The sequence below is a fragment of the Poromitra crassiceps genome, assembly GCF_964638095.1.
Source record: "Poromitra crassiceps genome assembly, chromosome: 2".
Classification (NCBI taxonomy): Eukaryota; Metazoa; Chordata; class Actinopteri; order Beryciformes; family Melamphaidae; genus Poromitra; species Poromitra crassiceps.
The window spans coordinates 47931160-48216673 of record NC_139624.1 but is presented as its reverse complement, the minus strand read 5'-3'; the positions used below and the strand labels follow the sequence as shown (position 1 = coordinate 48216673).

General features: G+C 44.3%; 5 protein-coding genes and 1 pseudogene across 6 annotated transcripts in view; 4 read left to right on the top strand and 2 right to left on the bottom strand.

Moving 5' to 3' along the window:
* Positions 1–2141: 2141 nt before the first annotated feature.
* Positions 2142–39272, top strand: samm50l (sorting and assembly machinery component 50 homolog, like). Its single transcript, XM_083651294.1, has 15 exons — positions 2142–2169; positions 2832–2945; positions 3408–3509; positions 5448–5535; positions 8422–8528; positions 9226–9356; positions 14047–14134; positions 14389–14517; positions 14599–14670; positions 16837–16923; positions 22336–22406; positions 22712–22779; positions 22989–23135; positions 30386–30527; positions 38331–39272. Exons 1-15 carry the CDS (start codon positions 2149–2151, stop codon positions 38374–38376), a joined length of 1413 nt encoding a protein of 470 aa, XP_083507420.1. The 5' UTR covers positions 2142–2148; the 3' UTR covers positions 38377–39272.
* Positions 39273–42430: 3158 nt separating this feature from the next.
* On the top strand, positions 42431–97834 carry aldh1l2 (aldehyde dehydrogenase 1 family, member L2). Its single transcript, XM_083632155.1, has 23 exons — positions 42431–42557; positions 43700–43844; positions 48139–48373; positions 54244–54409; positions 55169–55270; positions 58010–58099; positions 58744–58875; positions 59080–59205; positions 59462–59553; positions 60289–60436; positions 61396–61515; positions 62846–62973; positions 63674–63824; positions 64979–65049; positions 69601–69706; positions 71698–71785; positions 71873–71966; positions 74259–74358; positions 75997–76095; positions 80188–80353; positions 80917–81022; positions 81127–81326; positions 95677–97834. Exons 1-23 carry the CDS (start codon positions 42510–42512, stop codon positions 95730–95732), a joined length of 2769 nt encoding a protein of 922 aa, XP_083488281.1. The 5' UTR covers positions 42431–42509; the 3' UTR covers positions 95733–97834.
* Positions 97835–99039: 1205 nt separating this feature from the next.
* On the bottom strand, positions 99040–106983 carry nopchap1 (NOP protein chaperone 1). Its single transcript, XM_083656269.1, has 4 exons — positions 106854–106983; positions 106637–106711; positions 105795–105928; positions 99040–100277 (listed from the first exon to the last, which is right to left on the bottom strand). Exons 1-4 carry the CDS (start codon positions 106918–106920, stop codon positions 100092–100094), a joined length of 462 nt encoding a protein of 153 aa, XP_083512395.1. The 5' UTR covers positions 106921–106983; the 3' UTR covers positions 99040–100091.
* A 3947-nt stretch (positions 106984–110930) lies between these two features.
* Positions 110931–210438, top strand: slc41a2b (solute carrier family 41 member 2b). The gene is made up of 11 exons (XM_083632311.1): positions 110931–110999; positions 117169–117851; positions 120766–120873; positions 124864–124935; positions 129462–129606; positions 130190–130336; positions 155749–155896; positions 157088–157167; positions 169610–169741; positions 170018–170166; positions 210006–210438. Exons 2-11 carry the CDS (start codon positions 117312–117314, stop codon positions 210189–210191), a joined length of 1707 nt encoding a protein of 568 aa, XP_083488437.1. The 5' UTR covers positions 110931–110999; positions 117169–117311; the 3' UTR covers positions 210192–210438.
* Positions 210439–242811: 32373 nt separating this feature from the next.
* LOC310799755 (zinc-binding protein A33-like) lies at positions 242812–244070 on the top strand (annotated as a pseudogene). Its single transcript has one exon. The product of its transcript is annotated as a zinc-binding protein A33-like (transcript).
* Positions 244071–264859: 20789 nt separating this feature from the next.
* chst11 (carbohydrate (chondroitin 4) sulfotransferase 11) overlaps positions 264860–285514 on the bottom strand; it is a gene marked incomplete at its 3' end in the record, with an annotated part of 161968 nt that continues 141313 nt past the window's right edge. The window contains exons 3-5 of the mRNA XM_083660393.1: positions 269649–269878; positions 265521–265764; positions 264860–265240 (exon numbers count right to left, since the gene is read on the bottom strand). Of these exons, the coding sequence (XP_083516519.1) occupies positions 264860–265240; positions 265521–265764; positions 269649–269878 (855 nt within the window). The remainder of the gene's footprint in view (positions 265241–265520; positions 265765–269648; positions 269879–285514) is intronic.

Below are 285514 nucleotides of genomic sequence, written 5' to 3'. Positions count from 1 at the left end.
AGAGAGAGAGAGAGAGAGAGACATTGTACATTATACATCTTCGACTGTACATTCATTTATTATTATAATTTCCTTATTGTTGTACTGTTAATATGTGTATTTGCTTTGGCAATATAAGCACTGTCTTTTCATGCCAATAAAGCTATTTGAAATTGAAATTGAGAGAGAGAGAGAGAGAGAGAGAGAGAGAGAGAGAGAGAGGGGGGGGGGGGGGGGGTGTCTCAATGCTCCAAATCAGTGTCCCCAAACCTTTTTTTTTTTTTTTTCAAATAACCCCCCAAATAGACCAGAGTAGGTAGCTACATCATTTTATAGGCTATAGAATGATATAGGCTAGAGCTGTCTTTATTTGGGAGATTGTTGCAAACCATGATCAAAACACTCATCCTCATACATTATCTGAGACTGTTAGCAAACTTCTAGGCTACCAAATCAAGTTCCTCATTTTGGCCGGACCATGGACCCCTGGAGGTCCGCGAACCACAGCTTGGGAACCGCTGCTGCTCAATGAATAAAGTACATTAGATCCATACACAGCGTTACCTCTCTCAAGATAGACGTAGAGACGGAGTTCGAGTTAAAAGGACGTCGCCAAACGCATCGCTCCTGGCACCGCACTCGTGTTCTTCCTGTAGGGTCGACTTAATAAGGCCGTGTGTTGTGTATAAGGCTATGTGTGTTGTGTAGTTTATTGATAGCGTTTTTAATAACTTTTATAGGCAACAGCAATCAAACATAAACTTACCGGCAGGCGCAAAGTTGGCCGGGAAGCCATGGCTCGGTCGCAATATTTATGAGCTCTCTCTTCCAGAAGGAGTTTGGTTCAATCGAATGTGGATTGAATGAAATTGTCGATTTGAGGTGAAATTGGCGAAAAGAACACGAATACTGCCATCTGCTGGAAGAAGTACAGCAACGTGGTTACATCAGGGGAGACTTTGGCCACGCCCACTTTATTGACACTTGCTCCTCTCTGGCCATTCCCAGAATGAAGGCAAGATGAAGGTAGGATGCTGCCTTTATCCCCAGTTAAAAATATCGTAAAGAGGAGAGACAAACTCAAATACGACAAAGTAGGACCCGGGAAAATCGGGATTTTCCAAATGTGACATCCGAATGGCCGATATGTGACGTTTAATAGACCAAATCAGCGGGATGTTTACATTTACTTCCGGGTACCCCTGAGGTCCACACATTATAATGGCGGTGGACGGCACAAACTGACATGTTGAAGACAAAAACAGACAAAGAAGACAAAAATGGTTCGTCCGTGTTGTGTTGTTGTTTAATATCATTCATAACAACACTTTCACTAACGTTAGTGGAGACCAGACTAGCTAATTTACCTGTTGGACCAGACTAGAGTAGACTTGAAGCTAAATTAAATTGACCTGGCGTCAGTAGCTCTGTCTGTACCAGGCTCTTTCTCGCCGAGAAGAGCCTGGTGACGCGAGGTTACTCTGTCTGTAACGTAAAAAAACAGCGAGTTTGACAGACAAACAAACTTTATTAGCTAGCTAACACTACATAAAACAAACACAGAAGAAAGGCTAGATACGTCGGACAAGCATGTTTACCAACCGTTTAACCATTTAAATTGAAAGTAGTCGGCCGAAAACAACGAGAGGGTTTGACAGCATTTATATGACAACACGCACATTTAAACCTGCCGCCTTTCCCAAGTGGTACCCGGAAGTAAATTTGTTTACATGGTGACGTCACGGTGATTTGGTCTATAGACAACGAGCCAAAAACTTTCAACAACTGGTGGTAAAAGGCATGTATTTAGGGCATTTTGTGTAAATAATTGTTGTTTTGTTTTGATTTTTAATTTTGATTACGTTTTAGTTGTCATGCAATCAAATACACAATTAATATAGAAGATTTATTTTTTTAACTAATAAATGAATTAAATAAATAACTTTCTTACAATGCAAATGTTGTTCAACCCCGTGCGAAACAAGGTACTGAAGAAGTCGGGGTTTAGGAGAAACACTTGAACGCAGCACGAGTCCTCTCCAACTGTCATGGCGTCTCCCTTGAAGGGGGATTGGTCCTGCAGAAGCTAGTCGTTGTCATTTATCAATTTCTGCGTTGTATAGAGCGGTTAAAAGGCATTCATTAGGTTTCTAAGACCGAGGCGTCATCATGGGCACCGTCCATGCCAAGGTAAACCACGCTTCTTCCTGATAAACGGGCTTGTCGGTGGAAATGTAGCTTGACCCTGTCGGGTCTGTATAACGTGAGGCTATTGTGTGACTGCAGTAGCGTTGTTGGTACTCGATGTACTGTCAGACACACCTCAGACAGACTGCAACAAGAGACAAGCAGGAAAGGAAAAATTAGTAGTGGGGGGAAAGTAGTGCATGTCAAAACTGTGCGATTTGGATTCTAATTTGTTAGTGCAGTTATTTGGTAATACATAGGGCTTTTATTTTGTTACTTCATCACTTAGTTATCATTTGGCTTGCTTTAGCTGGACTGTCCGAGCCAACAGATCTCCTGATGTGTGGCAGACTTCTCTGGTCACTGGACCTTCCTGTGTCCTCAGTCCAAGCCCCGCCCACTCTGCCATGACAGCTGCACCTTTTAACATGTCAGGATGAAGCCGTGTGATAGACCCATCTCACAGGGGCCATTTTGTGTCGAAAAGGCAGGGTAAACACAGGTGCAAGCAAAACACTAATGAGGGTTTCAAACTTCCACGAGTGGAATTTGGAAACCCTCATTAGTGTTTTGCATGCACCTGTGTTTATTCTGCCTTTTTGACACAAAATGCCCCCGTGAAAAGGGTCTATTGTGTTGACGTTGTGCCATGTGTGTGTGTGTAGAGTCTGGATCCTCTCCCAATGCATGGCCGCGACTTAGGGGTCAACCCCGACGACATGATTGAGATTCCAGAGCCGGAGCAGGAGACCAAGCAGGAGATCCTCGAAAACAAAGATGTGAGTCAATTCTCGAGTGGAGCACAGTTCATTTATGCCCCTTATCACACAAGCTCAAAGGGCTTTACATAGCATCCTCACAGTATACTGCATCATATATCTACACACAACATAGCTTACATACATCATATACATACTACACATTTTACTAGATTATATACATTATGATACTACACAAACAGCATATCTTTAGACTGTGGGAGGAAACTACAACACCAACGGGGAGAACATGCAAACTCCACAGAGAAAGGACCTGGGTAGAGATTCAAACCCTAACCTTCTTGCTATGAGGCGACAGTGCTGAGCCACCAAACTGCAGGACACCCTCTTGTTCCAGCAACACCACACGAACGGGGTCATCCAAAGCCCAGAAAGCCATGTGAAGATATACAGACATTTGTGCCACTAACTTAGTGGCGTGAACTTTGAGCAGTGTCTCAAGGTTTTTGTTTTTGTTTACAGGTTGTAGTCCAACACGTCAACATCCAGGGTCTGGGACGAACTAAGGAGGATCTGCTCGGCTATGAGATCTCTGAAGTTTTCCATGCCAAAAACCTCATTGATGCAAGTATTGTAAACCACAGGGTGCCTGTGTAGGTCAGGAAAGTCTGGAAGTGTACAGAAAAGTGATCTGATCATTTACAGGCTGTGAAAAGTGTTGGAATTGTTAGTTAGGAAAAGTATGGCATCTAAATATTACTCTAATGCACATGGGACTAACACTTGTACACACTGAGATTGCAGACCCTGGGATTTCATGTTCTGCGATATTTGTGAATTGTGAAGATTAATATTCAGCCTTGTGGACAGTTATATTAACCAGAAGTATAAATAACACTGAATGAACAAATCCAGTTTAGAGCTGTCACCTTTTCCAAAAATAAAGTTCGAACAAACTTTAATTGACCCGCAACTTGTTCGATTATATCCAAAGTTAATTGGTTAATTTCCCCCTCCCTCTGATGAGTCGCGTTGAGGCTAGTGTTGTGATTGTCCACTCCTGGCTTTGTTGTTGTCTGCATCGGCTGTATCTTCCTCCGCCTCCATTTTGTCTTGTGTCTCTCATCAAACAACAACTTGTGTCAAGACATGTGGTGGTCAGGATAGGTCAAGCTGTTAGAGTGGAGTGCCCTCTGCTGGATCATCAAGATCCCCCCCTCCCCCACATTCGAAGTTACATTCGAATTTCGATTAAAAAGTGACAGCTCTAATCCAGTTAAGAAATCAAGGTCTGTGCCAATTCATGAATGAACTCATCAGTTACATTTCAACTGAGAAATTTGAATTTAATAAATGGGAGAAGAAGAAAAAAATCAGGAAACAAAATCGGAATTTAATGAAGTTAGAATTAAATTTGTTGAAATTCTGTGAAATTCCATATTTTTACCACATATCTGAGATTACACATAGCGTTAGCATAACATGTTAAAGGAGCCTTTTAGCTACTATTTGATGCAGAACATGTAATCATAATCCAGACATGATTTAACAATAGAGGGTATGCACACCCACTGGAACACGCCCCCTCAATCGGGAACGAGTGTCAAATTGAGTGTCAAGTTCCTCCCTGAGCAGCAGGTGTCAGTTATCTAGGCTGATTACTGCATTCAAGCTCAGTCTTGCTGTGACTCAGTGGGCGTGACCCCACAGTGACTTCTGCCTCTGTGACATCACATGCATACCCTCTATAGACTACTTGCACAACTTCACTACTTCCTGAAATGAGTAGGGCAGTTTGGTTTCCTGTCCTACACTATTGGATGAACTGATTAATGTCAAGTGTGCCTGACTGCTGCAGTCACACCAACAGTGATCAGGCACACCTGACATTAATCAGTTCATCCAATTGTGTAGGACAGGAAACCAAACTGCCCTACTCATTTCAGGAAGTAGTGGAGTTGTGCAAGTAGTCTATTTGATTTGTTGAACTGTCTTTTATTTTATTCATAATGTTTTGATCTATTGTTTAGTGAGTCAAGACAAACTCTCCTGTGTTTTTTTGCATCAAAATGACCGTTTAGACGCTTCCCCCCTCTTTTTTTTAAGCACCGATAAACAGCGTGTGGTAAACACCATTGGCACTTTCTAAAAAATACCGTTTCCAGCTGGTGTGCTATTTTTCTTCCGCGCCGTTCACAGCTCATCTGATAAATAGCCGTGTCGTTTGGAGGTTCGTCTTATCGGCTGTCACTAGCGGCTTTGTAACTTTTAGACTGAAGAAAAAAGATGGTAGTTTGTGGATATTACTGGACCAATCTAAAAAGGGGGCTTTAGAAGTGGAATTTCATGGAATTTCATTCCGTTTCCAGTCATTCCAATTCAATTTACATTCTGTTTCTTTACAGCCAGGAGGCTTTCCCACTCACACTCTAGGAACTGAATTGGAGTTTACCATGCACTCTCGGTCTCATTCATGAATTGCTCTGACCGTGGTAGGAGCCCAGTCTGCCTGGTGGCTGTGAGGTGGATTACCAACTAAAGAGCTCTATTTCTTGGCTTCAGGTCATGAAGAGATCTCACATTGCCAGACAGAGGCTGCTCCGCCTGGGAATCTTCAAAGAGGTGGAGGTGCTCATCGACACATCTGACGGTAAAGGATTCATAACCTGACGCTGCCAGATGGTTTGTTTTCACATAGCCATCTGGGAACGAGTCACTCTGGAAACCATTAAAAGGCAGGCACTTTTGAAAAATACCTGGGAAGGTGATTGGATGAACCATCTGTCTATCACGGGCTCGCTCTTGCTGGCGTCACACCAAAGTCCGCCCGTAACTGCCTCACAGCATGCTGATTGGTGTGACTACTGTCAGTTCAGATTCAAACCAATAGATTGGAGCGTGGAAAGATGGATTTGTTGTGTGATGGTGATCTCATGATCTTGCACAAATCCAGCTGCCTCGCAAGGTTACATGATGTGTACTCTGTCCAAAACACTCACCAACACACAGGTCCTGATGTAACTATTCCCTTACAGTGTTTGGCAAGTTACTTTCAAAATGTAATATACTACATTTTACTAGTTACTTTCACTTGAACGTAATAAGTTACTTTACAATATTACTGTCTGTGTAGAGTAACTCATTACTTATTATACTACTTTTGCATTACTTTCACCAAAATAACTTGCTCTATTGGTGCGCGGGTGTGTGTGTGTGTGTATTGCACTTTTTTTTATTTTTTTTATTGCCCTTAAAGGAGAATTTTGTTTTTTTTCAACCTGGACCCTATTTTCCACACTGTATGTGTCTAATAAACTCATCGTGACATATTTTTTTCAAATTAGTCGAGTATTCACCGATAGCCTTGTTTACAGCTGGAGCAATGTGCTCAAAAACTGCACAGTGTACTACACAGGGCAAGCTGCCCCTGTCTGTTCCTCTCTTTCTCCTCGCCTGCTCGTACGCCCCGGAGAATAATATTCATGTAGGAGTCGTCTCTATGCGAGCAGGCGAGGAGAAAGAAAGGAGGCGGCAGGGGTGCCCCGTCTATGTGCCGACAGCCCGCAATGCCGATAGCCCACAAGCAGAACCAGCTGAGCGAGGCGGCATGCAGCGTTGGTGCAACCAGCAAAAAGACAGCGAAGCTCGCGCTGTGTCACCACGGAGGATTTCCCCCCTCTCTTCAACAGTGCTGTGCTGGAGAAGTTGCCAAAAACAGAGGGACTGAATGGGAAACTATCCATTAATCGGCTAAATATATATAGTCATTTCCATGTTGCCAGACACTATTGACAGTTTGAGCCTCCCAGCCGGCAAAACAAGCAGTTTTATTTTGTGTATTGACGTGTATTGACGATGCGGTGCGAGCTTGCCCTGTACAGTACACTGTGTAGCTGTTTGAGCACATTGCTCCAGCTGTAAACAAGGCTATCTCGGTGAGTACTTGACCAATTTGAAAAAATATGTCACGATATGAGTTTATACAGTGTGGAAAATAGGGTCCAGTTTGAAAAAAAAACACGAAATTATCCTTAGAGTTTACATGCGCGCGGGTGTTTGTGTGTGTGTGTGTGCCCCTTAAGTTTACATCAGTGCCTATGAATTTGCTCTTATGACATCACTGATGACATCATCAGTCTTATGACATCACTGATGACATCATCAGTGATGTCACAATGCCTATGACATCATCAGTGGGACAAAAATTTAAACAGAACAGACAGAGAACAAACATTGCCCACTTGCTCCCTTTTATATAGATATATTCACCTTATGTTCAGACCTTACAGTGGGCCAAATTCTTCCGGGTCCTATTAACACTTCCGGCGGTCACGGCGCCAAATATGAAAGAACGTCATGAAGAAGAGAGTCGTTTTTGTAGTGGACAGCGCAGGGTGTAAAACAAAGAACGTAGCCTACTACTTTGAGCTCGGTACACAGCAAGCAAGCGGAGTATCCACTGTTAGCCAGGTCAGATAACGTTATCGTCGACAATGACGAGCACTTTCTTGTAAAACATACCTGGACTCCAACAAAGAAAGCTTCAGAAGGTTTTCTGTCCTCCGAGCGCAGCTCGAGCCACTTACGTCTATAAGACCCGCAGACGTTAACGTAATTCCCTGGAATGCGAGACTTAACGAGCCAGTTACATGGCATTGCATTCTTAGACATTGCCGTTTGCTTTTATTTGGTATGTTACACACAATTGGCTAAATTATTAGTTAATTCAGAGTTAGATTATATTGGAGCAGCCAGCCATTTTTATTTTTTATTTTTTTTGCCGGAAGTCGTCGAACGACCACACAACCAGGTCAAATGGGCGTGGCTACATAAGGTGAATAGATTTTAAAAAATGACAGTCAATTTGTAACTTGTGTTACTTGACAGAGTAACTGTTATAATATTACTGAAATCATATTGGTAATAAGTTATATTACTCAGTTACTGCTAAAAGTAATATAGTACATGTAATATGTTACTTTTGTAATGAGTTACCCATCAATTGTAAAAAGGGAGACCCGCACACCGTCCAAACTTGCAAATAAGGATTTATTCTGTGACGTTTCGTTCACCGACCTTTTTCAAACAAAATTGAAAAAGGTCGGTGAACGAAACGTCACAGAATAAATTCTTATTTGCAAGTTTGGACGGTGTGCGGGACTCCCTTTTTACAATTGATGGACAATTCTGTTCTTGTCCGACGCACCTGCCCGAAAAAGAGATGTGCGGAGCTCTCCTTGTAATGAGTTACCCCCAACACTGTTCTCTTGTGCAGCTTTGGATGAGCACCAGTGTAGATGAAATGGAATCGGCTGTAAAGAAAGTTTTAATAAGGCACTCAAAAAACATTTTTAATTTCACATTATACAACTGGTTGGCTGTGCTGCTTTTTGATATGTTAATGTATTGTGGATGAATAGCTTTTCTCTCAGCATCAGCATCAGCTCTGATCCAAATAAACAAAAAATAAATAAATAAATAAAAATACATAAAAAACTAAAATACAAGCCTTGCCTGATGTGCTCCTTCTCCTCAGGTTCAGACGCTTTGCCCAATGGTCTGGATGTCACTTTCGAGGTGACGGAGATTAAGAGGCTGACAGGAAGCTACAACACTATGGTTGGCAACAACGAAGGCAGCATGGTGAGAGAATTAACATGAAATAAATAAATTGAAATGCACACCTTTCCTTTTCCTCTTTATTAGGTGCTCAGGACAGAGTGCCTCTCAGATATTGTCAGATCATCTTCCCTGACTGATTGAGACATAAATATCAGCTATTATTTCAGTCTATAAGAGGGCGGTTTTGTTTGAGAGCAGTGTTGCCAACTTGGCGACTTAGTTGCTATATTTAGCTATTTTTCAGATTCCCTGACAACTTTATTTCTCAAAAGCAACTAGCGACAAATCTGCCGACGTTTTCTGACCATGAGAAGCAACGTTAATGTGTTGAATCCAGTGCATTTGGCAATAAATTGGTGCGGCTGCTGCCAGGTTTTCTCTCTCTCTCCCTGTCAGTGCTTCACACAGATATACACACAGCGCAGGTGGGTTTGCTTGTCATTTATAACGGCGTATCCTGAATTTGGCCCGGGCGGGCGGAGTCAGCACTTAATATCTCACAACTGCATGCATCATTTGATATGCAAATTAGCGTGTGACATCTAGTGACTTTCTGAGCAGCCAGCTACTTTCCTTGGAAAAGAGTTGGCAACACTGTTTCAGACAGATTAGACCGGTCATATAGGCTGACAGGCAGGTGTATTGTGTGTGTATGTGTGTGTGTGTGGTGTGTGCGCGTGTGCATGTGTGCGTCTCTCTGCGACCCTCTGTCTGCCAGGTGCTGGGTGTGAAACTGCCCAACATGTTTGGTCGTGCTGAGAAGCTCACCTTCCAGTTCTCCTACGGGACCAAGGAGACTTCGTACGGCCTGTCCTTCTTCAAGCCGCAGCCCGGACACTTTGAACGCAAGTACGGACAGAAACCCTGCATATCAGTAAGGGTGTTTTCACACTGGCCCAGGTACCGTTCCCGAGCACACTTGTCCCCAAATTGACCCCAGTTTCGGAACATTTGATAAACGTTGCGTTCCATTCCGTTCCGCGCCCGGGCGCGCAACAGGGAACCATCACAGGATCCACTTGAAAAGGTGGTCTGGGGAGTGCTTTGGCGTGCCCGGGCACGGGACACTTGCGAGTGTGAAAGACAACCGTTCCGAATCACATAGACAGGAAACATAGTTGATGACGCTGTTTCGTTTCCGAGCGCAGAAGAAATGTTGTAATGTGAAAGCTGACCAGCGGGGGAGAGGAGAGGTGGGCAATCGTTCCCGGTTGTGAACCTGTGACCCTCGGGTTAGTAAGCAGGGAATCTACCGCTGCACTACCCGGATGCCTGACATTAATTTTGACCGATTAGTTAATCAGTTAAAAAAGTTACCCCCCCGCCCCCCCAGTAATTAAACAAGGTTTGTTGCATGGTAAAAGAAAAACAAGCTATACATTCTATTTCTTAAATACAACTCATGGACGTGCTGGGTAATTGTGTGTCTTCACCTTTAATGTTCTTGACGTTTGAAAAGTATCAAGTTACTCTACCATTACAACACATGCCAGTGTGGATAAATTGTGGAATTTTATATTTTTTACAGATGGGAGACAGACTGTCTGTCAGGGTGACACAGCTACTGCATCGCCAAATGACAGACATGATATGCGCTCATTAGACGTCTTACAGAGCGATTTAGATCCATTTGTATGCATTGATTAACTGCTTATATTGTGCCGTGTGGTTATTGCCGTGTGGCCCCTCAATGTATTGGAATCAATAGCATCAATCTACTGTTTATTTCAGAGTAAGGTTGTTTCAGACGAGGGGCGACATCTCGCCTGTGGCCTGGTTCATGGTTACTCTAGTGAGCCGGGCGTGAGGCAAACATGACATCATCGGGGGCGAGGCCTCCGCAACCGCTTGCGCGTACCTGAAGATTTTTATCAGAATCAGAATCAGAATCACTTTTATTGCCACAGTATGCAAGTTACATACGAGGAATTTGTCTTAGTGTCTATGCAGCGTAGCGGTTACATCAATATACAGGGATAAGAAGTAGGAAGATAACTGACGGCAATCGCAAGGTTGCAAGTGCAGTCAAATCGAGTCAATATATACAATATGTACATGAGTGGTGAAGTGTTCTGTGGATGATAAATATGAATTTACGTTGGATTTACATGAGATTTACAGACTGAGTTAAATATACTTTAAATAGGCAGTGGATTTACATGAATTTACAGTCAGTTAGATAAGAGTTTACATTGAATGTACATGAAATTTACAGGCTAAGTTAAATAGGCATTAATGTGCAGGGAATTTACATCAATTTACCAGTCCCAGTTAGACAGGCATTAAATTAGATACAGTATGAGTTCCAGTTTTATGGGGGGGAGTTCAGTTGAGTTTAGGAGGAGGTAGTGAGTTTGTGTGTGTGTGTGTGTGTGTGTGTGTGTGGGTTGTTGGTGAGGCCCTTGGCGGAAGGGGTTTCCGGGCCTTGTTGGTGAGGCTGATGGCGGTTGGGAAGAAGCTGGTCTTGTGGCGGGTGGTTCTGGTCTTGGCAGACCTCAGTCTCTTGCTGTGGGGGAGTGTCTTAAAGAGTTTGTGGCCAGGGTGGGAGAGGTCAGCCATGATCTTGCGAGACCGCTTCAGTGTCCTGGCTGCATGCAGGTCCTGGAGGGATGGCAGGTTGCATCCGATTATCCTCTCAGCGTAGCGGATGATGCGCTGAAGTCTGTTGATGTCTTTTTGAGTGGCAGCAGCATACCAGACGGTGATGGAGGAGGTGAGGATGGACTCAACGATGGAGGTGCACTTTGAATTTCTTCAGCTGCCGCACAAAGTACATCCTCTGCTGTGCCTTCTTGGTGAGAGCTCTGATGTTCAGCTCCCATTTTAGGTCCTGGCTGATGATGGTCCCCAGGAAGCGGAAGGACTCCACAGTGTTGACTGGGGAGTCACCCAGGGTGATGGGGGAAGGTGGGGCTTTTGTTTTGACTGCACCAATCAGCACGCGCTCCCGGGGCGCACTGCGCTTTGCAAGAGAGACAGGGAGAGAAATGAAATCCACTGAGCCATGTTTTGACCAGATTTCTTGACCCAAGTAGTAAAACTAACTGTTTTTAGTCATTTCAAGTAAATGTGCTGGTTGAGAGAGGTAAAGCAGCACAGGGCTGAGAACTGAAACGCCTATTTACATTCAGTAAAAACAAGTTTGGTGATTCTCTTCTTGTGATGATACGGTTGTTTCAGAGTGTACACTACAATGTTCACTTGCCTGCTAGTTAGCTGCAGCTCTGACCATAAATACCTCGGTGCCTCCGCAGAGCTCACGCGCCATCTGCGGAGGTCTGTCTCGCGGTTCCTTGCTCGCCTATATCTCCTATACCTATATCTACCCTATAGCACCTATATCTCGCCCTTAACGTGGTCAGTGCGCCTGCAGGCTGGTGAAAGACAGTCAATACATCCGCTGAAACACAAGCTCTGCACCGCACAGGGAAACTTGAAATGGTGTGGCACCAATGCATTCGGGCGGTACATTTTAATTTTGTCGGTTAATGGTTAATTATCGGTTAACGACTGTCGGTTGTAGGTCGGGGGGGGGGATGATCATTTTCGCCATCCCTAGTGTGTGCGGCGTTATAGTTGTCATATTCACCTTATTCACCACGCCCACTTTTTCTCTCTTCCGCGTTCGACGCAAATGTATTTGTTCTTCCGGTTCAGCGCTAGTTGGCGGTCATTTTTACTGTATTTCATGCGGTGCGAGCCCTTTAAGACCAGTGCATCTATGGGTAAAGCTTGTGTGAGATCTCCATGGTAGGCTATCAGTGGATATCTGCTGTGATTGAGTCCTCACCGTCCTCATCGTCGTAAAGTCGCCTTCGAAGCATGATGTTCGATTATAACAAACTAGTTGTGTGGCTTAGCCTTCCCAAATGTTGAGGGTCGTTTTTTAGAATTTAATACATAGAATTGGGAACGTTACATTCAATTTCATTCAGACTGCCTGCACTAATCGCCGCCATTTTCCCCTGGAGCTTCCACAGGAGGAGGGGGGTGGGAGGAGCGAGCTGCGCACTGAGTATGTTCTGTTTTGGCCCGCGCAGAGTGCACGCGCCCTCCTCGGAGCCCCACCTCCAGCACGTGCGCGAAGAGTATGCCAGAAGCTTAATGCCTACTTGTAACTAAAACGGAAATAAATACTATTACGAAATGACGTAATGCGGAAGCGTCCATGTGTGGGCAAAGAATAAGGTGAATAGAGCTGTTGTGTGGTGGGCAGCGCAGACAACAAATGTAAAAAATCGCCAGTTAGTTTTTTTGTGCTCCTGAGGAAAACAAGGAAGCCATTGAGAATTGGCGAGAAGAAAAAAGTGGATGTTGCTGTCAATTAAGTAAGTTGGAGTGTTCATCTTCCGTATATACAATCTTTTTGTACAACACCCGACCATGCACTCGACATGGATTGGACGGGAGTTTGTGTTTTCCCCCGATTTGTGCATGGTTTCTGAATGATGACGCGCTCTGCAGTGTCTCTATAGTCACCAAAACAGGATGTGAAGAATGAAGATGTTGTTTGAACCACCATAAAATGCTCGTTCCCATTACGCACAGCGCAGCTGGCTACAGGAGCTGGTTTCATCCAAAAATGGACAATGCTTCCTCCTGCAGTTGGGTCGGGTCGAGGTCAGATCACGCTCTCACCACAAACTAACGATACAGAGTTCATTTGGGTCGGATCGAGGTCGGATCACGTACAAACGAACCGTACAGAGTTCGTTTGAGGCCGCACCGAGACCACAACTCCAAGGACGGAGGAGGTCTCGGTCCACTTTTGGTGCGCACCCGAGTTCAATTGGCATATTCACACCTGCCAAAACGAACCGCACCAAGGGGGAAAACTTTTTTTTTTTATCCCATTTTTATCCCTCATTAGTGCTAATTTTAATTTATTTATCCTGGTTGCTGCTCCACCCTCTGCCGATCTGGGGAGAGCCGGAACTGGCTCCACGCTTCCTCCGAGACATGGGCAGTAGCCAGCCGCTTCTTTTCACCTGACCAGGGAAGCTTCACCGGTAGGACATAGAACGTGGGAGGATCACGCTATTCCAATGAGTTCCCCTCCCTCCGAACAGGCGCCCCGAACGACCAGAGGAGGCACCACTTCAGCGACCAGGATATTGCATGTTTTTGCTGAGGGGTTCCTATATGAAGGAAACCCCCAGGGGGCATGGGGAGAACATGCAAACTCCAAACAGAAAGGCCCTTTTGATGACCCCACCCGGGCGGTGGGCACTCGAGGACATGCGGACGGGCACGCACTCCTTCAGCGCTCACAGCGTCCCAGGTTGGAATCTAACCCAGGACCTTCTAGCTGTGAGGTGACAGTGCTACCACTGCACCACCGTGCCCACCGTGGAGGGCAGCCTGATCCACAGAACCTCTGTATCCCCTCACCTGTTTGAAAAGAGAATAATGAGGTTGTCCTCTTCCCAGTGTCCCGGTTCTATAGAAGTTCACCTGACCTCATTGTAGAGGAAAGCACGTCACTTTGTGGCTTATTTTAATGGTCTTAGTGAACGGTGGTTTCTTTCCTCTGTTTCAGCCTCAACCTCAACATGTACAAAGTCACTGGCCAGTTCCCATGGAGCTCCTTGAAAGAGACGGACAAAGGAGTGTCAGCAGAGCTAAACGTAAGAGGCGCTGTGGGGGTGTGCGTGTATGCTCTGAATTTGTTTTGCTTTTTGGATGGGATGTACCCATGTTGAACTAAAAATCACGGTCAGAATCGCTTGATTTCGCAGCAGGTGCATAAGAAATCTGAGCTGGTTAATTGCTGTTGAGAAACTATAACTTGATAAACGTCCAGGTGTATTCTAACAGGAAAATTCATACTTTTTTGTGTTTTTTTTTCAACTAAAACGGTCACCTTCCTCTGCACCTGCAGTTCCCCCTGGGGAAGACCAACCACACGCTGAAGTGGGAAGGTGTGTGGAGGGAGCTGGGCTGCTTGGCGCGCAGTGCCTCCTTCGCGGTGCGAGAAGAGAGCGGACACTCTCTGAAATCTGCCCTCTCGGTACAGTCTCAGTCCTCTTCTGTAGGTACTCCTGTCTCTTCTGCTCCAGTCCAATGGTTCTGACGTTGATTTTGTTTCCAGCATACCATGTCCATTGATTCGAGGAATTCTGCCATCTTCCCTAGCAGAGGTGCCTTACTGAGGATCAACCAGGTTAGTGTTGTGTGCCTGTATGTGTGCTAGGGATGTTCATCAATTATCGAAAATCGATAATTGATCGTTAAGGATTGGAATCGATCCTGTGGCATTTGGATCGATTTTTTAATTATTATTATTATTATTATTATTATTATTATTATTATTATTATTATTATTATTATTATTATTATTATTATTATTATTATTATTAATTTTTTTTTTGGACTAGGTTTGGGTGGAATTCGTTCCTCCTCGCCCCACTCCATTGCACAGCCGACTAATGTGAGGTGGAGCTTCATATAGTCTCTAGTTTTCTGGCTGGGCACGGCACCTTTGTGCCAACAAAACTGTTTTAAACATGGGAAATTCACACCGGCATGCGCCGGGGACAGCAGTGTTGGAGAGGAGACACATTGAAATAAAGAGTTCATTGAGGAGAACACGTTGTCTCTCGTATTTTCTGTCATAGGCATTCATTTTGTAAAAAAAAAAAAATTGATTGTTAATTTTCACCGATTATCGATTTTAGAAAATTTTCAAAATTAACATCCCTAATGTGTGCACACTGGTGGCTTTGCCCAGCGTCCCACAAGAAAAACTAAACGGTCACTGTATCGCCGAGATCTAGGCTCAGAAACCTTCGTAGTGGCTGCCCGCAATCTTTGGAACAGTTTACCTGTTCCTCTAAGAACTGTGCAGACCCCTGACATTTTTAAGTCGCTGCTGAAGACTCATCTCTTCTCGATAGCGTTCAATTGTGCCCCTCTTCTTTTATTCACAGCGAATGCTTAAATGGTCCTCCCGGCCACCCCGTTTCACCTATACACTTGGTATATACAGTAGCTGTCATTTGGGATGCTGAACAAATTTGCAATTGGGACCCATGAGGTCCGTCTAGGTAGATTGGCCGCAATCTTTGAAAATTTGAAAAAACTTTGGAAATCTTCTCCTCCTCAACCGTAAGTCCAAATGACACCAAATCTGGCATGCATGGTCGGTGGACATGTCCGAACAAAGTCATCATTTGGTTTAAGGATCCGATGAAAAATGGCAGTTATTAGCCAATATGTTTTTGACAGAATTCAATCTATCAGATTAAGCCTACTTCAAAGTGGCCTACGGCCTTGAAACTCCGTGGGCACATCAGTGCTAACATCCTTAGGGATTTGGTGTTGATAGCCCAATGCACACCCATGCAGTAAATGGTAAGAAATTGTAAATGGCCTGCATTTATATAGCGCTTTTATCCAAAGCGCTTTACAATCAGTAGATACATTCACCCATTCATACAACGATGGCGGCAGGCTACCACGCAGTGTGCTGGCACACCTTCGGGAGCAATTTGGGGTTCAGTATCTTGCCCAAGGACACTTTGACATGCAGACTGGAGGAGGCGGGAATCGAACCACCGACCTCTTATCCAAAACGATTAATGGATGACCCGCTCTACCTCCTGAGCTACAGCCGCAGTATCTATTTCAATTTGTGCTAAGCTAACCGCTAACACCCCAAATCACACATTAACGGCCTCTACCCATAACCAGTGACTCATATTGACTCCCGATTGCTTGTTGACGCCTCTCGCACCGTTCCTGAGTGATTTTCTGGGGCGGTCGCTGTACTAGGGGGTCGCTGTACTGTGAATACCTGTCGAGGCTGCTTGCAGCTTTAATTATGTTTATTGTTCTCTACTTCTCTGTAGCATTTGTTACCAACTTTGATGTCTGTCCATTTTGATATCTGTAACCTGTTCAGCACTTTGGTCAAAGGTGGTTGTGGAAATTGCTGTATAAATAAACATTGACTTGACTTGAACTTGAGTAACAATGTACCTGTCCTGAACTTGAAAAAATCTTGGAAGAAAGAACAATTTCAGCTACTAGGGGGGGATGTCCAAAACAATGTATTTATTTGTATTGGGAAAAACCATGTGTTTTGGCAGAAAGCCTTCATCTGGGTCACATGACAGAGAAATGATCCTAAGAGACGATGATCTGCTGTATCACTTTGATGAAGACCTCTGCTGAAACACTGCTTTCTCTATCAATGAAGGCATTTTTTTTAATTAGACAAAATTTAGACCGTCAGTCTCAATTTGTTCTTCCTAGCTCAGCCCAATCTTACAGTGTTATAATAGAAAACTATTTTCCATGACCACTGATGTGTGTGTTTGCACTGTAGGAGCTGGCTGGATACACAGGAGGAGACGCCAGCTTCTTGAAAGAGGATTTTGAGCTGCAGCTCAACAGACGGCTCTTCTGGGACTCGGTGAGACAGAACTTACTGTATTGTTCCTGTGCAGGCTGTCTATAAAGTACTGCAGGAATGAGTCTGGAAACCATGGACACTTGCGCTTCCTGCTCGTACGTGTCATATCCTTATTATATACTGACATGAATGTGAGCTGCTGTATTTACCTCTGCCAGCTATCAATTTCTCTGTTTTCCATCCGGGGACTGACATCCGGGTACTCGGAGCTCAGACTCAGTTGAGATCTCAGAGCAGTGGATCAAGCCGCCATTACAGTACATGGCAGGCTAAACACACATACGCATGGCTGAATATTTATCTGATTCGGAAAATATAGACAATCCATTTGAATTTGATGGCCACCCATATTTATTTGAGCCGGACTAACGTCATTAGGATTACATCTAAGGAACAGGAGCTTCTATCTCTACCAATGTGACAGACAGCAAACAGAGACACGGTGAACACGCTGCACCAAGGTAAATACAGTGTTCATTTTCTCATTGTCTCTATGATGTAATAAGGATATGAGCCGCTGCTTGTCATAAAATAAGCTATTTACAGGATGTAAATATACACATTACACATGCCCCATATTCCTCGCTTCCAGGCCACTGCTCGGTGCAAAATAATGATGTCTATATAAAATAAAATAAATCCGGGTCAGATAAAAAAATCATGATTAACACATTCACTGCCAACAGTTTTTCCAATACAGTAGGTAGCTTCTGCCAAGGTTTTTTTTGAGGATTCTGGCTCATCTTTCAAGAGCCGAGGATTATTTTCTGCTAGGACTTTGTGAACACAAAATATCTCAAAAGAACTAATAGAATATGTGCTTTCTCTGTCTAAAAGAGTTAGTTTTTTATCATGTTCTGTTATGTAGGCATTAGCAGTTGAATACAGCATGGTTTCAGCGTCTGAGAAGGAAAGCTGAGAAAAATGCATTTTTGTGAAATTCGATAGAACAGACAGAACAGTCACTTTAACCATTTATTTTTGGCATCAGTGAGACATCAGACATCTAAACAATAGTTCTGAACAGTAATTTCCTCCATAACAGCACCCCCACCCCCCTCTCCTTCAAACTCCTCCCTCCATGGGTGTGTCTCTGGTGGCTCTGCAGCGTGTGTCACAAGCGAGTCTCTGCTGCCTGTCTGTGCTGCCTGGCTGCTGGCGGCCGCTCGTCGGGCGAGTCTGGATCGGGCTTGTTCGTTTCTGGGATTTCGGTTGTGAGCTGGGATGAAGCTGCGTGCGATTCTGGGCTTTCTGCTTCGTGTTTCAAAGTGTGTTGCACCCAGATTCTATTTTTGGAATCCCCCACCGTTGTGCGCCAGCTCCCAGCGCGAAAGCGTTTTCGCCATGAGAATGGTTTCCTCACGCTTTTTCCTGCTGTTTTTGCTCGGCTTTCTCTAGTCTAGAGAGCACTGTCGCCACTTAGTGGGTCGGTAAAATAGGTTATACACATTCAATAGCTCCCATATTTTTATAGGAGATGTAAAAGGGTTTGATCCACGTCCCACCGTCAAAATTTTTTTTTTTTTTTTACGAGTTAACTCGTCGACGGCAGTCAACCGTTGTTGTTTTTTTGACGAGTTAACTCGTCGAAGGCAGTGAACGTGTTAAAGCCCCATGAACCAAAGGTGCAAGGACTTCTGGGTAAGCCTACAAAAATAAGTCATCCCTGCAGAACTCTATAGAGGCTTTGACTTCTGGGTAAGCCTACAAAAATAAGTCATCCCTGACATATGTCACCACCTGGAGGGCGTTAAATTAACTTTTTTGACCACCTGCCAATATGGCTGCTAGATTTTAAAGTTACCAGCGAATTAGAATTTCCACACTGTTGAACAGTAATTTCTTACATTACATTTAGCCTGATTTCATCAAGATGATTGAAAATATTCCAGAATCCAGACTGAAATGTTACAACAGAAGTTGGCTATTAGAATGACTTGAACATGAACAATTGGACACTTACTCAGTGTTAAACAGTAATTTATACACATGAGATTACTTTTAGCCAGATCTTACATGTTGCGTTCAGGTACACTGTAAAAAAAAATTGCAATTCCAGCGCGGGTCACACAGCTCACGGGCCGCTATTTGGGGAACCCTGCTATAGACCAATTTCAAGTGGTCGTCACGGGGTTATGTCAGTGATTGCAAAAAACTTACATTGATAAGAACAGAAGTTAATAGGTTGTTCCATTGCAACATCGGCGCACAGCAAATCCGCCATTTTGGCCTGAAAGAGACACCTCTGATTGGCTGTCATGGTTCTATGCTGTTGTCCCGTTGGCCATTGAGGCTTTTTTCAAGCCAAAATGGTGGCAGCGCTGTTGTCAAACACATATCAACTATTGCCTTCAATACTCTCTGCAAGTAGGAAACAAGCTGTAGAGATTCCCGGAATAAGGGGAAAAAAATCTTGTGCGCGGGTCCGCCGTATAGACACTGAGCTTTCCCACTGGGTATATGACGATGTCCGGCACTGCCTCTTTGGCCATTTATTTGGGTCCTAGATAGGGGTGTCACGATACACTCAGTTCACGATACGATATGTATCACGATACTGGGTTCACGATAACGATACGATACGATACGATTTTAACAATATTTTTTTAAACTTGAATAATGACAATATATGACTGGAAAAGTAGTATTTTATTTGAAATGCACAAATACAAAACATGCTGTTGTGGGAAATTGTTATTACAATAACAACTAGAAAAAACATGAGATTGGAGATAAGGCTTATCTTGAAATAGAATGAGTTACACCGTCACTTAGATTTACTTTGAACTAAAAGGTTTCTCAGCAGTATAAATTCTCATTATGCATCTTCAGTTTTTCTTCAAACTCAAACAACAAGACTTTTCTTAGTCTATTTTTTATGCATCTTCAGTTTTTCCTGTCAAGTAAACAGTTTTGCCAGAAACTCAATTGAATGGTTTCTCTCCTGTATAACTTCTCATGTGTCTCTTCAGAGACTTGTTCAACTGAACTACTTTCCACACATTGAACTTCAACAAACAAAGACATTTCTTAGTCTATTTTTGAAAAAAATTATAAAAAAAAAATTATAAAAAAAAAAAAAATTCGCGATATGAGATTTCATCTCAACGATACATATCGTGACGTTTTACTATCGCGAAATTTCGTGGGACGATATATTGTGACACCCCTAGTCCTAGACCATCCCCACAGTGAGTACGGTTCAGTTTCTGCAACCAGTTTGGCTCCGCCCACGAAAATACGTAATCGTTGTTTGCAAACAAAAGAAAGGGTCTATAGAGGCTTTGACTTCTGCGTAAGCCTACAAAAATAAGTAATTCCTGCAGTACTCTATAGAGCACACATGGACAAAATGCGGCCCCAGTGCCGGCCCCGGCCCCTGGACCATGTTAATCCGGCCCCCAACGTCCTCAGGAAAACAAAACAACCGCCAAAAAGTCAATAAAAGACAGCATTATATTAATAAATCTCATCCGCTACAGCCATTTGATTTGTATCCCTATATCGGTTACTATGTAAGTCAGTATGGCCCTCTGGAAATGGTAAATGGTAAATGGCCTGCATTTATATAGTGCTTTTATCCAAAGCGCTTTACAGTCAGTAGGTACATTCACCCATTCACACACCGATGGCGGCAGGTTACCACGCAGGGTGCTGGCACACCAACGGGAGCAATTTGGGGTTCAGTGTCTTGCCCAAGGACACTACGACATGCAGACTGGAGGAGCCGGGAATCGAACCACCGACCTCTTTTATCCAAAGCGATTAGTGGACGACCCGCTCTACCTCCTGAGCTACAGCTGCCCCAAATAATTGTTGCCCACCCCTGCTATAGAGGCTTTGTAGAGGTTCATTCGTCATGTTATGGCCCATTTCCACCGCTGGTATCAGCGCGGCCCCGCCAACTCGTCTCGCTTTTTTGTCTCATTCCACCGATCAAAAACGTGGACAGCCCGGGTTGAGTCGGGGTTGAGTCATGCTAGTTTTGGTCCCTGCTTTGTTGAGGTTCCAGCGCTGTGGACCCGGTACCATACAGTGACGTGAAAACACTGCAGACGACTGATTGGTCAGGCAGAATCGTGTTTACTGTATCTACTGTCAATGCTGGATACCAGTTTAGTGGGGCTTACCTTCTCTTCTGTTATTTCCATCAGTCTTTTGTGCTGCTGCCTTCGGCTCTGGTGAAATAAAATCGATCTCCTTGCTAGGGATGCACCGATCCACTTTCTTCACTTCCAATCCGATTCCGATACCTGAATTTGGATATCTGCCGATACCGATATTATGCCGATACCAATATTTTTCTTGAATATACAGTATAGGCAAAGATTTGGCCAATTAAAGATTTCTTTTTTTTAAATATACCTTGCAAAAAGCAGACAAAATTAAGAAAATATACAAGGCAAAGAAGGATACTATTATACATGTGCAAATTACGGCCCGCGCTGGAATTGCAAAAATTTAATTCCGATCCGATCCGTGAATTAGTGCCAAATCGGCACCCAATACCGATATTGGATCGGATCGGCCCTATCCCTACTCCTTGCTCAGCTTTAACATGACGGTGGTTTTCAATTGTTTTGAGAGAGAAAAAGTCAGCTCCTCGGGAAGCCCTTTGTAGTTGTGTGCTACGTCGGCTCCGCTAGGCCGGAGGCGGGGGTTTAGCGTGGGCTGGCTTCCCTTCTCCCCGTAGCGTACTCCCGTCCCCCGCGCAGCGCATCCATGTGAGTTTGAGTAACAACAAAGTGATATCCATTCTCCTAGCCGATTGTCACATTTGCCCATGTACACTGTAGGCCATTTAGAGGCACCAGTATTTCATAACCAGTTTAAAAGTTCCGTGTATGGATTTAATTTTAACGTTATATGTTATAGGCTACTTCGGCAATGGGCGGAGGACAGATATGCGGTCGCTATGACGACCAGGTGTGGGCGGAGGCGAGTAAACTTGCTATGGAAACAGAGTCTATATCAAGTAGAGACGAGTAAGACCAGGTTGAGTAGAGCTGTACTGTGCTGTTATATGTGGTGGAAATTAGCCATAACCACAGGGGTGCGACAAACCACAGCTGAATTGTCCATGTGTTTCAGTTCAGTTTGTAGGGAGAGAATGACACTGGTGTTGCAGTGTGCCTATTCACCTTATGTAGAAGAGACAGTCTAGCTTGAGAGACTAACAGGTAGTGTAAACACAATCAGATTCGGAACCGATTGTCTTTACACTTCCTGTGGCAGAGCTTATCCCCGCAGCCTGCCTCCAGTGAGTCCCACTAGCTTGGACCAGAGACGATCTCTGGTTTGACCAGGTAAAACAGTCAGTGTTTTGAACAGGAAGTCATAACACAAAAGGGTCAAGTGGGCGGGGCTACATAAGGTGAATAAGAGGAATTTGTTTGTGTTTGGTGCTCTCAGGTCTTGTCGGCCTCTCTGTGGGGCGGCATGCTGTATCCCACCGGTGGACAGCCCTCCTGCATCGCAGACAGGTCCGTCTGAATTATACTTTAAGTTCATCATTAAAATAGTTCTAAATTAGTCTGTAAAGGTGTTATAATTTGCCAACCAAGGACCTAAGTTACTGTGTGTGTGTGTGTGTGTGTGTGTGTGTGTGTGTGTGTGTGTGTGTTTTGTACAATTATTAGCTTGATTTTTTTGCTATCAGTCAATTTGTAGGCTTCACTTTTTCAAACGGTTATATTTAATCTGAATGTTCCCTCCAAAATCTAGGACAGCTTGTTATTGTACTCATGGTGGACTGAAATGATTGTAAAATGTGTATGTTTTTGTCCAGATTCTACCTTGGAGGTCCCACTAGTGTGCGAGGATTTGGGATGTACAGCATCGGGCCCCAGAGTGAAGGTGAGGGGTAACGGGGGGAAAGAAATGCTTAGAAAATGTTGTGGTAATAAATGCAAGAACATGTAGAATCATATATTGTGACTTCAGTTTCCACCGTTTTTGCAGGATATTTGAATGACGGGGGGAGGGGGGGATTTAATTTAGAATATTAGCTGTTAACATAATTCGTGACTCTTGTTCCTGGTGTGATGCCCTGCGGTGTGTTTCAGGTGACTATCTGGGTGGAGAGGCGTACTGGGCGGGGGGGCTCCACCTCTACACCCCTCTGCCCTTCCGACCAGGGAAGGGCGGCTTCGGAGATCTTTTCCGAACGCACTTTTTCCTCAACGCCGGCAACCTCTGCAACCTCAACTACGGTGGGTGGTGGACTGAACATAGAGTAGATTTCAGACATCAGTTTAGTTTTAGTTTTTACTTATACATGTATAGTGCTAAAACACAGATGTGAAATGATTAAAAAGAAAGATAAAATCCATTGATCAAAAAACAGAGAAAAGACAAACCAATTACTAATTTGTGCAGATATCTCACATCAAAACTCTCTTCACTTAACTCAAACTGTGTATATTTCATCCCATTTTCCCCACGGGTTTCATTTAAAGGGGGACTAACCCCCCAGATATGTATCAGAACAGTGATTTGAAAATACCTATGGAAAAAACCAAGAAATGACATATACTCTTGTCTATACTAGACTCTTTGGCTGTGTTGAAGTCAGGATTTTTTTTCGGAAATCGACGCCATTACAGTTTGCCTACCGCCTCGAAAATAATTTATTTGAGAGGGGCAATATCTTTATAAATATCAACAACTAGCCAATGCTGGTGGTCTGTATGGAAACAGCGTTGCTTAAAATGGTTGAAAGTTATATAAATTTGGTAATTCAGTGGCGAACTAGAAATTTAATTATTTTTGTCCATGTGTGTGTGTGTGGCGTCTGTACCTATCGATAAGAGCAAAGTGACGTGGGCTCGTTACCGCAGTACACCGCACAATAGGACAAACCCCCCGCTCTGGGGTAACACAATGCGAGATTTCTCCACGTCATTCCCTCGTCCAACTTGCCATGAAGTCCCTTTTTCATTTTAGTTTATGGGCTTTTCGTGATTCTTGTTAAAAGTTACTGCAGCGCAGGGCAGTGTCAGACCTCCATGTGAAGAGCTTCGCCCGCGCGTCCCCGCTGCCTGGAGCACAGCAGCTCGTGCTCGCGCTCTAAAAGGCAGGGTGCCTACGAGCTGCTGCCTGGCCGGCAGAAAGTGCTCCAGACTCGGTGTGATAATCCTGTAACAGCATTTGAGCTTATTCAGGTAAGATATTAATAATGTAATTAGGGCTGGGTTCAAAAAATCGATTCTCCGATTTTTAATCGATTTTCATTTTAATCCTCGATTATCGATTCATATGTCCAGAGATCGATTTTTTTTTTTAATTAAAAAAAAAAAAAAAAAAAAAATTTTTTTTTTTTTTTTTTTACTAAACAGGCTAAAATATTGTGCTGTGTGTGGTAGTTGAAACATAGTTTCAAGTTGACGTTTAATTATGTTTGTAGTTGAAACAAAAACATAAATACTGTAGGCTACATGAATGGAAATGTTTGATCATTATTAATATCTACTTTTAGAAATTATTTAGGCTGAAATCAAATCACTGCATAATTGTGAAAGTGTCTTTATTGACAGATGAAAAGGCTGTTATTTACCCTTTGTCACCACGTGGTGAGTAAATATATGTGTAACTAAAACCATTAAAATTGACAACAGGTCTGCAACTTTTTTTCCCCATGTATCTACTTGGCTGGTTGGAAACCCTTGTGTTACATAACTGGACAGTCATGTAATTCAGGGTACAGTTCAAAAAGCACGTTTTGGTATCACTAACCAAATCAATATTGAAAATTGATCGAATCGGAATCGAATCGAATCGAATCGAAATTAATCGATTCGCAACCTTGTGAATCGGAATCGAATCGATTCTTGAAATTTGAACCAATACCCAGCTCTAAATGTAATGACACATTCAGCGATAAACTGTCTACAATGAAGACATATGTCAAATATGACAACGTGGTGTTCAGTATTTTAAGAGCACAGGAGCTACTTGCCCGATCAAACCCATTCCGCGCAGCAAAACACACACACAGCGAGTCAACGTGGAGGAGGAGCACACACACACAGACAGAGAGAGTGTGTGTGTCCCCAGTCGCCAGTCGCTCTGCTCTGCTGACTTCATTTCCTGAAAAGTTGGCGTTGCTTGTACACAGTGATGATATTATAGTAGCCGATTTGTTTAGAGCAGCTTTGTCACGTTGTCACGTCGTAGTATAGCGTTATATTTTACATGTGCGCTAAACTGCGATGAGATTTGTTTGCGGAAATGTCAGACTGTGCTCTCTCTGCTCTGAGCACAGAGAGCAAGCAGGCAGAGGGGGAGAGAGAGAGAGAGAGAGAGAGAGAGAGATCGGCTCCCTACAAGCAGCAGAGTGAGTGAGAGAGAGAGAGAGAGGGATCTGCATGGGGAAAGTGGGAGAGAGATATTATGCTGCTGCTAAGTGCACTGGCTGCACTATAGGCTACACTCTCCATTCACAAACTGCACTGGTGTCTGTGACCGCGATGGCACTCCAACGATTAAATTATTATTACTCTCTTGCCTTTCATGACACAACTTTAAAACGTAGATAGATAGTAAAAAACACATATTTAGGAAAAGTCATGGACAGGCAGGGTCATATCTTTTATTATGCCTCCGCCGGCGAAGCCAGGCCGAAGGCATTATGGATCCGGGTTGTCCGTCCGTACGTACGTACGTACGGCCGTCCGTACGGATGTCCGTCCGTACGGATGTTTGTTAACGCCATATCTGAGGAACGCCTTGACGGAATTTCTTCAGATTCGCCTTAAACATTCACTTAGGCTCAAGGATGATCTGATTAGATTTTGGTGGTCAAAGGTCAAAGGTCAAGGTCACTGTGACCTCTCGAACGCCATTTTCAAGCTTGTTAACGCGATATCTGAGGAACGCCTGGACGGAATTTCATCAGATTCGCCTTAAACATTCACTTAGGCTCAAGGATGATCTGATTAGATTTTGGTGGTCAAAGGTCAAAGGTCAAGGTCACTGTGACCTCTCGAACGCCATTTTCAAGCTTGTTAACGCGATATCTGAGGAACGCCTGGACGGAATTTCATCAGATTCGCCTTAAACATTCACTTAGGCTCAAGGATGATCTGATTAGATTTTGGTGGTCAAAGGTCAAAGGTCAAGGTCACTGTGACCTCTCGAACGCCATTTTCAAGCTTGTTAACGCGATATCTGAGGAACGCCTGGACGGAATTTCATCAGATTCGCCTTAAACATTCACTTAGGCTCAAGGATGATCTGATTAGATTTTGGTGGTCAAAGGTCAAGGTCACTGTGACCTCTCGAACGCCATTTTCAAGCTTGTTAACGCGATATCTGAGGAACGCCTGGACGGAATTTCATCAGATTCGCCTTAAACATTCACTAAGGCTCAAGGATGATCTGATTAGATTTTGGTGATCAAAGGTCAAAGGTCAAGGTCACTGTGACCTCTCGAACGCCATTTTCAAGCTTGTTAACGCGATATCTGAGGAACGCCTGAACGGACTTTCATCAGATTCGCCTTAAACATTCACTTAGGCTCAAGGATGATCTGATTAGATTTTGGTGGTCAAAGGTCAAAGGTCAAGGTCACTGTGACCTCTCGAACGCCATTTTCAAGCTTGTTAACGCGATATCTGAGGAACGCCTGGACGGAATTTCATCAGATTCGCCTTAAACATTCACTTAGGCTCAAGGATGAACTGATTCCATTTTGGTTATCAAAGGTCAAAGGTCAAGGTCACAGTGACCTAACAAATGCCATTTTCTAGCTCGGTAACGCCATATCTCACTAACACATTGACTAAATTTCTTCACATTTGGCTCAAATATCCAATTCTGCACAGAAACGCCTTGATGCAATTTCTTCCAATTTGGCTCCAACATCCACTTGGACTCAAGAATGAACTAATGGCGGAGGCATAAGTCCGCGTTGCGGTCGTTCTAGTTGAAATAGAGTTACATGCATTGAAAATATCAAAACGGTCCCACTGACCACAGTGGCGGTTCTAGTGTTAACAGGTCAAGTGACACAAACGTCCAATGAGCTGTGTGTATTGTAGCTACTAGCACCATATTTGTAGGAAAATGCTTGTGACATCATGGGAATAGGCTTGGAGTTGTGAGGAGCCGAAAGGGTACAGGGGGAGTAGTGAAGTAACTATCTTGAAATCCCATAGTCTTTGGGGACAAACTGACGTCAGTTTGTACCAAATCTCCCATTCATTTGCGGGCAAAAAAAAAGCAGTGTTCCACCCTTAGAGGGCGCTTATGCCAGTTATGCTGCTGAAAAATGATACAAATGGCAGAATGCCAACAGTTTGGTCACAAATGTGGAAATTTTGACCAGCATTCTTCACACATCACCCCCAAAGTCATATATATTGGTTAAAAGCTGAAAAAAAGTGTTTTGGGGGTTAGTTACACTTTAAAGGAATGTTTTGCCAATTGTCAACCCGCACTTTGTATCATTATAGTCTCACTAATATAACGCAGATGGAGAGTGTTTACCTTCTCTATATGTTTTCTGCACCGAGAAATCCCTGTTTGTCTGCTTGCAGAAACTCCGCCCCGCCAGCTGGTATGGGTCATTAACGCTCGTTAACTCATTCACCGCCAGTTTAGGACTGCCAATATTTAGCACAGGCCAAAGATTTTCATAATTGTTGGTCATCTTTCAAGACCCACAGTAAATTATCTATTAGCACCAGAGTGATTTGCAATACCTCAAAATTAAGATGTACGTCTCTGGGTTCACCAGGAAAAAAAAAGTGAGCTTTTAGCATGTTCTGTACTCTACTTATAGCCATTTATATACACCCTGTTTTCAGCCAAAAAGTCTCTGTGAGAAAAGAAATTGCAGAAAATGGCATTTATGTACACAGCACACAATATCAGGCAGAACTCGCTCTCAATTCTTTTATTTTGAACTGTATTGACATCAGACATGTAAATATTATTCATTATGACACAAATGACAAAAAAAAATATATATATATATATATATATATATATATATATATATATATATATATATATATATATATATATATGAAGTGCTTTTTTTACATTCAACAATACAGTTTGCTCAGTGTGAGTGAGTGTACAGACAGACACACAGACAGACAGACAGACAGACAGACAGACAGACAGACAGACAGACACACCGACAGACAGACAGACAGACAGACAGACAGACAGACACACACACACACACACACACACACACACACACACACACACACACACACACACACACGATCCCCCTTTTAGATTTCTAACCCCACTTAGGATAAGCAATAACCACGCCCTGTGGCGCTGGGATTGGCCAGGAGCAACACTGGAGGGCACGCAGCCCTCTGTGTGAAAGCCATTTATGTGGCGAGGCTGTGTGGAGGAGGAGAACAGCTTCTCCTCCTCCAGGCTGTGTGGAGGAGGAGAACAGCTTCTCCTCCTCCACACAGTTGTGACTCCGTCTCGTCTCTTTCGGGCTGGCACATAGGAACGGGGTCCAGGGACCAGGATCGATCATGTTGGTCACGGGTTTGACTACTGCGGTTTCGATGTCCGCTGCTGTGCAGCAAGTCGATCAGCTCTGCAGCGCGGCGAGGGGGCATTTCAATGGCGTTTCTCCTCTGCAACAAGGAAGCGCGTTTCCTTTCCACCTTCTTCCTAATTTCAAACAACAGCTGCGGTATGTGTTTGATAACGTGCTGTCGGCTTGAGTTTGAGGTTAGGGACCCGAAACTATGTCACAGGCTGGGTAAGTGTTTCAACTATGCGCTGCACTCATAAAAACAAAAACACGTCAAACACGTCATTGGCGGGGAGGGCTATTTCTGATAACACGTCAAAGACGTCATTGGCGGTGAATGAGTTAAGGCTCTTGATGTGATTCTCTGTGGATGTGTGCATACAGAAAAAATAAACAATCTGTAGTTGGAACAGCTGCCGTCAAGCAGAACATCTGTTCACTTCAGTCTAAGAATGATGCGTTTTGCGTCATTCTGAGACAGAAGTGCCTGGAATAAATTGCAGAGCTCTCTGTGCAGGAAAACATGAAGACAAGGAAAAGGCTGCCCATCTCCATATGTTACCAACATTGTAATGATACAAAGTGGGTTGAAAAGCGGCAAAGCCTTCCTTTAAGTTTCATCCAATCAAACATCAGGCTTCACACTGATAATTGAATTTCTACAATATCATGGAAAGTCAGGGAATTTGATCAAATCTTTCGGAAATTTGTCAGTTCATAAAATATCAGGGCATCTTACCAGGGTCACTTAACTCATTGAGTGCCAGCCACTTTTGGAGAACGGACGCTCCCAGTGCCAGAGTTTTCAGAGCGTTTTCAGTGATTTCTCGAGGCCCACAGAATATTGTGTGATATTACTATGTAAACACCGAACACGCAAAAAGAACAAGGAGACTCTATTGTATCATCAGCAAAAAAAAGTTTATTGATACCATTTTCCGTTCTTTAGTTATGAGCCGGAGAAGATAGGTTGTTTTCAGCGTTTTCAGGCATTTCAAATTATAAGCTGAGATATTCAGCCTTTTGTGAAATGCAGCATTTCAAGCACATTCACTGACTCTAGATACGGTAATATTTTCTGATGTAGTGATGTGGTGTAGTTGTGTCCTGCCCTGCGTGCCCCACCCCCCCTCCCCCCCCTCAGCTGAAAACTCCTCCCCACACTAGTAACACACAGCCTCTCACCAAGCGTCTCTAGGAAGCCTGGGAAGCGCCGCCTCCCAGGCAGCGCAACATGGAGAAGCCACACGCGGACTGCAGTGAAAGGTTTGGCTTTTCAGTGTCGCGCTGCTGCTTTTCTAGCGGATAATCATGTGGAGAAACTATGCTGACAGACAGACAGAGGCAGAAGGACTCAGTTGTGTGCGCGGATTGACTGTGTTCGCACGCACCGTCAGTTGCAGCCAGAACAATCTACATGGCTCTGGATTGCAGCATGAGGGTTCTCTTTCATCAAGGCTAATTCAGGCTGTGTATTCCTGACATTTCTGTAATCTGGAGAGCACTGTCGCCACCTAAGGGTTCTGTAAAATAGGTTATATACCTCCAATAGCTACTATAGTTGTACAGGAGCTGCGGAAGGCTTTGATCGACGTCCCACCGTCAAAAAACGCATTGGACGTCGAAGGACGTCCGTGGCACTCTACGTCACTATTTAATTGGACGTCGAAGGACGTCCATGGCATTCAATGAGTTAACAGGAATATACCAGAATGTATTTTACAATTGATTTTCAGTTGTTTTTCTCCACAGCAAGCTCAACTGTAATGGAAACCATACTGTATACCACTTTACAACATTAACAAACCAGGAAGAAATGCAGTTGTAGGTCATGGAAGTTCTCCAAACTAAGTTCACAGTGGGAACCCCGGCCTGTATAGAGTTTTCTTCTTCTCCTCAGTTTTTTGGCTGTCCCAAGTGGTGTGACGTGTGTGAGTCTTGTTTGTCCAGGTGAGGGTCCCAAGGCGCACCTTCAGAAGCTGGCAGAGTGTATCCGCTGGTCGTACGGCGCAGGCATCGTGCTGCGTCTCGGAAACATCGCCAGACTGGAGCTCAACTACTGCGTACCCATGGGAGTTCAGAGTGGAGACAGGTGGGAACACACACACGCATCTGAACAGGAAGACTACTGGCCAACATTGATATAACCTGTTTAACATTTTAGGCGTGACAGAGCAACGTACAACTGGTGCAACATTGTAATAAGCTTCAGTTCCTAGCACCATTACAAGTGACCAATAGCAAGGAGTTAGGAACAGAGCCACAGCAGTATTCCTGTTACCAGGGGTTTCAAAGTTTGAGACTGTGGGCCTCCCCTGGAGAGCTGCAAGCCCGAGGGTACCCTCGCGGCCCTGACCAATACGGGCTGGGGCCGGGCTCTTTTTTTAAATGAATAGCTCCAAGCCGCCGGAGCCAGGCCGGGTTTGGGCCCGTTTCAAAAATAAAATAAAGTTGTATTACTCGCTTAATTTTACACAGTAGAGCGAGACCAACACACACACACACACACTGTCGCCACACACACCCTTACTGTGACGTTTTAGTCTGCCACTCCAGTCCACAATCCACGACGTCATAACATGTTTCAGTCAGCGTGCAGCTGTCAGCGTAAAAAACAACAACAAAACGAAGCCACGTGTGTCCGTGTCATGAGAGAGAAACAAGATTGATGGACATATAAACAAAGTTTGCGAGGAGAGAGTCCCCACTGCAGTAGGGAAAGCTCCATACTGGAAACATTTCAACCTGTTGAAAACGAACCCATCTAGCATACATTGTGAGGACACTAATGTGACGTTATTCAATGCAGCTATAAGCGGTAAGTCTGCTGTTTTAATTTCGATATGCTTGAGTGACATAATGTTTCAGTTTGTGGGCATTGTTGTTGTTGGCAATTAAACGATCTAAGGTTCTCTTTCTCGAGACATGTCTGGATTTTGATAGGCTACGGTGTGTGAGAGGGTGTGAGAGGGGGAGAGAGACAGAGAAGAGAGCTGCAGTGGTTGTCTTTAGAGTTTAGGCAACACAGTATCACTGACAATTGTAAAATAGCAACGTTTTGGACCAACGAGTTTAGAGCCCCTCCGCAGTGCGGCAGCATGCTGCATGCACAGAGAGGGAGAGAGAGAGATGTGTCGTCATATCGTGATATTGACAGCGGGCCTCGCGGCGGGCTGGGGCCGATTAATTTCATAACTCCTCGGGGCCGGGCATGGGGACGGGCCTGAATGTCACGGGCCGGGCCGGGCTGGGCCCGCACAGCTCTCTAGCCTCCCCTCACTCAGACAAAGCTTGAACACCCCCCCATCACTGTTATGTTATTTGATCCCATTACCACTCTGATATTGCTGTTGACATGCTTCAGGCTACACCAAATACATATATTTTCTTCCTCAAAACTCTGAACTATCTCTTTAACCAAATCACATGCTATTCTATGTCATCTCCTTTTGATAGCTAATGCAGTAACTAATGTAATATTTTTCACTTTCATTCACTGAGCCTCTCCTGTAACTGTTTGGAGCCCCCCTGGGGAGACCCGCCTCCCACTTTGAAAACCCCTGCCATAGAGCATGAAAGAGAGCAGTGGAAAAAATAAATAAATAAATAAGCTAGAATGTGCAACATGTAGCATTTTAAAGGAATCGTTCACCCCAATTTGTATGCCTCCACCGGCAATAGCCAGGCCGGAGGCATTTGACGGAATTTCACCAAATTTGCCTCAAACGTCAATTTGGCCGTCAAAAGGGCCTTTCTGTGTGGAGGTTGCATGTTCACCCCGTGCCCCCTGGGGGTTTCCTTCATATAGGAACCCCTCACCAAAAACATGCAATATCCTGGTCGCTGAAATGGTGCCTCCTCTGGTCGTTGGGGGGCGCCTGTTCAGAGGGAGGGGAACTCATTGGAATAGCATGATCCTCCCACGTGCTAACCTAAGAAGGGTGAGGCGCGTGACCCAGCACGTAACAGGATGTGAGCTGCCAGAACTGCAAGATCTGTACAACCAGCGGTGCCTCAGGAGGTCCCTGAAGATCATCAAAGACACAAACCACCCCCACAACAGTCTGTTCTCCCTGCTACCCTCAGGGAGGAGATACAGGGTCCAAAGAACACGCACAAATCGCTTGAGGGACAGTTTCTTCTCGCAGGCCACGAGACTCCTTAACATATACAAATAGTGTAGTAGCTGTACTGTACCGCACTGCAGCTGCTACCATCATGTATGACTAATGTTCAACAGTATGTTTAATTAGGTATATGCTACTTGCACCTAACAGAATGTTATTATGTTTAATTATGTTTAAAGTATGTTCATGCCATTTGCACATATGTGCAGTGAATACGCCACTGTCTGTGGCGGGTCTACTGCTTTATTGCTTGTTGCCTCTTGTTTCTATTTATTTATTTTTATTTTTTGCACTATGTTGTAACGGAGTCTACAGCACAAGAATTTCACACGTGATACTTGTACTACGGAGTGACAATAAAAATCTTGAATCTTGAATCTTGAATGTCCTACCGGTGAAGCTTCCCCTGTCAGGTGAAAAGAAGCGGTTGGCTACTGCCCATGTCTCGGAGAAATCATGGAGCCAGTTTCGGCTCTCCCCAGATCGGCAAAGGGTGGAGCAGCAACCAGGATGAATAAATTAAAGTTAGCACTAATGGGGGATAAAAATGTGATAAAAAAAAAAGTCGATTTGGACTCAAGGATGAACGGATTAGATTTTGGTGGTCAAAGCTCAAGGTCAATGTGACCTCACGAACGCCCTTCCCAAGTTCGTTAACGCGGTATCTCAGGAACGCCTTGACGAAATGTCTTCCAATTTGCCACAAACGTCGACTTGCATGCAAGGATGAACTGATTAGATTTTGGTGATCAAAGGTCAAGGTCCCTGTGACCTCTCGAACGCCATTTTCAAGATTGTTAATGCGATATCTCAGGAACGCCTAGATGGAATTTCTTCGCATTTGCCTCAAACGTCCACTTGGACTCAAGGATCACCTGATTACATCTTGGTGGTCAAAGGTCAAGGTCACTGTGACCTCACGACCGCTTGTTTTATGCTTGTTAACGCGATATCTCAGGAACGCCTTGACGGAATTTCATCAAATTGGCCTCAAACCTCCACTTGGACTCAAGGATGAAGTGATTAGATTTTGGTGGTTAAAGGTCAAAGTTCAAGGTCACTGTGACCTCATGAACCCCATTTCCAAGCTCTTTAATGCGATATCTCAGGAACGCCTTGACGGAATTTCTTCCAGTTTGGCTCAAACGTCAACTTGGACTCACGAATGAACTAATTAGATTTTGGTGGACAAAGGTTAAGGTCACTGTGACCTCACGAATACTATTTTCAAGCTTGTTAACGCGATATCTCAAGAACGCCTTGACAGAATTTCTTCAAATTTGCCTCCAACATCTACTTGGACTCAAGGATGAACTGATTAGATTTTGTTTGTCAAAGTTCAAGGTGGGACATCACGACCACTCGTTTCTTGCTCGTTAACGTGATATCTCAGGAACGCCTTGACGGAATTTCATCTAATTTGCCTCAAAAGTCCACTTGGACTCGAGGATGAACTGATTACATTTTGGTGGTCAAAGGTCAAGGTCACTGTGACCTCACAAACGCCATTTTCAAGCTCGGTAACGCCATATCTCAGTAACACCTTGACAGATTTTCTTCACATTTGGCTCAAATGTCAAAGTCTGGACAGACATGGATTTCGACTATTCACTTTTTGGCGGAGGCATATATCCACGGTGCGGTCGTTCTATTTTTTATTCTGTAATTATCTACTCACCTCATGCCAATTGAAACACAGGTGATGTTTCTCCAATGAAGTCAATGGGACCGGTTCTTTAGAGTTACAGTATATCCAAAAGTTACATAATCCAACTCTTCTCAAGCCAAATGATGGCACAGTGAGTGCAAAAGATATTTACACGAATATGAACATTGGGAACAACAAACGGGCTTCCTTACCCTTGTAGTTTGATGTAATCAGCACATAAACAGCGACGCGACCCGACACGAAAAGTCTAGCATGTCCGAATTGTTTTGTATTTTCCTGCCTAGTTTGACAACTCCTACGATGTTTTGACTTCATCTTGGAATGAGATTTGTTTCCAGGGGGCGGGGCATAACCACAGTAACTCCCTGCCTGCCTGCCAGAGGAGAGGAGAGGGAGAGACGACGTACTGCTGTGAAGAGCCGCTGACTGACATTATGCATGGCAATAAATTACATAATAAATTTGTTTATATTTCTTGCCTTCCCCCTGTCTGTTGCTGCACAGTGTGCCGCTCTTTTTTTCAATCACCCCTATTTATATCGCCAAATAACTAATTAAAAACAAACTGTCATCAGAAAAATGAGCACTTGAACCTACTAGAGGTCTTCTGATATGTCCAGACCCCCGGATACCCGGCCGGGTCTCGGGTCCATTCAAAAGAAGTGACTTCAGGTTTGGGCTGGGTCCGGGTCCAACATTTATCGGGTCTGTCCGGGTCTCAGCTTTCTAATAATAGAAGGGTCTATTCGGGTCCGGGTCTCAGCTTTCTAATAATAGACTGGTCTATTCGGGTGCGGGCACAAATTTCCCGGTCCATTCAGGTCCGGGTCCGTCATTTTGGACCCGTGAAGACCTCTAAAATAGCGTGATCCTCCCACGTGTTACGTCCTGCTGGTGAAGCTCCCCACTCTCAGGTGAAAAGAAGCGGCTAGCAACTGCGCATGTGTCGGAGCATTGGTTCCCAAACTGTAGTCCGCGGTCCGCGGGGCTCCGCCTGGTGGTCCACCAGAGAATTGCAAAAAAATTTTTTTTTTCAGACAACAGTTTTTACATACACATTCCGGATTGGGATTCCGATTTTCGGAAATATCGCGATATTTACTTTCAGAGGCTGCAGCAGGCTCAGTTTTAAAGCCAGAGTGAAGTTTCTGGTATCATAACTAGACTTAAGTAATCGTTTTGTACCAACCATTTCATGCTAGCTTGTCAGGAAGGTAGCTAAATAACACTCCAAAGTTAGACTAAGGCCATGTCCACACGGAGACAAGTTTAGGTGTATCCGCTAAAGTTTTTTGTCGTATAGACGTTACGTCCAGATGGAACCAGCGTTCTGGGAGTATACGTTCTGGGAGTATATGCTAATTTTTGAAACCGGGTCCCAGAGTGAATAAATCTGAAGACGCCACCCTTGCATTTCCGTGTTTACAACCCATACGCATCTTTCCTGAACCGATGACGCCATAGCCCCACCTCTCTCCGCCAGCAACAATTTAGGCTTACAGTGCACTAGCGTTCGTGCTACAGCAGCTACTGAGCCTGTTACGGCTCTTGCAGCAAAATATAATGCTCCTCTATTACCACCGTCTGCAACAAGTGGACAGGAGAACAGCGTGTACAACATCCTCAGGGCTCCACACATCCACCCCTCCCCTCCTTTCATCGGATATTTCCCAGAAGGCTTAGCGGCTATAAGCGGATAGAAATAATATTTACTTTTAATACAACATGCAATTCTGGAATATTTTAATATTGGACAAAATGAAATGAAATGAAATGTAAACCCTGAGTGTAACGGACATACTCGGGCTGCTCTATATATATCCCTCGCAAATACAACGTGAATAGGGAAGTGAGAGGTTTGACAACCACACGTTGCACTGTGATGTGGCAGCATTACAGCGCCACTTACCTAGCCTGGGTAAACCCAGCCCCCAGTGACCTGCTCTCAGGCTCACCCTGCTTACAGTCACAAGTAGTGACTAGTCACCTAGCTAGTCACCTAGCTAGTGACTGGGAACTGAGAGAGCAGGTCACGTGGGGGCTGGGTTTACCTAGGCTACCACTTACCGGCCTGGCATATACTGTATACTACAGCGGTTTCAGTGGCTTCATGTGGATACACACATTTCTTGAAACAATTCCGTGTTTATGGAAAACTTTTCTTAAACGGAAAAAAAAATCGCTTCCGTCTCCGTGTGGATATGGCCTAAATTTTGGCGAGGAAAAAAAACTTTTTCAAAGGGGTCTTCTTTTTCACAGCCTAATGTTGGCAGGTTTGTGTGTGAGTGTCCGTATGTGTCCATTTTGAACCAGCTAGTAGCCTTATAGTTATTTAGCCTTTCTGCTGCGATTGCATGGTTAAATCAGCAAATTGTATTTTATGGGGGAAATAGAGAGGCAAAGTGGAACGTCACTTCCTGCTTCAGCACTGTACCAGAGATTTTCATCCGCCATTTATTTTCCCATAGACATTTCGTAAAATGCTTATAAAATAGTTTTACTTCGTCGAACCAAATGGTTCAGCTAACACTATAATCGGGAGAGACCATAGAACATTTCACTCGGACCAAAACTAAAAAAAAACATTGGAAAAATATTTTCTTTAAACCCCAATTTTTTTTACGTTCTGGTCCCAGTGAAATGTTATGCGATCTCTCCTGTATGGGAAAATAAATGGCTAGGGGTGTCACAATATATCGTCCCACGAAATTTTGCGATAGTAAAACGTCACGATATGTATCGTTGAGATGAAATCTCATATCGTGATTTTTTTTTTTTTTTTTTTTTTTTTTTTTCAAAAGTAGACAAAGAAACGTCTTTGTTTGTTGAAGTTCAATGTGTGGAAAGTAGTTCAGTTGAACAAGTCTCTGAAGAGACACATGAGAAGTTATACAGGAGAGAAACCATTCAATTGAGTTTCTGGCAAAACTGTTTACTTGACAGGAAAAACTGAAGATGCATAAAAAATAGACTAAGAAAAGTCTTGTTGTTTGAGTTTGAAGAAAAACTGAAGATGCATAATGAGAATTTATACTGCTGAGAAACCTTTTAGTTCAAAGTAAATCTAAGTGACGGTGTAACTCATTCTATTTCAAGATAAGCCTTATCTCCAATCTCATGTTTTTTCTAGTTGTTATTGTAATAACAATTTCCCACAACAGCATGTTTTGTATTTGTGCATTTCAAATAAAATACTACTTTTCCAGTCAGATATTGTCATTATTCAAGTTTAAAAAAATATTGTTAAAATCGTATCGTATCGTATCGTTATCGTGAACCCAGTATCGTGATACGTATCGTATCGTGAACTGAGTGTATCGTGACACCCCTATAAATGGCGGATGAAAATATTTGGTACAGTGCTGAAGTAGGCGGTCACTTTGCCTCTCTTTGGTTTGGTACGTAGTGGTACTTGGTCGGAAAAGTTTGGGAACCCCTGTGTCAGAGGAAGCATGGTGCTAGTCTATGGCTCTCCCCAGATCTGCACCGGGACAGCAAGGGGGAAATTGGCCAAGTACAATTGGGGAGAAAATGGGGGGGAGGATGTTTTTTAGATTTGACCCCTGCAATGTTCTCAGTTAGGAATTTGTTTTTCACTGCATGAGAAAATGGACTTGTAGCAAGGCATTTCATACCCAAAGGCAATTCAAAGTGCTTGACATAAAATGGATCAAAAGAAAAGCATAGAGTGTTACAAGGTAAAATATAAGATCCAAAATGTCAGGGCAAAATTATTAGCATATTTGTTTTGACTTTTTTTTGTGAGTGGATTCATATGCCTACTTAGATCCTAAATTATGCGTGTCGTTTCCGGCGTTCTGCATGAGAGATGCCAGCCCTGGTCAGGGTTATACTTGTAGCGTTGCCAGTCTCCTGGCCAAGACATGGCAATGTCAGTATGATTGCCTAATCTGAAATGGTGACCACGTGAAAGACAAAAATATCATGTAGTCTGACCCCGACATTACCACAACACCAGGGAGGCGGAGGAAGGACGAGGAGTGACAGGAGAAACTGTCCTCACCTACACCTTCCTCATCTATTCTCATGTATTTTTCCCATCCTCCTCTTCCTTCCCTCTTCTTCTCTGCTCACACAGAATATGCGACGGCGTCCAGTTTGGAGCGGGAATTCGCTTCCTGTGACGTCATCACTCCGCTGCCCTCGTTCCTCCAGCAGAGGGCCCCCCGACATGAAAAAAAGGGAGAGAGTATTGTCATTTGTCACCTGTAACATGTTTGTAGAGTGTAAACACTAGGCATGGGTCCTACCAGAATGCATTGTCCTGGGGAAACAAACCCACCCAACCCCACCCCCTGTCCCTCCCTCCTTTGATATGTACCAGTGATCTCATCCACTTTGTGCCCGTGGCAACACAAAGTAATTTTTTGTTTTTCTGGAATATGAAAGATTTGGGCATTTTGCCTTCCAGGACTGCTTCTAGGAGCATGACTTGTTCATCAGTGATGATGTCATGAGTGATGTCATAGAGCAGGCTTCCAGACTGCTTCTAGGAGCATGACTTTTTTTTTTTTTTTTTTTTTTTTTAAAAGTTACACCACCATGCACTCTTCTGACCCATTGAATTTCACGATATGTAACGGAAGGAATGCAACAGTGAGGAAGGAACGAAACCGTGAGAAACCAGCACTTTTGAAACCGATGCAACGGGACGGGATGGAGGTGTGTTTGCGTACGAAGGGAATCGACCCTCATGCCAAAGCGCTTGGCTCCTTCAGATGTTTGACGTGACGAACGATGGGAGGGTGGATGGATGTTGTGTCATGTCGCGGCCCCCGAGCAGCAGCCACCACCAGTGCTCTTACTGTTGTTAGTCCTCTTTTTGATGTCCTTTTAGCTGTTCTTTTCTGCACACAAATAAATCCCAGCTGTTCCCCTGTTTTGCCTTTTTTTGTTGGATCCTTTCTCAAATGTACATTATACAGTGTATTCAACAGGAAAGATGTGTTCCCAAATCCAGACGTCAATTCCCTTGGTGCTTTGGTGTATTTGTCGGGGTGTGTTAGCTAATTACAACACATTTGTTGTTACTGCATTAAAACTCTTGAACTGCAGCAATTTCTAAGCTGATTTAATCTACAACATATTTTGGTACGGTATGAAATCAAGACGGAGGCGTGTCATATGCTGCCTCAACCACTACAATAAACATAAATGTCGTATAGCAGTATTCTTATTTTATTTTTGTGAAGCCTATGTCGTTCTCTTCATGAAGGCTGCATGACCCTGGCCTGTACCAACGTACATCTGTGTATGAACTTGAAACACAGTTGTTCCTTGGTTATGACTGATTTTTATAGGTAATATTTAGGTAAATAAATTATGAACCACGACAAGATACTTGCAGCAGGCCGAATCATTAGGAAAGTGGCAAAGTGATTCTGATTCTGATTTTATAAGAAAAAATTTGCAAGAGACATCCGTGGGTCAAATGACTGCAATAATGTCAACAAGGAACTACAGGGTCAATCCAACCCCAACCTACCTGTCGTCATAAGGACAGTTGCGGCTGTGGCTCAGGAGGTAGAGCGGGTCGTCCACTAATCAGAAGGTCGGTGGTTCGATCCCCGGCTCTTCCAGTCTGCATGTCGAAGTGTCCTTGGGCAAGACACAACCCCGAATTGCTCCCGATGGCTGTGCCAGCACCCTGTGTGGCAGCTGACTGCCTTCGGTGTGTGAATGGGTTGAATGTAGGCACATTGTAAAGCGCTTTGGATAAAAGCGCTATATAAATGCAGTCAATTTACCATTTACCATAAGGAATCAAGTGCTTCCCAGATGACCTGAATGATTGTGTGTGTGTGTGTGTGTGTGTCTGTGACTGCCTGCCTGGACCTTTGCTCCATAGGAACCTGTTGAGTGTGGATGGAGCCAGACGTCTGTTTGATCAGGACTTGTCCTGTTGGGAGGCAGAGCAGGTGGAGACTGAGGGCACTTTGATATGCAGACAAAAGTCTTCTTGCTACTGAGGCTGAAAGATATTGACAAAAGGAAATCAAATTGCAATTATTTGACAGAATATTGCAAGTGGATTTACTGAGTTTGAGTATGATGAAAGCTTTTCACCATAGGTTCTTGATTCATAGACCAACGATTACTAGCTCTGAAATACAATACAATAAATCATTAAAATACAATAGGCTAGAAGTAGAAATCTATTTTAGACCGCCTCTCTGTTAAGCAATTAATTACAGCCTCTTGCAATTTTGAAATTGCATATTTCATATTGTGATTTTGATTATGTATTTTTTTTTATTGGTTAATTATTCAGCTCTACTTGCTACAGAATTAGACTATCTTAAAAATAATTTGGGGCTGTCATTGTTCTTGATATGAAATGTCAACCTAAGTCATAAACTTTAATCTTTAATGACTTTATGATCAGTATATGGGGGAATGGTTAATTTGACTCTTGGTTAACTTGATTGACTTTACCCATAACCCATCATGAAGGATACTGCCTTACCATCAGGCTGAACTTTGCTTCCTGGCAGTGGCCTCTGCCCAAACAGCCAAAGATAGACTGCAGGTCAACTCCACACCATTTGTTGGGCTACTGACTATTTGTTGGGCTTTAAAAAACTACAGAAAAAGCGTTTCCCTCTGTCTTCTACAGTGTGCAGGTCCAGTGCCAGGCCAAATTACTTCCAAATTCAGATTCCTGGGCCCTAGATTTGAAGGCAGCATTTACAACCAAAGCCAGATATAAAAAGCTCTGCCCCCCCCCCCCCCCCCCCCCCCCAGTTCAACACAGGACACCTATGTTTGAACACTGGCACTATTAAGATTGCAAATACCTTAAATCCTCTCAGGCAGCCGTTAGTGGAAGTTACTTTTTTCGATGACGTGTGTGTGTGTGTGTGTGTGTGGGGGGGGGGGGGGGGCGTGCGTGCGTGCGTGCGAGAGAGAAGGGGAGGGACGGTGAGAGTGAAGCTTCTGGCATACTCTTCGCGCCCAGCCAAGCGCATAGGGCGCACGGCGATTATGACGACATCGCACGGGGCGTGTCGGGGGGCGAGGCCTGAGCGCAGCGCGGCGCATCCATGGAGATTTTTCTATCAGCGCGTCGGTTTTGCTGCCTGTGCCTGAGATCTCCGTGGTAGGCTATCAGCGGATATCTGCTGTGATTGAGTCCTCACCGTCGTAAAGTCGCCTTCAAAGCATGCTGTTCGATTATAACGAACTAGTTGTGTGGCTTAGCCTTCCCAAATGTGGAGGGGTCGTTTTTTATAATTTAATACATAGAATTGGGAACGTTACATTCAATTTCATTCAGACTGCCTGGAGCCTGGAGCTGCGCACTGAGTATGTTCTGTTTTGGCCCGCGCAGAGTGCGCGCGCCCTCCTCTGAGCCCCGCCTCCAGCGCGTGCGCGAAGAGTATGCCAGAAGCTTCAGTCGGTGGAAGGCCAGATGAATGATAACTCGCTCATCGTGTGAAGAAGTACTGTCTGTATGCAGTTGGATACATTTTTTTTATTATATAAAATGAAACCAATGATCGTCACTGATTTCCATCACCTCCCCACACACACACACATGCACACGATGCCAAAATGTTTTTTGTTTTTTTGTAACTTAAAAGTATGAGATCAAATGATCAAAAAAAGTTTAAAAGTGTGCAAAAGGACGTTGTTTTAATCTCCCTTATTCCGATTGGCTGCAACAACAGTGATCTCGATTTAAAAGTTAATTTACAAATTAAATAACAGTCACATATACCAGCTAATTTATGAATATAACAGCTACATTTATTATAGGCTAACAGATCATTGAAAAGGAGGGGGTCGATTTCGCAACCTCCAGAGGGAGAGACCACGCCCCTAAGTTGTAAAATTCTCCTCTGTTGCTTGTGTGTGTGTGTGTGTGTGTGTGTGTGTGTGTGTGTGTGTGTGTGTGTGCGTGTGCGTGTGTGCGTGCGTGCGTGCGTGTGTGTGTGTGCGCGCGTGCGTGTGGTTTATTCATCCCCAATGATCCCCACGCGTGACCGGCCGAGGTAGTGACCGTGAACGCGCACGTACAGTAGCCTACCAGCAGCACGTAGTCTAGCTCTGTCGAGTATAAGCTGGCTGTGGCAAGCCCTAACCACGGCCACTACACAGACAAGACACACACACACACACACACACACACACACACACACACACACATAAACACAGAGGCAGGTGTGTGTCGCAGCCAGGAGGTGCACAGCGCGCGGCTCGGACAAATTCTGTAGTGTTTGGACTTATTTTCTGTTAGCAAAACAGCGGTGCCATCATGCTGTGGACGGCCAACCAACTCATAAGAAGATTCTCCACCTCTTCCGTGAGTAACGTTGCTTTTTAGCTGCTGCACCGACATAAACAGCGCTTTGTTGGTAACAATTTGCCTATTTATTCGCACGTCCTGAACGTGCGCCAGGTTGCGGTGACATTAGAAGTGAGACAGCCTTGTCTTTGACCACAGCTCAGCGAGTCACATACAGCTGATGTCGAGGTCTTCTCCCAAGTCTTGACTGTATGTTCAGCAGCTTTGCCACGTTACTGTTGCCTTTACTGTACAAGACGTGGATGGGTTGCATCAGCATGTGTGAGCTGCACGGACTGACAGCGGCTTAGGACGCTGCAGCCTGCAAGGCGAACACACGGGCGATCTACTCATTTCTCATTCTAAGCTAATTCTGTCTCCAGCTAATATTCCTCCTGGTTATAGTGCGCGTTTTGCTGCCCGGCACCGCTACAACTGGCCTTGCTGGGTGCCATAGGCTAGCGTTACAACATTCTCAACGCTTTCAGAGACCAGTCCATATTGGAGCCACATAGACCCCCATTTGATGAGATGTTGAGCCTTGGAATTAAGAATATTTGTATCGTCAGATATTGTCCGGGATTCCATGACTGGCCGCATTGTAGGTAGAGAGATAACAGTGAAACTATGTTCAAAGCAGTCGTCCTACATTCTCTAATTACGTTAAAAGTGAAATAATGGCAATTTATGCATTTGCTGGGGACCCCCTGGAACCCATTCAAGGACCCCTGGTGCTCCCCGGACAGCACGTTGAGAACCACTGCCCATACAGCAGCCAGCTAATGTTGCTTTTATGCTTGCAAGATGAACACGTTGCCCTTAAAATCCTCTTTTGTGGCCATGTAAAACAGGGCAGAAGGTGCCTCGTGCACTTGGCAGGGCCATTCATCAGCATGGGAAACTTGAAACCTGCTTCCCTGACACATGTGGCATGCTTGTGCTCTTGGACATGAACTTGGACATGGGAGGGCTGTGCTTCTCTGCAGCCAATAGGTTCCCAGATCCAGCCCTTACCAGATCCAGCACTTACCAGATCCAGCCCTTACCAGATCCAGCACTTACCAAAGAGATTCTACAACACTATTGCACTTTGAGCATTACCCAGTATTTCTGCTGGTTTTCCATTATAATAACTTCATCTGTTGTTTGCTCTGTTACAGCATTATTACCAGAATAAGCTGAAACTAGCTCTAATTGGCCAGAGCCTGTTTGGCCAGGAGGTGTACACCAACCTGAGGAAGCAGGGTCACAAGGTGGTGGGCGTGTTCACCGTCCCGGACAAGGATGGCAAGGCAGACCCCCTGGGTGAGTTGACTCCCTGTCTGGTTCTCTCTCTAGAATCCCTCAGTCTAACTATCAAGGTCAGAGGTTCCCAATCCTTTTCATATCAAATACACCACGGATCCCTATATGATAAAGGTTTTGTCCCAGGATTCCCCATGTAAAGAAGATTTGTATTGTTTGTCTGTACTGTCTATAGGAGTAAGCAGAATGAAACCTCTGGTCAGAATAGTTATGCCATATATTCTGATGATTGAAATAACAGTGACATTAAACAAACTATTCTTCATTTTGTTGGGGACCACTGGAACCCCCTTTAAGGCCCCCTGGTGTACCCAAAACGGGGGGGGGGGGGGGGGGGGGGGGGTTGTGTGCCTCATCAGCTAAAGCTAAAGACTTAAATCCTTCGGTACCACTGTATTTACGATTTACGGGCGTGTTCACACCAGGCATGTTTGGGGCGGTTTATTTGAACTCTGGATTGTTTACTCCTTTAGTTCTGTTTGTTGGGTTGAGTGGCACCAAGTAACGGCACAGAGACACCTGCAAATGCAGGTCTCAGATTCAGACCGGCAGACAATGCTGTCCGTTAGGAGTGGGAATTAGACCCACAAGAGGAAATGACCTATTGAGCTATTTCTTCATGTGTTCAAGGCCATCATGCTTAGCTGAAGGTATACGTTCATATTGAGCTATTTCTTCATGTGTTCAAGGCCATCATGCTTAGCTGAAGGTATATGTTCATATTGAGCTATTTCTTCATGTGTTCAAGGCCATCATGCTTAGCTAAACCTAAATGTGTATGTTCTGGAATCTGATTTGTTTTCATCCCCACACTGCCAAAATCTTTAACCTGGCAGGATGACAGGTCAGCAAAACTCTGTCCAATAAATGAGCTACTTGTGAGTCCACGTGACTTTTGTTTACAAGCCCTGGTTCAGTTGTGATTTGACGATGTGAACCTAAACCGACCACATACAAAAATGCAACAAAGCGAACTCTTCCTCTGTGGTTGGGACCAAAGGGAAACAAGTTGTAGGTGGGGTCCCTGCTGGCTGGCCTGGGCCCTGCTGTATCTCTCTGTCTGCGGGTGAGGTACAGTAGATGGGGTCCCTGCTGCCTGGCCTGGGCCCTGCTATCTCCCTATATCTGTGGGTGAGCCTGAGGTAGATGCGTGTTGACTCTACAGTGCTCCTGCACAAAGACAGGCCTTTACCCTGCGTCAGCCGCGGGATACTGCCTCCATTGTCTGTCCGGGGAGAGGCCCTGTGTGGCCGGGGAGACCAAGCACTGAGGTGAAAAGTCTACAGTCGACCCGGGGTCTTTGGTATGATGTAATCTACCCAGGATGCATCATCATCATCATCATCATTAGCTGGGTGTGCGAAGCCTCTAGCCACCCGAGCCTTTGCCTTGTAATTGCTTTGACTGTCAAATAAATAAAAATTCAAATCAAAGAACCAGAGAACTTTCATTGATAAGAACAACTAGGTTGTTCCATTGCAACTAGAGCTGGGTATTGGTTAAAATTTCAAGAATCGATTCGATTCCGATTCACAAGGTTGCGAGTCGATTAATTTCGATTCGATTCGATTCGATTCCGATTCGATCGATTTCAATATGTTTCAAAATGTTTTTTGATCTGTACCCTGAATTACATGTCCAGTTATGTAACACAGGGGTTCCCAACCAGCCAAGTAGATACACGGGGAAAAAAGTTGCAGACCTGTTGTCAATTTTAATGGTTTTAGTTACACATATATTTACTCACCAGGTGGTGACAAAGGGTAAATAACAGCCTTTTCATCTGTCAATAAAGACACTTTCACAATTATGCACAGTGATTTGATTTCAGCCTATATAATTTCTAAAAGTAGATATTAATGATCAAACATTTCCATTCATGTAGCCTACAGTATTTATGTTTTTGTTTCAACTACAAACATAAATAAACGTCAACTTGAAACTGTTTCAACTACCACACACAGCATAATATTTTAGCCTGTTTATTAAAAAAAAATAATAATAATAATAATAAAAAAAATTGATCTCTGGACATATGAATCGATAATCGAGGATTAAAAGAAAAATCGATTAAAAATCGGAGAATCGATTTTTTTTTAACCCAGCCCTAATTGCAACATCAGCGTACAGCAAAGCCGCCATTTTGGAGAGACTAGGCTACTTCGGATTGGCTGATGAACGTTCCGTTGTTGTCCCATCGCCGCAAGGAGGCATTTCTCAGGCCAAAATCTGCTCTTCTGTGCCTGATCATGCAGTTGAATCTTGACGTTTAACATTTCCATCCTTCAACAACATGCTTGTTCCAACTGTGAGACAAACAGCAAAGGCCCAGTACTATTCTGTAGGACTGCATGGTTATTCTGCTGTCTATGAAGCTAGTTAGGCCAACATCTCTCTCCTCTGTCTCTCTCACACTGAGACTTGACCCTTTACAGTCTTGCACGCAGCCTATCAGAGTGTGGGTACAGTTGCATGTGCGTAGCAGGTGGCCCCAGTAAGGTTGTGTAACAAGACTGAACTTGGGAAAACTGGAAAACCCATATCACTGACGCCCAGCGAGTACATACACTGTACTGGTGTATTGCAGTACTATTTGCTACAGTACAGCTAGGTAGGTCTAGGTTTGGCCAGAGTAAAAACTCTTCTAATGGTGAAGTAATGAAGACTCACATGTGACACTCCTCATCTGAGGTTCCACCAGAACCTTCTCTCCTTGTGTTCCCCCTATTCTGTCCCTCATCTTAAGTTGGTGTTAAATGCAGACAAATCTAAAGTCATGCTCTTCTCTAATGGCAAAGAGCTCCCATCTAATCTGCCAAATATCTCAAGGGGTTGAAATTGAATTGGTCACAACATATAAATACTTAGGTATTATTGTTGATCAAAACATGTCTTTTAAGTGCACATTGAAAAACTTGTTTCCAAGTTGAAGCTTAAATTAGGTTTATTTTTTAGAAATAAAGCCTGTTTCTCACTCCAGGCAAGGAAGCACTTGATTTCAGTGACTTTTTTTTTTACCCTTATTGGACTATGGTGATCTCCTTTTTATGAATGCATCTGACCAGTACCTGAATAAGTTGGATACTGTATATCATTGTGCTTTACATTTTATTACTGGCTGTGGCAATCTTGTGCACCACTGTACTCTGTACACTACTGCTCAGTGTCCTTCTCTGTATGCCTGCAGACTTTCGCATTGGTTGGCTTTTTATATACAAATCTCTCCTTAGGCTGGTTCCTCCCTATCTGTGTATATAGATGTGTAAAAAACAAAATCAATATGGCCTACGTTCTCACAATACTCTTCAGATGTTAGTCCCCAGTAGGGATGTTCATCAATTATCGAAAATCGATAATTGATCGTTAAGGATTGGAATCGATCCTGTGGCATTTGGATCGATTTTTTAATATTTTTTAATATTTTTTTTGACTAGGTTTGGGTGGAATTCGTTCCTCCTCGCCCCACTCCATTGCACAGCCGACTAACGTGAGGTGGAGCTTCATATAGTCTCTAGTTTTCTGGCTGGGCACGGGCCTTTGTGCCAACAAAACTGTTTTAAACATGGGAAATTCACACCGGCATGCGCCGGGGACAGCAGTGTTGGAGAGGAGACACATTGAAATAAAGAGTTCATTGAGGAGAACACGTTGTCTTTCGTATTTTCTGCCATAGGCATTCATTTTGTAAAAAAAAAAAAAAAAAAAAAAAAAATCTAAGTATTAATATGATCGAGAATCGATAATTGATCGTTAATTTTCACCAATTATCGATTTTGGAAAATTTTCAAAATGAACATCCCTAGTCCCCAGAGCTAGAACTGAATTAGGCAAAAAGGCCTTTAAATATGCTGGCCCTTCCTCCTGGAACAATGTACAGAAGCTGAGCTGATTGATGATTACTTTGGGGGAATTTAAGTCAGTTTTAAAGGATTGAGAAATGAGTACTCTCAATCAATGTAACTGCCTAAATTCTTAGTGGAATTGTTGTAGTATATTGTACCTATATGCATCATAACTGTATTTACACAATTACATTTAATTTATTAAAGCTTTTTGTCTCTTGGACCCAAATCTGAGAATATTTGTTGTTGTTGTTAGATGGTTTTGTCCAGAATTCCATGACTATCCGTATTGTAGATAGAGATAACACAGTGGAACTATGATCAAAATAGTAATTCTTCCACACTTCTTCATCACTAAGTGTGTTAACTTTGTTTGTAAATGAAATAATGGTAAAATGTAACAATACATCATTCTGCTGGACACACACACACACATTTCCCCTCTCTATCAGCGATGGCAGCGGAGAAGGATGGGACGCCGGTGTTCAAGTTCCCCCGGTGGCGCGTCAAGGGCAAGCCGATCCCGGAGGTGGTGGACGCCTACAAGGCGGTGGGCGCCGAGCTCAACGTCATGCCCTTTTGCTCCCAGTTCATCCCCATGAACGTGATCGACCACCCCAAACACGGCTCCATCATCTACCACCCCTCCATCCTGCCCCGGCACAGGGGAGCCTCGGCCATCAACTGGTGAGCGGGGGTCAGGGGCGGGGCTTAGACAAACGCGGAGCTCAGGGGCGGGGCATAGACAGAGGCGCTTACAAACAAGCCAGAGGTTTGGTTGTTGGTGTGCAAATGTTTCTGCCATGTCTGCTGGCCTGGAGAAATGAGTTGACATCCTCACTGCTACAATTGTTTCTTTTGGCTCATTGCCAACATTGGATTACATTTGTTAAAAAGTTGCAATAGTGACTATGTTTACATGAACTGCGCTAATCTGACTGTTGAGCTTATTCTAAATAAGACTATTTTGATTAAGGTGGTGTTTACATTAGTTGCTTATGGAATATTCCATTCATATATTCCCGTTTACCCCAGATGACTCTGTTAAGGGACAAAATGTTGTGACTTTGTTTTTTTCTTCTATAAACAAGTTGCACAACATTCACTGGAAGCTAGAGCATGCATCGTCTGCTGTATGTGTCACAAAATGCCGTGAAAACTCCGATACGACGTAATAGTGTGACTAAGGTGTATACATGTCTACAATGCAATTCAATTAAGATGATCGGAATACTCCAGGTCTTGATTTGACTATTGCTTACTCTGACTATAACCTTATTCGGGTTAAGGTCATTAGAACATGCTGTTTACATGGCTAGTGTCTTAATCAGAGTATTGTCTTAATCGGGTTAATATCGGAATATTGCAGCCCATGTAAACGTAGTCAGTAAGATTCACATCACAACATAAACAGCTTGTAGAGACGCACTGTTTGCAAAGAATCTTAACAATCAATTGTAAAACTGGAAGCAGGATATGTTAAACATTACTTCTTCATTTGAGATTGTTGCCTTGTTTTTGCAATTTCAGTCACCAGGAATGAATAACAGTATTTTGCTGAACATACGGTAGTTCGTGTAGGACTTAGAAATATCCACAAAGCAGTGTTTGATTTGATAGGTCAATAATGTCTTCTTCCGTTCTGATGCCTCTCAACTGAGATCCTGGTTATTAGTAGTGAGAAAGACAGCAGTCACTTTCTGCTGAGAGCCAGCAGATGTTGGCAGCCAGCCAAATGTAAAACAGCCAGAGATTTTATTATGCTTTAACACCTGCAGAGGGCAGTCTAGCATGTAGTGTTGGAGTCGAGATCACCTAACCAGAGACCAAGACCGAGGGGAGGCGAGACCGAGACAAGACCAAGACCGAGGGTGGGCGAGACCAAGACCAAGACCAAGACCAGACAAATGCGAGACCATTTTTAAGACCATTTACCATTTAACCTTTACACCATTGCTCTGCTAACAACGAAATAATTAATTATTTAGGAATTACAGTAAAATATAAATGGCTGTAGAGTATACTCAGTGACTGAATGCAATCCTTTAATCTGAAACACTTTAATTCCATATCACTGACCATCAGAAAGGCTCAACACAGTGAACAGAATGAAGCATAAAAACACCTTACTGCTGCTAAATTATGATGGACGACATCTCTCGAGCCACCTTGTTGACCCGTGTTGTCTTCCTTTGTGCATGAATGTGAGGGGAGTGGCTACAGCATTGGAAGCTTTCAACCTGCAAGGTTATTGGTTGCAATTGAAGGGGGGATTTTTACACCCAATCACAGTAAAAAAATATACCCAGGAAAGTAATGATGTCACTGCAGTTGTGGTCTCAGCTGGCCTTGAAATAAAATCCCGAGTCCGGCTTGCCCGAGACCGAGACAAGACCGAGACCGATGGAGGGCGAGTCCGAGACGAGACCGAGACCATCAAAATGTGGTCTCGAGACCAAGACCGGTCTCAAGTACTCCAACACTACTAGCATGTGGCTGTATTTGAGACTTGAAACTGAAGGAGCAAAGCAGGGAAATGTGTGGCATGTGCGAATTGTGATTCATGAATAGAATGACTTGCTACCAGTGAGTGTTGCATATGGACATGTAATCTTTAGGACCTGGCCCCGGGCGGAGGAGGGTCTGGTGCTATCTGGTCAGGCTGGAGGTTTCAACCAGTTCTGTTTGACCTGGACTTCCAGGCCAGCCGGCTTCCTTATCTCTCTCTCTCTCTCTCTCTGTCTGCTATCTGTCCAGCCCATGCTATCACTCTGCCCCGGCTATCAGCGCACGTAAATTAATAGGTTCTGTTTCTTGTAAACCGTTAAAGCACAACTTTAAAAAAAATCAGCAATTTATGTTGTATTCATATTTTTTAAATGGCCTCCACAGGCGGTGATCTTTAGATTTGCACCCCTGCTGCTGTTTTTCAAATGATGTTGCTGTTCAATTGGATGAGTCAGGGTGAGTCCTGTAGTCGGGACGAGTCAGGGTTCAGGGCAGGGGACAGTCCTGTAGTCGGGACGAGTCAGGGTTCAGGCCAGGGGCAGGGGACAGTCCTGTAGTCGGGACGAGTCAGGGTTCAGGCCAGAGGCAGGGGACAGTCCTGTAGTTGGGACCGGTCAGGGTTCAGGCCAGGGGCACGGGACAGTCCTGTAGTGCACTTTGCTATTACAGTACAATACATGCAGGTCAATGACCTGTGGAATAAGCCAAACCCCACCTGTTTGGAGTGGCGACATCAATATCACCTCCTAAATGGCAATATTTGAATAGAGCAAATACAAAAACAAAACAAAAAACTTTCATGCACTTTCAGAACAAAATCATTCAGTTCGCCTCTCAGGAATGCCACAGGAAGGACCTGTACATGTTTCTGTTTGAGTGTTTTTTTAAGATCCCGTGCAATGATTTAAACTTGGTCAGGAAAAGGTTGAAGTTGATTTCTAACCAAATTGAGCATCTTTTTTTGTCAATTTTTGGTTAGATGGTTGCATGCCAGTTATCTTTTTTTTAACATCCAGGCACTGGCAAGTATTGTCTGCCTCTGACAGACAACTCGGCACCTGATGAACTATGGATACTTGTCGACCAATAATTCATGACATAATTTACACCAGGAAGTAGATTGGAATTCAAAATCTGGTTGATTGAGTTTTTCAAAAGGCTTCCCATTTCCACATTGGTGACAGTTTAAGAGTTTTTCATAATTTGGATAAATTAACATGAACAGCTCCTATGATGAAGTATACCATGACGTTGATCAATGTACTTCTCATTCCACTGGACCTTCACTGCCTGATGGGGAGCCAGACAGCTTGTTTATTCCACACTTACTTATTAACTTCATATTAACGTATTAATTAATACCGTAAATTCCGGACTATAAGGCGCACCGGTATATAAGCCGCAGCAGCAAAATTGACTGTTTTTTACATATATAAGCCGCACCGGACTATAAGCCGTGGGTGTTTTGATGTTTAATTACCATATGTAAGGGTTCGTGCACAGAGAGGAATGTCGGGAAAGAGATGGCTGTTTGGGGAAGCTCCCATTTATTAACATTTCAACAAAACAAGCATTACGGTAGGCTATAAGAAGCTCCCATTTATTAACATTTCAACAAAATAAATATAAAAAATAAAACAATAATAATAATAATAAAACAATCCTCAAAAGGATAATGTGCTGTAAACAATAAAACAATCCTCAAAAGGATAATGTGCTGTAAACAATAAAACAATTCTCAAAAGGTTAAGGTAAGGTGCAGTAAACAAATTAACTGGAAAACAATAATATAACAATCCTCAAAAGGATAAGGTGCTGTCAACAATGAAACCAGGTACCGTAATCCTTGTCTTCATCTTTTAGGTGAAGGTGCAGCAAACGGCTGTAAACAGAGTCAAAGTCAAGTCACTAATCCTCGTCTTCATCTTCTTCCTCCGTACTGAAACCAGCAAAGTCCTCAACTTCAGTGTCGGAAACGAACAGGTTCAGGGTGGCTTCGTCAACCACTCTCCTCTCTCCTTCGTTGTCACTCTCAAAACCAAGGAACTCCTCTTCGTCACTGTCGGTGTCGGAATCGAACAGCCTCTGAAGGCCCTCAGCTGTGCCGGCGTCATCATCACGCAGCAGTCCAGCCTTTCGGAACCCGTTGGTGATCGTGGATGTTTTCACACTCCTCCACGCTGTCAGGATCCACTGGCAAACTTGAGCGAAAGTTGCTTTTCGCATGCGACCAGTTTTGGTGAATGATTTATCGCCGCTCGTCATCCACGCCTCCCACTCAACGCGTAGTGCCACTTTGAACGCACGATTGACACTGATGTCAAGTGGCTGCAGATGCTTCGTTGTGCCCCCAGGAATCACAGCTGGAATGGAGTTTGTGGTCTTGATGGCTGCTTTCACGGAATCTGTTATATGAGCCCTCATGCTGTCGAGAACGAGCAGAGCTTTTTTTTGCCGAAAGAATCCTCCAGGGCGCTTGACGTAGCACTCAGCCAGCCACTCCTTCATGACACTTTCCATCATCCACCCTTTCTTGTTGACTCTGAGGCATATCCCACTGGGAATTTTCTCTTTCGGCATCGTAATCCGCTTAAAAATCACCATTGGCGGCAGCTTTACTCCAGATGCTGTGCAGCCGAGAACACAAGTGAAATTCGTTCTCTCGTGCCCAGTGGTTCTCAATGTGATCGACGATTCACCTTTCTTGTTAACAGTCCGAGTGAGTGGCAGGTCGAACGTCAAAGGCACTTCATCCATATTTATGATCTGCTCCGGTTCGATGGAATATTCCTTGATCTTCCTTTGTGTGAATTCGCCGAAGTTTGTGATTTTCTCCTGGTAGTCGGGAGGGAGTTGCTGGCACACAGTCGTCCTCGCCCTGACGGACAGTCCCTTTCGTCTCATGAATCGGAAGCACCAAGATGGCCCACCTCTGAAATGTTCAATTTTCATTTCGGTGGCGACTGTTTTGGCCTTCAGTCGGATCTGCACCGTGGAAACGCCTCGGCCGTCTGCTCTCTGGGTCAACACCCAGTCTTCAAGGGAATCTTCAAGTTCGGGCCATCTGCTTTTATGACCTCTGAAGGACTTTTTGGTCTTCTTGCACTGAGACAGTTCCTCCTGCTGCGCCTTCCAACGCCTCACCATTGACTCATTGATGCTCAGGGTACGCGCTGCTGCTCTGTTTCCCTCTTTTAATGCGAGATTGACTGCTTTCAACTTGAAAGCTGCGTCGTGTGAATTTCTGCGTACCTTCCCCATGGTAAGTGAGAGACTGCTCGTCTTGTTGTGATTCCGGCTGCTGATGAACTTTGAACCGGTAGGAGTAACCGGTTGATTTCCGCCAATGATGTCAAGTCTTTCATACACAAAGGCAATTCAAGGTGCTTTACAAAAAAATAATCGAAAAAACAAGCAGCAAAGCAATGCACATAAAATGTGCTGATGAAGCTGTGTAACCTGTAAAATCCATCGATTTTGGAGGTCACCGAGTGGCCGTTTGCTTACCGTAATTACCATATGTAAGGGTTCACGCACAGAGGGGATTGTTGGCTGTTTGAGGAAGCTCCCATTTACCGTATTACCGTAACATTTCAACAAAACAACATAACACAACACCACCTTTGTTTATTTTTACAGTGCACACAGTGTCCGCGGTGTGGTGAAAAGAGGGCAAGAGAGGAAATTAAAACAGAAGTGTATTTATAGTTAGAAAGAGTGCTAAAAAAGAGAGATTTTATTTGTATTATTTTTTTTTTTTTCTGAAAAAATCCATAGATAAGCCGCACCGTTATATAAGCCGCAGGGCCAAAAAACGGGGAAAAAGCCGCGGCTTATAGTCCGGAATTTACGGTACTTATCAACAGTTGGCCACAGTGTTATTTTTCCAGGTACAATCACCTTTTATCATCTCCATATCTGACTCTGCTCTGCTTGGTCTTGGACCTGCTCTGTACTTGAGTGTGTTATGGCACAGTTCCATGTGTTTAAGACTGTGTGTCTGACGTGTGTGTGTCTGTGTCTGTGTGTGTTTGTGCGTGCGTCATCAGGACCCTGATCGATGGAGACAAGAAAGCGGGCTTCTCAGTGTTCTGGGCTGATGACGGTCTGGACACCGGGCCCGTCTTGCTGCAGAGGGTCTGTGACGTTGAGCCCAACGACACGGTTGACACACTCTACAACCGCTTCCTGTTCCCAGAGGGCATCAAGGCCATGGTAACCACCTGCGTCTCCTCCGTGATGTGCCACTTACGCTTAGAGAGAGAGATGGACAGATGGACTGCTTCTGCCTCATTTACTAAGTTTCTTTCCTTCTTAGGCCCCTAAGAGAAATTGGGCTGTCATCAGCAGTGTATTAGCAGCCTAAGGTTGATTTATGATTTATGACACTTTGATAAGTCTCGCACAACAGGAAATAAAGACGACATTTGTAATTTATGCTTGGGTGAAAGGTTATAGCCTCCTGTAACATCTGACCAATAAAGATAGCAAGGATAGTAAACGTAGCCTACCTGTCCTGTAGATTTTTCCACCTACATTTGCAGTCCAACATGCCGATGTTCAGGGTATCAGCAATCTCTTTCCATGACATTAATGCAGTCTACACATCCTTGTAGTCTTTCATTGAAGAATCCTACAGGTGGCACTGGCAATACTGCAAGTGTTTCATTTATACCCCTCCATATTTGCTACGAGCTAAGCTAAAATAATGAGACTAATTCAACAAGGACAAAAACAGTTACAGACCAATATAATAATAATAATAAGGACGTTCAGTTCAGAGAAAACTACAATCTCCATAGTGATGTAGGTGTGATGCAATGTGACTACCCAATCACATTGTGTGACAAAATATGACTTGACTGTGTGTCCATGACATAACAAAATTCTCCAGGTGTGCGACATGAAAGGAAAGTGTTGAGAGAGACTTTCTTGCTCACACTGACCTGGGATGGGTGTGTCCCGTGTGGCCAGGTGGAGTCGGTACAGCTCATAGCTGATGGAAAAGCCCCTCGTATTCCCCAGTCAGAGGAAGGAGCGACCTACGAAGGCATTCAGAAGAAATCCAACTCCAAGGTGAGATTTCTGTATTCTTACACACACACACACACACACACACACACACACACACACACACGCACAAACAAACAAACAAACAAACAAACAAACAAACAATACAGACAGTCTAGAGCAGTGGTTCTCAACTGGTCTAACCTCATGCCCCACATTTTTCTTTAGTCATTACGTTGTGATCCAAATTTCGTATTTTTTTTAGGCCTATATGCTTTTTAAACTGGTGATGCTCGCAGCTAGCATGACATGTTTGGTACCAATGCCTTAGGCCTTCTAGTTTCAGAGGGCCATGGATGCCAGCATCCTCAAGGAATAGACAAAAAAAAATCATGCACACATCCGCGACCCACTCAAAACTGTCCCGTGACCCACTTTTGGGTCCCGACCCACCAGTTGAGAACCACTGGTCTAGAGCGAGATATGATGTATATAACGACTGAAGAAAAAATAAGAAAAATATTTAGAAGGTTGTTGTGGTGCGAACGTACACTCAATAATGTTTAAGTAAAATTGAAAAGTCTGATAGGGTAGATTTGTTTCCAAATTTCAGTGACTGGGACACAATAAACTGTCATGCCCCTTTGGTCCTATTCTCTGTCCCAATTAACTGAAAGTTGTAGCTTCAAAGTGTCAGCTCAGTGAACATAAACATTTGTGTTTTTGGCTCCCCAACTAGGCAGCAGTCTAATTTAGCAAAGCAACGGATGTTAATGTTAACATGAGACGATTAGGCACTACTAACACTGTTAGCTAGTGTGCTAATCAGGTGTGTCAATTCAAACACAGGATTAGCTAACCAGATACACAAATGAACCATGTCTATTCTGTACTATTTCTAAACATTGTCAATGTTTTGTCCAAGAGCTGAAAACTGAAGACCTCAAATATGGCCGCCAGAGGGTGTGTTAGATTACCTGAAAGCCCTCAGTCTGAAACAACTTATTTTTCAGTCACCTACATTCAAACGAGGTACCTAATTAAGCAGGTACCTACTTAGGTAGGTACAGTAGGTGATGGACAGCTTCCTTGCATTACAGTCCCCGTTTTTGGTGACCTGTTTTTGATACCAAATCACAGCATGATTTTTTCTAATGGTGTTCCTCAAGGTCTTGGTGTCTTAATGTGGTATTTTGGAGGGATATTGGTCGACCTGCACCATAGTTTATTACAGTCGTTACAACCGTTACCATGGTCAAAATACATGAAACCGGAATTATCCCCCTTTTTTATTTCATAGACAATAAATGGATTTTTTTTTTTTTTTATACTTTATTTTTGTACGTTTTCATGAAACAAAGCACAAGTAGAACATACTGGAAAACAAAACAAAAACAAAACAAAACAGACAGTTGGTCACCTTTACATACATCGACTTACTAGTGGGGGATTCAACTCAGTTCGTACATGTAAACACAATCCATTTCTCCCAGTACTTGGAATACTTGTCAAGCTGTAAGTTCAAAGAAAAGGTAATTCTCTCCATGCTCTGTATGTTGGTCACTATTTCTGTCCAGTCAGTCTTTGTTGGAGGATCGGACTGCAGCCACTTTCTTGTTAAAGCTTTTTTGCTGGCTGCCAGCAGTATTTTTAGGAGATATCTGTCCTGTGATATCAAATCGGTTGCAATGTTACCAAAGTAGATTGTAGGGAAAGAGCAATCAGTTTCTTTACCAAATATATCCTTTATTGCTTGTGATACCTCCTGCCAGTATGTCTGGATGGAAGGGCAACTCCAGAATATATGGAAGTGGTCTGCCAGTTGTTCTCCGCACTTCCTCCAACATAGACTCCTTCCCAATTCACCCATCTGTAAACCTTTTAACTTAGGAGTTATAAAATACCTCATCAAATTCCGCCAACAAAATCCTCTCCAAAAATCCGAGCTGGTGGAGGTAGATTGTACGTTGCACATATTCATCCAGTCCTCCTCTGAGATTACAATTCCAGCCTCTTTTTCCCATTTTAGTCTAACCTTATTTGTTGTGTGTTTCTTCATGGATTGAATACTTGAGTGCAGTATTGAGACAAGTTTCCTGTTACTCTTAACTGTATACATGTTGGTAAAGACAATAAATGGATATTAATGATATATTGACTGCCGAACTGGAAATGTCCCCGATTTTCATTTCAGAAATCTGGTCACCTTAGCCCAGGACCCACATCTACCAAAAAAAAAAAAAAAAAACACAGGACAGGCTTATATGGATCATAATTTACATACATCAACATATCAGCAGTCATTCCTATTATTTATAGATTTATTTATATATATGTGGGAAAATACATTTACTACCACCATTCTGCTGCAGTAAGCAAGCAGTTGGGTAGAACTTCACATGGGGCCGTTTAGTGCAACAACACTTGCTTTCATTTAACAGCATGGAAAATTCCTGTTTACCGAACATGTAGCTCAGGGCCAAAAATATGATGAGGGAGTGAATGGGTGGGTACGGGGTGTGTTTATGTTAGGGGGGTGGGGCTGATCGTAGCCGGCTGCTGCTTTGTGATTTGTCGCTTGAAGCCACGCTGCTGGCAACATTTCAAAATGTGCTATTCTTAGTCCAGAGGGTTATTTTCCTGCACCACTCATCCCCGTGTTGCACAACTACAGGCAGCCAGCTGTTGGGTTTCCCTCTCATTCTTGGAAACTTGGAATGGCCCCTGTGAAAAGAAAGATGAATTTGACTGGTCAGCGTTTTGTGTGCGTGTGGTGTGTGTGTGCGTGGTCTCTCTGTCGCTCAGGTGGACCTGGCCCAACCAGCCGAAGCTATCCACAACTGGATCCGTGGCCATGACAAAGTCCCCGGTGCCTGGACTGTCATTGATGGCCAGGTACATCTCCTGGAACACACAAGCAAATAACACGTAGACGTAGTCTACTCCAGGGTTAGACTGATTATGGGGTTTTGAAGGATGATACAATACTGATATTTTTGTGCTGGAGCTGCTGATAGCACATATTTTGTGCTGATATTTAGTATCTTTTAATTTTACCTTTTTAATGCCCAGCAAAATTTGAAGTATTCAGTGTTTTTCCCATTATTGTATTCTTGTCAAGGTGGAAAAGCCTCAACGTGGGACCCAAAAACTCTCCATTGAAATGCAGACTAGTTAATTAATTAAAAAATAATTAAATTATTGAAAAACTCTCCATTGAAATGCAGACTAATTAATTAATTAATTAATTAAAAATACTTAAATTATTGAACGATTAAATAATAAAAATGTGTGAAGAAAAGAAATTTCATTGCACATTTTAATGACTGTAGTTGTGGTCAAGAAGGATCATATCAAAAGTGAATGACACAGACTGGTCGATTTCTGATATTTAATAAAAGGCCAAAACCACATTATCAGCAAACTGATACAGTATAACAGTATAACCCTAGTCCACACACTCTCACACATACAGTACATCTACACACACACACACATGTGCACACACACCCCTGTCCTAACTTTTCCTCTGCCGGCAGACAGTGACCCTGTACGGCTCATCCATGTTGGGGCAGGTGCCAGCCGGTCAGCCCCTGGACATCGAGGGGGCATCCCAACCCGGCCTGGTCACCAAGAACGGACTGGTCCTGTATGGATCTGACGGAAACGCCGTGAGTGCTCCAGTTTGCTCTACTACAAAGCAAACAGTCAAAACAAACAAAAGTAGAGCAGGTGGAATGTGGCAATGCTTTGGCCTAACTGCCCTCCAGGAAGGTTTAATGGCCACTCGCTCATTCAAACTCAGTCGGAACCTAATTCAAATAATCTGCTGCCCCCTCTCCCTCCTCTCCTTCCATCCCGTCTTCCCTCCACAGCTGCTGGTGAAGAACCTGCAGTTTGAAGATGGGAAGATGATCCCTGCCTCCAAGTACTTTTCCTCAGGAGAAAGCTCCAGTGTGGAGCTGACTGACGATGAGAAGAAGATGGCAGAGGAGATCAAGGCAAGTGACGGATGTGATACTGTATATCACTACTGTTCTGCCCTTAAAATGCATGTTCAGCACCGGATTCACACTCTTTTCTGGCTAAATTGGTGTTCAACTCTTCATGAACCCACATGGGCATAGGAGAGGCCAAGACTATACATGTTATATATATAAAAAATAATAATCTAAAATTCACTTTTCACGTCACAATTCATCTCATTATATAGTTGTTGAATATCGTTGCTCATTGTGAATGTTGTCTTGCCTACAGATGATCTGGAAGGGGATCCTTAGCAACGTTCCGGTGATTGAAGACACCACAGACTTCTTCAAGTCCGGAGCAGCCTCCATGGATGTGGTCAGGTGAGGGAGGAGGCCAGCGCAGCAACCGGCTTCAACCGAACCGCTCCCACTACGGACCCGCGTGCCCTACCTCGGTCCCTGCTGTGCTTCATTAGTCTCACATAGCCAGAACATTCTCTACACGTCATTTTGGCTGTACCAGTGCAGAAGAATGGTCTGGCAGAACCCAGTCATTATTGTAATTGTCACACAGGGGCAGGGGGTGTGCAGGGGGACTGTTTGGAACTAGCATTTGTGCCTGAGAAGAGCCGTGTCCCGTATTGATGTTAGTGTGCAGAGAAATCGGCAACTAAGGAATTAGAAGTTTGTCTCCACTGACGGTTTTACAGACAAAATAATTAAAAACAACTAATTTCCCTGGAAAACTTGCTAGTGTTCTGCGGCTAGCGAGAGGGATAGCTTTGTTGTTGGTGTTGGAAATTCTAGGGGGATTTTACAAGAGGGAACACAGCGCAGAGTGGAAGGTGAAGGGGTGGACCAAAACTTGCCGGACCCAATTGGAGATTATCCAAGTGGTCAAAATCCGTTTGATTGACCCTCGGGTGTTCAAATCTCAAATTTAATTTGTTTCATGATTCCTTATTAAGAGTTTGATAATTGCTGAGTGGATTACAAATGACCCTGCATTACTGTGATGTGCCAGTAGGGACGACAGTAGCCCAAAGGTACAAAAGTAGCTTGTGAATGGTACTCTAACAGTTGGTGACATGCGTGCATGCGTGTGCATGTCCCCAGGCTGGTGGAGGAGGTGAAGCAGAAGTGTGGCGGTGTTCAGCTCCAGACTGAGGATGTCTACATGGCCACCACCTTCCAGGACTTCATCCAGATGTTCGTCCGCAGGCTGAGGGGAGAAGACCAAGAGGAGGAGCTGGTCATAGACTACGTGAGTATGAGCAGGAACTTCTGCCATCTCAGTACACTGCTGATGTTTCTTCAAACAAGTGAAAAGGTCTGCCACTGGGGTGAGATGTACCATAAATTCCGGACTATAAGCCGCACCGGTGTATAAGCCGCACCTGCAAAGTTGACTATTTTTTTCTTATATAAGCCGCACCGGACTATAAGCCGCGGGTGTTTTAATGGTATTTTTTTTTTTTTTTTTTTTTTTATTGTGTTTTAATGTTTAATTACCATATGTAAGGGTTCATGCACAGAGGGGATTGTCGGGAAAGAGATGGCTGTTTGAGGAAGCTCCCATTTATTAACATTTCAACAAAACAACATAACACAACACCACCTGTGTTGTTTTTTACAGTGCACACAGTGTCATACAGTGTGGTGAAAAGAGGGCAAGAGAGGAAATTAAAACAGAAGTGGATTTATAGTTAGAAAGAGTGCTAAAAAAGAGAGATTTTTTTTTTTTTTTTTGGAAAAAATCCATAGATAAGCCGCACCGTTATATAAGCCGCAGGGGCCAAAAAAGGCCAAAAAACGGGAAAAAAGGTGCGGCTTATAGTCCGGAATTTACGGTAGTTCCACCTCCCTCCAATGCAAATGAAGGTGCTTCAAGAATTTTCATGGATGAAGCGTCATTTCCTTGACACTAGTGGAGTGAGCTGCCTTGTTTCAAGATATTGACATCGGAACATGATTGTTTCTGGAACATTCCTGAATCAACTACAGTAATTGGAAATCAGTGGTATTATCTCATCCAATTGACATTTTGTGTTTTGTGTTTCTTTTATCACCTATAAATCAATTTACATGCTGTAGGAATTATCTACGGATCTTCCAGATCTGAGATTGTTGAGGTCACTGATACATGTCATATACTGTAGCTATGTTGTAGCTCTTTGTGCTTGATGTGTGATTGCTGTGTGGTGAATATGGTTTTGCTCACAGGCGACCAAAGAAGTGAACAACATGACTGTGAAAATGCCATACCAGTGTTTTATTGACGGCAAGTTTGAGGATGCGGAAAATGGCAAGGCCGCCGATACCATCAACCCTGCTGACGGATCGGTGAGCTCACAGACACACACACAGACATGCACACACACACACACACACACACACATGCAAATACCCCTCGATAGACATAAACACACATGAATGACTTGGAGAACACACTAGCAGTGGCACATTGCATAGTTTGTTATAAAATGGATTGTCTGGCACATAATATTACATTAGCCGTGTTCGGAATGGTTCACTCATTCACTCACTCATAATTCTCCATGTAGTGTTTATAGCAGGGGTGGGCAACTATTTTTCATGGGGGGCCACATGAGAAACCCAGATTGTTGCCGGGGGCCGAACAAATATTGTCATGCCGTAACCCATGGATGGGCAACTTTGATGATAGAGAGGGCCACAAAAAAATTTCCTCGCTACCAGATTTTGCTGAGGGCTGAATGGCGCCAACGCGAAAAACTTGGGGCATTTGAAGCCAGTTTTAGAGGAATAACTCATTTTAAATTAACAATTGTGATGTCATTATTCAGTCTTAACCACCAATATTTGATCCTTTTCCTCACTCACTCCTATGTCACCACCTGCTCTCCCTGCAGGGCTTGAAATTAACTTTTTTCACCACCTGCCGATATGGCTGCTAGATTTTAAAGTTACCAGCCAATTAGAATTTCCACTAGCCGAAATGTTTTTCTTGAAATAAACCAGAATATGAGTGGGTTAATTTAAGCATAAGTATCAGTAAGTGGCCCGGGATTCTCAAAGCCTGTGTTGAGGGTCACACAAGAACAAAAAGGCACTCTTGAAGCTAAATAAATCCAAAACCAACAAGTTAATTATTTAAATTTCTACTTCAATGGAGAACAGTCATTTCTTACACATGAGATTACTTTTAGCCTTTTAGTCATAAATATTATTGAAAGATATTTCATATTCCAGACTGAAATGCTATAACAGAAGAGTATTGCCCAGAATGACATGAACATTTGGACACTTATTCAGCGGGTATATTGCATGTTGCGTTCAAGTGCACAATTTTTTTTTTTTTTTTTGCAATTCCATCGCGGGCCACACAGGGAACGCCCGCGGGCCGCATACGGCCCGCGGGCCGTATGTTGCCCATGTATGGTTTATAGTGAACTATATGGGGAACGATCAAACCAGTTTCAGACACTAGAATTTGCAGTGCATTGTGGGTATTCTATAGTGGACTATATAGTGAATCAAAGTAACAATTGAGAATTCGGACACTAGTACAAAATGGTCAACACACTATATAGTCCACTATTTCTGTAATAGGGCCCGGTTCTGAACAGGGCTGTTGTTTTCCATCAAACAGTGGAGTCTAGACAAGCTGCTAACTGTCACTTCCTTCCCCCAGGTGATCTGTAAGGTGGCCTATTCCTCAGTGGGTGATGTGGACCGGGCAGTGGCAGCTGCCAAAGAAGCTTTTGATAACGGCCCCTGGGGCAAGATGAACCCCAGAGACAGAGGAAGTCTGCTTTACAAGTGAGCACTGTGCCTGTAGCACCACCTAGAGGTCTGCAGTCGGCTTTAGTTACATACTCAGGGAAAACATTGAGGTTCAAATTCACTAAGATTGCTTAGTGTGGGTAATCTGTTTCGTTCTTGCACCTCATTTGCTTTTCAGCAAGTTATTGCAATATTTATGCAAAACAAGCTGTCGAAAAGGGAACTGCACAAGCAAATATTCTCCTTCATCACCAGTTACAAGCACAAATGATGTGCTTCAGCTGTCAGGCGAATCCACCGAGGCTGCACCCTTCACCTTAAAGCCTGTGTTGAATGACAGTGTTCTCTGGTCTGATTCAAGGAGGAAACACTTCTCCTTTGCATCCTGACTCACTGATGCCAAAGCTAGTATCTTGCAGCAATAATAACAGTAATTCTGAATAAACAAACTGTGTAAAGTTTTTTTATTCCATATTGATGTTGAGAAGTGTTAGTGAATCGGGTGCGATTTGCGAAATAATGAGATTTACATATAATTTACATATACATGATGGGTACAAAGAGACTTTCTTGTTTGTCCAGCGCAATAGGAATGCTTTCCACTCACTTAGCACAGTTAGTGAATTGCGTGATATTCTTTAGTGAATCTGGGCTGAAGTTTTGTCCTCCGCATAATAATGATGCTAATATTTTTTGAAAGAAGACTTCTTGTTGAGCTCTGCTCTCCATCCTGCAGGCTTGCAGACCTGATGGAGGAGCACCAGGAGGAGTTGGCCACCATTGAGTCCATCGACTCGGGAGCCGTGTACACGCTGGCCCTCAAGACCCACGTAGGCATGTCTATCCAGACTTTCCGCTACTTCGCCGGCTGGTGCGACAAGATCCAGGTAGATTCCCCCTAACCTACTTTGTCGGCTGGTGCGACAAGATCCAGGTAGATTCCCCCTAACCCTAACCATAACCCTAACCTACTTCGCTGGCTGGTGCGACAAGATCCAAGTAGATTCCCCCTAACCTTAACCATAACCCTAACCTACTTCGCTGGCTGGTGCGACAAGATCCAAGTAGATTCCCCCTAACCTTAACCATAACCCTAACCTACTTCGCCAGCTGGTGCGACAAGATCCAAGTAGATTCCCCCTAACCATAACCATAACCCTAACCTACTTCGCCAGCTGGTGCGACAAGATCTAGGTAGATTCCCCCTAACCATAACCATAACCCTAACCTACTTCGCTGGCTGGTGCGACAAGATCCAAGTAGATTCTCCCTAACCATAACCATAACCCTAACCTACTTCACCAGCTGGTGCGACAAGATCCAAGTAGATTCCCCCTAACCATAACCATAACCCTAACCTACTTCACCAGCTGGTGCGACAAGATCTAGGTAGATTCCCCCTAACCATAACCCTAACCTACTTTGCCAGCTGGTGCGACAAGATCTAGGTAGATTCCCCCTAACCCTAACCTACTTCGCCAGTTGGTGCGACAAGATCCAGGTAGATTCCCCCTAACCATAACCCTAACCTAACCTACTTCGCTGGCTGGTGCGACAAGATCCAGGTAGATTCCCCCTAACCATAACCATAACCCTAACCTACTTCGCTGGCTGGTGCGACAAGATCTAGGTAGATTCCCCCTAACCCTAACCCTAACCTACTTCGTCGGCTGGTGCGACAAGATCCAGGTAGATTCCCCCTAACCTTAACCATAACCCTAACCTACTTCGCTGGCTGGTGTGACAAGATCCAGGTAGATTCCCCCTAACCTTAACCATAACCCTAACCTACTTCGCCGGCTGGTGCGACAAGATCCAGGTAGATTCCCCCTAACCACAACCATAACCCTAACCTACTTTGCCGGCTGGTGCGACAAGATCCAGGTAGATTCCCCCTAACCATAACCATAAACCTAACCTACTTCGCTGGCTGGTGCGACAAGATCCAGGTAGATTCCTGTACACCATGTCCACTTTGCAGAATGTGTCACTGATGATAGTGCTAGAGGCACATTCTCACTTCACATCCTGTTTCCTGCAGGGCAAGACGATACCCATCAACCAAGCCAGACCCAACCGCAATCTGACCTTCACTAAGAAAGAACCTCTCGGGTAAGACCCTCTAGATAAAATAGCTGTCGTGTCTGTGATGAGCCTTGTACTGTATTTGCACTGGTGAATAACATTATTCAATGATATTGAGCTATTGACCTTCTCTCTCTTCCTGTCAAATGTTAAGATTTTCTATGTGCATTGATTTTGTTTTGTTATGTTGCTATTGCGTGTTTAGTACCTGTTTTGACTTCTATCTGCTAAACCCTGTATGTTTTGACTTCTATCTGCTAAACCCTGTATGTTTTTACTTCTATCTGCTAAACCCTGTATGTTTTTACTTCCATCTGCTAAACCCTGTATGTTTGTACTTCTATCTGCTAAACCTTGTATGTTTTGACTTCTATCTGCTAAACCTTGTATGTTTTGACTTCTATCTGCTAAACCTTGTATGTTTTTACTTCTATCTGCTAAACCTTGTATGTTTTGACTTCTATATGGTAAACCCTGTATGCAAACTAGGTTTTTACTTATATCTGCTAAACCCTGTATGCAAACTAGGTTTTGACTTCTATCTACTAAACCCTGTATGTTTTTACTTCTATCTGCTAAACCTTGTATGTTTTGACTTCTATCTGCTAAACCCTGTATGTTTTGACTTCTATATGGTAAACCCTGTATGCAAACTAGGTTTTTACTTATATCTGGTAAACCCTGTATGCAAACTAGGTTTTGACTTCTATCTGCTAAACCCTGTATGCAAACTAGGTTTTGACTTCTATCTGCTAAACCCTGTATGCAAACTAGGTTTTGACTTCTATCTGCTTAGTCTCGGCTCCCAGACGTTTGGTGAGCTGCGCCACCAAACGTCTGGGAATTTCACTGTCAGAAACTGTCTCTTCGAGCCCGGCGAGAACCGCCGGCAGCAGACACGCCTACATTTATTATTAGAATTTTATTTGGTAGCGGCAATGGCATTTATCATAGTCCTAACACAGAGCATGAAGCTGATATGCTCCAAACAAAATTTATAGCTGTGGTTTATTTTACAATCATTTTTCCTACCCGGAAGTGGTCCGCTTGATACTGTGAGTCATCAGCAGGCTCTGTAACGTTAGCCTCGGGACTCGGGTTTATCGCTGGGGGAAAGACCTCTAGCCGCCGGGGCCGGATGAAACACGTCCTATTAACAGGTTATGTTTGTTTCTGAGTGATTAATATGTTTATCCGCAAATGCGACGATGTTTTGCGAGACACCGGTTCTGCATGAGAACTGCCCCCAGAAAGCAGCAACACTCATGATTGGTTTTCCGATGCAAGGCTTCCAACAGCGCCACCTAACGTTATGCAAAGATTTAAATAGTAATATTCTCAGTCTTACAGGAGTGAAACGGATTAAGACTGAGGGCTGAGTCTACTATCTGCTAAACCCTGTATGCAAACTAGGTTTTGACTTCTATCTGCTAAACCCTGTATGCAAACTAGGTTTTGACTTCTATCTGCTAAACCCTGTATGCAAACTAGGTTTTTACTTCTATCTGCTAAACCAGTAGCCTGTACTACGAAGCTAGTTTAATGCCTTATCCGAGTAAGTTTGAGTTTAAACCTGGTTTAGCCGTACTACAAAGCAAGTTAACTTTCAATCACCATGGCAACTGACGCTGCAAAGCTAACCTGGTCGCGACCAGGTTAGCTTCAGAGGATAAGATCAAAATCCATGACAGACCCATATAATCGGCTCTCTGGAGTCACTCACCGTTCATATAAGATCGCCATATGAAAAATAGATTGCAGTCAACTGAGAATATAACAAGAAAAACATTTGTGGCTCTGTAGGCTACATAATTAAATTAAGCCTACTTACCACTTTATGTCTTAACAGCTCAACTATGCGTGGAGAAATATGATCACTATTAATCACCGCAGCGCATATCATAGGCTAAACGGAGCCTCAAATGGAGTGAGGGTGATATTCTCCTACATGCCAGAAAAGCCTATACATATAATATAGATGGGATAAATATGGGATAGCCCCAATACTAAATATGCAGGCTTCTTGCATGTTTCAGCTGGAACTGTGTCCTGTAGGCTGTATGCCAATATATGAGCAAAAATAGGCTAGTTTTTATCAATGAAAAGTATGCCCGCATCGTCTCAATTCAGTCCAGCAGTTTTCTCTTTTATATTAGGATATCATTATTATAGCCTATATATGAATTATTCGATCAGTGCAACCACACACACATAATGAGTGATAGAGATCATTATTCATTGAGCATGCTTTCTAAATCTATGGTCTAAATAGGCTTACAGATTGTGGAAATTTATAGACTGAGATTACACATTTAATGTACATTTACACTCGCACAAAGCTGTAGGAGACAGAAATCGCTGATCAAAGTAAATCAAATGACTGATGTGAATACAAGCTGCTGCTTTAGACAGCCCTTCAGCAGACTATCCAACGCGGATTTTCATTCTGACATTAAATCGCGGATACATTAAATATCCGCTAAAACTCTGATCATGCACTGCGCTTCATTGAACGAGGAAATGGGTGTGGAAATGGGTGTGGGCGTGGATAAACTCAGCTGTTCATAATGTGATTGGCTAGTGCACCTCTTTCGCGTGGACGCGCGCCTGTGCACGAGCGAAAAACGTGCGCGTGCACAGGCAGATCCCAGGTCCACTTACCTAGTAAAAAACCAGCGTCGTAGTATCAGTTAACTAGATAGCTTTGATCCTGTTCAGTCAAACCAGATCAAAGGGACTTATCGCAGATCTGTTAAACTAGTTTCGTAGTACAGGGCTCAGGGGCACTCAATTAAAATTCAAAGAGGTCCAGATAGAGAAAATTTCCTCAAGCGAAGGTCCGGAACATTGAGCTTGCGTTATGATTCAGTGCCATTGAACTTAGGCTACTTCAATGATTGCAGTAGCCTAATGGTACAATGTCTGTATGTAGTCAATGACTGACTGTTGAATCAAAATAAACATCAACAATGTTTATTTACAGTTTTCAGATTTAACTGGATTAATTATAAATAACTAGCCTACACTAATAATACATACATGTTCTTTTCTCATTTCAAGTAAAATAATGGCTGCATTTAGAAATAACACAACAGAGTGCTTTGGAAAAATGTGTATCTTAAAATAAAGTGCTTTAATTTTAGAAAAATAAGCTCCCCCTTCTCTTCCTTTTCTTAACTCTTCACATTTTATCAGTCAGGCTCTCAGCCAACAAACCTCCTTTTCTCTTGATAGAAGTGAGCTCCCACTCTGTCTGTCTGTCTGTTTGTCTGTCTGTCTTTCTATCTATCTATTGGTCGCTCGCAATGCAAACTTCGCATGCCGTTGGGCAGTGAATGTGTTTGTGCCCTCAGTCTGGATTTGAGTGTGTGTGTGTTTGCTCATGTGGCGCTTCCATAGACAGCTGGTCAGGATCGCATCACACTTCACGAGACATACTGGTTTTGAACTGCTCATGAGACCAATGAATGAACATGAGTCTGCCTGCTCTCAGTGCTCTGGATTAAAACTTAAGCTTTGTTTTCGCGGTCTACTCGTTTCTTTTGAGCACGCGATGTGAAATTACTTCTATCTCTCGCATTTCTCCGAGTCTCGCCTCTCCTCCGTCCGTCCGTGTGTCAACTCTCCCGCAGCAGCAGCAGGCAGAATCGATTCGCTTGTTGATTGGCTGAGTAGCATCACGTGTGATGATTTACAGCTCATGCATTGGTCTGTGAGCTTCCTGACAGATAAACCAGTACCGTAAAGGCTAGAAAAGCATGTGCCGGTTAAAATAGAAATTCTCCGTGAAAATGTAACTATTCAATGATTTGTAGGTTATAGGGCTCGGTCCGGATAGGACGGCGTCTGGGTCCGGATGCGGACCGGAGTCCGGACTTTGAGGATCGCTGTGCTAAACCCTGTATGCAAACTAGGTTTTGACTTTTATCTGGTAAACTCTGTATGCAAACTAGGTTTTGACTACTATCTGCTAAACCCTGTATGCAAACTAGGTTTTGACTTCTATCTGCTAAACCCTGTATGCAAACTAGGTTTTGACGTCTATCTGCTAAACCCTGTATGCAAACTAGGTTTTGACTTCTATCTGCTAAACCCTGTATGCAAACTAGGTTTTGACTTCTATCTGCTAAACCCTGTATGCAAACTAGGTTTTGACTTATATCTGCTAAACCCTGTATGCAAACTAGGGCTGCACCATTATGGTCAAAATGATCGATTATTTTGATCAGTATTGAGATCACGATTGTGATTGAGAACGGAATGTGACACCATTTATCTAAATTTTCTTGTTTTCATGATTGTGGGAAGCCAAAATCTTGATCATGATTAATATTCGATTAATTGCACAGCCCTAATGCAAACCAAACTGTTCTTATAGGACAGTAGAGATTCAACTGAAGTGAATGGATGGTGGTCTGTTTCCCTGAGTGGAGTGAAGTGATGTGTGTGTGTGTGTGTGTGTGTGTGTGTGTGTGTGTGTGTGTGTGTGTGTGTTTCCCTGGCAGTGTGTGTTTCTATAATGTGTTTCACTGAATGAAGTGGTGTGTGTGTGTGTGTGTGTGTGTGTTTCCCTGGCAGTGTGTGTGCCATAATCATCCCATGGAACTACCCTCTCATGATGCTGGCCTGGAAGAGCGCCGCCTGCCTTGCAGCTGGAAACACACTCGTCCTCAAACCTGCACAAGTGAGTGCAACACACACACACACACACACACACACACACACACACAGCTGGGAACACACTTGTCCTCAAACCTAGTGCAACACACACACACACACACACACACACACACACACAGCTGGGAACACACTTGTCCTCAAACCTGCACAAGTGAGTGCAACACACACACACACACACACAAAGCTGGGAACACACTCGTCCTCAAACCTGCACAAGTGAGTGCAACACACACACACACACACACACACACACACAGCTGGGAACACACTCGTCCTTAAACCTGCACAAGTGAGTGCAACACACACACACACACACACACACACAGCTGGGAACACACTCGTCCTCAAACCTGCACAAGTGAGTGCAACACACACACACAGCTGGGAACACACTCGTCCTCAAACCTGCACAAGTGAGTGCAACACACACACACACACACACACACACAGCTGGGAACACACTCGTCCTCAAACCTGCACAAGTGAGTGCAACACACGCACACACACACAGCTGGGAACACACTCCTCCTTAAACCTGCACAAGTGAGTGCAACACACGCACACACACACAGCTGGGAACACACTCGTCCTTAAACCTGCACAAGTGAGTGCAACACACACACACACAGCTGGGAACACACTCGTCCTCAAACCTGCACAAGTGAGTGCAACACACACACACACACACACACACACAGCTGGGAACACACTCGTCCTTAAACCTGCACAAGTGAGTGCAACACACACACACACACACAGCTGGGAACACACTCGTCCTTAAACCTGCATAAATGAGTGCAACACACACACACAGCTGGGAACACACTCGTCCTCAAATTCGTAAAATGCTTATAAAAATAGTTTTACTCTGCCAAACCAAACGGTTCAGCTATATTTAGAATTGGGAGAGACCATAGAACATTTCACTCGGACCAAAATCTAAAAAAAACTACATTAAAAAATATTTTCTTTAAATCCGTAATTGTTTTACGTTTTGGTCAGAGTAAAATGTTATGTGGTCTCCTGTTTCTAAATCTATCTGAACCGTTTGGTTTGAACAAGTAAAACTATTTTTATAAGCATTTTACAAAATTTCTATGGGAAAATAAATGGCGGATGAAAATCTGTGGTACAGAACTGAAGCAGGAAGTAGGTGGTCACTTTGCCTCTCTATTGACATATACACATCAAATACTTCATAAATAAGACCAAATAAATGCATTTAGGCGTAGTTAACAGGCTGTCTCATTGTTTTTATTTCCTCTCAGTAAAACAATATGCAAAATTTAAATAAAAGACTGTGGAAGAAATTGTGCAAATTTATTTGGTGACCCAAATACAATCTCCTGCGACCCACCTGTGGGAAACACTGATAGCTGGTGCTTACATGGTGCGTTGCTCGATCAAATATCAGATCATTAGATGTCATCCAGGAAGTAAGACAGAAGAAGCTAATTTTTAAATGTGCCAATACAGTGGTACTAAGTGTCAACACCTTTGAACTTAGTTTGATTTCAGAGCATTAATGGAGGACCAAAATGTCTGTTTTCTCATGCCTCAGTGGTCATTCACATATTTTGAGATTTAAAAACAACAACTTAGAAAGGTAATGCAGCGACTCAAACTAAGCAGGTAATTTAGCATACATACTGTATGTAGAACATGCCATGGAGCATCTTTGATGTCACCCTAAAGAAAATATATGAATATATAATAGCAGTCATTGCTGCTGATTCTTGAAATCATCTGCCTGCAGTATTGCCATCAAATGACACATCAGTTATCACATCTTGTGCATTTTATTTTTTTGTGTCACATACAACCTGCTACATCCCATGTCTGTAGACGTTTGGGAGAACAAATATTAGGTTTCATCTACTATACATCAAAACTTAGTTTCTGCCAGAGAATGATCAACTGCCTGCTCTACCTGAATGAATAGAACTAGTTTCATCCCTGTTTCTGTCTTTCATATGTTATTTGATATATTAACAGGTCACTCCATTGACGGCGCTGAAGTTTGCTGAGCTGACGGTGAGAGCTGGCATTCCTAAAGGAGTCATCAACATCGTGCCAGGCTCAGGTAACAAACACAAAGATCCAGAAGGGAATACAGTGAATCAGTTCTTCTCCATCCCTTCTTTTCTGAGTCCTCTCCTCTCTCCTGCAGGTGGTCTGGTGGGGCAGCGCATGTCCGATCACCCAGACATCCGCAAGCTGGGCTTCACCGGCTCTACGCCTATTGGCAAACAGATCATGAAGAGGTACACTGCCACATAATAAACTCTAACCCAAACAGATCATGAAGAGGTACACTGCCACATAATAAACTCTAACCCAAACAGATCATGAAGAGGTACACTGCCACATAATAAACTCTAACCCAAACAGATCATGAAGAGGTACACTGCCACATGAGAAACTCTAACCCAAACAGATCATGAAGATGTACACTGCCACATGAGAAACTCTAACCCTAACAGATCATGAAGAGGTACACTGCCACATAATAAACTCTAACCCAAACAGATCATGAAGAGGTACACTGCCACATGAGAAACTCTAACCCTAACAGATCATGAAGAGGTACACTGCCAGATGAGAAACTCTAACCCAAACAGATCGTGAAGAGGTACACTGCCACATGAGAAACTCTAACCCTAACAGATCATGAAGAGGTACACTGCCACATAATAAACTCTAACCCTAACAGATCATGAAGAGGTACACTGCCACATGAGAAACTCTAACAGATCATGAAGAGGTACACTGCCACATAATAAACCCTAACAGATCATGAAGAGGTATACTGCCACATGAGAAACTCTAACCCTAACAGATCATGAAGAGGTACACTGCCACATGAGAAACTCTAACCCTAACAGATCATGAAGAGGTATACTGCCACATGAGAAACTCTAACCCTAACAGATCATGAAGAGGTACACTGCCACATGAGAAACTCTAACCCAAACAGATCATGAAGAGGTACACTGCCACATGAGAAACTCTAACCCTAACAGATCATGAAGAGGTACACTGCCACATGAGAAACTCTAACCCTAACAGATCATGAAGAGGTACACTGCCACATGAGAAACCCTAACCCTAACAGATCATGAAGAGGTACACTGCCACATGAGAAACTCTAACCCTAACAGATCATGAAGAGGTACACTGCCACATGAGAAACTCTAACCCAAACAGATCATGAAGAGGTACACTGCCACATGAGAAACTCTAACCCAAACAGATCATGAAGATGTACACTGCCACATGAGAAACTCTAACCCTAACAGATCATGAAGAGGTACACTGCCACATGAGAAACTCTAACCCAAACAGATCATGAAGAGGTACACTGCCACATGAGAAACTCTAACCCAAACAGATCATGAAGAGGTACACTGCCACATGAGAAACTCTAACCCAAACAGATCATGAAGAGGTACACTGCCACATAATAAACCCTAACAGATCATGAAGAGGTACACTGCCACATGAGAAACTCTAACCCAAACAGATCGTGAAGAGGTACACTGCCACATAATAAACTCTAACCCAAACAGATCATGAAGAGGTACACTGCCACATAATAAACCCTAACAGATCATGAAGAGGTACACTGCCACATGAGAAACTCTAACCCAAACAGATCATGAAGATGTACACTGCCACATGAGAAACTCTAACCCTAACCCAAACAGATCATGAAGAGGTACACTGCCACATGAGAAACTCTAACCCAAACAGATCATGAAGAGGTACACTGCCACATGAGAAGCTCTAACCCAAACAGATCATGAAGAGGTACACTGCCACATGAGAAACTCTAACCCAAACAGATCATGAAGAGGTATACTGCCACATGAGAAACTCTAACCCAAACAGATCATGAAGAGGTATACTGCCACATGAGAAACTCTAACCCAAACAGATCATGAAGAGGTACACTGCCAGATGAGAAACTCTAACCCAAACAGATCATGAAGAGGTACACTGCCACATGAGAAACTCTAACCCTAACAGATCATGAAAAGGTACACTGCCACATGAGAAACCCTAACCCAAACAGATCATGAAGAGGTACACTGTCATAGGGGTGTCAAAAATAATTGATTATAAGATGCATCGCGATGCATCGATTCACAAATTTCAAAAATCGATTATTAATTTTTTTTTTTTTTAATAATTAAATAAAATATAATGGAAGTACATGCAGTTGTTTATTTTAATTATGGATCACAATACAATGCAATTCCAAATGCACTTTTATTTTAAAAGTAGCCACACAGTGAGAAAAAAGAAAGTGAGAAAAAATAAATCATGTATTGCGGAAAAAAGTGATGCATCGATTTAAGATGCATCGCGATGCATCGAGATGCATCGATAATCGTACTCGAATCGAATCGTAGCCCTCTGAATCGTAATTGAATCGTGAGGCCAGTGAAGATTCACAGCCCTACACTGCCACATGAGAAACTCATTGCTGATTGGTTGACGTAGCTGTTGGGGTAAACGTCAGGCCCTTGCCCTGTGTTGTGCTCCTGTTGCAGCTGTGCGCTCAGCAACCTGAAAAAGGTTTCTCTGGAGCTGGGAGGGAAGTCACCGCTCATCATCTTCAGCGACTGTGACATGGACAAGGCTGTTCGCATGGTGAGGCTGAGAGAGAGAGCAAGACTCTGAGAGAGAGAGATTATCATTTGTCTCAAACTGGGGACACACTAGGATTATCAGACTCACCTTACACCAGATTTTCAAATCCCGACAATTGGAGGGGAAATCCTGCTTGCTTGGAGACAATGGTTGGCTAATGGTATCTTAGTGTGAGGGGTTTACAGATTCAGTCTTAACTAAGGCTGGGTTAAAAACATATATGAATCGATATTCATCTGAAGAAACTGATATCATCTCATAAATCCCAATATCGATCTTTTATTATAACGCCCTTTCCCGTGAATGCTTGAAGCTTTAACCCTGTTAAGGTCCTTACACATCGGGAGCGTTATTTTCGTGCGATTAATTCGCATGTCATTAATATTTCTAGAACCTATATCAGTCAATGCAACGGTGCATACCAACAGCGAAGCTTTTCTGAGTGTTCTTGCGGTGTTTATTTTTTCGGACCACGGTAAATTTTTCTGAGATTCGCGTCCGACGTGTACACATCTGTTGCTGTCATTGACAGGTGGGTCAAAATTCTCATCGCAATTTCGTGCTGTATATTCGCATCGCTCTTGGTTTGTAACAGCCTTTAGACTTGCGTGGTTTGGTTCTTAGTGCAACAAGATCTCATAAACATCTGTAAAAATAGTTTTTTAATAATGCCCCAGGTTGGAGGGTTCCTTGTACAATTTACAGCATTACTTCTTTGAGAATCTCTTTCATATCCAAGCAAAATTGGTATTGTAACTGAAATATCGATATTGAATCCTATCGTATCGAATCGGAAATCAAATAGAATCGGGACCTTGTGTATCGGAATCATATCAAATCTGAAAATCACTGGCGATACCCAGCCCCACCCCGATCATATCAATCATGATATTTACGACCCAACATCATTAAGTTATCTCAGGTATATCGATATCCCATACATGCCTGATCATGTAGTTTTGGCATATTTACATCAGGGAGACAAAAAAAATCTAAATACGTTGTGTGATGCACTGCGTTTTTCAAAAGGATTTAGGATTTTAAGCCTTCTAATGTGTCTCCAGCCTTAGTGTTTTTGTTATGCTCTTTACGATCTCTCCCCCTTTTTATTTCATGGTCCTGTATAGCTCTGTGGGTTTTAAACATTTTATTTATTGACACACAGTTAATAATAGTAATGCTAAAAACAGTATTTAGACAGTTGTTTACATGCTGTTAAGCCTACAAATAAAGCACGCAGAGACTGATGTAAAAGTACCATGATTAAATAAAACGGGGTTGGATTAAAAGGTGTGTGTGGGGGTGGGGGGGGTAAAAGATTTTGACACAAATATTGACACATGCTACTGCAGCAAACTTTGGATGAAAACACCCATCGGTCAGATATCTATTGTTCTGTTATTAACCCAATGTGTGTTCGTATCTGTATCTATTGTTCTGTTATTAACCCAATGTGTGTTTGTATCTGTATCTATTGTTCTGTTATTAACTTAAAATGTGTTTGTATCTCTATCTATTGTTGTTATTAACCCAATGTGTTTATATCTGTATCTATTGTTCTGTTATTAACCCAATGTGTTTATATCTGTATCTATTGTTCTGTTATTAACCCAATGTGTTTGTATATTTATTCCACAGGGCATGAGCTCTGTTTACTTCAACAAAGGCGAGAACTGCATCGCCGCTGGACGTCTGTTTGTGGAGGAGTCCATTCACGACGAGTACATCAGCCGAGTGGTGAGTGAGCTCAAAATTCTCTTGTCTTGTCCATTTTTATTTTCTACATCCTTATCCCCATTTGTACTTCCTGTTGGCCCAATCTGCCAAACTTTGTGTTGCAAAGCACCCAGGATGATGTAGCGCTGCTGGCACCCTGTGAGCACCCTGCTGCCCACAGTAGATTGCATCCAGCGCGCTTCCAGTTAGGAGCACCAAACAGCGAAACAGAGCTCTCTGCTTCTGTGACGGAGTCACGAGCAAACACTAAGCCGACTAGCCACCTAAAAGAAGGCTCACCTAAACAAATCAATGTCGGTGTACATGTGCGCTATATTTTTACAATTTTCAGCGCTTTACTTTGCCGTCAAACAGCTCTTTCATTTGGTGATTATGATAGCGACACCGTGGAGACAAGAGTAGCCTATTATGCGGTAAATGCATTCCCTGTAAGTGTGCTGTCAATTTCCCATTTACTCTCACACTGCAGCCTATGCAATAGATGTAGCCTACAGCAGTGGTTCTCAAATGGGGGTCCGCGGACCCCCAGGGGTCCGTGGCACTTTGCCAGGGGGTCCGCGAAAAGTTTTCAAGTTAACACGTTGAGTGCCAAGGACGAGATATCTCGTCTTACATAATCCAACCGTTGAGTGCCAAAGACGAGATATCTCGTCTTACATAAACATTTTTTTTTTTTGACGGTGGGACATCAATCAACCCCTTTTACGTCTTCTATACCACTATTGGAGGAAGAGAATGTGTATAATCTATTTTACCGACCACTAAGTGGCGACAGTTCTCTCCAGACAGAGAGAAAGCCGAGCAAAAAACAGCCACGGGTCCGCTGGAGAAAGCCATTCTAATTTTCAAGGAAATAGCTGGGCGAAAACTCTTTCGATTTCACACACACACACACACACACACACACACACACACACACACACACACACACACACACACGCGCGCGCACACACACACACTCGAGTACCTTTGCGCATAAATAAGACCAGAATCGCAAAAGCTTCTTCAAAGCTCTCAGCCGACACCTCAAGAAACGAACGAGCCGGTTTTACAGTAAGCCAGACTGCCCGAGAGCCGCCAGCAGCAGCAGCCCAGAGGAGCAGCAGCAGCAGCAGCAGAGCGGAGTAGGCTGCCTCAAGATTGGAAGAAGGGGATCGCGAAGGAATTTCTCTCCCGTGTCTAACCCCCCCCCCCCCTCGCCTCTCCTCTCCTCTTCCCCGCTCCTGCGATTCCGTTCTCTTTTTTTGGGATCTGTGAGGCAACAGAAACTCGCCTGTGACAAAACACTGCAAAGCCACACCTACGGAGGGAGGAGTTTGGAGACACACACACACACACACACACACACACACACACACACACACGCAAAACAGTATACAGACTTGCCCAAGGGCACCCATAATCACAGGCACGTGAGGTGGTTCTAAAAATCCATTTATCTCAAAACTCTCTGAAAATCTCTGAAACCATGCTGTACTCAACGGCTAATATCTACATAACTACTAACTCTACAAACGAACTCTTTTAGACAGAGAAAGCACACATTCTATTACCGTAAATTCCGGACTATAAGCCGCACCGGTGTATAAGCCGCACCTGCAAAGTTGACTATTTTTTTCTTATATAAGCCGCACCGGACTATAAGCCGCGGGTGTTTTAATGGTATTTTTTTTTTTTTTTTTTTTGTGTTTTAATGTTTAATTACCATATGTAAGGGTTCATGCACAGAGGGGATTGTCGGGAAAGAGATGGCTGTTTGAGGAAGCTCCCATTTATTAACATTTCAACAAAACAACATAACACAACACCACCTGTGTTGTTTTTTACAGTGCACACAGTGTCATACAGTGTCATACAGTGTGGTGAAAAGAGGGCAAGAGAGGAAATTAAAACAGAAGTGGATTTATAGTTAGAAAGAGTGCTAAAAAAGAGAGATTTTTTTTTTTGAAAAAATCCATAGATAAGCCGCACCGTTATATAAGCCGCAGGGGCCAAAAAAGGCCAAAAAACGGGAAAAAAGGTGCGGCTTATAGTCCGGAATTTACGGTAGTTCTTTTTAGATGATTGGTGTTCACGAAGTCTTAACAGAAAAGAATCCTCGGCTCTTGTAAAATTAGCCAGAATCCTCAAAAAAAAAAACTGGCACAACTTACCTACAGCATTGAAAAAACGGCTGGCACTCAATGTGTTAAAAAAAAAAAAAAAAATTTTTTTTTTTTTTAATTAAAAAGAAAATGCTACATGTTACTTATTCCTTCTCAAACTACTTCCTACATGGTGCTAGTCTATCAAAATATCTTGGCTGTCATTGATTGTGTTGCATAGTGGTTTTCTGGACTGTTGACAAATTGTGATATTGTAAGTCGCTTTGGACAAAACAAAAGCGTCTGCTAAATGACGTAATGTAAATGTAATGTAATAAAAAAAGATTTTTTTTTTTTTTTTGCAAAATCTTCATAGTTCAACGAAAATAGTTTATGCTTTAAATCTAAAATGGTTCATGGATTACATTCTAATAACAAACCTATCAAATTAAAAGTCAAGCACGTTACCGTGGAAACAATTAAGCTTAGCCCACAATCACAAATCAGAATGAGGGGGTCCCCGGTATATTTTCTATCTTGTAAGGGGTCCTTGGCTGAAAAACATTTGAGAACCTCTGGCCTACAGTACAGTATGTGTTAGAATGGTACAGTACAGTATGTGTTAGAATGGTACAGTACAGTATGTGTTAGAATGGTACAGTACAGTATGTGTTAGAATGGTACAGTACAGTATGTGGGTATGTGTTAGAATGGTACAGTACAGTATGTGGTATGTGTTCGAATGATACAGTACAGTATGTGGTATGTGTTATAAATGTTGACTGTAGCGTTATTCTAAATGAAACCGAAAAAAGGCATTTCTTTACTGGTTATATAGTAACTAATTTCATCTTACCTGAAGGTTGGGTATGGCAGTGCTCTTCAGCAGGTTTTTCTTCTTATTTGGCGTGGGTTTAGATCATCCTCTTCAGCCTCAAAGTGTTTCTCCTTATTTGGCGGTGGTTTTAGATCATCTTCTTCAGCATAGCTGTGTAACACCAATATCTTTCAAAGGAAGACGGTGGAATCTATATGATGACCAGGACACTTGCGTGTTTGAACAGGCCGGAAAAACACACATACCATTCTAACACATACCCACATACTGTACTGTACCATTCTAACACATACTGTACTGTACCATTCTAACACATACTGTACTGTACCATTCTAACACATACTGTACTGTACCATTCTAACACATACTGTACTGTACCATTCTAACACATACCCACATACTGTACTGTACCATTCTAACACATACCCACATACTGTACTGTACCATTCTAACACATAGTGTACTGTACTGTACCATTCTAACACATACCCACATACTGTACTGTACCATTCTAACACATAGTGTACTGTACCATTCTAACACATAGTGTACTGTACCATTCTAACACATACTGTACTGTACCATTCTAACACATACTGTACTGTACCATTCTAACACATACTGTACTGTACCATTCTAACACATACTGTACTGTACCATTCTAACACATACTGTACTGTAGGCTACATCTATTGCATAGGCTGCAGTGTGAGAGTAAATGGGAAATTGACAGCACACTTACAGGGAATGCATTTACTGCATAATAGGCTACTCTTGTCTCCACGGTGTCGCTATCATAATCACCAAATGAAAGAGCTGTTTGACGGCAAAGTAAAGTGCTAAAAATGGTCAAAATATAGCGCACATGTACACCGACATTGATTTGTTTAGGCGAGCCTTCTTTTAGATGGCTAAATAACAGTTTTGCTCGTGACCCCCAGTCACAGAAGCAGAGAGCTCTGTTCCCCTGTCCGCTGCTCCTAACTGGAAGCGTGCTGGATGCAATCTACTGTGGGCAGGCCACTAACTATCGAGAAGTATCTCATACAACCCCACATCAAAAAATCCAAACTATCTCTTTAATAGCGACACTCACAGCTGCACTTTGCATGTGAGCAGGAGGTTGGAAAGCTTCCGGTCCCAGCCTGATGCAGCTTGTTTCTCTTGAAGGTGGAGGAGATTAAGAAGATGAAGATCGGAGACCCTCTGGATCGCTCCACAGACCACGGCCCACAGAACCACAAGGCCCACCTGGACAAGCTGGTGGAGTACTGTGACATCGGAGTGAAGGAAGGAGCCACGCTGGTGTACGGGGGCAAACAGGTGGACCGACCAGGTAGCCTAGTAGTCCAAACGCTGGGCCTCTGTAGCCAACCGGCTGCTGCACCTGCTGACTCCAACTGACACCACATATATATACGTAGCCAATATGACTCATTTTTACAATAAAGTCAGGTCAGATTGACTGTTGACACAGGTTTGTCACCAAGTTTTACTGCAAACACAGATAACAATGGGAGCTGAAAAAACAACACACACAAAAAAAGATCTAACAAGTACTTCAAGAAATTTTGCAGGCCAGCATTCTGTGATCTGAGTGAGCGATTTGGAACATACTCCGACAGGCAGTCTGAAAGACATGAAGGTGCTAAACCATTTAAGGTCTTAAAAACAAATAAAATAATTTTAAAATCTATCCTCAACATTACATGTAGCCAGTACATGGATGCTAATACTGGTGGTGTTATATGATCACTTTTCCTGGTTTTGGTTAAAATTCTTGCTGTTTTGGACAAACTGCAACCGATCAATGGAGTAGCATTATAAGCAATAGAGTTATTATTAGCATTGTTAGTATCAGCATACTCAGTCATTATCATGACCATTGTCTCTCTGTAGGTTTCTTTATGGAGCCCACAGTATTCACTGATGTGGAGGACCACATGTTCATCGCCAAAGAGGAGTCCTTCGGCCCCGTCATGGTGGTGTCCAAGTTCAAAGACGGGTAGGTGGAGCATGTTTTTCCTGGTACAAAAACGAGCAATACTGTCATGTGATGGAGTTCCTGACCAGTATCCCACCTACCTGTCTTCCTCCTCCACACTGCAGCGATGTGGATGGCGTGCTGCAGAGGGCCAACGACACAGAGTTCGGCCTGGCCTCGGGCGTGTTCACCCGCGACATCAACAAGGCCATGTACGTGAGCGAGAAGCTGGAGGCCGGCACTGTGTTCGTCAACACCTACAACAAGACTGACGTGGCCTCGCCCTTCGGCGGCTTCAAGCAGTCCGGCTTCGGCAAAGACCTCGGTAAGCAACGGGGGTGGAGATGGGAGGGGCTTCTGAGCAGAAGATAAGTCAAGGAATGTATCGCTGCTTTCATGGGAAACAAACTAGTGTATTTTTTCCCTTCTTCTTCTTACTGAATTGAAAGTTTACATAGTCGTTTTAAAAGTAATTTCCGGACTAGTCTGACTCAACGGAAGTATAAGCTCTGCCATTGGTGCCGTCCATTTTAGTCGGAATTCTCCTACCCTTCCGTTTACGCTATCTGCGTGTTTTCAAGATTCAAGATCATTTTAATAGCCATAGTGAGTAAACATATTTTGTTTTATTCCCCCCCCTCCCCCAAAAAATCCCAACTTTTTTGAATAATACACAAACAAGACAAACAGGCTCAGACACAGGGGGGGGGGGACAAAAAACATACATATATATCATCAACATTCAGTATTACGTCATGCTACCTGTCACATAAGGTTCCCATATGCCTGTAAGAGATACTGTGCCTGGGATCCCACGCAAGGGGTCCATGAGAAACCAGATAGCACTCTTATTTTTTTTATTTTCTTTTACATACACACGCACATACACTTACAACACTTAACTCATTGGCTGCCAGCCACTTCTGGAAAACGGATGCTCCCAGTGCCAGCCCTTTCAGAGCGTTTTCAGTGATTTCTCAAGACCCACAGAATATTGTGTGATATTACTATGTAAACACCGAACACGCCCAAAGAACGATGAGACTCTCTTGTATCATCAGCAAAAAAAAGTTTATTGATATCATTTTCCGTTCTTTAGTTATCAGCAGTAGAATATCTTTCTATATATATATTTATATATTTATATTTCACCAAAAACAGACGTTTCAAACTAGAAGCTGAGATAATGAGCCTTTTGTGAAATGAAGCATTTCAAGCACATCACTGACTCTGAAGCTAATATTTTCTGATGTAGTGACACCTCAAAAATAATTTCCTTCAATAAAACAGCGAAAACAAAGGAATTTTGATGGCAAAATAATATTTTTTAGCTGCAACCAGCAGCGCTGGCCCCTGCGTGCGCAGACCCTACACCTTCTTGCTGGTCTTGATTTACTGCTGGTGGGCATCAGGTATTCCAGCTTGTGTTTGCCAATCTGTCCATCGAGCCTGCTGTCTGGGTCGGTGTTGTATGGTGCCCTGCGTGCCCCACCCCCCTCCTCCTCCGTGGGAGTGTCTCTGGTGGCTCTCTGCTGCTCTGAACTTTCTGCTGCACGTTTCAAAGTCCGCTGCACCCAGCGTATATTTTCACAGCGCTCCGCCGTTTTTGTGTGCTGGCTCCCAGCGCTTCCAGCTGAGAATAATTTATCTTTTCAGAAAGACGCTGGTGTCAGGTGCTCCTTTTCTGGCAACTAATCATATGGAGAAACTATCGCAACAGACAGAAAGGCTCAATTGTGGGAGCAGGTTGGCTGCTGTTCACAGGCACAGCTAACGTTACAGCATGCATCGGTTTCCGTTTCCCCACGGCTTCTTCTCTGTTTTTTTCTCGCCTTTCTCTAATCTGGAGAGCACTGTCGCCACCTAATGGGTCCGTAAAATAGCTTATACACCTTCAACATCCCCCATATTTTTACAGGAGATGCATCAGGCTTTGATCCACGTTCCACCGTCAAAAAACGCAATTGACGTCTTTAGACGTCATTGGCACTCTACGTTACTATTTGAATTGACGTCTTTAGACGTCATTGGCACTCAATGAGTTAAGAACAAGGGGTACTCTATGAGCAGGTTGAAATCATGTGTTGTATGGCATCTAACAACCATTTAACATTTAATGGAGCACTTTATAATCCCCCTGCCCAGCCACCCCACACACAGACTTAACAGGTAACCCCCTACCCCTCCCACGCATACACACACACATACACATACATACAGGAATTAAATGGGGGGGGGGATAAGGAAAGGGAAAAGAAACAAAAGAAACCATAACCAAAAAACAAAACAAAAAGGGAAGGCGAGTTACACCTGCTGCTCGGCTGGAAGCCTCTGAAGGCTATTTACATATGAAAGAAAGGGTTCCCATCTATCAGTAAATTTTCCAACAGACTTTTTATGCCGCCACCGGCGATAGCCAGGCCGGAGGCATTATGGATCCGGGTTGTACGTTTGTACGTATGTACGTACGTACGTATGTCCGTACGTCCGTACGATGTTTGTTAACGCGATATCTGAGGAACGCCTTGACGGAATTTCATCAAATTTGCCTCAAACATCGACTTAGACTCAAGGATGATCTGATTAGATTTTGGTGGCCAAAGGTCAAGGTCACTGTGACCTCTCGAACGCCATTTTCAAGCTTGTTAACGCGATATCTCAGGAATGCCTCGACGGAATTTAATCAAACTTGTCTCAAACATCGACTTGGACTCAAGGATGAACTGATTAGATTTTGGTGGTCAAAGGCCAAGGTCACTGTGACCTCTCGAACGCCATTTTCAAGCTTGCTAGCGCAACATCTCAGAAATGCCTTGACGGAGTTTCAGCAAATTTGCCTCAAACATCGACTTGGACTCAAGGATGAACTGATTAGATTTTCCTGGTCAAAGGTCAAGGTCACTGTGACCTCACGAATGCCATTCCCAAGTTCGTTAAAGCGATATCTCAAGAACTGCTTGATGGAATTTCTGCCAATTTGGCTCAAACATCGACTTGGGCGCAAGGATGAAAGGATTACATTTTGGTGATCAAAGGTCAAGGTCACTGTGACCTCTCCAACACCATTTTCAAGCTTGTTAACGCCATATCTCAGGAATGCCTTGATGGAATTTCATCAAATTTGCCTCAAACATTAACTTGGCCTAAAGGATGAACTGATTACATTTTGGTGCTCAAACTTCAAGGTCACTGTGACCTCAAACACCCAATTTCCAAGCTCTGTAACGCAATATCACAGGAGCGCCTTGACGGAATTTCTTCCAATTTGCCTCAAATGGCGATTTGGACTCAAGAATGAACTAATGGCAGAGGCATAAGTCCGCGGTCGTTGCGGTCGTTCTAGTTTTTTTAATTAACATTTTTATTTTGAATAAAAAGGATACAAGACACAACAACCACATAAAACAAGCGACAACAACAACGAAAGGGAAGCGAACTGACAGAAACCAAGGTATATATATTAGACATGACTGGGGCACGTGACTGCCTTTAACAGTCAACCCGGCTCCACTATAATAAACAAGAACAAACAGGAGAAAGAAAAAACTCTCTTTCTCTCTCACACACACACACACACACACACACACACACACACACACACACGCACACAAACAATAAAACAGAGTAAGTGAACAGAGTATACAGGGTCAAGGTTTATCAGTCAGAGTCTCTCTAGATATGAACACAGGGGTGACCATATTCTCTGAAAAGTGTCAGATTTCTGATGTATGTCATAAGTCAGTTTTTCTAGAGGTAAGAATGTTGAGGCCTGTGACAGCCACATGTTTACAGAGGGTACTTGAGGACAGACCAACAGACCTTTTAATGAGAACTTAGTGAAACTCATCATGTCCTCTGCTGCTGATGGGGGACCAGTGTCCTCTGCTGCTGATGGGGGACCAGGTGATTTCCAAGATAGTAAGATTCTCCTTCGTGTGAGGAGGGAGCAAAAAGCGATTATAGGTGTTTGGTGCGCAAATTTAAAATAATACCAGGAACGCCAAAAATAGCAATCAGGGGATACGGCTGCAGCTCGACTCCTAAAGATATCGGATAGGGTTTTCAAAAATATGTCCCAAAATGAACATAAATTGGGACAGACATAGAACTGTTACGGACTAGCAGTCTAGGGGACAAGAGGTGTTTGTAGCCTTTAGCTATCGAAGCTAGTCCTAACCTGGAGTATGTGAAAGAGCAGAAAAGAGGGGATAGAAATGGACAAAACAAAGGACTGGTTTCCAAACGAGAAATAATGACTAGAGGTGGGTCAGCTTACCGTAGTAGTAGATTGATGTCATGTAGTAGCTGACTACGTTAGCGGACCTCTGACAAGGCCTCGCCAGCACCGTCTTGGCTCTCCAGAGCGGCGAGCTCCGTCTTTGTCATTTCAGTTCAGTTTAAGTTGTTTTAGGAAGGATCCTCAATGTAAAGCAAAAAGCTGGTTCTCAATAAATAAGTGTGTGAGTGTGTCGGTCCTCTGGCGTGGTGTCGCGTCTCGAGCATTCATTCAAATCTGCCGCGCGCACACACCTGGGCAGTGTTCATTCATAAATCTGCTCCAGTGGCTGCGTGCGCACCTCAATGACATCACCTGGACACACAGCTTAACCACACCTCATTTCTCAATGAAAACCAGTCAACAGTGTTTAGGAAAGGAAACAAGGAAGAAAGGAGAAGAGGGACAATAACCCTCCCTATCATTCCTAACATTCCTCCCTCCCTACAACAAAAAAAAACATTGGGTTCCAACCTGTGTTTTTGTATGTTTTTTTTTTCATCATGTTTCTCTTAACATTTTCACATTTTCTTTTTGTTTACATACAAAATTTACAAAAATATAAATGGTATAATAGTAGAAAACTTTAAAATTCACATGTAACCGTCACCACAAAATCTAGAATAGAAAACTTCAAAATTACTGTATGAGGAATCACCTAGGTTTAATAACCCACAAATCCTCCTTTTGCAGTGAGAATCATTTAATTTAATTAGAACTTCCATTGTCGTTTAGACAAGTTCCACTCTTATTTCCATCATAAATATTTTGACTTTTTTTTCCTTCCTCATCCTGCGGACCAACAGTCGGCAATGATTGCATTTTTGCATACATTAGGCTTGGCCTTATTTGATAACGGGCGCTTATCTGCATTCATTTCTTCCAAGACATTTCTGCCCATCACTGGATCAGGATCGATGACATGAACCCCTTCCTGTGCCACTGTCAAATAACCTGGGTACTCAGCAAACTCAGTGTCTGTGATTTCAAGCAGTTTAGCATCACGCCTGACATCCTTCACGTCAGACTTTCCATCAGGAGATTTTAAAGAGTAGTCCAGTCTCACTTCGACGGAACTTGGACATCCTGGACCAAAAACATATGAGGCGCTAACCTCTGTTCTGCAGTCTTCCACCACATCCAGATTTAACTCTGCGTGGGCCGTGTAGTTGTCATGAGACCCCTCAACTGACACCAATGTCTCCTCGCTCATGAAGCAACTATCGGTTTTCTCCTTGTAGGTCTCATTCTCAGCCCTATCTTCACCCTTAGGTTCAGAAAAGTGTGGAATCTGGCAGAGGGACAGATTTTCCTCACCAGTTGGCGGTGACTGCCCAACTGAATCCACATTCGTAGCTAGCTCTAACACTCCACCGTGCTCTTTATTAGCTTCCACCTGTGTCATCTCAACTACGCTGCCAGCTAGAGACTTTGCCTCCCTGTTGTTATCAGCTGTTGATTCTGACTCTTTACCGGCTTCTCCAGCCTCTACCTCCTCAATGAGCACTTCTCTAGTTTGCTCTAGTGTGGCCATCTCAGTTAGCATCACAGCCTCATCTTGGAGCTGCTCCAACCACTGTGTTCCACTCACAACGGGCGTCACGCAAACTTTAGTACCAGCCAAATCATTACCCAACACAAGAGCAAACCCTTCCGTTGGCAAAGAAGGAATAATGGCTACCACTACTGGTCCATTTACAACATTAGACTCAAGATAAATCTTGTGCAGAGGAGCCCTAATGAAACCACCTCCCACGCCCTGCAACAGGGTAGAAGCCTGTAAATAGGTGTCCGGAGGTAGGTCTATGACACCCTGGAGCAGTAAGGACTGTGTGGCACCTGTGTCCCTCAAGATGGAGATCGGGACCATCTTACCACCAGGCGCACCAGAAACTCCCCCTTTTGACACAAAACCCTCAAACTCTCTATCTATTGGGCAGGACGACAGGTTCCACCCATCCGCCTCACAGGGACCAATCTGAGCGTAGGTGCGGACCAATCCTACTGCTTTCCCCTCTCCGTCTCTCCTCTTGAGACTGAGACAACTGGACTTCATATGGCCGGGCTTTTTACAGTAATTACAAATTACATCGTTTCTGGGAAAATATGACCTCTCATGTGACTTCTCATATGGCTTCTCAAATCGTTTCCCTGATCCTTGAGACTGAACAAAGGTGGGACTAAACTCTTCGGGGGCCGCCTCCGCAGGCCGGGCAGTTGTTACAGTCTGCCTCCCATCTGGTCTACCACCAAACCTACCTCTCCCAGGCACTTCTCTATGAGTTAACTCATACGAATCAGCTGCCATGGCGGCTTTCTTCAAGTTATTAACGGCTGTCTCATTTAGATGTATTTCAATATGCCGGGGTAAGCTAGTTTTAAATTGCTCCACCAGCATAAGCTGCCGCAGGTCTTGAAAGGTGTAGGTGTCCATGCCTGCTAACCACCTGTCAAACACAGCCTCCTGTTGCCTAGCGAGATCTAAAAAGGTATCACCTGGTTTACGCTGCAAGGACCTAAACTTCTGCCGGTAGGCTTCTGGCACCACCTCATATGCTGCCAAAACCACCTTTCTTACGGCATCATACTCCCTGCTTTCATTTGTGTCGAGTGCAGCGTAAGCTTCCTGGGCTTTACCCTCAAGTACGGTCTGAATGAGCAGAGCCCACTTGTCTTCAGGCCATTCTAGCTCCCTGGCAATTTTCTCAAATGCATCAAAGAAAGATCCCACATCGTCACGATTAAACTTTGGCATGAGTCTCAAACAACTGGATACATTAAAGCGCACTTCATGTTTGCGTTGCAAGGCATTGTTGTTCACTTTAAGCTTTTCTTGCTCAAATGCTAATTTTGCAAGCTCAATTTTTCGCTCTTGTTCTCTTGCTGCCACTTGTGCTAACTAGGGCTGGGTCGGTTTGAAAATTTTAAAACCGGTTCGATATTGCTGTCTAAACCGGATCGAACCGGTATACCGATTTTTTTTTTAATTAAAAAAAAAAAAAAAAAAATTAATTAATTTTTTTTTTTTTTTTTTTTTTTTTTTCCAAGCAGGGCTCCCGAGTGTGGCCCATAACTGTCTGTAGTGCAACTTCAGTCCACCTGATAGCGATAATACACCTCTAAGCTGGTATTGTCAACCAGCAATGATACTGAATAAAAAGAAGCAGGACACCTGTGTAACAAACACACCCTGTATTTATTTCTCATAACTATTCAGCTCAACTTTTCTTCTAAACATCAAAATAATAAATGAAATAAGACTTCTGCCTATAGTGCAACTTGAGAAAAAGGCTAATAAAAACACAAGCAGTGCAATAAGAATGGATTGGCTTACAGCTGAGCTGCCTTATAAACTTCAAAACTCACAAATTCACACAATATAGGGCCTAGGCATGGGTCGGTTTGAACATTTTGAAACCGGTTCGATATTCCCCAAAAAAACGTATCAAAGCGGCTGCAGTTGGTGGCGATAATGCACCTCTAAGCTGGTATGCTGCCAACCAGCACGAACACTGAATACAAATAAGCAGAACCTTTTAACTGTAACAACACACTGTTTTTATTTCTCATAACTATTCAGCTTAACTTTTCTTCAAACATCAACATAATAAACAAAATAAGACTTTTGCCTACTAGTGCAACTTGAGAAGAGGCTAATACGAACAATAGTGCAATCAGAATGGACTGGCAAAAAAAAAAAAACTTAAAAAAAAAAAAAAAAAAAAAATTTTTTTTTTTTTTTTAGGTTTTTTCGGTTTGCACGTGATCAAACCGGTTTGGGCTCGTATACCGAACCGAACCGGTAAAACCGGAAATCGACCCATGCCTAGTGCTAACTCGAGCTGAAACAGACGATCCTCTTTCTCCGCTCTCTTTCTCTCTTCTTCTCTCTCCTTCTCCTTCTGTACAGGATCCTGCACCTGCAGCTCTAACATGAGAGTCTCCACAATCTGTAGCTTTTTCATTTCTGGAGGAATCTCCAATTCACAAAAAGCAGCCACAGCAAGCAACTCTTCCTTTTTAAGCTTGCGCAAATCATTGCGCCCAAAATCACCGCCACAAAAATCCTCGACATTGAAATCTGCCATGGTTACAGATATTACAGTTAATTATCGCCACCGCTCACTAGAGTGGGTCAATACAAAAGGGAGAATACTGACAAAATCACCTTAAACGGGATTACAAAAACCTACACTCACAAAACGTTACGTTAGAGCCACTGCTCACAAAAGTAGGTCCTCACAAAATCACCTTACAGGTAATTACCAAATGGCCTTTCACCTTCAAAGGAATTACAAACAGCCATACTTACAAAACACAACGTTATCAGCTGCACAAAAGTAGACTGACGAAGGGTGAGACACCCATACAAAATCACCTTCAAAAAGTAATTGCCAAACAGCCATACTTACAAAACGTAACCATTAGACCACTCAAACAAGACAAGCGGTAGCTTGCAACAAGTCACTATTCCTACAAATCATTACATGTCATTATTACACACCAAGCCATACTAGAGCGCTTAATAACAATGCTACTTACCAGACGGACCACTGCCAGCAACGTTAAGTTTATTTACCTTGCCGCACACACTCACAAAACCGACAAGCAACCAACGCTAACAAAATTTAGCCAAATAGCTAGCAGCTAACCAGCCAAACTAGACTTACCAGGGACCCATTAACCAACGCTATATCCCCGTTTTTAACCCCAACACACACAGTAATTATTTTAACGTTATATTATTGTACTCACCTAATTTCTAAAGCTAACCAGTTTCACATACATACGCAAACGTCTGTTTGTGGGAAAAATGGTTTGCACCGAACAGCTAACGTCTGCTCGTAGCCCGTATGCCAGACCTAACGCTAAACCTAGACACATACGGCTTTTAACGAGCTGAATCCAACTCACTGTGCTTTTTCCACAAAAACAGAATGTTTGGATGTACTGACTAAACTAACGCTAACTCTAAACAATCGGATTTATTCCGGACGGGCCTCCCAATTTATGTTACGGACTAGCAGTCTAGGGGACAAGAGGTGTTTGTAGCCTTTAGCTATCGAAGCTAGTCCTAACCTGGAGTATGTGAAAGAGCAGAAAAGAGGGGATAGAAATGGACAAAACAAAGGACTGGTTTCCAAACGAGAAATAATGACTAGAGGTGGGTCAGCTTACCGTAGTAGTAGATTGATGTCATGTAGTAGCTGACTACGTTAGCGGACCTCTGACAAGGCCTCGCCAGCACCGTCTTGGCTCTCCAGAGCGGCGAGCTCCGTCTTTGTCATTTCAGTTCAGTTTAAGTTGTTTTAGGAAGGATCCTCAATGTAAAGCAAAAAGCTGGTTCTCAATAAATAAGTGTGTGAGTGTGTCGGTCCTCTGGCGTGGTGTCGCGTCTCGAGCATTCATTCAAATCTGCCGCGCGCACACACCTGGGCAGTGTTCATTCATAAATCTGCTCCAGTGGCTGCGTGCGCACCTCAATGACATCACCTGGACACACAGCTTAACCACACCTCATTTCTCAATGAAAACCAGTCAACAGTGTTTAGGAAAGGAAACAAGGAAGAAAGGAGAAGAGGGACAATAACCCTCCCTATCATTCCTAACAGAACATATGACTACGGTTGGCATGATTTGGCCTCAATTGAGCACCAGGGTGTGTTAGCTGAATGGAACCAAAATAATAACTTATGAGAATTAGCTGCCCAATAGTAGTATAAGAAGTTTGGAAGCGCAAGGCCACCAGCCAATTTGCATTCCTGTACAAGAGAACTACTACGGTAATTATCGGATGTTTACCAGACCAGATAAAAGTAGAAATCAATTTATTTAAAGACTGAAAAAATGACTTTGGTAGAAACAATGGAATTGATTGGAATAGGTACATAAACTTTGGTAAAATGGTCATTTTGATAGTGTTTATTCTGCCGGTTAAAGTCGGAGGCAAACTGTTCCATCTCTGAAAGTCAGATTTGGTTTGAGACATTAGGGGGTGAAATTAGCAGATAGAAGCACAGAAAAAGGCTGAGTGATGTTTACCCAAAGATATTTGAAACTTGATTGAGAAAGGTGAAAAGGCGTGTCCGACTGCTGCAGTTGTAGAGCTGATGAGTTAATTGGAAAGCACTCAGTTTTCTGAATATTTATTTTATATCCAGAGAAAGAACTGAATTAATTTAAAACTGTTATAGTTGGAATAGAAATTACAGGGTTTGAAACGTAAAGTAAAAGGTAATCTGCATACAAAGATATACGATGTTCTATGCCCTCACGGTAGGGTTGCCAACCGTCCCGTAAAATACGGAATCCTCCCATATTTGTAAACAAAAAGACGTGTTCCGTAATGAACTGATACAGGACGTGCTTTGTCCCGTATTCGAGAGACACTGCAGTACAAAGCTATTTGTATGAGCGAGTAAACTCTCCGAGTGCGTGAGTCTCCACTCAGTCTGCTGATACCGCTGCCCTTCCCCTGGCCTATGTAGGCGGTGTCATGTTAAAGCAGCCTGAGCGAGAGTCTGTGGACAGTGCACAGGACACAGGGAGCACTCAAAGTTCCTCACTCACCAGGCATCACAAAGCCATTTGTTTTTTCACATTTTCAATATATTTAGATGTGATAATAAAGGCTTCGAGAGCCTGGTTTAGGTACCTTGAAAGTGCTTGAATTTTACTCTTAAAAGCTGTACAAACCCTGCTTACAATAGTAGGCTATTGTTGCAGTTGTAAGACGTGTTATAGGCTACAGTAATCAGAGATATCCTCAGTCTAAATCCATATTTTCAATAGGCTAATTGTCCTTTTATTCAGAAGATTTAATCTGAAATGTAAAATGTTTTTGCACTAATGATGTAAACTCTTGCAGGTCTGTTCTATTCAAAATAATAGCTGTGTAAAATTGCTGTTTGCACTATTGAAAGAAATGTATTTAATGAGTAGGCTACATGCCAATGTGAAGATGTGAAGAAGAGAATTATAGCAAAATGTCATTTGCACTACTGTTTATTGTTTTTCCTAAAATGTTTAACTTTATCCATAGTGCAAAAAAAGGCTCAAAGGGCACCCTTGATGGGTCCCACGTGAGAGACCGAAGTAGTGAGACCGTGAGTTGTTTGTACGGACACAGGCCTGAGGATTCGAATATACAGTAGGCTAAGAGACGGATCCATGAAGAAAAGCGGTCACCAAAGCCAAATTGTTTGAGTGTAGCAAAGAGGTAGTCCCACTCTATTATATCAAACTCTTTTAGTTTTTCTGCGTCTAATGATATGACAACTTCAGGGGATTTAGATGTTTGAACTGAGTACGGTAAATAATATTCATAAGAGTACATAAATTAAAAAAAGAATGACAACCCTTAATAAAACCTGTTTGTTCTTCAGAGATTATGTCTGGAAGAATTACTTCTAGACTGCTTGCCAACACCTTCGCTAGAACTTTGACATCTACATCAAGTAGAGACAAAGGTCTGTAAGACGCACAGGAAGTCGGATCTTTGTCCTTTTTAAGTAACAGAGAAATCGAGACTTGGTTAAGAGTGGGTGGTAGCGAACCATGTCGTAGGGATTCATTATATACATCTAAGAGAAGTGGAGCTTATTTGTCATAAAACAAAAAACAAAACAAAAATAAACTCGGTCCAGAAGCCGTCCAGACCAGGGGCCTTATTACTTTGCATAGCTTTAATTGCTCTAATTATTTCTTCTACAATTAATGGGGAGTCCAGATCATTCGCAATAGTGGAATCAACCGTGGGTGTTACTAAGTTATGAAGGAAACGAGACATGGTAGTGGTATCTGCAGGAAATTCAGATTTATATAAAGTGGAGTAAAAAGTAGAAAAAGTAGCATTAATGCCCACAGGGTCAGACAATAAGTTATCAAAATGGTCTTTAATCTGAGAGATCAATCGAGAGGCGGCTTGCCACTTCAATTGATGTGCAAGCAGGTGGCCGGCCTTTTCACCATACTCATAGTAATTACCACGCGATTGTAGAAGCAGGCATTCTGCCTGTCTGGTTGGAAGAAGAGCTAATTCAGCCTGCAAACTCATGAGCTCTTTGTATAGTTCGGGGGTGGGATTAATAGAATACTGGTGGTCTAAATTAAGAATGGGATCCGTAAGCCTACCTTTTTTGGCTTTATGTATTTTGGTTAAGTTAGCAGAGTATGAAATAATTTGACCTCTGAGATAGGCTTTTAAAGACTCCCAAATTAGAGAGTGTGTGTGTGTATCAATAGAGGAAGAGAGAAAGTCACAGAAAGTTTTATCAGAAAGAAGGAGAGAGTCAAACTTCCAGGGAGGACAAGTTTTCAGTGAGAGGGCCAAAATATGTCAAGCGCGAGGGGGCATGGTCGCTTATAACTATTGCTAAATATTCAGTAGACGACACATGTGGAAGAAGTTTTGCGTCAACAAAAAAGTAGTCTATACGCAAGTAGGAACGGTGCACATGAGAGAAGAAAGAAAACTCTCACATGGGGATTCCGGAATCTCCATGGGTCAGCACAGCCGTTTTGTAACCTAACATCCAAAAAAAGACTTCGACATTGCTGAGGGAGATGTTGTCTTAAGGTTAGAACGATCTAGGACTGGGTCTATCACACAATTAAGGTCGCCACCAAAGATCAGGAGATGTGTGTTCAGGTTTGGAAGGCTACTCAGTAATCTATTTGCAAATCCTGGATCATTCAAATTAGGTGCATAGACGTTGACTAATAGAACTGGTCTTTGAAAAAGCAAACCTGTAACAATCAAAAATCTACCATTAGTGTCAGAGATAGTATTCATGGAATAAATTGAATCTTTTTATGAATTAGTATAGCCACGCCCCTGGACTTAGAATTGAAGGTGGAATGGAAAACTTGGTTAACCCATGATTGGCGCAACCTAGGATGATCTTTGACCCGCATGTGAGTTTCCTGGAGGAAGGCGATGTCCGTTTTAAGATGCGACAATAGCTTAGATCTTTTCACCTGGTGTCCCATTCCTTTCACGTTCCAAGACAGAAATCTAATAGGGGGTCTAGCACTAGGAGTATCAGAGCCAATATTTTTGTGGGCCATCTAGATGTAGAAAGAACATAGGAATGAGATATGAGGAGAAATAAGAACAGCAAGCATTGAGCAGGTCCCAGAGAAGAAAAAATAAATAAGAAAAGAGAAAAAAAAACATAAGAAAAATGGGGGGGCCACACACACACACACACACATCCCTGTTGATAGCTCCATCCCCAAATGATGGAGATCCAATACTTCCTAGCAGTGAGCAATCCACTTATCCCACAGAGAGGCTCCCGCATAATAATATTCTTATCACCATTACAGTACAGTATAGAAGGCTAAAGGAAGGGCATTAAATATAAAGTGAAACAATTAGCAATAATGCATGTGGACATTTTAAACCACATCATTCTTGGTTCCAACACCAGAACAGTGCTGCCTATGGACTCACTGAACTATATGTGCAGCTCATGGTGCAGCTGTATCTGCGACTACATTGCCCACCAGTGGCACTGACTGTCAGCACAAGTTTTAAGGGTAAAAAGAAAAGAAAAGAAAAAAACAACCATGTCACTTTAACAATGAGGTACGAAACCTATGCATGTATTGTAGATGGTGAGCATTAAATCTAAGAGTAAACAATAAACAAAATACAGTATTAGTATTAGCTGTGAGTTCAACAAAATATATGACAAAGGTCTTCACTATAAAAAACAAAAAACAAACCCCGTCTGTATAAAACAAACAAATGTATACATCTTGTGCTGTATACAGTAGGTCCTAAGTGGAGCAGCAAACCTAGCTTCAATTTACAGCATTATTTTACAGGGCGTCCAAGGTGAAGAGTAAGAAGATGTGTTTTGGTGTAGGAGTCGCCTGTGGACAGGTGTTGAAAATTTGCGTTCCGCTATAAACACTTAACGCTGTGTATCTGGTTGTTGTGCATACATGTATGTTACATATCCAATGCTCTGTGATGTCCATATCAAATAAATTTAATCTGTCTTACCCCAAAAAGATTTTTTTTTTTCCCAAGTCCCATCGCTACAGTATGTGTAAAACAACAACCACCACCTCTAAGCTAGCAACCTACATGCTGAAAATGGCAAGTTTTACATACTGTACTAGACACAAGTCTTTTACCGTTTTGTGTGGCGTTTTCTTTTGCGGGGATTTAGCAAGACGATTATGATTGGTTTAAAGAAATGCAAACAAGGCAGTGTTTTTTCCCCCTCTATACCAGAATGAGAGTGCATGAGGCAGATCTTTCTCCAGCGTTAATGTGGAGATAGGTCTGTCTAAGCGAGACAAGGGTCACTGAAAATCACCTGTGAAGCATTGGCGGTTTTGCTTCTTTTGATGGACCTGCTTTCGTCCTCTGTCTCATCCACAGGTGAGGACGCCCTGCTGGAATACCTCAGGACCAAATCAGTGACTGTGGAGTACTGAGGCACAGAGCCCTCATCACGAACTCTGACTGACCCCCCCATTGAATTGGAAGGGACTCGTCTGCCTTGCTCGGGGCCAGTGTGTGTGCGTGTGTGTGTGTGAGCAATGAGAGGAGAGCGTTGTGGTTCATCTCGGCCGCAGCCTGGACAACGTGCCTACTACCATTTCTTAGCGGAAACTTGCATCACAGACACAGAACACATGCGCTTTCCCCAGCAACAAACCGGAAACCGCCGGGGGACGCCGCTGTCCCTATCGGGGGCCAAGCCGGTTCTGACCGGTTTACACACAGTATTTTAAAGGTTTCAGTTCTTCCATATTCAGTACCATGATGAGTTTTACTTTAAAGCATAGCTCCAGCCATTTTCAGCATGGATCCTGTTTTCCCATCTTTTTTTCCGACTGATTCTGACCAAAATCTCATCAATTGCTTCACTATAGACTATAGAGCTCCTCTCCTTCCCTTATTAGACACTCCAAAAATCGACCCCACATTGATCCCTCGCTCTGTAATGAAACGTGGGTATAAAAGATGTAAATGAAAACTATCTTTCTCACAGTTTCGATGCTACCATGGCCATTCCTTCAGCATTTTACTCTTCACTGGTCAGCTGTAGCTGCTTGGAGAATCTACATCCAAATTGTGTAAAGTAGTGCAAAATAAATAGTCCAAGTGGTCAGGTCATTGATAAACTGAAGTTAACTTTACGTCTCTGTATAGACTGAGCGTCAAAATGTTGAAAAAGACTTCGGGTGTGTCCTTTGGCTTAATAGGACTGGATCAGAGAACCGCGGATCCAGCAAAACAAGACTTAAATAGATCAATAGTGAAGCAGTTGAGAGAATTTTTATCAGAACTGATCAGTATCATGGCAAATGATGGGAAAATAGGGTCCATGTTGAGTTCTGCTTTAAATCCCCAATCCAAATGAAAACTAAATAGTAGCTAGAGAAAGTAAAACAAAAAGGGATTATTTAATTTAATTGATTCATACATACGTCTTAATACGAGGAGTGACTTCATGACAGCCAAATGTGAGGTGTTAGAAGTATTTTAAAGCTGTAAATGGGTTCTTTTTTCTCTGTGAACATTGGAGTAGTATTTTGAGTTTTGTGGGTCTACAAGATGAAGTCTTGTTTTTATTTTTTATCTGCTTGCCATGCCATATCCTCCAAGAAGATGCCTGAACACACAACTGAGATACTAAAAACAACTCTGTGATGTGGTTAAACACAACCTCAGTCTGTAACTCGGCTATTTTATTTATGACAAAACTACTTTTCCTTTTGGCTTCATCAATGTTGTATCGCATCGCTTCTTTGCAGCTTTCGGGTCCCACAACTTATCTTTAGACATTCACAACTCCCTTTGTCAAATTTTAGTTTATTTGTAAATATTTTTTACCAAAATAAGGGAAAGAAAATAACTATTTTTCAACATTGTATACGTCAGATGAACACTATGTTATAACACTATTTGTTAAAGACACACCAGCCTGACTAGATGTGTTTACATTTAGATCATTAGAAAATTGAAGAAAAAATATTAATATAAATCGCTTAAGTGAAGAACTTATGAAATTGTTTTCTATTTGTGCCACACACACTCAACAAGGGCAGCAAAGGGCTACAAAACTATTTTCATGTCAGAACAAAAAGGGAAGGAAGAGTTTTATTTCTCACTCTGTGCACAAAGTGAGAGTCATCCCATCAAGACTGTCTGTCTTCAGTCTTAAATGTCATACATACAGTGAATAAACTTTGACATGAGTTTGAGTGTTGTTGCTGCTTAATGTTGCCGTTTTAATATTTATTTAGAGTACACCGACAGAAACCGTGCAGCGGTATGGGATCATACCAGAATTATTTAGTAGAAGAAATATGTTGTAAAAAATCAATCATGTAGTGTTTCATATCTAATTTCATCAGCTTGGATAAAACTCACACAAACACGAATCCTTGTCAAATAAATGTTTACACTTTGCACACTGATGGTTTGGATTGCATTTTACAGGGATGCAAACTAATGGATGGATAGTGAAAAAGGTGACAGATACCAGGGCAGACACAAAACCAGTCAGAAAGCCTTTGTTTAAATGTGACCAGTTGGTTTGCAACCCTGATTTCACCAGAAATGCTCCAGGCGATTTTAGAATGATCATGTTCTTTGTCCATCAGACTGAGCTGACTTTGCTTTGAGGGTTGTTTTTAGACCAGTCATGGTCCCAGCTCTATAAGTCACTCGGTTGGTTGGTCAGTCGGTCAACTAAAGAATGTCAATTGAGTGGATGACGTCACACTGACATTGCATATCTGGTCGCAGCTATTGTGAATTAATGCTTGTTTTGTTTGTTCATGATGTGATCTTAGAACAAAAACTGTGTAACCTGGTATCGGTAACAAAGTCAAAATATTGGTATAACGCTATTACTGCATGTTCTAATCTGTCCTTATCTTTTACAAAATGAGGCCCTCCGATCTGTGTGCAGCAGAGGAAATGACCCCAAGTATTTTTCAAGTCAACCACACTTTTCAAAATGGATAAAGTTAGTTAGTTAGTTATCCTTTATTTATCCCCTTGGGGAAATTCATCCTCTGCATTTGACCCATCCTCTACTAGGAACCTTCCTAGAACTAGGAGCAGTGGGCAGCCACTGTGCAGCGCCCGGGGACCAACTCCAGTTCTTTTTGCCAGTACCTTGGTCAGGGGCACTGACAGGAGTATTAACCCTAACATACATGTCTTGATGGTGGGAGGAAACCGGAGCACCCGGAGAAAACCCACACGGACACAGGGAGAACATGCAAACTCCACACAGAAAGGACCTGGGACGGACCGGGGTTCGAACCCGGGACCTTCTTGCTGTGAGGCAACAGTGTTAACCACTGAGAAATATTTACCAGCTTTTGGCTGGTGTTAATTTCCCACACTTTCTGCAAGTGACCCAACGTCAGTACCGTTTCTTCAGTGAATATTACAGCTACTAAACCTGAGCCAATAAAGTCAACTGTCTTCACACAAATACGCCAACAGAACGTGTCGGCTGTGCATTGTTTTGGACATTAATATCAAGCGTATGATGAGAAACTGATGCTGTGGAACTGGCTAGATCATCTGTTCTGCAAAAACAGCTGTCGAGTATTTCTTGTGAATCAATCGTCAGTCTATCGCTGTCCTGTTACATAAGACACAGACTAATATCTGCCCCTGCTGTATGGGGAAACATAATTTTGTCATCCAGTGGAATCATTTAGTGATCATGTTCGGATAGCGCGAGACCATTCTGCTATAAAACTGATGATAGCAAGCACATTTTATTGCAAAACTGTCAAAATATGACACGGTAGGAAAATCACGTGAAATTTCTGTTTTGTTTGACATCACACCTAACATTACCATTCGGCTCAATGGGATTAACATTAATTTGATTATATTTAACATGTGCTTTTGCCTATGTGAGCCATATTGTTATACATCGATAAGAAAAAATCCTTATGATTATCATGGCATTGATTTCAACCATACTCAGTGAACAAGCTGACCAAAACAACCTTCCAGCCATATTCTTTCAACATAAAACTGGGGCATGGAATTTATGGCTTAACACTGCTGTATACAAATAAAGAAAACTAATGACAGCACAGAGAAACAGGAGCGACTATCCCTACGAACGTGGCCTGCAGTGCAGACCAGAATGCCTTGCAGTCCAAGCCAAGGTTAGGCAAGTAAAACAACTTGGTTAAGGTAAGGCAAGTAAAAACAACTCAAGGTTAGGCGAGTAAAACAACTTAAGGTTAGGCGTTGGTTAAAGTTTAGGCAAGTAAAACAACTTGGTTAAGGTTAGGCAAGTAAAAGAACTTGATTAAGGTTAGGCAAGTAAAACAACTTTGTTAGGTTTTGTCAAAACCATGTTCCCCCGTCATCCTGACAGGTGCCCGGCCTTCTTTGGGCCGCAAGGCATTCTGGGTATGCAGGCCATGTTCGTAGGGATAGTCGCACCCACACTGAAACACACCTTACAGGCTGATGAGGCATTCACTGTACCCCTTAAGGCTCAGAAAGAAACAGAGGCACTTCTGCCGCCGTGACCTCAGCAAGTACAAAATAGATGTTCCCATAGGGGTTAGGAAAGGCTGCGTCTCTCCATTCACTGCTTAGCTTGGTGTCTGTAGCACATGGCAGGTTTCAGTCTATAATGACGGTGTATAACCCCTTCACCGCTGATGGGGCAGAGGCAGTTTGACCTCCTATAAGAAAGCAAGTTTGTCAGTGGTGAGTGTTTTACCCGCATCACTTAGCAGGGCGCAGAAGTCCAACACACGTCCATCGAAAAAAAAATTACCCAAAATGTCTGAATCTTAATCCCCCTGCTGGTCCAGGACCTGTATGTCGGCTTTCTTCTGCTTCTGGTCTTTTTCTCCAGGCAGTTTGAGGTTCTCCTCAGTGACTTCGCTCTCCTCCTCAGAGTCTGAATCCGAGTCGGAGTCCGACGTCCAGTCTTCCAAGTCGCTGTCTGACCCGCTGAGCTCCACCAGGGCCACATCCTGGAGACATATTAATCATTAATTGACCCATGGAGTGGATACTTATAGTGTTGGATATCAAGTTATGTTCAGTGCATTTTATTCATGTATTGTGTAAAGTGTTGTAAATTACTTGTTACTTGCTTTATCTACTAAGTGAGTAGTAGTAGTAGTAGTAGTAGTAGTGAGTAGTCCTACATTTCCCTGAATTAATTTCTATAACCCCAGAGAATGGGCCTGAACCTGAACCGGACTAGCGCTATAACTGAAACTTGGGGTGCTGTGAAAACACATTGCTCCTTATTTCCTGATTTTTTTATCCCCCATTAGTGCTAATTTTAATTTATTTATCCTGGTTGCTGCTCCACCCTCTGCCGATCTGGGGAGAGCCGAAAACTGGCTCCATGCTTCCTCTGGGCAGTTAGCCAGTCGCTTCTTTTCACCTGACAGGGGAAGCTTCACTGGTAGGACATAGCACGTGGGAGGATCACGTTATTCCAACGAGTTCCCCTCCCTCCGAACAGGCACCCCTAACGACCAGAGGAGGCACCACATCAGCAACCAGGATATTGCATGTTTAGGTGTGGGGTTCCTATATGAAGGAAACCCCCAGGGGGCACGGAGAGGAACATGCAAACTCCACACAGAAAGGCCCTTTTGACGACCCTACCTGGGCGGTGGGCACTCGAGGACATGCGGACGGGCACGCACTCCTTCAGCGCTCACAGCGTCCCAGGTGGGAATCGAACCCAGGACCTTCTAGCTGTGAGGCGACAGCGCTTACCACTGCGCCACCATGCCCCCAAAACACATTGCTCCTAACGTACATTAGCCTAGTTGTCGACTGTAAACAGGGAAATGTGCCCTTTTCACACCAGCCATTTTGGGGTCTCAAAGCAGGGCAAACAGGTGTAACCAATTAACATGAATGATAGTTCCACCCTATTTAGGTTTTCCAGTGCCAGGGCCCTCATTAATGTTGTTACACTGCTTTGACACTCAAAATGGATGCTGTGAAAAGGGCCTAATCCCGAGTTCCCAGTGCAAATGGACCACGGAATTATCAGGCATCTTCGAAGCAAAACACCTGCTGTTGTATCAAACTCTTTGTTTCATCGCCGAGAACGTTAGCCAAGCTAAACGTTAATGTAGCGGCCGCAATTTTTCATTAGCCTTCCTTTATTGGTAACCATTAGCCATTAATTGATGCTTACCGCATCATCAACTAATGAAAGGTATGTTTGATGAACAGACAGATGAACAGAGTCATATATGAATTACTATTAATTAAGTAGGCTATGCCTATGTCATCATGGATTAATTCCGCATCAGCACCTAGCATTAATTAATACCATAATTCATGTGTTAATTACCACTATTGACATCCAGCTGCCTGCAACCGGGATGCCACTTTAGCGTTACCAGCCGCATCTGCTTATAGCCGCCATTACCTCATTCATCATGGACACTCCTCGAGGCTTGGTGCAGTGCAGGGACACAGAACATGTGGCCGGTGTTGTGTGCTTATCTTACCGGGTGTCTTAGCCGGGTACGGCTATTTCAGCAGCTGTAGCTATCATTCAGATGTTGCTGCTCTGATATAGGCTATGCGTGTAGCCGACCTTGGTAGCTCCTACTAGCCCTGAACCAGACCAGCTCAAACCCATTCTCTGACATTGTATTCACTGTGCATCTCTCCCACAGACCTCAAACACTGGATGTATGGCTTGTAGGCTCTACTGTATATGCCAAGAACCACATATGTATGAGTTAATAGTGTTGTGCCTCACAAAGTAAAGTGACTATATCATTATGTATGTAGTTATAATTAATTAATAGTTATGTGCCTCAAGAAGTAAAGTGACGACATACTTATGTACCGGTATGTACTATAGGCTACTATGGGATTAATTAATAGTTATGTGTGCCTCAGAAAGTAAAGTCACGACATAATGATATCTTCACAAATCATTAGCTAATGCAGATGCTGATCATGAATTCACTTTTAGACAGTATAGCAACAAAGATGCATGCATGCATTCCAGTCATGACTTGAGAACCAATTCAAAATATATATTCATCAGTGAAGACCATCATTGGAGTTATAAAAGCACATTTATTTATCAAGTTTGTGAACATGCCCCCAAACTCTCCCCTGTTCCAAAAACACCGCTATGTGCATTTTGGATTGATATTTCACAGTGTGGTGAGCCCCCGAAGCACAACATGTAATTCAGCGCTGTGAGATGTGTGTTTTAGTGGATTTTTAACAGCGGTACCATTGGCCTCCATTCTATGGCGATAATTACTAACTTCACGACTGTAGCTCACGGTCAGCTCATTGTCAGAAGACAAGTGGGATCGTTGGGACTGGTGCTGGGGGAAGCATACGAGCAATAACCACTAAGTTGGTGAGTGTGTTTGCTACACGATTCTCGTCTGACTTGGAGCCGGATACATTGGCTAGTTATTTGAAAGATAAACTTGGCCGTGATGTCACATGTGAGAAAATAGACAGTGTCCAACCCCGATTCAGCTCGTTCAAAATATCCGCCGTGTGTAAAGAGGTGGGTGAAATGTACGAGCCGCAGCTGCAGCCAGAAGGGACCTTTGTGAGGCGCTTCTTCGAGGTACGCAAACCCCGGGCTGCTGGGGGTGTAACAAGGAGTGCGCCTATGCCTGAGAATGGGAACGCATTGTAGGCTCAACCTTGGTCTCATATGGCTGGTATTAGAGTTGTGTCATATAACTCTCGTGGCTTGCGCCTCGGACATGGTGCAGGGGACAAAGCGCAGCGTATTGTTATTGACCAGCTCTTGGAGAACACGGATATTCTGTGCGTACAAGAGACGTTCTTAGCAAAACAAGATCTTGATAAATTGAACACTGTCAATGAGAACTTCCATGGTGCTGGGGAGTCTACTACAGACTTAAGCATCGGTTTATTGCGGGGCAGAATTCCTGGGGGAGTGGCCATATTTTGGCACAAGAAATATGATCCTATGGTCAGTGTGATCAGGCTTGAAGTTGACTGGGGCATTGCCATTAAAGTTGTGTATAATGATAAAGCTTTCTTAATTTTAAATGTATATACCCCGTATGAATGTTATAACAATGAAGATGACTATATCAACAGGCTTGCTTTTATAATCTTGTTTATTAAGGAAATTGCATATACATGTACGGTATATTTATTGTGGGGGACATGAACGCTGACATTTCCGATGAGAAATCTCTGTTTGGACAACACCTAGAGCAGTTTTGTCAGGATAGCAAACTGGTTCTCTCCAGCAAAGTGCTGTTGCCTGCAGACAGCTATACATACATAAGTGAAGCATGGCACACAACATCTTGGCTGGATCACTGTGTATGTACAGCTGATGCCCACGATTGTCTAGAGAAAATTGAGATCATGTATGAGATGGCTACAACAGATCACATACCTGTCTCATTGATCTTAAATATTGAAAGACTGCCTGAGATGACCAGCTGTGATAACCAAGCAATGAGTGGGAAACTAGACTGGTCCAGGATGACTGAAAAGGACCTCTGGCATTTCAAGTCACTGACGGACAAGGGTCTTAGTAATATTGATTTACCTACTGAAGCTATACTGTGTGATGACATTAACTGTAAAAAAGAAAATCATGCTAATGGATTGGGTACTATGTATGAAAAGATTGTGGACTGTTTAAACAATAGTGGAAAATCTCTCTGCAATAAACCAAATAAAAGGCATAGTATCAGACCAGGATGGAATGATTATGTCTCTGAGCCCCATGCAGAGGCCAAAGAAGCTTTTAAAGCCTGTGTGATGGCAGGGAGGCCTAGGCAGGGGCCTGAGTGTGAGCACAAGAAACACACTAAATTTAAATATGCAGTGCGCTTTATTAAAAGAAATGAGCAGGCTATGAGGGCTAATTCCATGGCTAAGAAGCTTCAGCATAACAATGTCAACGAATTCTGGAAAGAGGTTAAAATTATCAATAACAGTAAGGTGCCCTTGCAATCGAGTATTGATGGAATCACTGGGCCTGAAAATATTGTGGAGCGCTGGAGAAAACATTACAGTGACATTTTTAATTGTGTCAAGAGCGACGATTTTAATGTTGAGCAACCCGGAAGTAGTTGTTCCGGGTTGCTTCAGATCAGAGAAGAAGAAGAAGCGGTGCTCCAGATAAATGCTTTTCGGTTTTTGAGAGACAGAAAAGTGGATTTTATGCAACAATTTGGATGCAACAACTAGGTGTCATTAAAAGAAGAGAATGTTTTGCATCGGATAGCGTCTTCACTTCACGTGAAGACTCAGGTAGGAGCCGGCTTTTAGACCTAGACGTGAAAATGGCACAGTGTAAAATGGGAGATGCGTGACGTTCGCCGGGCGCTAATGTGCTCAGTATGAGCGAGAAGCGCCCGGCTAGCGGGGTAAGGGCGGTGTGTGCTGGTGGCTGCCATGTTGGCTAATGACGTCCTGTCCTGAACACTCGTTGTTTTGTTGCTGCTTCGCGCGATATTTTTGTTTGTGTGCCCCCTGGCGTTTCGGAGCGAGCGGCGCTCTGACCATGAAAGCCGTCTGTGGTCCTGTGGGCGTCAGCGTATTGTGGAGTCCTTTATGTGGGAGCCTTGAGAATGGTGTGATGGTCACCAGGCAAACGCGCTACTTTATCAATTGTCTTCTTCTTTTAAGTTTTATGGCAGATGGATTATAGTGTTTATACATTTTATGAGCAACAGCGGTCAAAATCAAAGTTGAGCAATGATAGAAGGTTGGTGTCTTTGTCGCATGTCCATCGGGGGGGGTCATAAATCGTAGCCTACTATAAACTGCTCTTAAAAACAACATCAAAATCATGTACGTAGTGTGCTGTGGGAATTGCAGGGTTTATGGGAGACAGACTTTTAATTAAATTTTTCAATGTAGACTACATCACAGATACATTTCATAAAGCAATTCTCCCCTGCATGAAAAAACCTTCAACGCATTATTCTGGTGATAGGGTTAGAAAACATGGGCTTGCGATCTGCCAAAAGATTTGCTGTTTGCTATGTACCAAAAAGTCGGACGCCAAATAGCGGAAAAGGCGATTTTACAAGTGCCATTCAAGTCATATCTGACCTGTTTGCAATTTATTTCTCCCCACAAAAGTTGTCTCTCGAATATAGCCTAGGCAACAATATCATCTTCTTTTTGCATTTTCACAAAAATAAACCATTCAACATTTACTTGTTTACTCAGCAATTTGACGTTTTCTCTTCCAAATAAGCCAGCCACCTAACACGATCCATTCATGAAATTAAATCACACTGGGAAATGAATGGTTTGACCACAGCAGGATAAATACTGCATTCATGACAACTCGGACCGCTGGAAGTTTCAACTCTGAACCTCCGCCCCAGGCATATTTGCGTTCACGCTACACTTCCCGGTCGGAGGGAAAACACAGGGAAAAACCAAGGAGGGTTCAATTCACTTTTTACAGGTCGGAACCCATTTTTTTCCGGTGGTCCGAGTTGTCTTGAACGGGGTAAAACACTCACCATCTCTATGACCCTCTCTGCCTCCTCCACACTCTCGATGTCAAAGTGTCTGGCGGGCGATTGGTCCATCTGCCTCTTCAGCTTGTCATTGGCCTCGGCCATCTGGGGCAGGAAGCTCTGCAGCCGCTCCAGCACTGCGGAGGGCACACAAGGCAGATGTGCTGTAAAGACGCGGCTTACAACAGAAGAGAAAATAACTAAAAGCGTAATATTTTGTTGCTAGTCTCACAATAAGTATTTTACAGCAGCCTAAGAGTGCCTTCACACACACACACACACACACACACACACACACACACACACACACACACACACACACACACACACACACACACACACACACACACACACGTGACATTAGTAGGCCTATAGTAAGCTATCCCTCTCTGAAATGAATAATATAAGCCCTTTATTTATAACACCTTTCAAAACGAAGTTACAAAGATGCACATTAACATAGAGTAAAAGTAAAAGAAGAGGACACTGTTCTACAGTTCAGGTAAGAACAATCCTAAAAAAGTGTGCTTTTAAAAACGAGGAAGGCACCTAGGCTATATAGAAGTAACTGTATTACAATTAGCCTACTGTAGTGTACTGTAAATAACTGAACGGACACCAAACAGACGGGGTAAAACAAACTGTGGTGGGATTGCATCACCTGATAATGATTGATAAATACATAAATAAATAAATAAATAAATAAATAAATAAATACATAAATAAATAAATAAATAAATAAATAAATAAATAAATAAATACAGACATACATTGGACAGAAGAAACAACTTAACAGAAAACATGGGGTAACGTTACAGTGTCATTCAATAATAATTCGGTCTCACCGCTGCTTCTCGGGACTCTCTCCGTCTGTAACGTGGAAGACCTCTTCGGCTTGAGGAGAAGCTTATCGTGGAGACCTGACATCAAAACAACATAAGCCTCGGTACACTCATGGAAATTCTCTCTCTACCAACTACGTTACTACGTGACTCACCTCCCTAAATGACACAGTATGTTTAATCTACATTCAACGTTAACGACAAAGAAAAATATCCAAACCTCCTCCGCTGCCACATGACAGCAGGTCCTGTGAGCTCATCTTCTTGCCGTTTAACGTTAGATCCATTTCTGGGGTGATATGATCATAGATTATTAGTTTTGAATCGAGTGTGGAGCTGCCATGGGGGAGCTGCTTGGATGGAGAGCAAATTGAGCAACCTCCGGGTGGAAGGTAATAAAATAGAAATTCCAACGAAATTCTTTTACAGCGCCCTCTGCTGTTGTGGAGTAGCTCTCCAGGTGAGCTTGGATGTTGGTTGATGGTTAGTTACCATGGGTTCGAGTTATGGTGGGGCTTGTGGAGGTGGCCCCGTTTGGCCCCCATAGAGAGGGTCTGGACACCCATGGACAAGAACACCTGTGCTGGTCTGGAAAGGTAGAATTGACTGGAGCACACGAAAACCAACCGTTTTGACTCTGAAGAAGACGCTGCTCGCATCGAAACGTTAGTTTTTGGACCTTATTAAATTTGTTTGCCAGTGATTTTGTGTGCTCCAGTCAATTATTCTGTCCTCGTCTGAGAGCACCGACCTCCCCTTGTGGAGGGGCTGTAGCGCAAGAGATTCCTTCTACCATGGGGGTAGAAGGAGTAGTATTTATATTAATTGTCAAAGCTGTTAATAATGAATCATAAACCCTGTGGGGTCATTTAATGTTGTGCTTTTGTGAGTTGTTCCTGTGCTGTAGTAGCAGTCATACATAGCAAGGCTGACCAGCACCTTAAGTATTCTCTATGTAAACTGCCTCACACACACAATTTGCAATATGTTTTCTGTGAAATAACTGCACACCCCACACACACACACACACACACACACACACACACACACACACACACACAAACACACACACACGATTTGAAATATGTTTTCTGTGAAATAACTGCAATATCCGACTCAGTCTTCTTGTCTTGCCTCTGAACCTGGGCGGTCGCAAATCCTCCCCTCTCCTGCTCCTGCACCTTTTCCCTCTGCCTGCAACACCACGCTAGCCGGAGCAAACTTGCATTTGTCTATTCGAAATGACAAACATGGATTTATTGGATTTATTAAGCTGGTCTCTCAACGCAAATCAACTAAACTTTGAGGAATGCGAGGTCCGGGGAACCCCCACCCTCTGCCCAGACGGACCTTTCTCCGCGGGGTACGGGAAGACAGCAGCGATTGACCCAAGGCTGTGACGTCATGAAAATTGAGATGGGCGGTCAGTGAATTTGAACTGTGAAAAATGGATTATACCTGGATTATAGCACGGAAATTTCCACTGATCTGCATAAGGAATGAACTAATGTTGGGATCCAGAGACTTGAGACCTGTTCTGTTTGGTCTGTGTGACCTGATAGGAATTCAGGCAACCAAAACATTTTCATCCTAATCTGGACTCGGAGCTGCCAAGGACGCAGCAGAAATTCCTCCCCTGATATTTTCGAATGCAACTGCGCTCATCCACCCTCCACCCTCCCCCCGACACCTGGTGGACTAAGACTCTGGAGGCCGTCACCATAGATCAGGCTACACCTCTATCAGACTACAGCACACACTCAAGGACAATTCTGGACATTCCGACCACACATCTACACACTCTCAAACACACACGCACACACCCACACACCCCTATCCTCCCCTCCCCATGCCGTCCAGTCCTGCCTATCAGCCCTTGCAAATTCTCCCTAGACGCTCACCCCCCCCCCCCCCCTCCCTTCTCTCGACCACAGCGTATTGGAGCCATGCCACATGGATGCTGCTGTGAGCTGATAACATAGCCTCCAGTCCAATGAGGACGAGCTTCCCCCCCCCTCCCCACTGCAAACCCCTTCCCAGCAAACCCACTCCCTCCCCATCCTAAATTTTCTTGTATTACGTATGTTAATTCCTTACATGTAACAACAAATGTTTATGTATTGTATAATATTCAAGCGTGCCATTATTCCTATTCAATCTAGTAATAATGTATTAGTATAGAAGGTGATTCTTAATTTGAGTATAGAAGGTGATTCCCAATCGTGTGTATTTTTGTCTCTCTGTTGTTTGTTGAGGACCGCAATGGAAACAAGCCAGTGCTTTTTATAGTCAGGCTTTATTGTGTTTTTATCCTCGGTGATTGTCTGTCCCCTGTATCTTTGTTGACATGTCACCAAAATAAATCAATCAATCAATCAATACATTGAATGACTGCAATATCTGATAATAAATCTGTATGATTATTTGTTTACAATCCGCCTATTTATACATATATACAGCACATACATTTCTTTCATATATACCGGTACATATTTAAAATGTGTTTTTTCCACACTTATTGTAATGTAAATGTTTAAATACATCCCTGTCCTTTGTTTTAGCCTGTAAATATTTGTGTGTGCGAGTACATTGAGAGCAAGGCAAACCAGAGTCAAATTCCTTGTACCTACATACTTGGCCAATAAGCTGATTCTGATTAGTCAGTTTGTTATTGTGTATGTGGGCCTAGACTGTGTTCTGATGTAAACTATACAAGTAATAAGGTGACTGTGAACTATAATGACCTAGTGCTTTAATTGTTCTGTCTCTATTCACTAAAACTCTCTTCCCTTATACTTGCCAAAGCTATGTAGAAAGAGAAACACAATTAAGATATCCAGCTGAAGAACTAATATGACATGGTTTCCTGTAGTAGTGAGGTGGGATTGCATAGGATATAATAAAGGTGACGTACAGATGCACTGACTTGATCTTTTCTTAACTGGAGTTTAGGGAACAGAAAAATCTTGGTTATTTTATTAATACATTGATTTAATTAATGAATACAATAAGCAACCATACAGGTACGTGGCTTCATAACAATAATAGGTCAAATGAAAGTTCATGTGCCACATATTTCATCATACAAGCATAATGTGCAGTGAAATGTTATTGCTGGCTCCTAAATGTGCTTGATAAGTAGAATAAAGTACAAAATAGGATGGATGAGCTGTCAAATATGCAGATATACACAGATCAATTATACTTGGAGAAAATAGAAAGTAAATCTGATCTAAAGTAGTAAAATAGGCTATATTCCTATATACCTATAGAAATGTATATGGATATTCACATGTATTCAGAGAATCTGGATGGATGATGTATATTGACTGTATACAGTAGTAGGCTATTCATGAGTAATAATGAATAGGCTATAAAGTGCTAAAGGATTCCTTATAGCACTTTATAGCCTTTTTATTGGGAGTGTAATTGGCAAAGAGCTCATGCGATCCGCCTCCAGTAACTGAATGATTCTAATAACCAGTATGTCTCACATTTAAAAACCTAAACAACGACACAGCGGACACGCAAAACAACGCTTTCACTTGCGTTTATTTGAAACACTTCTATTGGCATTTTATTTTGAAGGTAGACACATTCTACCGGGAGTGAGTTTCCTCATTGCAGCATTGCAGCTGGCTTCCCCAGCTCCTCCTTTCTAGAGCTAAAACTCCAGGGAGGGAGGAGCCCGTACTGCAGCGAGCGCCACTTCAATTTTGGGGCGGTACCCCAATGAGTGCGAGTCATCATAGGCTACCAATTGATTATAAAGTCAGTGTGGGATAATATCCAATATCTATGGAGATAAATATCAAGGAACAACAATGCTTTACAACTCTGCTAATGTAAATGGAATGCGACTGGACTTTATGATGCTTCAAAGAACATTTGTGGAACAGAACTGCCAAAGTGGACATGGTGTACTTTGCGCCTGCGCACTACAATCAAATAGTGAAGCGAGAGGATTCACTCCTGCTCACGTTTGTCTTTTTTCTTTCTTTCTTTTTTAATTGTTGGAGCCGTTTGAGGTCTTATTAAGCTATTGATAGCATTCTCAAGAGTCTTTGGTGTTAATAGAAAAGTTGTGATATCTTGCCGGCATCTTTACTATATATATATATATATATATATATATATATATATATATATATATATATATATATATATCAACTGCACCCAAGGAAGCTTCCTTGTTTGCAGCCCGGAAGATTAGCCATTTTTACAACTACTGGGTTATCCATCTTTTAGAAAATATACAATCTTTGGTGGCACCTTCGCTGTGGTCAGTGGCTGTGACGCGGACGAGCTGCTGTGCCAGGGAAGCTCCGCATCCTGATCCTGGATAGATTCTCAGTTAGGACCAAAGGTAAGGAAAAGGAAAAACGTCTAAAAGTCACGAATAGATGGAGTCATTTGAATTTAGACACTCACGTTAGCCAAACAGTTTCTTCTCACACGCACAAACCATTGCAGAAATTAGACCACTGTTTTGATTTCCACGCAGCTAACGTTAAAAGCTAGCATTGTACCCGGTTACCGTTAGCGCTAACGTAGAGTTGGGAAAATATTTGTTAGCTAGTATCAGCAAACGCGTTCTGTCGTCTAGTGTTAATTGCGTTTAACGAATAACGTGTTAATCACTACGTTCCAGAAATGCTATAAACATGCATTCATACACATAATTTAAAGGCCTAAACAGTGATTTAGTGCTGCCAAATACAATTTTGGGTAAACTGATTTCCAGACTGTTATCAACATTTTCTGTTTTCCCTTAATCAAATGCTTGATTTCTGATACATTTCGGTAGTGTGTAAACTATAGGCCTACTCGCTTCTGCAAATAAAACAGGGGAAATAAAGTTGAGGCTAGCCTCCACAATATCTCTAAATTGTATTCAGTCACTAACATGAGCTGTCCTGCTTTGGTATGGTAGTCTGCATCTTCCTAATGGCCTTTGGTCCATGGTGTGTTATGGGCCGTGGCATTCTCAGAAAGGGGGGAAACCACCCATTATGTATGTTTTTATTGTCCAGGGTTTAATTGTGAGCACAAATAAGTATTTCCCAGAGAAAACCAACAACTTTCTCAATGCTTTAAAGATCAAGAGCAAGCTCGGATCTAGGACATAGGACATAGATAGCAGTCGGTCAGGGTGTGTTAAATGTTTTGAATCTGGGCTAGATGGGCTGTTGTGTCAGGCTTTTTGTGACTGAGCACTTCCTGGTTTCACTTTCTGAGTTTCTCTCTGATGTGGGTCAGCTGACTCAGGTCAGCTCCTCTGTTGCTTGTGGAAATCTGAAAGGGGCGGGATTTTCACTAAACTCTTAAAAAGAGAGCAGTTCAATCTCTTGTCAAGTCTGACACTGATTAGAGCAGTGGTTCTCAAATGGGGGTCCGGGGACCCCCAGGGGTCCGTGGCACTTTGCAAGGGGGTCCGCGAAAAGTTTTCAGGAAAATAAAAATACAAACTTTTTTGTGTGCAAAAGCTTCATAGTTCAACGAGAATGTTTTATGCTTTAAATATAAAATGGTTCATGGATTACATTATCTAACAAACCTATACATTTAAAAGTCAAGCACATTACCGTGGAAACAATTAAGCTTAGCCCAAAATCACAAATCAGAATGAGAGGGTCCCCGGTATATTTTCTATCTTGTAAGGGGTCCTTGGCTGAAAAACATTTGAGAACCTCTGGATTAGAGTGTTTGGAGCCTCCAAAGCGGACCTTTATGCTTTATTAAATTAGCATGTCTACATCACTGGAAAAAATAGTCTGCCAAATGGGAAATTGTAAGATCCTGTAGCTGTTACAATGTCAGCGAATGGGAGATGATCAACTTTAAAGGTCCCAATTCGTGCAGCTGTAACCTCTTAAAAACGTGTGTCTCTGGTCCATAAAACATGATTCTGGATTAATTTGTCGAAAATATAGCAACCCCGTTTGTTGTGACGGAGTTCTCACTTCCTCATCTCGTTGCTTCCCAAGAATGCTCTGTTTCTATAATATATTCAGAACTAACAGTTCCCATTGGCCGCTGAGGGAGAGCCCGCCCCAGGCTCCCAGTGGCCAATCAGATTAGTGTCTGTGGACCAGCACGCTAGGTTGCGAGTTATCGTTAACTTAACGGTTACTACGCTAAAGAGGACATCTCAAAATGCCTAGACTTACCGAATGCACCTCTGTAGTTGCTGGATCACGTACAGTTGGCGTCGCTCCAGCTAGAAGTGTTAATTTTGTGGCTATAGACAAAATGGTGCAGGTAGCTTGTGTGAGAGAGACCCGCGCAGTATGCGCGAGGAAGCTTGTGACGTCCCGATCCCCCGTCTGGGCAAACGAAGCGTTTGGGGGTGTGGCTTGGAGGAGACTGCTTGAGAGAGCTGTATAGGGACAAATCCAACTGTGGCAGTTCTGAGCTTGTGACCACTCATTACAGGGAGGGCTGACAGCAGTATATATGCATTTACAAGTAAAAACAGCTTTTGCACGGAATGGGACCTTTAAGGATGCAGCGACCGTTTTGGGGATTATTTTTCTTTTAATAGCTTTAAACAGTGTTATAAACATTGTATGACATTGGATGTTGATGATTATTGCCATTGGTTCTCTGGTTCCTGTTCAGCTGTCTAACCCAATTAGATTATGGTAAGGAAAGGTTTGGCGTCTTTGAGAAAAGGAAGAAACTAGAGGGTGAGGTAGTTAAATCTAGGCGCCAACAAGAGATAGATAGACTTATCCAGGAGAGAAGACAGCTTAAGAGGCAGTGGAGGAAAGCTACAGAGGTTGAGAAGGAAGGCATTGATTGCTTGCAGTCAGATGTGAGGGATCGGTTGGCAGTTTTAAGAAGAGCAGAGAGCATTAGGAAAAATAGGAAAAAGAAAGAGCGAGCTAGAATAGCATTCTATAAGGATCCATTTAGATTTGTGAAGTCATTGTTTAGTAAGGAAAAGAATGGTAGCCTTATGGTACCTAAGCAGAAGCTTGAGGAATATTTGGAGGAGGTTCACAAAGATAGGGAAAGGTTTAGAGAGATGACAGTCCCAGCTGATATTCCACCTATTGGTGAAATAGAGAGCCAGTGTGATGATAGCCCACCAAGGTGGAAAGAAGTTCAAGAAGTAGTGAGACGTGCAAGGGCCTCTTCAGCCCCGGGTCCTAATGGAGTCCCCTACCGGCTGTATAAGAGTGCTCCAGATGTGTTGCAGTTTCTATGGAAGCTGATGAAGGTAGTCTGGAAGAAGCAGGTTATTCCTAAGGCATGGCGTAGAGCAGGGGGAATCTTCATTCCTAAAGAAAGGGACTCGTTAGAGATAAGTCAGTTTAGACCTATCAGTCTACTTAATGTTGAAGGGAAGGTTTTCTTTAGTGTTGTGGCACAGAGGCTGTCTAGTTATCTAGAAAAGAATAGGCTAATAGATACTTCGGTGCAAAAGGCTGGAATTCCCGGCTTCTCCGGGTGCTTAGAGCACACCAGCATGATCTGGCACCAAATCCAGTCAGCTAGGCGTGAGAAGAGAGACCTGCATGTAGTATTCTTGGACCTGGCTAATGCTTTCGGGTCAGTGCCGCATAGTCTGTTATGGGAGGCCTTTGATTTCTTTAGAGTGCCAGGTAGTATAAAGAGCTTAGTTAAAGCCTACTTCTTAGATATTCAACTCTGCTTTACCACAGCAGAGTACACTACAGCTTGGCAGCAGCTGGAGATAGGCATTATGGCAGGGTGTACAATTTCCCCATTAGCTTTTACCATGGCAATGGAGATCATTATTAGGGCTTCAAAATGGGTAGTGGGTGGAGAAAGGCTGCAGGGAGGGCTGCGGCTCCCTCCAATTAGGGCATACATGGATGACATGACGACTATGACGTCAACCGCTCCATGTACTAGCAGATTGTTGGATAAGTTAAATAGTAATCTGCAGTGGGCTAGAATGAAAGTGAAGCCAAGTAAGTCCAGGAGTATTTCAATCATTAAAGGGAGGGTAGTAGGTAAGAAGTTTGTTATAAATGATGAGGTGGTGCCTACAGTTTTAGAGAAACCAGTCAAGAGTTTGGGAAGATGGTATGATGCAAGTCTCAGTGATAAGGGACAGTTTGAGGAGGTGAGGCAGGAAATGATTCAAGGTATTTCAAGTATAGACAAGTCAGGGCTCCCAGGAAAGTTAAAGTTGTGGTGTTTGCAGTTTGGATTGTTGCCTCGGTTGATGTGGCCACTGACAGTGTATGAGGTTCCCCTTTCAAAGGTAGAAAAGCTAGAAAGGATGATTAACTCATTCATTAGAAAATGGCTCGGAGTCCCACGCTGCCTAAGCAGTGTAGCCTTATATGGGAAAGGCATATTGGAATTGCCATTATCTAGCCTGACAGAGGAGTTCAAGTGTGCTAAGGTTAGACTGGAAATGACTCTGACTCAGTCAAAGGATCCAGTGGTTAGGAGTGTAGCGCCCACAGTTAAAACAGGGAGGAAGTGGAACCCAAAGGAGGCAGTACAGCAAGCACAGTCAGCTCTTAGACACAGGGATATCATAGGTCAGGTGCAGCATGGGCGTGGAGGCTTAGGGTTGTGCATAGGGAAACCTGTGTGGAACAAGGCATCAGTAATAGAAAAGAGGAAGATGGTAGTTGAAGAAGTACATAGGCAAGAGGAGGCAGTAAGATGTACTAAGGCAGTGTCGCAGGCAAAGCAAGGACAGTGGGTGAACTGGGAGAGTGTAGAGAAGAGAAAGTTGAAGTGGAGAGAGTTGTGGAGCATGGAGGCCAGCAGAATTAGATTTATTCTAGGGGCTACTTATGATGTGCTGCCATCTCCCCAGAACTTAAATCAGTGGTTGGGCGAGGATGGTGCCTGCCCGTTGTGTTCTAGTGTATGTACATTGAGGCATATACTGTCAGGGTGTAAGGTCAGTCTCTCCCAGGGGCGATACACCTGGCGTCACAACCAGGTGTTGAAATGTTTGGCAGCTGCAGTTGAGGAAAAGCGGCTAGAAGTAAATTCTCTAGTTGCTAGCAAAGAGAATAGACAGATCAAATTTGTACGTGAGGGAGAAAAGATTAGACCAATTAAGGTCAGGCACAAGTTAGGGCAGCTAAGTGTAGGTGGAGCCTGGGAAATGAGGGTTGACTTGAATGAACAGCTAGTCATCCCAGCATATATAGTTAGCACCCGGCTACGTCCGGACTTGTTACTGTGGTCTGAGGTAGAGAAGAGAGTTTATTTTATCGAACTCACAGTCCCGTGGGAAGATCGAGTTGAGGAGGCTTATGAGCGCAAGAAAGCTAGGTATGCTGAAATGGCAGCAGAGGCAGAGCAGCGAGGTTGGAGGGCTCGAGTGCGGCCTGTAGAGGTGGGCTGCCGTGGTTTTGTGGCAAAGTCCGTTATTGCCTTACTAACTGAGTTGGGCATTCGGGGACGGAGCCTGAAACTTGCGGTTAGCAACATGTCTCAGGCAGCAGAACGAGCAAGTGAATGGCTGTGGATAAGGAGGAAACATGCTAGCTGGGGAGCTCGCTAAGGTCAGATTGATTGTTTGTTGTTGGTCATGATTAACGGTCCGCATCAACAGGGCTGAATCATTGACAGTGGTGGTGTAGTTAGGGATTGTTTGTTGTTGGTCATGATTAACGGTCCGCATCAACAGGGCTGAATCATTGACGGTGGTGGTGTAGTTAGGGATTGTTTGTTGGTCATGATTAACGGTCCGCATCAACAGGGCTGAATCATTGACAGTGGTGGTGTAGTTAGGGATTGTTTGTTGGTGGTCATGATTAACGGTCCGCATCAACAGGGCTGAATCATTGACAGTGGTGGTGTAGTCAGGAATGTCATACCGAATTGACCTGGATAGCTAGGCTTAGATAGTGAGGTAATATGCAGTTGTGCGGTGGTAGCATGGAGGGGGGTGTTTCCAGGACGCTGGATTACACCGTTAAGCCTTCTTGAGGTGTCGTGGGCCTAACTTAACGAAACGTCGGTGAAGGAAGGTGCCCACTTGAAAACCCCAATGACATGCTTCATACTGCTGTTGGCTAGGGTAGGTAACTGGTGATTTGTGTCTTGTTTATTAGTTTGTTAGCCTGTTAGCTTGTTTTATTCTGGATTGGGCTTCTAAATGTGTTTTTCCTCGGATTTTGGCACAAGGGATAGTAACATCTTGTCCTGTGTATTAATTAATAATAGCTGTCTAACCCAAGCCAAACAGAATTATTTCTTTCTTTCTTTCTTTCTTTCTTTCTTTCTTTCTTTCTTTCTTTCTTTCTTTCTTTCTTTCTTTCTTTCTTTATGTGCAGCACATATTTAAAAACAAATAAATACAGTAACAAATAAAGGAAAACAAACAACAACAAAAAACATGTGCCGGTAGAGACAGGAAACCCTAAGTGGGCTTATTCGGGGTCTCTCCCTCAGAAATGAGAACCAACAAGAGAAAAGAAACAGGCAAACAATAAATAAATAAATAAATAATATTAGTTTGCATGCTTTAGAATGGATTCCCCCCCCTTCTCTCTCCTATGTCATATTCTCTCATTTAATCTCTTCAGGGCGAAAAGACCCTACCTACAGCTAATCTCGAACATGGTTGGTGTTGCTGAGCCGGTGTAACCAGTTTCATTGAGCCCCCTGCTAACACTGCCACTAGACTGGATGACAGGAGACAGGAGACACGGCAGCCTCCGAACGCACCATGAACATCCAGACTCTGGGCGGCGCTATAGGGGAGTCCCTGGGCTCTAGCCTGACAGTGCGCATGAGCGGAGCGGGTGGAGGCTGGAGCGCTCTCTCCCTGAAGCCTGCTCCCTCCGGGCGGATCGCCTCTCTGTTCCAGACCATGGTCCCCACCGGATACACCAAGCTGCAGGATGAGCGGCTGGCCATGGTGGACGTAGGAGCCAAGCCGGAGGCCGGGCCGCACCAGAACGGCTACCGGGCCGAAGCGTCTCACACCGAGGGCCGACGGCACCTGGACCGTGCTGCTCGCTCCTCCGTGACCTTATCGGACTGCGGCGATGGATGCTACTCGGAGACGGAGCCCATGCTGTCAGAGGGGAGGCTCTCCGGAGAGGAGGCAGAGGAGGAGGAGGAGGATGAGGAGGAGGGACAGGGACCCGCTCCCCGGAATATGCCCAAGGAGTCGCTGCTGGCCATGGCCCTTCAGATCCTGGTGCCTTTCCTGCTGGCTGGGTTTGGCACGGTGTCGGCCGGCATGGTGTTGGATATAGTTCAGGTAAGCCGACCTCTGCGGGTAAAGACACCACATGCAACTTTTAGCCATTGAAGCAGGAAGTGGATTGCCAGTCCCGCCCTCCTTCCTCTCAGTTGATCAAGATGACTGACAAGTCACCTCAAGCTTCATTCTTTTTTCTTTTTCCCCCAATATGTTTATTGTCATTTTTTCTTATACACAACATACAGTGACAATACAACTTTAAAGACCAGACGCCTTACAACATACACACACACACGCACACGCACACACACACACACACACACACACAATCAACCTGCACCAATTCAAACTAAATACTGATAAAACAACTCAAGCTTCATTCTTGAACTTGGAGCTGTTTAATTTGAAACAACAAAAATAAGACACAGTGCTCATGTTCTTGTCTGTCACACATTTAGTTGAGCTGTTTTGCTGCTATGGCTTCCCTGCACTGTGGCTGCAAGCATCTTCTTGAGAGCCACAGCCAGTTCTTCACTTAGCACATGATGCACAGCATACTGTAGGTATTTGCCCCAAAATGTCCCGGACATCACCGAAAAGCCAGTTTATGTATCCCATTCCCATCTCAAATCCTATTTACTGTTATTTTAATGTGGAGGCTCACCAAAGCATAGTGTATTGGGTTAGTGACAGGCTTCCAGCTAAACATCAGATAGCCTCATGCAAATTCAGCTGTCAAGCGGCGCTGCATTGGAATCCCCCTTATCTGTATGTTACCACAGCACTTTAGCTTGAATATCAAATGAGGCTACATGAAAAGGGGGATAATTGTGAGATCAGTAGGCTATACCACAAATGTAGGATGAGCAGATCCAGGATCTGTCCCTTGATCTGGTTTGGCTTAACCAGATAATTGCCATCTAGCTAGATTCTAGTTAAGTCATACCACGAATGTAGTTCTCAACTCGTTAAGTGGATCCAGGTTTTTCCAATCAAGTTGAGAGCGCGTGCACATGAAAATGCCCGTGCACAAGAGGCGTGGTTTTAACAACTAGCCAATCACAATGCAATATGGACTGCTCCAGCTTTTACAGCGCCAGACACGCCTATTTCCTCATTCATTCAAATAGTTAGAGAATTTTAGCAAAATGCTTGGACCATCTGTGAAAAAATTTACTACCAATAGCTTTCTTCACCAATGTGTTCTTATAGGTGTCTAGAATCACCTCTCAATTAGTGCAAACCCAAATCCTCGTGGAAAATCCTGGAGAGCCAATCAAAGTTAAGGTGCCTCGAGGGCTTGGGTGAAAAATATGATAAAAATTAAAAGTCTAAAATGAACTTGTGGGGTGTCTAACTAGGGGTTTTCAGGGGTGCTGAATCCATTCCAAACATTATTTTTGAGTAAAAATGTCTCCCTGACCATATGATATTGGTATATTGGTTATTGTTATGTAAAGCACAGTGTATAATCAATCAGGATTTTCCACGAGGATTTGGGTTTGCACTAATTGAGAGGTGATTCTAGACACCTATAAGAACACATTGGTGAAGAAAGCTATTGGTAGTACATTTTTTCACAGATGGTCCAAGCATTTTGCTAAAATTCTCTAACTAAAAGCGCAAATCGTGAAGCTTTACTATGTATGTCAGAATCAAAATCCGCGTTGGATATTATTAGTCTGTTCCCGAATGACTGTCTAAAGTTACCGCTTTTATTTACATCAGTCATTTCTTTGAAGAGCGGTTTCTGCCTCCACATATCTACAGCAGCTCAATTCACCCTCTCAATAAACTCAATAAAACCTGCATGTCTTTTTTGCAAGTGGAAGTAATGTGTAATCTATCTCAGTCTAAATTTCCAAAATCCGTAGGCGTTTTTAGACCATTTAGGCTCAATGAATAATAATGTAATACTAATAATCTAATGATGTGTTTGGTCGCACTGATGGAATAATTCCTATAACTGAATCAACACGGTACGTGCGGGCATAGATTTCATTTATAAAAAATAGCATATTTTGTGGTCACATATAGGCTATTGGCAGCAGAGTCGCATATCTCCATATTTCATACAAGGACTATGCTGGAAACAATATGAAGTTCAATCACATCATACAGGCCAAAAGCAACACAGTTGCACCTGCAAAATGCAGGAGTAGCCTAGATATGAATAATCTGTGGGCAGGCGATCCCATATTAAATTGCTTAGATAGTAGTAGGCTATTCTGGCATGTATGACCATGTCCAACCCAACGTCATCCTCAGCTCCATTACCACAGCTCCATTGCGCACGGCACCGTGCGAATTGGAGACGTTTATGTAACCTTTTTATGCCGGTTTAGTGATATTTCTCCACTCACCATTCAGCTGCAATCGATCGGCAGGGTCAAACGTATCTAGCCTGCTTGAGAGCACAACAATTAATATATAAAAACATATTCCAAAGTGGTAAGTAGGGCTTAATTTAAATGTAGCCTGCAACAAGTGCAAGGCTTCAGTCCTCGATTAATTCAGCAGGAGCCATGTTTTTTTTTCTTTTTCTTTTTCATTTGAATGCAATGTATTTTTCATATCATTCATATGAATGGCGACTCGCTGTTTCCAGAGAGCTGATTGGTAAGCAGGTGGGTCTTTCATGGGTTTTGATCTTATCCTCTGAACTTAACTTAACTTAATGGGGTACGGTGGCGCTGTTCGTGTGACAATAAAGGCTTCCGTCTGAAATCGTGTTTTAACCTGCTACAAAGCAGGTTAGCCGTAGATCATAAGTTGCTATGGTGATCTATCTCGGAAAGAAGTTAACTAGCGTCGTGGTACGGCAAACCTAGGGTTAAACCTGAAGTTACCTCGCTAAGCCACTAATCTTGCCTTGTGGTACAGGCCTCTGACATGTTAACAGAACATGTGTGTGTGTGTTTGTGTGTGTGTGTGTGTGTGTGTGTGTGTGTGTTGCTCATGTCCTGCACAGCACTGGGAGGCTTTCAGTTACATCACAGAGATCTTCATCCTGGTTCCTGCCCTGCTGGGCCTCAAGGGCAACCTGGAGATGACACTGGCCTCGAGGCTGTCCACAGCGGTGAGAGAAACACACACACAATAGGGTGACCTAGTGTTAGAGAAACTGTCCTTAAACCTTCAACCAAACGACCCTGGTTTAACTCTGTAGGTAATAGGGCTGAACGATTTTGAAAAAATATCTAATTGCAAATATTTTTGACTGATATTGCAATTGTGATATGATTTGCGATATTAGAGGCAATGATCTTTTTTTTTTACAATTCATTATTAATTATTTTTAACATAACAAAGAAAGAAAAACACAAAAAACCACAAACATCTACAAAAAAGAAAACCTACACATACACATACAATTCACTCAAAAGATAATCCCCCTCCTGCAGGACCCACCTACCCACAAACCCACAAAAATATTAGCTCACAGTACTATGCCCTATGCATTTATAGCGCCTTTATCCAAAGCGCTTTACAATGTGCCTACATTCACCCATTCACACTGCGATGGCGGCTGCTGCTGTCAAACCCATCGGTTCAGTATCTTCCCAAGGACAATCATTAAAACACATCAAGATCTGGAGAAAGCATGGCATTTTTTTATAGAAAATGTGTAGCAACCCTGTATTTTGGCACACATTTCACCTTTAATAAATATTGTGCCTCCTGCAATTTGAAATTTGCAGTAGGCCATGTTGCGATCTCAATACAATTTTGATAAATTGTTCAGCACTAGTCAACAAGCTGTTTAAGTCATTTGAACAAGTGAGTCCCTACCAGCTCCAAACAACCTTCCCACAAGTTACGAGTAACAAGTTTAGGAGACCCTGGCTTTCCACAGCAGGGAGAGAAAACACACACACACACACACACACACACACACACACACACACACACAGCCCTCTCCGAAAACAGGCAGGATGACACACTGTCATGTTTGTTAAGGTGTCAACGTCCTGCTCCAGTTAGCCTTCCCATTCTGCCTCACTGCCCTGAAACAGACATGACGTACACGTGTGTGTGTGTGTGTGTGTGTGTGTGTGTGTGTGTGTGTGTGTGTGTGTGTCTGTGGGCGGGCGTGTGCATGTGCGATCACGTCATATGTTCTGTGGTCGTGGCTTGTCTCCATACCCTAAGCCTTTCTTGCTCTGTTCAGTTGTTGTTTATCATCTGTCAGGTCATCTGTGTCCTCTTACGTCATCTTTTTGTCAGGTGAAATGGAAAACAGGACTGTGAAGCCTCCAGGGCACGGCTAACCTCGTTTGCCCATTTGTCTACACAGCTCAGCTGTGTCTGCTACCTGTTCAAAGTGAACATTGTTTTGGTGAAAAATTTGGCACGTCTGTTACTGACACAATCTTGAACAGCATTTGATGTAATAGCTCAAAAACGCTTTTACCTAAAGAATGAAGATGAGAAAAAGCATGGTATAGTGTGAGTGTTCTCCATGTCTGTGCCTCTGGGTGGTGGAGGCAGAAACATGGTAGTGTGAGAGCTTTCTCTCTGTCCCTGCCTCTGGGCGGTGGAGGCAGAAGAGGCTGTTTGGTTTGTGGCCCCAGCCTGGCTCCCTGCAGACAGGCTTCACATTCACAGTGGTTGTGTCAACATGGACAGTGCAGCTAATATTTCTCACTGTCCTGACCTCCCCCCGTGGGAGCCCTGCCCCTGCTCTCTGCTTTGTTTCCCAGTTTGCCTTCATATTGTTGTTGTTGGACTGAGGCTAAGCTGTGAATCAGCTTCATATTGTTGTTGGACTGAGGCTAAGCTGTGAATCAGCTTCATATTGTTGTTGGACTGAGGCTAAGCTGTGAATCAGCTTCATATTGTTGTTGGGCTGAGGCAAAGTTGTGAATCAGCTTCATATTGTTGTTGGGCTGAGGCTAAGCTGTGAATCAGCTTCATATTGTTGTTGGGCTGAGGCTAAGCTGGGAATCAGCTTCATATTGTTGTTGTTATTGGGCTGAGGCTAAGCTGGAAATCAGCTTCATATTGTTGTTGGGCTGAGGCAAAGTTGTGAATCAGCTTCATATTGTTGTTGGGTTGAGGCTAAGCTGTGAATCAGCTTCATATTGTTGTTGGGCAGAGGCTAAGCTGGGAATCAGCTTCATATTGTTGTTGTTGGGCTGAGGCTAAGCTGGGAATCAGCTTCATATTGTTGTTGTTGGGCTGAGGCTAAGCTGGGAATCAGCTTCATATTGTTGTTGGGCCGAGGCTAAGCTGGGAATCAGCTTCATATTGTTGTTGTTGGGCTGAGGCTAAGCTGGGAATCAGCTTCATATTGTTGTTGTTGTTGGGCTGAGGCTAAGCTGGGAATCAGCTTCATATTGTTGTTGGGCTGAGGCTAAGCTGGGAATCAGCTTCATATTGTTGTTGTTGGGCTGAAGCTGGGAATCAGCTACATATTGTTGTTGGGCTGAGGCTAATCTGGGGATCAGCTTCACATTGTTGTTGTTGTTGGGCTGAGGCTAAGCTGGGCATCAGCTTCATATTGTTGTTATTGGGCTGAGGCTAAGCTGGGCATCAGCTTCATATTGTTGTTGTTGGGCTGAAGCTGGGAATCAGCTACATATTGTTGTTGTTGGGCTGAAGCTGGGAATCAGCTTCACATTGTTGTTGTTATTGGGCTGAGGCTAAGCTGGGAATCAGCTTCATATTGTTGTTGTTGGGCTGAAGATGGGAATCAGCTACATATTGTTGTTGGGCTGAGGCTAAGCTGGGAATCAGCTTCATATTGTTGTTGTTGGGCTGAAGCTGGGAATCCGCTACATATTGTTGTTGGGCTGAGGCTAAGCTGGGAATCACCTTCACATTGTTGTTGTTGTTGGGCTGAGGCTAAGCTGGGAATCAGCTTCACATTGTTGTTGTTGTTGGGCTGAGGCTAAGCTGGGCATCAGCTTCATATTGTTGTTGTTGGGCTGAGGCTAAGCTGGGAATCAGCTTCGTAGATACAGTACGTAGATAGAAGGATAGATAGATAGATAAATAGATAGATACTGTAGATCAGGGGTTCCCAAGCTTTTCCGACCAAGTACCACTGCGTAGTACGTACGTACCAAACCAAATTACGCAGTAATGCGTATACCAACCCCCCCCCCCCCCATTTGAAGCCAGATTTAGAGAAATAACTAATTTTAAATGAACAGTTGTGATTAGGGATGTTCATTTTGAAAATTTTCCAAAATCGATAATCGGTGAGAATTAACGATCAATTATCGATTATCGATTTTATTAATACTTAGAAAATTTTCAATATTTTCAATTTTTTTTTTTTTTTTTTTTTAACAAAATGAATGCCTATGGCAGAAAATACGAAATACAACGTGTTCTCCTCAATGAACTCTTTATTTCAACGTGTCTCCTCTCCAACACTGCTGTCCCCGGCGCATGCCGGTGTGAATTTCTCATGTTTAAAACAGTTTTGTTGGCACAAAGGCCCGTGCCCAGCCAGAAAACTAGAGACTATATGAAGCTCCACCTCACGTTAGTCAGCTGTGCAATGGAGTGGGGCGAGGAGGAACGAATTCCACCCAAACCTAGTCCAAAAAAAAAAAAAAAAAATTTTTTTTTTTTTTTTTTTAATAATTAAAAAATCGATCCAAATGCCACAGGATCGATTCCAATCCTTAACGATCGATTATCGATTTTCGATAATTGATGAACATCCCTAGTTGTGATGTCATTATTCAGTCTTTACCACAAATATTTGATCCTTATCTCACTCCTATATCACAACCTGCTCTCTCTGCAACTTTTTTGACCACCTGCCAATAAGTCTGCTAGATTTTAAATCCAGCCAATTAGAATTTCCACTAGCCAAAATGTTTTTCTTGAAATAAACCAGAATACAAGTGGGTTAATTTAAGCATAAGTATCAGTAAGTGGCCCGGGATTCTCAAAGCCTGTGTTGGGGGTCACACAAGAACAAAAATATAGATAGATAGATAGATAGATAGATAGATAGATAGATAGATAGATAGATAGATAGATAGATCAGGGCAATGATGTGAACCCTGGCGAAGGTTTCGTACTGACTCTGTCCTGTCTCCCCATACAGGTAAACGTGGGAAAGATGGATTCTCCTATAGAGAAGTGGAATCTCATCATAGGAAACCTGGCACTGAAGCAGGTAAATTCATCTGTTGTTTGATGACATATTTACTGTATCCTATCTATCGATCCCACTTCTTTAACTTTATTAATAGTGTCCAAATTGCACCTGGACATCCTCGGGTCCCCAGCAATACACCCGCCACGTGTGAAATACATTGGACAAATGGTTCTCGAGATATGCGAAGGGCACATACTCACAGACAGAGATTCTGTGCTTTAGTAGATGGATTGAATACCGACACATCATCTCAGCTATCAGCAGCTTCTATCCAGAAACTTTGGTGTTGGTGTAGTCTGGAGCCGTTTCCACCGCTTAGGGACCTGGGGGCGTAAACCAAGGAGACGGAAACAGTCTACCAGAAACATGTGCGCCAAAAAACCTTCTGTGTAGTTAACGTTAGCTAGAGCCTGATAACAAGAACTAAACAACACAACTAAAAAGTTGTATAGTACCGTAAATTCCGGACTATAAGCCGCGGCTTTTTCCCCGTTTTTTGGCCCTGCGGCTTATATAACGGTGCGGCTTATCTATGGATTTTTTCAGAAAAAAAAAAAAAAAATACAAATAAAATCTCTCTTTTTTAGCACTCTTTCTAACTATAAATCCACTTCTGTTTTAATTTCCTCTCTTGCCCTCTTTTCACCACACCGCGGACACTGTGTGCACTGTAAAAATAAACAAAGGTGGTGTTGTGTTATGTTGTTTTGTTGAAATGTTACGGTAATACGGTAAATGGGAGCTTCCTCAAACAGCCATCTCTTTCCCGACAATCCCCTCTGTGCGTGACCCCTTACATATGGTAATTACGGTAAGCAAACGGCCACTCGGTGACCTCCAAAATCGATGGATTTTACAGGTTACACAGCTTCATCAGCACATTTTATGTGCATTGCTTTGCTGCTTGTTTTTTCGATTATTTTTTAGTAAAGCACATTGAATTGCCTTTGTGTATGAAAGACTTGACATCATTGGCGGAAATCAACCGGTTACTCCTACCGGTTCAAAGTTCATCAGCAGCCCGGAATCACAACAAGACGAGCAGTAGAAGCAACTCTCTCTCACTTACCATGGGGAAGGTACGCAGAAATTCACACAGCGCCCTGGAGGATTCTTTCACCAAAAAAAAGCTTTGCTCGTTCTCGACAGCATGAGGGCTCATATAACAGATTCCGTGAAAGCAGCCATCAAGACCACAAACTCCATTCCAGCTGTGATTCCTGGGGGCACAACGAAGCATCTGCAGCCACTTGACATCAGTGTCAATCGTGCGTTCAAAGTGGCACTACGCGTTCAGTGGGAGGCGTGGATGACGAGCGGCGATAAATCATTCACCAAAACTGGTCGCATGCGAAAAGCAACTTTCGCTCAAGTTTGCCAGTGGATCCTGACAGCGTGGAGGAGTGTGAAAACATCCACGATCACCAACGGGTTCCGAAAGGCTGGACTGCTGCGTGATGATGACGCCGGCACAGCTGGGCGCCTTCAGAGGCTGTTCGATTCCGACACCGACAGTGACGAAGAGGAGTTCCTTGGTTTTGAGAGTGACAACGAAGGAGAGAGGAGAGTGGTTGACGAAGCCACCCTGAACCTGTTCGTTTCCGACACTGAAGTTGAGGACTTTGCTGGTTTCAGTACGGAGGAAGAAGAGGAAGACGAGGATTAGTGACTTGACTTTGACTCTGACTCTGTTTTTGACGCTGCACCTTCACCTAAAAGATGAAGACAAGGATTACGGTACCTGGTTTGATTGTTGACAGCACCTTATTATATTATTGTTTTCCAGTTAATTTGTTTACTGCACCTTACCTTAACCTTTTGAGAATTGTTTTATTGTTTACAGCACATTATCCTTTTGAGGATTGTTTTATTGTTTACAGCACATTATCCTTTTGAGGATTGTTTTATTATTATTATTATTGTTTTATTTTTTATATTTATTTTGTTGAAATGTTAATAAATGGGAGCTTCTTATAGTAGCCTACCGTAATGCAGATTTTGTTGAAATGTTAATAAATGGGAGCTTCCCCAAACAGCCATCTCTTTCCCGACATTCCTCTCTGTGCACGAACCCTTACATATGGTAATTAAACATCAAAACACCCGCGGCTTATAGTCCGGTGCGGCTTATATATGTAAAAAACAGTCAATTTTGCTGCTGCGGCTTATATACCGGTGCGCCTTATAGTCCGGAATTTACGGTACATAAAAGTTTTAAGTATTTATGCAATATGGCATTCCTGCCACCGTCGCATGATTTATTTTTTGTATTTTTGTATGCTTGTATTATCCTGTTTCCGGTGCTTGTTTCCGGTCTAGGTCAGGGTCTAGGCCGGAAAAGGCCCATAACTAATCTATTGGATTAGTGCTGCACGATTAATCGAATCGCAATCGCGATGTCAGCACGTGCGATTACATAACCGCAAAAGTGTGCGATTATTTTATTTTTTTCACGTCTTTTTGAGTGTGTGTGTGTGTGTGAGAGAGCCTCCTCTAAACTAACGTTACACGCGACGCAGCAAACACACGTTTCTCTGCCATCACACTGGGCATCAATACTAGCGGGAGACTTCTCCCATGCACTCCCGCAAATAAGTAATGTTATGTGCAGCAAGGTTACTATTATCTACCGAGAGGGCGAGAGAGAACATCCATGATCGCTAACAGCAAGCTATGCTAATAACTAGCTAGCCGTTCGTTCAGAAACGCATGTAAACAGCCGTGTGAATGATCAGTGAGAACGTCAGTAAAATAAGGAGAGAGCTGCAGGTGCTTATGCAGAACTAGTGCGCGATTAAGTACACATTGGGGATGACCCGCTGTGATGAAGAATATAACGAGATTAACAAGGTTGATAGCAAAACACTGTCGCAGCTGCCAGCACTGGCAGCATCACCTCCAGGCTAGCTAACTAGCCTGTCACATGACGCCTTCATGGTCCCTCGTTAAAAGTCTGCAGATGCACGTTCTCACCTCTCTCTCTAAAGAAGCGTCACGTGAGTGTGGCGTTTAAGGCCATCTGTCGCTACAAAATAAATAAACGGGGTGTATCATTCATTAGTATTGCTGGACAGACATGCAACTAACTTTGCAACTTTGCTGAGCCATCTTCTATGTGCTGTAACACAGTGCAGTTTCTATTTGACTGGTGTTTCTTTTTTACATGTTTGGGACAGGCAAATGTCTCAAAATGTTTTATTTTTTTGTAAAGATAATTTAATTTCAAATTGTTTTATTTTTTTAGTTTTAATATATTTTAAATTGTAACATATTTCATGTATTTTAGTCTGTGATATGTGAAACCGTGGTATTTTTGTCCAAGGTTATCATACCTTCAAAAACTCATGCCGGCACATCCCTAGATACCTCTTGTTTATTATATCGCAATCACAATCGCAATCGCAATATTGTCCACCCTAATCGCTAATCGCACCTTTTCCCCAAATCGTGCAGCACTATATTGGATGCATAATTGATAGTGTTTGATTTACGAGTAGGGGTGCACCGATCACGTTTTTTGCCACCGATCACCGATTGCCGATCGCCTATGGGAAATATCTGCCCAACCGATCATCCACCGATCACCGATTACCGATCACCGAAATATAAACTCAAAAAAAGTTTGGAAACGTTATTTAGGTCGATTATTTCTCCCCTTTAGTAATACCAATTGGTATTGTTTTTTTTGTTTTGTTTTTTTTATTGTTTTTTATTTGCGTAAATCACTTGACATACAAAAATCAATTCTTATATGGTATAGTCCATCCATCATCACATAGATTTACATATTTTTTACATATATTATATAAAAACAAAATAAAGACATAACAGTAACCAATTGGTATTGTATTTTATATCGTTGGAAAGCCTGATCAGTGATAGGGCTGGGTTAAAAAAATCGATTCTCCGATTTTTTATCGATTTTTATTTGAATCCTTTGTTATCGATTCATATGTCCAGAGATCGTTTTTTTTTTTTTTTTTTTCTCAATATAAAGAAATATCGGCAATCAGCCGATCGCATATTTGAGGTCAAAATCGGCCGATTCAGATTGCGTGCCGATCGATCTGTGCACCCCTATTTATGAGTGTTATTGCCATTGTATTTGTGTTGCCTTGTCTGTGTTACTGCCATCATGAGGACCGCAGTGGAAATAAGTCATGGACTTTTCTGTGTTTTTATCCTCGTATGTACTGGAATTGCTTTACTGTGGCTTTCCCTCCCGTATGTGGGAAAGGGGGGCTATTTGTATCTGTTTTTATTCCTTTCAATAAAACCTAACCTAACCTTCTACACTTTATTCTGCTTTCATACCATCATTTGCTACACCGCCTTTTTAGCACACAGTGGACTCGAGTAGATCCTGAAATCCCCCGATGTACTGTACTGATTCGAGAATCGATTTTGAATTGGGAATCATTTTGAATCGAGAATCTGTTTTGAATTTTTGAATCGAATCATGAGATACCCAAAGAGTCACATCCCTCATCTTTCTTTCTTTCTTCTCTCTCTCTGCCCCCCCCCCCCCCCCCCCCCCCCTGCAGGTGCAGGCTACAGTAGTGGGCTTCCTGGCAGCTGTAGCAGCTGTGGTTCTTGGTTGGATCCCAGAGGGAAAGTTCCAGATGAGCCACGCTGTGCTGCTCTGCTCCAGCAGCGTGGCCACGGCCTTCATTGCATCCATGCTGCAAGGTCAACATGCACACACACACACACACTGCCAAAGCGTATCGCAGTCCAAAATAAACTGTGAATACTGTCCTTGTAGGGAAGCCTGTTTACTTCCGTTCCCTCGCCAGACAATCTCTGTAACTAATCTCACTGACTCGCATACTTGCCCCTGGAAACCCAAATCCACAATAACCTTCTAACTATATAATTTAGGGTCGTATCTGCATAATAGTAAGCATCTAAAAGTATTAAACATTGCTTTCCCATCAGCTGATTCTCGCCAAACTTTGTCTTTTAAAACAATAACCGCTCACTTTTTGAAGCAACTAGGATTCCGATATAATAAGGTTGCCCCATCTGACCCTACCTATGCCTTCAAAATGCAGAAATAAGGTGAGTTTAATGCCTGACACAGATTTCCCTAGTTTCAGGCACTTTAACTGAAAACCAAGTAGTTATGATTACATAAACACTTCTCTCTTGCTGAAGGACTCACTATGTTTGTGATAATTCGATGATGACATGTTTGCATAATCTGTGTGGTGTGTCTAAGTCGCCGTGAATGTGACACTTAAGCGCTCCACCCTCATCATGTCATGTCCAGGTTTCATCATGGTGGGTGTGATTGTGGGGTCGAAGAAGACGGGCATCAACCCGGACAACGTGGCCACGCCCATCGCCGCCAGCTTTGGTGACCTCATCACCTTGGCCATCCTGGCTTGGATCAGCCAGGGCCTCTACAACTGCCTGGGTAGGAAAATCACCTACGGCCACGGGGGAACCAATTTAACATCAGTAAACATCAGCACATTCATTCTGAAACATTAGCTTAATTACCCGTAAACAAACTAATACATCACAGAGAAGATTGGCAGGCTCTACTCTGCATTTCACATTGTGTGTCATCAGCTTTTGGCTTTAATAATAATAATAATAATACATTTGATTTACAAGCGCCTTTCTAAAACTCAAGGACACTGGGCAGTATAAAACAAGGCTAGGTCGAAACCTAGCATAGGGCCAGCGTGGAAAAGCGTTGACGAGCCTGTTAGTGGCAAAAGTATGAAGGATACTTGTCAAACATATTTCATTGCAGGATGATGATGTGTGTTGGTGTAGGCTACACCTTAAAATCAAATAGCCTACGTGTTTGATTTTAAGATATTTTTTACCCCAAAAATAAATAGGCTATTTACCCTGTTTAGCCCAATGTTTTTGTGTCGTTTAATCAATCACCTAAATATCATATATTATCAATCATATAGGCTATTCTCTTAATTGTATTATATGATCTAATTTGATATCTTATAATAATATATCATCTATATATAGATAGATTTATAGACAGCCTATTCACCTTATTCTTTGCCCACACATGGACGCTTCCGCATTACGTCATTCCGTAATAGTATTTCCGTTTTGACTTGCCAAAAACTCCACAGGCAAGATGGCTGCGCACACTCCGCATCTAAACTGGCAGAATTACTCCGCCATAAACTAACATATCTTGGCCAATACGTATGTAACATGCAAAATAAAACAACCCGTAATATCTTAATTTTATGTAGAATGCAGAGGATATGTAACTGTTTAGTTAAACTTGCATTCCAGGAATATTGTGCTCTTAAGATGACGTTAGTGGAGTCGAGGCTGTTGCGTCCTGAAACCCACTAGCGTAACCTATGTGCGATTCGAAATAACGCATCCGAGATAGAAACGTTATGAATATAGCCACGTTATAAACAACAAACTAACGCTGGTGATCCGTATGGAAACAGTGTTACTCGAAATGGTTAAAAGTTATTATCAATTTGGTCATTCAGTGGCATTTTACTGCCATATAACATAACTAACTAGTGGCTAACCACAGAAGCCACAGAAGGCAACTAGCGCTGAACCGGAAGAACAAATACGTTTGCGTTGAACGCGGAAGAGAGAAAAAGTGGGCGTGGTGAATAAGGTGAATATACAATTGGATCTGATCAGTGTTGTAGCTCCATTACTAATGTAAAATGTTATTTTAGGGGGGCGGGTCAAAGAAAATATTGAATACTAGAAAATCTGGCCCTCACAAACACAACAAAGAAAACATCATCATGCAATCAAATCTGTTTGAAAAATGTGTAGGTGATTGATGTAATTATGTAGGCTATTAGAAAACATCCACTTTAGTAAACGTAATAACCCCCCCACCCCCACCCCCACCCAGATTCCCGATTGCTCGTCTTTCTTGGCGCAAGGCTCTCTGGGTATTAGCGTAGTTATGGACGCAGCGCTGCCGCCATTTTGGCCTGAAAAACATTAGCCGGAGGCATTGACTGTGTCGCCTAGTCTGTCCAAAATGGCGGATTAGCTGTGTGTTGAAGTCTCAGTTCTTTGCAAGTTCTTTGGCAACAGCTGAGGAGGCGCGATGCGCTGGATGCGAGGTGGTGTTGGATAGGTTCTTTACAACCTGGATTATTTTGGACCAGAAAACGTCAAACTGGTGAATAAAGTAAAGCTGGAAAGTGGAAATAGTTTGCAAAATGCTCTGGAAGGAGTCACGTTTCCTGCATTTCCTTGGCTATACCGCAAGGCTCAGGCTTCCTCGGATTGTTGTGCAGATGACCAGATCGGCTCAGGCTTCCTCGGATTGTTGTGCAGATGACCAGATCGGCACGCAAATAGAGTGGACATGTAGGCTCTACGGGGCGGCGCTAGCGCTGGCCCAAAAAAATACAATAAAAAAAACAGCACCAAAAAAAAAAGAATCATCTGGGTAGTGTAGAGGTAAAAGCACTTGCCTACCACCATGGAGATCCTGTTTCAGTTCCCAGCAGCGGTACTTCCGGCTTGGTTAGACGTTCCCACACAGACACAATTGGCCGTGTCTGTGGGTGGGAGGCCGGTGGGGTATGAGTCCTGGTCACTGGTCACTCCTCACTGTTAGGTGAAAAGAAGCGACTGGCAACTGCACATGTATGTGCTAGTCTATGGCTCTCTGCCATTGAGTTTTATTTATTTTTTATATATATAATCCGTGCTTAAAATTCGGCGCGGGATTGCGAGAATCGCGCATATTTTTGCCAATTCCCGCAGATTTGTAATTTATAATGCGGGAGAAGTCCCGCAATTGTTTGCGCACCAATGTCTATAATGTTAAGCCGACAGAGCGGAACGAATCTAGGATTGCATCATCGGTTAGGAGGACTAGCCAGTCTTCTTGCCAAGTGAATTTCAACTCCTGTGGGATCCATAACTACTGCGCGCTAACGTTAAAATGAGAGGGGACAGACCAGGGGGACAACAAGTGGTGATATGCGTGGACTGAATACGGGTGGAAAGGGCAAACCGTTTGACAATTGGTGCAACAAATTAACTTGTTTGCTCTGCACTGTCACACAACCAGCAGAGAGAAAGTGAGGTAGGCTCTCTGGCTGACCTAGACAGTGTCTGCTGCACACAGTGCACTCCCATGTCGTATCTGCCAAAACAAGTGATTGCCTGTAATCGCGCAGGTTATATAACGTTACATCCTAACGTTACAATCGTAACGTTATCTGGTTACAATCATAACATGCAGCGCCTCACTTTATGTCCATGGTAACAGCAAAGGCATGTTGTTGTTTACATTGTAGCGTAATCAGGTATTAACCTTACATTTACATGATTATAGGAAAGTAGGCTATTGTTTCCGATATGTTTGTGTTTGGTTTGTCTAATATCCTTGTTTAGGCCTGGATTTAGAAACTAGACTATAATAAACATTATTTATTGATGGGTTTTTATATAAAACAAAGAAAACATTTAGAAATTATCCTTAACTGCATTTTTTACCTGCTCTGAGCCCTGGATTAGCTATAAATAATCCAGTCGTTTTTAAATTAAATAAAACAAATCAAATTTGAAATTATCGCTTATCGGACAGGAGAAGCAGATATTTGTTGGTTATAGTATCGGCTGAAAAAAGCCCCCCCAAAGTCTATAGATCCCCCCCAAAATCTATAAATCCCCCCTACCTGAAGAACATAAGGGGGGAATTCCCCCCAGTTTGCAAAGTGAATTTTAAGCCCTGTATAATGTTTAATGTCCATCATACAGGTTATACAATGTATTTATCAGACATTTCATTTTAGGAGTTTTTACATTATATCCCCCCCACCCACCCTATATCTCCATACATAAATAATTGATTAACAAAACAAACAAACAAAAACTAACACATACATATGTTTTGATAGTGGGCTTTATAAGTCGACAGTTATGTGTGATGTGCCATCAGTCCTTTGACATTGTCTGTTGGCAATATAGTCCAGAAATGGGCTCCATATTTGTAGGAACAGATCTTGTCGTCCTGAGAATATGAATGTGACTTGTTCGTAACTTGCAATGTTAGACATTAGCTCGATCCAGTGATCAAATGATGAGGGTGTAGTCGCTTTCCACTGTCTTATAATAATTCTACAGCCTGTTAACATGGTTTATGGAGGCAGTGTATCTGCAGATTTGTGGGCATAATGCCCAGCATACATACAGCTGGATTCTTCGTCAGGGAGATGTTGAACAGGTCATTTATGAAAGATATTATTTTCCCCCATAAATCTGTAACCATCCCACAGTTATAAAACGTTGGGGTTGTCCTACAACCCAGGTTTTACGAGTGAGAACGAGGAATCTCACACTATGCCAGGCTGCTCCCTGCAGCGCACCAACTGGACAATATTTTCTCAAAATTGACCCTTAAAACCATCCATTGCGCCTGAAGGCGTCATTGGCATCTGGCTATGACGCGGCCACCCGCTCCGCCCCGTGACCACCACGTCACGTCCGTGCCATATAGAGAGCCGCAGGGATGACGTTTTTTTGTAGTCAGAATGCGGAAGTCCCGGACTTCCTGGTTCTTCACTGTTTCTGTCTATGGGATATTTGAATGGGTTTTTGCCGCGATGCTTCAAATATGGTCTCTGGGCAACGCAAGATTAATCAAACGCGAACCAGAGTTCCGTCAGATAATCTTCACACATGAGGACCACTTTCATGAGTTTTGTAGCGTAAATGCGAGCCCTAGAAGTAAAAAGCTCAAGCTAAGCTAATCCAGAACTACACACTGTCGCATAGGCTTCCACGTCACGTCAGCAGTCAACCTGGACTGTTGTTGATGTGTGCACTGATTACCCCGGGCTGAACGGGGCTGAACCAGGTGAGGGAAAGAGAATTTCCGTGTTCGTCCTTTGAAGTGGTGACGTTATTGACGTATATATCCCCATCGACTCAAGAGTGTAGTCTCATTTAGCCGTTTGCTAGCTAGCCGCCCTTTTAACGGCTCGTAAAAGTGGTCCTCGTGTGTGAAGATGATATTACTAAACACTGGTTCGCGTTTGATTAAGCCAGCATTGCCCAGAGAGATTATTAGAAGCATCGCGCCAAAAACCCATTCAAAACTCCCATAGGCGAAAACAGTGAAGAACCAGGACTGTTAGCATCGATGATTTCCGGACTCGTTTCTGCGGCTCTCTATAGACCAAATCACTGTGACGTCACCATGTAAACAACATTTACTTCCGGGTACCACTTCGGGAAGGCGCCAGGTTTAAATTTGCGTGTTGTCAAATAAATGCTGTCAAACTCTCGTTCTTTTCGGCCGACTACGTTCAAACGGTTGGTAAACATGCTTGTCCGACGTATCTAGCCTTTCTTCTGTGTTTGTTTTATGTAGTGTTAGCTAGCTAATAACGTTTGTTTACAACTGTCAAACTCTCTGTTTTTTTGCAGACTCGTTAACGTTACGTTACAGACAGAGGCTACTGACGCCGCTCGGATACAGCTCGGAACCCGGATGTTGTAGGTGTAGTTAGCCTGTGCCGCCGAATCCAGAGTTCTCTTTGCTCATGTTTGCCCTTTGCAGAGGGAATTTAGAATAATCCAAATCTTGACCCGCTCTTTATGGTCACTGGACACCCAACAACACAACACGAACAAACCATTTTTGTCTTCTTTGTCTGTTTTTGTCTTCAACACGTCAGTTTGTGCGGAGGTAACCGGAACCAGGGGTAACCGGAAGTAAATGTAAACATCCCCGCTGATTTGGTCTATTGCCCAGATTGTCACTCAAAGCGTCCAGCAGCCCACTGTTCGAAGAAGCAGCAGCGAGGCTAGATGTGTGAGATTCCTCGTTCTCACTAGGGGTGGGAATCACCAGATGCCCACGATACGATACTGAAACGATACTTGAGTCACGATACGATAGTATTGCGATACTGCGATATTTTCGATATTGCGATATATCGATATTGCGATATATTGAATATTGCGATATCTCGATATATTGCGATTTCTTACTTTTTCAACTGCAAATGATGTCCCCAAAGGAAAACTTTGTCAACATCTGGTTTATATAAGAACAATTTTTCAGTCTGTACATCTGACTTCAACCATTTTATTGCAGCAACATTGTCAAGTAGACAGACCAACAACTTTCATAAAGTCATGTCATAGTTGCATGCACCTGACAAACTGAACTGTTTGTTACAGTCTACTTACAGTCCACCTTAACTGGATGTGTGTGTGGACTACTGTACTTAGGTAGTTTTTGAACAATGCAACTTCACTTACACAAAACATCTTGTGCAGCCCATTCAGTAACTGGGGAATTTGTAAATTACTGTTATGACAAAACTGTTACTGTTAAAACAAAATGAAAATATGCTACCGTTTGTTTACTGCTGGCCTTGGAACTAAAGTTTATAGTAGCCCGGTGGCCTGGCATGGCCTGCAATTTTTTTTTTTTTTTTTTTTTTTGCAATATCGATACAATATCGTCAGGCAAAATATCGCGATACTGTGGTGTATCGATTTTTTCCCCCACCCCTAGTTCTCACTCGTAAAACCTGGGTTGTAGGACAACCCCAACGTTTTACTTCGTTTCGAACTTCGGAATCTCACACTATGCAAATTATCCGACCAACCTCGCTACAAGGAAGCACCTTGTGCGACCCTGAGACCCGAGGCTGGCAACAGAGCACATGGCCTCAGCCCATGGCAATCCGCAGGCACAAGAGTGACTAAGGAACTACTGCCTAGCGGCTGACAACACAGCTTGCGCAAAGGGCACGCTGGCCACATAAATGCTATAGAATCTAACAAAGGTGTGGTGGGTAGACCATGAGGCAGCCATGTGTCTTCCACTGACACACCACGCAACAATGCCCAGGACATCTCGTGTAGAGTGGGCCTTAATACCCTCCGGGGGAGCTTTCCCCACGGCAGAGTAGGCCAAAGCAATGGCCTCCACTATCCAGTGCGACAAGCGCTCCTTGGACAATGCCCAAAGCAAACCAGTAGCTCGTTATAGGTGCGCAGCGTGCGTGTCCTGCCCACGTAGGCCAGGATCGCACACACCGGGCAAAGCGTGTTCAAGTGTTGCTCATCCTCCGAGCTGAAAGGAGGGGGACAAAAGGCAGCCAGGTTCACGACCATAGATCTGAAGCTTAGAGATGCTCCGATCAGCTTTTTTGAGGCCGATCACCGATCACCGATCACTGGAAGCAGTATCTGCCGATCCCGATATGGCCGATCACCGATCACCGCGTCAAATCCATCAATTCAAGCCTTCTATTTATTGTGTCGCATTATTCATATATTTAATTATTCTTAACACGTTAATTGCCAACAACGAGTTGAGTCGTCAAACACAATCCAGCTGTTCACTGCCACCGACGAGTTGAGTCGTCAAAAAAAAAAATATATTTTTTTTTGACGGTGCTACGTGGATCAATGCCCCCCGCGTCTCCTATGGAGATATTGGAAGTATTGAATGTGTATAATCTATTTTACCGACCAGCTAGGTGGCGACGGTCCTCTCCCGACAGATATAAAGTCAACCAAAAGCAGCCGCCTCCCGCGGCTGCTTCCTCCAAGGAAGGAAATCAAGGAAATGGCTTGGCGATTTTACAGTCAGAAACGAACGAGCCTCATTCTCATACTGTAGGCGGGGACGCTTTCCAGTCCAGAAATGGACTGTGTGGCTACTGTCCATGGTGGGCAGCATAAAGCCTAGAGTCGCACGGGGCTTAATCGGGGCTCTCAAACCCAAGAGACGAGTGAGACCTACAGTATCCACACTCGCTGCCAGGGAGGCAGGCTGCTCTAACTCGCTGCCAGGCTCCCAGCAGCAGAGCACTCACTTGTGACAAACGCAGGCTGAAAGCCACTAGACACGCCCACGGAGGGAGGAGTTGAAGGAGAGGGCGTTCGGAACTATATTGTTTGGATGTCTGATCTCTCACTGATGCCAAAAATAAATGGTTAAAGTGACTGTTCTGCGTGTTTGATTGAATTTCACAAAACTGCGATTATCTCAGCTTCCTGTCTCACACGCTAAAACCATGCTGTACTCAACGGCTAATATCTACATAACTACTAACTCTACAAACTAACTCTTTTAGACAGAGAAAGCACACATTCTATTAGTACTTTTGTGAACTTTGTGTTGACAAACTCCAAGCAGAAAAGAATCCTCGGCTCTTGTAAAATGAGCCAGAATCCTCAAAAAAACGGCTTGGCAAAAGCTACCTACAGCAAAAAAAAAACGGCTGGCAGTCAATGTGTTAACAACATCGACATTGTATATTAAGTATTAAAATTAGGAGATGAGAAAGTATCATGAATTGACAACCGTTTTATTGCAGGCTAAGGCAACATGCAACTCTAGAGACACTCTCTTAGACAACTTGGAGCTTACAGAGTAGACTGTATACTGTAGCTTTCCTGTGCATATTTATGAACATTACACAAGGCAACGTAAATAAGCCGGAGTTAGCAAGAATGCTAAATTACATCCGTAGTCCCCACAGAGAGACAGAAAAACGACAGAGGCAGCACCAGGACAGAACTAAACAGAACAATACAAAAAACAACATGAGCAATAACAAAACCAAAACGGATCAGAAACTAAAGTAAACCAAAATGAACTAAACTAGGTTAATAAGACAAGACAAAACAAAAACAAGAAGCATAACAGAGCAAACAAAACAAGAGCACTACAGTACAATTTACACATGGTCGCAGATTTGGCTATTTAAAATCCATTTTTTTACGTTGTGTTTGAAAGATGGGAATGACAGACAGTTTCTTATAGTTTGAGGTAGCAAATTCCAGATTTGGCAGCCCTGAACTGAGAGGGTGTTTTTGCCGAAGGCAGTTGTCCGGTGTGGTACTACACAGTCCCCACCAACACAGCTTGGAACATGTCTGTGAAAGCTGCAGCGATAGCCTCCGTGGTGTGTGACCCAGAGAACTCTTGTGAGTGAAGTACAACTTTGTTCAGGTCGAACTTTTCATCAATAAACTGCGCAGTTAGGCTCAGCATGGACATAGGACAGACACTCGAACTCCAAATGTCAGTCGTGAAGCTGATTGACGTGGTGTTGTCTTTCATAAGGCTCTCGATGTGCTTGTACACAATTTGGTATAATTCCGGCAGGCAAACGTCAGTTAAATATTTACGTCCTGGCAGCGTGTAACGTGGATCCAAGCAGGACATGAGGTGTTTGAACCCGAGGTCTTCCGCAACAGACAGCGGCTGCTGATCAAGACATGAATTCCATTAGCTTTGCATTTATTTCTTTTCGTTTCTTGCTGTCGTTGCTGTAGGGTTGCTGTCGTTTCAATGTCTCTGTTACAGTTAGCTGAGTGAGTGGCGTTTGGTTTGCTGCACGCTCTTTCGCTGCCTTAGCGCTCGCCAACTTTGTAAACTCCTCAAATTCCTTGACGTGGGAAACCTTCAAATGTCTTATGAGGTTCGTAGTGTTGAAACTCTTCTGCTGCGTTCCTCCACGCGGTATCTCCTTTGAGCACACAATGCAAACGGCAAATTTGTTGTCCTTCTCCAACAAGTTGTAAAATTGCCAGACAGGCGACGCCATGTTAGCTGCAGCTGTGCTGTTTGTTCTCGCCCAAGCTGCTTTCGCTATAGAGAGAGTGCAACTTCCAAACACTTTTTCGCCACTACCACCACGCCCCCTAAGGAAACTTGGGAGCCAATGAAGCTTCATGACACGGAGAGACAGCCAATCACAAGCTGCCCTTTAGGAGACCGGAAGAATACTACTTGGCAGCCTGGGAGTGCACTATCTCTATATTGAAACGTCTCTGGTAGTAGTTCTTGCAGATTTTGTGTCATTCTGATCGGCCTTGTTTGATCGGCACTTTTGATAACTCCGATCAAAGCCGAAAAAGGCCAAATCGGCCGATTCCGATCAAGTGCCGATCGATCGGAGCAACTCTACTGAAGCTGGCATTGATATTCTTAGGCTGGTAGGCGGGGTTGGGCCGAAGCGTAACCCTCCGCTCGTCATCAGCAAATACCAAGCAAGACTGCTGGACCGACAGGGCAATCAAGTCGCCAATCCTCTTGCCTGAAGACAAGGCTAACAGCAGCGCAGTCTTCAAGGACAGTTTCCAAGGGCTCGAACGGGGGACCTGAGAGACCCTCCAACACCGTGACCAAGTCCCATTTAGGGAAGACATTACGCACCTGTGGTCGCAATCTGCGTGCCCCTTTCATAAACCGAGAGACCAGGAGGAGGCTCCCCACCAGTTTCCCTTCGATCTCCATGTGACAGGCCGATATGGCAGCCACATAGACCTGGGACTGAGGGGACTGGCCCGCATCATACAGGCTCTGCAGGAAACAGAGGCTGGGCTGAACACCACAACACACTGGATCCTCGTTACGATCCGCGCACCAGTGGGAGAAGACTCGCCAATTGTAGGTGTACTGAGAGCGCGTGGACGTGGCCCTAGCGCTCTGTATGGTGTGACTCACGCTCATGGGAAAACCCTGAGCTAACAGGCGCTCCCGTTCAGGGACCAGGCCGCCAACTTCCATCTGGAAGGGGCGGGGTGGAGTATCTCGCCCTTCGCTTGCGACAGGTGTCAGAAGTAGCTAGGGCTCTGTTTGTTTCTCTGTCCCACTGTGATTGTCCTACTGTGATGTCATAAATCCCACTGTAGACATCATCAGTGATGTCATAAATCCCACTGTGACAGCATCAGTGATGTCATAAATCCCACTGTGACATCATCAGTGATGTCATAAATCCCTCATAAATCCCACTGTGACATCATCAGTGATGTCATAAATACCACTGTGACATCATCAGTGATGTCATAAATCTGACACCCTCATTGATGCTTGTCTCATTGGCCATACAGCAGCTGAGCTGCGGGCAATGCCATGCAGCGGCAGCCGAGTTGTGAATGCGAGCTGCAGGGTCAGCTTGGAGAGCTGCAGGGCCAGCTCGGCGAGCTGCAGAACGGGCGAGGCCTAGTATATATAAAGTTTCACAACTTTTATCCTGTTCAGTAAAGCAAACAAAAATCAAGCACACCCTGAGGTGGGGGGGGGGGACAAGTGTATACATCCTCTTTGCAACAGGAAGGAGGAAGGTTTATATGAGATGTTGTCTTAATTTTGTTGGAAATTAGCACTAACAATACCACCAGCATGAGATAAAGGCTACCACTAACATGCTAACACTCTGGGCCATGGTGTCTTTGTTTCCAGTCATTTTTAAAAAGGTGTCATAATTAATTCCACAATGGTATATTGATGTTTAACACGTTCACTGCCAATGACGTATTAATACGTCAAAAAAAATCCAACGGTTGACTGCCAATGACGTATTAATACGTCAAAAAAATGAATTTTTTTTTTGACCGTGGGATGTGCATCTAACCCTTTTACATCTCTTATATAAATATTGGAGCCACCGAACGTGTACAACCCATTCCACCGACCCACTAAGTGGCGACAGTGCTCTCCTGACTAGAGGAAGGCAAGCAAAAAGCAGTGTGAGGAAGCCATTCTCATGAAAATGGATTGGCGAAAACACTTTCGTTTTCGCGCTGATTGCTGGCGGTGCGGGATTGCAAATTTGCATAATAGATTACGGGTGGAACACACTTTGAAACACGCAGCATAAATATGACCAGAATCGCAAAAGCTTCATCAAAGCTCTCAACCGAAACTCCAAGAAACGAGCGAGCCCATCCAGACTTGCCCAGCGGCCGCCAGCAGACAGGCACAGTAGCAGCAAAGCAGTGAGCCTGGTGACGCGAAGTTACAGCAGCAACAGAAACGAGCTTGTGACACGCCCGCTGCAGCCAAGAAGAACACACACGGAGGGAGGAGTTTGAAGGAGAGGGGTGTTTCCTGCTGTTATGGAGGAAATGACTGTTCAAAACTATTGTTTAGATGTCTGACGTCTTACTGATGCCAAAAATGAATGGTTAAAGTGACTGTTCTATCGAATTTCACAAAAAGCCGTTTATCTCAGAATAAATTTTCAGACGCTGAAACCATGCTGTATTCAACTGCTAATGCTTACATAACTACTAACTCTACAAACTAACTCTTTTAGACAGAGAAAGCACACATTCTATTAGTTCTTTTGAGATATTGTGTGTTCACAAAATCCTAACAGAAATGAATCCTCGGCTCTTGAAAGATGAGCCAGAATCCTCAAAAAAAAAACTTGGCAGAAGCTAACTACAGTATTGAAAAACGGCTGGCAGTGAATGTGTTAAAGATGCACTTTGAAAATTGTTTTGTTGCAGTCCTGCAAAACGTAGAAAATAATAAGCTTTCTTAATAATAAGAAAAATCAATAAGATCTGTAAATTGGGTCCAATTACATCAGTTAGAAACAGTTGGAAAAAGAACCCTAGATTTTTGCTGTTGTATGTTCAGCAAGTGTGTTCTGTGAGACACTTCCCTCTGCCGGCCACTAGAGGTCACTCCTACCACACTGTGCCTGTGCTGCCATCCGACTGGCAGAACAGACAGTCTCTTTTACTACCCACCGCACATTCCACATGTTTAATTCATGTCACACCCAGACCAACATTGCACCACCTTGCATTACTTAATATACAGCGTGCACTGGAAGCTGTTTCCTCTGGAAAGTGTAGCAAATTAACTAACCCTGTCAGGTCTGATTGTATGAAATAGACATTCACCACCACGACCACAAACAAAACAAACAAAACTCTGAAAGGAACAGTTTAGCAGGCTGAGCTAAATTTAATAAAACACTTTACAGATTTCAGATTTCCATCTCGGGGCAGTGAAGGCAGCGAGGCTGTCTGACTGTGTCACCCTCAGGGACAGTAGCTCTGTTGTTCTCCAGCCTAGCCACGCCGGCGGTTCGCTGCTAAATTGGAAGTAACAGCCAGTTTACTCACAGCTAAACGGAATTCAAATCACGTGATTATCAACGCAGATAGAAACGGTCCAATTCTGAAGCAGACCTGCGGGGGCCGAGTCAGGTCTGGTCAGGTTTATTTATAGAGCGCTTTTAACAAACAGGATTGTTACAAAGTGCATTATGGAGAGGAAACAACAATGGATAGACGCAGGGATAATGATAGAATGAGGAAGAAGCAAGTCCAGCACAAACACCAAGAAATGGGGCCTGTGTGTGTGTGTGTGCATGCGTGCGTGCCTGCGTGCGTGCGTGCGTGCGTGCGTGCGTGCGCGTGTGTGCGTGTGTGTGTGCGTGCGTGTATGTGCGTGTGTGCGTGCGTGCGTGCGTGGATATGAGAGAGCTGGGCAGTTCCAGGAGGAGTCCACAGGAGAAGTGAACGGATGAGTTAGATAAATGGAAAGGACGGGCTGGTAAGGTGGGAGTCAAGTAGGACGTAGGCTGTGCTGAATATATTGGTCTTGGGTGTGGAGTTGAGTACTGAGAGTCTGGCTGCATTTACACCTACGTACAAATTAATTTAACTGGATTAGAATAAGCAGGAGAAGCTCCTACTCCCATTATGAGAAACACAGATGCTTGGTTTGCTCCCAGATGATTAAAGAGGGAAAGATCTGATTCGTTTAACTTTTTTAGTTTTTGCAAACTCACACAGGGTTATGGGTATATTTCTGTCATCAAAAAAATATGCAATACTTATTAATATTTGGATCATAATTTATTTCACATGTACTGGCAGTGGTAGTTGGCAGACTCACCCTTTTTCATATTTGTTTTCCTGGCAGACCACTCCATCTGTGGATGTACTCTACCATAGCAGGGCAGAAATATTGAGTGGTTCTTCATTGGGTTCTTCATGGCAAGAGCAATCCATCGCAGTTTACTAAGCCTTTGTGGTACACACACTACATCCATCCATCGCAGTGTGTCAAAGGATCATGTCAATAGTTCAACCCATATAAGACCCTAAGCCCTCGTTTACACAGGACGCCGAACGTACGCCGCGCTGAAGCTTTGAGCAGGCACAAGCTGAACGTATGCCTTACCGTTCACACAAGACGCCTTGTCTTTTCCTCTCAGTGCCTACTCTCACGCCTTGAAGCCACCCACAACTTCCATTGACTTCATGCCTGCGGCGGCACGGCTTCACGCTTGGAAAATCTGCATCAATCCGTGGCTTCGCCAAGGCGTCAGCGTGGCACGCGCGCGGGTGGTGTGAACGGCTTCGCCTGTTAACAAGGATGCCTAAATGAAACTTGTGGGTTCAACGTACAGCTTCGGTTGAGCGTTGCTTCGGCGTACTGTGTGAACGGGGGCTAACCCAGGGGTTCCCAACCTTTTTTGGCTCGTGCCCCTTTTTTGACGTCGCAAAAATCTAGGGCCCCGTGACATTCAAATTCCGGTACACCATCGATAATGTCATCAGTGACATCGTCAGTGATGTCAGATAGTATGCTTCTTTTTCCCTGCAGAATTCTGACTTTAATCTCAAAACTCTGACTTTATTCTCAGAAATCCTGATTGAAAGTTATAATCTCAAAGATTTTCATCTAAATAAAATAAATGAATTAAGAGTCACTCACAATGTTGATTGAGGCCCATTGATGGAAGCCTTTGCAGTACAGTATATAGTGACATTATGTGACATTAGTAATGGCACATAATGCAACAGTTTGGATGTCACCTGCAATTACCACTCATCGCCATAGGTGTCACCCAAGAGAACAAAGCTGAAATCGCCCTCGGTGCCATTGATGGTGGGCTGTCCTAGGAGCCTCTAGCCGAGGCCAGGCCGTAGCCATGGACCAAGGCGAGCCTTGATGACGGGTATGAGACCCTGGGCGAGCTCCCGACCGAACTCGGGCCTTGGGCACCGAGGACGGTGGGCCTAAAGCTACAAGCCGCAGGCTGGCACTGAGCCCAGCCTTGGTGAGCCAACCGGTGAGCTTGACCTGAGCACTGCCAACCGAGGCCAGGCCGTGGCCCTGGACCAAGGTGCGCTGTGCCCCCTGCCAGGCTCCCTGGGACGCCCCAACAAGGGAGCCCATGGAGAGCTCCCAACCACCCCGGGCCCTGGGCACCAAGGGCGGTGGGCTTGTCCTTAGAGCTACAAGCCAAAGGCTGGCACTGAGCCCAGACCTTGGCGAGCTGAAACACCTGCTGGACGCGTAGCGCCAGCAAGGGCGGTACGTATATTGTAGACCATTTTAACGTTACTCCAGCCGGAGTAAACGTGCGCGTTCTACACGGAGGTAGCTCGCGCCCAATGTACTTAGCACACAAATACTAACTGCACGGGTGCACGCCAGCTATCTGCAACAACACTATCGTTCTGTGCTAAACAGTACTAATGCTATCTGCACGTATGCAAGCTAGCTTTCACACTTTTTTGAGAGCGGACCTTGGTCCGCTCTCAAGAGTTTAGCTGCGGCCCTGGGCATCGCCCCACGAACTGCTCCCTTGAAGGGCTCGCTCGTGAAGACAGCCCAGCAGCTGCAAGACCGAGGGTTCAAAGCACCTGTGCAGCGTGCTCATGCCCAAGGCAGAACACGCACTTATCGTGCCGGTTCATACTCGGCCAATGTAGTTTTACACACGGCCCATCCCCTCGCTGACTTTCCCTGCTCAGTAGCACAAGAGAAAGCAGGAAGCTAATCACTAAATAGCAAGCTCCCGCAGGCCGCACCCTGTTAGCGGGAGTACCGTTTTAAGCAAGCTAGCAAACTAGCAAGAAGCACAGGCTAGACAGTAAGCAACCCGGAGGCTAGCGAACGTGCGCGTGCAACGGTAACGTAAGTGGCAATAGCCCAGCCCGAAGGGAAGGCAACAATACCCACAACCTGTTACGAGAGAACAGGCGTGAACAAGCCACTAGCTAAGCTAGCGTAAGCACTGAGAGACAAGCGTGCGCTAACACAAGCCTGCGCACAAGCCGGTGCAGCGAGTCTCTACCCTGAGTAACACGGGGAAGCGAGCGTGACCGCAAGCTGAAAGCCAGCGGCCCGCGAAGCTAGTCAATCTCAGAAGAAACTCCTCAGAGGGAGTTACAAACTAGTAGATGCTATTTGCACGACGGCAAGCAACACTTAGCAGACAAGCAAGCTGGCTAAGATGGCGTAAGTACTGAGAGAAGTGGCTAACACACTCGTGTGGAGCGAGCTCACCTAGCTAGCGTATTCGCTCAGCTAATATCTCAGAGCGTCCCCTTCGGGGCCGACGCCAGTAATAGCTACACTACAAGCAGTATGTAGGTCCCAGCAACGCCTGTGCAGCGTGCTCATGCCCTTAGGCAGTGCACACATTAATTTCATTGTGCCGGTCGTAACCGGCCAGCGTAGCCTCACAGCTAACACAGCACCTAGCTGTCCCCCCCTCTCTCTGCTAACAGGAATTAATGGGGGTTATACCGTGTAAGCTAACTAACAGTAGCCTGCAACGGTAAGATAGCTGGAGTGCTACACAACGCTAGATGCTGGCTGCACGGGAGCAAGCTAGCTATCTAGCTAACTGGAGAGCATGGCTTCTAGCTACTACTCTCGCTTAACGTTACTCCGGGTAACGTGCGCGCCCTACACAGAGGTAGCTGGCGCCTAAAGTACTTAGCACACAGACACTAACTGCATGGGTGCACGCTAGCTATCTGCCACAATACTGGGTGCGTTACCCTGTCTGGGGACGCAGCCTGCTAATTAGCCTATTGTTCTCTGTGCTACACAGTACCAATGCTTAATCGCACGTATGCAACTTTAGCTTTACAGTTTTGAGCGCGGACCTCAGTCAGCTCTTAAGCCGATACACGCTACCCCAGCCGGGGAAATGTTTTACACAAGCTACACGGCGGTAGCTATTACAGGTGTTAACTGTAAGAAAGACACTCTTAGCTTTAGATGACTTGATCCGACGCCGCTGGTGAAGAGAACAGGTTCGGGTCCCCGAAGCCTGCTTTACCTCGTCCACGCAAACCTCTCAAGGTGGGCAAGTTTAGACGGAACAAGCCTTATTTCTACAGCTACTGAGAGCGCTAACTTTGAGCTAACACGGAGCTTTAGACAACATGTCCTCTCACTGGCTGGAAGAAGCGATGAGTGGCGTACCCTGGGCTGACAGCACGTGACGTAGTCACGTGGAACCACGTCAGCCCCAGGGGGGCACCACGCCACCTACGGGTGGGTGGTAGGTTTTTAATGAAAAGTAATTTTTCGGAGCAAGATGACAGTCTTCCATAGGGCTGTGTGCGCAGCGAACTAGGCACTAGAGTGAGAGCTTGAGTTCGAAACGAAGTAAAACTGAGAGATTCTCACTTTATTACCCTGGCTACAGCCTCTTACAGCCAGCTGAACACTAGCTCCTGGGCTTTATACTGCAGGCTGGTTACAGCCTCTTACAGCCAGCTGAACACTAGCTCCTGGCTTTATGTTGCAGGCTGGCTACAGCCTCTTACAGCCAGCTCAACACTAGCTCCTGGCTTTATGTTGCAGGCTGGCTACAGCCTCTTACAGCCAGCTGAACACTAGCTCCTGGCTTTATGTTGCAGGCTGGCTACAGCCTCTTACAGCCAGCTGAACACTAGCTCCTGGCTTTATGTTGCAGGCTGGCTACAGCCTCTTACAGCCAGCTGAACACTAGCTCCTGGCTTTATGTTGCAGGCTGGCTACAGCCTCTTACAGCCAGCTGAACACTAGCTCCTGGCTTTATGTTGCAGGCTGGCTACAGCCTCTTACAGCCAGCTGAACACTAGCTCCTGGCTTTATGTTGCAGGCTGGCTACAGCCTCTTACAGCCAGCTGAACACTAGCTCCTGGCTTTATGTTGCAGGCTGGCTACAGCCTCTTACAGCCAGCTGAACACTAGCCCCTTTCTGTACTCTACCTATGAGGCCAAATGATCATAAATCTGGGACTCCTAATGACAGTAATTTAGTGTGTGGGACAGGATCCTGCTGGAAAAAGTGTGTGTGTGTGTGTGTGTGTGTGTGTGTGTGTGTGTGTGTGTGTGTGTGTGTGTGTGTGTGTGTGTGTGTGTGTGTGCGTGTGTGTGCGTGTGCGCGTGCGTGCGTGCGTGCGTGTGTCACACACATGCTTGTGTGTTTGTTAATGTCACAAAATTGTTTAATTTTGCCTCACTACACTTATTGTATGAATGTGTGTGGAGGAGTGTGTGTGTGTGTGCATGTATTTATGTGTTCGGGGTTTCAGAGAATAGTTGACTAGTTGAAAACTAATCCATCCCACTAGTGTGAGTGTGTATGTGTGCACAAGTGTGTCTGCGCGCGCGCGAGGGAGGGAGGTTACCTAGCTAGTACCAAGCAGGTGATTTACCCTAATTACTCTTACAAAATAGGTGCATTGTGCTATATTGTAGTTTGAGAGTAAAACAAGGCTGTGTAGAGAGAAAAAGTGAGGGGAGTGTGTGTGTGTGTGTGTGTGTGTGTGTGTGTGTGTGTGTGTGTGTGTGTCGGGGGAAGCATGGTGCTAGTCTACGGCTCTCCCCAGATCGGCAGAGGGTGGAGCAGCGACCGGGGTGGCAGGGGGTAATTGGCCAAGTACAATTGGGGAGAAAATGGGGGGAAATCAGGTTAAAAAAAATAATTTGTGAAGATTATCTTGCTGAACACAAAGATCTCAGTATCATAACGTTTTGTTAACCACAGCCCTTATTTCATTTCAGGTATCGAACCAAAATCCTCATTCAAAAATCCAATTGACATCCGGACAAAATAACCCAGCGTACTTCTGGGCAGGGCTGTAGTGGAGGCTAAACGCACGTAAACGCCGTTTACGCACCTTTTTCAATACGACATACTGTTTACTCACCTTGATAAGATTGTTTATGGACTTATTATTGGGCTAGTTTGACAAGTTTGAGTCAACTCTGTTTTTTTTGTTTGTTTGTTTAAACAAAAAACAAACACAAAGACAAACAAGTTCAGTCACAGGAAAGGAAGAGAAAGAAAAAGGATACACAAACACATATCAACATTACAACATTGTAATGAGGTGCAGTGTTGTGCATGAACGCGCTAATAGAGCGCTGCTCACTGAGCAAGCTCATTATTTTCATGAGCGGTGAGCTGAGCACCTTTTTGCAAATCCATGAGCGTACAGTGAGCTACGCTCACACCTGGGGGGTGAACGGCCCTATTATCGTTCTTTTTCTCGCTGTCTTACCTCGATACTTACGGGGGGGGGGGGGGTGTCGGTAGTGGACTTAAATATAACAATCACATAACTGCAATTGCTTCAGCTTCAACCATTTACACATTATTATTAACACAAGCAAACACTTTTGCGCATAGCCTATCCCTAGATTATCATCCAAGTGTATTTGCAAAACAAAAGTTTATCATTCTTAACACATTCACTGCCAGCCGTTTTTTTTTTTACTGTAGGTAGGTTCTGCCAGAGGGTTTTTTTGAGGATTCTGGCTCATCTTTCAAGACCCGAGGATTCTTTTCTGCTAAGATTTTGTGAACACACAATATCTCAAAATAACTAATAGAATGTGTGCTTTCTCTGTCTAAAAGAGTTAGTTTGTAGAGTTAGTAGTTATGTAAGCATTAGCAGTTGAATACAGCATGGTTTCAGCGTCTGGAAAATTATTCTGAGATAAACGGCTTTTTGTGAAATTCGATAGTCACTTTAACCATTCATTTTTGGCATCAGTAAGACGTCAGACATCTAAACAATAGTTTTGAACAGTAATTTCCTCCATAACAGCAGGAAACACCCCTCTGCTTCAAACTCCTCCCTCCGTGTGTGTTCTTCTTGGCTGCAGCGGGCATGTCACAAGCTCGTTGCTGCTGCTGCTGTAACCTCGCGTCACCAGGCTCACTGCTTCTGCTGCTGCTGCCTGTCTGCTGGCGGCCGCTCGGCAAGTCTGGATATGGGCTCGCTCGTTTCTTGTGATTTCGGTTGAGAGCTTTGATGAAGCTTTTGCGATTCTGGTCTTATTTATGCTGCGTGTTTCAAAGTGTGTTCCACCCGTAATCTATTATGCAAATTTGCAATCCCGCACCGCCAGCAATCAGCGCGAAAACGAAAGCGTTTTCGCCATCCATTTTCATGAGAATGGCTTCCTCAAACTGCTTTTTGCTTGCCTTCCTCTAGTCTGGGAGAGCACTGTCGCCACTTAGTGGGTCCGTGGAATGGGTTGTACACGTTCGCTGGCTTCAATATTTTTATAGGAGACGTGGGGAGCGTTGATCCACGTCCCACCGTCAAAAAAAAAAAAAAAAAATTTAAGCCGAGATATCTCGTCATTGGCAGTGAACCGTTGGATTCTGTAAGCCGAGATATCTCGTCAATGGCAGTGAACGTGTTAATAAAACAGCTGTATTAAAAAAAAAACAGTAGGCTAGTGCAAACAGTATTTTGATATAGGTCTACATAGCCTACTCCACATTTGCATGTAGGCCTACTTATTCAATTTTCTTTTAACAGTGCAAACCGCAACGTTACATAATTATGCTATTCTTTTGAACAGAACAAACCTGGTATGAAAGTTTAAATCATTAGTGCAAAAACATTTTAGATTTCAACTGAAATCGTCTGAACACAACAAAAACAAATGGCATGCTACATGTGTATAAGTACAATGTAAATAGCCTACTCAATGTGCTGTCTTCAGAGTTTAGTTGAATCTAGCAACGCTGACAGCGCTTCATTGGTCGTGACTCACAACCTATTTATTATACAGTCTATGCTCACAACAAACAGAATGAGAGAGGCACAATCTAGGTGAGGGGCAGAGCAGCAGCGGCTGCGGGGTTTACTCGCTCAATACAAATAGCCCTTCACTCTTTGCACTGCGTGTTTCTCCAATACGGGACAAAGCGCGTCCCGTATCAGTTCAATACGGAACACGTCTTTTTGTTTACAAATACGGGACGATTCCGTATTTTAAGGGACGGTTGGCAACCCTAGCCTCGACGCAAGACTCAGCCTTCAGTCTTCATTCTGAGTAGCAACCCCTCATTCCACTGCAGGCTCGCTCGGCTAAAATGGCTGCAACCGACATACACGTTATCAATCACAATAAAACTGTCCACCTCAGACACAATGTTATCCAAGTCAAGATTTTGGTCCCATGGTATTCCCAAATATTGCGTAGTTTCCAAGAGCCCTTATTCACATGCCAGAGCCGAAACTCAAAATTGTAAACAGTGCAGTACACCCTCCCAACCACTGAGCACCCAACCAATTCACTTGATCCCAACAGTTGCATGTTTGTACAGTGGAATCCGCTTATAGTGATGATTATACTATAATGATCTATATAGATGTATAATATAGAATAATAATATAATGAATTACAAGATACAATACAAGATACTGTATAGCCTACCATAAGTACTAAATCAATACCATATAAGATACAAGAGCCTACAAGGAATATAGATCTATAGGATCTATAATTTATAGAACAGCTGCCTGAATATCTGGACTGGGGGAGGATGAATAGCTATGTAGGCTACTGTATTGTATTTTTAATTGTATATTTTTTTTACTTTATAGCAAGATATGTCTGCTCTTGTTGAAGCTTGGGCTAAAAGCCCCTGAATTTTACATTCATCTTAAAATAAAGATGTGTTTAAAAAGCTATTGCGTGTTAAAAGCTATTGTGTGTTACGTTTTCAGTGTTGTGCCTTTTCTCTGGGTAGCTTGAAATGAACTGAGTTGCTAATTTTGGGGGACTGTGAGCTATAGTTCAAACTTCAAAACATTAGCTATGAACGTGAACTAGTTCATTTTAATCTGCATGAGCTGAACTTTGAGCTAGCTCTTGTGAAGTGTGAGCTTGCACAACACTGAGTCAGAGACTGCTGCACAGCCATAGGAAGGAACAGAGAAGATTCAGAGCAGCCGAAGATGGAAGTTCCGCCTCTGGCAGAAGGATTACTTTATAGGTCTTGGAGTACCAATCAAATATTTTGGACCAAAATGTAGATAATAAAGGGCAAAACCAAAAAGCATGGGACAATGTACCCTCTAACACTTGACACCTATCACAAAGTGGTGAGACCGAGGGGTAGATCTTGTAAGATCTTAGACATTGAATAATGAAGACGGTGAGTGACTTTAAATTGGATCAGCTGGTGTCTGCTGTTGATTGAGCAGAGTTGGACCACAGATAGACTCCTGTCCCATATCATTTCAGACAAATCAACACCAAGTTCCTCCTGCCACACCTCTCTTATCCTCTCAGTGGGGGCTCTGGTGCAGCCATCAAATACACACACAAATCTAGAAATAAGATGCCTGGAGTGGGGGGGGGGGGCTTAACAAAACATAAAAAAAGGCATGTTCATTTGGGATTACTTCAAAGTCATGAATCTTGGATCGAACATGTGTTGGGCAAATAAAATGTTCTCCTCAGAAGATCAAAGGATGCAAAATGACCGTCTATGTATAGGTCTCTGAAGGAAACCAGCCCCTTCTCGCTCCAGGCATGGCAGTCAACTCTGTTGTTGACAGAGCACCTCCACATTTCCCATTTTCTCCCCACCCTCGCCCTAATCCGGGCCTGTATCCTACTCCCTCCCTCCACCCTAGACCCTACCTCTACCCTGGCTCTCCCTCCCCTGCACTCTCCCACCTCTCCTTCTCTGTTCCCTCCTCCTCCACATTTCCCAATTTCTCCCCACCTCCTCCCTCTCACATTCCCCCTGCTCTCCCTCCCCTGCACCCTCCCACCTCTCCTTCTCTGTTCTCTCCTCCTCTCTGTCCTCTCCCCTCTCTTACATTCCCCCTGCTCTCCTTCCCCTGCACCCTCCCACCTCTCCTTCTCTGTTCTCTCCTCCTCTCTGTCCTCTCCCCTCTCTCACATTCCCCCTGCTCTCCTTCCCCTGCACCCTCCCACCTCTCCTTCTCTGTTCTCTCCTCCTCCACATTTCCCATTTTCTCCCCACCCTCGCCCTAATCCGGGCCCGTATCCTACCCCCTCCCCTCCCCCAACCCTAGACCCTACCTCTACCCTGGCTCTCCCTCCCCTTTACCCTCCCATCTCTCCTTCTCTGTTCCCTCCTCCTCCACATTTCCCATTTCCTCCCCACCTCCTCCCTCTCACATTCCCCCTGCTCTGCCTCCCCTGTACCCTTCCACCTCTCCTTCTCTGTTCTCTCCTCCTCTCTGTCCTCTCCCCTCTCTCACATTCCCCCTGCTCTCCTTCCCCTGCACCCTCCCACCTCTCCTTCTCTGTTCTCTGTCCTCTCCTCCCTCTCACATTCCCCCTGCTCTCCCTCCCCTGCACCCTCCCACCTCTCCTTCTCTGTTCTCTCCTCCTCCACATTTGCCATTTCTCCCCACCCTCACCCTAATCCGGGCCCGTATCCTACTCCCTCCCCTCCCCCAACCCTAGACCCTACCTCTACCCTGGCTCTCCCTCCCCTGCACCCTCATCTCTCCTCCTCTGTTCTCTCCTCCTCCACATTTCCTATTTTCTCCCCACCTCCCCCATCTCCTCCCTCACATCCCCCCGCTCTCCCTCCCTCCTCCACTCTCCTGCTTTCTCCTCTTCCCGGTGTTCTTCCTCTTCCCCCCTTCCCCCACTACTCAAAAGCATAGTACACATTTTACTCCAAAGCATGGCACCCACTCTATCCCCTCCAATATTCCGCCACTATTTAAAGCATGGCATAGCATGGCAATATTCCGCCACTATTTAAAGCATGGCACCCATGCTCTTAGTATTTCACCACTATTCAAAGCATGGCACCCACTCTTCCCTAAAGCAAGGCACCCATAAGCTCTATATGTGAACATGTGCTTATTTGGCAAAAGGACTCACTACTAAAGGCTTGCAGCCAATTAAATTAGGCATAGCTTGGTTGCTTAGAAATTGACATATGTCCGTTTGCAAGATGTGCGTCTATATTTCTCATTCTCTCCCCACCTCCTCCCTCCCCCTGCTCTCTTCTCCCCCACACCCCCCCCCCTTCCCCTCTCCTGCTCTCTCCTCTTGCTCCTTCCCCACCTCCTATACCCTCCAACATCTCCCATTCCCTCCCCACCCCATCACTCTCTCACATTCTCCCTGCTCTTCCCCCTTCTCCTGCTCTCTCCTCTGCTCTCTCTTCATTTCTATATTTTCTATATTATCAATTGTTCAAATGTTATCTTTATTCTGTATATTCTTGTTACTGTTGTGTTAGCTAGAATCAGCTAGACATACTTTCTGTGAAGCCCTCTGAGACATGCTTGTGAATTAGGGCTATATAAATAAACTTGACTTGACTTGACTCACAGAAAGGACTCCACACACCAATTAAGAAAAGAAAAGAAAAATTTGCCAACCGTATCGCACCTACTCGGGAACCTACTCGCCTCCGCCTTGTCAAGCTGACTGTGGTGTGGCCTGTGCCGCCGGTGAGGGTGTCTTTCTCAATTCTTTCTCAGTTTAAAAGTTCCGTGTAGGGATTTAATTGTAACTTTACAAACGGAGGGCGGAGGGCAGATATGCGGCATCGCTATGACGACCAGGTGTGGGCGGAGGGCAGATTGAGTGAGTACTACTTGCGGTGGAAGTAGAGAGAGCAGAGACTACTTCAGGTCGAGACGAGTAAAGCCGAGTTGAGACGAGCCGTACTATGCACCATGTGGTGGAAATGAGCCATTAGAAGTGTTTTTCTTTTTTTCTTTTTTTTTTCCCCCCCGATTTTTTTTATCCCATTTTATCCCCCATTAGTGCTCACTTGATTTCTCTGTCCTGGTTGCTACTCCATCCTCTGCCGATCTGGGGAGAGCCGAGACTGGCTCCATGCTTCCTCCGAGACATGGGCAGTCAGCCAGCCGCTTCTTTTCACCTGACAGAGGAAGCTTCACCGGTAGGACATAGCACGTGGGAGGTTCACGCTATTCCAACCAGTTCCCCTCCCTCTGAACAGGCGCCCTTAACGACCAGAGGAGGAACCACATTAGCAACCAGGGTATTGCATGTTTTTGTGAAGGGGGTTCCTATATGAAGGAAACCCCCGGGAGGCACGGGGAGAACATGCAAACTCCACACAGAAAGGCCCTTTTGACGACCCCACCCGGGCGGTGTAGAAGTGGTTCTATATATAATACGCCAGTACAATAAGTATTCCACACCAGTACACAAAATAAACAAGAACAACAAAGATCACACCAGTACACAAAATAAACAACAACAATGATGATGATGATGATCAAATTATAGATTAAGACACCGTGCCAGGACGGCACGGTGGCTCAGTGGTTAACACTGTTGCCTCACAGCAAGAAGGTCCCGGGTTCGAACCCTGGTCCGTCCCAGGTCCTTTCTGTGTGGAGTTTGCATGTTCTCCCCGTGTCCGTGTGGGTTTTCTCCGGGTGCTCCGGTTTCCTCCCACCATCAAGAAAGACATGTATGTTAGGGTTAATACTCCTGTCAGTGCCCCTGACCAAGGTACTGGCAAAAAGAACTGGAGTTGGTCCCCGGGCGCTGCACCGTGGCTGCCCACTGCTCCTAGTTCTAGGAAGGTTCCTAGTAGAGGATGGGTCAAATGCAGAGGATGAATTTCCCCAAGGGGATAAATAAAGGATAACTTAACTTAACTTAACTATATTATAGGGATATATTCAGTTTCAGTTGTTCTAGTCTAGTATATGGGTGACTGAAGTTTATTGATCCAAAAAAATATATATAATCGCACAACACACGAGAAAGCTGCCTCCGAAATGTATAGTTTACCCACCTTTTTTTAACCACTACAGCACTGTTTCCGGGTTGGCCTACAAAAATACATCATCTGCAGCACTCTGTGTGTAGGTTGAGAAAACAACCAAATGTGTTTGACCGGTGTCTCCTCGCTTTCTCTCTCTCCCTCTCTCTCTCCCTCTCTCTCTCTCTCTCTCTCTCTCTCTCCCTCTCTCTCTCTCTCTCTCTCTCTCTCTCTCTCTCTCTCTCTCTCTCTCTCTCTCTAGATTCCTACCCGTATGTGTCGTCGCTGGTGTGCGCCTTCTTCCTGTCTCTGACTCCGCTGTGGATGGTCATCTCCTCCAAGCACCCAGCCAGCCGCACCCTGCTGTACTCCGGATGGGAGCCAGTCATCACCGCCATGGTCATCAGCAGGTAGGTGTGTGTGTGTGTGTCTGTCTGTCTGTGTGTGTGTGTGTCTGTCTGTGTGTGTGTGTGTGTGTGTGTGTGTGTGTGTGTGTGTGTGTGTGTGTGTGTGTGTGTGTGTGTGTGTGTGTGTGTGTGTGTGCATGCATGTGTGTGAGTGTTTAGTCTTCAAAGGGAAAGGAAACAGCTACTCTGAGTCTACGACTCACAGTGTCTGGGTTGTGGGGGTGTGTGTGTGTGCGACTCACAGTGGCTGGGTTGTGTGTGTGTACGTGTGTGTGTGTGTGTGAGTGTGTGTGTGTGCGTGAGTGTATGTTACTGTGCGACTCACAGTGTCTGGGTTGCTTGATGACTCATCCGCTAAACAAATTGCAGCACTCGAGCACATACACCCTCGGGTACCCTTGAGCCTGGCAGCCTTACAAATACAGCTACTAGGCAGGGAATGATGCTCTCTCTCTCTATCTCTCTCCCTCTCTCTCTCTCACACTCTCTCTCTCTCCTCTCTCTAGTGCTCACTCTTCAACACTCAGTGCAGGTGATATCACATTTCTCTGGCATTTATGGAAGAGAGCATCTCTCCCCCTCTCTTCTCTCTCTCACTCCCTGTCTCCCTCTCTCCCTCTCTTCTCTCCCCCTCTCTTCTCTCTGTCTCTCTCTCTCTCCCCCTCTGTCTGTCTGTCTGTCTCTCTCTCTCTGTCAAATTCAAATTCAAAAGGGCTTTATTGGCATGATAAGGTGCATCTTACCTTGCCAAAGCATACATATAGCAACACTTAGTAATTACAAAAGCAATAAACAAAAAACAAAACAAGACATTTTGTTACTCAGTAAAATAAGTCGCAAAAACCGAAGATATTCAAAGAGGAAGAGAAAGATTTAAATGGAATGTCTCTCTCTCCCCCCTCTCTTTTCTCTCTCTCTCTCACACTCCCTGTCTCTGTTGTTTGCTCTTCAACACTCAGTGCAGCTGATGCCGCATTTCCACTGACATTTATAGAGGAGCTGACAAATATTGTCTCTGTCTGGACAGCACTGAGATGAAGGCAATTCAATAAAGTCTCACGCTCTAACTCGTCTCTCTGTCTCTCACTCGCTCTCTCAGTATCTGTCTCTGTCAGTGCCTCTCTCTGTCTCTCATGCGCACACAAACAAATAGAACAATATCAGTTCATGATCTGTTCATTCTGTCTTCTGCAGCATCGGCGGGCTCATCCTGGACAAAACGGTGTCCGACCCGAACCTGGCTGGAATCGTAGTGTACACCCCAGTTATTAACGGTGAGTCACAGTGTACGCACGGCTAGCTCCATCCTGAACGCCCTTCAAGATTTTGCTGTTCTTCATTATGCGTTTACTTACATCTCGAGTGTAAACACAGACAACAAGCGGCTGGCCGAATACGCGTTATGATGTAATAGCTTCCTAAATCCTTGTGGATCTAGAAAAGAGATAAGAATAGATACCAATAATAAGAAAAGTCACCGAGTCTCAGACACAGACTGCTCAAGTCCTAAGTCCCCTATCGACCCTTCTGTGCAAGTGCAGCACAAGTGGAGATGGCCCAATGCTGGAGTTTGCTCGCCTGCTGGCTGAGAGACCAAGTTGATTTTGGGACATAGCACTTGGTTGTCCCACGTCCACTCCTGTGTCTCGGTCTGGTCGTCCCATGTGCACTCCTGTGTCTCGGTCTGGTCGTCCCATGTGCACTCCTGTGTCTCGGTTTAGTCATCCCATGTGCGCTCCTGTGTCTCAGTTTAGTCGTCCCATGTGCACTCCTGTGTCTCGGTTTAGTCATCCCATGTGCACTCCTGTGTCTCAGTTTAGTCGTCCCATGTGCACTCCTGTGTCTCGGTTTAGTCGTCCCATGTGCACTCCTGTGTCTCGGTTTAGTCATCCCATGTGCACTCCTGTGTCTCGGTTTAGTCGTCCCATGTGCACTCCTGTGTCTCGGTTTAGTCATCCCATGTGCACTCCTGTGTCTCAGTTTAGTCGTCCCATGTGCACTCCTGTGTCTCGGTCTGGTCGTCCCATATGCACTCCTGTGTCTCGGTCTGGTCGTCCCATGTGCACTCCTGTGTCTCGGTTTAGTCGTCCCATGTGCACTCCTGTGTCTCGGTCTGGTCGTCCCATGTGCACTCCTGTGTCTCGGTTTAGTCGTCCCATGTGCACTCCTGTGTCTCGGTTTAGTCGTCCCATGTGCACTCCTGTGTCTCGGTTTAGTCATCCCATGTGCGCTCCTGTGTCTCAGTTTAGTCGTCCCATGTGCACTCCTGTGTCTCGGTTTAGTCATCCCATGTGCACTCCTGTGTCTCGGTTTAGTCATCCCATGTGCGCTCCTGTGTCTCAGTTTAGTCGTCCCATGTGCACTCCTGTGTCTCGGTTTAGTCATCCCATGTGCGCTCCTGTGTCTCAGTTTAGTCGTCCCATGTGCACTCCTGTGTCTCGGTTTAGTCATCCCATGTGCGCTCCTGTGTCTCAGTTTAGTCGTCCCATGTGCACTCCTGTGTCTCGGTTTAGTCGTCCCATGTGCACTCCTGTGTCTCGGTCTGGTCATCCCACCTGCACTCCTGTGTCTCGGTCTGGTCGTCCCACTTACAGTCCTGTGTCTCAGTCTGGTTGTCCCACGTCTAGTCTTGTCTCCGTCTGGTCGTCCCACTTCCAGTCCTGTGTCTCGCTCTGGACGTCCCACGTGCACTGCTATGTCTCGGTCTGGTGGTCCCACGTGCCGTCCTGTGTCCCAGTCTGGTCATCCCACGTCTAGTCCTGTGTCTTGGTCTGGTCGTCCCACGTGCAGTCCTCGTCTCGGTCTGGTTGATCCCCACATCAGCTGGGGATGTGTGGGTGGGGGAAAACAATGAGTAATGCATTTTTCAGATGGCAAACGGGACAGCGCACGCAGACCCACGAGTCCTCTCCGCTACACTGCCCGCTCCCCGTGTAAACAGACGGCTAGAGGCGTGGTTACGATAGAAACGGCCAGCAGCTGGTGCTCGTCTCACTCAGGCTGCTGCTTTTCCTGCCTGATGCCTCCAAAATGCAGTGAATTTAAGTGTGCATGTCTTTTCTTGCCTGATGCCTCCAAAATGCACAGTGAATTTAAGTGTGCATGTCTTTTCTTGCCTGATGCCTCCAAAATGCAGTGAATTTAAGTGTGCATGTCTTTTCCTGCCTGATGCCTCCAAAATGCACAGTGAATTTAAGTGTGCATGTCTTTTCCTGCCTGATGCCTCCAAAATGCACAGTGAATTTAAGTGTGCATGTCTTTTCCTGCCTGAGGCCTCCAAAATGCACAGTGAATTTAAGTGTGCATGTCTTTTCTTGCCTGATGCCTCCAAAATGCACAGTGAATTTAAGTGTGCATGTCTTTTCCTGCCTGATGCCTCCAAAATGCAGTGAATTTAAGTGTGCATGTCTTTTCCTGCCTGATGCCTCCAAAATGCAGTGAATTTAAAGTCCCTGGAAACCAAAATCCACAAAAACGTTCTAACTATGTTATTTAGGGTCTTATGTGAGTAATTGTGTGGCTCAGAAAGTATGAGCCATTACTTTCAACCCAAAGCCTTAAAATCGCCACTTTTCTACAAGGTCTGGATTTCCATTTCCTCATTGAAGAGAGCGGTGCGCGCGGTGCTAAAATGCATGATCTTATCATGTCATAAGATTTAATCGAATCACACACACGCATGCACGCACGCGCGCACACACACACTGACACACACAGTAGCGCTGTGCACTCGCAGCGCAGATATCTCTTCCTCTCTGTAAACCCTCTCTGTCTGTGCTATGTGTCGAGCAACGCGCGAACACACACACACACACACTCATCTCTCTTTCCTTCTCTCTCTCTCTCTCCTCTCTCTCTCTCCGTTAACGGAGAGAGAGGTCTCCTCCGAGCAGGTCTCCTCAAGCAGGTCTCCTCTGCTGCAGACGGGACACGCCCACACAGTCCGCGGGAGAAAATACACTCTAAAATTTAATTGATTCTCATGACTGTTGTCATGACTGTCAAACCTAAATTGATATACTTTGCGACGTTCATCATCGTTCAAATTTGGCTGGTGGCTTATTAACATAGGTTCCTGTGATGTGATGAACTCAAAATGCTAAATAATAAAAAATTATTTCTGGTTTCCAGGGACTTTAAGTGTGCATGTCTTTTCATGCCTGAAGCCTCCAAAATGCACAGTGAATTTAAGTGTGCATGTCTAATTGCTAGGGGTGGGAATCACCAAAGTCCCCACGATATGATATATCATGATGCTTAAGTCACGATACAATATTATTGCAATTTATTACCTTTTTTCCAACTGCAAATGATGTCCTCAAAGAAAGAAAAATGGTCAACATCTGTTTTATCTAATGGGATAAAGTTTCCAGTCTGTTCATCTCACTTAAATCATTTTTATAGCAGCAAAATGGGATTGTCAAGCAGATACTTGGCATTTGTGTGAAAGGATACATTTAAATTACCTGGGATCTTGCGCGCGATCGCCCGTCCTGCAGCTTGCCGAGCTAGCCCTGTAGCTCGCATTCGCAGCTCGGCTGCTGCGCGGCCTTGCCCGCAGCTCAGCTGCTGTGTGGCCAATGAGGCCAGCATCACTGATGATGTCAGATTTATGACATCACTGATGATTTCATCAGTGGCAGTGTTGCCAGATGGCAAATATTGAATTATCGTACCAGAGGGTCAAAATTATCGTTTTTGGAGTGAAATTATCGTGCGCACCCCCCAGCGCGGCGTGCCTATGTCGGGGGGGACTACGGCTGACACAGGCTACTTTTTGGACTTGGCATGAGTTTTCAACACTGTGATCTGAGCCTGCGTTGCAACAACGACAAAAAGCTTTAGAGTCACACCCTGCAACAGCTTTGTCACGTTCCTCCTGGTCAGCACCACTCGTTTTCTTTGTTTTATTTGATAAGACTCGCCCCGTATCTTCCCGCATTCTGCTCTGTGACGCGCACCAACTGTGACTGTCTGTGTTTATGGTAGGCATATGGTAAGCATCACATCACGTGCCTCACGTTCAAGCACGTATTGGCTGCAAAGACGTTGTGGGAAGAGATGTATAAACAGATAGAGTGATAGACGTAGGATTCGACTGAGTGTCACAAAATGATGAAATTATCGTACATTTGGTGGATTTTGGGATTATTGATCGTACATCGTACAGTTGTCGAAATTATCGTACAAATACGATAATTATCGTACGTCTGGCAACGCTGATCAGTGGGATTTATGAGGGATTTATGACATCACTGATGTCAGTGGTATTTATGACATCACTGATGATGTCACAGTTATTGCTGCACAAGCATTCATGATTCGATAAAGCAATTAATTACAGTAAATGTCATCCTATCGCATTTAAACAAAAAAGTCTACTACAGTATAATCCATTTAAAAAATATATCTATCTGGAGATACCTGCAGCTGCTACAGTCGTTTTCAGTTCTCTAATGGTCCCTCTTTGATATCTGGACAGCTAGATTGATGACAGTAATAATAATAATAATGATCATAATAATCATAATAATGATACACTACCAAACAACAAAATTGGCCCAAAATTGTACTCTAAAGTAATTCGCCAACAGCTGCTTTTTAAAGTGTTTTTTGGGTGGATTTTTCTTTTAACCCCTAACGGCTCCAATGGAGCTGCTCAGTTGCGAACAGTAGAAGACTGTGCTTATATTAATGAGTTGTCTAACTGATGTTTTAATTAATGTATTTACGAAAAGATGTTTTATTAAGCAGCACTTTTGCCATAATTTCAGTCACATCTCAGCAACTTGGGTATCATGGAAAATTCCCACTCATGTGAGCTCAGCTTGTAATTATGCTATTTCCAACAGCCAGATGGCAGGAGAACTACCATTAAATTGTTACAGTCCACAGAAAGCAGAAACCATACTGTATTGCTGTTTGCCTTTATTATCCCCTCGGTTTAATGCAATTTGTGACCCTTGGAGCTGACATAGAAACCAAATATGTAAAGAGAAGATAGATGGCAGGCCATAGTGTCAATATATTTCATACTTTTCAGCTCCCAGGTGTGAATGTGTATGAAGTGAATGTGAAAGCTGGGCGTTGCTACAAAAAAGGAAGTGTGCTCAGTCAAAATTCCCTGGATGAAGAAAGTTTAAATCTTAAAATGTCATCAGTATAATTGGTCAAAAATAATGAGACTGTCCATCTGTCTGTACTGTATGTCCGTCTGTCTGTCTGTCTGTCTGTCCATCTGTCTGTCTGTCTGTCTGTCCGTCTGTCTGTCTGTATGTCCGTCTGTCTGTCTGTCTGTCTGTCTGTCTGTCTGTCTGTCTGTCTGTCTGTCTGTATGTCCATCTGTCCGTCTGTCTGCCTGTCCGTCTGTCTGTCTGTCTGTCTGTCTGTCTGTCTGTCTGCCTGTCTGTCTGTCTGTCTGTCTGTCTGTATGTCCATCTGTCCGTCTGTCTGCCTGTCCGTCTGTCTGTATGTCTGTCTGTCTGTCTGTCTGTCTGTCTGTATGTCCATCTGTCCGTCTGTCTGCCTGTCCGTCTGTCTGTATGTCCGTCTGTCTGTCTGTCTGTCTGTCTGCCTGTCCGTCTGTCTGTATGTCCATCTGTCCGTCTGTCTCCACCTCATAAAGCTGCTCTTCTTCCATTTCCTCTCACCGCCCGTCTCCCATTGTTGGTGGGCCACGGGTGCCAGCCAGGGCCCTGGCACCTCGACAACAACAGATAATCTTTTAATTAAACTGCATTAATGAGAGACGTTTAACGAGATGGAAGATGATCTCTCTGTCTCTAATTGATTTTCCATCGAGATGTATCTCGGGCACAAAACAGCTGGGGAATTGTGCGTGTGTCTGTCTGTGCATACGGGTTCTATTGCATTGAGTGTTCAATGTGCTCAGCATACCTTTTCAACTGTCTCTGATTTACAACATGTTATTCATGGATCAGGAGACTTGCTGCAGTGAGGTGGGCTTTGGTGCATTTTAGCTGTTTAAAATGCACCATACCTTAGTGAAGTGGGCTTTGGTGCATTTCAGCTGTTTAAAATGCACCATACCTTAGTGAAGTGGGCTTTAGTGCATTTCAGCTGTTTAAAATGCAACGTACCTCTGTTCTAGTGAGGCGGGCTTTGGTACATTTCAGCTGGTTTTTTTCAATATTTTATTTTTGTAATTTCCAGATCAACAAACAAAAACAAACAAACTCAGATACGGGAAAAGAAAGGGAAAAAATACATTATACACAAAAACAAACAAACAAAACAAAACATATCAACACTCCAATATCAATGTGGTGCCACCAGTCACACAAGGTGTCTACGTGCCCGCAAGAGACGCTATGTATGGGATCTCACACAAGAGGGTCCATGAGAGGCCAATCAGGCGAGTCACCCAACGCCCCTAACCTCGTCAAGGCAGACCAGAAATGGGTCCCAAATGGTTAGAAATCTCTCAAGTGAGTTGGTTCTCAGATACCTGAGTCTCTCCATCCGTATAACAGAGATCATGTCTGCCAACCACAACTGAAAAGAGGGTGGAGAGGGGGGACTTCCATTCCTGCAGAATGAGTTTCTTGCATTTCAGCTGTTTAAAATGCACCGTACCTCTGTTGTTCCAGTGAGACGGGCTTTGGTGCATTTCAGCTGTAAAATGCGACATACTTCAGTGAAGCGGGCTTTGGTGCATTTCAGCTGTTTAAAATGCACCGTACATCTGGCCTGGGGCATTTCAGCTATTTACCTCTATTGGAACAAGAGTGAGAATACAGTCTTGCACAAGAAAGCATCTGGCGAGAGGGCAGAGGGAGCTGTGAGAGGATGCTGTTGGGATGGTCTGATTAGAAAGGAGATGTGTAGAGCTCAAAAAGAAAATAAATAAACAGAGAGAAAACTCTTTCAACAGAAGTCACCTAAATTTAAGGCCTCTAAAAAGTATTAAAATACCTTAAATACAGTTTCACCATGCAATGCCAGGTTTCCTTGAAATTCCATTTGCTATGTTCAGTTGGAGGCTGCTTTTTCCAGTTTCCCGTTTGCTTTATTTTGGCATTTAAATGTGTCTTAATTTAATTCACCGGGGTTTGTTTGATCCCTTTACATCTTTGTTTTAGCACTGTCCAAATAAGCGAAACTAATAAAAAAAAAGCTTGAGGAGAGAAGGGAAGATGTGATGAGAGCGGGCGGGCATGCAGACCACCCCCCTATCTCTCCCCACCTTTCCTGTCTGCCTACTGTCCTGTCTAATAAAGCCAAAAATGCCCAAAAAATAATCTTAAATATAATATATATATATATATATATATATATATATATATATATATATATATATATATATATAGAGAGAGAGAGAGAGAGAGAGAGAGAGAGAGAGAGAGAGAGAGAGAGAGAGAGAGAGAGAGAGATAGTATATAGAGATATATATCTCTCTCTATATATAGAGAGAGATATACGGTGCTATATATACAGTATATATATATTTAAGCAATATAGCATGAGAGCCAGTGTGTTGTGGCAAATATATCCCGCTGATCAGTTGTTATCCCACGAGGCCTGCGGCCTCGTGGGATAACTGCTGAGCAGCGGGATATATGCCACAACACACGCTGCTCGAGTGCTATATTGCTTTTATAAAACGGTTTCCAAGTATGATAATATAAATATAATAATAATACTATAAGTCCGACTGGCATGGTATTCTGATAGAGTCAGTTGAAACACTACTGTAAGGCGGGACCTCTAGCAAGAAGATAGACGTGCGGGTGATTTGATTGGATCGTTCTGGAGACTGAAGTTGACATTGGCCAATCCTGGCGCTTGCTGAGAAGCTGAGAGCTTTTTGCAAAGCCCGACACCAGAGCCGTATGCCGACACCAACTAACGTTACGTCTTATTTAGAAATGCGGGGTTAAGAGTGAGGGCGCGCGAGAGAGGGGTTAAGACATTAGCCCGCGTCTATTCTTGTACAAAACATAATTTTCTGCGAAGTATTAGTAAAGTTATAAGCGAAGATCGATTCACAAGGATCTGACAGCTGTCTCCGCCATTTGTTTTTTCTACACTGTCATTTGAGGTAACCAAAGCCTTTTAGTAAGAGTTGCCATGGCAACTCAATAACCCATGGCCATGGGTTATTGGAGTGGGTTATTGGATTTATACAATGGCTGTGAACCAATCAGATTGCTTGATTTGAGAGAGCCGTTTTATAAATATATATATATATATATATATATATATATATATATATATATATATATATATATATATATATATACTGTCCTGTCTAATAGAGCCAAAAATGCCCCCAAAATGATCTTATATATATATATATATATATATTTTAGGTAGAGAGGAATGGCAGGGCGAACTTGGCATTGACTCATCTGACATTATATGGGACAGGAGTAAGTCTGTGGTGCAACTCTGCTTAGTTAATAGTAGACACCAACTGATCCAGTTTAAAGTCACTCACCGTCTTCACTATTCTAAACATAAATTGCACAGGATTTACCCGTCTGTCTCACCACTGTGTGACAGGTGTCAGAGGGTACTCTGTCTCATGCCTTCTGGTTCTGCCCTTCATTGGCGGCTTTCTGGGCTAAAATATTTGTCTGGTATTCTAAGGCCTACAAAATAACCCTTCAGCCAGAGGCAGAAATCGCCATCTTTGGTTGCTCAGGGTCCTCTTTGAACTTTCCTACAGCTGTGCAACAGTCTCTGACACAGGGGACTATTGTCGCCAATAAACTACCGTAATTCTGCAGGAATGGAAGTCCCCCTCTCCTTCTTTTGAGCCGTGGTTGACGAACATGACCTTCGTTATACGAATGGAGAGACTCAGGTTCCTACGGACCAACTCACTTAAAAAGTTTTCGGTTATCTGGGACCCGTTTTTGGCCTACCTTGATGAGGTTAGGGGCGACCGCTGAGACTCGCCCAGCTGGTTTTTCATTAACCCCTTACGTGGGATCCCATATATGACATCTCTTGGAAGCACATGGACACCTCTAGCAGCTGGTAGCACTATGTTGTAACATTGAAATGTCATTTTTTTCTCTCCTTCTTTCCCTGTGTCTGAGTTTGTGTTTGTTGATGTTTTGAAAACTGAAAATAAAATATTGAAAAAAAGAAAAAACTTTGTTGGAAGGCGGGTCATTGCATCAGCAGCAGCAAATTAATTAAAATTAATTCTCACTATCATGGCTGTTTGCATTTTACAGATTTTCAAATTCAAAGTCCATTTCAACAGCATACACGACCATACAAAGTCTTTTGCACACCTGAGAGGTCTTGTGGCAGGTGGTGTAGATGCACTTGGAAGAAGAAGGGACACCTGCACACTGTCTTCACTTGCTTAAACAGGAGTTTGATACAACGTTTCGGTACAAGACCTTTTTCAAGTATATAAAGACCTTTTTCAAGAATATGAAATGAATATACTTGAAAAATGTATTTTTCAAGTATATGAAGGTCTTGTACTGAAACGTTGTATTAAACTCCTGTTTGAGTAAGTGAAGACAGTATGTGGGTGTCCGTTCTTCTTCAAACAGCATCAGTTATTAAACTTTATTAAAAAGTCTTAATCACCAGTTGAGGAGGTATTACATTTTGTAGCTATTGTGTTAAATGGGCATTATGATATCGTCTCATATCTATCGCAGACCCCTGAATTGAATCGGAATCGTATCATGGCAGACTTTGTGATATCAGCAAATATCGTATTGTTGTCCAAAGAATCTATATAATATCGTATCATGATGAAACTTATGATTTACACCCCTATCAATGATGTGACGAAAGTGGCATTGAGGTCTTAAAATATATTGAAAAGATCTTAAAAAGGCATTAAAAAGCCGGAACAGGGACGGCACCCCGGTAGCAGTATGGGTTAGCTCCCCAGCCTGCGTCTTCCGTGAGGAAGAAGCCCAACAACCCACGAGAGGCCTTTTAGGAGGGCCATTCAAGCCGCAAGTGGAGACTGCAGTGCCACCAAGTACTGGTACTGCATGGTGTCCACCAAGATACCATCACCTCGGAATGAGATGTTTGGAGCGGGGGAGTCTGGTGCAGCGCACAGGTCCTAGACCTGGTGAGATGAGGGAGGAGCCCGGCCGGGTGGCAACCCACAGAGCCCGGTCCCTCTACGTACCAGAGCCCTCCCCCTCCCTCGGTCGCGGCAGAGTAGTTCCAGAGCAGCGGATTGAGTGGCCCTGACTGCGTGACCACCTTCGACCCTTCCTGGAGGGCTGACCGTGGGTAGCTACTGGGACGTAAGTTGGGGCTTGGCCAGCCCCGGTTGGGTCACCTGGGCGAGGGTGTATGATGTTGCGAGACCCGAAACATCCTATGACCCCAGGGTGCATCACTGAGGATACGTCCCAGTTATGCATCCATGCGATGTTTTTTCTTTATTAGTTAGCCTGGCTTAGCCAGTGACTCATAGGAATAGACTACGTGACAACCAGGAAAGACTAGTGACTACTGGAGAGTCAGTTGACAGCCGGAACAGGGACGGCACCCAGGTAGCAGTATGGGTTAGCTCCCCAGCCTGCGTCTTCCGTGAGGAAGAAGCCCAACAACCCACGAGAGGCCTTTTAGGAGGGCCATTCAAGCCACAAGTGGAGACTGCAGTGCCACCTAGTACTGGTACTGCATGGTGTCCACCAAGATACCATCACCTCGGAATGAGATGTTTGGAGCGGGGGAGTCTGGTGCAGCGCACAGGTCGTAGACCTGGTGAGACGGGGGAGGAGTCCGGCTGGGTGGCAACCCACAGAGCCCGGTCCCTCTACGTACCAGAGCCCTCCCCCTCCTCCGGTCCCGGCAGAGTAGTTCCGGAGCAGCGGATTGAGTGGCCCTGACCGCGTGACCACCTTCGACCCTTCCTGGAGGGCTGACCGTGGGTAGCTACTGGGACGTAAGTTGGGGCTTGGCCAGCCCCGGCTGGGTCACCTGGGCGAGGGTGTATGATGTTGCGAGACCCGAAACATCCTATGACCCCAGGGTACATCACTGAGGATACGTCCCAGTTATGCATCCATGCGATGTTTTTTCTTTATTAAAAGGTATTGAATTTAACTTCAGAATTCCTGCATGTACCCTGAGCACACGGAATGTACACCTTACTGATATTGAGTTTTGCACAATCCACTTCTCAGTCGTCTCATCCTTCTGTAATTCGTCCGCTTCTTATCTGCATCTCCTCCTTTGTGGTTGGTATTGATTTAATATGGCAAATCAATAAGGGCTAATGGCTTTGACCTGGATTCCCCTCACCAGTGGACTTCATAATTTGGACAAGAAGCACCAGGGAAGATGCTGCAAGAGGGGGGAGGAGGGAGGAAGAGCCGGGGTGCGGGTGGGAGAGGAAGGGGAAAGAGCGGGGGTGCGGGTGGGAGAGGAAGGGGAAAGAGCGGGGGTGCGGGTGGGGCAGTGTGAAGTTATGTCTGTCTGGAAGCCCCCGGGCCTGCTGGTAATGCTCCAATAAACTGTCACCAGGGAGCCAAAAGGGCCACGATAGATTGAATTAAGTGGCCATCGCCCGGAGGTTGATGTGGGGTCTAATTTAATTGACTCACCACAACAACAAGCATGGCTGTGAGGGGAGAACACAGAGACCCACACCCCTTCCCCTCTCCCCCCATATACATGACCGCTTCAGTCACTCAGCTGACCACGATGTGCACATGTTGGATTTGTTTACCCGCCGAACTGCAACCATGTTTTATGATTCTGAAGTAAGAGTTAAGGCTGAAGGATCACAATATTGCAAATGCAGGTTTTTCTTGTCACAACTTTTTAGAACTTTAACATTGTTTACAGAAAAACAAAAACATTGTTTAATAAAATTGTGTGTCAATCTGAGTTTGTGTCTAATTAAAGGTTTTCACCAATATCGGACTTGATTCATGGATCAAAGATTACCTGCAGCTCTAAAACACTTTTTGTATGAATCCATTTTGGACACAACTTTTTCTTGAGAAATTAATTGCAGAAGTTCTTATTGTGATTTTCTTTCTCTCCCCCCCAATTAATTGTTCAGCTCCAGGAAGAATCCTACTCATCTAGCATTCCTTAGTTCTCCCCTGCATGGTTTCTGACAACAATAGAGGCACAAACTCTGAGCAAAGCCTTTTCCTCCTCTCGCGAGCTGCTTTGTGCCCAACTGTCTGGAACTTTGGTGTTTATGCGCGAGCTATCCTGTGCTGGCTCGATGCCAGCTAGTCCGCAGACTGCGGCGACGATGATGAAAGACAGAGGAAGTTTTCCTGTGTGTTATTTGCCTAAGGGAAAGTGAGTGATAGCCGCTGTTGCTGAATGCAAAATGGCCCCGCTTCTTCCCGGTACAGATGGCGTGCCACATTCTCATGGCGAGTGTTCCCCTGCTTGATGTTAATTAAACTCTAACAGAAAAAGATCTTTCTCATACTCTGTCACTCTCTCTCTTGTTTTGTCCCACAATATTTATTCATTGCTTTTCAAGCTGTTTCCATTCATTCATCACTGCTTTGTTGCAAAAAACAAATGCGTAAAAAAAAGCTTAATCAATTCAGATTAAAATGTCTATAGCACAGAACTGTGTCAACCTTCAGAGTTCCTGTGCTGTGAGAGCTGGCTTTTTTTTTATGCTCAAAAGTTGCTCTTCTCTAGTGGTGTCATTGACTTGACCTTACCCTCTTATGACTGTGTTGCAACCATAGACCTGTTGTCCTTGTCTGTCGTCTCCAGGTATCGGGGGGAATCTGGTGGCTATTCAGTCCAGCAGGATCTCCACTCATCTGCATTTCCACAGCGCTCCTGGTGAGGTTCCTGAGGAGGCCAAGGGATGCTACTACCCCTGCCGCACCTTCTGCGGTACAGGTAACTGCTGATAATGCCTTTTTATTAAAGTCAGATATCAGCCAGTTTCGCCCGATTTGGATATCATGGAGAAGCAGCACCCATTGTTTTAGTTCAATGCAGTCAATCATTTTGAATATGTTGACATTTGTTAATGGTGGCGGGACGCCACCAATATCCTGTTGGGGCGGGGCATATAGGAAATCCATCACATTAAGGAAGCAACTTCTCTCTTAAAATGTGGTTTCATTGTGACTTTAATGTTCCTTCCTCTATCTCCTCCACATATTTTCTCAGGAGCCAATCACCGTTCTGCTCAGGTGCTCCTCCTATTGGTGATCCCAGGTCACCTGATCTTCCTCTACACCATCCACCTGATGAAGAGCGGCCACACCACCCTGACTCCCATCTTCATGGCCGTCTACCTGGCCGCTGCTCTGCTTCAGGTGAGCACAGGAAGACTTTCACTCCAACACGCGTTCACATGTGTGTGAAGCTTCAGGTGAACACAGGAAGCCTTTCACTTCAACACGCGTTCACATGTATGTGAAGCTTCAGGTGAGCACAGGAAGACTTTCACTCCAACACGCGTTCACATGTATGTGAAGCTTCAGGTGAACACAGGAAGACTTTCACTTCCAACACGCGTTCACATGTATGTGAAGCTTCAGGTGAGCACAGGAAGACTTTCACTTCCAACACGCGTTCACATGTATGTGAAGCTTCAGGTGAGCACAGGAAGACTTTCACTTCCAACACGCGTTCACATGTATGTGAAGCTTCAGGTGAACACAGGAAGACTTTCACTCCAACATGCGTTCACATGTATGTGAAGCTTCAGGTGAACACAGGAAGACTTTCACTCCAACACGCGTTCACATGTATGTGAAGGTTCAGGTGAGCACAGGAAGACTTTCACTCCAACACGCGTTCACATGTATGTGAAGCTTCAGGTGAACACAGGAAGACTTTCACTCCAACACGCGTTCACATGTATGTGAAGCTTCAGGTGAACACAGGAAGACTTTCACTCCAACACGCGTTCACATGTATGTGAAGCTTCAGGTGAACACAGGAAGACTTTCACTCCAACACGCGTTCACATGTATGTGAAGCTTCAGGTGAACACAGGAAGACTTTCACTCCAACACGCGTTCACATGTATGTGAAGGTTCAGGTGAGCACAGGAATACTTTTCACTCCAACACGTGTTCACTTATGTGTGCAGTTACTGTACATTCCCAAATGCCATAGCCTATATCCATTTTGGAACAGATAAACTACCTGACGTTTACTGCTCATCATTCCATTAATAGAAATGTTATTGATGCGTATGGTACTGTTTGTAACCAAGGGTCTTAAGCAGTAGCAGATGGATTAATCATATTCTATAGTCTGTTCTATTTTAAAGCAGTTAAAGGAACACTCCGCCCATTTTCAACCAGCTTTGTATCATTAGAACATCAGTAGTACATCAGAAAACTGTAAACGGTTTTGAAGTCTGTCATTTAATGTGACAGTTATTGAGTGTTAACTCATTCATGGCCAGTTTAGGACTGCCAATATTTAGCACAGGCCAAAGATTTTCATAATTGTTGGTCATCTTTCAAGACCCACAGTAAATTATCTATTAGCACCAAAGTGATTTGCAATACCTCAAAATGAAGATGTACGTCTCTGGGTTCACCAGGAAAAAAAAAGTGAGCTTTTAGCATGTTCTGTACTCTACTTATAGCCATTTATATACACCCTGTTTTCACCAAAAAGGTCTCTCGGAGAAGAGAAACAGCAGAAAAGGCAATTTTTGTAAAAGACACAATCTCAGGCAGAACTCGCTCTCAATTCTTTTATTTTGAACTGTATTGACATCAGACATGTAAATATTATTCATTATGACACAAATGACAAATATATATATATATATATATATATATATATATATATATATATATATATATATATATATATATATACATGAAGTGCTTTTTTTACATTCAACAATACAGTTTACTCAGTGTGAGTGAGTGTGCAGACAGACACACAGACAGACAGACAGACAGACAGACAGACACACAGACAGACACACAGACACACACACACACACACACACACACACACACACAGAGAGAGAGTTCTGTCCACAGCTGCTGCTGGATCGCACCTCCTTCCCCCGCAAATTAGCATAGGAGGGGAACACCAAACTGGTTTGAGATCAGCGTCTAGCCTCCTCTGCCTCTGCTCGTTTTCCTCCTCTCGTTCGGGCTGGGACGAATGCTGCGACACGACACAGGAACGGGTCCGGCTTGGCTTTGGGACCAGGCGCTGGAACCGGATCGATCATGTTCGTCACAGGTTTGACTACTGCGAACAACTCAATCCAGGTTCGCCCTGCAGCAAGGCGAGCAGTGCAGCGCGCCGAGGGGCGTTTCAATGGCGTTTCTCCTCTCTACAAGGAAGCGCGTTTCTCTGTTTTTCCTCCTGCTCATTTCAAAACAACAGCTGCGGTATGTGTTTGATCGCATGTTGTCGGCTTGACTTTGAGGCTAGGGACCTGATAACATGTCACAGGCTGGGGAAGTGTTTGAACTACGCGCTGCACTAATAAAAACAAAAACACGTCAAACACGTCATTGGCCCTCTGGGCTATTCCTGATAACACGTCAAAGACATCTTTGGCCCTGAATGAGTTAAAGTGTGGACGAGTGACATCACTGGTCCACACTAACTCAAATTAATAACTCATTAACTCAAATCAACTCTCAATAACTGTCAAACTATTCATCACTCATCTAGTTTGACAGTTATTGAGAGTTGATTTGAGTTAATGAGTTATTAATTTGAGTTAGTGTGGACCAGTGATGTCACTGGTCCACACTTTAACACTCAATAACTGTCACATTAAATGACAGACTTCAAAACCGTTTACAGTTTTCTGATATACTACTGATGTTCTAATGATACAAAGCTGGTTGAAAATGGGCAGAGTGTTCCTTTAAAGCAGCTACAGCAAGATTTTCGATTGTTATTAAACAGTATAATTACAATATTGATGCATCACATCTTACCTATAATAGTAGCTGAGACCAAAGCCGTGTGAATCGGAGATTGCTCTCTTAAGTCTGTGTCTGTCTAAACTCGCGTCAACAGGGGGCTCTCTCTCTCTCTCCTTACCGCCGGACCGGCTAAACCCGGAAGTGAAACCTGGAAGTGAAACGCAGCTGCCTGCATTCCCCCGTTCGCGCTGCCTAGCAACATACCATAAACAAGGAGAACGCCACGCATACTCTCGCGAACATCTCTCGTTATATTCTAACAGGTTTTTTGGAAGTTATTTTGTGGTTATGGCCAAAGTGGCTGCTGCAAACCGTTTCATTTCACTTCCTAATCTGCCCCGGCCGCAGACAGACTAACATCAAGACAACACTCGCCGATTCACTCGGGGTTCAAGCGAGACTACTCTGCGTTGGTCTCGTCTACTATTAGAGGTAAGATGTGATGCATTGATATTAAATTTAGACTGTTTAATAACAATCGAAAATCTTGCTCGTAGCTGCTTTAAAAAAATTAGCTACAGTATTATTAAAAAAATTATGTTAATAATAAAATGGCCCTTGCTCTCATAAAATGATTGCTGTCCTGAAATCACACATTATCATTTTAATAAGACTTTTACTTACAAAATAGTGATGTCTTTGCAGATATACTGTAGTTACTGTGTTTTTGAAATGTTGACTAATAACTTTCAGGCAGCAATTAATTCCCAAGCCCTTCATAACCTTCCATAGCTGATGTTTATCACTGACTGTTTCATTATAATAGACTATTGAATCCTATCCTAATGGTTGTTGTAACCAAGGTTTTCAAGATGGCTAATGACTAGAACTATGTTCCATAGTTAGGAGATAAGAGGAGAACGGTGTGTGTGTGTGTGTGTGTGTGTGTGTGTGTGTGTGTGTGTGTGTGTGTGTGTGTGTGTGTGTGTGTGTGTGTGTGTGTGTGTGCGTGCGTGTGCGCCCCCCTACAGAAAAACCTCATGAACTTCACATGTCATGTGATCACGTGATTTTGCACACATATGAAATTTCACATGTGAAAACATGTGCTCTGCCCATGGGAAGCGTGTGGTTTTTGAACATTTTCACATGTGTGAAACCCATGTTTGTAAATTCCCATGTGATTTCATGTCAAACCCATGTAAATGTTTTCCACATGTGATCCACATATGGAAAATATGTTGCTATACAATAAACAACATGTTATAACGTGATACCATGTTTTCCACATGTGAAAATGTTTCAAAACCACACAATTCCCATGGGCAAAGCACATGCTTCACATGTGTTCCACATGTTTTCACATATGAAATGTAACATGTTTTCACATGTTTCACCACATGTGGATACATGTGAAACTCATGTGGACACATGAAACTCATGTGGACACATGTGAACCTCATGTGTTTTTTCTGTAAGGGCACACACCACGGCACACACGCGCGTGCGCACACACACATATTGAATTCTTTATCTCATTTTGTAACAGATGTCTTCACTTGATTTGTAAAGATGTTTTTGTACGTGCCCATTGCCAACATAACTCGCTGTAAGCCGTGTCTATTCAATACGGGTTTGCATTTTTAAGTCTCAACTTGAAAAAGCAGTTCTGCATGAAATGATCTTGTTGATCCCGTTGCTTTGCATATTTATTCGGAAGAAATTTTGTGATTTACGTCAGCCTTTGAGCCTTTGATGAACTTAGTGACTGAGAATATGAATAAGTCCCTTTGAAAGACGTGCTGCCTTCTTACGGAAGTACTAATAACCAGGTGTGTGTATCCTGTGTATCCAACAGCGCTTTGATTTCTGGTACTGCCTGACGGAATCTGACATCTGTGCGTTTTCTTTAACTGTTTTGATGGCAATTAAGACGGACAATTACGGAAGGAGAGGCTTGAAATATGAATGACTGCTTTCACTTCTTCAGGTGTGCCATGACATGTCTTAACTTTGTGGAATTTAAGGAATTTGGGTGATGTGTTTTTGTGCACGCATTGGATGTTTTGCTTTGCTTGAAGCCTCTCCGGTATGTTTTTAAGTGGAAAGTAAAGGGGTGCCTTAAATGTCTTCTGCAGACATATAACATTAGTATGTAATGCTGGCCACTGTGGAGTTGGAGTCTTTCCAAATCAATTAATTCTGTAGCCGATAGAGCTTTTTAAGGGTGCTTCGGTACTAGATAACACTTCAAATGACAGAGACAGGCACTCGTGGCTGCCAGGGTGAGAAGATAGCCTCGATACTTCTTCTGTCACAGCATAATGCCATCGGATTCAGAGGCACTGAGCAGTCTGTTGGCTACCACGTTTAGTGGGATGCAAGTCAACTCTTTGCCTTTTCGATTTTTAGGTGTTTGAGAAATTACCTGAATTTAGCTTCGAGCCGTGGTTTCTTGACGGCTTTATAGCAGCAAGGTGATTGGGAATAATTGTTCGCTCAAGCTTGCAACAAAATTAAACAATACGAGTGATTCATCTGCTTCGGCTAACGGTGCATTTCACAAGACAAGTGACAGAATAGCACACACTAATTAATAGACTCAATAATACATTATATATGGTGATATAATTTTTTGCCTAATACGTTTAATCTGAGGAACTAGGACATGGTGTAATGTGAGCCTTTTCATGGCAAGCTAAATTCCACCTGTTTATTTATTGTTTAGGCTATTCTTTAGGTGAAAATCCACCCCAAAACAGAATTAATGTATATCGTTACTATTCTCTCACAGTTCGTCTTGATTTCTGAACATAAACCCCTAGAGTGGTGGACTTGTGACAGTTGCCGGTTTGAATCCTCAGAACGGCCGGCAAAGGGAAAGTGGCAACACTCCTTTACATCAACAATCACTGTCAATTAGGGTTGGGTGATATCCAATTTTTGATACCTTTAAAGTTTGGGGAAGGTTTAACGTTTAAACCTTCCCCAAATTTCACCCCTTTATACGGTATTACGTCTGATTAAAAATCACTTGAAAAAATATGTAGCCGCTGCTTTACCGTTTCCCACCACAAGGTAGCTGCAGTTTACTTGTAGACTCATGAGTGAATTATGAAGTTAAAGCATTGCTTAGCCATGGCATGTGGTTTGTGAGAGTTGGCACATGCTAGCTGCTAACCGAGAGAAACGCGACCGGGTGCACATTGTTTTTCTAATTCTCCCTTCTGACACACACACGCACATACAGAGCGAGACCGAGAGACCGCAGGAGAGATAGACAAAAAGAGAGAGAGAGAGAGATGTCGGTTTTCTATTCTACTCTGTCTAGTCACGGCATATTGTCCCTCAGGAAGAGCTGTGACATGACATGGGATTATGGTCGCTTGACTCTCTTCTGAATAGGTAGTCTTTTTTGACAGGTTATTTTACAAATTACAGATTGTTTATCAAATGTTCTGTCATCACTTTCATACCACACAGCAGAGAGTGGTGCTGGACAAACACTCTGGAATTTATTATATGCACACATTGCACAGCAGAATTGTTTTATGACAGTAATGAAACAGATACTGTACCTTTGCTATTTTCAAATACCCCGGAATAAGGTATTACCTTGGGCGTCCGGGTAGTGTAGCGGTAGATTCCCTGCCTACCAACACGAGGGTCGCAAGTTCACACCCCTGTGTTACCTCCGGCATGGTCAGGCGTCCATACAGGCACGATTGGTTGGTGGGAAGCCGGATTGGGGGTATGTGTCCGGGTCGCTGCAGTAGCGCCTCCTCTGGTTGGTCAGGGCGCCTGGTCGGGGTGGAAGGCAACTGGTGGGAATAGCGTGATCCTCCCATGTGCTACGTCCTGCCAGTGAAGCTCCCCCTGTCAGGCGAAAAGAAGCGGCTGGCAAGTGTGGATGTGTCGGAGGAAGCATGGTGCTAGTCTCGGGTCTCCCCAAATCGGCAGAGTGTGGAGCAGCGGCCGGGGCAGTAGGGGGGGGGGGGGGGGAATTGGCCAAGTACAATGGGGGGGGAAATTGGCCAAGTACAATTGGAGAGAAAATGGGGGGAAATCTGAAATAAATAAATAAAGTCATCTACAAGTCAGTGACCAACAAAATAAAGTTTTTGATTGTACCGGACAGCACCCATTTGAACCTGTGAGAGTGTGGTGTAAGATGTTGCTGAAAACAAGCAAGCATGCTCCGTTAATGGCATTTTTTATCTTGTTTCCTCGGCTAAATAGATCTAATTATAGTATATCTTAATTAGATTAAATGTGTATAGTTTAAGCAGCTGTTGATTTTACTAACAAATAATTGACTTTACGCTCCAAAAATACAAAAAAGACTTTTAGGGCAAAATGTTGTTTTAGGGTGAATGTCCCTTTAAGACTTATCCAAACGCAGAGCCTGCTGATGTCACAATGTGCTTTTGAATGTGATTGTTGGCCTCTGGCTAGATGTGGCCGTTGTCAGAAGACGGCTCCACTTTCTCTCCATCCGGATGTGTTCACTGATCCCATTAGCACTTCATGTGGACACACCTTCTGTTCAGCCGGTGTCACAAAGCACCAGGATATCAGCAACCAAACCCCAGCATAAAAAAAACAACTTCATCACATGGCATAACCTTCGTTATTTCGAATCCCACATAGGTTACGCCAAACCCCACATAGGTTACGCTAAAACCACGACCGCAAAGCGTCCTGCCTGTATTTGGCCAGTCGTCAGGAAAGTATCGCGGGACTTCACGAGACTTGGTGACCTAGATCACGTTTGAGGTAATTTGATCCCTGTGCAGTCCAGGAAACAGCCTGGGGTGAAATAACACTCGGCTGGATGTTGACGGATCTGATTACGGCGATATGTGGCGAAAACGGGAAGAAAAATAGCTATTTAGATGCAGGAAATACAGGCTACCACTTGGCCCCAAATCAACTCCATTTTACGACTGACTTGGACGATATTGATCTCAAAACAACGCTAGGACGCCCAGAAACGCTGCAGACATCGCTAGGTGACTGGCCAAATCATAATTAATGCCAGGAAATGGCTCCAGGTTCAAAAAAACCGAAATTCTCCTTTAAAGTGAGAACACTTATTTCCAACATGGTCCCTGCTGTTGTAGGACAGAACGCACAACACATAACATGTAAAAAGTCAGTCATATCAATATACAATTTCTAATCAATATACCATTTCTTATCCGTAACCAGACACCTAAAATCATTAAAACAAATAACAAAACAAAAACATGAAAATCGGCAACAATTTCAGAGAACCAAATCCAAGAACAAAAACAACAATATCACGAATTAAAAACACTGTTTTGCTGGCGGCAAAACCTGTCCTCTAGCTAGCCACTTTACTCCAAAGATGATCCCGGACCTGCCTTCTAAAGACACCTCTCGACTCTGACAGCTTGATACCTAGGGGAAGGCTGTTCCACAGCAAGGACCCAGTATAAAAAAAGGAGCTTCGAGCTGCTACACTATTCACTCGTGGTACCTTGCATGAGCGCACACTAGCCCTGGTGTTGTGACCATGCTGGGTATGGACCATTGTTATCTGTGAGCCCAGATACATGGGGGCAGTACCATTGATGATGTTATACATATGGTTTAGCTTTAGCTGTTCAATCCTAAACTCAACAGGCAACATACCCACCTTTTTGAATTTGTTTCCACCTACATGTGTCCTAGGAGGAACATTCAGTGAATAACGAATTATATTATTTTGCATAACCTGCAACTTCTTCTGTAATTTCATGTTCAGACCACTGTACCAAGCTGAACAGGCAAAATCAAAGTGGCACTGTATCAGTGCTGTTACAAGGAGTTTTTTAATAGTAATATCAAACTGCCTTGTTCTGCGATACAGAAACTTGAGTTTACTGGCACTTTTTGATAATATTTTCTCAGCAGTAGCCTCTCCTGAGAGAGACTGATCCAGAGTGATCCCAAGGTACGTAACACAAGCCTGTGAGACGATTTCAGTACCTTCACATGTAACCTTTATCTTGCTCGACTTCTGCAGCCTACGCTTAGTGGCGAACAGAATTGACTCAGTTTTGCCTAAGTGCAGTGACAATTTGTTGTCAATGAGCCACTCCCTTACATTTTCTAACTCCCTACTAAGAGTGATCTCAATATCATGGATATCTTTCCCAGACACTAGTAGGGAAGAGTCATCAGCATACAAAATAAGTTTACATTTTACTGCCGCTGGCATGTCATTAACATAAATGAGAAATAAAATAGGCCCTAAAATTGAACCCTGCGGCACACCACAGGTGACACTCATGGGTTCAGACAGGGTCCCCTCAACATCACAGAGCTGGGTTCTCCCTGTGAGATAAGATTTGAACCAGTTTAAAGCTGCAGACCCAAATCCCATACTCTGAAGTTTGGATAAAAGTATAGAGTGATCTACTGTGTCGAACGCTTTCTGTAGGTCCAATAATACCATGCCAGTGTAGTTACCATTTTCACTTTCTTGTCTGATGGAATCACAGAGGTGGATGAGGCAGGTATCAGTGGAATAGGCTGCTCTAAAGCCAGACTGGAAATCATACAGAAGGTGGTGCTGGATCATATACTCTTCCATTTGATCAAACACAGCTCTCTCCAATAACTTGGATATGGTTGGTAAAATCGATATGGGTCTGTAGTTTCCTACGTCAGACCTGCTATTCTTTTTAAACAGGGGGAGGACTCTTGACTTTTTCATTTGAGCAGGAACTTTTCCTGATTTTAATGATAAATTAAGAATGTAAGCTATGACCTCACAAATAACACCTGCGCTATCTTTCAAGAACCTAGCTGGGATCAGATCCAGCCCAGTTGCTTTGCTAGGACACAATGAAGACAACATTTTCTTAACTTTCTCCACTGAGACAGGTTTCAACTCAAAGGTGTTAGGAGTAACATTTTTACCTTGGTAAAAACTGTTCACAAAAGGCAAACCAAACCTCCCTGAGCCATTTGGTAGTTTGGAGACCAGGCTTGCAGCAATGGTTGTAAAAAAAGAATTAAACTGCCTAGAAATGATATGCTTATCAAAACACATTTTGCCATCATTGTTCAATCCAGTACTACAAGATTTTGTATTACATTTTCCTGTGGAGCCCATATCTTTGAGGACTTTCCACAGTTTTTTGGGCTGATGCACATTCTCTGCAACTGCATCCGTGTAGTACTGAGACTTAGCTTTCTGTATTTTGTATTGAGCCTGATTTCTACACTGAAGATATCTTTCGTGGTCAGTATTAAGTTTAGACTTTTTGAACTTTGCTAAGTTGCCATCCCTCTGTCTAATGAGGTCTATTATTTCTGCTGTCATCCATTTGGCACTTCTCTGTTTAAGTCTGACCTCTTTCATGGGTGCAACAATATTTAGTACCTCTAAGAAAATACCTTTAAATGAATCCCATGCCTTATCAGCATCATTACTTTCAAAGACAACAGACCAATTTTGTTCAGTAAGCTTCTGCTCAAATGCCTCCTTAGTATACTGCCTAGTGCATCTTAGCTTTACAGAGCAGTGATTACCAGGATTTAACTGGGATCTAGTAATTTTTCGGGTACAGAATATAACTTTATGGTCACTGAGACCAATGTCCAGGACCCCCGACTGGCAGATCTTCTCATTATCCGTAACCAGTATCAGGTCCAGAATAGACTGGTTGTTTGGACCTACTCTAGTTGGTTCGGTTATAAGTTGTTTAAGCCCAAAAACTTTACAGAAGTTTTTGAGATTTTTAACTAGGCCGTTTTTACTAGCAGGCAATAATACATTTGTGTTCAAATCTCCTAAAATAAGACATTCCCTCTCCATTAAGACATTACTTTCAGCACAGACCTTCTCTAACATTTCATAAAAATCACTTTGCTTTGGAGGTCTATAGCAGACACCTATTATTAAGGGCTTTGTTTTAGGGAGTAAAATCTCTATCCACGCAGCTTCTAGCTCCTCCCTCTGGAGATCAGGCCGTGGATTAAACAATAAATAATTTCTTATGAAAAAACACACGCCACCACTATTTCTATTGCGGTCCCTCCGATAGCAGTTGAAGTCGGGAAGTTCAATTTCCGCATGCTCAATAGAACTATCGAGCCATGTCTCAGTCACTGCTATCACAGCAGCATTCAGGCTCTTTGATAGCCGTTTGATTTCATCTATTTTAGGCAGCAGGCTCCTTGCATTCAGATGAAAGATGTTTAGTCCCCTTCGTTTTAAAGAATCATAAAGCAATTTATCCTGCGTGTCCATAGTACCTACAGACCCCTCCCCAAAGCAAACACCTTTCTGACTGGAAACATACACATCAGGCCCGCACATCTCTTTTGCGCAACAGACATTGCATACCAGTGGTATATCAGACTGATTCCGGACAGCCAGTTCATAGATTTTACTGTTAATGTTACCACATTTGATATGAACAAACTCATTGCAAAGATCACAGGCCATCAACTACCCACGAATAGATCCACATGTCTTCCGACACCAACCCTGACAGCTCTCCAGATTACAGAAAGGTCCGGAAAACTGCAGCAAAAAGCCGTGATCAAAGAGAAGCCGATGCATGCTGCAGCCAGAGCCATATAGATTGCTCTGTCTGCAGCTGACGTCGGGCTGCGAACATCAGTCAATCCGCGCACACAACTGAGCTCCTCTGCCTCTGTCTGTCTGTCTGCATATAGTTTCTCCACACGACTACCCGCCAGAAAGGCAGCACCCGACGCCGAAGGGCCAAACCTATCCCTGCAGTCCCGTTTGGCATTTCCTTGTCGCGCTGGGAGCCGCCCGGGAGCCGCCCGGGCAAAAACAGAGACTGGGTGCGTGTGGGGAGGAGTTTGCAGCTGAGGCGGGGAGAGGGGGGTGGGGCACGCAGGCTCCACAGAACTACACCACGTCACTACATCAGAAAATATTAGCTAGCGTCAGTGAATGTGCTTGAAATGCTGCATTTCACAAAAGGCTGAATATCTCATCTTATAATTTGAAATCTGTCTTTTTGCTCAAAACAGCCTATCTTCTCCGGCTCATAACTAAAGAACGGAAAATGGGATCAATAAACTTTTTTTTGCAGATGATAGAAGAGAGTCTCCTCGTTCTTTGTGCGTGTTCGGTGTTTACATAGTAATATCACACAATATTCTGTGGGCCTCGAGAAATCACTGAAAACGCTCTGAAACTCTGGCACTGGGAGCTTCCGTTCTCCAAAAGTGGCTGGCACTCAATGAGTTAATATCGGTTATTATCAGTATTGGCCAAAATTTTCATATCGGTGCATCCCTTTTATAAATAGGGGGGGGGGGGGGGGGGGGCATTTTTGCCTTTATATAGGCAGACAGGAAAGGTGGGAGAGAGAGAGGGGATGACATGCAGCAAAGGACCTCTGGTTGGATTCAACCCGCATCAGCTGCGCGAATGACCGAGCCTCCGTCGTACGCTTGCTACCAGGTGAGCACATTAATAATAATAATAATAATGATTGGATTTATATAGCGCCTTTCCAAGGCTCAAAGCGCTTACACAGAATCATTATTCGTTCACACCATTCGTACCGGTGGTTCAGAAGCGTGGCAGCCACACATTGGCGCTCAACGGTCCCTCCGAACCACCATCATCATTCATGTCAACATTCATACCAATCATACCAATCATACCATTCATGTCTTACATTCATACCAATCATACCAATCATACCAGGCAAGGAGGGTTAAGTGTCTTGCCCAGGGACACAACGATTAACAGCTGGGAGGGAGCGGGGATCGAACCGCCAACCCTTGCGTCATTGGCTGACCCGCTCTACCTCCTGAGCTAAAGCCGCCCTCATTATTATTATTATTATTACTGAGAGCCGAGCTGAAGATGTCATGAATGAGCTGTAACAGGACATCTCTGTGCTGAGGAAGAGGAGCATGAAGCTGGAGTGACTCCTGTTTACTGAAGACCACCTTCAATGCACAACAACCCCCTGACTACGAACTCCTACAAACAGCTGGTAAGGAGTCGACATCCACAGCAATCTGAGTGTGGAGACTGTGAGGAGAGTACTGGCTCAGGTGGGAGGCATATTCAAGAAAGAGTTGGAGAATTGTGAAACAGAGATCCAGCAATATTGGAAATCCAAAACTCAAAGTTTTGGTGGATGGAAACAAGTCAGCGACAGAGACTGAATGGAATGGCCCTGGTAATCCAAAGAGCTTCTTCCAGTGTGCCTTTGCTAAGGAAAGATTCTCCTCCAGGAAGTTCTACTATGCGGTTCAGGTGAAAGGAAAATTGACAGGATTTAGGAGTGGCCAGAGCAGGGTTCCTAGTTCTTACACAGGTCTGGAAAAGTATTAAAATTTGATCATTTCCTAGTGTTGAATAATTTGGGAATTTGAAATAATGAATGGAAAAGTATGGAAAATGTTGTGGTTCAAGTATTTTATGTTGTTGTGAGTCCACTGTTTGTGTTGTTGATCAGAATAATGTTGAGATAGAGGGATGCTCTTATTCCCCAGCCGCTGTCAGCATGCATTACAGTATATCAAATACGCACCAAAATCACATCCAGTCAAGAACATGGGGTCAGCCTGGAAAAATATGTAATTTTTTTAATGGAAACTCTGCAGAAACCTTGCCATTCATCTCACATATTCTGATAGTTGTCACTGTGAAGAACAATCTTCATCTATGCAGTGATATGACCTAGTTAGCAGGGACAAGATGTCTATCTGCGTAATCACCAGAAAAAATCTTCAAAACAAATCAAGGTCTGGAAAAAGTATGGCATTTTTTTAATTGAAAACCTGCCAGAGGGTCGATCAACGGGTTGGGGTGGGAGTCTGAATGGTGTATAGCATAGCTTCTGGACTGTATGGTTGAGGAATGGAAATGAGAAGCAGAAGGTTGGGGGGATGGATTATGAGGAGGGTCTGGTCTCCTTTTATGTGAAAGATGCTGCAGCTGTTACTCTGTCATTGCTGCACATTCACTGCGCCACACTACCCATACTTCAGCCCCCACATTAATGATGCTAATAAAGAAATTCTGCCACTCTCATCATCTCGCCTGACATTGAACTCAAATGACTCGCATGAGCTCCCCATTGTGTGCATTAGCCAGGGTGTGCATGGTCGAGCTCCATGAGCTCCCCATGGTGTGTGTTAGCCAGGGTGTGCACGGTCGAGCTCCCCATGGTGTGTGTTAGCCAGGGTGTGTACGGTCGAGCTCCCCATGGTGTGTGTTAGCCAGGGTGTGCACGGTCGAGCTCCCCATGGTGTGTGTTAGCCAGGGTGTGTACGGTCGAGCTCCCCATTGTGTGTTAGCCAGGGTGTGTACGGTCAAGCTCCCCATGCTGTGTGTTAGCCAGGGTGTGTACGGTCGAGCTCCAGTCCTTATTGTGTGCATTAACCAGGGTGTGCATGGTCAAGCTCCCCATGGTGTGCGTTAGCCAGGGTGTACACGGTCAGCCTCCAGAGTCATTCAATTTCCTGTGGAAGACAATGTTTGTTTCCCTATTTGGAGCTAATTCCATTACTAACAAATAGAGATCGATATTCAGAGAACATACAAGGGCTGGAAGATATTGACAGAAAATAGAATTGCAATTATTTGACCGTAATTTGTCCAGACTGTGGCCTCAAAAGAAGTTTGTGTCATTGCATTATGTAAACGCTGAAATCAGTTTAGTGCAATTCCCATGCAGTTGTATTGTATTTCGTGTTTCCTGCAATGAATAAATAAATTTGCCTATCAATAGATATTTCCATCCTGGCTTTATAAATAACCAATTCTCAGACTCCCAACCACCTGACATTAAGATATATTCTTCAGGCTTTATGGTGTAGTTTTATTCGGTCTCCTCCTTTTTATCCGTCTCCTTGGTTGCAGACACAATTTGGCAAAATGGCGATAACATGGTGGAATTTCATAATGTCATTGATAAGTGATAAGCAGACACAAACTGTGCATGGTGTGGTTTGATAATGTTCTTTTTAAAGTGAAAGCCATAAAAAAATAGGATAGAAATTGAGAGACATTTCTGCAGAACAGGCACAATTTATAAATCTTTTCATATCTCAACGGGCCTGATGGCAAAAGTCTGCACAGAGCCACCTCAGCTTAGTTACCCATGTGAGCGATAAGGAAGAAGAGTGTAGTTACATCAACATGCGCTTCTGCATATTTTGACATACTGGGTTACACAAATGCACAGTGAAATGAAAAACTCATAGCATAGAACAGTAAAAACAAGAAAATACAAATTAAACTCTATCCAAGTTAACATAGTACAACAATGCATTGGTAGGTCAAGTCACACAAGTATTGCATAGAGCTCAACAGTCATGTGACTGTTCCATGATGTCACGGTTCCGGAAGTGTATTTCTCCAATATTCTACATTGAGATTTTGATTATTAGCCATAACCACCCATGGTAGATTTACCACGGGCAATCTCGTTGTGAAACGATGGTTGTATATGTTCCTGTAGAAACCACAAATCTGTATGATATCGTCCTTGTTCATTCTTATAAAAAATATTCGATTTTATGAAGAAGTACTGCACTACCCACAATTCGACAATCTAATATCAAAGTCTTTGATTGGTGGAACTCGCTGTATGGTCGTCTCTGATTGGTGGCCTGCACTAATTTCTCGAACTGGCTGTCAGAGTCCTGCGCGGGACTGATTTTCAAGACCCAGTTCCGCCCGGCCCCGCGACGTGCAGTACCGACCCGCTCCGCGAACCCGCTCATATGATCAGTCAGTACCGCAACCCACCCCGCCCCGCAGACATGAGACCCGCGCCCCGCTCCGCTTCCGCATATATAATTTTTTTTGAAGTGAACATAACCAAAGTAACTGCGATCGTTTCACAATTCACACAGGAAGCGAATAGCGGTCTTTTCTGGCCGAGTCACTGACGAGAGCCAACAACGGTCGTCGGTGCAGTCGGACTCGGCAGGCATTGCATAACGTTATTTACAATTAAGCACATTGACGGTGTGTGTGTGAAGGTACTGGTGCCAGTGCCAGCAGGCCAGCCAGGGCCAGCCAGCAGCTAAAGGAAACATGCTAGCCTTGCTGGTGCTGGCTGTCATGCAATGCAACAAGCTAGCTACTAGCTAGCATAGGTCTAGGTCATTTCTGTTTATACGTGACCGGAGCGAGGGAGAGCTGACCCGGAAGGAAAGGACCAGCAGAAATGATTGAGGTCAAAGACGTCAGGTCAGACTCAGACTCAGACTCAGTTACACACTGACTGAATTATTATCGTTATATAAAAAGTAAATAAAAATACATATATTATACAACACCCGCGACCCGGGCCGCATGTTGTTTATTCTACCCAGATCCGAACCCGCAAATAAAATGAAGACAAAATAACACCCGCCCCCCGCATTTTTTTGCGGGTACCCGGCGGGGCCCCGCGGAACCCCGACCCGGTGCAGGACTCTGCTGGCTGTTCTGTCTCTGGCTAACCTACTACGGACTTAAGTTACATCTTGCAAAGTAAAGAGGCTAAAACCGCCACTGAGTGACTGAAAGTATATTATCAAAACTATTACGAGTCACGCTGCTCTTAACGCAGGCACCCGTTTTGAAATCTGTTACCTGGTTCGTTCACATTAATGCACAGAAATGTGTCTTATCTACGATAACGTTAGTCATTGAACTAATAGTCTCTGCTCACAGTGCTCTCCCAATGGCTGAAACACTCTGTCTGGATTATGGGATGAGTAGTTTCTTTACTCTTGTGATGTAATAGGTACACAGTTTTGTAGCCAGCACTTTTTTTTATGCCTCCCCCGGCGATAGCCAGGCTGGAGGCATTATGGATTTGGGTTGTACGTATGTACGTCTGTCCGTCCGATGTTCGTTAACGCGATATCTGAGGAACACCTTGACGGAATTTCATCAAATTTGCCTCAAACGTCGACTTGGACTCAAGGATGAATTGATTAGATTTTGGTGGTCAAAGGTCAAAGTTTAAGGTCACTGTGACCTCACGAATGCCATTCCCAAGTTCGTTAATGCAATATCTCAGGAATGGCTTCACTGAATTTCTTCCAATTTGGCTCAAACGTTGACTTGGATGCAAGGATGAACTGATTAGATTTTGGTGGTCAAAGTTCAAGGTCACTGTGACCTCACAACCGCTCATTTCATGCTCGTTAACGCGATATCTCAGGAACGCCTTGACGGAATTTCATCAAATTTACCTCAAACTTCGACTTGGACTCACGGATGAACTGATTAGATTTTGGTCGTCAAAGGTCAAAGTTTAAGGTCACTGTGACCTCACGAATGCCATTCCCAAGTTTGTTAACGCGATATCTCAGGAATGGCTTCACGTAATTTCTTCCAATTTGGCTCAAGCGTTGACTTGGATGCAAGGATGAACTGATTAGATTTTGGTGGTCAAAGGTTAAGGTCACTGTGACCTCTCGAATGTCATTTTCAAGCTTGTTAATGCGATATCTCAGGAATGCCCTGATGGAATTTCTTAGAATTTGCCTCAATTGTCCACTTGGACTCAAGGATGAATTTATTAGATTTTGGTGGTCAAAGTTCAAGGTCACTGTAACCTCACGACCGCTCATTTCATGCTCGTTAACGCAGTAGTTCAGGAACGCCTTGATCGAATTTCATCCAATTTTCCTCAAACGTCCACTTGGACTCAAGGATGATTAGATTTTGGTGGTTAAAGGTCAAAGTTCAAGGTCACTGTGACCTCACAAACTCCATTTCCAAGCTCTCAACGCGATATCTCAGGAACGCCTTGACGGAATTTCTTCCAATTTGGCTCAAATGTCGAATGTCGAAGGATGAACTAATTACATTTTGGTGGTCAAAGGTTAAGGTCACTGTGACCTCACAAATGACATTTTCAAGTTGTTAACGCGATATCTCAAGAATGCCTTGACGGAATTTCTTCCAATTTGCCTCAAACATCTAGTTGGACTCAAGGATGAGCTGAATTGATTTTGGTGGTCAAATTTCAAGGTTACTGTGACATCACAACCGCTCATTTAACATTTGGCTCAAACGTCAAAGTCTGGACAGACATGCTCGACTGCTCACTTGTTGGCGGAGGCATATTTCCGCGGTGCGGTCGTTCTACTTTCTTTTTTGTTTTTCAATGTTTTTTCAACTCTGAATCAAATGGTTTATGGTCATGATTCTCTATGGGTCGGTTGGCTTGTTCCTGGCTTAAAACTCTTTAGATAAGGTTATTTTGAAAAGTGATTGAGAAAAATGAATGGGTAAATACTCTTCTGGAAACCAGAGGTGACGTCATGACTGTTGAGCTCTATTACGGTAGTAGCTTGTGACTGATGCAAACTAATTGAGGTATTCCAGCTTTAACCCAATCACTGTATTTTTGGCATTAAAACAGGACTTCTTGGCTGTTGTAAAGAAGTGACTTGATCAAGTAGATGTAATAGATCCTGCAGGCGCGGTAGCATCTATCAAAAACAAGAAATGTGATAGGAAACAGCTTTAGCGAATTTGTAACCAAACAAAAACAAATCAAGTCATATCTGACTTGTTTTAAATTTATTTCTCCCCACAAAAGTTTGATAGCCTATCAGTCAGTCAGCTCCTATCCTCTCCACAGTGTGGATGCACAGTCTGCCTGCCTGACAAATCTGGAGACTTCAAAAAACATGTTTTAACGGAGTCCATTGACAACGAGGGGTGGCAATGTGCCAAAAATGCCTTTGTTAAGCTACATAAAGCCGCGCAGTCAAAATAGTGGTCGGACTGTCGTCAATCACTGTGGGTGATTTATTTTATGACATTCAAGTCATATCTGACTAGTTTGAAATGTATTTCTCCCCACAAAACTTTGATAGCCTATCAGTCAGTCAGCTCCTATCCACTCCGCAGTGTGGGCGCACAGTAGCGTCAGGGACGATGAAAATTAATTTGGGGATGGAGCCATACGATAGCCTAAACACGCTCTGCTCGTTATGAACAGCGTTAAAAATGACATGCCACACACACACGCACACTAAACAGACATGCGGGCACTGGCAGAGAGACAAACAGGCAGATAGAGCGGCACGCATTGCGCTAAAAGTGTCAGAATGTCGGCTGCTCTTTGTGATAGTTGTTTCATTTGCTTCAGTCATCCTGCTGCCTCGTATTCTCAGGAGCGCGTTTCTGCTCCACTTTTCACTTTCCTTCCCCGCTGCCTCTCTGCAGTCAAGCCAGCCCTCACCTCGGAAAGCATATTGCAGCACTTGAGGAAACCGTGAGTTTGCTCGTTGATATAAGCGATTGCCCGAACGATTCATTAATTAATAAACTAGCGAACGTGAAGTGAGTCACGAAGAGCCACACCCACCCACTCAGACATATGCGGATCATATCGTTCCACTGTTTAACATGACCAGCGCTTGCGTGGAAGCGGATCTTATACCGGTGGTCGAGGTAGATAAGATACGGAGTCTCGGGAGTGCGCGTAGGCCGGCTAATTGTTGTTTAACATGCAGGCCAACCGGCTAGGTGCAGGTTATAATACGGATTCCACTGCATGTTAAGAAGTGGCTTAGCTGTGTTGGACTTCTCCCAGGCGTGAATGTGCAGTGGGGCCTTGTATTAGAAAACAAGACCAGGAGACCTGGTTCTGCCAGACCCAGAAGGAACAAATTCCTAGTAGGCAACACACCTACAAACCACTTTATAAGTTAAAAGTATAAATCATTTTAGGCATTTTGTGTGTGTGTAACATTTTGTGTATAGGGGTATTTGGTTGTAGATAGGCAGAAAAATCGACCCCCCCCTCCCAACCCGGGATGGGGGCCACCGAGGCCGGGACAAACCTCTGCATGATAGAGCGAAAAACTTTTTTTTTTTTTTTTTGGGGGGGGGGGGGGGGGGGGGGGGGTAGGTCGACCCCCCCTCACAACTCGGGAGGGGGCCACCGAGGCCGGGCATACCTCTGCGCCATGACGGGGGTCCGTCCTGGAGCACCACACGAAAAATGGAAAAAAGCTCCATAAAAGGAGGCTCTCATCCCGCTCAATCTATCCGCCAATAGTACATCCCAGCCTGGATGACTCTTGCACGGTCCCCCTGTGTACCTCCAGGGAGGAAAAGAGGGACAGACCGACCGACAGACTGACCGACCGACCGACCGACAAAGCCTTCTGTAGGCCGACCCCATGGGTCTGGCAAAAAGTGCATACTCAGTACATTTTCACTGGATAAGTACATAAAAAAATAAGCTTCTTGGGTCTGAGTCTGACTTGATCTATGTCTAGATATAGCCTCTGCCAGCAGTATCCTATTTGCGGAGTAGTTGCTGCGTTCAGTCAGTCTGGCGAGTTCATCAGATGCGTTTTCATCTCTGCGCTCAGACAGAATACAAATGCCTCCATCCTTTTCTCTGTAGAGGAGGAGTCTGCAGTGAGGAAAGCTGCAGCTTGCAAAGATGAGGAGAATGTTAGGTGAGCCGGGACTGACAGCAGATGGTTCAGGAGATGAAACCACTTAGAAAGCTTAACAAGAAAGATTCCGATTGATTATTTCATTTTGTTTTTCAATATTTTATTTTCATTTTTCTATAGAACACAAACAAAACAAAACAGACAGGCTCAGACACAAGAAAAGAAAAGAAAAGAAAAGAAAAGAAAAGAAAAGAAAAGAAAGGAAAAAACAAAACAAAAAACATACAACATAATGAACATTCAACATTACAGTGGTGCTACCAGCCACGTAAGGTGTTTATGTGCTTGCAGTCGATGTACTTGAGATCTCAAGCAAGGGGTCTATAGGAAACCAGCCAGGCGAGTCACCCATCGCCCCTAACCTCATCGAGGTAGGCTAAAAACGGGTCCCATATAGTTAGACATTTTCTAAGTGAGTTGGTTGTCAGGAACCTGAGTCTCTCCAGCCATATAACAGAGATCATGTCCATCAACCACAATTGGAAAGAGGGTGAAGAGGGGGACTTCCATTCCTTAAGAATTAGTATTTTGGCAACAGTTGTCAGTGTCAGAGATTGTTGCACAGCTGTAGTGAAGTCCAGAGAGGACTCCGAGCAGCCAATGATGGCGAGTTCTGCCTTCGGCTGAAGGGTTATTTCGTAGGCCGTAGAGTACCAGTCAAATATTTTGGCTCAGAATCCTGCCAGTGAAGGGCAGAACCAGAAGGCATGAGACAGAGTGCCATCCGATACCTGACATCTATCACACAGTGAAGAGACAGAAGGGTAGATCTTGTGCAACTTTTGCTTAGAATAGTGAAGACGATGGATGACTTTAAATTGGATCAGCTGGTGTCTACTATTAACTGAGCAGAGCTGCACCACAGACAGACTCCTATGCCATACAATATCAGATAACTCAATACCAAGTTCCCCCTGCCATGCTTCTCTAATCCTCTCAGTAGAGGCTGTGATGCAGTTGTCAAACAAACATACAAACCCAGAAATTAGATGCTTGGAATGAGGAGGGCTCAGCAAAACATCGAAGAAAGCATGTTCATCTGGGAGTGTTTCAAAGGTATTAATCTTGGATCGAACATGATCCCTGATTTGCAAGTATCTGAGCCAGTGCGTGACAGGCAATTCAAACTTCCTCTTCAGCTGATCAAATGATGCAAATTGACCATCTATATATAGGTCTTTGATGGAAACCAGCCCCTTCTCACTCCAAACATGGAAGGTTCTGTCTAACGGTGAAGGCAAAAAAGAGTAATCAAGACAAATCGGTGTATGGACAGAAAAATCTGTTAGACTCAAAACACTCCTAATTTGATTTAGAATTCTGACTGAATTTTTTACAACAAACTTTTTGTGAGGTCCGAGGTCTCTCTAGCTTAGAAAATAACATGGCTGGCAAAGAGGAGTTGGCAATAGAGCTGGCCTCCATCTTCAGCCACAGGGACCCAAGAGCTAAATTATCAGGAGTTCCTTGCTGCCAAAACATCAGAGCCCTGACATTGGCAGCCCAGTAGTAGTGTCTAAACACTGGTAAGGCCAGCCCTCCTTCTCAGCTTATTTCCATTTTGACCAACTTTCTCCTACAGTACAGATGGGTTGGCAGAAGCATTTGGAAATTGCAGGGGCCAACACGTCTGTTTTAAGAGACTATGGGCCCTATTCTCCCACAGGCCTTTGGCGCAAAAACTGGCCTTAAATGCAAAGAAACGTGCCTTGCGCCTGCCTCGGGAAGATAGCAACATGGCTTTAGGCCCCGAAATGCGCTTTATGCGAAATAGGCGTGGCGCAGTCCCAGAATGGGCGAGAATTGGCGAGAATTGGCGTTTCGGCCTTAAATACCGGCCTAATGATATCTTCCTTCCTGCCGTTAATTTAGCGCTTTGCGCTTTTGAAAACCAGGCCTATTCAGTGCGCTGGTTGCGCCGAGCGCTCCTCTGCCTCTCCTCTGTCCCCCATCTCTGTGTCACTCCCTCTCTCTTGCTCATCAGTGTGACAGGCACAATACGACTGCTTGAAAAAAAGTTCGCCGGTTCTCTCTCTCTCGGACTCCCTCGCTCAGACAGACACAACACAAGTCCGATAGAAAAAATAAATCTCCCAGCATGCATTGGGCTAATACATTTCGATAATAAATCGCATCCAAATTAGCCTAAATAGATAGAAACGTACATTGAAATAGATCGAAATAATGTGTAATGTTACCACAACATGAAATTGTAGAACATTTCAATATTGGACAAAATAAAATTGCGAAATCCAAACACAACCCTATGTAAAACATATATGTCATCCTGGGCCTATATATATCCCTCGTAGATTTAACGTGATTTAGATAAGTGACAGCGTAACGCGGTTCTACTGTCATGTGCTATACTGTGATGTCTGCTCCAATAAATTGGCCCTACTTCACATTTAGTTTTACAATAAAAACACATTTCTGCAATGACTTTACATAATGTAGGCTATATTTATGTGCATCATCCTACCTGTGCAGCAGGGGAGAGAAAACAATATCATTCTGGACAATCTTTCACCAATCTAATCTCATCATAGGGATACGCTATTTTTTTCTAGCCGATGCGTTTAGAACATTCTTTTCACTTTGATCTTGCTATAATGTAGCGTATTTACATGCTTGCAGTATTTAAACTGCAGTTAGCTTGGTTTGAGAAGCATAATAATATGGAATAATAGCCTATATATAGAGACAGACAGAGGGGGATGAAAGGGAGCGGGGGAGCAGAGCGCTTGGGGATGAAAGGGAGGGGGGGAGCAGAGCGCTTGGCTTTGACCGGACTGGATCGCTCCGTGGAATTGGAGCTTAAAAGGCAAGCTGGGGACTGGTTTACTGCACTTCTCCAGTGAGCAGACCGTGCATAATTTTACGCTTAAAAGGCGTGGTTGTAATGCTTAAGGCTGCGTGTAGCACTGATACCAGAATATCGAGTTCGCTGGTCCACGCCCACTACTCTGGGCTGCATCTGGCGTTGGGCGCAGTTCATAGGCCGATGCAACGGCTCTATCTTGGTACAGGCGATATCCCCTATTTGCACTTGCGCACCTGTTTGCGCGTGCCTTAAGGCAGGGAAGATTGCAGTCCGCTGTCCAGGTGTTATGCCGAGTTTATTTGGTTTAGATAAACTGTTATATATACATTTAGCGGAATGTAGAATTTTATTCTCTATCACCGAGAATTGCACCCCCGCCCGGCAGCAGCTAAACACATCCCCACCTCACGGGAGCATATTGTAATGATTTATACAGAAGCATAACTGTTTAAAAATGATATAATTGTTTGGGTAGATCATGTGACCTCCCTGTTTTTAAGCCCCAAAATATGGTGGGGATGCAATTACTTGCGGGGGAGCATAACTCGTCACAACAACGGAAGCAAAAGCAAGATTAGAGGCGTGCCAAATCATTTATGCATGGCACAACCGGGATTTGGGCGGTGTTACCCACCAGAATTATTCACAGGTGTGGCCTGGCAATGGCTGGCCGTTACATCAATCAGATTCCTGTCTTGCAGTCCCTGTAATACAGTTTGCATGAGGCATGCTGTAATTCGCCCCATGCATAATTTGAATAGGTGTAGGCCTATTGACTGTATATAGTAGCCCTATCTCATAACAACACCATTACATCATATACCTGTTAAAACATCTGTGTTTTGATGCAATTCGGGTTATTTTGTTGACTGGGGTGGGACAATAGAAACGTGTTTGCAGCGGGTAAACGGCGGAGACAAAAGAAAAGATTGGAGGATTTACAGTGGACTCAATTAAAACTCGGTGAAACACTGAGCTGCCGACTCGTGCCGGGGACAGAGAGAGATGGAGAGAGCTTGTGACAGATCGGCTGTGATGCCAACGACCCTCCCAGTTATAGCAGGTGAAGGTAGCCTACTAGCCTATTGCAAGTAGGGTACAATGTACAAGTTTTCTCAATTAATTTACCATAACCCCTCATTGCGATGTGATAAAAGTTTCTCAGTGAATTATAGTTGATTGCCTCACTGAATAATCTGCTGGTTACCCAATTTTAGCAGCAGAATTTGATGTCCTGGCATGGCACGTCCGTGCGTAATGACGTTTCTGCCCTGCGCATCACGGAGATTATGGTGCGCTCAAGCACAATGAGTATTTTAGCACCTAAAAGCCCTTAGCGCAAAGTAATTGCGCGCTCCTGACGGGATAGGATAATGCCATCTATCCCCACATTTTTGCGCTGAAACGCCTGCTTTGGCATGTAGCTATGTCCAGTAGGCCTACAATTATAACAGCGCTTGTGCACGCCCCCAATTTGCATTGCACACGCCGTTAAATGCTAAATTACCGCTTTTGCGAAGATAAGGCCCTATGAACTATGAAACCTTGACCACACTTTCCCACTTCAAGGACTGCTTTGACATCAGAATCCACATTCATCTCTCTGTGAGGGGAGCTGTGGCTTCTTCTGGACCTTGATACATTCCCAAACCCATCTTGTCTGAAGATAACCGGGTCATGAAAGGAGCTCTCTTACAGCTCAGGGAGATTTTTATGCATGTTCCCCAGTGTGCTATATGACACCAGAACTTATCATCGGGCAGTATTACTTTGAGACAGAAGTGGCAGAGAAGACTTAAAAGGCTTTAGTAGCGGCCAGCAAGTTCCATAAGAAGAAGGGACAGATCACACTGAATCCTGAGAATTGCGTGAGAAAGGAGAATGAGTATAAGTGCAAACTACTCCAAACTTTGGCCCCAAGAGATGGGATGGTTCATGATTATAGGAAGGGTCTGGTCTTCATTTTATGATGTGGAGACCAGGGTCTACTCTCACATCGAGGTCTCCCTTGTAAAAGAGATCTTTGATCTCAATGGGACAAACCTGGTTAAATAAAGGCTAACTAAAATAAAAACATCGCTAAGAAAGTCGATCCGGATGTTACCGTTTTAGATGGATACATCCTTGTATTTCACGGGCCACGGTTCATTATTAAAACATATTGATATTATATCAAACTAGAAGGGCACGCGGAGAGCGCAGACCGCCTCCAAGGCCAATAGTCCAGTCTGCTATGGTGCTCAGATCCACACCTTAGCCCATGCTACACTCTTCCACTAAGTTTCATGAAAATCGGCCAATTAGTTTTTCCGTAATCCTTCTGACAAACAGACAAACGGCACCGAAAACATAACCTCCTTGGCGGAGGTAATTACTGACATACGTGATGCTGCAGATACATTTGACATGTATTAGATGTTTGTTTCTGTCAGTCCATGGCATATTTAATCTTTGGTACACATGGAATCCCTATTTCAGGCTCTTCTCTCTAAGGCACGGAAAGTTCCCCCCTCTGTTTGCTCAGGGATTTACTCCCATCCCGCCTCTCCCCTCTCTTATGTATGCAAGCATACACAACCCTCAATCCTGCATAAGAAGCCAGTGAATCCTGCTTAAGATCATATACGCTGTATCACTTCAAGTTACGCTAATCTGGCTAGTTTTGAACACGGGTTATTTATTTTATAAACTTTATAAATGCTTGCCGAAGTGCTTGATTCCCTCATGAAAAAGTACTACTGAATCACTACTCATCACTACTATTAAATATATACACAAAACCTACTGTTCCACTGCTTGATTGCTATTGAGATGTGTAGTGATTTATGTAGTGATTTACTGTATGTAGTGATTTATGTAGTAATGAGTCACTACCGATCACTACTGACGATTAGTACATAATGACTACCGTACTTAAATCACTGCATGATTACTACTTAATTACTTCTGTCTCACTATTTGGCTTTTGGGAAATGACTATATAAACTAGAGCCCAACTGATACTGGATTTTTGAGGCCGATGCCGATACCGATATTGGGGAGTAAAAAAATATCGATATCGATATATCACAAATAGGTTTTGTGTAGTGATTCAGTAGTACTTTTTCATGAGGGTTTGCAGACCACAAGCTGTTTCAGAGTTGATCAGATATTGCATAACCTACTCTTGCACGTGACTTGTATAAAATTATGCTCAGTGATGACTTGAATGTACTGTGTATTGATTCTCCACAAAGTCAACCACAAACTATACTAAAGTATTAAATGCCTGACACACCAAGCGGGCTGTCGGCAACGTCTGGGCTTTCAGTGAGCCTCCAGTCGGCCTTGTCGACGGCTTTTTCAGCCGATTCTACATGTTGAATTGGCGTTGGGCCGTCGGTAAGAGAAGTCACTCTGATTGGCTGGTCAGCTGGTTAAGAGAAGCAATGCATTTTTCAACTTTACTGTATCTCATCTACACAAATATTTTCACGGCGACGTGGCCTCGGGAAAGCCCCTTGAGCCTGTCGCTGTATGATATCACCCATTTAGTGCGGTTTCTCCGTATTTTTCACCTCTTTCCCCTCTTCCTTTCTTCTTCCACAAGCAAACGACCAGACAACACCAGTGCCATTTGATATGTTTTATCAGACATATTCTGGATTAGAAGTAGCTATATTATGAAACCATTTAATTGGTGAGAGAGACTGATGTGAAAATGGTAGGCAAACAGGCCCGGCGTTGGGCCAGGCCGGACCAGGCCTCCCCATTCCCCAAACAACATTTACTTTACTCAAGCAAGGAACTAACCATTCTACACTGAAACGGATATTGATGTGATGGGTATATATTCTATATCACTTAGGGCAGGGATACTCAACTTGCTTTGCCCGGGGGCCACTTTCGTGAAATGATAGAAGGACAGGGGCCAGTTAATAAACAAACAATATACATTTTTCTGTAGTGGATTGTAGGTTTTTGGGGTGTCAGCCGGAGTTTAGTCTGACAATGTTGTGCACACCGGATAGTTAGTTAGTTAGGTTAAGTTAGTTAGGTTAAGTACATACATAAGTGCCTGGGTAGCAAGCAGACTGCGGTATTTGACAATTTAGCAGCTAAATCATAGATTATTGAAAGATATTCCATATTCCAGACTGAAATGCTATAACAGAAGTGGAGTATTGGCCAGAATGACATGAACATTTGGACACTTATTCAGCGGGTATCTTGCATGTTGTGTTCAGGTTTTTTTTTTGGTGCAGTTCCATCGCGGGCCACACAGGGGGCGCCCGCGGGCCCCATGTGCCCCGCGGGCCGCAAGTTGAGTATCACTGACTTAGGGTGTCAAATCATAGTCTATTTTTTATTTGTCTTTATTGAATGTTCCAAAACTGCATGTTTAACTAAGAATAAGCTAACGATTATTTCCATCCACCACTTATTTAATTTGGTTACTTTCCTGTCAAAAGTTTGTAAGGAACAAAGCATGCTGGGAGAAATATGCAAATGTGTTTGTCCAATGCTCCAATGGCATTGCTCCCTCTCAGAACTTGCTTGGATGTCCTAGTAGCAAAAGTAAACACATAAATGAATAGCAGATGACGTCAGGGTTTAGCAAACCCAGATTGAAATGCTGAGTGAGTGAGCTAGTAATTACACTTTCCGTTTCCGGGTCAGAGCACTGCTGGCGTCTGTTGTTGTTGACTGCCGCTTCTGCCCGCGTCTTTTACTTTCATTTATCGTCATTGCTAGCTGTTAGTGTGTTTATTTTGTTTTGTTTTTGTCCACCCGTAATCATCCGTGTCTCTCTGTCCTATCCTTCCTGCTAAACTGTTTGATAATTCCCGTTCCCCCTCGGCTGATCAACACGTCCCCACCACCCTCTGGATTACCCGTCAAACCGATCGATCATTTCCTCATTCCTGTCTCCCCTCCGCTGATCAACACGTCTCTGGATTACTTCTCCCCTGGATTTATCATTTCCCTCTCACTGCCTGGACTCCATCTGCTTCGCCCCTCCACGACCGACCCGTTGCGTGCCGCCTCCTATCGCTGCCCAGCCGTGCTGCGCTGCGCGACCCACGTCCTGTGAGGCAGCCTCCACTGCCTCGCCATTTCGTGGGCTCCCGCCACCTCCGCTATCCATCTCTGCAGGTGAGTGATCGCTACCCCGCTTTCCCTCACTGCTGCTGGAGCTGGTCTGTCACCATGGCACGGCTGGGCTGCCCCGCCGCACGGGCTCGGTCTCGGGCCAGCACCATCAATCCTCACACCAACAACAATAACAACTGCAACAATAACAACTCACCCTACCTGCCACTACTAACCGTCAACAACACTCTCCCTGGATTACTGTCATCTCTCCTCATATCATACCTCCATCTTGGACTCTCACTACTGCTCCTCCTATCCTTTCCCCCTGGACCATTTTTATTTTTTCTACCTGGACCATTATTTTTTCCACCTACCCCCCAACTTCCACGATCTCTCCCCCGCCTCACCTACTCTGCTGCCGACCTTCACTTACTCAACAATAACCACCGTCTCTCTGCTCCTGCTTTCTCCGCCACCAGCAAGGCTAACATCCTCCGCCGCCGCCGCTACATCCACCGTGGACCCCGCCATAACCGCAACCGGACCCTACACTACTCTGCTGACACTAACATTCCCTCACTCTGGACTAACTCCCACCCCCCTGTCAATACCACCTGCTGCTCTGCTAACCCCAACAACCTCCGCTCTCTCCCCCCTGCTCCCAAATCCATCTCCCTTGCCCTGCTGAACACTCGCTCTCTCTCCAACAAATCACCTATCATATCCGAACTCATCCTGGACAATAACATTGATCTTCTCCTCCTCACTGAAACATGGCAACAGCCCCTGGACTTCTTCTCACTCAATCAGGCCACCCCCCCCCCCCCAACTACAGTTACATCGCCAAGCCCCGCCTCTCTGGGCGTGGGGGGGGTCTCGCCGTTCTCCATAAACAATCCCTATTCATCAATGAACTCAACCTCAACCTCCCATCCCTGTCCTCCTTTGAACACCTTGCCTTCTCACTTCCCAACTCCATCACTGCTCTTCTTCTTTACCGTCCCCCCAAGCCCCATCTCCTTCCGTAATATCAAATCCATTGACCCACTTACTCTCTCCCAGACTATATCCTCTGCCCCCCCCCCCCTGACTCCGCCCCCTCCTCCCCTGATGACTATGCCACCCTCCTCAATTCTGCACTCACCGACTCCCTTGACTCCCTGGCCCCCCTGAAAACCTCCACAGTCTCATTCACCTCCTCCTCCCCCTGGTTCACTCCCCAACTCCGCACGATGAAACAGACCGGCCGGCAACTGGAAAGACTTTACAAGAAAACCCACCTCACTGTCCACGCCGAACTCTTCAAACAGCACCTCTCCTCCTACCATGATGCACTCCTAGCCGCCAAATCTGCCTACTTCTCCACCCTCATCAACAGCACCAACAGGAACCCCCGCACTCTCTTCTCCACTGTCAAAAAGCTCCTCCAATCCCCGGACAATAACACACTCTCCTCCCCTGAACTCTGCAACTCATTTCTCCACGCCTTCAACAGCAAAATCTCCAAAATCCACTCCTCCCTGACTGCCTCCATCGCCAACCCCTCCGCCCCTCCCCCCCCCACTATCATCTTCCCTCCCCCCGCCCCCCTCCCTCACTGCCTTCTCCCCTGTTGACTCCTCCCTCATCACCGACATTGTCACCGCCTCCAAGTCTTCCACCTGCTCCCTCGACCCCCTCCCCACCCCCCTGACCAAGGCCTGCCTCCCCACCCTCATCCCCCACCTCACTGCCCTTTTCAATCAGTCACTCTCCCAAGGTCACGTCCCCTCTGTCTACAAACTCGCCGCCGTCACCCCCATCCTCAAAAAGCCCACCCTCGACCCTGCCAACCTCTCCAACTACCGCCCCATCTCCAACCTGCCATTCCTCTCCAAAACCCTCGAGCGCATCGTCGCCACCCAACTTCACTCCCACCTTCACTCCCACAACCTCTACGAACCCCTACAGTGTGGCTTCCGTCCCTTCCACAGCACCGAAACCGCCCTCTCCAAAGTCATCAACGACCTCCTCACCTCCGCTGACTCTGGTGCCCTCAACATCCTAGTTCTACTCGATCTGAGCGCAGCCTTTGGCACTGTGAACCACTCCATCCTCCTCCAAAGGCTGCACCAACTGGGTGTTGAGGGCACCACACTGGACTGGCTCACCTCATACCTCACCGACAGACAACATTTCATTCCCTCTCCGGTCACTCCTCCACCCTCTCCTCTGTTTTGCAGGGGGTCCCCCAGGGCTCAGTCCTCGGCCCCCTGCTCTTCATCTGTTATATACTCCCCCTTGGTCACATCATCCGTCAATTCAACCTGGACTTCCACTGCTACGCCGACGACACTCAGCTCTACATCAGCACCAAATCCCTCCAGAACCCACCCCTCACCCACATCGAAAACTGCATATCCGCAATAAAAACCTGGCTAACCCACAACTTCCTCCAACTCAACAGTGACAAAACTGAACTCCTCCTCATTGGCACTAGGGCTGTTGAAACGAATTTTGATATTCGAATATTATTCGAATTTAATAATTATGAACGAAATTCGATTATTATTAAATTTTTTTAAACGAATATTTAAAAAAATTTTTATTTTTATTTTAGAACACTAGAACAGTGACAAGTTCTGACAACATACTTGAAGAAAAGAGTGTTAACTGAAGTTGACTGTTGAAGCTGCTATACTGATGTAAACCTACCTGTAGCTCTTAAAATGTATGTTCATTCATTGTTAACACTTTCAGTGCCACGGCCCTTGGGCAAAAGGTTGCTTGCTGTGCCACATAGGCCGCAATGCATTTTAAAACAGTCATATAATTTTTTTAATAATTACTATGTAAACACTGAACACGCACAAATAACGATGAGACTCTCTTCTATCACCTGCAAAAAAAAGTTTATTGATCCCATTTTCCGTTCTTTAGTTATGAGCCGGAGAAGATAGCTTGATTGAACGAAAAACATACCTTTTTTTCTACGAGCTGAGATAACGAGCCTTTTGTGAAATTAAACATTTCAAGCACATCTCTGACTCTGAAGCTAATTTTCTGATGTCTGGGTCTGTCTGGGTGAAGTGTATGCTGCTCTGCTGCTCTCCGTGCTCCCCCCCCCCCCCCCCCTCAACTGCACACGCCTCCTGGGTGTGTCTTATGTGTCTGGTGGCTCTCAGTCTCTGCTGAGTTTGCTGCGCACACACAGTGAATGGTGCGCGACATTCAGCTTTTTGGTTCCGCGTGTGTTTGTCACGGGCTGGCATGCTTCCAGTTCGGAATAATAATGCTGATTATGTGAATGTGCTGTTGCAGCGTACATGGAAGTGCTCAGTTGTGACAGCGGATGCTGCTGCTGGGGGCACAGCTGGCGTTGTGCTCGTTTATGGAGGCACGTCGATGCATACGGACGGATGCGATGCGATTTCCTCCTTTTGCCCAGTGACTATTTCTGTGTGTTTGGCTCCTTTTTCTCTGATCAGGAGAGTGCTGTCGCCACCTAATGGGTTTGTAAAATAGGTTATCGACCTCCAATAGCTACAATATTGTTAGAGGCGACGTAAGAAGCTTAGATCGACACCCCCCCGTCAAAAAAACAATTTGGAGTTATGACGCCATTTGGCGTCGCTGGCACTGTACGGTAAATTTCTAATGACGCCATATGGCGTCGCTGGCACTGAACGTGTTAAATGAAGTTGACTGTTGAAGCTGCTATACTGAATGTAAACCTGTAGCTCTTAAGTGCAATACGTGACTGATTTTTTTTTGTTCATGGCTCATTGTTGTTTTGGCAAAGTTTACTTATTTGTTTATTGATAAGGAGCTCAAACAAAGGCTGTGTCTTTTTTTATTATCAATTATTTTATTTTAGCATTTCAGACAGCACCAATACATCACTGATGAATATTAACTAAGCTCTGGTTATCTGACCTATTTTCTAATGCAATGAATGTACAAGGAACATGTTTTCTTAAATAAACATCATTGCTGGACTATTTGTGATAAGCCTAATATTATTTTGAATATTCATCCACCATTCACTTTTCCATCTACATTTGGTAAAATGCTTAGAAAAAGTTTTACTTGGTCAAACCCAAAGATTCAGCTATATTTAGAATCAGAACATAACATAAGAGAAGACAACAATTCACTCAGACCAAATTTTTTTTTTTTTTTTTTTTTAATTCAATTAAAAATTAATTAAAATATTCGAATATAATTCGAATATTAAAATGTATAAAGCACTGAAATTCGAATTTGATTATAGAGGGAGATTGACAGCCCTAATTGGCACCAAATCCACCCTCAATAAAACCGGACCGATCACCCTCACCATTGACGACTCCACCATCACCCCCTCCCCCCTGGCTCGCAACCTTGGTTTCATCCTGGACTCCACCCTCTCCTTCGATCCCCACGTCAGCTCTGTTGTTAAAACCTCATATTTCCATCTCCGCAATATCGTCAAAGTCAGACACTGCCTCTCCCCTTCTGCTGCTCAATCCATCATCCATGCCTTCATCTCCTCCCGCCTCGACTATTGCAACTCCCTCCTCACCGGCATCACCTCCCGTTCTCTCCATAGACTCCAGATGGTCCAAAACTCAGCCGTCCGCCTGCTCACTCACACCCGGTCCCGCGATCACATCACCCCTGTCCTCCACTCTCTCCACTGGCTCCCCGTCAAGCAACGTATCGACTTCAAACTACTCCTCCTCACCTTCAAAGCCCTCCACAGCCTAGCCGCCCCCTACCTGACTGACCTCCTCATCCCCCATCGCCCCTCCCGTACACTCCGATCCTCTTCTACTGCCACCCTCATCATCCCGCCATCCAGACTCAAAACCTTTGGTGACCGTGCTTTCTCCCGTGCCGCACCCCGACTTTGGAACTCCCTCCCCCAGACCATCCGAGACTCTCCCTCACTCCCCACTTAAAAAAAAAAAAAAACATTCTTTGGGGTTGGGTAGCTTGCCCCCCCCCCCCCCAAGCTAATTAAATGCCCCCTCTGTAGTTTGGGTCTGGAGCCGGGCCTGTAGACAAAAGCTGATTTGTTTCATGTACATGGTGTGTATATCCACAGTCTTAGATGTCAGGCAGGCGCAGAACGTACGTACGTGCTAACTGATTGTCAGCTATAGTCTTTGCGGTGTGTTGAAGTGCAACCTTTTGGCCCCAACACAGGTGACACGAGGCGACGCAACAGTCGGCCGTTGTTGCTGCTAGTCCTTTGAAGTTGGGTTGGTGTGTTCCAGCCCTTATATAGAAGAAAGGCGCTAATGAATATAACTAACCTAGTACCACATTTCCTCAGACATGAAGAATTCTCTGTCTCTTTGAAGTTGCTAGATGAAAGACAATGTGCAGAATGGCACACGCTGGAGCATGAAACTATCTTTGTACTGAACATTGGCATCTTTCCGGTCGCTGTCCAGCGACATTTAGGAGGGAAGGGAACCAAAGCAATGGCATTCCGTCGTGCACTTATTCCCCCACCAGCGTTCAAAAGGAACTCGTTAAACATTCAAACACTCATTATCTTTGCTTTCGCTGCTTCCGTAAAGTCATCTGTAATTAGAGAAATGGGCACAAAGACTGACGCTGGCGAGCATGACCGTCTCAGGAGATCAAACAATGTTTTGAGGTTTATTCTGTATATGCTTCTGCTCCCCCCCTCTCTCTCTATCTCTCTCTCTCTCTCTCTCTCTCTCTGTCTCCCTCTCTCTCGCCACACAGATGTGATTAAGGAACCAAATGTGGAGATGGAGAAAAGGACTGCATGATAGATCTCTTTTACATTTCTCTTTTATTTTTGATTTATTTTCCCTACATTTTGCAAATGGATGGATCTGCCTCCTTGACAACACGCAACACTTTTTAGTTATATTTTTCTCTCTGTTGCTTTCTTTGTTTCTGTTGCTCTCTTATCTTCTTCTCCATCACTCTTCCCCCCCCCCCCCCCCCCCCATCTCTCTCTCTCCCTCCCTCCCTCCTCTTCTCTATTTCTCCAGTGCTTCTAGGGAGTGGGAGGAGAATGAAACTAATAGCCCAGATAGGAATTCCTGTAAATGATCGATTGCACTTGGCAGTTTTGAGACAGGTGACAATATGAAAGTGAGTTGGTGGGAAAGCGAGCGACAATTGAGAAGAAATCCAACCGTTCCACCCTGTCACAGTGCATTCAGGACCAACCCGTCATGGCCTTGCTGCGCTGGCTTGTGAATAGTTAGTTTGGACAGTTTATTGTGCTTCTCCGACGGTCTTTCATCACGTCATGACTAAAAGTTATTACAAAATCCCCCACCACATTGTGTTTGTGTGTGTGTGTGTGTGTGTGTGTGTGTGTGTGACTGTGTGTGTGCGCGACTGCGTGCGTAATACAGACAAAACAATGACGACGACAACAACAATGAAGAAGAGTATCAAGCTGTTGCGATGGTGTGTGTGATAGACATAGTGGACACTAGGCATTAGGGGTGTCAAAAATAATCGATTATAAGATGCATCGCGATGCGGACGTGCACGATTCTGCATCGATTCACAAATGTCAAAAATCGATTATTAAAAAAAAAAAGTTTTTATAATCGAATAAAATATAATGGAAGTACATGCAGTTGTTTATTTGGATCATAATACAATGCAATTCCAAATGCACTTTTATTTTAAAAGTAGCCACACGGTGAGAAAAAATAAATCATGTATTGGGAAAAAAAGTGATGCATCGATTGAAGATGCATCGAGATGCATCGATAATCTTAATCGAATCGAATCGTAGCCCTCTGAATCGTAATCGAATCGTGAGGCCAGTGAAGATTCACAGCCCTGGGGCATCGGCTACAGAGAAAACATCAAGCTGTTGCGATGGTGTGTGTGATAGACATAGTGGACACTAGGCATACAGAGAAAACATCAAGCTGTTACGATGGTGTGTGTGATAGACATAGTGGACAGGCATACAGAGAATTTCACAGGTGTGGCCTGGCAATGCCTGGGCGTTAGATCAATCAAACCAGATTCCCGTCTTGCTGTCCATGTAATAGCCTACAGTTTGCATGAGGCATGCTGTAATTGTTCCCATGCGTAATTTGGATAGGTGTAGGCCTATTGACTGTATCCCTATCTCATAACGACACCATCACATCATATACAGTACCTGTTAAAAACATCTGAGTTTTGATGCAATTCGGGTTATTTGGTTGACTGGGGTGGGACAATAGAAACGTGTTTGCAGCGAGTAAACGGCGGAGACAAAAGAAAAGATTTTAGGATTTACAGTGGACTCAATTAAAACTCGACTCGTGCCGAGGCTTGTGCCAGATCGGCTGTGATGCCAACGACCCTCCGGGTTATAGCAGGTGAAGGTGAATAGCCTATTGCAAGTAGGCTACAATGTACAAGTTTTCTCAATTAATTTACAATAACCCCTCCTTGCAATGTGATAAAAGTTTCTCAGTGAATTATAGTTGATTGCCTCACAGAATAATCTGCTGGTTACCCAATTTTAGCAGCAGAATTTGATGTCCTGGGGTGGCACGTCTGTGCGTAATGACGTTTCTGCACTGCACAGCGCGGAGATTATAGTGCGCTCCAGTGCAGCGAGGTATTTAGCGCGTAAGAGGTCCTTTTCAAAGCTCTTAGCGCAAAGTAATTGTGCACTGCTGACGATAGAATAATGCCATCTATCCCCACATTTTAGCGCTGAAACGCCTGCTTTGGCATGTGGCACGCCTATGCCCAGTACAATTATAACAGGCATGCGCTTGTGCCCGCTCTCAATTTGCATTGCGCACGGCGTTAAACGAGCGCAAACGCTAAATTACCACTTTTGGGAAGATAGGGCCCCAAGCTGTTACAATGGTGTGTGTGATAACACGATTTCATGATTTCAGACGGACAAGCCCGTCTTTATTGTCACACGATTACACATCAACACATGCACGGAAGGCCACAAACACACACATGCTGACGGTGGCCGGTGAAATTTGTCCTCTGCATTTAACCCATCCTGGCTTTGTCCTTTCCTCCGGAGGGCAGGCCAGGAGCAGTGGTCGCTTTTTCGTACAGCGCCCGGGGACCGACTTCGGATGTTGTCGTCACTGGTCGGATGACGATGACGATCTGATCTTCTGCATGTTTTTAATGGGGGGGGGGGTTATATACGGAGGAACCCCCCTGGGGGAGCACGGGGAGAACATGCAAACTCCACACAGACAGAAAGGCCCTTACGACGAGATACCCCACCTGGGCAGTAGGCACTTAAGATATGGGGGGAACACAACCACAGCGCCCACAGTGTCCCAGGCGAGAATCGAACTCAGGACCTTCTGACTGCGAGGCGACAGCTCTACCACTGAGCCACCGTACCTAGACATAGTGGACAGGCATACAGAGAAAACATCAAGCTGTTACGATGGTGTGTGTGATAGACATAGTGGACATTAGGCATACAGAGAAAACATCAAGCTGTTACGATGGTGTGTATGATAGGGGACCGGGAGCAGAGGTTGCTGTGTGAATCAAGAAGTGATAGCAATATAATAATAGAGAAAGAAAAAAAGAAAAGAATAACTATAATCATAATAGAAAACAAAATAATAATAATAAATGCTATCGTGATAATAATAATGTAATAATAATATGAGGAGCGAGGTCAGACCGGGGGTGCGGAGAGGCGAGCGAGAACCCCCGCCACATTCAAAGACAAGCGGGGCTGTCCACAGGTTATCAGAGCCATGCATTTAGTGTGTGTTTTTTACGCTGAACCTTTAAAATGAGATATTAATGTAATAATTTCCCCCCTACTGCCTTCTGATGCTATCACCAGTTCTTGTACTGTATCATGTGGGTGTGGGTGTCTCTCGGTGAATGGCTGTGTGTTGCAGCTCATCCTAATTGGCAGCTACGCAAGACTTTGTTTGTTTTTGTAATGTTTGTACTACCAACTCTGGACAGCTCATTTCCCCTTAAATTATAGACTTGTCCTTATCTTTTAATAGACCTCTCTCTTTTTCTCTCAGCAGCATTCGTTCCACACTTGAAAACTTGAATTATGAATAACATTCTTTCTTGCTCCTCTTGCTCTGGCACCCTCTGTTTCCTTTTCTTTTCCATCTCTCTCTCTCTATGTGTTTGTGCTGCTGTGCGTAGCATCTTTAAAGTGTAACTAACCCCCAAAACACTTTTTTTCAGCTTTTAACCAATATATATGACTTTGGGGGTGATGTGTGAAGAATTCTGGTCAGAATTTCCACATTTGACACCAAACTGTTGCCATTTTACCATTTGTATCATTTTTCAGCAGCATACCTGGCATAAGCGCCCTCTAAGGGTCGAACGCTGCTTTTTTTTCTTTTCTCAAATGAATGGGATATTTGGTACAACCTGACGTCAGGTTGTCCCCAAAGACTATGGGATTTCAAGATAGTTACTCCCCTACTCCCCCTGTACCCTTTCGGCTCCTCACAACTCAGTGCACTTAGCAGCAGCATCATATCTCTCTCCCACTTTCCCCATGCAGATCCCCCCCCTCTCTCTCTCTCTCTCTCTCTCTCTCTCTCTCTCACTCACTCTGCTGCTTGTAGGGAGCCGATCTCTCTCTCTCTCTCTCTCCCCCTCTGCCTGTCAGCAGAGCGACTAGCGACTGGGGACTGGGGGGGGGGGGGGATGAGCAGCACAGCACACTCTCTCTCGCCCAGCATCAAAGTGAGAGCCTCACTTTCATCCTTCCGCAAACAAATCTTATCGCAGTATAGCGCACATGTAAAATATAACGCTATACTACAACGTGACAAAGCTGGTCTAAACACATCGGCTACTGTAATATCGTCACTGTGTACAAGCAACGGGGGGGGGGGGGGGGGGGGGTTGACTCGCTGTGTGTGTGTTTTGCTGTCTGGAGCACTTTCTCCAGTGCTCTCTGTGCACAGTCTGACATTTCCGCGGCTATCAGTCCGACTTGGAAGCACTTTCTCTCGGCCAGTCAAACGGGAGAGTCTGCTCGCTCATGCACCCGCAGCAGCAGACAGCAGCAGTGAGAGGCGGGGGCTTTCAACAGTCTGACATTTCAGCAAACAAATCTCGTCGCAGTTTAGCGGGAATGTAAGGTATAACGCTATACTACGACGTGACAACGTGACAAAGCTTCTCTAAACATATCGGCTAATATAATATCATCACTGTGTACAAGCAACGCCAACTTCTCAGGAAATGAAAGTCAGCAGAGCAGAGCAACTGGCTCTGTCTGTGTGTGTGTGCTCCGAGGAGGAGAAGAGCTCTGTCCTGCTCTGCCTGCGCCCTGAGAGGAAAAATCAGAGGTGTTGTAACTTTCAACAAGAATCACGAAAAGCCCCAAAACGCAAATTAAAAACGGATTTCATTGCGCGGTTTATCTCTAGTTAGACGAGGGAATTACGTGGAGAAATCTCGCATTGTGTTACCCCAGAGCGAGAGGTTTGTCCTATTGTGGGTGTGCTGCTGTTAACGAGCCCATGTCACTTTGCTCTCGTAACGTAATTTGACACCCTGCTATAGAGATACATGCAGAAAAATAATTAAATTTCTAGTTCGCCACTGAATTACCAAATTGATATAACTTTCAACCATTTTCAGATTTTCTGTTTCCATACAGACCAACAGCGTTGGCTAGTTGTTGATATTTATAAAGATATTGCCCCTCTCAAATAAATTATTTTTGAGGCAGTAGGCAAACTGTAATGGCGTCGATTTCCGAAAAAGAATCTTGACTTGAACACAGCCAAAGAGTCCAGTATAGACAAGAGCATATGTCATTTCTTGGTTTTTTCCATAGGTATTTTCAAATCACTGTTCTGATACATATCTAGGGGGTTAGTCCCCCTTTAAGCACTATAGAGAGCCAAAGTGAACGTCACTTCCTGCTTCAGCACTGTGCCAGAGATTTTCATCCGTCATTTATTTTCCCATAGACATTTCATAAAAATAGTTTTACTTCATCAAACCAAACGGTTCAGCTATATTTAGAATCGGGAGAGACCATAGAACATTTCACTTGGACCAAAACCTAAAAAAAACTGAATAAAAAAAAGATTTTCTTTAAATCCGCAATTCTTTTTTACATTTTTGTCGGAGTGAAATGTTATGCGGTCTCTCCTGTTTCTAAATATATCTGAACCATTTGGTTTAAACAAGTAAAACTATTTTTATAAACATTTTACGAAATGGCTATGGGAAAATAAATGGCGGATGAAAATCTCTGGTACAGTGCTGAAGCACGAAGTGACGTTCACTTTGGCTCTCTATTCCTTCCATGCTTGACAACATACTTTTTCCTCATTTCTCTATGTCACCATTCCTTCCGGTTATATACGGTATTGTAGTCAAGTCACTATATCTCGAGTCCGAGTCGAGTCTTGAGTCCCCAGTGTTCGAGTCCAAGTCCGAGTCACCAAGGAAGAGTCCGAGCACCCGAGTCCGGAGTTACTGAACATGAGCGTGAATCCACATGTAGGTGGAACACACGTGCCTGCCCTTGCACGAAATTGAATAATGTCACAGTATTAATATAGCCATCAACATCTTGTGCCAAATTATTAGGGCCTATTTACAAAAAACTAACAAAAACAAAAGAAAAAACAGTCTTTATCAATTCTAAACAAGTCTGAGGCTCCAACTTCCGAGTCCGAATACGTCAATGCTCTCGCAGGTGTTTCTCTTACTGGCTATATCAGACTGGATGGTTCACTCCATGTGTCCTCTGTCTCTCTCTCTCTTGCAGGTGTTTCTCTGACTGGCTATATCAGACTGGATGGTTCACTCCATGTGTCCTCTGTCCCTCTCTTGCAGGTGTTTCTCTGACTGGCTATATCAGACTGGATGGTTCACTCCATGTGTCCTCTGTCCCTCTCTTGCAGGTGTTTCTCTGACTGGCTATATCAGACTGGATGGTTCACTCCATGTGTCCTCTGTCCCTCTCTTGCAGGTGTTTCTCTTACTGGCTATATCAGACTGGATGGTTCACTCCATGTGGCGAAGCGGTAAGGACCCTGATAGTTTCTCCATCCCCTACCTGACGGCCCTGGGCGACCTGCTGGGCACCGCCCTCCTGGCACTCAGCTTCCACTTCCTCTGGCTCATAGGGGACCAGGACAGTGACGTGGGTGACTGAGTCCACCTTTGAACCCACCCCCGCAGTGGGGGGCGCTGAAGGGAATCTCTCCAGCGTCCAGCTTCTCATGCCCTTAAAGCCTTGTGGGATTTTGGGGTGTTCTCTGTCGCTAAGCCAGGAAGGACATTCCTCTGCATCTCGTACCGGACAAAACTTCACTGCACTTATCAGAATGCTGTCGGAGACAACTAGGTGCTTAAACCACACGATAGTAAAAAAAAAAAAAAAAAAACTATTTTCTGCTCCTGGCTCTTTTTCTATATACAACACTAGTGACACTATATTCCATACAACGTATTCAGATTCTTCTCACTGATTGTTTACCAGAGGTTTTGACCCGTGTTTGTTTGCACCAAGGTGTATTTTCCTGCTACACCATTAAAAAGATGGGAACAATAATAACAGACCCCCCCCCCCCCCCACAATGCTGGTAAATCTTTGCCGTCATTGCAAGGTTGTCAACTCTTTTCAACAACATTTTGGAGGTCTTATATTCTCAAAAATCTCTTTGGTCGGTAATATAGTGGAAGTGGCTGGTGAATTGTTTGGGATTTAGCAGCCAAGGCGGTGGAAAGTTTGTTTCTTGCCTTGCATCGTCCCATCAGGACCGCTGGGCTGGAGGAGCAGTAGCTAAGAGAATAAGAAGGAAAATGACTGAAGGCCGTGATATGTGGAGTGTGGCGTGAACACACACATACACGCACATATCTTGGTTGGTGTATTGTACCAGCACCGGAAATTATAAAAGGGATCATTTAACACATGTCATTGTATGGTTGGTACGGAAATTCAACATTTCTTATGGAGTACCGCAGGGATGACGTATTTTTGTAGGCTTAACCAGAAATCACCACCATTTTGGTTCGTCAGGGGAAAAGTCTAAATGCATAAAATAAGGTCTGTGGTTAACAAAAGTTTATGGGAACGCAAATGTTGTTTCAGTAGGATAATCTTCACGAACTTTAATCGCTTTTATGCCTTTTGAAGCGTTTTCTAAAAATCAAGTAAAAAAAACGCATTTACGTTATAAAAGTTATAACGTTTGTGTAGATTATCCTGCTGAAACCAAATTCACGTTCCCATAAACTTTTGTTAACCACAGACCTTATTGTATGCATTTAAGTGAAATCCCCATTCTAAAACCCATTAACTTTTCCCCTGAGGAACCCGGAAGTATACTTCCAGACTCATTCCTGCGGTTCTCTATTGTGTTTATCATTGTCTTTTTTCTTCCTCTTTTTTCTTTTTTGGCTGTTTTCCTGGTGTCGGAACTTGGCGCACCTTCTGTCTACGGCACGCACAATAGCGTTTTTCAGGTTTCAGCATTATGAGTTCACCTACATTGTCCTCTGCACGGTCAGCCTTCTGTTAAACGTACTGTATGTAAATGTAAACGGTACTTCCTGGCACACGCTCATGTAAAACATACCGCAGGAAACCCTTAGTATATTACGCCCCCCGCCCCTCCCCTCTCTCCTTTCTCTCTTGTTCATTTCCTCTATTTGTTTGTCCTCTGTCTGTTTTCCTTGATGGCGGTCCGGTCGCACGGAGAGCGAGCAGGAGCAGTACGCCAGTCCAGCACCACCATTTCTGTTTGACAGTGGATGTCTGCACGCCAATCACATGCTGTTTACATGTATGCACATTGCACAGTGAGTACGTCTACATGCACGCAGATAATCCACTCTGAAACGGATCAAGGCAGTACTCCTGTCCTGAGTCCTGACTGCAGCCATTGGCTGGTCAACTTATTCATCTTAATTATCTTATCATTTCAGAGTAATATTGATTTTGTTCAGTTTCTCAAAATGTGCAGCGACTTACAGTATAAACGTGATTCAGTCCATGTAAACCCAGGTCATTGTGGGAAATCACTATTGAGTGGAGTTTTGTGCGCATGTAAACGTAGCCAGTGGCTCTCTTCAACCCTATTCCAATGATATGTGCCTCTTGAGATTCACTGGTTGACAAGGTATTCTTCTCTGTCATGCCATAAATGTTATTCTTTTTCTACTGCATTGTAATACTGTGCAATTTAAGACGTATTTTCTTTTTGTACTCACTATTGGTTCGAGACAATGACTGAATGAAACCCTTTGTTTGCTTTGTGCCTTATAATGGCCTAAATGTTTTAATAAATGTCTCGCGTTTGGGGAAAATACACTATCTCCTTTGCCATCATTTTTGCAAACAAGTTTAGCTGTCATGTCGCTGTGCTCTTATCCAGATGGGCATGCAGAGTAAGAGTCATTACTGCTTTGTTAGGAGATGACAGCCGTCACATGGGCTCATACTACAGCAGATCACAGCTTGAACACTGAGCCAGGGAAGAAAAGCACTGTTATGATTGAGATGAACAGTAAATATCATTTTTCCCTCCTCTGTTTGCCTCAAGTACTGTAAGCCCGAGATATAATCTATGCTCATTGCTCTCCCATGGTCTCCATGACAACACGAAGAGGCAGTTCTCGTCTTGTCTCTTGACGTTGGCGTTTGGAAAAACATGCATTTCTGCACAGATCTCACACTCACACCCACCTCTGACACACGGCTCACTTTCCCTGTCATAGCTGCTCTTCAATCAGCCTTTTGAGAACAGCACAGGATGATCTCAAGTAATACAGGCTCTAGCTGGAGAGTTTGGTTACAAAATGAGATTTCTACCAGCAGCTATGCTCTTACAATATGTGGCACACTTTAAAGAATAGTAGGCACTAGGCAATAAGCACTTGGTGGCTAAGTGCTAATGATATCTACCAGTGGATCACCTGGCAGAGCCCCGGTGGATCACCTAGTTCTTCGCGCGGCCGACCCGTGGTCCTTTGCCGCATGTGATCTCTTCTCTCCCCACCTTTCCTGTCTGCCTACTGTCTTATCAATAAAGGCAAAATGCCCCCAAAAATAATCTTTAAAAAGAATGTGGACCAGGGGCATAAAGTAAAGGCTACTCCCGGCCTTGCAAGGACCACACCCGTCTTGGGACTCAATCTTCATTGTGATGTGAACTACACACCTGTAACATTTTGTGACTTGCACGGGTTGTAATCAGAATCAGAATAACTTTATTGATGCCCGAGGGGAAATCGGGTCTTGCTACAGTTGCTCACACTCAGGGAAGAATATTCTAACGCAGGGGTGGGCAATTATTTTTCATGGGGGGCCACATGAAAAACCCAGATTGTTGCCGGGGGCCGAACAAATATTGTCATGCCGTAACCCATTGATGGGTAACTTAGATGATAGAGAGGGCCACAAAAAATGTCCTCGCTACCAGGTTTTGCTGAGGGCCGAACGGCGCCAGCTCGAAAAAATTTGGTGCATTTGAAGCCAGATTTAGAGGAATAACTCATTTTAAATTAACAGTTGTGATGTCATTATTCAGTCTTAACTCATTGAGTGCCAGCCACTTTTGGAACACGGATGCTCCCAGTGCCAGAGTTTCAGAGCGTTTTCAGTGATTTCTCGAGGCCCACAGAATATTGTGTGATATTACTATGTAAACACCGAACACGCCCAAAGAACGATGAGACTCTCTTCTATCATCAGCAAAAAAAAGTTTATTGATATCATTTTCCGTTCTTTAGTTATGAGCCGGAGAAGATAGGTTGATTTCAGCAAAAAGAGACGTTTCAAATTAGAAGCTGAGATAATTAGCCTTTTGTGAAATGAAGCATTTCAAGCACATGACTGACTCTGAAGCTAATATTTTCTGATGTAGTCACACCTCAAAAATAATTTCCTTCAATAAAACAGTGAAAACAAAGGAATTTTGTTTGGCAAAATAATATTTTTTAGCTGCAACCAGCAGCGCTGGCCCCTGCGTGCGCTGCTGGTTGCAGCTTCTTGCTGGTCTTGATTTACTGCTGGTGGGCATCAGATATTCTAGCTTGCGTTTGCCAATCCTGTCCTGCTGTCTGGGTCTGTCTGGGTCAGTGTTGTATGCTGCCCTGCGTGCCCCACCCCGCTCAACTGCAAACCCCACCTCCGTGGGAGTGTCTCTGGTGGCTCTCTGCTGCGTTTGCTCTGTACTGAAAAGTGCGCTACATCCAGCTTTTTTACAGCGTTCAGAAGCCGGTGTATTTGTCACCGGCTCCCATGCTTCCAGTTGAGAATAATAACAACTCCACAACTAATCATGCGGATGGGCTATCGCAGCGGACACGGAGGGGCTCAATTGTGGCAGCAGATTGGCTGCTGCAGGCACAGCTAACGTTATGCTTCATGCATATCGATGCATACGTATGCGATTTCCGTTTCCCCATGACTTCTTCTCTGTTTTTTCCTCGCCTTTCTGTAATCTGGAGAGCACTGTCGCCACCTAATGGGTCTGTAAAATAGCTTTTACACATTCAACATCCACCATACTTTCACAGGAGATGGATCAGGCTTTAATCCACGTCCCACCGTCAAAAAACGCAATTGACGACTTTAGTCGTCATTGGCACTGAACGTTACTATTTGAATTGACGACTATAGTCGTCATTGGCACTCAATGAGTTAACCACCAATATTTGATCCTTTTCTCACTCACTCCTATGTCACCACCTGCTCTCAGGGCTTGAAATTAACTTTTTTGACCACCTGCCAATATGGCTGCTAGATTTTAAAGTTACCAGCCAATTAGAATTTCCACTAGCTGAAATGTTTTTCTTGAAATAAATCAGAATATGAATGGGTTAATTTAAGCATAAGTATCAGTAAGTGTCCCGGGATGATCAAAGCCTGTGTTGAGGGTCACACAAACAAAAATGCAGTCTTGAAGCTAAATAAATCCAAAACCAATGAGTTATTTGAGTTATTTAAATTTCTACTTCAATGTAGCCTTTTACTCATAAAGATTATTGAAAGATATTCCATATTCCAGACTGAAATGCTATAACAGAAGTGGAGTATTGGCCAGAATATGACATGAACATTTGGACACTTATTCAGCGGGTATCTTGCATGTTGCGTTCAGGTGCACTGTGTGTAAATTTTTTATTTTTTTTTATTTTTTTGCAATGCCATCGCGGGCCACTCAGGTGGGCCGTATTTTGCCCATGTGTGTTCTAACGGCACAGGCGAGGCTGGTTTTGAACCCGAGGTCTCCAACTTACAAGCCCAAGACGTTAACCATCCGACCAAAGGGACAATTTCCTTTGGCCAAGGACCAACATGCTCGCTTTATCCACCCAGACCCCGGTTCGCTACAATATAAACATAGAGACATTATACGAAGCATAGGAATAGACCATAAAAAAACAATAGAATAGAATAGAAGTTAGGTAGCCTATATACAATAAAGTCACAAATGTGTGCCTTCCAACAATTCTTGCCAAGTACCATTGAATAAAAGTGAATATGTGAGGTACATAATATTATCTTATATACAGCATTGTGAGTGATAGTAATAATAATAATAAACAGTAAGGTGCATTAAGTCCAGTCAGTAAAATAACATCCGTAACAGTGTGGAATAGTTGATTATTGCATAAATTGCAGTATTAAGCAGTTATTGCATTGGGGTTTATTGCACAATCAGATATACATTAAAAGTGTTTGGTCCCCCCCCCCCTTCCTATTTAGATGGCTGGAGTGAATCCAAGGAAAGGCTATGATGTTGACTGACTCAGAGTAACCTCGCGTCACCAGGCTCTTCTCGGCGAGAAAGAGCCTGGCTCCCGCCCACAATTGATTTTGTCATCCTACCTGGTTCCGGCCTAGAGCCCGCCCTAGACCGGATGGGCAGCGTTTCTAGCTCGTCAACTTTCACGTTAACTTGACAATTTGACCCAAGTATCAGAACGGCAAACAACAAAACAAAAGATGGACGTACCGAATGAAGTTTTTGAAGAAGTTCTTTTAGAAACATTGCGGATTCACAATCTCACATCTTTTAAGCCAATACAGAAGCTTTGCATCAGACAATTAATCGAGGCAAGAGACGTCAAGCTAACGGCAACAAAGATGTATTTTGGCGCACTGCCTTCCGGTGTTCATTCTGGTTCCGTGGTTTACACCCCATGACAAAAAGCGGGGTGAAAGGTGCCCAGACTAGACTCAGAGTGCCTGACGCTCTGAGGGAGGAGTCAAAGAGTTTGATCGATGGCCACAGGCAGAAGAATGACTTCCTGTGGCGCTCTGTGGTGCGTCTGGGTGGAATCAGTCTAACACTATCGGGTTGACAAAATCTGTCCACAGACATAAACAACACACAGACTCATAGGATGAAAACAGTAGCAGCCACACTTTGGAGTACAAGTGTTTGACCCTGCACTCATAATGACGTGTGGGAGTGGACCAGTCAGTTGTATCACCTACAGGCCCATCTTATCTCTTCCTGTTAGTAAGTCCCACTCGATGATAGCTGCCATTCTGGATAACAGTTGATTGATTTCCTAATTCTGGAGTGTGAAGCGCCGCTGCCGCGTCACCGGAGAACTTGAACGTTCCCTCAGAAGCTACAGCAGCAGAATGTATTCACTGCAGCAGGCGGGCCGTTGTGCCGGCTTCTGATAAGGACACTGGCACTTTTCAGATTACACCTACACGCATGTCTTTGCAATTGTGCGGTGTCTAGCAAAAGAAGCCAAGCCAACATGGCAGCATGGAAATAGGATACAACTTCAAAGTTGAATGTGGGAAAGTGTTCTGTCACAGCGCTCCTTGGAAACAGGACAAGGCAGTTAGTGATCAAAAGGAAATGGGGTGCGTGGAGACCTTGTGCATGATCTAAATGCAAAACCCTCTGTTGTATAACCAATGGATTTCCCATTTATTTTAACATGGCGAGAAGCGTTCCAACCACTCTGACTTTCCAACTTTGTCAAATGGATTTCCTTACCTCTCATGCGATCAAACCCAAAGACAAGTCATATAGATTATTCATGCTTACAGATTACCCCCCTACCCCCCTCCTGGCTCTGAGAATCCATCGGGGTCTGATGAAACAGGTTTGACGGTTGAGGAGGTTTGTTAAGTGCCACAACCATAACGACCGCAGCGGGCCCTGTGGAGCCACTGTGCAGCCAACCCTGGCACTCATCCACTTTTATTAGAACTTGGGGCGGAACCTTGATTGGTATCATTTAGTGTGTGCATGTGCTTAACAATGCACCTCTGTTGGTGTCTAGACGGTCTGTTTTTAACAAGGTGGACCTAGCTTGGTAAACAAGGGTATGGCGTTTTGGGGGTACCATGCTGTGCACTGCGGGCTCTCAGCAGAATTGACCCAGACAGGACCAGAAGCCCGGTGAAACCTAATCCACTGGTGGACCTTTTTGCTGTCAGTCTCCCAGCGACCCCAGGGGCTATTATCAGCATGTTAATGTGGAGGCTCCAGGGGGGTGGGGGGGTCAAGAGGTAAGCTGGTAGCCCCCCAGTGGTGCCGGTTTGGGGAAAACAATAGCTGCTTCACACACTGATGTAATTGGAAACAGATTTGTCCAGAGGCGTGTTTTTCTAGCCAGTCAAGTCGAGGTGCTCAAGCTAGGGTGACCAGATGTCCCACTTTGTGTGGGACTGCACAGCATTTTCATGCCTTTTCCCATGTCCCACATATTGATGATGTCCCACATTTTGGTGCATTTTGCTGAGAGAGAGTTTTTTTCTTGCTCCTTTCTGATGTCTTTAGTCTTCTATGACAGACTATCTTTGGGTTGTGGTCTGTGGACTGTTGGTCAAGATGAAGACGGGGGGCATGGTGGTGCAGTGGTAAGCGCTGTCGCCTCACAGCTAGAAGGTCCTGGGTTCGATTCCCACCTGGGACGCTGTGAGCGCTGAAGGTATGCGTGCCTGTCCGCATGTCCTCGAGTGCCCACCGCCCGGGTGGGGTCTCAAAAGGGCCTTTCTGTGTGGAGTTTTCATGTTCTCCCCGTGCCCCCTGGGGCCTTCCTTCATATAGGAACCCCACACCAAAAACATGCAATATCCTGGTTGCTGATTTGGTGCCTCCTCTGGTCGTTAGGGGCGCCTGTTCGGAGGGAGGGGAACTCGTTGGAATTGCGTGATCCTCCCACGTGCTATGTCCTACCGGTGAAGCTTCCCCTGTCAGGTGAAAAGAAGCGGCTGGCTAACTGCCCATGTCTCAGAGGAAGCATGGAGCCAGTTTCGGCTCTCCCCTGATCGGCAGAGGGTGGAGCAGCAACCAGGATAAATAAATAAATTAAAATTAGCACTAATGGGGTATAAAAATGGGATAAAAAAATCTGGGAAAAAATATTAGGAAAAAAAAAGATAAAAGAAGACATTTCAAGATGTCATCTTGGGCTTTGTAGGAAAAATGGTCGCCATTTTCACAATTTGGTGAAATTTTATAGACCAAACGATTAATTGATTAGTCTAAAATAATCATTAGTTGCAGCCCTACTCAGCACACAAACATACTCTTTATCCTACATTCCTGGGCACCCACATCAGCAACACACTCAAATGGGACAATAACACCGGTCACATAATCAAAAAGGCCAATCAAAGACTTTTTCACCTCCGGCAGCTCAAAAAATTCAAAGTAAAATCCAATCTGCTCCTCCAATTCTATACAGCCATACTAGAAAGCATCCTCACCTCATCCAGAACCATCTGGTACGGCAACCTGGACAGTAACTCACGCAACAAATTCCAACGAATAATAAAAAAAGCTTCAAAAATTATAGGTACCCCACTCCCATCACTAGACACTCTCTACCATAAACGGACAATCACACGAGCACAAAAAATAGTTTCTGACCCATCTCACCCAGCCAATCACCTGTTCCAACTGTTGCCCTCTGGACGGCGCTACAGATCAATTTCCACCAAAACAACACGATTCAAAAACAGTTTTTTCCCCACTGCCATCAGGTTTCTGAACTCCACTCACCTCTGAAATCTCACTGCATACCTCTCCAGCAATGTATATGTTGAATGTTCTGTATTTATGTTGCCATATGTCTGTCTATGTACTGTAATGTCTCATGCTGACACAATATTCATGTGCTTAACAATTGCTGTACCGAAAGCAAATTCTGCCGACTTGTTGTGCAGTCCTTAATAAATTAATCTGAATCTGAATCTGAATCTGAATCTGAATCTGAATCTGATTTGCTGGGATCTGGTCACCCTAGCTCAAGCATGTTGTGAGCCATGATGAGGAAACCGTGTCCCTTATGTAACCAAACCAAAGTAAGGTGACCAAAGTAACCAAAACCAGAAAACTGCAACTTTGTGGCGATGAAACCCAGTTAAAAGTTGATCATGGCCTGACAAAAGAAAAACCAAGTTTAAAGTTGATCTCATGGCCTGACAAACCAAGTTTAGAGTTTATCTCATGGCCTGACAAACCAAGTTTAAAGTCGAGCTGAACCCAAAAATGGCTTTTCTTTTCTTTTAGTTCAAATACCTGGGTATGCAGTGCACCTATTTAATAATGTATGCCAAAAAAATCACAAAAATATTATTTATTTCGTTTTTCAAAAGTTCATTTTTCAAGATTTCATTGATAACAGTAATTTACAGTTTGCTGACGTCACCTAGTACTATCAAATTTCTACCCTATTTCAACCAATCCTTTCACGACATGCAGCTGTCCATCAAATCTTCATTTCAAGATAATTTTCTCTTCCAAATGAAGGGGAAAATGGCGCCTAGTGCCTGTCATCTGGCAGAGTTTCTAGCCCATAAACTAACTACTAACTTGAGCAATTAGTTAAAACACACTTAGTGACGGGCAAGCCCATCTTTTATTGTCACACAGTCACACACCAACACATTTTTTTTTTTTTTTTTTTACCTTTATTTATACAGGGGGAGTCTCACTGAGAGCAATGCTCTCTTTTTCAGGAGTGCCCTGTTCACATTCACACACACATTCATACCTGGAAGCTGACCAGTACAACCACAGTCTGATCTGCTGGCCACTGATCAGCTCCACTGGAGCAGTTGGGGTTAAGGGCCTTGCTCAAGGGCACCTCAGTGGTGGTAATGAGGGAGGGGCAAGCGCTGCCTTTTCACTTTCCCCACCCAGATTTATCCTGCCGGTCCCGGGGATTGAACCGACGACCTTCCGGTCACAAGCTCGCTTCTCTAACCGTTGGGCCACCACTGCCCGAGACAAACCAAGTGCATGCGGCCACAAACACACTCATGCTGACGGTGGCCGGTGAAATTTGTCCTCTGCATTTGACCCATCCTGGCTTGTCCTTTCCTCTGGGGGGCAGGCCAGGAGCAGTGGTCGCTTTTTCTTTCCAGCGCTCGGGGACCAACTTCGGATGTTGTCGTCCCTGGTCGGATGACGATCTTCTGCATGTTTTTAGTGGGGGGTTATGTACGGAGGAACCCCCTGGGGAGCACGGGGAGAACATGCAAACTCCACACAGAAAGGCCCTTTCGACGAGATAACCCACCTGGGCAGTAGGCACTGAAGATATGGGGGGGACACAACTCCAGTGCCCACAGCGTCCCAGGCGAGAATCGAACTCAGGACCTTCTAGCTGTGAGGCGACAGCGCTACCGACTGCGCCACCGTACAATTATGCAAACTAAATCAAACGGTAATGTCTAAGAATGCAAAGAAATGTAACTGGCTCGTTAAAACACGCATTCCAGGAATATTATTTACATTTATAACGATAATGGCGCGCGCCTCCGAGCCTGACAGCCTCCCTGGTTGTCAGGGGTCATCTCTCGGAGATTCCAGGCGGGCGGGCAGCACCCATGTATCGGATTGTCCGCACGCTCCGCACAAAGCCGGTGGCTGCCTGGTACTCCGCGGATCCCACTCGCGTAGCACGACAACACGCTGAATCCCACCCGATTTGGGGGTGGAACACGCCAGGATTGGCCGATGCCAAAGCCAGTCGACAGAATTGTCAAATCAAATCATCGACACCGTATATGGTCCGCCTCTCAATTTGTTTTCAGTCTGAAACGGACTCAGATGCACATGACGAACGGGTTCACCTCGACTTTAAAGTTGATCTCATCATGGCCTGACAAAAGAAAAACCATAGTTTAAAGTTTATCTCATGGCCTGACAAACCAAGTTTAAAGTTGATCTCATGGCCTGACAAAGTGTTGCTGGTGCAGGAGTGGATTTTTGGTAGCCTGACTCCGCCAGATGGGGCCGGCATTGTTCCACAAATTCACAATCCCACCTCCGTCTGACCTCGGCTCAAGATTGGAGTTTAAACCGGCCCGCGCCCAGGCGACCCAATCAGCGTGAGCTACGGGCGGGCTTTAGGCGAGACCGGGTGTGACACCACCGAGAAGCGCCTGTGGGTTGTAGTTCTTTCACTATTCAACATGGCGGCGGCTACCGAGGCTAGCTCCAGTGGGCTGATCAAACATTCTATTCAAAACACTAAGCTAACATAAACGTTAAACACTTAATCTTACAGTGAGTACGAAACCGTAACTGTATTGCTGTAACGTTCAACTATGAACGTTAGTAAACAAGACATTGTTGTAGAATTTGGGGAGATAGCCTTCAGACCGTTGCTAGGCTGGGAGAACTTAGCAGCCATCAGCTAGCTGTAAGGCTAGTGAATGGCTAGCCGTTAGCCATTCACGCCAGAGTCACACAAACACAAAGCCCTTCTCACCACTGCCCAGTAAACATGTAATCTGTTAAACCATCATTTTTGTTCCAAATAGAAATAAATCATAACGTTAATCAAAATGCCACTGAAATATTAGCTAATCAACACAGAACTGCAAAGATCAGTGTGATGTATTGTCCCTTTACTGTTACCGTAGCTGAACACATTGTATTCTGCTATGACTGGCATGATTGGAATGTTGGCTGCTGTTTAATAAACCACGTTAACTCACGTTGGTGTCCGAGTGACATATTATGTTATACAGGCGAGATTAAAGATCTCAGGATATAACAATCGGTTTATCTGATATTTTCCCCCGTATGACGCTTGCATAAATTATACTGTGAAGTGTGAATATAGCTCTCACAAGCATATTGTAGTCCTTTATGTCTGATATTTTGGAGCTGTTACTCGAGAAATTGGTTTATCGATAGAACATAGCTTAAGATTTTGCACTTGCACTTTTGATAGGGGGTAAACAAACGGCATGGGAGCCAATACTAGGAATAAATAAACAAGGAACCATTCGTAAAGTTTGAGATTATATCCAAATACATGCTGCATGCATGGTGTACTTACTGTACTAACCTAAGGGTGTTTTTCCTCTTCTCTGTGCATACCTTGGTACCTTGACGTCCTCTGGCCTCCAGGCAGCTCCCTTTCGCAGATTCATCTGACATCAACATCTTTATGAATTTACATAATCTTATCATTTTATCCAATCATGCCTCAAGACCAGCAGATTATGTAACAAGTAACAACAACACCACACGGCCGTCTTTTCTCCGTTTAGTTTATTATCACAAAAGTAAGCAGATAAGATTCTCCAGTCATGCGTAAACATCTACCATTCCACTGACAGATATGATCAAATTCACCAGTCCTTAATGCTAAATAGTAGCGTTAAATCATTATATTGTATCAAAGCATTTGGCTGATGCTATTGCCATGATCATAGAGGCTAGAGAGCGTTGCATCTCCATGACGTTAGCCGTCCAGGGTGCGTGTCATATCGTGTCATCAGTTCCCTGAAGAAACGAACAATGATATGTGTTAGTAATTAATCGCTGTTAACGTTAACATTAATCATCAATCATCAGACGTAGCACTCCAACCTCCGGGCGGGCGCCGCCCATGCCGGGAGCCCCCCTCCCGGCCACGGGCACTCAGCACAGCCACCGCCCACGCCAAGAGCCCCTCGCGTGGGCGGTGGCTGCCCTGGGTGTCCGCGGCCAGGAGAGGGGCCCCCGAAATGGGCGGCGCCCGCCCAGAGGCCGGGGCGGCTGCTAGCTAGTTGTGGATTGCTGCTGCCAAGCTAACTCGCAAATGTTGCTAACGTTAGCGTAACATCAGTTAATCCAATCAGTTACATTTAACGTGCAAAATGGCCTACCTGCACTTCATCCTCAGTCAGACATCTGCAGTTATTGTTCTTTCTTTTGGCAAATTGAATAGTCAATGTTTGCACCAGTGGCGGCTGGTGAGATTGGAAACAGGGGTTGCCGCCGAAAATTTTTTGGGCGTTTTTTTTTTCTCTTTTGCCCAAAACGCCCAAATCTCATTTTAAATTAGCATTAGGATTAGACTGTTGTGATGTCATTTTCAGTTTTAACCATCAATAATTGTTCCTTTTCTCATTATTTCATTTCTCAGAGTAAATACTGTATATTTATTTCGAGATTTTTGTCAATTATTTGTGCTGTTATGGTTATAATTAGCCTAGTTACTCACTTCTACACTATCTTAGATTGTGTTACTTATGGATGGCATGGAATTATAGTGAAAATAGATTATCCCCCCTTTTTGCTGGGGACCCCACTTTGAAAACCACTGGCTTAGGCTAGAACTGTTGCGAGAAGGTTTCAGGATTTATCTCTATGCATTAGGCTGTGATTACTATTTATATAAATCTATTTATTCACATAGATTCATGATATATTATGGTATACAGCCTACCTGTGACATCAATGTTTTGATTAATCTGCGCCAGTACCGAAAATGTAGCCTATTACTGCATGACTGATCCTATGATGTCATTGTAATCACACTCAGGTGTGCTTTCACAAGACAGGTGTTGTCCATTCAATCAGCCCACCTGTCTTTATAATGGCTGTCTTGCACTGTTTGTATGATACTTGACAAAGTCTATGGCCGAAACTGTTGTCAAATAGCGTTAAATTTCACTTTATTGCATCTGGAACGAGAGTGTGTCTTCCCCTGCACTATCAACATACTCGTTTAGTTACATTCCAATTCATCAACTTTGGAGCGTTATTTACCCCCCCTTCCCGACATGCTAGGTTGACATGCTTCGTCCCAATCGATTCCTTATTTCTTCTACTTTATGGTATAAAGATCACCACTCAAGCTTTAAAAATGAGCTCGCTGTCAGCCATCGATTTACAGGCCAAATTCAGTTAAAAAATGTGGGAATTTAAGGTTGCGGGTTTTATTATAAAAAATTACAGGATGAAACTTCAATACGACAAAAATAGCGCTGCTCGGTGAACCATTTCCACGCCGAATTTAATAGAAGGCCCGGATAACTTGAAATCAATTGACTTACTTGCATATCCATTCTGTCTGTAGTGGAACCGCTGCAGCCGAGAAGTTGCAAATATTCCAGTTTTCTGACATTGCAAAAAGCCCAGTATCGCGCACCGCAGCGCAAGGCTCGTTTTGGGTCGTAATCCAATGCAACGACTGTCTGGCTTGTGAACACTTACTGATTGATAAAAAAGTAAATAAAAATAAGGGGGAAATATAATATGCTGCTACTGTCTCAGTAAATGTCGTAAATCATTCCTGTCAGGTCATCACAGGGAGTGGATTTCACTTCCTACTTGATTCAGCGTGAGAGACCAGTGGACAATACAATGTCAATCAATGTCAGCAATCTATCCAACCAACAACCAATTAGATTTCACCTGGTTTCACCAGGCTAAAGGTCCTTGCACATAGAGTCCGTTTTTTCGTCCGAAATTGACGCACGAAAAAAATAAAAATACGACCTCATTTGTGTCAATCATCATTGACACACCGAGTCCGACAATTACGTCCGTCATTTAAGTTTTCGGACGAGGTTCGATTTTCTGCGTTTTTCCGCATCCATGAAATCGTTTTGACAGGTGTTTGACCACCCAGAGCTGCCGTAGTGTTGCTATTCACAATGAAAAATGGCATCTGAGAAGTTAATTCAGTTCGTCTCCCAGCACAAAGCATTTTATGACAAAGCAGGAATACAGAGATTCGGAATTAAAAGACAGAATGTGCCGGGTGATTGCAGACCAGCTTGGAATGCGGGACGCGGTGTGTGTGTGTGTGTGTGTGTGTGTGTGTGTGTGTGTGTGTATGGGGAAGGGGGGGGGGGGGGGGGGAGGAGAGAGACAGAGAGCCCATCAGACACACTGCCAGTTGTGGATCAATAGGATCGCGGTAGTTTTCTTTTCGTTGCGAATCTTCGCAACGAATATTGTATAATTAACGCATCGGACTCAGTGGGCAAGGTATCTGTGCGTGACGTTTTTTTCCCGGATGACGGATTAAAAAAACGCAGCGAACAATTCGGACTCTGTGTGCAAGGACCTTAAGGGTGTGCTCCGCTCCAGCTCAATCTGATTGGTTGGAAAACACATCACTCTCACGTGTTCTCTGTGAATTGCAAGTGTTTTTCAACCAATCTGTGTGTGTCTGCCACACATTCATAGGGGAGCCCACCAACAAAAGCCCCCCCCAACTGACTCACTCACTCACTCACTCACACACACACACACACACACACACACACACACACACATAGTCTGACACCTCACTGTCCCTCAAATCCCGCTAAATGCACAACATGCTTCTCTGTCAATACAACCCCATGTGCAATACTAAAGCTCATTACTCTGCTGCTACTATTGGGCACCTTTCCACTGTACATATTGTGTTACTACTGCTGCTGTATCATGCACCTTATCACTGTACATATTTTATTACTCTGACTGTCACTTATCTGCAAACCATGTCAACACAAGCTCACTTACTTTTGCTACCTCTGATGCACCCTGACCCTGTACTGTACATCATTTGTAAACAGCAAACTTAAGCTACCTCACCTACTGTAGCTGACAAGTCTGTTATAATTTTAATACTGTTTATATCTGTTAATAGTATCTATATCTGTTAATATCTGTATCCTTTTATACTATTTTATAAGTTTGGTATGTTTCCACTCACGCAATATCTTTACAACTCTGTTTATACTGTTTATATCTGTTAATACTATCTATATCTGTTCAAATCTGAATCCCTGTTATATTTTAGAATCTCTTTAGACCCTTTATATTTTATTTGTTTATGCCTTGTATATTTGTTCTTATCACTGTTAATGAGCACCAACCACACCAAGACAAATTCCTAGTATGTGAAAAAAATACCTTGGCAAATAAAAGAATTCTGATTCTGATTCTGATTCTGAAAATGACACACTAAAGTAGTTTTAACTAACTGAATCCCTCCCAGTGTTGCTGATGTGGGAATGGCTAAGAATCGACTGTAAGAAACGTGAACGTGAGATCCTGTTGTAATTAGTCAGCTTGCACGCCCGTGCGCTCTTCTGAGTCGAGGCTGCAGACGAGCGACAGCCTGGCCGGAGGAAAGCGGGCTCTGTGTTCTCATTGGGTCAACAGGGCTCTGTGTTCTCATTGGGCCAACAGGGCTCTGTGTTCTCATTGGGTAAACAGGCAAATTCCTGACACCCTGCGGTGACATTCCTCTCGGGCCGATGGAGATGGAGACTGGACATAGTTTGAATGGTTCCCTGTTGAAGACTCCTAACTCACTGACCCCACATGACCTGCGCCATGTTCTGTCCTCGAATGGGAGGACTCCTCTTTAGCACTAATTTCGGAGTCATTCCTCCAAAACTCACAAGCAGATGGTTGGCCTGGATGTGACACTGCGACCTCTAGCTGTTGCACTGACAGTAACTGTACTGTAGGGATGAGGAGAGATCGATGGCCGTGTCGCTGAGGACAGATGACTCAGCCTGTAGTGGGTGCTCACACTGCTCAGTGCTCTTGGAGCGAAGCGCCGGTCGATCTGTCTTTATTTAGGCCGCTATCAATCTCATTTTGGCACCGGAGCCGGACGGAGACAGCAGGGGGAGGACACCGACTATTATTCTGTGGCAGAGATGAAGAAGCACAGCTGTACGTGTGATGCCCCGCCAAACACCCGACACATTCTAATTGCCTGTCACCAGGAAGAGCGGACAAATAGGCCCTTACTCCTCTGATCTGCACCGGTCATCATCTAACTCCTGGGAAACGGCCTCCAAGCGTGCTTCAGAAGTGTGTTTTTTGCAAAGCATCCTAGTTGGCAGACCAATGGTTCTCCCTCTCTATGTAGTATCTATGCTAAGTGTTCAGCCAATAAACCAATTATTTATTTGTATAGCATGGATGCAGTTCAATGTGCTTCATATATTACCGTAATGTATAGAATATATAAAAAGACAGCAGAAAACGGAAGCAAGTAAAACCATGACAAAAAGCAAGGCAAAATTGCAGAGTAATGTGTAACGGCGTTGTTTAGGTGGTACTTGCAGCAACCCATGTTAAGGGCTTGCTCAGGGGTGGATTCGAACTGCCGACCTTCGGCTTAAGGGACGGACATGCTAACCACTGCACCAAGAGAGCTAGCTCCTTTGGCAGAGCTGATTAACGTGGCTTTGTACTGGGGGAGTGAGTTTAACCAACCTACTCGTTACCACTCGGGACTCACGAGGACTCACATTCATTTGGGTTACAAATGCACAAAGAGATACACAAGTTTAAAAAGTGTTCAGGTCACAATGACATTTAAAGTGTAATTTTGTTTTTCATCTTCATTATCATAACGTACACCCATTTCACAATAATTGTTCTTTTCACAACTTTCAAAGTAACACGAGCATCAACAACAAGGGGGCACTGCAGTGGATTTGCTGTTTCAACCGGTTTCAACCTGGAAACAGCAAACAGCGACTACACGGACTCAGGCGCCTGAAGAAATTTGGGCTAAGGCCAAAAATCCTCAGGGACTGCTACAGAGGCACCATTGAAAGCCTGCTGACTGGCTGCTTCACCACCTGGTACGGGAACTGTACCACCATGGACTGCAGGGCGCTAAGAAGAGTGAGGCGCGCGTAACAGGATGTAACAGGATGTGAGCTGCCAGAACTGCAGGAACTGTACAACCAGCGGTGCCTCAGGAGGTCCCTGAAGATCATCAAAGACACAAACCACCTCCACAACAGCCTGTTCTCCCTGTTACCCTCAAGGAGGAGATACAGGGTCCCAAAAGCACGCACAAATCGCTAGAGGGACAGTTTCTTCCCGCAGGCCACGAGACTCCTTAACATACACAAATAGGCCCCTATCGTTGCATCAGCGCTGTTTCTAGGCAGAGCGCCTGGCGCTGCGCAAATCAGTGGGCGTGGACCAGCGCACTTGCTATCTTGGTATCGGCGCTACACTCAGCCTCAACCATTATAACCACGCCTTTTAAGCGTAAAATTATGCATAGTCCGCTCATTGGAGAATTGCAGTAAAGAGACACACGCTTGCCTTTTAAGCTCCAATTCCTGGACAAATCCGGTAAAACCAGACAAAGCCAAGCGCTCTGCCGCCCCCCCCTCCCTTCATCCAGTCTGTCTATCTCCATATATAGGCTATTATTCCATATTATTATGCTTCTCAAACCAATCTAACTGCAGTTTAAATACTGCAAGCATGTAAATACCCTACACTATAGCAAGATCAAAGTGAAAAGAATGTTCTAAATGCATCAGCTAGAAAAATATAGCCTATTAGATTGGTGAAAGTTTGTCCAGAAAGATATAATTTTCTCTCGCCTGCTGCAGGAAGGATGATGCACATAAATATAGCCTACATTATGTAAAGTCATTGCATACATGTGTTTTTATTGTAAAACTAAATGTGAAGTAGGGCCAAGTTATTGGAGCGGACATCACAGTATAGCAGATGACAGTAGAAGCGCGCGAACGCGTTCCGCTGTCACTTATCTAAATCACGTTAAATCGACAAGGGGTATATATAGGCCCAGGAGGACATATACTGTATGTTTCACATAGGGTGGTGTTTTCATTTCGATGTTTTATTTGGTCCAATATTGAAATGTTCTACAATTGGAGGTTGTGTTACCATTACACATTATTTAGATCCTCCCTTAATACAGGGCCGGTTCCAGAACAAGATGACTAGGGGTGCATCCTAGATAGGAAGGGGTGCAGATGCCCGGCCAAAGGCCGGGCCCACTCGGGTGGCCGGCCGAAGGCCGGCCGCCCGAAAAATTTGACATGTTATTTTACTAAAAATAATGCATTTGACCATCATTTCAAGTAGAATGATACCACCCAAGTAAGAATATTTCAAGTGTTTCAAGTGCTTTACTGAAATATTTGGACCATATAATGATAATACAATTATCTCAACCTTAAAAGGTTACATATAGGTGCCAAAAAGACATAAAATCACATCAAAGAACAAAGAAAAACAACAACTATCATTCAAGTTTAAACAGTAAGTGTGCAGCTGTAGCATTTATTAAAAAAATTTTTTTTTTTTTTTACTTTTCAACTGAGCATGCAGACAATTAAAATAAGGGTGCAATGCATGCTTTTGCACCCCCGTAGAACCGGGCCTGCTTAATATAGGTTTTCGGCTCATTTGGTTGCTATTTAGTAGCGAAATGGAGAAGCACAATGCATGCTGGGACATTCACATTGCAGTGAACTTACAACTTATTTTTTTCTATGGGACGTGTTGTGTCTGTCTGAGCGAGGGAGTCAGAGAGAGAGAGTCGTATTGTGCCTGTCAGACTGATATGAGCAAGAGAGAGGGAGTGACACAGAGAAGGGTGACAGAGGGGAGCCAGAGGAGTGCTCCGCGCAACCGGCGCACTGAATAGGCCTGCTTTTCAAAAGCGCAAAGCGCTAAATTTACGCCAGGTCGGAAGATATCAGTAGGCCGGTATTTAGCGCCGACACGCCTAGTCTCGGCCATTCTGGGACTGCGCCACGCCCATTCGGCCTAAAGCGCATTTGGCAGCGTAAAGCCATGTTGATATCTTCCCGAGGCAGGCGCAAGGCATGTTTTTTTGCGTTTAAGGCCCGTTTTAGCGCCGAAGGCCTGTGGGAGAATAGGGGCCATAGTGTAGTAGCTGTACTGTACTGTACTGTAGCTGCTACCATTACGTATGTCTAATGTTTAATTGTATGTTTAATTAGGTATATGCTATTTGCACCTGTGCAAACAGAATGTTAATTATGTTTAAGTATGTTTAAAGTATGTCCATGCCATTTGCACCTATATGCAGTGAATATGTCACTGTCTTTGACTTGTCTTATCACTTTACTGCCTTATTGCTTGTTGTTTCTCTTGTTTTCCTGCACCTATATGCCCTGTTATTTTGCACTATGTTGTAAACTGAGTCTACAGCACAATAATTTCACACGTGATACTTGTACTACGGAGTGACAATAAAAATCTTGAATCTTGAATCTTGAAAGAAAACGGCAACTAGAAGGGCACTGGGGAGTGCAGACTTCCACCAACGGCAATAGTCGAGTCTTATGCAGATTTTGTGAGTCAGATCATATCTGCTCCAAAAAAATGGCGTCTTCCTTGGCCCATGCTACACCTTTCCACTATGTTACATGAAAATCGGTCCAGTAGTCTTTCCGTAATCCTGCTGACAGACAAACGGCACCAAAAATCAGAATCATTTTTATTGTCTCAATATGCAAGATTACATAATGAGGAATTTGTCTCAGGGTAAGTATAGGTAAAAATAGGAAAATATCTAAAAGACAAATCACAACATTGCAACTGCAGTCCAATATATACAATATAAACACAAATAGGTGGTATTAAGTAGGCATTACATATCAATTTACACTTACAGTCAAAGTTAAATAGGCATTAAATATGAATTTACAGTCCAAGCGGTGCGCGATATAGTTAACAAGAGTAATCGAATGGAGTAGAAAGTTCTGGTAGAAGTAAAGTAGCAGCTAACTTCAATGTAACAAGTGTAGTCCAGCTATAATACTTTAATGTAAGGAGTGCAGTCCTACGTCCTTGGGGGAGGTATGAAATGAGAAAGCAGTTTCCTTCTGACTTCAAAGCTGCAACATGTAGGCTACATAAAAATAACAATAAACAAGAACAACTATAGGCTATGTTAACTTATCAGTCTGTGTGTGTGTGTGTGTGTGTGTGTGTGTGTGTGTGTGTGTGTGAGAGACCCTGTGTGGTTGCTTCTCAGTGATGTTCTGGGGATGTTTAAGGCTCATCAAGATGACAGGTGCTGGGATACACTTTGCTGCCTCAAGGTGAAAGGTTATAGTGATTATTCCTGCTGCATATCTAGTAATCCACTCCCCCCTCCAGGTGGGTTAAAGCTCAGGGTCACCTACTGAACAAAATCAAAAAAGGAAAGTATAGCGCTAGGGATTCAGTGTTTTGCTCAAGGACACTTGCTACGAAAACGGCCTAACGTAGACCTCCAATCGTTATGAAACTCGAAGGTAAACCTGGCTCAAAATATTAGAACTGTTATGGAGACCGCTACTCAGCCTAGCATACAGTTATAGCTACTATGTAATTAAATTATTTCCCTCACGTCTTGCATTCAACGTGAATATTATGCCTCACTCGCTTGTGTTTGTGAATTATCTATTTGTCTAGGGGGGTAAAGGTTACTCACAGTTCAAACTTCTCCCGCTGTCGGCTCTGGCGGAACCCAAGGTCTGGCACAGCACATGGGCACGATACCCTCTCTGGTTGGGTCCAGAATTTAGACTTGGCCAGCCGCCACTTCGCTGTGCTGATTTGCAAGTTTATAGGTGTTTGGGAAAATCCATTGCCCAAACGGTGATGATGGTGCTTCAATCATGAGAGGCCAGTTGGTAGGATTAGACAAACTTTATTTAGCAATCGGCATGCATGGCAAATACTTTGGCGCTTGACTCCATTGGCCAGTGGCGCTGCTCTTGAGGCAAGAGGAGGGCACCTGCATAGGCTGGGGGATTGGGGGATCTCCTAGCCCATGCAGGTGCCCTCCTCTTGCCTCAAGAGCAGCGCCACTGGCCAATGGAGTCAAGCGCCAAAGTACTTGCCATGCACGCCGATTGCTAAATAAAGTTTGTCTAATCCTACCAACTGGCCTCTCATGATTGAAGTGAGGTCTCCAGACCATATTTCAAGCTGAAGGCCACTCATGGGCGCTTGACTCCATTGGCCAGTGGCGCTGCTCTTGAGGCAAGAGGAGGGCACCTGCATAGGCGCGCTTGACTCCATTGGCCAGTGGCGCTGCTCTTGAGGCAAGAGGAGGGCACCTGCATAGGCAGGAGATCCCCCCCCCCCGTGGGGGATCAGGAGTCAAGACTCGTTGGTGGCGGACTGGGGAGTTGGTGGGGCAAAACAACGCTTCGGAGGACGGCTTCGAGGGAGATGGACTGCCGTGAAGCTACTGCTGCTATGATCGGCCAGAGAGAGAGAGGTGACGTAGAACCCTTGCTATATATATGAGGATTAACTGACGTCATATTTGACGTCATAGCAGACGTCATACTAGGACTTTGACTGACCACGTTATGCTAGGACTTGACTGTCGTCAGGGGATGATCGGATTATGCATGAGTGGCCTTCAGCTTGAAATATGGTCTGGAGACCTCACTTCAATCATGAGAGGCCAGTTGGTAGGATTAGACAAACTTTATTTAGCAATCGGCATGCATGGCAAATACTTTGGCGCTTGACTCCATTGGCCAGTGGCGCTGCTCTTGAGGCAAGAGAAGGGCACCTGCATAGGCTAGGAGATCCCCCAAAAGGAAGATCTGATTACCGGTGGTTAATTGAGATCTGCAGGCACCAGTAGTTGATTGTACTTTTCCCTTCGACCTTTTTAGCGACTTACAGCTATTTGCGGCTGGCGCTCCCAACTCGGTCGGGCACCTCGCGATAGCGCTTCCCAGCTTGGCCTACCTGGCCGCCTTGGCGCTTCGCGATTGTACTTTTCCGGCCTTCGACCTTTTTAGCGACTTACAGCTATTTGCGGCTGGCGCTCCCAACTTGGTCGGGCCTTCGTTCTTGGTACATGCTTTTCCTGCCTTCGACCTTTTTAGCGACTTACAGCTATTTGCGGCTGGCGCTCCCAACTCGGTCGGGCACCTCGCGACAGCGCTTCCCAGCTTGGCCTACCTGGCCGCCTTGGCGCTTCGCGATTGTACTTTTCCGGCCTTCGACCTTTTTAGCGACTTACAGCTATTTGCGGCTGGCGCTCCCAACTCGGTCGGGCACCTCGCGATAGCGCTTCCCAGCTTGGCCTACCTGGCCGCCTTGGCGCTTCGCGATTGTACTTTTCCGGCCTTCGACCTTTTTAGCGACTTACAGCTATTTGCGGCTGGCGCTCCCAACTTGGTCGGGCCTTCGTTCTTGGTACATGCTTTTCCTGCCTTCGACCTTTTTAGCGACTTACAGCTATTTGCGGCTGGCGCTCCCAACTCGGTCGGGCACCTCGCGACAGCGCTTCCCAGCTTGGCCTACCTGGCCGCCTTGGCGCTTCGCGATTGTACTTTTCCGGCCTTCGACCTTTTTAGCGACTTACAGCTATTTGCGGCTGGCGCTCCCAACTCGGTCGGGCCTTGGTACATGCTTTTCCTGCCTTCGACCTTTTTAGCGACTTACAGCTATTTGCGGCTGGCGCTCCCAACTCGGTCGGGCACCTCGCGATAGCGCTTCCCAGCTTGGCCTACCTGGCCGCCTTGGCGCTTCGCGATTGTACTTTTCCGGCCTTCGACCTTTTTAGCGACTTACAGCTATTTGCGGCTGGCGCTCCCAACTCGGTCGGGCCTTCGATCTTGGTACATTAAAGTTTAGCTTGGCGCTTCCCGGCTTGGCCTACTTGGCTGCCTTGGCGCAACTACCCTGACTTTCTCCGACTCTCTCTTTCTCTCTATCCCCCCCCAAAAATGAACCGGGGAATTTACTGCGCCTTACTGGGCGCCATGCTTTCGGGGGGCCACCACCAACGAGACATTTTTCGGCACGGAAGTCCGGGACACTGTTTGTTGCCATGCTCACCGATTTAAGGGAGGAGGGTTCTTTGGGCCGCCAGTATGGCCGCCTGCTCCGGGCGGATGTAGCTGGAGAATGCCGATGAGGACCAGCGGCCCATTTGCTGGAGGGAAGCGGAGGACACTCCTTGCTCGGCGGCCGAGGTGGCCGCTCCGATCCTGAAGGAGTGGCTGGAGTAGTTCTTTGTCGGGAGGTTGCATTGCTGGAGCGTCTGCTTGAGGTGCAGGATGAACCAGGATCTTGTCATGTGGTGACAAGGTGCGGTGAGGAACGGATGTAGCTGGAGAAAGCCGATGAGGACCAGCGGCCCATTTGCTGGAGGGAGGCGGAGGACACTCCTTGCTCGGCGGCCGAGGTGGCCGCTCCGATCCTGAAGGAGTGGCTGGAGTAGTTCTTCGTCGGGAGGTTGCATTGCTGGAGCGTCTGCTTGAGGTGCAGGGTGAACCAGGGTCTTGTCATGTGGTGACAGGGTGCGATGAGGAACAGGGGAGCCGAGGGGCCGGTCCGAGGCCTGAGCTTGACGTAGTGAGCCATGGACGAGAAGGGGCAGAAGGGGGGCTAGTGCCTTCCTGTATGCTATTGTGTGCTGGGGCAGCAGGCTGAGGGCAGCGGATGCCGACGACTCAACAACTGATCCGTAAGGCCAGGGACATTGTGGGGCTGGATCTGGGCTCTCTGACTGCGGTGTCAGAGAAGAGAACGTTGTCCAGGCTACGCTCCATCATGAACGATGACTCGCACCCACTCCACGGCGTGCTAGTCGAACACAGGAGTACGTTCAGTGAGAGACTGATTCCACCTAGATGCAGTACGGAGAGGCACAGGAAATCATTCCTGCCTGTGGCCATTGGTCTATTTAATGCCTCTCTTAAAAGAGCACCTCGGAGACGCTCAGTCTCCCTGAGACTGAGCCAGCCGATAGGTTAACTGTGCCTGGCTGAGCCACGTGTAGCGTATAGGGCAAGCCGACTTAATATAGTCCAGGGTGCAATAATGATAATTGACACGGAATGTATACTTACCTGACGTATTTTGTATTTTGCTACTTAGACATTCCGCTTATTTTTGCTTCTAGCGCATTTACTAGTTATTCTATGCTATGTTGTGTTTTTTTTTTTTTTTTTTTTTTTATTGCTTAATATTGCATTTGCATTGCATTTACTACTGTTTATTTTATTTTAAGCTATGTGTGTTCTGTGAGCGAGCTACTGTAACCTGTCCCAAATTCCCCTCGGGGATCATTAAAGTCATTCTGATTCTGCTTCTGAAGAAATGCCAGAGGCATTTTACTTTGAAATTCGTTAAGAACAGGAAGTGGTGTATTAAGACCGGGTAGCTTAACACGGAAAGACGTCAGCATTCCCTGGGCCGTCTGTCTTCGGTCCGAAGGTTATGCAGTAACACTCATTCTAGCTGATGCTCAGACGAGCTCCATGGGCCAGGGGTGTTAGAATGGCCCCTTGCGTGGTTATTATTATTATTGTTGTTATTATTATTATTATTATTATTATTATTGTGACTCCCGCTGGCCATTTGCCAGAAAGCGATTTCCGCTTAGGCATCGGAAATAGGCAGGCTGAGAATTAAAGTCATTCTGATTCTGCTTCTGAAGAAATGCCAGAGGCATTTTACTTTGAAATTCGTTAAGAACAGGAAGTGGTGTATTAAGACCGGGTAGCTTAACACGGAAAGACGTCAGCATTCCCTGGGCCGTCTGGCTTCGGTCCGAAAGTTATGCAGTAACGCTCATTCTAGCTGATGCTCAGACAAGCTCCATGGGCCAGGGGTGTTAGAATGGCCCCTTGCGTGGTTATTATTATTATTGTTATTATTATTATTATTATTATTATTATTATTATTATTGTGACTCCCGCTGGCCATTTGCCAGAAAGCGATTTCCGCTTAGGCGTCGGAAATAGGCAGGCTGAGATGCCCACTGGATAGAATAGTCAGATCACAGGCCAAATAACTTGTCAGTCAGCTTCGCTTTATATAGTCAACGCACGAGGGACACCTACGGTACATGTGGTGTTTTCAGAGCAATGTAAGACAGTATTTCTGTTTGGTGGGGCGGGCCGTTGCGGGCAGACGGAGTATTAAAGAGATGAGAATACGTCTGATTTTACTGGACTGGTAGATTGCCCGTTTAAATGCTGAAGTACTGATACTTTCCTCATGGGTCCTTTCGCATCCACGGGTGACTGGTCCTCCGGGGTATGCTCGGTGTGCTGTGGTCGTCAACCCCGTCCTTGGTAGAGCAGGTAGCTCTTGAGAGAGGCGGGCAGGGGCAGTCCGTGGATTCCGCTCAGGCGGTCCCTTCCTAGAGCCGCCCGCACAGAGCGCCTGCACAGGTCCATCAGAGGGAGGGGATCCGGATCGAGTCCGTTTATGTACCGGATTCGTATTTCGCAGTGTCCCCACACGGCGCTCACTGCGGGGTACACCTTCCTGCCCTTAAGTCCTCCGAACGCCACCCCTAGGTCATGTCCGTCCACTATGAAACCTAACGTCCCCTCGTCCATGTCCAAGACGACTAACAGCGAGTCTGGTATTATGAAGGTGTCGTCGGGCTCCAGGAAGGGGGGGTGATAGTGGAGTTTTTTTTTTTTTTTTTTTTTTTTTAAGATTGTTGTTCAAATAAACCCCCTCAGATCGGCTAAAGTTAAGAAATTATCATTGTCATCATCACAGAAGCTTCCTAATTTAATTTATCAGTCACCATCAGTCACATGGGGTCACTGGTGACCCAGAGGTAGAAAATAAACAAACTCAGCTGCGTGTAACAGCAAGGATAATTGAGAATGAGAAGGCAAGAGTATATAGTGCCTTTTTGAAAACAGCGCTGCGGCCATTTTGGCCTGAAATACGGCTCCTTGCTGGGGCAGAAGCTTAGTCTCCAAAATGGCGGATTGGCTGTGTGCTGTCGCATCTTTACAATAAAAGGTCTCTGGTTACCGTAAACCTCCGTTTCACAAACACAACAACAAGGAGAGAGATAACTACTTTTCACACTCTGTTTTGGATTAAGAGGATGTCCTGAAGTGTGACGGTGGATTAAAGACTTGATGACAAAACGTCATGTGATCTGGTGGATTATAGTCTTCGTGACAGAAAGAACAGGACACCCGATGGATTAACGTTACATGGATGCGAGTTTTACTGCCGAGTGCGACTTTCTGCTTAACTGCATGTAACGTTAAACTTTTATCGTCCATGTATTCCTGGGAGTGCTTATTCTTTTCGTGAATGGATTATTTTACGTCGCTGGATTTGGAAGGGAAAGCAAATTGCACTACATTTCAGCTGTTGCCGCCAGAATGAACCGTTCGCCCCATGGACCTTTCGGTCTGCCCAGAGTGCCCGAGATGCTACGGCACTCCAGCTTCAGCGCTTCTCCAAGCCGGTTCCCGTCAATCAACGTGAATCTGCCCGGCGGCCAGTGCGACCAGGAAGTACGTGGCGTCTCGCGGCGGCCCCGCGGCCTGCATTTCCCCAGCGGCTCCCGGCTCTCGGGGCAGCTGCCTCTACTGGTCTTCGCCCGCGGCCTCTCGCACGTCCGCGCCGAGCGGCCTCTCCCTCCGGCACGCTCGCACGCGTTCTTGGGCGTCCACGGCGCGGCGCTTCGTCTTCTGCTCTCCTAGGGCCGTCGCAGTGGCGCGCCCCGTGCCACGGGAACGCGCGCTGGGCCTTCTCGTCAGGGCTATGCTGGCAGCCTGTGGTCCGGTCGCTTCGCCAACGTCTTCCACGGGTAGAGAAGGCTTGTGGGTGCTGATTCGGTCTGCAGATCTGGTGCAAAACAACGCTTCGAGGGAGATGGACTGCCGTGAAGCTACTGCTGCTATGATCGGCCAGAGAGAGAGAGGTGACGTAGAACCCTTGCTATATATATGAGGATTAACTGACGTCATATTTGACGTCATAGCAGACGTCATACTAGGACTTTGACTGACCACATTATGCTAGGACTTGACTGTCGTCAGGGGATGATCGGATTATGCATGAGTGGCCTTCAGCTTGAAATATGGTCTGGAGACCTCACGTGTTGAAGATCTCGTATCTTGTTATGAAATCAAAAGTTGTCAATGTGTATCAGTCTCTGATGTGGCTTGCTTCCAACATTAGCTAGCATCTGTTATTTAGCCACCAAATAGCATCCACTAACAATGCCGTCAGGGCTGCGTTCTTTCCGAGGCGTATGTGTTAAATCCCTCTCAGGTGCGTCCGCTTCCCTCAGTCGTACATATTTGCTTGACGATATACATTATATGGAGAGGCAACCTTTCACCCCGGATGTGCAATGTCATTCAATACCTAGAGCTCCCCCCAGCACGAAACCTGCCATCCCATCCTACCTCAATAATATGTGTACTAAATTGTACTATCAGTGAAGCTGGATAAGTGGGAAAAGATGATATTGTAAATATTAAGGAAGTCCTCTCAGACTGACGTAATGACTGTGACCTCCTGCCTCTAGTCTAGACGTATCATAACAACACTTCAGCAGAGCTTCATCCTACTATATGAAAACTTTAGCCTGATCTGAGAATGACACAGCTCTGTTCTGGTCCTTTGTCCTTTAAGTGCCATCAGATAATCAGTGGATTATCAGCTAGTACATAAATCAGCAGTGATTTATCTGATTTATCTTCACATTAGATAATCCATTGTGTCCTGATATCCTGCCAGTGTTTGATTACACTACTTTATCTTTATTTGTCCAGGAAAAGTTGACGAACAACACCTGGGACGTACTGTAGGCCTCAAGCAATAACAAGCGTGAATTCGCTATATGCCAGGCAGCATGTGGGTGACTAATGACATCATTAATGACATCATCCGTCATTGCCAGGCACTTGGCTGCCAGCCAATGATGACGTCATTTGTCTTCAGGGTTCTTCTTCTTATTCTGTGGTGTTTTATGACAAGTTGGCATACTTTATGTTGAATTGCCAGCTCCTTCTGGATTTATCCATCCACTGTTTCCCTACATTCTGTTCTTCCTCTCGACTCTGTCCTCAGGGTTGTGAGTCTTCTTCTTCTAATGGCTTTCCGGCAGACTGGATGCCTTGCGGCACATTGCTGCCTCTCACAGAATATTACACAAATTCCAGACTCAGGGTCCGCCCTCAATGTTCCTCCCTCCGGCCACCTCGCTCTCCTCATCAACCGTCGTGTTCCTGGACCTCTCGGCCCTCGTGCCAGCGCGCCAACCTCCCTCGCTGCTCGACGGATCCCGCTTCGAATCCTGCTGGTCAACGGCCTTCCCCCCAAGATGCCAGTCAGCCTTCTGAGTGTTGTCACTCGAGCAACTGTGATGTCATCAGTGATGTCATCAGTGAGTGATGTCATCAGTGATGACATTGTAGATCCCCCCATTCCCATCCCATGAATCATCTCCTGACCCTTTATGCTCAGGCAACTTTTGCCTGGTTAGAAAGGACAATAAATAAATAAATCCCCCCACCCATCTTTCCTATCCAGTCTGGAGTTTGGACCTCTTGGTCACAAGCTTCTCCCAGTCATGTGAAAGCTGTATAAGAAATCTGAGTAATTCAGATATTATCTGGTACTGTGACTGTGAGAGTCTGAGGCATTAAAATCACATTCACTGCAGTGTGTCAGCTCGGTTTTCATGGTAGTGTAACCCTGGGTTAAAATAACGGGTTTAGTTATAGTTTTATATTTTGTTATGGCAAAAGCTGTTTAATAAGCTATTTTATTTATTAATGTTTGATTGTGCAAGCTTAACATTCACCTGTGTTTCTTTTCACCTGTGTTTCTGACCACTGTCACTTTAAAAGTGTGGGGATTGCAATGCATTGTGGGAGGGGATACGGACTTCTTGTTTCTCATGGCATCCCATAATAATCCGACATCCCATAATACTCAGGCCATGATTGGTGGGATTTTGCCGCAGTGGGAGGTACTGAGGCACTGCAGCAAGAATGGAGGATAGTGATTGGTGGAGAGGCTGGAGCGAGGGGCGGAGCAGAGGACCGGTGCAGGAGCAGAGAGGGAGAAGGCGTTTGGACGTGGAGGAGAGAGGATCTGTGTTGTATGCAGGATCGGGTTTTCCACGAGTGAGCTAGCTGAACAAGTCATAGTTAGCCGGCGTTTGTGTCGTGTGCTGCGGGAGTCAAGCAAAGACGGACCGGGAAGCCGCGAGGAAAACGGCCGGGCTATTTGGACTGTGTTTGAGCCAAGTTGGAGAGGACGACTGCCCAGTTTCCCGTGTTTTACGGCTAGTTAACACGGTAGGACAGTCAAGCTGCTGCATCAGCGAGGTGTAGTGGAGCGTCGTGTTAACTGGCATTGCCAGACATTGTGAGTGCCGCGGTTACCGACGTTAATTAATTACTGACTTCGGTCTGTGCCCGGCAAGGAGCGCAGAGTCAAGCCGTCGTCGGGGGAAGTCAACGAGCCTGCCTGCTCAACTGCCTGCTCAACTGCCTGCCGCTGACGTCCTTGAGGAGAGCGACAACGGACCTGCTTCGCCTCGCTCCTATCCAATCTCACCCGCCAATCACCAGGTGTTGTCTGCTGGCGGACCGCACGGGACACTCTTCAATCGCCACGGTAACAGGTACTGTTTATTCACTGCTCCACGGAGTGAAGGGGCATTCAAGCCACTACGTACCCGAGCGTCGTACAGTACTGCAACGTAGGGGGGTTAGTAGGTGTACACCAAGGCCTTATATTGAGTGTTTAAAGGTGGATTTGCACATTTTGAGTTTGGACTAACTGCATAGCCTACTGTTTGTTTATTGTTTTATTTCCATGATGTGATTTATTGCTGTATGGTATGTCTGAAAGAAGAGGCAACACTGTATTTGATTTCATTTATTTCTTGGACATGTGTTATTTACTGCTAATCATTTTCCAGTAAAGTAGAGTTTATTTTTTATATACTTACCTGGTTTGTGACATCATTTCTGGGGTTAAGGGTTACTTACCTGGGATTGGTTGCTGCAAAGGAAGGAAAAGGGGATATTGTTAGCATTTATTTGCCATTAGCCATTAGACATAGGGGTTTCATGAATAGTCATAGATAATTGGATAATAGTACTACATAGTTAATTAATATTTTAAAGGATAATATTTTAAAGGGTACTTACTGAGATCCAGATGGTCCATGTTCGGGGATAAATTAAGGGGTAACGCAAAGAGGATAAATAAAAAACAACCTAAAGGGATTAGTGTATGGTATTATACACCAAAGGACTCAGGAGCACTACCCTGTGTAATCACTAGGGGTAAGGAAGTGCTACAGTAGCATTCAAAATCTCCTCTTGCACAGTCTGGAAGAATTATAATCATCAATGTGAGTTTGCAGAATGACACAACTTATGTCTTGTCCTTATCTTATCTTTTACAGCTTATCTTAACTTTTAAGCCCGTTAGATTTTAGTCAGCTATATCTACCGTAGATTTAGTCAACAGAAACTAGAGTAAAACTAAATGGCATTTTAGTCAAAAGACTATGATTAAGACTAAATAGAAATGTGCTGTCAAAATTAACACTGGTCACACTCTGACTGACATCACAATGGAGAGGATGATGTCACACTCCGACTTCAGTAGGAGATTGGGGCCGTGGGGGGAAGGGGGGGCAAATTTCACAATGGAGTGGATGATGACACCACACAAAAAGTGCATTTTGGAAATTTGCATACCTGGTCACAGCTATTGCGAATTTGCCCTTGTTTATCTTTTCCCTTTTTTTTAAGATTATGTTTTGGGCATTTTTGCCTTTATTCAGATAGGACAGTAGGCAGACAGGAACGGTGGGGAGCGAGAGGGGATGACAGGCGGCAAAGAACCTCGGGTCGGATTCAAACCCGCGTCGGCCGTGCGAAGGACCGAGCCTCCGTCGTACGCATGCTACCAGGTGAGCCACCAGGACGCGCGATTCGCACTTGTTTCTGATTATGTAATTAAAGTCCACTGCAGAGCTTGCCACTCGAGCAATTGTTAGTTATGTCATCAGTGAGTGATGTAATTAGTGATGATGTCACCAGTGATGGGATCTTCTACTTCCCAGACGCAGAAGGCCAGCCAGCACTCCATACTCCATACTATGCAATATGTTTGTAACTGAAACGTGACGAACACATTTGATCAAATATTTTTTCTGGACATCGGACACAGCAGAATCCCCGCAATGTTAATAATGTTATAAGGGATGGAAAATGATGATGTAATGAGTGGTGTCCAATTTCCTAGATAAATGATTTCAACCCCTACCCCTTGTGGCTATGTTTTGAAGGGCAAGGGGCAAAGCAAGGGCAACTCAAAAACGAGATTGGGCCCAAGACATCATCAGTGATGTCATGCATGCATGTATGTCTGTCTGTCTGTAACATCATCAGTGATGTAAAAAAAATTTGCTGATGATGTCATACTCACTGATGTCAAAATTTGTGACATCATCATCAGTGATGTCATAGACTGAATTGTGATGTCATCAGTGATGTCTTAAATCCTCACTGCTGAGGTTGCTAGTTGTTATCTCACATTTTCACGTTAGGTCTGTCTGATATGTCTGCTGCCAGCTGTCTCCTATCTGAAGAGCAGTGTCTGTGCTCCATCTGTCTGGATGTGTTCACTGATCCAGTCTCCACACCATGTGGACACAACTTCTGCAAAAACTGTATCACTCAGCACTGGGATGTTAATGTCCCATGCCAGTGTCCCATGTGTAATAAACTTTTCGACAGAAGACCTGATCTGCATGTCAATACTTTAATATCTGAGATGGCTGCTCAGTTCAGAAAGTCAGCTCAGATGAAAGCCAGCAGCTGCCCAGACCAACCATGTGCCAAATCAGGAGAAGTTCCCTGTGATGTCTGCACTGCGCCCAAACTGAAGGCCCTGAAGTCCTGCCTGGTCTGTCTGGCCTCCTACTGTGAGACTCACCTGGAGCCTCATCAGAGAATGATGGGCCTGAAAAAACACGAGTTGATCGATCCTGTGGAGAGCCTGGAAGGCAGGATGTGTGAAGAGCATGATAAACCACTGGAGCTGTTCTGCAAGACTGACCAGATGTGTATGTGTCTGATCTGCACTGTCTTAGACCACAAGTCGCATCAAATTGTTCCTCTGAAAGAAGAATGTGGCAGAAAGAAGGATGAATTTGAGGCTGAAATCCAGCAGATGATCCAAGAGAGACAAATGAAGATTCAGGAGATCAAATACTCAGTAGAGCTCAACAAGGAAGATGCAGACCAAGGGATAGCAGACAGTGTGCGTGTGTTCACTGCTCTGATGCAGTCTGTAGAGAGAGGCCAATCTGAGCTCATTCAGATGATCGAAGAGAAGCAGAAAACAACAGAGGAACAGGCTGAAGGCTTCATCAAAGAGCTGGAACAGGAAATATCTGAGCTGATAAAGAGAACAGCTGAGGTGGAGCAGCTCTCACACACTGAAGACTACCTCCACCTCCTCCAAAGCTTCCCATCCCTGAACACTCCTCCACACACCAAGGACTGGACAGAGGTCAGGGTCCATTGCACATCATATGAGGGGACTGTAAGGAGAGCTCTGGTTCAGCTGGAGGAGACTCTCAGGAAATTGATGGACAAGCTGCTTGAGTCTGAGCTGAAGAGGGTCCAGCAGTATGCAGTGGATGTGACTCTGGATCCTGATCCAGCACATCCCTTTCTCATCCTGTCTGATGATGGGAAACAAGTACATCATGGTAAAGTAAAGAAGAAGAATTTCCCAGACAACCCAGAGAGGTTTTCTGAATGTCTCAGTGTGTTAGGAAAGCAGAGCTTCTCTTCAGGAAGGTTTTACTATGAGGTTCATGTTAAAGGGAAGACTTGTGGGATTTAGGAGTGGCCAGAGGGTCTATCAACAGGAATGGATACTCACTGAGCCCACAGGATGGCTTCTGGTCTATATATTTGAGGAATGGAAGTAAGTACAAAGCTGCTGCTAACCATGATGTCTGGCTCTCTCTGAAAAGGAAGCCACAGAAGGTGGGGGTGTTTGTGGATTATGAGGAGGGTCTGGTCTCCTTTTATGATGTAAATGCTGCAGCTCCTATCTGCTCCTTTACTGGCTGCACCTTCACTGAGAAACTCTACCCATACTTCAGTACTGCTCTGAATTCTGGTGGTAAAAACTTCACCCCTCTGATCATCTCGCCTGGAAGCGCAGCCAGTTTCCTTTCGGCGCCCTTGTTAATAAATTAGACCGTACAGACCCGCAGCGACAGTTTCAGTGTCTGATCTATTTGTTGCGTAAGCCATGAGTGACTGTGTGAAGCCAGGCAGGAAGTTAGTACAAGTTGTACAGCTGTAGAGATGATAGTGGACTTCAGGAGGAGTCCCCCAGCACTACCCCTCCTCAACATACTCGGCAGCACTGTGTCTACAGTGGAAACCTACAAGTTCCTGGGATCCACAATCTCTCAGGACCTAAAGTGGGAGTCCAATGGAGTCACAATCATTAAAGAGGCACAGCAGGGGATGTACTTTCTACGCCAGCTCAGGAATTACAAACTGCCTCAGGAGCTGCTGATCCAGTTCTACACCACCATCATCCTGTCCGTCCTCCATCACTGTCTGGTTTGGGTCTGCCACCAAAAAGAACATGCACAGACTGCAACGGACAGTCAGGACTGCAAAAAAAATCATCTGTGCCAACCTTCCCTCCATCCAGGACTTGTACACCTCTAGTCAAAAAATGGGCTCATCAAAGACCCATCTCACCCTGGATATGACCTGCTCGAACTCCTCCACTCTGGTAGGAGGTATAGATTACCGTACACCAAAACAACCAGACATAAGAACAGTTTCTTCCCACAGGCCATCCATCACTCTGATGAACATTTCAACCAGTCACTTGATCACTCCATTCGAACACTTTGCTGTACACTTTAATCACTTTACCTGTTGCACCTACCTCTTGCATATAACCCCCCCCCCCCCCCCCCGAGCCCCGACACACACGCACGCACACGCGCACACACACACACACACACACACACACACTACTCTAAGGTGGAACGTGTTAACTGCAATAACTGTAATAATAACTATCCTAAAGCTGTGTCTCAATAACTCAATAACTGTTAAATTACTGTTCCAGAGCGATAAACAACGGTGCAATATCTGACTTATAGCCTTGTTTACAATCCAGTGTGGTTTACATATACTTAGGCAGTTAACTTGTTTTATATAGGCTACCTTTGATCGCTGTCCTTGTTTGTTCATTTGAGCTTGTATGCTATACCGTTTCTTTTTCCTTTGTAAGTACATTGAGAGCAACGTATGTCTACATACTTGGCAAATAAAGCTGATTCTGATTCTGAAGTTGTAACCAGCGCGGAGCAAAACAGCACGTCCAATTTGAGCGGCCAGCATGTTCGAGCTGAATTTACGCGTGGCGGTGCTGTTGCAGCTGGTGTGGGAATCGTTCATTTTGATGGCGTGGCCACGAAAGAAAGTGGCCTGGTCACTGATGATGTCATACAGTTATTGAGGGCTCGGCCTGGTGACCAGGTCCCTACTATAGTGATATCATAGGCCTATATCATCGATGATGTCATTATCTCCCATAACCTCCTAAATGTAGCATAGGGCCACAACCACACTAGAGCAACATCGAGTCAGAGCCGTAGAGCAGCGAGGGAGGTTGGCGTGCTGGCACGAGAGCCCAGAGGTACGGAAACACAGAGGTCGAATAGGTGAGCGAGGCGGCCGGAGGGAGGAACATTGAGGAGGGGGCGGACCCCCGAGTCTGGAATTTGTGTAATATTCTGTGAGAGGCAGCAATGTGCTGCAAGGCATCCAGTCTGCCAGAAAGCCATTAGAAGAAGAAGAACCACACTACACCAAACATGTCTTTGCGGTTTGTGTAGCCAGTGAGGGTTTCTTTCTTTCTTTCTTTCTTTCTTTCTTTCTTTCTTTCTTTCTTTCTTTCTTTCTTTCTTTCTTTCTTTCTTTCTTTCTTTCTTTCTTTCTTTCTTTCTTTCGGGGGGACATACGGAGCAGTATGCATATGGACAGACATACCCTCTTATAGATGCCCCGGCCCCTAGTGACCATGCTGTAAAATTTTAAATATATGAAATATAATATATAAAATATAAGAAACGAGTCTCTCACATTTATTTTATTTTATTTTGATTTTGTGGTTTCCTCATGTCCAGGCAGCCCACACATCCCAAGGTACTACAGAGTTCAACATGACTTTCAGGCTGCACTAGCCTCTATTTTTGTCTGTTTTGAGAAAAGGAAGTAAAAACCCAAAAAACGTGACAAAATGCATCTCTTCAAGTCACTAATCAGAAGAGACGGGTGGCATGGAAAACCTCTCCTTCTCTCCCCCTGCCTCTCTCTCAATTTCTTGGTTTGAACATACCGTATAGCTGCTTTTCTGCTTTTTCGTCCTCCACCAAACACACGCACACGCACGCACACACGCACACACCACTTCCCTGCTGGAGTTGGCCTCCCTCTAATGACAGGGTGTCTGGTTAGAGAGGGGAGGGAGGGAGGGAAGGCGGCATGTATTTCTGACATTGCACAGCCTGGACCACAAGGTCAGCCCGGGAGGAGGAACGCTGGCAGGTTGAGGACGCATGATGACTGCGTTAGCATTGCCATCAAAATAACCAATCCTCCATCAACACACTGTGAAAAGGCTTCTCCCCTGCCTTTTCACCTGACCCTATTTCCCCAACAGTGCTGCATGTCAACTGCTAAGTTAATGCACCTGACCCTATTTCCCCAACAGTGCTGCATGCCAACTGCTAAGTTAATGCACCTGACCCTATTTCCCCAACAGTGCTGAATGCCAACTGCTAAGTTAATGCACCTGACCCTATTTCCCCAACAGTGTTGCATGCTAAGTGCTAAGTTAATGCACCTGACCCTATTTCCCCAACACATGCTGCATGCCAACTGCTAAGTTAATGCACCTGACCCTATTTCCCCAACAGTGCTGCATGCCAACTGCTAAGTTAATGCACCTGACCCTATTTCCCCAACAGTGCTGCATGCCAACTGCTAAGTTAATGCACCTGACCCTATTTCCCCAACAGTGCTGCATGCCAACTGCTAAGTTAATGCACCTGACCCTATTTCCCCAACAGTGCTGCATGCTAACTGCTAAGTTAATGCACCTGACCCTATTTCCCCAACAGTGCTGCATGCTAACTGCTAAGTTATTGCACCTGACCCTATTTCCCCAACACATGATGCATGCCAACTGCGAAGTTAATGCACCTGACCCTATTTCCCCAACAGTGCTGCATGCTAAGTGCTAAGTTAATGCACCTGACCCTATTTCCCCAACACATGCTGCATGCCAACTGCTAAGTTATTGCACCTGACCCTATTTCCCCAACAGTGCAGCATGCCGACAGCTAAGTTAATGCACCTGACCCTATTTCCCCAACAGTGCTGCATGCCGACAGCTAAGTTAATGCACCTGACCCTATTTCCCCATCAGTGCCGCATGCCAACTACAGTTAATGCACGTGACCCTATTTCCCCAACAGTGCTGCATGCTAAGTGCCGCTGTATGCTAACTAACAGCATGCTAACTACAATACCGCATGCTATAGTTAACTACATGCTAACTACACTGTAGTTAGCATGCAGCACTGTTGGGGAAATAGGGTCAGGTGCATTAACTGTAGTTACCAGGGCCGTAACCAGGGTTCCGAAATAGGGGAGGTCCAGCAAGGGGAGGCGGATTCGGCGGTGCCGAATTTTTTTTAGGTTTTTTTTTCCCCTTTTTTAGCCATATTTAGAGTAATATATCATTTTAAATCAACATTAGGATTATACTGTTGTGATGTCATTATTCAGTATATTCTCTTTCATGTCACCACCTGCTCAGCTCTCCTGTCAACATAATTGTAACTAACAAACACAAACTGTTTTAGCCAGAATTTTTTTTTTAGTTTCCCCCCCCCCTTTTTTAGCCATATTTAGAGTAATATATCATTTTAAATCAACATTAGGATTATACTGTTGTGATGTCATTATTCAGTATATTCTCTTTCATGTCACCACCTGCTCAGCTCTCCTGTCAACATAATTGTAACTAACAAACACAAACTGTTTTAGCCAAATTCATATCAAAATGACACCTACAAACACAGGTACACAACCCAAGCCGTACACAACACACAGTCATCATCGATAATAAAAAAAAACATACAGAGGGACATTTATTTATTCCTGATAGGAACGATTGAAAAATAAAATAAAATATATTATGTTGTTTTTAACTTTACACCACCTCTTTTTGTTACTTATTGGGTCATGAAACCGAAACCATGCATATAGCCACCTGCATACCTGACTTCGGGAGCTTGGCAATTGGCATCATGCATGATTAGCCAGTAGCATCCCAACGTGTCACACAGGTAACATTACTTAAGAGACAGACTAGACACTTACTTTCTTGGTTGTTGCTAAAAAATCTGTCAGTGTCACTCACTGTCTGTCGTTCACTCGCTCACTGTCTCGCAGCTCGCTCACCTTCAATTATCTCGCCAGGCAGACAGACAGTCATCATTCACCACCATGCTGCTGCTCTCTTGGATTCAAGTTACCACGGACGCGGCGTCAGATTCCTGACTTCCTGCCTGACCTGCCTTTCGTTTCAAAATAAAAGCGATCCCGTGTTTTTCATGCTTTTCCATGCAGATTGTTTTATTTTTTCTCTGAAATATTAGGGGAGGTCCGGACCTCCCCGTCCTCATAGCTAGTTAGGGCCATGGTAGTTACTATAGTATTTCGAGCTAATACAAGCTAATACACCTGACCCTATTTCCCCAACAGTGCTGCATGTTAATTGCAAAGTTAAAGCACCTGACCCTATTTCCCAAACAGTGCTACATGCTAACTGCTAGGTTGATGCACCTGACCCTTTTCCCCAACAGTTCTGCATGCTAACTGCTAAGTTAAAGCACCACCCTATTTCCCCAACAGTGCTACATGCTAACTGCTAATTAAGTTGCTTATGCTTATTGCTAAGATAATGTACATCACCTGTGTAGAATCTTACCTGGGCCATACCAAGTTAATGTGGGAGGGAGTTAATGTGGGAGATTTGTCCACATAATAGGGTGACTGTTTAGTGCTCTGTTTAGATAGTCAACCTGTGTTGTCCACATAATATGGTGACTGTTTATTGCTTTGTTGGTCAACATGTGTAATGTTTGAAAACATATTTTGCATTTACATGTTTGATACCTCTTTCAGACTTTACCCTGTGTTTGGCCGTGAGTAGGGTTCAGTCCAAATTAATTAAGGTGTATATACTGTAAACAGGTCATTCCAACTTTGTAAGACAGAGTAACAGCCTGCTGTGAGGTTGTGTGTATAATTATGAACTGTTTATGTTTGTAGCTCAGCCTTTCTTGTTGCTTTTTTGGGGGGTTAAAAACCCCCACTTTTTTTCACTATACCTCTGCCTCATGGCTCGCTTCTTCATCACACCAACATCTTTTTGGAAGTTTTTCCAGTGCCAGTCAGCCATACTAGCAAGGTCAATAGAGCTGAACAGTCACGTGACATCTTTTGCCCCAGAAGTGAGTTTCCATTCATTTTCTCCATAGTCATTTCGAAAAATCCTTATATAACGATTTTTAAGGATGGGACCAAGTCAACATGTGACCTACTGAATCATGAGTGACCATGAAACATTTCAGTTGGAGCAAAAATAAAAAAAAATAACATTGGCGAACAAAATAATTTTAGACCCCCGCCCCCTCCCCCGTAGACATATAGCTAGGCTATATGACAATTAGTTCAAAATCACTAACCGCCTGGCAGTATGCCTCTGCCAACAACTCAAGCTGCAGTTTATCCATGTCTGTGCATGTAGTGAAGACTGAAGGAATAGGAATTTAATAAAATGTATTCAGTCTATTTTCTTGACGAAATGGAAGTTATCACTATTGACATTATGATTCCAGTGAATAATTAAGTGATTATCACTTGAGAGGGAGTGATATTGTACTGTATATCGGATTCGTCACGTCGCAGGCCAAGTGCCAAACATAATCACAGACGTAACAGCATGACCTCAAGTGTGATATTAATTATAAAACAGTTATAAAAGCTATGTATAAAGTAATACAGCAGCTCTATACGTCACTCTGTTGGTTGGTCCATGTAATATGGTCCACAAAAATAGGAAATTCACATATTTTTATTTTATTTTATTTAACATTTATTTATCCAGGTTAGCCTAATTGAGATTAAGAATCTCTTTTTCAAGAGGGACCTGGCCAATAAAAGCAGCATCAAATTACACAAGTTGCAGACGCCACAACAAACATCTCATAACATTACAACACTACATGGTAGGCTACACACACATTCAGTGATTCATAAAAGCAAGTTAAACTATGAAGAAAAAAACAGTTGAAACTTTCACTGACCTCCCTACCTTTAACCATTGTTTTAAAAACATTTAATGAGACCAGCTCCTGTAATTTCAGGTCCTTCTAGAGCTCATTCCATGCCATCGGGGCTGAGAACTGAAACGCCTTTTTCTGTACGAGCCCTTTTCACATTCAATAAAAAAAGGTTTTGTGAGCGTAAAGAGTAATTGTTGTTGCTCTGCTGGACAATGTATGTACACAAATAATTTGAGAGTTGTTTTAATATCGCCTTATAAATAAAAAGATACCAGTGACTCAGCCTACGTAGAGTCAGGGATGGCCAGCCCACTTTCTGGTAGAGAACACAGTGGTGAGTTAGATTTTTACAGTTTGTGATAAACCTTAAAGCCCCGTGATAAACAATGTCCAGCAGACGTAAAGAACCTACAGGAGCATGCATGTACAAAATGTCTCCATAATCTAGTGCAGGTAGAAAAGTAGCAGAGACAAGCTTTTTTCTTACCTCAAAAGAAAAACAGGACTTGTTTCTAAAATAAAAACTTGATGAAAAACAATTTGAGTCTCAGCCTTTTCACCAAGGACTCTATATGATACCTAAAAGTAAGACCATCATCTATTAAAACCCCAAGTATTTGTAAGTTATCTGGTGGCAGCTTTTGTTTTGACTTTATTTACAAAAAAAGATGTAGGCCTACAAATTATGTCAGACAGGCAATAACAGCACCACATGCAAATTCGCACCCACTGATGACATAACCCATGACCTGATGCATAGAATAGGTGATGTTGAGGTGGTATCATCACTGAAGAATTTTTGGAACCAGACGATGGCTTCCGCCCCTGGGCTGAAATCTCTATTAACTCATTCCCCGCCATTGCCGTGATAGTACATCAACCCCAAAAAAAACACACAATAAAATACATGAAGTGTAAAAAACAGGGAAAGGGCACAGGTTAGTATGAAATAGATAATAGTACAAAACAAATACATACATGCAAACATCTATATAGATGCCAAGAATAAAACACCACCCCCACACACACACACACACACACACACACACACACACACACACACACCAGACAGTACCACCATGTAGGTTGGAAAATTATTTATATTACTGGGTACCTTATTCCACTCCTTTATTGCTTTAAAGGAGAAAGCAGTCTGGGCGACTTTCTCAGAGGAACGTTACAGTCCCCTCTCGATGCAGACCTTAGTGCTCTAGTTATCTCAGAGCAGGACTGTACAAAGGTTTGCAATGGTGGAGGGGCGGCATTGTGGAGTATTTTATAAATTAAACGGAGGTCAGAAAACATAATTAAATTATCAAGGTTTAATAAATTATATTTACTAAGTATGTTACAATGGTGATACTGTCTAGGTTTCCTGTCCAAAACTTTAAGAGCTTGTCCACGAATTGGGCTCAGTGCCGTTTTATTAGCCTAAGTCCAACAAGACATACAGTAATGCATATAAGATAATATCATAGCATTAAAATAAGTCATGGCAACCTCAGTAGATAGTGAATTTCTAATATGCCGGAAATTTGCAATGTTATATTTCAAGACATGGACCATTTTTTTTATGTGTTTTTTGAAAGATAGGTCGGACTCAAGTATGACCCCGAGGTATTTAAATTCATCCACAATTTGCATAAACATGTCTCAACCGCAAAGCGGTGCAAGGACATGTTTCCCCGGGCTCGGCGCATTGTGACACGGGGCTTGTGACAGTCACTCAACGCTGGAGGATTTCTTTCACTAGAAGCATGGTAAATGCCCACCAATCACTTCTCCTGTCACTTAAATTAATAATCCGCTTTGTGAACCCTCACAAAATTTGTGTGTAAATTTCAGCCGTCAAATCTGCCCCCAGACCTCCACATCGAGTAACAGGAAGCACCAGACCCATGGAGAACATGAGAGCGTGACCGCCCCGTATGCTCTCCACGCGGGGTGAATTTCTCATTCGCTTCGCTGGACAAACAGGCATGTATCTCGACTTCCTAGTGATCGATGGCCGTTTTTACTGAAAACTACATATTCAAGTGTCGATAACTAAAGAACGGAAGAGGCAGAAACAACCCCCCCCCCCCCCCCCCCCCCCCCCCCCCCCATGAAAGTAGAGGCTTTGTTCTGTATTTTGGGATATTCTGTGTTTACATAGTCATACTGTAGAATAAAATATTTTGTGGGTCCCAGAAAAATCACCGAAAATGGTCAGAAACCCTGGCGGGGAATGAATTAACGGAGGTCCCCTTCACGAAGGTGAAGGTGCGTTGTTGCTCAGGAGGGATGAGGAGCGGAGGAACATGAGAGGAGACACAACAGCCAAGATTGAGCAGCTGTGAGAAACACCGGAAATTTTAAAGAAGAACCAGGTCTAGAGTGAGACCATCCAACTGTGAGAGGCAGCAATGCCGCAAGGCATGCTGGGCCCTATCGTTGCAGCTGCGCAGTTTCTAGGCCGAGCGCCAGCCGCAGCGCAAAGCAGTGGGCGTGGACAGGCGCACTTGATATCGTCCTGCTGGCGCTAGATGCAGCCCAAAGCATTACAACCACGCCTTTTAAGCGTAAAATTATGCACCGTCATGCTCATTGGATGAGTGCAATAAACGAATCGCACGCTTGCCTTTTTAGCTCCAATTCCACTGATCCCGCAAAACCTGACGAAAGCCAAGCGCTCTGCCCCCCCCCCCCCCCCCTCCCTTCATCCAGTCTGCTGTCTCCATTATAGGCTATATTATTCCATATTATTATGCTTCTATTATGCAAACCAATCTAACTGCAGTTTAAATACTGCAAGCATGTAAATACGCTACACTATAGCAAGATCAAAGTGAAAATAATGTTCTATGCATCAGCTAGAAAAATATAGCCTATTAGATTGGTGAAAGTTTGTCCAGAAAGATATCATTTTCTCTCGCCTGCTGCAGGAAGGATGATGCACATAAATATACCCTACATTATGTCAAGTCATTGCATAAATGTGTTTTTATTGTAAAACTAAATGTGAAATAGGGCCAAGTTATTGGAGGGACATCACAGTATAGCAGATGCCATTAGAAGCGCGTTCCGAAGCGCGTTCCGCTGTTACTTCTCTAAATCACGTTAACTCGACAAGGGGTATATATAGGCCCAGGAGGACATATATGTTTCACATAGGGTGGTGTTTTCATTTCGATGTTTGATTTGGTCCAATATTGAAATGTTGACAATGGCAGGCTGTGTTACCATTACACATTAATTTAGAACTACCTTTTATATCTATTTTGGCTCATTTGGTGGCTATTTAGTAGCGAAATGAAGAAACACAATGCATGCTGGGAACTCAGAGAGAGAGAGAGAGAAGGGTGACAGAGAAGAAGCAGTGAAGGCACAGAATAGGCCTGCTTTTCAAAAGCGCAAAGCGCTAAATGTAGGCCAGGTCCCAAGATATCACTAGGCTCGTATTTAGCGCCGACACGCCCACTTTGGGACTGCGCCACGCCCATTCGGCCTAAAGCGCATTTGGCAGCCTAAAGCCTATTGCTATCTTGCCGAAACAGGCGCAAGGCACGTTTTTTTGCGGTTAAGGCCCGTAATAGCGCCGATGGCCTGTGGGAGAATAGAGCCCGCTGTCTGCCGGAAAGCCAGTAGAAGAAGGTGATGTTGAGATCTCAAATTACCCGAATTGCACTGGCCCTACTTAAGAGCCTCATATCACTGATGGTGTCACAATGTCTATGACAGCACCAATGTCTAAATCACAGATGATATCACTTACAGTTGTTACTCAATTAGTTTGGCCACTTTGCTGTGGTACTGCTGCAGTACTGCCACAGCATTAAAAGTGGGGGCTTTTTATTATTTATTAATTATTTTTTTGTTCTTTACAAAAGGCCCCCCTCACTACTGCCACGGCAGCAGAGCAGTCATGTTGACAGTGATGTCAATAGTGACACATCAATGACATCATGGGTGACATCATCAGTGGGAAGAAGGGAAGGGATACTGATGATGTCACAATGGCTCTGTGAGTGTGAAGGCCTAAAAACCTAAAACATTGCTGTAGTGTGCCCCAGAAATGCAGAATCCCACAGCAGTTAACTAGTATGAGTTGTGCCAAACAAACGTTAATATCTCAAAAGCTATACATCACATTGCTTATATTTTGACATTTTGAGTGAGAGCAGAAGTAGCTCAACAGTTTGATGTATATGCATGTCATGTTAAAGTTGTGTGGACTGTTTGCAATTTTTAAAGTGTAAACAGCATAGCCGGCTAGAGTGAGACGCTCAAGCTCAGGGTCCATAGGGTCCCATTGCTGTTTCCATGCCGTTTGTTTACAAAAATGCTGATTGGCTGATCCCTCGTATATGGCCACGCCATTATTAGACTCGGTGTCTTGTTTATTATTAATAATCTGTGGAGTTTCAGGGATCAGAGCCATCTTGCTTTGGGTTTTCCCCCCTTTGCATCAAAGCGGGCCACTTGAAAAGAACCACGGAGCGCAGTAGAAGGTCGGCGTAATGACAGAGCCCGAGGCCTTGCAGTGAGGCAGTGCAGGCACTGAGATGGACAGCTATATGTAGGCAGAGAGACAAACACAGCTGCTGCAGTTTCAATGAGCCACCCACAGCTTGGAAAAAGCAGGTGCATCCATGCAAGAGTACGCTGAGCTGTCGAAGGCCACACCTTTTCCCAAAAACTGGCCCACTCTGGTCCATCAGGCTACGAATGATATCACAACATTACACAACAGGTTGTTTCCGACAAGCAATCAAGTTACTGATCTTTCTTGTTAGTGGCCAGGCCAGCGAAGCGGCAGGGCCACTTATTGCATTTGCCATTATTAATAGTGGCCGGGCCAGCGAAGCGGCCGGGCCATTTTGTATTTGCCTGTATTATTATTCTTCTTCTTCTCCCGGGAAGTTGGACTTCCCATACATGAAAATAAACCAAACTTTGCACAAAGGTCCAGTCCCATGCCAAACTTAGTCGACGCGAATTTGGTGCCAATAGTCCTGATGGTGGCGCTACAGACCGTCTAAAGTTTCAAACTTTGAAAATTCATAACAAATCAGGCATAGTATGGACTACGGCTTTGCAACTTTCACTGAAATGTGGGCCCAAGTGAGGAGAAACTTGTGTAGAGTGCAAGCTATGGCCAATTATGAAGTCCAAAGACCGCAAAACTGCAAAAATGAATTAAACCTTACTCCTCCCAAATTTTTTCTTCAAACGACACCAAAGTTCAGCATCTGCATCGTTAGACTGTCCTACACAAAAAATTCAAACTGATTTTCAATTGATCAAAATGTTTTACTGTAAATGGTACTGTAAACAGCTACTGCAAATTCTTGATAAATAAAGCTAAAATCTTCACAAAAGAAATTGACAAGATTTTGCTGTCACAGTAGTTGAAGTGTGCAAAATCTCAGAATTGTATCTCAGAAACTGAATTTTTGACAGTATTTTGAATTCTGCCGCCATGCATGTATGTATGATAAAGAGCATCGTAATTTCCCTAATTACCTAATGATGTGATGTCACTTGAGCATGGATGTCATCAGTGATGATGTCATCAATGAGGCCATCCTTCCTGGCTGAGCAGACTGGGTGGGTGATGTCATAGTTTTGCTGTGATGTCATTGGTGATGTCATGCCAAAGTATAAATAAGCAATGTTTCATTCTATCTCTCTCTCTCTGCCTCCACTGTCCCTACTCTCTCTGCTTCTATGTTCAACTGCCACATACTTAACCTGCTGCCTTACTTCTGCCCCAGACCTGTCATGAACGGCAGTGTTCTAAGCAGACTGGATTGCATGCAGCAGATAATAGAAAGCTCATCCATAAGAGACTTGAGACTTGACTTGGACTTGTGACTAAAGACTTGAGACTTGACTTGGACTATAGCTAAAAGACTTGAGACTTGACTTGGACTCTAGTTCAAAGACTTGAGACTTGACTTGGACTTGCAAAAAATGACATAAGCATCTCTGTCAGTGCCCGGCCACAACCCATTGCTGTGCAGCAGCTATAATTCTATCCTATTTTTATGGCGTGTATGTCCGACCATCCGTCTGTTCTCCCGAAAGAAAGAAAGTGGCCAGGTCGCTGATGATGTCATGGGCATTGGGCACTGATGCCATCACTCACTTATGTCACTGGTAGAAGTCGCGTCTGAACACAGAAGTCACACGTGAACACAGTGAGGCCATGTTTAGACGACAACAGTCTGTGTATAAAACGGCAAACTGTCGTTGCGTTCTCGCCTTTGATTTATACACAGTGTTTGTGATAATGATCTGTCTGCAGACTGAAGCTGCAAGAAACTCAGAGCAGCGTCAAGTGAGCCAGAATAACATGGAAACTTCTGGTTAAAACCTTCACAATAATGCCTTTTTGTGTGTGTGTGATCCGAAACACATAGAACACACTCGACACAGACAATTAAAAGTCAATTTTGACCCGTATAGTGAGTCAACAGTTCGGTTTTTTATTTACCCAGTTAAAAATTACTGCTTTTATTTTGACGGTAAAAATGCCTAGCTTCCTCTATTTTGTCAATTTCTAACGGGCTTGATTTAGCTTTGTAGGATTAAACTTTAAATGAATTTTCCATGCGAATGGTAATAACCCAGCAAACATTTTCACGTATAACGACCGTCTGCTGCACGTCAAACCACTACATCTAGTCAGGGTCTAATTATATATCCGAAATGGAAATCTTAGCGACGTAATTCCTCTACTTCCCCACAACGTGTCCAGATTCAACGATTCCCTCATGGGGGATTCGATCCTGCGGCGCCCGCTTCACAGCCACGGAATTAGTTACAAATACTACGGATTTGGTCATATATAGAGATACTTAACATTGAGAACTTGGCATTTTGACATGACGTCCCTACTGGAAGTTGCATTGATAGGCTAGCTGCCTCCCTAATTCTGTTTCATGATTTCAACCAGCGATGAGACAGGTATATTTATATAATTTACGATAATGTAACCAACGTGACTTTAGCAGACAGCATAGCACATCCAAAACCCACAACACTGCGTTTAGTTACGGCAAGAGAAATGGGACAATATCACAGGATTCAGGAAGTTTGTGATAAATACAAGCCCATAGCAAGAGACACTTGCACTTATATGACATAAACGTGTTTTCATATTAAAAAAAGAAAAGGGCGTTCAATAAAAGTCGTCATTGCAGGTGGAGTGCATGTCACACTGTCACTATCTGATCACACAACAGGTAAATTGTCAATCAAATGTAATTTTATTCAACAAAAACACAAAAGACACCTACATGTGGTGTTTTCAAAGCAATATGAGATCAATATTTTTTGTTTTGAAGTGACAGTCTAAACGTTACTTTGGAGGAACGTGGAGAGAACGTCAGACTTAGATGGTAGATGCCAAACCACAATTCTATCGTCTGGTGACGTCGCGGTCAAGACGATGTTTGCTGGGAAACTGCTCCAGTCCAGATTGGTCCATTACAGAATAAAAACCCAGTAAAACCCCACAAAAAGACCTGTTTTCTTTGCAGCACAATTGGGACTTGAGGAAATGCATTTGGCCATGAGTTGTCTTCAATTATTTAATGCGGGAGTGATTCATTAATATGCGCAACGTTAGTAGTGGGCACTTAACACAGATTATGTGTTTTTAGCAAATCGTTATCATTTTGTTGAATGCCAATGCGATTCATTGTGCCATAGGCTGTATTGGGCTAGTTCAATGCTCCTATTGTCTATCATGTCTTCCATGGCGAAGGGGGCCTGTGTCGTCACCTGAAATGCATTTCGCCACTTTACACAGTGACAGTAAAGGCGGCGTTATCAAAGAAAACAGGGCCTGAGATCACAAAAGTCACACGTGAACACAGTGAGATCATGTGCGTAAGATCACGTCCTCAACACTATTGTGATGACACTGTCCAGTGAACTTATGTGAATTGATGATGCAATATTGTGACATCTCACACAGTGATGTCATAGACATTGTGACATCATCAGTGATGTCATGAATCATTCCCTGCTGAGATTATAAATTGGACGACTCTTGCTTATATAGCCTGAACCTGTGGCAACAACATAAATGGAGCATCGACCAAGCTTAAGCCACCGAGACCAAAGACTCCGTTTCTCGTTTTCACACGTGTTAAAATACTTTGATGCATTGAAAGGGAATTATTTATTTCATTATTTAAGGGCATTTTTTTAAGTTATACAGTTGCACCACTAGTGGTTAGAATGAGTAGCCTACTGCCATCTTAAAAGCTCTAAAATAAATATCCCTGCACAGAATAGCCTACAGTGTTATGGGCTTCCTTTTTTTTTTTAAACGTTTTCATCTGTTTTCATGTTTCATTGTTTTCTTTTGATAGTTTCATTTCAAATGGACTTTAAATTTAATTTTAAATACATTCTAATCATTTTCTGGTGAGCATCTTTGGTACTTTATGTCTCATGTTTATGTACTTTCAAACAGAACACACTCATATGATGTAGAAGCTGTAAGCCCGTTGAGGACCTCCTTTATACTGCAATTACGATACTCCGGTGATGTTGGCAGACAGCGATTACATCACCGTCTTACCAATAATCACAGTAAAAAATGACAGAAATAAGACACTCTCTTGGGGTATCACTGCCATCTTTTCCCATTCTGAAAGAGATATCTTGGCGGTAACTATGGAAACAGAGACGGCTTCACGGCCCTCTTCCTGTTCTTTGTGTGTTTCTGGCAGCGGCTCCTGATGAAGTCATGTACCAGCTCATATTAGACACCAAACTGACACCAACACATCCACACGTTAAAGCAGCACTCAATAGTCTCTGCGGTATTTTATTGTGAAAACAGACAGAATGAATCATCGGTCGCACCACTGTAGGATCGAAACTATTCTTGCACATTTGATATACACAGTCAGTTATTTATGATTTTTCAGTGAGTGTGCGTCTGAAAATGAACAGAAAAAGAAAAAATAAATAATTATTAAAGTAAAATAAAAAGGAACTGGAGCCGCGGGAGACCGTCCCAGGGGGGAAGAGAGAGATATGGAGAGGTTAGGTGTGTTGCCATGGTGACAGCGAGGAATATGGTTCAAATATAAGTTGTCTGCGAATAAATAAATAAATAGGTGGAGCCTGTTCCAACAAGAGTCTGGCCGTCCGCGGAGACGCTCTCTGTAAGGCAGGGTACAGCACAGAAGCCCTTCTCACTCCACACACACCAATGATCCAGACACTTGTAGATAGGCCTAACGGCACACACAAAGCTAGGGCTGGGCAATATAGTTGAAATCAATATCACACAAATACATAATCACAAAGATTTCCCCCCCGGTATCGATATATATCATGATATGGCTCACGTATGCAAAATCTCATTAAATCCAGTTGAATTGAATGGTAATGTTAGGTGTGGCGTCAAAATAGAAATTCAAATAATATTCCTTGAAAAATGTTTCGTAATTCATTTTGGGTAACAAAAAAAATAAATACAAAGTATGTTTTGAGTAAAATGTGCTTGTTATCATCAATTTAGACAGCAGAATTGTCACCACATCCCAAAATCACCATATCATCGCGACATGATTCCACTGAAAGATGATAAACGCTAATATTGAATTATCGCCCAGCCCTATCACGAGGCACTCCGATACACACGACCACAAAGAATGTTGATGCGGACATGGTTTATCGGCAACAGACGAGTGGACTCCCAAACTCTCGACACCACTGATTTACAGTAAGACTCTAAAAAGAACTCTCTGAAACAGCTTGGCAGGGGTGCAGCTGAGACAGAGGGAGGGTTGTGGTTGGGTAAGAAGGGCGTACATGTGAAACCACACGGGACGTCCCAAAGACAGGCCTGCAGGCTCTGCTCGTCTCCTGCTGCGGTCACATGGGCCTCTGCAGGGGATGAAGTGTGTGTGTGAGTGAGAGGGAGAGTATGTGTGTGACTGGTGAGGCCCTTGCTGCTGTCATGTGAGGATTGAGTTTCAGGAGTGTCGTCTCTGTCCTTAAAGGTGCTACATGTCGCATTTTGCCATTCTCACAGTTAAAACTACATTTCCCATAAAGCCCCACTGCTTCCATTTGCAAAGTGTGTTAGGAGAATAAGAAGGATAAGAGCTGATGAGAGTACCTGATCACAGCCAATAACAGCCAGAGGTTGAAACAGCGAGAAGAGTGAAGCTGACATAAAGCGGTCGAGGTGCTCGACCAAGTGCTCATAATGTAGAGGCCACTAGAAGCTGCTAATCGTCTTGTTCATGGTGGTGTTTGTTTAAAAAAGATTTGGGATTTGTCTGAAAATCGGCCGTAATGGTCGAAGGAAATCTGGATAATAGTGATCCTTGTAACAGCGCGAGCACTCGGTAACGTCAGCATAAAGGGGCGTGGCCGGCCCAGCTGAGGTCCGGTTCCGGATATTCAGCTATTGAAACGAGCATGCCCCCAGAGGTTTACAAATGAACGTGGTAGTAACTGATGTTAAAATGCTACACATAGCACCTTTCATTGTTTAGGAAATAACCACGAGGGCCGAGGAGATAATGTCAGCAACTCGGTGGCTTCATGGCTTAAACTAAGGCACAGAGAAACAGAGTGCCATGTGATGTGTGTGTGCATGTGTGTGTGTGTAGCAACAAGATAAATTATATAGAACCAAGAACCATTAAATGTCCAACAGTCACAGCTCCAAAACAACACATGAGAATGAATGACATTTTTGTGTGGCAGGTTTATTCTGTACATCTCTAGGGCGTGACCCAAAACCTGCATTGGAAGTTACTGTAGGACTGTGACAGAACAACATAAAAAAAAAATACATAAATACATAGAGGTTCAAAAACTTCCCAGGCTTTGTCCCTCTGTGCTGACGAATATGAGATGCAATGATAATATTCCATTTAAGTGAATCGTTTTTTAAATATCGTGCCAAATACAGTACATAATAAATTGAAAAAATCACCTATGACCATTCCAGGATGTTTTTTGGACTTATATTCATTTGTGTGATGCAGTATTGATGAATGACTGGTATTTACCCACTAATGACGCTATGTATTATTTACAGTAACGTGTTGACCTGTGCATAAACTCCACACAGGTCCTTTCTGTGTGGAGTTTGCATGTTCTCCCCATGTCCGTGTGGGTTTTCTCCGGGTGCTCCGGTTTCCTCCCACCATCAAGAAAGACATGTATGTTAGGGTTAATACTCCTGTCAGTGCCCCTGACCAAGGTACTGGCAAAAGAACTGGAGTTGGTCCCCGGGCGCTGCACTGCGGCTGCCCACTGCTCCTAGTTCTAGGAAGGTTCCTAGTAGAGGATGGGTCAAATGCAGAGGATGAATTTCCCCAAGGGGATAAATAAAGGATAACTTAACTTAACTTAACTTAAATAACAACAATAAAGATAGAAGCACATCAAAAAATACATCACCCGGTCCTGGTTGGATGAGTTCTTTAAGAAAAACTGTCAGAAGATGGTGTTCGGTAAAACAGCAAATATAATTCGGTCCGATAACAGACGTCGTTCAGAAACATAAATATACCCGTTCGCCTGGACTGGAATATAAATACTCTTACAGTATACGACAACTGGACACTGAGCGGAAATGGATTTACTGTAACGCTGTGTGCAGACGAGTTCAGAACAGGAACAAAAGAGGTTGGGATGTGGTCAGTTCTCCAGACGGCCGGGGGGGGGGGGGGGGGGGGGGGGGGGGGGGGGGATCCCTGTGTGTGGGGGGGGGGGGGGATCCCTGTGTTTTTCTTTCTTTACCCACTCCAGTTTGTTTAAGCAGTCTTTCCCATTTTCCCACAGGGACGCTAGGGATCACCGACACCCACCGAAAAATGCACTTACTTTTTTCATAGGAGGCCCCTTTTGGAGAGAGAGAGAGAGAGAGAGAGAGAGAGAGAGAGAGAGAGAGAGGTGGGAGTGTAGAAAATAGGCAGGAGGGGAAGCCAGGCCTCTGTAATAGCTTGTTTAATGGCAGCTAAGAGGTCCTGTGTGTATCATCCCTCTTCTATTCTGGGGGCTAAATGGCCACTTTAAAGCCAGGCTCTGCCGAGGTGCTGCCTGTTCGTCTCCTTAAAGATGCTGAGTAAGATGCTGCGTGGCGTCCACATCAGCAGCACTGCTAATGTGCCAGTGTGTGTGTGTGTGTGTGTGTGTGTGTGTGTGTGTGTGTGTGTGTGTGTGCGTGTGCGTGCGCGCGTGCGTGTGTGTGTAGTTGTTAACTCAGGAGGAGGCCCAGAAAGTCTCCATTGTTCCTACAGGGCTAGGGATAAAGGCCAAGCCAGTAGCTTTCTCACTTTATTAGAGCCAGATGTCTATGTGGGTAACACACACACACACACACACACACACACACACACACACACACACACACACACACACACAGAGTTCTCTCATTATAACTCACCCACGCTCACACACACACGCACGCGCACACACACACACACACACACACACACACACACACACACACACACACACAGACATACACATGTGTGCGCACACACACACACATGCAGCGATACTTCACAAGCTACAAGAGAAGGCGGGTTGCAGCGGAAACATCCGAGAGACCGCCTTATTAAAAGCAGAATCTCTGCCTGACAGACAGGCAGAGGGGAGAGAGGTGTCTGAATATACAGTATATATATATACAAATGATTATTTCTGACTGTCGCCGCATCCTCTCCCGACCGTCAAGTGCCACCGGGAGCCGCCACCTTCGCAACAAACGTCTCTTTCACTTTGAAGTTGGAGCAGTTGAGAACTGACAAAAGGGTGTAAAAAAATACAAAGATGTCTGCCTACTCTCCTCTGCCTCTCCTCCACACGTAATAATGCTTACACAACAGCCTGTAATCCAGCATGATGGAGAGTGCAGTCATTAACCTTGACATTGCTTAGCATCGCCAGCGTTAGTCACATTATACAGTAGGTTTTCTGATTCAGTGATGTGGGCAGCAGTCTGTTGAAACACACACTAAGAAGAGGAAGTCTTCCTGTGGATATGGTGAACAGCGAAGATGCGCACTGACTGAGCACAGTCTGCACTGTACCTCTGAGGCTCTCGCACATTATTTTGGCACCAAATCTTTGACAACAGGAAATGGAAAATAACTCTGATAAACTCAAGATGTCAGACACAGAAGGACAAAGCCTTGGGCTGAAATATACTGTATGCCCTTCAGAAATGAACAGAACTGAAGACGTTGTGATGCACTAAGAGTGTATCGCAGGCAAGTAGAAAGAAATCAACATGAACAACAGCAAAACTCATAATAATAAAAATCTCCCCAAATGTTCATCAAAACAAATATTAAATCTACCTCTTTAATCAACAAAGCAAATTAAATAATATTTTGTTATTGCTGCTCGCAGCAACATTCATAAGACAATACAACCAAAATAGCATGATGACAAAAAGAAAATCTTAATTTACTGAAAGACATGTTTGGTTGTTGGAGCAGGGGCATTGTGGGCGTGTCCCTCTGGCCCCTGGGTGGGGCGAGGCAGGGCGGGGTTATGAGATCCTGTCCCTTTAACCCTTACACAACCACACGGGCTGTCTCTTCTCTCTTGCTCTCAGTCAGTTCAGTGGGAGGCGCCAAAGACTTTGTCGCTCACGTCCGGCGCCCCCGGTCACATTTCGTACCTTTTCCGACCACGTCCCGCGGCTCATACCGTTAAGGGTGCTCGGTGTTACGGCCGATGACGCAGCACTTGGTACTTGGCTGCTGCAGCGGGAGTCTCCGATTTCCCAGGGTCCTCGGGGTATAAAGTCTCTTTTGCCAACATTATAATGATGGAGGCCAGTGACACAGAGGTTGTTATTTTAAAACGGTTGGCTTAAGACCATGCCACCATAGTTGCAGTTGTAGAGGTCATGAGAGTAAAGTCAATAGCCAACTATTATGGGGTGTCCTTGAGCTGGCAATGAGCCAGCTTCCGTATGAAATGCATGAATCCAATGAGAGCGAGGGTGACGCCGACGGCGAAGGACATGAAATGCATTTTACAATTTGACGGAGATTCTCTATTGATCGGGGATAAGCTCAGCTTCCACGATGCATTGGGGTCAGGGCGCGTGCGGTCAGGGCGCGTCAGGGCGCGTGCGAGGCCGCTGTTTGCTTTGCGGAATCTGAAGCAGCCTAATTTGTCGGCAGTTCGTGTTAAACATGTGGGGAACATCGTCGACTCTCTACGAGAATCCTCCTGCGTGTCCGTCCATCCGTCCTCTAAAGTTAAGTCCCCCTTTTAAAATCACATTGAAGACCTGCTTCACTCAGACATTTAGTCTTTGCATGCTTTTGGTCCGTTCGCTCCCAATTCCCATCTTGATTGCCAATCAGCACTCTCTGTCTCACATATTACCCCGAGTTGATTGGGCAGCCTCCCAGACAAGCACGCATCACCTTTCCTCTGTCCATTCTGCATGTCTACCTCAGACCCCACCCCTGCAAGGAACGACGACAGTTTTTTTTAAATCAAGTTTGCTTCCAAAAAATTCCCCCTCTTTGCTCACTTTTTTTATGCCTCTCCTCGAACAAGGCGGCCTCTTCCAGAGTCCCGACCCTGCGTCCACCTTTAGTCCAGCCGGAGGTAGCTGGGCGTGGAGTAGTTGAACATGAGGAAGTCCAGCTTGTAGAGCTGGTAGAGCTGCACCTGCTGCTGAGTGCTGATATTGCTGAAGAACTGGGCCGTCATGGCGTCCGTGGTGCGCGTGGACTTGGCGTAGCTCGGGAAGCGCAGGGACTCGCCCACGCCGGCCAGCCGCAGCACGTAGTTGGCGTCTTCCTCCAGCGTCTCGTACTTGCCCACCAGGTCGTAGTGGATGTGACACGGGTGGCACAGCTGGTAGACCGTCTGCCAGTGCTCGTTGAGCGGGCCGTCGCGCTGGGTGGCCGGGTCCGCCAGGTACTCGGCGAACTCCTTGAACTTGACGTCGGCGCCGTTGACCAGGGCGTCCTGCGTGTAGAGATGAGACGGTATGAAAATGTCATATCGCGATTATAGCGACAAAAATTATCACGGTTATCAGCATTATTACGGTATTGTTAAAATGTGCTGGAAATGTTCAAAAAGTACTGATTCACTCATTACACCAAGTTTTATATTAAAAACTCCAGACTGTTGCTAATATTTGTTGACGATGGACACATATTTACTGTGTTTAAATGATAATTCAAATTTGAAACAGTAATACTAACACGGTTTATCATTAAACCGGTGATAATTTCATCACTACCTGTGTGGCATTCTTGCGGTAGCGCCGGACGATGCGGGTGCCGAAGCGCTTGTGGAAGGAGGAGTTGTACTTGAGGGTGAACTTGTTGCGGTAGGCGGAGACCAGCCTCTCGAAGGGGTCACGCACAAAGAGGAACTTGAGGTAGTTCTTGAGACGGTGGTTGATCTCGGCGATGCTGTACTGGTTCAGTGTCTTCAGGTTGGAAGGAACATGGGCTTCGTTGGAGGGGATTTCCATCGGGTCGCTGTGGAAAAGAGAGAGGACAGTAGTTTACATGGAGCCTAATAATCAGATTATAAAGCCTAAAAGGCTTAAAAATGCTCCATATAAACACCTCAACCAGATTAAACAAGCCCAAACAATTGGTTGCAGAGGGGTAACATAAACCTTTTCATAAACCGATAAAAATATATCTTTTTGGCCGGTGTGTGCGCAAATGCGCCACGGCGGCCTGTCATCTCCACTCATCCAGACAATTTGCGTGCCCGACCTGGGGACCGACCTGGGGACCACCTGCGTGCTCATCCTGTTTGGTCGTCCCACTGGTCACCGCTGTACGGCGCTATACTCCGCTAACATAGGGTGAGTGACTATTCTGTGAAAACCTTGTTGGTTAGTTGTTTATAACGTGACTTTATTTATAACGTTTATAACATACTCCGCTTTCCGGTTTATAATTGGTCGTCCCACTGGTCACTGCTGTACAGTGCTGTACTCTGCTTTCAAAAAGACATACGGTGGAGGAGTGACTATTCTGTGAAAACTGTCTATGAGGGTTTTACATCAGAGCCATTCTGCTCTACAGCCGTTAAGGGTTAATATGTCACTTTTATAAGTTTAGAAAAAAATGTAGATGGTCAAACTAACCATTTAGATTACCCTTGTGTGCTCAGTTTAGCAAAATATTATTACTATTTATTTTTGCTGGGATAACGTAATGCATTATGGGTAGTCGGCTACTGTGGCTAATGCCGCTAGGGCTAACGTTAGTTACTTTACATGGCAGTAAAATGCTAGCCTGGTAAACCAGCCCGTCACGTGAACTCACATTTCATTTGGCTCTCCGTGACGGTCTGGCCCCGACGCCATGGGGAGGGTTTAGCAGAAGCTGCAGAGCGGAAGAGCCAATCAGCGACTCCGCTGTGATTGACAGCGCAAGTTGGCCAATTAGGAACGCCACTAGCAGTGCACTAACAAAACAGTAATGGTCGCCTCCTTGCCTGATCGTCTCGAGGAGTCATGTCAGCGTTTGTCTAGTTTAAACAGCCATAGAGTGCAGTTATTGCAGAAATAGATTCAATAACAACAATTAAATAAGTACAGGAGTATCGCCGCAACCGCAGAGTTTCTCGGCGGAAAATATGTTTTTGCCATTCTCACGAGTGGATTTGGGTTTGACTGGATCCGACGCTGATTGGCTGAAGGAGTTGTCTGTCAAGGCAACTACGCCCGCCCATGCTCCCGCCCCTGCTAAACCCCCCCCATGGCGCCGGGGCCAGACCGTCACGGAGAACCAAATGAAATGTGAGTTCACGTGACGGGCTGGTTTACCAGGCTAGTAAAACGCCACTGAATGACCAAATTGATTTAACTTTTAACCATTTCGAGTAACACTGTTTCCATACGGACCCCCAGCGTTGGTTAGTTGTTTATAACGTGACTATATTTATAACGTACTCCGGTTTCCGGTTTATAATTCGAGTATAACAAACCGAAGTGCTGAGGGGTTGTAGCTATTGCGCAACACACAGGTGAAAACCGTCTATAGAGAAAGTTGTGAGCGTTAGAGAAAGTTGTACACTTGTGCGCCAAGGCAGCACTGGCGTCCCACAGCTGCTGAGCTAATGTTGTTGTTTTCAATCTGCTTAATTGCATATTGCAGCCAGAACAGCGTGTTAACTTACTTACTTAACTGTATCTTAGGACCCCCTCGAAAACGAGATGATTCATCTCAAGGGGTTTTTCCTAAATAAATCAATTTGAACAACAACAACTTGTTAGCTGGTAGCTATCAAGCTAGCTCCAGCTGCTGAGCTAATGTTGTTTTCAATCTGCTTAATTGCATATTGCGGGCGGACCGGCGTTCTTCCAGCGTTTACTTTCTGTCTGCTCCTTGTGTTTGAAGCGTAGCCACAACGATGATTATGATGCTGATAAGAATAAAATTAGATTAGGGATATATGATTCAGTTTCAGTTGTTCTAGCCTCATAGTCTCGTAGCCTATATGGGCGACTGAAGTTTATTTATCCACCTTTTCTTTAGATAACAGCACGATGTGAGAAAACTGCCTCAGAAATTAGGTTATCCACTTTTTTGACCAGTGACCACTACAGCACTGCTCCACAGAAAATAAAGAGCTGCATGACGTTTAGAATTGATGAACGGTAGGTTCATTTAACACATGAACCCTTTTTTTAGGCTACATTTTCCCCTCCAGATAACATCCAATTCCGCAATCATCCTATGAGAAACATGATATGTGCACACTTTACCACACCGGCGATATGCTACCCTGCTGAAAGAACCAGCATAGACCTGGTCTATTCAGCAGGGTAGGTCTCGACCTAGCCTTGTTTATCATGTAAACAATGAAACTGGTTACTCTTTGGCTGTGTTCTTTCTGCGCATGCCCATGATGCCCTCCATCGTGACGCAAAGGGGACTCCTGCCTGCCTGTGGCAGGAGAGGAGAGGAGCTGCTGCCAGAAAAGTTATTTATTTTCTAACTATGCGCAAAGTGCAAATGTAAAGTGGAGATTTTCAACACTCTGGAGAAACCATGGGAGAAACCCGCATGGAGTAGGCTATAAAAGCAAAAGTTTTCTCATCAGGATTCCGTGTCTCTCATTTTCGTGTGACAGTCCATATGTCTGGCATAATTCATGCAGGCTAAGTTACCGGTATAATTACAGCATGAATTTATTTTTGACTGCGAGAAAATGCACTTGTGGTGTGAAGAGTGTTGTGAGAAGTGTCAATTACTTGAGTCTCACAGTGCACCATCAATGCGAGTTGGCAGACCTGTCAAATTGTTGTATTCAAACTGAAATCATAATACATAGATATACATAATAGACATAATACATAGATAGACATAGTTCACCAATTATCTGTCTCTGTCGATCTGATAGTTGTCTCCCTCTATCTGATAGTTTCAGATCTCTGTCTGGGGGTACGGTGGCGCAGTCGGTAGCGCTGTCGCCTCACAGTCAGAAGGTCCTGAGTTTGATTCTCGCCTGGGACACTGTGGGCGCTGTGGTTGTGTTCCCCCCATATCTTCAGTGCCTACTGCCCAGGTGGGGTATCTCGTCGTAAGGGCCTTTCTCTCTGTGTGGAGTTTGCATGTTCTCCCCGTGCTCCCCCAGGGGGTTCCTCCATATACAACCCCCCCACTAAAAACATGCAGAAGATCAGATCGTCATCGTCATCCGACCAGTGACGACAACATCCAAAGTTGGTCCCTGGGCGCTGTACAAGAAAGCGACCACTGCTCCTGGCCTGCCCCCCGGAGGAAAGGACATGCCTGGATGGGTTAAATGCAGAGGACACTTTTCACCGGCCACCGTCAGCATAAGTGTGTTGTGGCCGCATGCATGTATTGTGGTGTTCGTGTGACAATAAAAGACGGGCTTGTCCGTTACGAGAGAGAGAGAACTGATATCAGATAGACAGAGAGAGATAATTGGTTATTTTTTAATATATTTTCTTGAAACTGAGTTTATTTGGATAAATAGAATATAATAATAATAACAATAATTGTATATATATACTGTGTATATATATATATATATATATATATATATATATATGTATATATACACAGTATATATATACAATTATTGTTATTATTATTATATAATAGTATGTGTGCGTGTGTTTGCATGCCCATGTTGACCCTGGCAGTGGAATATGCCTTTTTTTCGCCCGTGCAATAAACACGGTGTCCATTCACTCGCATAGCTCGCATATACTGTATATACATTATATGTATGTATATGTATATATATATATATATATATATATATATATATATATATATATATAGTGGCTCATGGTACTCTGTTGTACAGTACGTTTTGTTCTGTCTCATGTTGGTTTGTTCGGAGAGAGACAGAGAGGGAGACCAACCTGTATTTGCCCCGCCCCGTGAGCACCATCATGACTCGTTTCCAGTTGGTGCAGGCCACCTTGGGGACGTAGCAGTAGATGAGCTCATGGTCCTCGTCCACCACCAGGTGTTTGAGGTCTCCGGGCGTCAGGACTCTCCTCTTGCGACTGGACGCGCTGTACACCCGACACGAATCCACCACCTGGTCCCTCCTGGCCTGGTGCAGCATGGCCGTGCCCGACAACTCCGACTGGAGGGAGGGAGAGAGAGAGAGAGAGAGATCGCTGTGAAATAGAAATAAGAGGGCTTTCAGGAGGTGACTTTCCCTCCGGTCACGGTGGCCGAGGTCAAAGGTAAGATCTTGGGCAACAGTGGTTGTGAACAGCTGATTGGGTTTCTAAACGTACAGCTCCCACAACTTGGCTGTTTCTGACTGATCATCACTGATCTCCATCCGTCTGTTTGCTTGTTAGTTACACTGTAATGTTGACCTTGTGCCATGAGGGGGCAGCATTGACAATGAATGGGACTGACCCAAGGGTGGAACGATATATCTCTGGTCGGGGACAAGATGTTTATTATTTGCTTGCTTTCTTGTTAACTAGCGGAATACCCATCCCTGTGTGACTGCCCATTTAGTCAGGCCTTGCTCACAGAGTTGGCATTCAGCCTCTGCTCTCTCCCCCCCAGAGGCTTTTCATGATCCACTTCCCAGGCTGATTTCAACTCGGCTCAGCTGTGCTCCTCCACTCAGGTAAGCTCCATCAGTAGCTAACGAATGGAGCTCTCCATGGTGCTGAACCTGTGTTCACTCTTTGTGGCAACTAATTAGCCATTTCTGCCCGTTTAGTCGGCCCTAATTACCTGTATTAGATAATTAGTTATCTGTTAGATCACCCGCAGGGCTGCTCTTTACACTTCCTGAAAGATTCAGCGCGATCGCACATGAGATGGCATAGCTGTTGCACGAACATAATTTCGGCTCTCACACACACACACACACACACACACACACACACACACACACACACACACACACACCTTCTTATTATAGGATACGTGTGTTAACACTAGCGTAGGCTACCTAGTAGACGCTAGGGTTAGCTTAGTTAGCTCTTTCAAGCTACAGTACAGCTTAACTTAGAGTGTTTTGGAGTATAGAGCGAAAGAGAATAAATATGTAAACAAATCAACCTGACTATTCAGTTTTATAATGTTACTGAATTGATCTATTTTTCAGATATCTCTTTTTCTAGCCTGGATGTTTAGCCAATATATTAAGACATTATTAACACCAATTCTCCACTGGACCTTCATCATGACACCAGAAGCTGGTGACTGCAAAACCTCTACAGTTTGTCTCTTAAATGTTTACAGTTAATTTTGTTGACTTGTTGTTTGCTTTTGCTGCCTTTTTTCTATATTTGTTCATGCTGTATAGCTGTTTTGGCAATACAAGGAAAATCTCACCATGCCAATAACGTGTTTTGAATTGAATAGAAACTTGTATTAAGAGAGAGAGGGCGAGAGAGAGAGAGAGAGAGAGAAAGACAGACAGACAGATACAGTAGTGAGGGAGAGCATTATTAATCTCAGGCTTTATTATCATACTCATCTCTTTATTGACTTACATTTATCTTTCCCCCTTTCTCAGTCGCTCGCTCAGCGGGCTATGATAACAGATTAGACCACGGGGATCAAGTAAAAATAATGATATTGAGAGATATTGATAGTGTTCTATATACACGGTTACAGTCAGCAATCACTCAGCTGGGGCCTATTTCATATCCACGGTGAGACTGTAATGGAGGAATCACGGCAGTTTGAGTCGGGGAGGATGGTTGAGCCTCTGAAGAGCAGGAATGTTTTCTTAAGCCTCTTGATTATTTTTCCTCTGGGTCTGAATTCCCCTCCAGGGCAGAGCCCAGGTTCCTCTGGGAATCTCAATTGAATATATCATGGCCTGCATCTTTACCGCTCTATAGCGCTCGCGACAAGGCCAGCCATTCAGCCCTAACGTCGGCCATGACTACAAATGAAGTGCTGAAATAACTCGGACTCCGGGACCACCGCCGCGCGCTACACATGCAGACAGCTTTGTGACGGGTTGGTGTGTGTTGCTGTTTGAAGCTAGTCTTGGACCATGTCGCGAGTAGCCAATTCATCATTTGCACAGCTTGCCGTGAGGACATGGGGAGGAAACCAATCTTTTACACCTCTTTATCTGACCACCACGTACAAAAGCGCTTCTGTGCCAAGTTCCGCGCCTCCAAATCAATTATCCAGAACGGAAATACCACAATTACGAAGTCATGGAGGGTAAAAAATGAGATGGTTCATAATTATGTCTGTGAAAGTTGTGCTTCACAGGCCGTTACTTTTTAAATAAGCCCCATTATGGGATATTCATGTGGGAGGACAGGGTACAGGTCATTGCTCTTTCAGACCCTCGTCCAGCGTCGTCTTCATTAATGCTTCACATGCAAGCTATCTGGTTTCTCTATCAGGATGAATTTATTCAGTTATTGACCTACCTCCCATCTCTCTATTCTTTTCCCACGGCGCTGGACCAGCGGCCCCGCCAGGGTCAGGGTACAGAGAAGTGAGTCCAGATTCAGCAATAGCGAGCACACTCAATCCAATGAGAAAACTTAGGTGCCGGGCCAACAAAGACTGATAAAAAAGAGAACAGGCCAGCAGACTAATGTCCTTTCAAAAGTGAGTCATCTGGGACAGACAGCAGCAACGGACGTTTCAGCCAAAAGGCCTTCCTCAGCATTGTCATGGAGAAGTGAGGACACCCAGTCACTCAAGTCATGGACATGATGATAGCATTTTCATTTTTGGGCAAACTATGGAGAGCCAAAGTGGACATCACTTCCTGCCTTACCATGCGTACCAGCCTCTGAAAAAAATATGAATGGTGGTGAATGGCGAGAGACAATACTTTCTTTGATCCCGTTTGAATTGTGCCATGAGGTCCACATGTAAATTTTGTCAATTTAAAAGATAACTATGCATGTCAAGAAAGAAAACCTAATGTGTACTTTTGTATGAAACCACTCAAGACAATCGACTACATCTCTCGTGTTGCACAATATACGTCACACCAACACCAACATGGCCTGGTGTGAGAGACGTCACTTATGCGACTGCTTGTGCGTAGTCTTTCTGATGTATAACTTATAGTGCCACAGTTTTACCACAAACTGCCACTTTCTTGACTTGCAAAGTTGTCTTTTAAGTTGACAAACATATGCGTACCCCGTGGCACAATCCAAACGGGATCAAAAAAGTAACGTCTCTCTTCGTTCACCACCATTCATGTTTTTTTCAGACACTGGTGGGGAGGGACTTTGGCTCTCTATTCTTTTAACCTGTTAGCATCTTCCTTTGTCCCTTCGCCCCTCCAACCACGCTTGCCTCTCCCTCTCTCCTGTCAAATCAAGCCCTGCCCCCGGCATGCTCATTGACACCAAAACAACTGGAGGGAGTCGACAAGCCATGATGGACGACGAACAACTTCCCCCCCGCCCACTCCTTTTCTCTTTGTCTCCTCCACTCCTCCCTGTTCATGGCAGCGCCCGCGACACATCAAAGCCCGCTAAGGCATAACAGCGCCGAGCGAATAACGCCTCTTTGTTGATTAAAATCTCCCATCACACAAAGCTATGATTCACACATATTCACAGCCATCCACCACACAGCCATCCAGCCACCACATCCCAGAGGAGAACTAGCACTGTCATTAACAGGAGGGAAGAGGAGGGAATCTTGTCATCTCTCACTCTCTGCCTCGGTTTGTTCTCCTTATCGCTCCTCTTCCCACAGGATTACTTTCTGCCATCGTATCTCCCCGAGAAACTCAGCGGTGCCGTTTGAGATGACAGGAGGAGATATCGGACTCTCAGAGGAAGCGGCGACGGAGGTCGCTGGCCTCTGGCCACGTCGAGCCGTTCCCGTGGGAGAGCGGTAGCATTACCAACCGATTTCGCCGTTCATTATAGCCGCCTGTGACACCGTGAACTAACGCGTCGGCATCGGAAAAAGAGCAACATGTAGTAGCCAGAGTCATTACACGACACCGATAAAAGTAGTTAGCACCTCCACATAATATGGCCAATTCAGTTTGATTGGTGGAGGTCCCCCAGGAGCCTCAAACCTTCATGTCAGCAGTTCCACTAAATGATAAATTGGTCAGTGTTAGTGGCTACAGCATATTATTGATTTATATGTGAGCGAGTGAGCGGGCCTGTGTGTGTGTGTGTGTGTGTGTGTGTGTGTGTGTGTGTGTGTGTGTGTGTGTGTGTGTGTGCATATGCAGTCTCTTTTAGCAAACACATCCATTCTCTCTGGAAAAGTTGTCCATCAAAACTTGGAGAAAACAGTTGGAGAATGACTGGCCATTAAAATGATGGTGTTGACAGAAAACCTCCACCCTCATCTTCAAACATTGTTTGTCGTTGATATGTGCGAGAAAACGCGCCGGGAGAGGAATACATAGTGCGTTTTGCATATTCCAAGTCTTCCTTTCCCACCCGCCACGGCTGTATAATTCTCACTCTTGTTATGATTTTGAAATATGATCTGAGGTGACGCAAACTCTTCTAGATGTGTGACTGTAATGAATCAAGAAAGAAAGAAAGAAAGAAAGAAAGAAAGAAAGAAAGAAAGAAAGAAAGAAAGAAATCCATATCTGGATATTGAATTGAAATCACAACATAGAATGTGATCTGTCAAAACCAATCATTATAGTCATTATTAGGGCGGTAAGATATTGACCAAAAACTATTATTTCCCTGCTGAATGCTACGATGGCAATGATTTAGCATATATATGGAAACAGCTTTGCCTTGATAATTTATTCTTCAGCACTTAAAAAATTTAAAAAAAGAAAAAGGAAAAAATGTGTTAGGAGAGAAAATGAGATGTTAATGAAACATGATTTGGAGCCCAGGGTTCCTGCTGCAAAGTCCCACAACACTTTGTTGGCTGCCTGGAAACCTTGTTTCCTCCAAGAAAACCAGCTGCCTCCTCTTGCACTGGGGAAATTGCAGCAGTCAATATTGCTATATAGATATTTTTTCAATTAATTGTGCAGCTCTATTTATGATCTGTAAGGCCGTTATGGCTCTGCTCCTCCTATTGTTGGCGCTCATTACAGCTCTGGAAGACTTGTTAACAGATGGACATGGGTTGAAATGGCTGTCTGCAGACACAGGACTTGGCTCCAATATCCATCCCTGGAGTCCAAACTGAATAAGGTGAAAGTGAAGCACTGCTGCTGTATTTCTCCTCACTTTAGTGTCATTTGAGTGAGATTGGACTGGTCCTCTTTAGTGTCATTTGGGTTAGATTGGACTGGTCCTCCTTTAGTGTCATTTGGGTGAGATTGGACTGGTCCTCCTTTCACTTGAGTGTCATGTGGGTGAGATTGGACTGGTCCTCCTTTAGTGTCATTTGGGTGAGATTGGACTGGTCCTCCTTTCACTTGAGTGTCATTTGGGTTAGATTGGACTGGTCCTCCTTTAGTGGCATTTGGGTTAGATTGGACTGGTCCTCCTTTAGTGGCATTTGGGTTAGATTGGACTGGTCCTCATTTAGTGTCATTTGGGTTAGATTGGACTGGTCCTCCTTTAGTGTCATTTGGGTGAGATTGGACTGGTCCTCCTTTAGTGTCATTTGGGTTAGATTGGACTGGTCCTCCTTTAGTGTCATTTGGGTTAGATTGGACTGGTCCTCCTTTAGTGTCATTTGGGTTAGATTGGACTGGTCCTCCTTTAGTGTCATTTGGGTGAGATTGGACTGGTCCTCCTTTCACTTGAGTGTCATTTGGGTTAGATTGGACTGGTCCTCCTTTAGTGGCATTTGGGTTAGATTGGACTGGTCCTCCTTTAGTGGCATTTGGGTTAGATTGGACTGGTCCTCCTTTAGTGGCATTTGGGTTAGATTGGACTGGTCCTCATTTAGTGTCATTTGGGTTAGATTGGACTGGTCCTCCTTTAGTGTCATTTGGGTGAGATTGGACTGGTCCTCCTTTAGTGTCATTTGGGTTAGATTGGACTGGTCCTCCTTTAGTAGCATTTGGGTTAGATTGGACTGGTCCTCCTTTAGTGTCATTTGGGTGAGATTGGACTGGTCCTCCTTTAGTGTCATTTGGGTTAGATTGGACTGGTCCTCCTTTAGTGTCATTTGGGTGAGATTGGACTGGTCCTCCTTTCACTTGAGTGTCATTTGGGTTAGATTGGACTGGTCCTCCTTTAGTGTCATTTGGGTGAGATTGGACTGGTCCTCCTTTAGTAGCATTTGGGTTAGATTGGACTGGTCCTCCTTTCACTTGAGTGTCATTTGGGTGAGATTGGACTGGTCCTCCTTTAGTGTCATTTGGGTGAGATTGGACTGGTCCTCCTTTAGTGTCATTTGGGTTAGATTGGACTGGTCCTCCTTTAGTGGCATTTGAGTTAGATTGGACTGGTCCTCCTTTCACTTGAGTGTAATTTGGGTGAGATTGGACTGGTCCTCCTTTAGTGTCATTTGGGTGAGATTGGACTGGTCCTCCTTTAGTGTCATTTGGGTGAGATTGGACTGGTCCTCCTTTAGTGTCATTTGGGTGAGATTGGACTGGTCCTCCTTTAGTGTCATTTGGGTTAGATTGGACTGGTCCTCCTTTAGTGTCATTTGGGTGAGATTGGACTGGTCCTCCTTTAGTGTCATTTGGGTGAGATTGGACTGGTCCTCCTTTAGTGTAATTTGGGTTAGATTGGACTGGTCCTCCTTTAGTGGCATTTGAGTTAGATTGGACTGGTCCTCCTTTCACTTGAGTGTCATTTGGGTGAGATTGGACTGGTCCTCCTTTAGTGTCATTTGGGTGAGATTGGACTGGTCCTCCTTTAGTGTCATTTGGGTGAGATTGGACTGGTCCTCCTTTCACTTGAGTGTCATTTGGGTGAGATTGGACTGGTCCTCCTTTAGTGTCATTTGGGTGAGATTGGACTGGTCCTCCTTTAGTGTCATTTGGGTTAGATTGGACTGGTCCTCCTTTAGTGTCATTTGGGTGAGATTGGACTGGTCCTCCTTTAGTGTCATTTGGGTGAGATTGGACTGGTCCTCCTTTAGTGTCATTTGGGTGAGATTGGACTGGTCCTCCTTTCACTTGAGTGGCATTTGGGTTAGATTGGACTGGTCCTCCTTTCACTTGAGTGTCATTTGGGTTAGATTGGACTGGTCCTCCTTTCACTTGAGTGTCATTTGGGTGAGATTGGACTGGTCCTCCTTTAGTGACATTTGGGTTAGATTGGACTGGTCCTCCTTTAGTGTAATTTGGGTGAGATTGGACTGGTCCTCCTTTCACTTGAGTGTCATTTGGGTTAGATTGGACTGGTCCTCCTTTAGTGTAATTTTGGTTAGATTGGACTGGTCCTCCTTTCACTTTAGTGTCATTTGGGTTAGATTGGACTGGTCCTCCTTTAGTGTCATTTGGGTTAGATTGGACTGGTCCTCCTTTAGTGTCATTTGGGTGAGATTGGACTGGTCCTCCTTTCACTTGAGTGTCATTTGGGTGAGATTGGACTGGTCCTCCTTTAGTGTCATTTGGGTGAGATTGGACTGGTCCTCCTTTAGTGACATTTGGGTTAGATTGGACTGGTCCTCCTTTAGTGTCATTTGGGTGAGATTGGACTGGTCCTCCTTTCACTTGAGTGTAATTTGGGTGAGATTGGACTGGTCCTCCTTTAGTGTCATTTGGGTTAGATTGGACTGGTCCTCCTTTAGTGTCATTTGGGTGAGATTGGACTGGTCCTCCTTTAGTAGCATTTGGGTTAGATTGGACTGGTCCTCCTTTCACTTGAGTGTCATTTGGGTTAGATTTGACTGGTCCTCCTTTAGTGACATTTGGGTGAGATTGGACTGGTCCTCCTTTAGTGTCATTTGGGTTAGATTGGACTGGTCCTCCTTTAGTGGCATTTGAGTTAGATTGGACTGGTCCTCCTTTCACTTGAGTGTCATTTGGGTGAGATTGGACTGGTCCTCCTTTAGTGACATTTGGGTGAGATTGGACTGGTCCTCCTTTAGTGTCATTTGGGTTAGATTGGACTGGTCCTCCTTTAGTGGCATTTGAGTTAGATTGGACTGGTCCTCCTTTCACTTGAGTGTCATTTGGGTGAGATTGGACTGGTCCTCCTTTAGTGTCATTTGGGTGAGATTGGACTGGTCCTCCTTTAGTGTCATTTGGGTGAGATTGGACTGGTCCTCCTTTCACTTGAGTGTCATTTGGGTGAGATTGGACTGGTCCTCCTTTAGTGTCATTTGGGTGAGATTGGACTGGTCCTCCTTTAGTGTCATTTGGGTTAGATTGGACTGGTCCTCCTTTAGTGTCATTTGGGTGAGATTGGACTGGTCCTCCTTTCACTTGAGTGTCATTTGGGTTAGATTGGACTGGTCCTCCTTTAGTGGCATTTGGGTTAGATTGGACTGGTCCTCCTTTAGTGGCATTTGGGTTAGATTGGACTGGTCCTCCTTTAGTGGCATTTGGGTTAGATTGGACTGGTCCTCATTTAGTGTCATTTGGGTTAGATTGGACTGGTCCTCCTTTAGTGTCATTTGGGTGAGATTGGACTGGTCCTCCTTTAGTGTCATTTGGGTTAGATTGGACTGGTCCTCCTTTAGTAGCATTTGGGTTAGATTGGACTGGTCCTCCTTTAGTGTCATTTGGGTGAGATTGGACTGGTCCTCCTTTAGTGTCATTTGGGTTAGATTGGACTGGTCCTCCTTTAGTGTCATTTGGGTGAGATTGGACTGGTCCTCCTTTCACTTGAGTGTCATTTGGGTTAGATTGGACTGGTCCTCCTTTAGTGTCATTTGGGTGAGATTGGACTGGTCCTCCTTTAGTAGCATTTGGGTTAGATTGGACTGGTCCTCCTTTCACTTGAGTGTCATTTGGGTTAGATTTGACTGGTCCTCCTTTAGTGACATTTGGGTTAGATTGGACTGGTCCTCCTTTCACTTGAGTGTCATTTGGGTGAGATTGGACTGGTCCTCCTTTAGTGTCATTTGGGTGAGATTGGACTGGTCCTCCTTTAGTGTCATTTGGGTTAGATTGGACTGGTCCTCCTTTAGTGGCATTTGAGTTAGATTGGACTGGTCCTCCTTTCACTTGAGTGTCATTTGGGTGAGATTGGACTGGTCCTCCTTTAGTGTCATTTGGGTGAGATTGGACTGGTCCTCCTTTAGTGTCATTTGGGTGAGATTGGACTGGTCCTCCTTTAGTGTCATTTGGGTTAGATTGGACTGGTCCTCCTTTAGTGTCATTTGGGTGAGATTGGACTGGTCCTCCTTTAGTGTCATTTGGGTGAGATTGGACTGGTCCTCCTTTAGTGTAATTTGGGTTAGATTGGACTGGTCCTCCTTTAGTGGCATTTGAGTTAGATTGGACTGGTCCTCCTTTCACTTGAGTGTCATTTGGGTGAGATTGGACTGGTCCTCCTTTAGTGTCATTTGGGTGAGATTGGACTGGTCCTCCTTTAGTGTCATTTGGGTTAGATTGGACTGGTCCTCCTTTCACTTGAGTGTCATTTGGGTGAGATTGGACTGGTCCTCCTTTAGTGTCATTTGGGTGAGATTGGACTGGTCCTCCTTTCACTTGAGTGTAATTTGGGTGAGATTGGACTGGTCCTCCTTTAGTGTCATTTGGGTGAGATTGGACTGGTCCTCCTTTAGTGTCATTTGGGTTAGATTGGACTGGTCCTCCTTTAGTGTCATTTGGGTGAGATTGGACTGGTCCTCCTTTAGTGTCATTTGGGTGAGATTGGACTGGTCCTCCTTTAGTGTCATTTGGGTGAGATTGGACTGGTCCTCCTTTCACTTGAGTGGCATTTGGGTTAGATTGGACTGGTCCTCCTTTCACTTGAGTGTCATTTGGGTTAGATTGGACTGGTCCTCCTTTCACTTGAGTGTCATTTGGGTGAGATTGGACTGGTCCTCCTTTAGTGACATTTGGGTTAGATTGGACTGGTCCTCCTTTAGTGTAATTTGGGTGAGATTGGACTGGTCCTCCTTTCACTTGAGTGTCATTTGGGTTAGATTGGACTGGTCCTCCTTTAGTGTAATTTGGGTTAGATTGGACTGGTCCTCCTTTCACTTTAGTGTCATTTGGGTTAGATTGGACTGGTCCTCCTTTAGTGTCATTTGGGTTAGATTGGACTGGTCCTCCTTTAGTGTCATTTGGGTGAGATTGGACTGGTCCTCCTTTCACTTGAGTGTCATTTGGGTGAGATTGGACTGGTCCTCCTTTAGTGTCATTGGGGTGAGATTGGACTGGTCCTCCTTTCACTTGAGTGTAATTTGGGTGAGATTGGACTGGTCCTCCTTTAGTGTCATTTGGGTTAGATTGGACTGGTCCTCCTTTAGTGTCATTTGGGTGAGATTGGACTGGTCCTCCTTTAGTAGCATTTGGGTTAGATTGGACTGGTCCTCCTTTCACTTGAGTGTCATTTGGGTTAGATTTGACTGGTCCTCCTTTAGTGACATTTGGGTTAGATTGGACTGGTCCTCCTTTCACTTGAGTGTCATTTGGGTGAGCTTGGACTGGTCCTCCTTTAGTGTCATTTGGGTGAGATTGGACTGGTCCTCCTTTAATGTCATTTGGGTTAGATTGGACTGGTCCTCCTTTAGTGGCATTTGAGTTAGATTGGACTGGTCCTCCTTTCACTTGAGTGTCATTTGGGTGAGATTGGACTGGTCCTCCTTTAGTGTCATTTGGGTGAGATTGGACTGGTCCTCCTTTAGTGTCATTTGGGTGAGATTGGACTGGTCCTCCTTTCACTTGAGTGTCATTTGGGTGAGATTGGACTGGTCCTCCTTTAGTGTCATTTGGGTGAGATTGGACTGGTCCTCCTTTAGTGTCATTTGGGTTAGATTGGACTGGTCCTCCTTTAGTGTCATTTGGGTGAGATTGGACTGGTCCTCCTTTAGTGTCATTTGGGTGAGATTGGACTGGTCCTCCTTTAGTGTCATTTGGGTTAGATTGGACTGGTCCTCCTTTAGTGGCATTTGAGTTAGATTGGACTGGTCCTCCTTTCACTTGAGTGTCATTTGGGTGAGATTGGACTGGTCCTCCTTTAGTGTCATTTGGGTTAGATTGGACTGGTCCTCCTTTAGTGTCATTTGGGTGAGATTGGACTGGTCCTCCTTTAGTGTCATTTGGGTGAGATTGGACTGGTCCTCCTTTAGTGTAATTTGGGTTAGATTGGACTGGTCCTCCTTTAGTGGCATTTGAGTTAGATTGGACTGGTCCTCCTTTCACTTGAGTGTCATTTGGGTGAGATTGGACTGGTCCTCCTTTAGTGTCATTTGGGTGAGATTGGACTGGTCCTCCTTTAGTGTCATTTGGGTGAGATTGGACTGGTCCTCCTTTCACTTGAGTGTCATTTGGGTGAGATTGGACTGGTCCTCCTTTAGTGTCATTTGGGTGAGATTGGACTGGTCCTCCTTTAGTGTCATTTGGGTTAGATTGGACTGGTCCTCCTTTAGTGTCATTTGGGTGAGATTGGACTGGTCCTCCTTTAGTGTCATTTGGGTGAGATTGGACTGGTCCTCCTTTAGTGCCATTTGGGTGAGATTGGACTGGTCCTCCTTTCACTTGAGTGGCATTTGGGTTAGATTGGACTGGTCCTCCTTTCACTTGAGTGTCATTTGGGTTAGATTGGACTGGTCCTCCTTTCACTTGAGTGTCATTTGGGTGAGATTGGACTGGTCCTCCTTTAGTGACATTTGGGTTAGATTGGACTGGTCCTCCTTTAGTGTAATTTGGGTGAGATTGGACTGGTCCTCCTTTCACTTGAGTGTCATTTGGGTTAGATTGGACTGGTCCTCCTTTAGTGTAATTTGGGTTAGATTGGACTGGTCCTCCTTTCACTTTAGTGTCATTTGGGTTAGATTGGACTGGTCCTCCTTTAGTGTCATTTGGGTTAGATTGGACTGGTCCTCCTTTAGTGTCATTTGGGTGAGATTGGACTGGTCCTCCTTTCACTTGAGTGTCATTTGGGTGAGATTGGACTGGTCCTCCTTTAGTGTCATTTGGGTGAGATTGGACTGGTCCTCCTTTAGTGACATTTGGGTTAGATTGGACTGGTCCTCCTTTAGTGTCATTTGGGTGAGATTGGACTGGTCCTCCTTTCACTTGAGTGTAATTTGGGTGAGATTGGACTGGTCCTCCTTTAGTGTCATTTGGGTTAGATTGGACTGGTCCTCCTTTAGTGTCATTTGGGTGAGATTGGACTGGTCCTCCTTTAGTAGCATTTGGGTTAGATTGGACTGGTCCTCCTTTCACTTGAGTGTCATTTGGGTTAGATTTGACTGGTCCTCCTTTAGTGACATTTGGGTGAGATTGGACTGGTCCTCCTTTAGTGTCATTTGGGTTAGATTGGACTGGTCCTCCTTTAGTGGCATTTGAGTTAGATTGGACTGGTCCTCCTTTCACTTGAGTGTCATTTGGGTGAGATTGGACTGGTCCTCCTTTAGTGTCATTTGGGTGAGATTGGACTGGTCCTCCTTTAGTGTCATTTGGGTGAGATTGGACTGGTCCTCCTTTCACTTGAGTGTCATTTGGGTGAGATTGGACTGGTCCTCCTTTAGTGTCATTTGGGTGAGATTGGACTGGTCCTCCTTTAGTGTCATTTGGGTTAGATTGGACTGGTCCTCCTTTAGTGTCATTTGGGTGAGATTGGACTGGTCCTCCTTTCACTTGAGTGTCATTTGGGTTAGATTGGACTGGTCCTCCTTTAGTGGCATTTGGGTTAGATTGGACTGGTCCTCCTTTAGTGGCATTTGGGTTAGATTGGACTGGTCCTCCTTTAGTGGCATTTGGGTTAGATTGGACTGGTCCTCATTTAGTGTCATTTGGGTTAGATTGGACTGGTCCTCCTTTAGTGTCATTTGGGTGAGATTGGACTGGTCCTCCTTTAGTGTCATTTGGGTTAGATTGGACTGGTCCTCCTTTAGTAGCATTTGGGTTAGATTGGACTGGTCCTCCTTTAGTGTCATTTGGGTGAGATTGGACTGGTCCTCCTTTAGTGTTATTTGGGTTAGATTGGACTGGTCCTCCTTTAGTGTCATTTGGGTGAGATTGGACTGGTCCTCCTTTCACTTGAGTGTCATTTGGGTTAGATTGGACTGGTCCTCCTTTAGTGTCATTTGGGTGAGATTGGACTGGTCCTCCTTTAGTAGCATTTGGGTTAGATTGGACTGGTCCTCCTTTCACTTGAGTGTCATTTGGGTTAGATTTGACTGGTCCTCCTTTAGTGACATTTGGGTTAGATTGGACTGGTCCTCCTTTCACTTGAGTGTCATTTGGGTGAGATTGGACTGGTCCTCCTTTAGTGTCATTTGGGTGAGATTGGACTGGTCCTCCTTTAGTGTCATTTGGGTTAGATTGGACTGGTCCTCCTTTAGTGGCATTTGAGTTAGATTGGACTGGTCCTCCTTTCACTTGAGTGTCATTTGGGTGAGATTGGACTGGTCCTCCTTTAGTGTCATTTGGGTGAGATTGGACTGGTCCTCCTTTAGTGTCATTTGGGTGAGATTGGACTGGTCCTCCTTTCACTTGAGTGTCATTTGGGTGAGATTGGACTGGTCCTCCTTTAGTGTCATTTGGGTGAGATTGGACTGGTCCTCCTTTAGTGTCATTTGGGTTAGATTGGACTGGTCCTCCTTTAGTGTCATTTGGGTGAGATTGGACTGGTCCTCCTTTAGTGTCATTTGGGTGAGATTGGACTGGTCCTCCTTTAGTGTAATTTGGGTTAGATTGGACTGGTCCTCCTTTAGTGGCATTTGAGTTAGATTGGACTGGTCCTCCTTTCACTTGAGTGTCATTTGGGTGAGATTGGACTGGTCCTCCTTTAGTGTCATTTGGGTGAGATTGGACTGGTCCTCCTTTAGTGTCATTTGGGTGAGATTGGACTGGTCCTCCTTTCACTTGAGTGTCATTTGGGTGAGATTGGACTGGTCCTCCTTTAGTGTCATTTGGGTGAGATTGGACTGGTCCTCCTTTCACTTGAGTGTAATTTGGGTGAGATTGGACTGGTCCTCCTTTAGTGTCATTTGGGTGAGATTGGACTGGTCCTCCTTTAGTGTCATTTGGGTTAGATTGGACTGGTCCTCCTTTAGTGTCATTTGGGTGAGATTGGACTGGTCCTCCTTTAGTGTCATTTGGGTGAGATTGGACTGGTCCTCCTTTAGTGTCATTTGGGTGAGATTGGACTGGTCCTCCTTTCACTTGAGTGGCATTTGGGTTAGATTGGACTGGTCCTCCTTTCACTTGAGTGTCATTTGGGTTAGATTGGACTGGTCCTCCTTTCACTTGAGTGTCATTTGGGTGAGATTGGACTGGTCCTCCTTTAGTGACATTTGGGTTAGATTGGACTGGTCCTCCTTTAGTGTAATTTGGGTGAGATTGGACTGGTCCTCCTTTCACTTGAGTGTCATTTGGGTTAGATTGGACTGGTCCTCCTTTAGTGTAATTTGGGTTAGATTGGACTGGTCCTCCTTTCACTTTAGTGTCATTTGGGTTAGATTGGACTGGTCCTCCTTTAGTGTCATTTGGGTTAGATTGGACTGGTCCTCCTTTAGTGTCATTTGGGTGAGATTGGACTGGTCCTCCTTTCACTTGAGTGTCATTTGGGTGAGATTGGACTGGTCCTCCTTTAGTGTCATTTGGGTGAGATTGGACTGGTCCTCCTTTCACTTGAGTGTAATTTGGGTGAGATTGGACTGGTCCTCCTTTAGTGTCATTTGGGTTAGATTGGACTGGTCCTCCTTTAGTGTCATTTGGGTGAGATTGGACTGGTCCTCCTTTAGTAGCATTTGGGTTAGATTGGACTGGTCCTCCTTTCACTTGAGTGTCATTTGGGTTAGATTTGACTGGTCCTCCTTTAGTGACATTTGGGTTAGATTGGACTGGTCCTCCTTTCACTTGAGTGTCATTTGGGTGAGATTGGACTGGTCCTCCTTTAGTGTCATTTGGGTGAGATTGGACTGGTCCTCCTTTAGTGTCATTTGGGTTAGATTGGACTGGTCCTCCTTTAGTGGCATTTGAGTTAGATTGGACTGGTCCTCCTTTCACTTGAGTGTCATTTGGGTGAGATTGGACTGGTCCTCCTTTAGTGTCATTTGGGTGAGATTGGACTGGTCCTCCTTTAGTGTCATTTGGGTGAGATTGGACTGGTCCTCCTTTCACTTGAGTGTCATTTGGGTGAGATTGGACTGGTCCTCCTTTAGTGTCATTTGGGTGAGATTGGACTGGTCCTCCTTTAGTGTCATTTGGGTTAGATTGGACTGGTCCTCCTTTAGTGTCATTTGGGTGAGATTGGACTGGTCCTCCTTTAGTGTCATTTGGGTGAGATTGGACTGGTCCTCCTTTAGTGTCATTTGGGTTAGATTGGACTGGTCCTCCTTTAGTGGCATTTGAGTTAGATTGGACTGGTCCTCCTTTCACTTGAGTGTCATTTGGGTGAGATTGGACTGGTCCTCCTTTAGTGTCATTTGGGTGAGATTGGACTGGTCCTCCTTTAGTGTCATTTGGGTGAGATTGGACTGGTCCTCCTTTCACTTGAGTGTCATTTGGGTGAGATTGGACTGGTCCTCCTTTAGTGTCATTTGGGTGAGATTGGACTGGTCCTCCTTTAGTGTCATTTGGGTGAGATTGGACTGGTCCTCCTTTAGTGTCATTTGGGTGAGATTGGACTGGTCCTCCTTTAGTGTCATTTGGGTGAGATTGGACTGGTCCTCCTTTCACTTGAGTGGCATTTGGGTTAGATTGGACTGGTCCTCCTTTCACTTGAGTGTCATTTGGGTGAGATTGGACTGGTCCTCCTTTAGTGACATTTGGGTTAGA

Excerpts from the sequence above, each read along its gene's own strand:
- samm50l (XM_083651294.1), top strand. The coding sequence starts at position 2,149 with ATGGGCACCGTCCATGCCAAG. Across the intron at positions 9,357-14,046 it reads CCCGGACACTTTGAACGCAA|CCTCAACCTCAACATGTACA; the intron begins GTACGGACAGAA and ends CCTCTGTTTCAG. Across the intron at positions 22,407-22,711 it reads CCCTCCTGCATCGCAGACAG|ATTCTACCTTGGAGGTCCCA; the intron begins GTCCGTCTGAAT and ends GTTTTTGTCCAG.
- aldh1l2 (XM_083632155.1), top strand. The coding sequence starts at position 42,510 with ATGCTGTGGACGGCCAACCAACTCATAAGAAGATTCTCCACCTCTTCC. Across the intron at positions 58,100-58,743 it reads GGACTGTCATTGATGGCCAG|ACAGTGACCCTGTACGGCTC; the intron begins GTACATCTCCTG and ends CTCTGCCGGCAG. Across the intron at positions 65,050-69,600 it reads ACTAAGAAAGAACCTCTCGG|TGTGTGTGCCATAATCATCC; the intron begins GTAAGACCCTCT and ends TTTCCCTGGCAG.
- nopchap1 (XM_083656269.1), bottom strand. The coding sequence starts at position 106,920 with ATGGATCTAACGTTAAACGGCAAGAAGATGAGCTCACAGGACCTGCTG. Across the intron at positions 106,712-106,853 it reads GTCATGTGGCAGCGGAGGAG|GTCTCCACGATAAGCTTCTC; the intron begins GTTTGGATATTT and ends TTTTGATGTCAG. Across the intron at positions 105,929-106,636 it reads GAGAGTCCCGAGAAGCAGCG|TGCTGGAGCGGCTGCAGAGC; the intron begins GTGAGACCGAAT and ends TGCCCTCCGCAG.
- slc41a2b (XM_083632311.1), top strand. The coding sequence starts at position 117,312 with ATGAACATCCAGACTCTGGGCGGCGCTATAGGGGAGTCCCTGGGCTCT. Across the intron at positions 124,936-129,461 it reads GAAACCTGGCACTGAAGCAG|GTGCAGGCTACAGTAGTGGG; the intron begins GTAAATTCATCT and ends CCCCCCCTGCAG. Across the intron at positions 157,168-169,609 it reads GTACACCCCAGTTATTAACG|GTATCGGGGGGAATCTGGTG; the intron begins GTGAGTCACAGT and ends TGTCGTCTCCAG.